Genomic DNA, 288,358 nt, shown 5'->3' with positions numbered 1-288,358 from the left:
ACTGCCTATCCTGTGTGTGTGAGTGCCCACTGCGCACATGCATGATCTCCTTCATGGACAATGTAGCATTGCCAAGCCTCTGGGTCTCCCCCAGGCCCAGTAAGTGCCCTGTCCTAGACTACAAAAGCAATCTGTTTGTCTGTCTGCAGGAGTGGAGAAAGGAAGGCATATTGCCAGTGTCTCTACCCCCTATCAATAGGGGGTAGAAAATAGAAGCAAAACTTTACAGGTAATCAGCTACAGTGTCAAAGCAGACAGCAGAATAGCAAACAGGACTCGTTTCTGCTAACTTATCTCAGAACCAATGTCAATGCAAAACTGGTAGACAGTTGGGTGGATCCCTCCATTCTCCAAGGACACTTCCTCCAACAGGCTTCCTCCAAATTAAGTGTCTCCTCTAATGAAAGAGCCACTTTAGTTAGAGGAAGTCTCATTGGTCTAGTCCTGCACAAATAAGCATTACTCTGGAGGAAGGCTTCAAATGTTGCTCAGTGGAGAGGTAGGACAGGGATAAGATCCACATGACAAGAAACAGTATGCACGAAACACCTATGGGAATGATCCTGTTTGTCAGGAACATCTGCTAACTCTTCTAATTGGGACTTATCCTCTCAGAATAATCTCTCCCCCAGCTGCCTCTACAGCTGCCCTCTCCTCATGCAACTCTGAAAAGCTTTCTGCGAGGTGCCAGAAAAACTTTTATTCCTAAAGATTCTTAGAGACCGCCAACTGTCATTAATTTTAATTGTATTAGTTCTATTAAATTTGTTAGTTGTATTAAAGTTGTCAGGTTAGTTGTATTAAATTTGTAAAAGGGGGAGTTTAATTCAGAATATCATTACTTCATTTCCAAATGCATATCCTTAATGTTTTTCTTTTGCTAAATAAGAGGAAATATAGGTGAGACACTATTACCCATTGCTTACACTTGGGTTGATAGGTTTTCTGACTTGTTACTTTGACCTCTGTCCCCATATAGCTTGGCACTCCAAAGTTAGCCAATCCTTCTGCTTCCTCCTCCTCCATTCTGGAGGAGCAAGATTTGTATCTTGTTTCTGTGTGTGGACACACATGCGTGTCAGACTGAGATGCGGCCCCTGTCTGCATCTAGTTTGGTCCCCTTGTTGCTTCTGCAGACAGCTAGCTTTGACCGAGCTCTGCATATGGCACTGTGTATAATTTTCCCTTATCCCTGAGGCCGTGCCCAACAAAGAGCACCATATGGGGAGGTGCATTCCACCTTATGATTACCTAATTTGGTATTCATTTGAGTAGGGCTGGTTTATATTGGTTTTGCTGATAGGATTTCTGTGCAGTGAGAGGGGTATATGGAAGCTGGGGACCATGGGGGTTTAATTGGATAATCTTCACTGAAGCATCCTCTGTTTAACCAGGCAGAACCCCTCCTGCATCTTTACATTATTTTGCATCCTAGTAGGGTCTGCTTCCCATGGAGCAGCTGATGAAGAGTGGAACATTATTAGAACCAATGACACATCGCCTGCAAATCCGCTGTGATAATTAAAGAAGCTTGCTTCAATGCATTGTGAGGGAACCTCGCTTCAGCTTCACACACACGTGGATGTGCGTAATAGCGGTACTGCAGGTTTTCATTCATATTAATTAAACCTGGCAGGACCTTGTTAAGCCTCATTTGCTTGGGCTTGCATTTGAATCTAGCCACAGGAAAGTCCTGTCCTGGTGTTCGGGTTGCCCTTTTCCCAGTGGTGCTATTAACTCACTTCTGAAACTAGTCCTGCACCATCTCTGAACTGAGATTCCTGGCAAGCAGTCATTTTCACTCCACAGCAAGTAACAGAGTTATACTTACCTGTAACTGTTGTACGTTGAGTGGTCTTCTGTGGAGGCACACATAGGCCCATTCTTGTTCAGCCACAGAGATCAATCCCAAAGCTTGGTAGCTCTGTCAAGAGTTTGGAGAGCTCCTCCTCCCCTCTGACATGAGCTGGCATTTTCTCACCCAAACCAGGTATTACCTGAACTGGACCCTGTAGTATGTTATAGGGTCTTTAGCCAGATAAACAAGGGACCCTTTCTTCATGTTTATAGAGGTTTTATTCCTACATAATATTCCAAGAGAAAAAGCAACAGAGACCAACTGGTTCAAACTAAATGAACTATTTATTTGACACACAACTAGCGACAGACTAAAATGTCCTCTAACATTTAAGACCAAAACTGCAACTACGCAAGTAAAACCCAGAATGAAAACCTTCCTCCCTACAAATACACGCACACAGTTGCCATTACCTAAAGGAAACATTTCAGGCCAAATTAGAACTGCAGCAATGCACAATCATTACTGGAGCAATCTCTTGGGAATTTCACTAACTCTTAATTATCTCTGGCTAAGCATTACATTTCTAATTCAATATGAAATTGACAGTGTATCTTTGCCTTAACCTTACATTGCTAGTTCAATATGAAATTGACAAAGCCAATCTAATCATCCTACTTCTTTGGGTTTGTGCCTAAAAGGTAACATCGCAAGCTCAAGATGAAATTAACAAAGCTGATCCAATCACCTCTGGTTCTTATCTCTTTCTCAACATTACATCACGATATCCTTTTCCAGTAAAAGAACCAAGTGCTGTCAGTCATGCTTCAGTGGAAGGAGCATGCTTCCACACGTGAAAATACTCCCAAATGTCTATTATCCCCCCTTTGCTTAGCGTCGCTGCTGCTCGCCTGCCCACTGCTACTCACCCACCCTGCTCACTCACTTGCCTGCCTTGCTTGCTTGCTGACTGCCACCACTTGGTTCCTCTTTCTCTTCACCCAGCAGCTGCAGAGATGCAAACAGGGTGGTGGTACCTCTTATTTTCCTCACAGTTCCAATTGAGCAGGAAGGGGAGGAAGGTGGGCCGTGGGGGCCACCTTGCTAACCACCAGCCAGGAGCCTGAGGGGCTCCAGGCTCTCACACATCCTCAGGTGTCTTCTTTTAATGTTAAAACTTCAGAGAAACCAAAAGAGAGTATGCAGTCGATCCCATACTCCTGGAATGGCATTTTAGCCTGAACAGCTAAAATCACACACATGCACACAAATAAGGTACAGGAAGTGGCAGTGGATGGATATACACATCTACTTAAATCTTTCCATGGAAAAGGGTATCGTTCAAAATGAAAAAGAATTTTTTTAAAAAAAATCTTTCAAAAATGGAGAATGAGGGGGAGGAGAAAATGGCTGAAGGGGAGATTCGGCAACTGCACAAGGGCATGTTTAAGGGTCAGGTGTTTGGTGCGATAGAGAAATAAAGACCGTTTCAGTATGACTGCATGCTCAAGGTAAGCTAACTCAAAAACGGATAGGAAAAACATTGTGGTTAAAGTTCTCAGGGAAACAATGGAGGAAATGTGATGGGAAAATGTTTCCAGAACTAAACCAAGGGAGTAAATACAGAATTCAAAGAAAGAAATGTAGTATTTGGTGGCAAGATTCATTGTAGACAATTTACAACGGTGTGATATAGTGGTTAAGAGCATAGATTCTATACTGGAGAACTGGGTTTGATTCCTCATTGCAGTTCTCACAAAACTCTCACCCCACAAAGTGTCTGTTATGGGGAGAGAAAGGGAAGAAGTTTATAAGCTGCTTTGAAACACCCTACATGAAAGAAAGGTGGGGTATAAATCCAAACTCTTCTTTTTCTTGTGCTAAAAAGACCATTGTTTTGTTGAATGATCAGTTAAAACTGCATATATTTACAAATGATTCAAATATTTCTAAAGAATCAGAAAACTTTCCCCAAGCCAGAAGGACAGTGCAGTGGTTGGCAGAAAGCGGGAACAATGAACACAAAAACTTAATTGTGATTTTTTTTTTGGTGGCAGATCATCTTGTTGGATGGCATTTTTATCATTCACATAAGCTATTCACTTTCCTTACTATACCACATCTTCCTGCCGTCTCTTGTTTGGGAAATTCAAATCAGACAGTGAGGCACCAGAATAAGCATCAGATCAGAAGACTTCCACCCACTCCTGTTTGTCAGAGATCATTTGGGGAAGATTAGGGACTTGTCTGAACTTTCTGAATAGGGCATAGTTTGCAACAGCTCTGTTAATAATTTTCAGTCACATACCCTGATAAAAATGATAAATTAACTTTAAGCACAAATGTATACTTTTTGGGTGAATTAAATAGAAATTTGAAATAAAATGTGCCCAATGCTATCATCATGGCTACAGACACTAAAGTTAGTTTTATGGACTGCTCCTGGGAAGGCAAATTCAGAGCTACTGTTCTGATTGACTCATTCTTCCTGCTTTTATCTAGCCAGGGATCCTGGCCATTGATTAGGTGCAGATAGGTTCAGCGGCACTGAAGTCATATCCTGTTTCGAGCAGAAAACCAAGGACTGCTTTTTATTTATGACGTATGCAGTGCAGAGTGGCAGGTTGTGAACGAAGATGTTGTCCTTGATGGGAACTGACTATTAAATGGGATATATTTGGCATTAAATGTTCCCAGAGTTCAAACTTGCAAATAAAAGAGAGGAAGTGGAAGGTGTGGTCTCAATCCAGTCTAAAAGTGTTGTTAAGAGAAGTGTCTTTATTAAGTCTGCAGAGAGAGCCAGATAAGCAACACTCAATGTGTCTCAGTAACAAATTAACACAGTGATGCCTCACTGGGGCCATATAGGCTCCTCATGGGGTAAACTACTTGAGGGACATTCAGAACTTTAGAGGACAAATGAGGGGGCGTTTGAGATCTAGGCAGCCCCTGTTTCTTGGCTGCAATGGCTTTTGGTAGCTGGTAGTGGACAGTTATTTTCTATTACGTACTTGCCTTCCATGAGGAGATCGATCCATCCATCCATCCATCGATCCATCCATCCATCCATCCATCCATCCATCCATCCATCCATCCATCCATCCATCCATCCATCCATCCATCCATCCATCCATCCATCCATCCATCCATCCATCCATCCATCCATCCATCCATCCATCTATCCATCCATCCATCCATCCATCTATCTATCTATCTATCTATCTATCTATCTATCTATCTATCTATCTATCTATCTATCTATCATCTGTCTGTCTGTCTGTCTTCAGAAAATAGAAGCAAAACAGGCAGGCAGGCAGGCAGGCAGGCAGGCAGGCAGGCAGGCAGGCAGGCAGGCAGGCAGGCAGATAGATAGATAGATAGATAGATAGATAGATAGATAGATAGATAGATAGATAGATAGATAGATAGATAGATAGATAGATAGATAGATAGATAGATAGATAGATAGATAGATAGATAGATAGATAGATAGATAGATAGATAGATAGATAGATAGATAGATAGATAGATAGATAGTGCCCATGTGATGGGGTTTGTGATTTCTTTTTCTATGAATGCTGATTTCTATGGTTGATATGAATAGGTGTACTTTACAAATCTTGGCTTATCGCAGTATGTTTTGAATTGTGTTTTACATGTTTTATACTCTGAAATATTTTGTTTGTGGCTTTAAGACTGTCACTCATCACTGATTACACCACCAGGGAATTTTGTATTTTAACTATAGCCACATTATATCATGAGGGTGCAATATTCTAATTAGGAAAGGGCTGAAATGTTCTGGGAACAAAACATGGTACATTAAGTGGTCAAGAAAATGCTAAAGGAAACCCTAACGATAAACACCAAGTTATACAGGGGAAAATTCAGTCTGACAGTGTCCCGTCCTGGGCACTGGCCATGTCTTCCTAAGAGCCCGATCTTGGATACATTCAGGTTGTGACTGCAATTTGCTGCGGCTTCTTTTCTATTCCCCTTCATTGCTACAGAACAAATAATTACTTTTCTCCATCTCCTATTTATAAGGGAAAGAGGCTGGTACATTTCATGCATACTTAGTACTTGATATAACATAATTGCTTATAATAATAGTCATTCATAGTGCAATTCCTTCCTCCAGTGCACCAACTGGGAGGCCTAATGATGTTACATTTTCTTGCATCGTCCTAGGATTAGGCTGACCAGGTGTGCACTGCAAATTTCTTGTTCAGAACTCAGTTCCAGGGTACATTAGGGCTGATTTGGATTAGCAGAATGTGTCAAAGAAGTAAGCCTTCTACCTATGCCATTTTATGAACCTGGAACAGTCCCAGAGGAGTGCTAGTTGTCCCATTAAGAAAACCACATGACCTGATGCGTTCCACAATGTGGCAAATAACAATTCCCTGTGGCTATTTCAGATCCGTCTGTGTATCTCCAATGTGGCCAATAGCAGTTCCTTGGGGCTATTTCAGGTCTGTCTGTGTATCTCTTATTTATGCCATAATCCCTCCGAGGAGTTGAGGAGGGGCTACTCATGGCTGTTCCCATTCAGTTCTATCCCTCTAACAACACTGTGAGATAAAATAGAGAGAGAATAATTGGGGCAGAGTCACCCACTCGCAGAGTGGGGATTGGAACCCAGGCTGACACTCCGCTTACACCATTCTGGCCATCCACTGTTCTATCCACAGAAATCTAACTGATGTTTTTTCAGGAAACCATTCCATCAAAACGAATGACTTAGTACCAAGAATGTATATTTGGAATTGATATATCCATCTGGTAGAATTTCCCTTTAAAGAAGGGCTCTATCAATGACTTCTGGGAAATCGGAAATGCAGCGAATGCAGGCAAACTATTCATGTGATACATCCCGAATATGTTATGACCACACTAACCACATCATGCTGCTCCCAGTAAAGGAAAGCTTTCCTTCACATGTCAGCCATTGTCAGTTTTGCCCTTTCCCCTGGCAACTGCAGACTACAACCTCGTTTAGCCATTTCTGATGCCATTCCTCTCAGCAAAACTGAATTGTCACTTGCTCACTTTTCCTCCAAAGATTTCTGTGTTTATCTTGACAAACAAAATGTATGGACTTTGTAAAAAAAAAAAAAAAAAGATGCAGCATAGTCTGTGGCCCTTTAAAGCCTTTTCTGAACTTGGACCAACACAGGATTTTCCAGGTAGCCACTGAAGGCGGATATCTCCTTCCCTTGACTCTCTTTTCCTAACTCTGGTGGATTCCACACAGCATAGTAATGTGTGGCATCCGTTATTTTTGAATCCAGATTCATTTTTTACCTCTACATGGGTGCCTGTTCTTTGGGAAGGAATCGAGCTGAGGGTGAGGGAAATAATCTGTTTTCTTTCTGCCCCTTCTCTGCTCCCGGAATAAGTGAAAAAAAGGCCTTTCACCAGAGATCTTCAGGAGACACTTCAAGACTAGCTTATTTTCCAGGCTTCTGATGAAATACAAACAGACAACATTTTTAAAGAGATCTGGGGGGTTTAATTTGATTTTTTTATCTGTAATGTTTTAATGATGATTTGTAAGCTGCCTTAGGCCAAGAGGAATGGTGGTGTTGCCACACACACACACCCCCCCCCAGTGGAACCTGGATTTCTCCTGAGGTTACAGCTGATCTCCAGACTACAGAAATCAGTTCCCATAGAGTAAATGGCAGCTTCGGGGGCAGATTCTATGGTATACCGCAGAGATCACAATCCCACTGAGCTTCCTCCCAAAGGTCCGCCCTCCCCCTACCTCACCATCAAATATCCAGGAATTTCCAAAGACAAAGTTGAGGAATAAATATTTTAATAAATAAAATCTTACAGATTCATTATGAATGAAATAAAATATGTAGATTTTATAAGCTTCTAAAAAAATTCCTTTAACTTCTATATACAGTGTTGTGTTTGGTACTGTTAGAATCAAATAAATATTTATCAGTTACCAGTATTCACAGTAATCGTGCTTAATATAAATCCGGCCTGACCTGTCATCACAAAAATCCACATGTGAAAGAATTATTTTAAGAGTATTCTTTTTTTTATGTATGTATGTATGTATGTATGTATGTATGTATGTATGTATGTATGTATGTATGTATGTATGTATTTATTTATTTATTTATTTATTAGACTTGATAGACTGCCCAACCCCCGGAGGGCTCTGGGCAGTATACAATAAACGAAGAAAGCATTTATAATGTAAAATCATAAAATAATATACCAATAAAAACACTAAAATACATTATAGCAGTAGTTCATATATCAATCCAAATACTGATGGTGCTCAGACCAAAGGCCAGGAGGGTCAGCATTGCCCAAAAATAGATGGAATCAGTAACCAGGCAATGCTGGAGATGGAAAGCTATTGTGAGGGCTTCAGAGGGGGGCAGGCAAACTGCGGCTGGCATTCCCAAAGGCCCGGTCTTGCAGGCCCTGCAGAACTCACCAAGGTCCTGCAGGGCCTGGACAGCAGGTGGTACGGGGCCAGGGCTTTAAAGGCCCTGGCCCGGGTAGAGGCCAGCCGCATCAATGAGTGGCGGGGGACTACCAGCAAATATCTGAAAAGTGTCTTTCTCTAAGAACTTAGCAAACTCCACCAGCCCTCACATATTGTAAATTAAAGAGCAGCATTTCTGGATTAGAGTATGTGATTTCCAACAGCACAGCTCTTTTTATAAATACATCCGTTCCAATCTTTAAAAAATTATTCAAGACTAATTCCCTTGGAAAATCAAAGTTTTGCCTTACTTGGGATTGGGGCCAGTAGATAGAAATGGTATGCAATGACCTCAGTTCTGTTCTCCTGAGTTACAAGAATAGGACATGGTGTAGAGGATATATGGAAAACATGCATATGTTTGGGCAAGGAATGGGCAGTCTTAACCTTTGCTGCAATATATGTTACTGGGAGTTCTGGCGGATATCACTAATGATCTTCAACTGCTTGTGGCTCCTGCTGTTGGCAGGTATATTGTGGCAGGAAGTTCATCATCACATGGGAGAATTCCCTTTGTCACCAAAGAGAGGATGTTTCCCAGGGCTGGACCATGACTCTCATTGTTAACAGGTCTATTCTGCATCAAGGCAAAGCAGTGGGATGACACTCCCTGTCTGGTTATTCCTCTTCCTCACCCATAACTCTGTCATCCCTTTCAGCAGCATTGTCAAAATGTGCTTGTCAGAGAGCAAGGGAATCTGTGTCGTCCACCTCCACACACGCATATGTCCACTGCAGAGCTCATCTGCTTGGAAACTAACCCAGCAAATATTTCCTCTCTGATTCTTCTGGGCCTGTTTATCTAGAAGCACCTGCCCTTAAGGGTGAAGTGCTATTATTACAGCTGGTCTTTCCAAGCTAAGTGCTGTTTTGTTTTGCTCTCCCTTTCAGACTTTGGGAGGACACCTTTTTCAATCAGTTACAAACATATTTACGGGCATTGCAGGGAAATCGTGTCATGCTTCAAGAAAGGGATGGAGGGTTAGGTTCAAAAGGGGTTGGCAAAATTCATAGCTAGATCCAAAGCCTCTGATCAAAATGAAATTGCAAAAGGAGAGCAACAATTACTTTGGTGTCTGGATATAACACAGAGATGCCTTTTTTAAAAAGCTGCTGGTGTTTACATATAAGATTGTGCCTATTTTCACCGATTCCCCCATCAAGATTTGGGAGAAACCCTAAGAAAGGTGGTGACACCCAGTACCAGTTAAAACTGTCACAAAAACCCCCTGCCTTGGTTGGCTAGGATAGAGATAAAGCGCTCTTCTTTTTGTTCTGAAACAAACAAAAATGCAAGCAGTGAGGAAATGACCATTTAGCATCACAAGTTAACATCATGGGACCACTTCTTATCCCTTTTCCCACCTCATCGTTGCTTCTCCTTACCACAAAGTTCTTGCTGCAGATTTGTTTCTTTCACACACATAGTCCTCCCCGCCACCATTGTTTTTTAGGTTTGCAGTTGAACTGTTCGCTAGAGTGCCTTCAGTTTCTGTTGTTTAGAATGGGGGAAGAGGTGTCTTTTAAAAAAATCAGTACCTTCTTTTAGAACTGCAAAAATCAGTGTATTTTAAGAACAATGTTTTAATGCTTTTTTATAGTTAACTACAGAGAACTGAAGAGGAAAGAGCGTTTCAGGAAACTGTATTGCAGCAGTGAAAAACACTCCACCTTTGGGTGATTTTTCAGGGGCGCTCCAAAAGTGGCTAACAAGTTTGCTCACAGAGTGTTTTGCCTTGTCTGTGGATCAGTGATGTACATTGTTCTTGGTTGTACACCCACATGGGACCACGTGAATGAAACCACCCTTGGCTTCCATCACTCCCTCAATGTGAATAAATTATTGCCTGCCCTTTTACAGCTGTCAGAGATTTGACACACACCTGTGGAAACTGTGTTGGCCTTTAACAATGGTCCTACCAATTGCTTGATTCATAAGGGAGTGGAAAGAAATGTACCTATCTTTGTGAGAGCCAAAACACCGGACATCAATTTGTCCCTTGCAAACAAATCTGGGCTTGCACACCAGCCCGGACTACCTTGAGTGGCAGGGAGGGAATTCATCACTCTGGTCAAGGACAAAAGAATGGGGCATGTGTTTAAACACGAAAAACAATCAGAGCTGCAAATGAAAAGAAGATGAGGTGTGAAGGAGGACTGTCGGGGTGTTCTTATGTGGCTATTCTCTCACCACCGAATCACCAGATCTCCTGTCTTGATCAGAAAGTATTATTATTATTATTTCATTACCACGCAGGCAGGGGAGCTAATGACCCATTAAGTACCGCACATTTCCATTCTCACTTACGCCTGTTCTCACCTGTCCTTTTAAATTAAAGTAGGGTCCACAAAAGCATATAGTGTACTGGATGCTTACTTCCTCAAACTGTGCCCCATTTTTGCCAAGTGGGTGCCAGCTGAACAAAGGAATTTCCTTGAAAACAGAATGAACCCTATCTTCGGGGGGGGGGGGGGTCCAAGATCCTAAGATCAGAGCTCCAGGTACTTGTCAGCATTTACAATTTTCCCAGACTTTCAGGCTCCTTCAGAAACTGCTCTGGAAAGTTGTTGTCTCTATTTACTCATTTGTTCTGGCATCTGGGAGCCAAGGGAATGCAGTGTTTAGGATAGGCAGGGCCACTGTGACTTCTCCTTACTGCTTCCTAGCTGGAATACATCAGACTTCAGTCTTCCTTGTCCTTCACCTTCAGTGTGGTTTCCTGACCAGAAAAAGTCCTAGGGGCATTATTTGTCCTGTTGGGAGCTTCATGTGTACTATGGACCTGAAGGCAGTCTGGGCACCCCTGTTCAAAGGTGCTTGTATTGTTGACAGCTAAGTGCAAATCCAGGTTTTTGTGATGATTCCATTTTCATTGCCTTTCTGTGTGAACTGTGGCTATAACCCAGAACTTCTTGGGAGGTGCAAGGTAATTACCTTGATGGATCGAACCAACATTTACAACAATGGCCAATCTGATACTTCTAAGTACTGGAAAGCAAAAAGTAATGTTATTGTCCACAGCCTCTAATGTTCAGAAGTATATGCTTTTGTATGTGGAGATTCCATTTGTGATCATGGCCAGCATGGTATAATGGTTAACAGCAGGTAGACTCTCATCTGGAGAATGGGGTTTGATTCCCCACCCCTCCACATGAGCAGTGGACTCTTATCTGGTGAACTGGATTGGTTTCCCCGCTCCTATACATGAAGCCTTGAGCTAGTCACAGTTCTTTCAGAACTCTCTCAGTGCCACCTATGTCACAAGGTGTCTGTTGTGGGGAGAGGAAGGGAAGGAGTTTGTAAGCCACTTTGAGAGTCCTTAACAGGAGAGAAAGGCAGGGTATAAATCCAAACTCTTCTCTTCTTTTAATAGCTGTGGACTAGAACTTGCCATTTTCCTGGCAAATCCATCCTGCTGACCTAGGGAATGAACAAACTTCAAGCCATCCCTGCCCTCTTTTAGAAGCAAATGCCTATGAAATCCTGGAAACAGAACAGTGCTCTGCAGTTTTGCCAGTCAATGGCTAGGATACTGAACTCCATTCATGCACATCTCCCTGAGCTCTGTAGTATATGGGTCAAGAATATAAATGTGCAGAATGAATGAATGAAGAATGAAGTTGTTTTTTTTAAGGTGGCCTCATCCCCTAGACAGAGGCATCAAGGGGTGTCATTTCTTCCAACACAGCATTGCCAGGATTGGCAAAATCCTGCCTTGGCAAGTATTGCCTCATTCCTGAGTTTCAAAGAGAACGGAATCTAAAATAGAACCGACTACAACAGAATAAAACTTCCCTCTTCATCCAAGCACAATTCAGCACAGTGTCCAACCATACCGAGTGCAAGCCAACACTACTGGGCTCATGTTCCATAATCAAGAAATAGTTCCACTGACAAAGACCCACCTTGAAAAAAATCCAGCTGAATACTTAGGGGTGTTTTGCAAAGTACAATGTTCCTGCATGGATATGCCTTTCATGTAGGAAAATCACATCTGCCTTACATAGGCTTATCAGTGAAGGCCTTTTGTTTCCAGGACAGGCACACATTATGAGCAAAACATTCCTCCTCGCCCCCCCCCCCCAAGTTTTCCATTTTGACCCAATCTGCTGCTTTCCCCAGGTTTCTTCGGCATGTCTGTCAGCTGCCTTCATTTCTCCTGGCGTTTTGCTAACACTCGCCTCTGAGGTGTTGTGGCGTATGTCTTTCTTCCCGTGAGTTTACAGGCAAAGCGGAGATCAGGCTATGATTGCAAGTGGTTAGGTGATTGCTTTGTACCTGGGTGGGGGTTATGGTTTACACACAGTGCTGCCTGGGCATACCTGGGAGGTGCTGCTGATGAACAGAAGCATTTTATTTGCCTCCGGCTGAGCCGTGCAAAACTCAGGAGGGTTTTTTCTGCATCATTCCATTAACAGACAAACAGGCAGCACTGCCGGCTGCTGACACCAGGGTTAATTAAATCTATCTCTCCATCAATTCTTATTCAACTATTATCAATGGCCATTAGATCAGTGACAAAAGTAACAAGAAAACAGTGCAGGCTTGTCTTAACCATTGACATGCTGGAAGAGCTAGGTGAGCAGAAAAAGAAATCTGGCATTTCACCATCATTATCATCATCATAATTCAGCGACTATGACACAAACCAGCTGAGGTCATCCCAGTGGTAATTGGCACCCTGGGTGCCATTCTGAACACACTAGGGTGGCACTTGAAACATCTCCAAATCGACAAAATCAACATCAGATTCAGAAGACAGCCCTGCTGGGATCCGCACAAACACTACACCAATACATTACAATGTTCTAGGCCTCTGGGTGAGCTCAAATTGTAATGAAAGGCCAACAACCAGCTAAAGAAGAAGAAGCACAAGAGCAAGAAAAAGAAGAACAAGAAAAAGAAGAACAAGAAGAATAAGAACAAGAAGAATAAGAAGAATAAGAAGAACAAGAAGCACAAGAAGAACAACAAGAAGAAGAGTTTGGATTTATATCTCCCCTTTCTCTCCTGCAGGAGACTCAAAGGGGCTTACAATCTCCTTGCCCTTCCCCCCTCACAACAAACACCCTGTGAGATAGGTGGGGCTGAGAGAGTTCCGAGAAGCTGTGACTAGCCCAAGGTCACCCAGCTGGCATGTGTGGGAGTGTACAGGCTAATCTGAATTCCCCAGATAAGCCTCCACAGCTTGGGCGGCAGAGCTGGGAATCAAACCCGGTTCCTCAGATTAGATACACAAGCTCTTAACCTCCTAAGCCACTGCTGCTCCTGGCAGCTGGGATATTAAACAAAATTATATAATAATATAACGTTAATAATTTACCTTCCTTGGTTTGCAAACTGTAGACTCGTGGTCTTGAGACAACATTATAACAACCTTGCCTAAGTAGAGACTATGAGATGTAAAGTACCCGTAAATGACAGCCTATAAGTGGTTCACTGGAAAATCAGCCATACACCTAGTGAGAATACCCTTTGTACATTATGATTCAGGAGACATTCTCATTCATATTGTCCCCTCCAGCTTTTATAAATGGGAAACAAAAAAAGATGTTGTTGTTCTTGTTTTCAATGGGAGTAACCTGTATGTTAGGCCTGTTTCCTGGTGGTATCTTCTAAAATTAGAAACGATTTTGTTAAACATCATGATGCAGTTCATGGTCATGGTGATGTAGGTATGTGAAACTGAAATGAGAATACATTAGTTGCATGCACTTTGTAAAGGTGATTTGCTATGCCATATAATCTCTAACTGAAGTGTTGTTATTGCATTTTGTCTTTAAAAAATTTTTAAACCTTAGTCACAACCAGAATTTGGGTTTGAATGCTGAGAATGTAGCACTTTGGAATTTTAGGGTAAAAGGCTCTTGACCCTTTCCTTGTACCCTATGGCCTTGGGAGACCAGCCAACTGTGTCCAAGACCAGCCCAGGATGACACATTTTACTAATTATTTAATTGTAATGATTTCTTAAAGCTCTTCTAGGCAGAAAAGGAGAGCAAGAAATCCCCTAAAAAAGTCTTTGTTCTCACAGTGTTTAAAACATTTCATGCCAGATTACAAATGTCTTGTAATCTCACTAACAGTTTGTTCTTACATCAGTTCTCTAACAACAGAAGTGTTTCCATGAGCTATTTCTATTCACCTTCATACTTAGATTGTTAGGCGATTTATGTAGCTGTTTTCTACCCCAAAAGTACCTGGCTCAACCAATCAGAAAGGCTAGCCTGGGAGCCAGCAGGATAAGAGACAACCCTAAATCAAAAGAAATGTGGTTAAGTTTGACCACTTTAGAAGACTTGAATGGTGACCAGATAGCTAGGGTATCTGCCTGTTACCTTGGTGTTCTTAAAAGTATTATACTGGAGCTAGTGGTTGGAGACAGAAGCCTAGCTTCACAAAGACTTTGGATCAGATGTGGCCCATTATGTGCCCTATAGGGGAAATTTACATGTACATGTAAATTTCCCCAAGAGGACTAACAGTATCTTTTGGGCTTTTTTCAGATTGGAAAAACAGCATGGCGGGAAATTCCCCCCCCCCCCCCACCTCTGCCTTTGTTTATTGCTGTCTTGATCCAAATTAGGACTCCATGCACCAGGGAAATGGGTTCCCAGCTAAGAATTCTAGTTATGTGTCAGCCATTTGGGTTGTAGTGTATGAAATAGCCCGCACAGAATGAAGTGGATACAAGCTCTGTTTAACCATGCTCATTAGTGAGGAAACCCAGCCTGAGGATATGGAACTGGAGGATCACCTTATAAGGAGATCATGTTCAGTTTATAACATTAGAATCTACCGGTGAGAGATATATTGGTGATTGTTTATTGCAGATACCCTGGAAGTTAATCAAGGGAGGGGAAATATCCAAGTCATCCAATTAGCAATTAATAATCACAACAGGGAACCAGATGCTTGTTAGTTTCCCTGAGCAGATCTCAATTATATATTTCTGTAACAAGGAGGTTAAAGGCCATGCAGATTTTACAAGCCAGCTCGAGGTGAAAGCCTTGGCTGTAAATTTTCCACAATATCATTAACTGCTTGCTAACTCAGTTGCTTCTGGGCAACTTACATGGCATCACCTAGACCTTCTACAGACTGGTAGTGGACAGGGGTGCCCCTGGGTCACAAGTTCAGTTACTGGCACTGTTGTTGTGAATGGATGATATAGCAGCTCGTTCATGGCTTTATTGATGCACCATAGATCCAGCTTTGTTCTTTATTACAAACTGGTTGAGTCCCTGGCTAGGAGTATAGCTATAAGTATTCAAGTTCTTAAATGAAGTGCTAACTAGTGAATCATTAGTAGGGTTTCCACTGCATCATGTCTGATAATTTACATTGATTTTTCTCTGTAAAATACTTTGCAGGCAGATTAAGTTCCACTGTTCCAATAGATCCAGAAAGGAATCATAGCACGACACAAAGATGAAGAGAGTAGCAGGAATGAATAGCAACAGTAACAATAAAAATATATTATCACTACCTCATTATAACACTACTAGCAGTAAAGCTACTACAGTGGGCTCTAGAAAACTGTTGGTGGGTTAATGGCCCCACATAATTATAGCTCCCTCCTTGTCCACCAAGGAGCTGTGTGGTGTAGTGGTTAAGTGCTTACACTGCCACTCATATGGTCAGGAGTTCGAGCCCCCTGTGGGTCAGATATCCTTGCAGCTGGCTCATGGCCAACTCAGACATCCATCCATTTCTTGGCCAGTAAATGAGTACCTAGCTCATAGCTAGGGGGTAAAAAATAGCCAGGGAAAGCAATGGCAAACTACCCCACAAAAGAGGCTTGCCTATGAAATCACTGCTCGCAGTGGTACCCCAGGATCGGACACGACTGAAGGGGAAACTTTACCTTTTACCTTGCCCTCCTCCTCTGCCTGGGTTCCTGAATCGGCATGCAAGGGTTAATGGTGACCACTCAGAGATTCTTTCTAATCTTTGGCCACAATAGTTGGTGCTCCATTTGATTTGTACTGGGAGGACCTGAGTTGTATACAAAAGAGAACAGTTCTTTCCCCCTTCCCTTTTTCTCTCCCTGGAAAAAAAAATGTGTTTGTCTTCCTACACTTTTACTCAGCAGCTAAAAACGTCTTCTACTATCCCAAGGTTCCAAATTCTCTTTTAATCTGTTCATTTAAATGGCACAGTCCTTTCTCTAAGGGCCCGAGAAGAGAGTGCAATTACTGGTGTACTACTACCCCTCTTCAGTGTTTGTTACGATACAATAAATGGGGAAATTAACCAGCTTCATTATTGTTGGCATCGGCTTCCCCTTGTACAATAGGAGAGCCTGTGTTTCAGTGGCAGCAGAGCATACGAGCTGCGTGTTTGAGGCTCCAGCGTCAATCAACTGCTCTAGTTAAAGTACCGTGGGGAGAAGGGCTGGGAAAGATGGTTGCCCTGACGAGTGCAGTCCTGGGCTCTCTGCCCATAAAGACTGAAAAAGTACTGCTTCATACTTGCCACTGATCTAGTGAGCACTTCATAACTTTATTATGAGAGGGCTGCCAAGCAATTAGCTCTATAAGCAAGAGGCCAGGGTTTGAGAAGTGACCTAAAGCTCTCCTTCAGAGACAAACTTTTCCAAGTCAGTTGGAATAGTGTCGTAGCTAATAGCTACAGATCAGGAAATCTCCAAGCTAAATCTCATATCTGCCAAGAGCTCTCTCAGTGAGCATGATCAAACCACTCCTTCTTAAAGTCAAAGTAGCTGTGATGCAGACCACTGCCCATCTTTAAAAGAGTTAACCCCCTTTTACCCACTGCCCATCTTTAAAAGAGTTAACCCCCTTTTACCCACCTAACTAGTCCAGAAATGGAAGCCCTTTTTGTCACATCTCTCTCACCCTGCTACTATTTTTTCTTTTTCTTTAAAGGGCTATAACAGCATGGGAAGAGCCAGGTTTTGAAAAGTTCACCGAGTCCTGTGGTGGCGAACCAAATTGGTCATGCTGGCAGGGGCTGATGGGAATTGTGGTCCATGAACATCTGGAATGCCATAGGCTCGCCACCACTGACCTAGTCTAAATAGCACCTTGAAGTCAGGGAAGTTCTGCTAAGTTCATTTATTGTTTTAATATCATCACAGTTTTACTAGGGAAGAAAAATTACATCATCCAACTACAGAAGCCAGCATTGAGGTATATATGCAGATTAGAATTTGTATCTAACTTCTAAAAGCTTCATGGGGGGGTTAGTCAAATTTCTCCTCTGTGCCCCCTTATCAGCAGAGATGCCTCGTCTTCTTTGACAATTAGTCTTTTCAGAAAAGCAAAGTCAGCAAAAACACTTGTCAGGGAGCAAAAGCTCATTTTTAGCCAAAGAGGAATCCAGCAGAAAATGGCTTCATGTATGTAACTTAAAATTCACTCATAAGTGTCAGTAAATTCAGCAAAAAAAATGCTTCCATGGTATTCATATGTATGTCGCCATTTATAAAATAATTGAAGGCTGCAGTCCTATGAGGCTAGAGTTGCCAACTCCAGTTTGGGAAATTCCTGGAGATTTGGGGGGCAGGATTTAGGGAGAAGAGGGAATTGAGCAAGGTATAATGCCTATAATGTCCAAAGCAGCTGGTTTCTGCAGGGAAATTGATCTCTGCCATCTGGACAGCACTTGTCTTTCTGTAGATTTCCAGTCTCCACTTGGAAGTCAGCCCAATTGAACAAAGTAGAATGCACTGCCCCAACCCCTCTGATCTTCCCTGCTGTACTCCTGCCTCTATTGCTTCCACTTAGTTTGTTTGTTTGTTTGTTTGTTGTTAATTTTATATACCGCCCCTCCCCCAAAGGGCTCTGGGTGGTGTACAACATAACATAACATAACATACAACAATAAAACCAGCGGAGCACATAAATAAAATACAAGATATACATAAATACACACAAAGAGGATATAGGCCCCAAAGTCATAATGCTGAAAACTCTTTAAAATGCAGCAATCAATACAAATTTGGCGGCGTTCCGCAATTAAAACCCACATGAAAACCCTCCCCCAAAAGAGAGGGGGAACGGTGGTCCCAGTGATGTTAGCAGGACCCCAGATGTAGAGGGGAACAAAGCTGGCCCCATCAAAAGCCCGGTGGAACAACTCAGTCTTGCAGGCCCTGCGGAACTCATCAAGATCCCGCAGAGCCCGGACACTTTGATTCCTACTTCTTCCCATTTCCTCCCTACTCTGCCCCCTTCCTCTTTTCTATTGCTCCACCCCCTAGTTGTCTGCTCCCACCTTACCTTTATAGGCTAATACTTTTCAAGCTGCTTTCTTATGGCTCATCATGGTCATTAAACGCTTCTGCAGCTATGCCCCCCAATGGGCCCGAAACTGAGTATAAATGGCTTCTGGCCTGAGCTATGTCTCGCCTTCTGAGCACTACCACTGAAATCAGCTGCCTTTCAACTATGCCTGCTGACTAGAACGTTGCCAGGATGGGTGACAGCTAAAGGCTTCACCTGGCCTTTCTGGAGTCTTTTGGGGATGATTGTCAGTCACAGCTGGCAACTCCCTGGAAGGAAGAACAAGGGCGATAGCTTTCACTATGCTGAAGATCTGTGGTTGGATTTCCTGATAGCTAGTTTAGTCTTGAAAAGCAATCACTGGAGGCTGGATAAAAACCAGGTCAGCCACACTTGGTATAGTGAGATCTATTTTCTCTATGACATTTACCCTTTTAAAATAATTTTCTATATCACCAGGTTAGTTTTAGCTCAAGCAGAAAAAAAGACAGACACAGAGATATTGCCTGTCTCCTTTTTCCCCTACCAAGTCTAAAAGCTACTGGAATAATAGTGGTTTTACTTATGGAAATAGTCTTCTCTCTTCCTTCAGCATTAAAGCTGTATTCTGTACTGAAGTCCCTTTCGTGGTTGCTTTTTAAGGCTACACTCTATATTGGCAGATCTTCTCCCAGTTTTCCCAACATAACATTATGTTTGGCCTTCAAAGAACTGCCCTTTATATGTAATTTGACCTGGTATGTAGTCCATTCTGACGTGCATCCAAAGAGAAATAAGATAACCACTGTAAGATGTTGTAAGTTTTCCCAGCTATGTGGCCATGATCTGGTAGTTTCAGCTCCTAAAGTTTGCCAGCATCTATAGGGGCATCTTCAAAGGCATATGCAACAGACCCCCACACATTCTTAACTTCTTCAGACAGGGAAACCACTAACTGACTTAGCTTGTCAGATTTTTCCCACCTTTTCCCTCCAGGGACTAAGGCAGTGGTGGCAAACCTATGGCACTCCAGATGTTCATGAACTACAATTTCCATCAGCCCCTGCCAACATGGCCAATTGGCCATGCTGGCAGGGGCTGATGGGAATTGTAGTCCATGAACATCTGAAGTGCCATAGGTTCGCCACCACAGGACTAAGGTGATTCAGAAATGATAGTGTTTGGTATAATAAAAGCACTTTCCCTCAGCTTTGTAACTGACCCAGAAGGTGATGGATGCCCTTGACTTAAACCCTTTCTAGGCACACCCCTTAATAAGGCAAACAAAATTAATACTGTGGCAGATTTTAAACTTAAACAGAATAAAAGGTTATTTACTGGAGAGGAGATGGGAAAGGGATATGAATAACTTAGAGAGATGGAATGGATGAGGCAAATAAGGCAGGAGTAATATATACACTAGAGTGTGGCACAGAGATTCAGTATTTTGCTTTTTTCAAGCACAGACTTATCAGTTTCTCAGTTACAGTTCAGTTTAGATATTATTTAGTTGTTTCTTAGATAGTACAGTTGCTTAAACTTAAGATGTTTTGGCTAATGGCCTGTTCACACACACAGTGTTCTAACAGGCTTGATACATATACTCAGTACCTTCACTCAGCCCTCACAGTTAGAAAAACCATCAACTAAAATCTAAAACACTGTGCTGAGGAAACACAAAGCAAAACCCAATACCCCAGACTAACTGGTACACTGGAATTCTTCCCTCGCTTGAAGATATTCTTCACTGGTTTATGAGGTATTTAGAAGAGGGAAGAAGTTTGTAATATCTAAAATATTGTTGAATGGTGTTTGAAAAGTCTCCTGGTTTTTGGACTTCGTTTTTTTCTTAGTACCAGTAGCCAGGTTTTATTGATTTTCAGTCTCCCTTTTTGCTGAAACTGGCTTGGTGTTTGTGAATTTCAGTGGCTTCCCTATGTAGTGGCTTCCCGTTGTAGCTGTCAGAGTTGTCAAGAATTCCTGTGACATCAAATAGGATCCTATGTCCAGCTTGCGTTAGAGCATGTTCATCTATTATTGGTTTCTCAGGTTGGTTTAGTCTTTCATGCTCTTTTATTCTTGTCAGAATGAGGTCATTCTTTTACATATTACAATTATGCACAAATGGGTACACTGTGAAACTGACCTTCTTGATTCTGAGCTAAAATAGCATGATGGAAAATTGCTTCAGGCTTTAAGAAGATAATTAGAGTTAGCAGTAGTAAAAAGAATTAAGTCCCAGAAAGACCAAAAATAAAGCCAACTCTCGATCACCACAAGCAATGTGAGTTGCAGTGGTTTGGGTATGATAGGTTCTGGTCCATCCTCAGCTATACTCCACACTGACTGGCCTTGGATAAATCACCATCTCCCAGCCTAACTTTCAGGATAATTGTGATAATAAAGAGGTGCTGTGAGTACTTAAAATAAACGATGGGGGCAATAAATTAATTAATTAATACTTCAGTAGCAGTAAAGCCCATTTTATGTGGAAATAAAATGGCCTCTAGACAGGGGGAGAGAGCAGGCAAGGGACTGGGTGGGTTGGTGGCAGGACTGCCGCTTTTCCTGTCCACCCGCCTTCTCCTCCCCTCCCCCGGCACTTATTCCAGGCAGGCATGGTGGGAAGGGCGGGTGTCACCCATGCCCCTCCAGGTTTGGTTTGGTGTTGGGAGGTTGGAAGAGGGTGAGCATGGAAATGGGAAGGGTGGTGCCAGGGCTGGCATGGCAGCAGGCAGCAAAGCCACTGCTGCCCCACCACTGCCTCCCTGCCAGGCTTAGTGTTTGAGGGCTGGGCAGGGGAATAGGCAGGTGTTTGGACAGGAGAATGGGGAGGGTGGTACCAGGGCTGGTGGGCAGCAAGCAGCAAAGCCACCACTGCCCTGCCAGCCCACCTTCTCACCAGTTGGCGCACAGGACTCACTCCATGACCGACAATGAATCCTGCGCACTGATTAGTGAGAAGTGAGTCAACGACTGATTCCAACCCTTACTGAACTGTGCCCTAGGATTTGCCCAAGAGTTCTCATTATGTCCTGAAGGGCCGCAGGAGTCTCAGGGAAACATCAAAAAGGCAGAGGAAGGAAACTTGCAAAAACTGAGTAGACACCTACTAGATTTGCTCAGTTAAAAAGGTATGTCTGGGAAGTGAATGGCTGTAAGGGTTAACCTGTTACCTCCATCTCCCTGGAGAATGGGCTTTCAATTTTGTATGGTTTCAAATGAAAATGAGTTTAGTTTCTCAGCCTAATTCCTAGTGGAGGCCGCTGAGGCTCCTAATGTAAAACCCACTACTAAATAAGCACAGTCGTATTGCTTTCTGCCCAGGAGATCTACAGGAATATAATAGCATGGATATAACATATCAGGACTGGAGAGAATTGGTTAGGTTCTCTGGAAGCCCCAGGCAGGGATGGTGGAGAAAAATGGAACCAGATATAATTTACACAGTTGCACTGGCAGGCGTATACAGGGGCTAGCCCATTAGCTGGTTTGCCCGTGAGCCACTTTCTTTGTCCGTGACCACAATTAAAGGGGGGGGGGCTTCATGAAGTGGGGGAGCAACCCAGTTAACAGAAGTTCTGTTTTATGTTGCTATTTAATCACTTCAAAATTCGGAGTCTTCCCAACTGTGTGGTAATAATATGTCCTTCCTCTTTCTGTTTGCAAGTGTGCTTATTTGTACCTCTAATGTTCTGGTGTACATTCATCCTGAGCAAAGACTTGTTTGGCATTAATCAAAGACTGAGAGGACAGAGGAATTGCCTTTGCCCTTTGAACCAGGACATGGGCAAAGGGTCCTTCAACTGCATCACTTTCCTCTGAACAGCAAGAGGATTTTGGCCAGGCCTCCACTTCAGCAGTTACTCTAACTAGGCTCTTGTGGCTCTTATCAAATGGGCAGAGGGAAAGTCCTGAGGTCGTGGATAATGGTTACTCTGCTTTTTAAAGCAGAAAAGCCTACCATAATTACATCTGTCTCCTACATTAATCAGAACAGGATCTCTCTCTCTCTCTCTCTCTCTCTCTCTCTCGTGTGTGTGTGTGTGTGTGTGTGTGTGTGTGTGTGTGTGTGTGTGTGTGTGTGTGTGTGTGTAAAAGTATGTACAAAGTCCTATCAGATCACAGCTAATTCATGGTGGCCCCAGCAAGGAATTTGCAAGGCAAGTGATTATGCAGAGATAGTTTTCCATATTCTTCCTCTACAGAATCTTCATTGGTAGTCTCCCATCCAAGTTCCAACCCTGCTTAGATTCCAAGATTTAATGAGATTGGACTATACCAGGGGTCTGCAACCTGTAACTCTCCAGATGTTCATGGACTAAAATTCCCATCAGCCCCTGCCAGCATTGGCTTCTCTATTTGTAGTCCATGAACATCTGGAGAGCCTCAGGCTGCAGACCTCTGGACTATACCATGCCACCTTCCCTCGCTGAGTTCTGTATAAGGCAGAACATTAAAGACATATCAGTGCTTGTATTAAAAAAGCAGGAGATTAATTTCATATAGTATATTAGTTTACAGAGAAGGTAGAAGCTAAAATATGATCTAATTGTTGCAAGTTATGTTAAAAGCCCCCAAATGGTCCCATCAAATGGTTGAAATCTCACAGAAAATTGCTACTTCCAGAAGGGATTTCTATCAGTGGAGCATGATGTCTTCCCACCTTCTGCTGTAGCCCAAAATGCCCCCTTGCTTCTGAGGAGACAATGAGAACAGCATGAGGAGTTTAGAGGTCTACAGCAGGAGATGGAAACCAGCAAAAGTTTCCCCCTTCCGATAACAGAAATTCTCTGATCGATCCAACCCAACAGATTGTGGAGATCATCTTCCTCCAAGGCAAAATGGCTTTCTTTTTGGATGGCTAAATTGAATATTCTCCCCCCAAAAAGACAAAAGTGCAGGCAGGTGTGTTAGTTCATTCAATATTTTAGACTTCCAAAACATTTGTTTGTATAGGATCTTTAAGGAAATATTCAAAAATAAGTTTCTGCTCCACTTGCACTCTATATAATCCAGGCCACCACCCATTAGATCTCACATACCAGCTTGATGTCCCCTCTTGGTGCAGATCTCTGGCACGGTCACATTGCTCATGTAATGATTGAGCCTCATTTCAGTTAAATTCTGGACATAAGCAACATCACATGAATAACTGGTGTCTGGTTCTGGTGGGTTTTCCGGGCTGCCTGGCCATGGTCTGGTGGATCTTGTTCCTAATGTTTCACCTGTATCTGTGGCTGGCATCTTCAGAGATGTGTCACAGAGGGAAGTCTGTTACACACAGCATGAAAACCCCACCAGAACCAGTTGAATCCGGCCGTGAAAGCCTTCGACAATCACATGAATAAGTTTTTCATAGTCTCTCACAATGTAGTATAATGGTTAGAGTGTCACACCAGAATCTGGGACATCCATCTTTAAATCTCTACTCTGCCATGGAAGCTTACTAGGTGAACAGAGCCAGTCACATACTCTGCTTGTATGTGTGTCAGTCTAACTTACCTCACAAGGTTGTCAGCAGGATAAAACAATGGAGTGGGGAACAATGTTTTAAGACACTTTGGATCTCCATTGTGTAGCAAATATGGTATAAAATTCTGATAATTAAAATAGTATCATGTTTCCACTGAGCCTAAATTAGGCAGGGGAAGAAAGGAAGATGTAAGGCAGGGCATCAAAGGAAAGTTCTGTTAGGTATTAAATAAGAGGATGGACTGTGGTGTATTTGGGGTATATGTTACAATGGGATAGGCTGCCTTCCCATTTTGATACTTGAGTGAATTAGTTAAGTCTCATGGGAAGTCCCTACTGGGTTCTGTTTGTCACTTAGAATGGTAGACCGCTTGAGTTCCTCATTCCTCCAACCTTTTGATCCAATCCTGGTATTACCTTGCTGATAAGTGGATGTTGTTTTGAACACACCCATCTCTGCTTTGTGAACCTAAGAGCAGGAGCATGGATGAGTACCCTTTTCCTGATATGCAAGTGATCCTGTTGCCTCTTTGGATCTCCAGCACTGTATAAGAAGATTCCTGACTATACCCTATATTCAATAGTGGATCATTTCAATCTTCCATCAAATGTAGCCTTTGTGGAGGATTTAGGGAAGAAAATTCATGACAAGAAAGAAGTCAATTTTCATCTAGATCAGCTCCAAGAGGAAAGGATTTCAGAGAATTTGGGAAAACAGACTGATGTTTATAGGACTCAAGAATAAAAAGGCACATGTTTTCTTTCCTTCTCTCTATCTCTGGCACCTTTTATCAAATTGTGTCACGGCGATAATCTGAGAAAATTCAAAATACTTTGGCTCCTCTTTCAAAAGGGGGGAAAGTCTCCCAAGCCCCAATTAGACTCTTTCAGAAACTTTATTTTTAAAAAGGCTTTTTTGTCTAAAGAACACTTTTTTCCCTGTTCTTGTAAAGTGAGCTGAGTACAGAGTCGAGAGACCAGTCATTTCCCCCTCAAACAATACTTCTGGATTGTCGAAGGCTTTCACGGCCGGATTCAACTGGTTGTGGTGGGTTTTCCGGTACCAGACCACAGCCACACAGCCCAGAGAACCCACCACAACCAATACTTCTGAAGTTGATAGTTGCTGATTATAGAAAGGTCCAAATTTCTTTTGTCAAGCATATATTTTCGGTGCTATCCTGAACTCATCTATATAGTATCCAACTTGTTCAAATTTGCACTATGCATTAATTTTCTAACCACATTTGTTAGAAATCCACAGTGCCTTTCTTGTATAGGACCAGCTGGATCATGAATGACAGGGAATTTCCCATTTGAACAGGATAGCTGATATTAATTAAGTCAGGGGGGGAAAGGAGCAAAAAAAAATGGTGTGTGGGTAAACATATCTATTTTTCATGAACTGATCTAAAATGATTGAAGTCTGTCAAGGGTGATATATGATAGAAAACTGCTAAAACATTGATGACGATACATTAATATTTCAGGAGAGGTCATACATATTTTGTATCATCCTCGTTAATTCTTTAAGTGGTATTGGATAACCTTGAAAGATGTATTTACACATTGTTATGTATTTGTTGGCGAGGCAGGTGGTGAGTGTTGTATGACGAAGTATTTTGGGACTGACTAGCCCCGGCATTATATTTAGCCTCACAAAAATCTCATTGGTGAACTTGGAATTAAATTATAATTTCAGACCAGAGGTGTAGCTCCAAGGCGATTGGGGGAGGGGGGCGCAACACACCGGGCGTGCGTCCCTGTGGGGATGTGGTGAGGGCGTTCCGGGAACGTGGCAGGGGTTTTCTGGGGGCATGGCGGGGTGGGATGGGGCATTCCAGGGCGGGGCAGTGTGGGGCGGAGGATGCACCAATGCACTGGATGCTTTTCCCCCTTGCTATGCCTCTGTTTCAGACTCAGATCCTAACCTCCCTTTCCACCTGTACCAGGTACATCCACTCACTGAAGAAGGGGGAAATCACATCTACTGCTCCTGCCTCTGCCTCATATGGGTGTTCAAAATTTCTGAAAGAGCCTCTTTGGCAAGGCAGGGCCAGTGGACATGATCCCACCTCCCCAAATGTACCTTCAGTGTAACGTGTGTGCAGGAATTGATGTGTGCTAAATTATTCCCACAACACTTAAAATGTGACATTTTCACCTACATTTCAAAACTTTTTTTAAAATAATGTTTGAATGGGAAACTATGGTTTGCTTTTTAAATTTGCATTCCAAGAACTGTGAGCGGTGCCTGTCTTCTGCTACTATCTACAACTCTCTGTGACACGATTCCCCAAATGCTTTTGAAAGTTGGGGGGACTGTCAAAGGGCCTTTCCCCACTTACCGTAAGCCCCGTGCTACTTGAGGAGAGTAGCGCGGGGTTCCTCCTCCCTCCCCACGGCAGGGGCGGCCAGCAGCTGCTAGGCCGGGTCCTCGACGCTGCCGCTGTCGCTACCTTCTTAGCTGCTACACTGGCATCCCAGGCTTCTTCCTAACGGTGCCTTTTGACAACCCCTGCACAGAGCTGGGTCGTGGGGACGCTTAAGGCTGCTTCCTAGATGCTGCGCGCTGAGAGCAGCGCGCGGCATAGGGGGGATGGAAGGGAGTGGGGAAAAGCCCAAAGACACTTTGGAATGTGGCAGTGGGGCTACTCTTGGAGGGTAGGATCTGAACAAACTGATTGTAGACAGAAGTGTTTTGAGTTCAACACATTAAATTGAGCTCTGATTTGGATGGTCCAAGCTAGCCAGATCTTAACTGATCCTGGAAGCTAAGCAGGTTCAACTCTTGTTAGCACTTAGATGGGAGACCATCCAGGAAGTCCAGAGTTTTGTGATTCAGAGGCAGGCAATGGCAAACCACTGATGTTCATCTCTTGCTTTGAAAAACCAACAGGGTCAACACAAGTTGGCTGCTACCTAGTGGCACTTTACACACACCACACACACACTAAATTAAAGTCAGTCTTTTTAGCTGACAATTATTCCATCATATATGATAATAATTGACTCTATCATAAATTACTTCAATTTGACATCAAATATCAACACCTTAAGAATCTAGGGTCAAGAGTTTGCTAGACATTTTAAAAAACTAATTGTGCCAGCAAAAATTGTAAAAGTGTATAATTTTGTATACTTCGTTTCACTTCTGCTTGGGAACCAATAGACGTATCAGCATGCAAGTCTGTTGTTTTATTTTTTTTTCCCTTGGATCATTTGAGGTAACAATGATCATTACAATCAAAGAAAACTTGTGATCTTCCTAATATTTCCAGTTCTTTTCTGTTGGGTTCAAAAAGAGCCATCCCCCATTAAATCTATGACCTAAGATTTTTCTTCTCATTTTCCATGAGTGTTAGAATTACAGTTATGGATGTTGATTATATAAAGCAGTGGTGCGACCACACTTGGAGTACTGTGTTCAGTTCTGGTCGCCACATCTCAGAAAGGATAACGAAGAGATAGAAAATGTGCAGAGAAGGGCAACGAGGATGATTGAGGGATTGGAGCATCTTCCTTATTAGGAGAGGCTGCAGCGTTTGGGACTCTTTAGTTTGGAGAGAAGACGTCTGAAGGGGGATATGGTTGAAGTCTATAAAATTATGCACGGGATAGAAAATGTTAACAGAGGGTGTTTCCCCACTTACCTTTGCTGCCCTTTGCTGCGCGCTACTCTCAGCGCGCGGCATCTCTGGCGCGCGGCCGGGCATCCCCACGATTCAGCTTCTGCGCGGGGTCATAAAAAGGCGCCGTTTCGAGGAGCGCCAAGGATGCCGCACGCTGAGGGGGTGCGAGAGCAGCAGCATCAGGGTGGCTGCATTGTCGCAGCCCCTGTAGTGGGGAGTGCCGGGGGACCCCACGATACTTGAGGAGAGTAGTGCGGGGCTTAAGGTAAGTGGGGAAAGGGCCTCAGATAAATTTTTCTCTCTTTCTCACAATATTAATACCAGGGGGCATCCACTGAAAATGCTGGGGGGAAGAATTAGGACTAATAAATGGAAACATTTCTTCATGCAACTCATGATTGGTGTTTGGAATATGCTACCACAGGAGGTGGTGATGGCCACTGACCTGGATAGCTTTAAAAGGGGCTTGGACAGATTTATGGAGGAGAAGTCGATCTATGGCTACCAATCTTGATCCTCCTTGATTTGAGATTGCAAAAGCCTTAGAAGACCAGGTGCTCAGGAACAGCAGCAGCAGAAGGCCATTGCTTTCACATCCTGCATGTGAGCTCCCAAAGGCACCTGGTGGGCCCATTGTGAGTAGCAGAGTGCTGGACTAGATAGACTCTGGTCTGATCCAGCAGGCTCTTTCTTATGTTCTTATTATTAAAGTTCCATTGAATTACTCAGGAGGAATGGAATCTGCTCACAACCAGTGTCAGAGTGGTTCAAATGTCTAGCTGTGTACATGGTATGATCCTGTCATACCATGAACTTGGAAGATTATTTTGCAGATGGAAAAAGAAGCCTTCTCTATGCAGCACTCTTTTAATACACAGGAAGATTTTGACACAGAAGTAAACGTTTGTTGATGTTATTTTTTTAATACTGGGGGCATGGCAACTATACCGATTTGAAGTGTGAACTACTCGCAGTACTCAAGTATTGTAATTTCATCTGAAATATTCACTGTATATACCTTCAGCTTCAGTACAGGATACACCAACTCTTCATACAGAACATTTTTCAGATGAACTGGCAATCATGGTGTGCATATTAAGAAGCCTGGGGTAGTGGCATGCTCCCAGTTAGATACCCCTAAAAAGGGTTGGTGCTTTCAGTCAATCATTCTCTCCACATTTTCATTTTTGGAAGAACCCCATGAGTTGACTGTCATGTAAGAAGCAGTTTTTGACGTGGTGTTTCCTAATTGTTACCTTAGAGGCTTTCTGCCTTGCCTTGCAGTCTGTGGCTTGGCTCGCTCACTAAAGTCATCTCTGGTCCTCTGACACACAGTTGCAATACAGTTCTGACCTAGATAAAGAGGTCAATCTGTTGGAAATTGACAGATAAATAATTCACAGCACAGGCCTAGCCTGGCCAACTTTTTTAGTTTGTTCAGCCTGTATGGTTAATTTTAGAAACAGAATCCACAAGTAGCAAAGAACCAGAGAGTGAATAGCAGAGGGGCCAGGTCATGTATCCATGCAAGCATTAGGCCTAATGCTCTTCAGTGACATTTTGCTATGCCCTTTGGATCATCTGCTCCACATGTTTGCTTGTTTATTTGAAAATCTGCATTGCCTGAACTTTATTTGAAATGTACGTTTATTTTTATTTTTTAAAAAAACTCTTCCCTCCAATGGATTCTTTCTGGAACAAGGGAAGTGATTCTGGTTTAATAATTTTCATGAAAAACAGCTTTATCTGCCCTGGGAATTTCATGCCTCTCCATCACGAATGCCCAGTGACATCTTTGTAGTCATGATTTATGATGACAGCAGAGCGCCAGTGTGGCATTATAACCCAGTAACTTAAATGCTTTCTTTTTAGTCCCTCAAATCTAATTAATAGGTTTGTGTCAATAGCAAAATAGGATAAGCTCTAAAGAGACGGGAGAGAAAAGGCCAGGGGAAAGAACATCCTGTGAACTCGGTGCATGCCACATCCTGTACACATAAAGGAAAATATCTCTTTGGTTTGGAATTGGAGCCAATTATCATCCTGTCACTAACCTGGCTCCCTTTGGAAAAGACAATTTGGAAGGTGGTAGAGAAATAAGGTTGCAGCTGTCCTCACATTTCCTCAATACCCTTTGGTCTGTCTTTAGTTTTTTCTTTTTTTAAAGAATGACAAAAAAGAATTGTGTGAACTACGTATTAATAGGTATGCAAGAAATGAACGCGCAGTACACTGGCTGGCATCAAACTATTATAGTCAATATATTATTACTGATACCTCTTTCACTTCTCTCAGTCATTAATTGTACAAAATAAACAGTACCAGTACGATGGGGGCATCCAGCCTCCCAAATATTCAAACAAATAATAACAGCTTTACAATGCAATCAACTTCTTGTGCAATATTCTGCTGAAAAAACGTAATGATACTTGCTCACAGTTCATGAATGAAATCATGTAGTGGCTGGAAGACCATATGATACACGAACGCATTCGCGTATATGCGTTTTCGAATACAATCTTCTTCAAAGCACAATATTTTCTTTCATTCATGAACTGTGAGCAAGTATCATTACGGTTTTTCAGTAGAATATTGCGCAAGAAGTTGATTGCATTGTAAAGCTGTTATTATTTGTTTGAATATTTGGGAGGCTGGATGCCCCCGTTGTACTGGTACTGTTTATTTTGTACAATTAATAACTGAGAGAAGTGAAAGACATATCAGTAATAATATATTGAATATAATAGTTTGATGCCAGCCAGTGTACTGCGCGTTCATTTCTTGCATATCTTTTTTTTAAGAACCAGTTCAGCTGAATTCCATGCAGAGTCATACCGGATAGTTCGAGTTATGCCAGATGAAATCCTGCTTCTTGCTCTTGGCTTCTGGGTCTGAAGTAGTATAGCACAGGATGTGAACTGGAAAGTCCCTGGTTCAAATCTTAACTGCATGCAGCTGAGATAACCCCATCTTTCCCCTGCTATCTTGCCCCAGTATGGCAGTTGCCATAGGTTTTCCTATCTGCTGCTCTAATAGCCCTATTAGAGTAACCTCCTTTGTGAAGGGAACAACGGTGGCCTGATAGTGTGTCTTCATTCACCTCTGCCTAGCGCTGACCTTTGCCTACCACTGATTGTGCTGTGGGCCCAGCCATAGCCGCCTGACAACACTAAATGATAAACGAGATTGACTGATTAAAACTAGCCCTGGAAATTCAGACCTGGCTTCCTTTCAGAACATGTACAGATGGGCAGATTTAAGGGTGCATACAAACCATGTAGGGACTATGTTGATCCTCTTGCTGATCTTTACTAGGCTAAAGGACCAGCTGTCAAAGCTCAAATATGATAACAGGTGCGTTGGTGGGTATGAGGTTGGATAGTCCTTCCTCCTTCTGCGGCTTTGTGCAGAAGCAAGCAGCAAACCGTGTGAGAAGAAGTCACTACCTGGATATTCCTTAATAGAGTTGTTCATTTTCCAAACTTCTGGAACCATCCTGGATTCTTCATATAGTTCTAAGTTCTATCTCCCACTAGAACCAGCTATCATGTACCCTGTGCTCTTGCAAAAGTCTCCATTGGATGGATTCCCTAATGCTCCTTTTGGAAATAAAATGACTGGCATGTACCATGTATAAGCTGCCTGCATGCAATCAGTGATGATTTATACTTGACTGAATCTACCTGTAGACATCATCTGAATACACAGTAGTGTCATCTTCTTCTGTTTTGGTTTAATTTAACTTTATTATTAATTTCCAACTATATACCTGAAAAAGGGATTCCATTTTTTTTCAAATTCTGAAATTGCTTCATTATGGATATAGGATGTTAATTTTCCCATAACTGCATATTCAGTTAATTTACTCATCCATTCATTCAAATATGGACATATCTCTGCCTTCCATTTTGCTGCATATGTTATTCTCGCCAGTATTACCATGTACTTAATTTGCTATAGTATATTTTTATAATATTATTTGGTGCAATATCTTGTAGCATATTTTTTTCAAATTCATCTCAAACTTAAGTTTTAGTATTTTTTGCACTTCATCATGTATCTCTATCTTTTTTGCTTTCTGACATGTCTGCCACATATGATAGAATGTTGCATCTGTGTTCTGACATTTCCAGCACTTCCCATTATAATCTACTAGCTTTAGTGATGTCTTTAAGTGTGATATACCATCAGAAGAACATTTCATACCAATTCTCTCTTAATATTTGATATTCTGTTAACTTCAGGCCAAAGATTTTTCCGTTGCCTCATGTGTATGTTTTCTCCAAAATTTTGCATCCATTTTATCATGCAATCTTTTACTTGCTGTTTCAGTATCTTATTACAATAGCATGTTATAAATTTTTCCTAATAAATGTCATGAACCTCCAGTGATTAATTGTTTGAAAGTTGTCTTCCTTCTTCATTGGCCTCCTTCTTTGGCTATTTGTTCTCTCACACTGTGGAATATTCTTCCCTTCATCTTTGACTGTTTGCCAGGGTTTTATTTCCCCTCGATTGTCATTCTCATAAATTATATGATCAATTTTCTTCTTTGTGCTGTTATCACAATAAATGTCAACTGGAGATGTCAATGATGAAGTTGGCGAGCTTATTCTACATCTGCACTGAAACCACGTTCTTAACAAACCATCCCTCAAAATACGTCTTCCACCTTGAGTCTGAATTGTTCATGATGACTTCTCAATCCATAGACAGCTTTGTATACCTTCTTTCATGTCAACAGTTTACACTCCTTCGATTTTGACTGATAATATATTTTTGGTGATATATTCATTTTAAATGCAGAAATTCTTCCTTACCAGGAAATTAACTTTTCCCACTTTAGAAGATCTTCCTTGATATTTCTCCAAACTTTTCAATAATTATCTTTGTAGAGATGGTCATTTTGTCCTGTTACATATATTCTGAAATTTTTTTAGCAACAACATATTGTGTTATTTTTCCTATCTCCTTCTGCTTGCGTTGTCGTTAATAACATTTATCTTTGTCTTCTTTTTATTCAATTTATATCCAGAATAAATTTTAAATCTGTTTATTCGTACAATTGTTATTTCAAAGAGATAGTTGGGTTGTTTTTTTATAGTAGGCCTGGAACATCTTAAAAATTAACAGTTGTATTGGCATGGGAACTTTCAAGGGTCAAGGAAATGTATACATTAACACAGTATTCACAGGGAATTTAAATAACATACACATTTATACAACTGGGATGGAGATTAGAGCCCACTGCTTTTTACATAGGGAAATGGCCAAAAAAATTAAGAACAGCAACAGACAGGGGTGCAAAATCCAAAGTCTACAAAAGTCTTTTAAAAGGCCCTTGGATTGCTGCAGAAGGAGAGAAGCTGGGATGTCTTGCTGTCTGACTGATAAAGGGTGCCATATGATCCAGAGTTCTGTCAAGCCTGATGAAGACTTCTAGAGAACTCAAAAGGTTGTATATTGTTTGGTATCACTTTGGTCTGGCCTTACTGAAGGGTATTACATGAATTTTGGTTTGGGGCCTTTTGTTGGAGAACTATCTGAAACTTCACTCTATTTTGCAAATATTTTAATTAGTCAATTATGATAGTAGTTCATCAATTGAAGGAAAATTATTTGGGAATAGATTGCTGTTGGATTGTGACCACGTTTATCTTCCATTTATTCTTCATCTGCTCCATCAAATTAATCTCCAGTAGGGGCTGCCATGTTTTTCCTCTGCTGTTATACTTTTAAGCATTCTGTGTCTGCCATTTGGCATTAGAGAGATATTGGATTAACCACTGGTTTTTCTATTGACAGTGGATTCTCTCATTCTTCTGTATTTTTTGCCAAAAGGGCAAGATTGCCTAGTACAACTCTGCCATATGCCCCTGTACCTTCCAGGTCTGCATCATACTTCAAACAGAAGCAGACAAATGGCCTCAAGATCATGGCCTGAAACAACTCCCTCTAACTTTATTTTGATATCCTACCTATGAAAAGTTCTGAAGAATGTGAAAACTTTCTTACTGTATTGTATCATTGTGGTTGAGTATACATAACATGGATTTTTCCTGGATTTTTCTTTGGAATGCCGTGGCTTCCTTGAAATCCTCTTGGTTCCTAGGAAATCTTGTCAATTCCCAAATTAGCAAGCTATGAGAATCGAGTTCCGAGCATGCCGCAATTCCCTGCTATGCACAAATGACTCTGAGAGCCAGTCGGAATAAGGGTGACTCTCTTCTGCTAGGACCAAACAGTACAATGTAGTAGTCTTTGCTGATAGTTCTATAGCGCAAAAAGAGTGCATTAATGAGCTTAACATCTAAAACGGAACATTTTTTCTACAGTGATAAAACACTTTCAGTTCAGCAGTGGAATAAAGTACAGCATGTGGTGAGGGATTGTTTGGAAAACAATGTAATGGGATTAATCACTCTTTTGGGTCTACATAGGGATTGTGGATTTTCAGTTATTCAAAGCTTTTTAAACCAAGTCAGACTATCTTTCCTTAAACATATGCCTGTGGTCCATCAGAATTAAAATGTGAGACTGTCAAATCAATGAAATAATTTTTGGTGACTTATCACTGTTAACCAGCTGGTGAATTGGTATGTGTTACTAAATCTTCTATTACCAAAGTAGGAACATTTTTGTTTCTAATGAAAGGATAACATAATTTACCATTTACTGAACAAAAGCTGCCACTCTGTTAAAAGGCAAGGCCAAGTCTTAATATTTTTTCATCCCTGCTAGTTTAAATAAAATGCAGAACCAAAATAGCCTGCTCAAAAAACAAAAACAAAAAACCCCAAATCCAAGTGTTAATTCACAAGTCCACAAATTAAAATGAGTCCTCATCAATTAAAATCGAGTCATATTGATTGATTCAATTAAAGTTTCACTTGACCAATCTATGGCATCAACTGATTAAAGCTTTTCACCTTTGAATAAGGGATGCAGTTTTCAGATGTGAAAATTTTTAGTGTCAGCTATAAAATAAAAGCCATTCAGAAATAATGCAAAGAATGCATCAAGCATGCCAGGGTGGTATGGTGGGCAGCATATCAGATTAAGATCTGGGAAACCCCACTTTGAAACCACACTGCTATGGAAGCTTGCTGAGTAACTTTTTCTCAGCCTAAATGGAGGAGACAAAAACAGTGTTATAGTCTGCTTCAGGTCCCCATTGGGGTGAAAACATGATATAAATAAATACATTTTATGAAGTAGAAAATAGCAAACCAGTTGTACAGCTATAGGCACGCTGGTCTGAATTCCTGCCTTTCTGCTTTTCCTTCTGTGACTTCACTGGATCTTCCAACCCCCAAATACCACTTGTTCCACGGTTACCCCCCCCCCGACCCCCACCCAATCCAATAAACTCTTTCTTCTTCCATGCGTACATAACTTATGTCAGCAAAACTTCCTCAGTAAGTGCTCAGAGGGATGTGCCAAGGGATGTGCTAATGACATCTTAATGGCTCTGGAGAAAGTGTAAATGTCTGCTGGGTAGATATAACTTGTGCATATGAGATGAGAGAAGGCCCAAAGTAATGTTCCTTTAATTGAAAAATGGGAAGAATTCATAGCAGAGGTGCTATGTGGAGTGTCCTTTTACCAGGCATTCCTTTAAATAGAGGCTACTGTATCAATTTATCTCCCCTGTGTAATGTCCAAATTGCACATAATTATTTTGTGTTAATGTTGATATTATTTCATTTTACAGCTATTTCATTAAAGAATTCAGCATTGTGATATGCCTTGGAAAACAGCAATAGAATTTGTATACTCTGTTATAACTTCACAAATTACAATTTTCCCTCATCAACTAAATGTGGATTCTATTGATTGATCCCATTTAAGCTTTAGTTGAGTGATCTGCTGATTTAATAGATTACTTTTGAATCGGGGAGCTCTCAGTTGCCAGCCTGCCTGGCTCTGCTTTGTCTGTCGTGTGAAGCAAACTTTTAAAGACCTGACACCCTAGGAAAGCTGTGTACATTCAGAATAACAAAACTGTTGGCTTGAGATTGTAGAACATTATAGCCAATGAATTATTGATTGTTATTGTACCCTCTGGACTCTAAATTATTGAGGTGACATACTGACTGGAGACAGGCATGTTCTTTGTTTACAGCTTGTAGATGTGGGCTGTTGTCTTTTCTTTCTCTTTCTTTTTTCTCCCTCTAGGCATACAAGAATGTAACCCATGGTCAGATCTAGCCATAGATGGTCTCAAAGAAGATCTCTGATCATAGGACCCTGTTGAGGTCAGATGTGCAGACATACTTTGTTAGGCATCACAAGCAATATCCAAGAGAATTCTGGTTCAAAATGCTGGTGATTATGCCTAGTCTCAAGTGCCTCAGGTTTCATTAGTGAATGCCCCCAAGAAACTGGCAGACTGAGACTTGGAGCAAGAACGTAATGAGATAGTTTTGTATGGGAAAAAACTCTCCCCTATCTTACTTCCCTAATACCTTGTTAGTCTCTGCCTCCTTCCCTCCACTCTTCTGAGCTACCCTGAAACTCCAACTACACTTAATTCTCTCTGTCTCTCTCACACACACACACTTGCACAACTCTTTTCTTTTACAAGATGCAAGTCATGCTGCTATATTCCCTTTTAAAATATTTCTGTAAAAAACTACCTCTTTTCTTCAGCCTTCCTGGACAGACAGCATTCTCTGTATCTGACAGTAGGCACAACTTGCATCTACTATGTGACACTTTTAAAATTGGTTTATTTATTTTCATTTTTTTTCCTTTTTCCTCCCACTTGCTATACACTGTATGTATTGTTTTTTAATGGTAATCCAAAGGTGAGAGATCTTTTATTAGACAGTGCCTGGTATAACTTTAATTAGGAAGGACAGCAATAATAATAATAATAATGCTGGTGCCATGTAGAGGGTAAAGACTTTATGTGAATGCAAGAATTGGCTGAGGGGAACACAGGAGGAGCAGTGATCTGGCTGTGAAATGCTGGGGAGGGAAAAGCCATGATAAAGCAGGTTGTGTTTGTTGATCTCCTTCTGTGTGACTCATGAAAACTTGCTAGATACTTCTTTGTTAACACTCTAGATAAAAAGTTGTGTTCAGTTTTGGGGGGAAGGGAGTTGTCATCAGGTCACATCTGAGTTCTGGCGACTTCTGGTGGGGTTTTCAAGGCATGAGACGTTCAGAGGTGGTTTGCCATTCCCTGCCTCCAGTCACAACCCTGGTATTCCTTGGAGGTCTCCCAGCCAAATACTTGTTTTCCCTACTTAATTTCTAAGATCTGACAAGATCAGGCTGGTCTGTGTATTTGAATAAGCTTAACCAATGCTTTTGGAGTGGGGGGCAAAAAAAAGGCTATCCAGATGAATGGGGTGCAGTGTGGTTTCCGGGCTGTATGGCCATGTTCTAGCAGCATTCTCTCCTGACGTTTCACCTGCATCTGTGGCTGGCATCTTCAGAGGATCTGATAGTTGGAAAGGAAAGCAAGTGGAGTATATATACCTGTGAGTGAAGGTCAATAGGTGAGGGCATCTGAATAGGAGTGGCCTGGCAACTGAGTAACAATGAAGTGTAGCATGTGAGTAACAATGGAGATAGCAAGGTGAGTCATCTGAATAGAAGTAGTCTGGCCTTTGTTCCCTTTGATTGTCTATAGTCATCCTGTGTCTGTGTGGAGCTGATTAGTCACTGTCTTGACTCTAGTGTTTTTCAAAACTGGCAGCCAAATTCTGTTCATTTTCATAGTTCCTTTCTGTTGAAATTGTCCATGTGCTTGTGGATTTCAATGGTTTCTCTGTGTAGTCTGATGTAGTGGTTGCCAGAGTGGTCCAGAATTTCTGTGTTTTCAAATAATATTCTGTGTCCAGGTTGGTTTATTATGTGTTATGCTATTGCTGATTTTTCGGGCTGAAATAGTCTGCAGTGCCTTTCGTGTTCTTTGATTCATATCTGAGCGCTGCGTTTGGTGGTTCCTATGTAGACTTGTCCACAACTACATGGTATGTGGTAGACTCCTGCAGTAGCTAGAGGATCCCTCTTAACCTTTGGTGAACGTAGCATTTGTTGAATTTTCTTAGTGGGTTTGTAGATTGTTTGTAGGTTATGCTTTTTCATCAGTTTTCCTATGCGGTCAGTGGTTCCCTTGTTGTATGGTAAGAACACTTTCCCTCTAGATGTCTCTTTATCTTTGTTCATGTGGCTTGTTCTTGGTCTTGCAGCTCTTCTGATGTCTGTAGTAAAGTAACCATTAGCCTGTAGAGCCCGGTTTAGGTGGTTCAATTCATCTTGAAGGAGGTGGGGTTCACAGATTCTGTTTGCGCGATCTACCAAAGTTTTTATGGTGCTCCTTTTTTGTCCTGGATGATGATTGGAGTTTTTGTGTAGATCCAGATTAAGCCAAAAAAAAGCCAAAAGCTGGAAAACTTTTCTGCTTTTTCCAGCTTTCCATGGTCCATGTAAGGGCACAGGGAATTTTTTAAAAACAATTCTTTTTAAAATTAAAACCTGTTCACAAGATGGGAAATAACGCCTTCATACAAAAACTTTACCTTGTCTGGTGCTCTGGTGGGATTCCAGATGGATTCCGTTTGGCAGGAAAATGGATTCTGTTTGGCCCCTCCTTGCTGGATTGCTCCCCTGTTGCCCTTTTCCTGCCCATTGGCTGGTTTCCAGAGCAACAGGAGGGAGGGGGAGAAGCATCTTGAAGGGGCAAATAGGATTACTTGTTGGCGCTTTCCTATTTGGCCAGTGGCTGCAGTGTACTTTGAACTGCAGTTTTGCTAGATTGCTGCAGTCTTAATGTAAACTGCAACGAGGTCTAGAGAGGGGAAGGTGGAAATGGGGGCAGAAAATTACAGTAGCCAATAGGGCTTCAAGGGTTTCAACAATACTGCTTTTTGGGCAATCACAGAAGGGTTTCTGTTTTGGTCTGGATTACTTTCAAAATCATCTCTGCTTGGCCAAAAAGTATAAATTGGACACCTGGTTCCAGTATACTACATTCCAGAACAGGTTTGAGAGAGTTCAGTGCAACATTTGGCTTTAGCTGCTGTTCCTTCCTCTGAGTTTCTGGTGCTTTGGCTGCTGAATCCTTGGATTACTGCCTGTCTGCGTTGGATTCCTGTTGTCTGGAAAAGAAGACAATGAACAATTTGAAACAATTGGTTTATTTAAAAAAAAATAATTTGGTTAATTCTTTTTTTGTGAAGTGTGCCTGTTACACTTTTTTCCCGTTTGGTCTGTTTGGTGGGTTGCAGGGCCTCGGGGTCTTGCAAGGCCTAAAGGGTCTTTCTTCAATTGTCTTGAGTTTGTTTGTTTTGTTCCCCTGTTGTGTTGTTAAAAGTTGGTTAAGGAGGGTTATTTTTAGGGCCTTCTGTGTGGGTGGCTCCTTTGGGAGGTGGTATGAGCTGTTTTTGTGGGGGGAGGGGTTGTTCTTGTTTTTTGCCTAGAAGGGCCTTCCTTCCCTCCTATTTGTTTCTTCTCCCTTCTTTAGAAACAATGGGAGAATTGGGGCTTGGGCTACTGGTTTTTTCCAATTGAATTCCATGGGAGACCATTGCAGGGACCTGGTGGGGGTAGGGTGTTTTTCAAGATAGTGGCACCAAATTTTCAGCACAGCTGCTGGTAACTCTCCTTTAAAAAACCCAAGTTTGGTGAGGTTTGTGTACCCCAAAAAGGGATGCCCCCATCTTTCACTGGAGTTTTCCATTGTTTCCAATGGAAGATGGAAGCATCCACTTAGGGGGCCAATAAAATTGGACCCCCTGACCCAAATTTACAAAAATTGAAGGTAGTTCTAAGGACAGTCATATGCAGCTATGCTGCAAATTTGGTGTTTCTGTTGAAAAACAGCCTCACCTCCCAGGCCTCAAAAATTCCCTAAAGATTTTGAGCTGAACATTTTCAGGTTTCTGAAAATAAACTGAGAATGTCATTTACTGGCATAGGTATCTGACTTTTTTCAGCTTTTCTGAAAATTTTCGGGTCTAATAAACCCAAATCTAAAAAATACCAGGGAAAATGGTCTATCCCAACAAGAGTGGATGCAGTTAATCATATCACCTTTTTCATATAAAATGTGTCATCTGTTACCTGGGAACTGCTTCTGTGTGACTGGATCTCACAGTAATGCTGATTATTTCAGAAGCTCTTTCTGAGTGCTTGAAGTGCTTCAGCTGCTGTATCTCACTAATCATAATGACTCTCTAAGGTGGCTCTGTATTGTCCCCGTGATGCTGATGGGAAAGGGGAGAAAGCTGAGAAAGTCTACCTCGCTTATGGCCATGTAACATATTCTAGATCTAGAAGTTTAAACCAGGGTCTCTCACAAGGTTACTCCAGCTGTTATGAGGATCTGATAACATGAACCTCCCAGAAGGCTCCAGCATGATCTGTTTGGTTAGGAACTCTCAGATTGCTGGGTGAACTCAGTTACCCAGCCCATACGACTGATTCCTGTAGGTTTTGCTAGAGTAGGGTGGGATCCAGCAACACAGAAGCTGCTTGCACAATAGCATTGGCAGCTTTCACACAACAGTTTCCCAACAATTTGACTTAGGGAGATAACAGATCCTGAAAAAGATTTTCAGCTTCTATATGCCCCCCCCCCTCTCTCTCTCTCTCTCTCTCTCTCACACACACACACACACACACACACACACACACACACACACACACACACACACACACACCAAGTGTCCCAAGCTAGCCCAATCTTGTCAGACCAGTGATTCCCAACCAGGGTTCCATGGTACCCTGGGGCGCTGTGAGCATGTCCCTGGGGTACCGCGGCAATGCTACCGGCCCCCCTCACTTTTGTGGTGTCTCTTGCCGGCACCAGCAAGGATATGGAGCTGGCCCAGGGGGCAGAGCCTGCCGCAAGGTCGGTAGCCACTTCCCACCCACCCCCACCCCTGCTTCCCTTCACCCTGGGAGGGGAAGGGGGGGTGGCAAGCAGGGGAACTGGGAGGGGAAGGTGGGGGGAGGATGGCAGGGGTACCGTGAGATATGAAGAGTGAGGTCAAGGGTACCGTGACATCGGAAAGGTTGGAAAACACTGCCTTAGACAGACCTTAAGCAGCAGCAGTCCTGGGTTGTATTTGGTTGGGAAACCAGCAAGGAACCGCAGGGTTGCCATGAAGAGTTATGCGGGTGGCGCCTCTGCTCATCTTTTGCTTTGAAACCCAGACCGGCTGTGACTTCCTGGCACTTTCCACAGCACTGCTGACAATGGAGGTGGGGATTTTAAGTGTCAAAATGTTTGGGGCTGGCCTTACAGAGAATTGCCTGTATAAGTTCCTTTCTGTGTCACTTGGCCTTATTTTGAACCACCCTCACCATACAAATCATTGTCAACTAAATTACAGTTACGTCTTCTGCCTTCCCAGAAGGTGAATCACAGGTCCCGTCCCTTCCTGTGATGCTGCATGACCCAACAGCTGTCTGGTCTATGCTCCCTGCTTGTCCTTTTAAACCTTTCATAAGGACAGCTATCTTAAGGAGAGGAAAGGATATGGATCTTGCGTTTATGCGAATGATCTAGGGAGGAAGAGTCTGCTTCTTGTTAGCTGTTGAAGTGGATTTGCATCATAATCTCAAATGAAAGCCAAATAGATTCTGGAATCAGTAGAAAGTGAAGTGCTTTCCCTAATTGAATCACACGCTAGTGTCACTTGCAAAGCTCTGCAAAGCAGACAGCGTTCCAGAGCTACTGAACCGCAAACCATTCCCTCCTACCCTTTTCTTTCTTTGTAAAAAAAAATCCCCTTTCCCAATTTTTTTTCCCATCATGAACAATCTTTGAGAAAAGGGAAAACAGCGAATCAGAGACAATGCTGCTCAGTCTGGGCCTTGCATTTTCTTTGAACACAGTTGCTCATCTCCTACAATTCATTGTGTAAAATCTCAAGTGGAAAAAAACATCTGAAGATTTACATTGACCAAACTAAGCCAAATGAAAGAAGTCCACAGCTTCAGATGTCCTACATTTTGAACAACTGCACAGGCCTATCTACTATGTTTTCTATGGCCAGGTCAGCAAAGTTGTGTTATGGATGAGGAAAGAAAGAGAGTATAAAGGCAACTCTGGATATTTTGCTTGCCTGCATGATTTCAGTATGGCAGGGATCGTAAACCAGGACCCTCTCTAGGGTTGTCAGGTCCCTCCTGGCCACTGTCAGAGGATAGCGGGGTAGAGTTGCCAAATCTTGGTTGGGAAACTCCTGGATATTTGAGGCTATCAGCATGTTGATGCCACTTCCAGAAATGACATCACATCAACCACAATGTGGGAGATGCTCTGTTATTTGGGCAAAACTCTATTGTAAAAAAAGCCTCTGCCATAGAGCTTTTGCCCAAATACCACAGTGTCTTCCATGTTGTTGGCAATGTGATGGTGGCACTTCCAGAAGTGATGTCAATGCACTGACGTCGCTGAGGCTTAGGTCTCAATTTGTGGCTGGTGGGACCCTCACCCTCTCCCCCACTGGTTCCCAGGACACCTGGAAACCTTAGTCTGAAGCTAGGTGCTCTATGATAAGGCTGAATATTTGTGTGGACCTGATGAGAAATTAAATTAGATGGAAAGTCAAAATTAAGAAGTAAACAAGCTATATAACTTTAAAATGAGGTAATCAAAAGCATAAATTCAGACCACTGAGCTATGACAAGTCATAGGTTACCACAACTTTAGTGTTCAATCAGTATTATGTAAAAGCCACAATGAAAGATAAAGATTGGACACCAGATCTTTCAGATCTATGGAGTGGTAATCGGAGTGATCAGTCCAAGATTCTATCTCGGTCTGATCTACTTGGCTGTTAAAGTAGATCATAACAATTGAGAGCTTATTAGGTAGTTTTGGGATGAGGATTAGATATGCTATAGTAAAAAAAAGTTGTAAGATGTGCAATGGATAATAAAGTATGGTGTATCACCTAGCCTGGTTCTGTTCCAAGTGTAATCCCCATCCTTGCACGCGTGCGTGCGCGCGCGCACACACACACACACACACATCAAAAGAAAAGTAGCGAAACATTTAATGGGTTTCATGGAAAGTGGAAACAGTGGTCCCGTTGTAAAGAAAAACCTTGATGAAGGCTTGCAGGAAATACAGAGGGGATGAGCCAGGGAGAAGTGAAGGGATGACAGAAGCATCACAAAGTAGGAGAGGGGTGTCTGTTTTTATCCTTGATGTCCAAATTCTGAGAAGACCCCTGTTCAGAAAACACCTTAGCAGTTGAAAGCGTGACATTCCATCAGTTCTCATAAGTCTCTCCTGTACTTTTGCATGCAGCCATTTGGACTGACTATACAAAGATCCTCATCTTTCAGGAGGAGTGCCCCAGAATCTAAGGTATGCATTCTGTGAGCGGCTCATATTTTCTTTCATGGGTCTAAAGAATGCAAATAAGGGATGACGAGAAGAAGCCACAGGATGGTGAATGGAAGTGATAAAGGAAAAGAATGGTTGTTCAAGTAGGAGAAAAGACTGCTTATCTCCAAAACACCACATATGACTATCAAGTGAAAACCTGAATAACTGCCTCAGATCACATCAAAACAGAGAGGAGAAAGAAGTAATGAAGTCAAATATCTTGTTGGTTCCTTGGGTGATTCCAGTACGATGTTTTCAGATGTGAATCAAAAGACCTAGCGTTGAATTTTATCATAGAGTTTCAGCAACAACAAAACTTTTCAGCTTCATTTTCTCATGTTGGAGTTTCTGGATGGTTCAAAGAAGGAAGAATTTGATTTCATTTTCATCTGGGTCTATGAACCTCTAATACTGTGAACCTCAAATGACCTCTTTTTGAGGAGAATAATGTTACATGCAACTTCTACTGCATTCAGCTTACTACACCACGGGTTTTTATTTTACCTAAAATACAGATTATTTCCTTGATGTCATACTCCTTTGGAAATTGAAAGCTTTCAAATTACAAGTTGATAGAACTTTATATTTCCTTAAGTAAAACAGTTTCAGTCTGCTAATAATCAGAGGTTAAACATTTTCTTGGGTAAAACAGCATTAAAACTATCTGACTGACTGGCTGATCTGTACATGTTAACATAGAAATAAGTTCAAATGTGTTCATTGTGGCTTACTGCCCTATAGCTGGACATCGAAATGCAGTGATAGCCAGGAGAAAGGTGGGACATAAATACTTCAATAAATAATGAATAAATACATTTTCTATTAAATTGACATCCATCCATGTCACAAAATATGTCAATCACAACAGACATAGACGTGAAATTCAGATTTACTAGAAGAGTGGTTGTTAATCTTTAATTGGTTATTACCCATCAAGTATGCAACATTATCATTAAATACCATAAGCAAAAAAAATGTGTATGTATAAAACAGCCCCTCAGACAAGGAGAGCTTTATTTATATGGATAACTAGCGGGGGCCGGCCCTGCGTTGCTGTGGCAATTGTCCTTCTCATCACAGTCCGCAACCCACACAGATGTCCATGCAGGTCCAATGATCTGCAGCATAGCCTTTTGGGGTGGTCAAAAGGAATCCCTCTTTCCCTTTTCAATTCACATTGTTATATGGTGGTGTCTTGTTTTTTTAGTATAAGGTAACTCTTTCCATTCCACAACGGAACTGTCCAGAGTGCGAATCCCGCTGTCCATGAGGCTGGTTGACACGCACAGTCCTGGGTTGGGTAAGGCAGAACTGGGGCAAGGAGGCTATCCCAGTCAAGCAGCAGAGGCAGGGTGGTGAGGCGTTCAGATTGAGGTCAGCTCCCTGGGTTCTTAAAGGGCCATGTGCAAAAGAAGCAGAGCTAGTAGTGTTGGTTCGCCCCCACCCCGCAGATTTCTTAGAAGAAAAAGGCAAACTCCAGCTCACTTTTATTAAAAGAGAGCTGTGGCGAATATGGGTGAGGAAGTGGGTAAGTGGTGGTTGGATGTGAGGGAGCGCAGAGTGAGGTGTGTGAGGATGAGCTGGATGTGTATGGGAGTATGTGTGTTGTGTGGTAGCAGTGGGTGAGGCACAGAGAGTGAAAGTTACCTGCGTGTGGGGGGGGGGCCCTACCTGACGTCTCACATGGCAAAGTGTGTATGTATTTCACTTCCACTTGTATTACCTAACAGTATTACCTATTTACTGTTTTAACTGCTCATCTCTGGCCATCTGCGCAAACAGCGTAAGGGCATACCAACCCCTCAGGCCACAGACATGCTGCACGAACATTCTAAGGGTGACAGTTAAACCCAGCCAGCTTCATGGCCTGGTGTGCCAGGAAAAAGACGTTTTACCTGGCTCAGGTATGGACTTTCGGTGATTTGAAGGTCTGATTACCTGCCCGCAACAGGGAGGGACATCATGTGAAAATTTGGGGTCGATCCGTCCAGCCGTTTCGGCGTTAGGGCGTGACTAACAAAGTCACTGTTAGCTTTTTATATATATAAGATAGATATATGTATTTGATATACAGAGGTCAGGCATTCAACAAGAGCCTTGTGCCTGCCAGCCCTCTGCTGACTCCTTAACATTAGGTATGATTCCTATTTGCAGTGTGCCACTTTTTTTAATAACCTGAGGAAGGAATCTAGAATCTGAGATTTTATCTGGAGAGCAAGTTGCACAGTAAAAACAACAACACCAAACCTCTCATACCTGTGTCACAAACCTATGAAAATGGGGGAAAGAGGCTGCCTGAAATCATAAATGTCCCCCATTTGCCCCCCAAAATTCTGACTGCCTGGGGGGGGGGGGGGCTGTATGATGATGGTTAAAATCTCCATACTTAAAAGTTTATAATAGAGATGAGTAGGCCCTCCCTTTTACCCCAGCAGGTGGCACTCTTTGATAAGAGTAGAGTACCTTTCTTATTGCCTGTGGCATGGAAGGCTACTTAGAAGTCTGAAACGTTTGTATATCTGAAAGGTGTCCTTCCTTCACTTTCCATTCTAGTTGCTTTCATACCCTCATAACAAACTCATGATTTGAGCCTGTTTCTTATGAACCTTCTCTACTGCTCCACCTTCCTGAAAATGTAGGTTCTTTCATTGTCTGAGACAGGTTGCCTTATCATTTTTATTGGGCAATTATGTAGTCAAACCATAACCCGGTGGTGTTATTTGGGAGTAGAGTGGTGGGTATTAATGGCCTCTGTCAAGGTGGTGTTGACCACAGACAGTTGGACCAACCCATGCTTTTCAGAGTTTGGAGTATGATTTTGTACCCAGAATTCTCTCTGTTCTTTGCTTCAACCAGGCTTGGAGGTCACATCAGTACCAATATCATGAGTGACTGGTTACTTAAATGTGGCCATAAATGATCATTTGGTTGGCTGAATCACTCTCATCCCTTGGATTGGAATATCCTAAATCATACTGGCAGAATAAAACCTGAAGAGAACTCATATAGTGCTCTCCATTGCTACATGTAATTGAAGAGACTTTTAACATTTTTAGGCCATTACCTAACTCAGTGGCATACCTCAGAGGTGAGGATGGGACAGGATAATCAAGCTCTTTCCTGAAAACTTCAGTCTCTGGACTAAGCAGGTGCTGAGGTATGTATTATTAAATGCATATCCCACCCTTCTTCCAAGGTGCTCAAAGTCACATCACCTCAGTACAGCTGTGAGAGTGAATGTCCTGCCTCAATCTGCCCAGTGAGCTCCATGTTGGTCTTTTTCTGCCTCTGAGTTACTTCCTAGGTTGCCAGCCAACAAGGGGGGTGGGTGGAGTTTTCCTAGGATTATAACTGATCTCCAGACTGTAGAGATCAGCTCCCCTAGAGAAAATGGTGGTTTCAGTGGACAGAATCTATGATATACCATAGAGCTTAGGAGAAACATAAGTATCTCCACTTGTACTGCCCCCAATTCTTCAGGCATTTCCCAAGCCAGAGTCAGCAGCCCTATTTACCCTGCACCTATTATGGACATCACTAGTGAATTTGTAGGCCCACTGGACTGAGAAAGATCTAACTCAACTAAGAATTGCACTGTATACCAATCAATTCATAATACAGTATATATATCTTCTGCAAGAGGAGCATTTCTGGGCTATTCTTTATGTGAACCCCCCCCCCCCCAAATCAATAATATCTTTGCTTAACATCCACTTTTTGTTCTCTCCGTTCGTGTTCCTTCTCTTCCTTCACCTCACAAATCCCTAATTGGGTTGGAGGGACTGTCAGACATGATAGTGTCATTATGTGTAATTTATGCAACTTGTCTTGAAGACCAAAGAAGCTTTGAAATAGAACGGACAAGGGCCTCTAGCTAAGCCAGTGTGTACTTATACTAAAGGTTCTTTCCACGTTGACCAAACTAACAAGCATGGGTGTATGCTAATCTCCCTGAGAACCATCAACTGCATCTTGAAGTGATAAATTGGATTAAGACGGAAAGGTTGCCAGAAAAAGTAGCAAGTTTTTTTTTCAAATTGCCAGGCTTTATATTTCACATACTCTTAACTCTCCTAGATTACATAATAGGTGGGGGTTTCGTTTATACAGCCCAACATTTAAGCTAGTTGACACAGAGCACTTGGTTTGGTTTAAGCAATTGTTTCTTCTCACTTATAACATTATAATTTCCAGCGTTTCAGTCTTTTTGTGCTTTTCCAAAAAAACATCCTGTGAGGTAGGTCACTATTATCTTCATAATACAAGTGGTGGACTGAAGCTAATGGCATGGTCCTGTACTCACTCAAGGTCTAGCTGAGCAGGATAGGATCCATTTCAAGTGCTTTTTAAATTTTTTCCATGTTTTATTCTTTTAGATTATTTATACACTACCTTTCCATGAAAAATGCTCAGGACAGCTTACCAGGACAATAATACACATTTTCTAACGCTTAACAAAATCTAATCAAGGACTGACCTATCATAAATGCATGGATTCCACCAAATAGCAACTCTGTATCCAGTTCCCTTCTCTAACAACAATGTTCTGCCTTTCTGCATCTCTTACTAGGGTACCAACCAACCTGGAGAAAAATGTCCTCCTGTACTTTCAATGGAGAATGAGTGTGTGGTAATGGTCAGAGAAGCTTTTTTATAGCATAGGAATAAAACCAGTCATTTCTGCCAGAAGTTTGAGTGGCGGGAGGGAGATCTAGACATGATTCTGCTGTTTTCAGTAGAAACATCCATGCCTTTAGAGTGAATCTAATTTGTTCTTCTGATGGCTTTAAAGAAGTATTAGCCACATTCATATCGGATAGGTTAAGATTCAGGATAGGAAACAGTTTAGACTGAAGACTTCTTAACAAGGCATAGAGAGCTACAGCGGGAAACATGCTCTGGAAATGATCATGCAAAGATACCGCAGTGCAATGGTGATATGCTAGGATAAAAATGAGCACATTGTGGACTCCCAGTCACACTGATCAGATAAGACTAGCTTTCTACACTGGTATTCGGGATATGATGTCAAATACTTGTAGAAAGAGGTCATTGGTTCTTGGAGAAACATGTTATACCACTGCATATCCCAATTTGTTATATTGACCAATGAGGGTGGAACATGCCAATGTGAGTTGAGAAATGGGTCACTACATAAATTAAGGGTTGCGTGAATGGTCCTCCCTCATTGTCAATCATTGCTCATGCTATCTTTACCAGCAGGAAGTACCAAAGGGGTGACATCATGGCACTGTGGCTGTCAAGTGTAAACTCGGTCTTCTCTTTCTTGCGGATTAAAGGGTACAGTTGCGCTATCACTGTATGCTTATTTCTAGAAATGCTATTTTCTTCTGGGCCACCAGGAAGTGCTACAGTTGGGTTGAAAGAATGTGTGACCAATGAGGATGGATTCCTTCATGGCTACTGCAGTTAAAATATATTTGGCACCCCATGTGAAATTTAACCAATTGCCATATCTTTATCAGGAAGAAATTCTCCCTCATAATCACGATTCTGTGCAGTTAGTTTGTCAGTGGTTACTTTACCTTTCCTACAGATTTTGGCTTCTAGGACATCAAGGGCTGTGTTCTGCACATGGGATAGCGGCACTGCTAATTTAAGGTCCCGTCTCTGGCAAAAGATGGTTCAGACCACATGACTAAAACTGAATAGTGAACTGGATGCATCCTGTCATGTTTGATACCTGGAATATTCCATATGATGAACATTCAGTGTTTTTCAGTCATTCCTGCCTTCACTCCTGATTTCTAAGCTAAAATAGCAATATAACATTGCACACACCTTTAATGTAGGGCTTTCAGACTGACTAGCCCAGCTTAGCATTGGCTCCTGTCTGAGCTTGGGAGCTAAGCAGGATTGGCGATGGTCAGTACCTGGGTGAGAGACCACCAAGGAAGGCTGGGGTTGCCATGCAGAGGAAAGCAATGGCAAACTACCTCTGTTTGTCTCTGGGCATTTCCCCACTCACCACCATCCCCCCTATGCTGCATGCTGCTCTCAGCGCACGGCATCCATGGCGCGAGCACGGGGTCATCAAAAGGCGCCGTTTACAAGAGCTCCAGGGATGCCGCGCGCTGAGGGGGCGCGACAGCGTCAGCGTCAGGGCGGCTGCGCTGTCGCTGCCCCTGTAATGGGGAGTGCCGGCGGACCCCGCACTACTTGAGGCGAGTAGCGCAGGGCTTAAGGTAAGTGGGGAAAGGCCCTCTGTCTCTTGCGTAGAATGCCTTGTGGGTGGGGTCCCCAGGAATCAATTGTGACTCAGTGGCGCGTTTTTTCTTTTTGACGTAGCGCAGATACTGGTTTAGCTTGTGTCAAACTCGTATGGGTAAAATGACAGTTGCTGATAGGTTGAGGTATAAAATGCATCTTTCCATCATTCAGGGGCAAAGATTTGGGGTGTCTCCTTCAACCTTTAATTCCATGTGACTCAGGCTGGAGCAGTTATTTCCAGAGTACTGGGGAGGTATGAAAGAAGGATCACCCTTGCTTCTCTTTTGATTCTGGTAAACAAGCTAGTTGTCCGCACTGAAAACATGCCTCAAATCAGTTTCAGAATTGGCTGTCTAAACTAACTCAAAGGGAAAGAAATAATCTAATCAGCAGTGACAAAGGTGCTAATTGCCACAGCTCTGAATTAAAAAAAAAAACCCAGAGAAACATTCTTGTACCTTAGAGCTGTTTTTTATCTCCAGATATTTTATAATATTGATTTATTTTTATCTGATCTCATGTCAATTTCATTGAATTACTGGCATATATGGCGTTGCACAGTTTGAGCGAAAAGGAATAAAGGGACTAATCCAAAAGAATGAACACCCCAGAATGACATGGTTGAAAACAGAAATCAGGTTATGGCCTTTCCCTACCCACAGTGTGATGCAGGGGAGCTTGGGAATTAGGATTGCTAACAGGCCTGGAGGAAAATATTCTGTTCCCTTTATTAGAGGCTTAACATGTGGGAATGAGCAGCTGAAACTTTTCATGACAGGAGGTATCACCTGGTAAATAACTTCCCATTCAGTCTCTGGCCGTTTCCGCATGGCCACGCTGGGGGGTGAGTCGGCGTATACAACAGTCCCGATAGGGGCAGGGAAGACGACGCAGCATTGCGTTATCACCCTAACGATGTACCCTCCCTGCGACCTTTCGGCACGTCGCCCAGGCCAGGGGACACGCCCCCCTGCCCTGCGCGACTGCTCTGGAGTCGCAGGGCGGGGGGGGGTGTCCCCAGGCTTGGGCGATGCGCCGGAAAGTCACAGAGAAAGTACTTTTGGGGGGAAAGGGGAGATGGCGCCTTCCAGCTGCTGCCGTTTGCACACAGAAAACCTCGCTCGGGGAGCGAGGTTGGGAAACAGTGGCTTTGCACCACTGGGGGGGGAGCGAGGGTGGCACTGCTGCAATGCAGCTGCACCCCCCATGCGAACAGCTCCCTAGGGACGGCGTTTTTGCTGTCCCTAGGGCTCTGTTATTGGCCCGTGCAGAAAGGGCCTCTGAGAGGAGGGAAAGACAAGGCCAACCCCCAAGAGTAACTAAAGGGAAGGCAGGGGAAATGACTGCCAGTGCTTGCCTTGTCAGAGCTATATACCTCCTGCTCAAGTGTAGACCAAGAGAACCAGGAAACATGTCTGGCAGGGAAGTGGTAACTCAAAAGCCAAAGCAGGGGGAATGTGTTATTATTATCCCAGACTAGGGAAGGGAGCCCATTAGGGACTGTAGTGTATGATTTTTTAGATGGAAAGGATTTGGATGATGTTTCTCTTGTGACCCACTTTAAGGTTGACACACTGACAGAACCAACATAATAACCATTAATTATATTATACCTCCCAACTCTGATAAAGGTATCAGCTATCAGAGACTAGGTAGACAAGTCACGTTCACAAACAAAATAAACTTCTGTGGGTTGTTATAATTGTGCTCCTATGATATCTTCAACCTACCTTGTGACCCACTACACATCTTGTAGGACCTAGAGAAAAGGGGTTTTTCTTTGTACTGATGTGCTCTTTGGTACAGGATTAAAGAATCCTGTGTGTGTAAAAGACGACATGCTACTTTTTTAAAAAAATCACTTTACACTCACAACTAAAGTTATCAGTGACCTGGTGCAGTAACATAACAGGTGGGGTTTGGTGGAGACCAGGGTCATGACTCTCCAGTCGCGGGGTGTGTTATTGGCAAAGTTGTATAAAATAAGAAAACAAGAGAAAGGCCTGTATCAGGGATTGTGACACCCATGCTTGGGTGACAGCCTGAAACCTGTATTAAAGCAGGTGGCTGGGCTGATTGGCCAGTGGGCCTTCTGGCTGTAATATGGCTATGAACCCAGGACTTTGTGAAATGTTATTTGTGCAATTAAACAAGAATCTCTATCTCCCTGGTGTTTGTCATTTGTGAGGCTGAAGGAAGATGGAATAGCCTGGTAGAGGAGTGACTTGCAGCTCTGGGGATTTGGAACAGGAGGATTAAATGTATGAAGACATTCAATATGCTGAGAGACATGGCACAGGCATAATAACTGAGGCAAATTTGCCGGGCATTACAAATGGCAATCAGAAGGAAAACAAAGGAATTCTGTCAATTGGTAAGTTGCCCTTTAGGAAACCTGCAAAGAACTGAGGAGGGAATCTGGGGCAAGATTGCTTAAAATAATAGCAGAAAATAGCAACAAACTTCAACAGATTTTCAAATTGAGTAACTGTTAGCCAATATATTGTGAGGATCGTGTCTGGTCCTCAGCAGCTGTGTGTTATAAGGAATGGTAAGGAAAGAAACCCACAGAAATCAAAGTTTGAACAGAAAGAAAACTTTACTGGACAGCATAGGTATCTGACCAGGGTGTTCTCGAGAGAGAGAGACACACCCACACCATACAAAAGAGAAATTTTACTGTGCTGAATTTGATAGTTCACACACAGGGTAACTCTCTAGCAAAGTCACACCTTACCCAGATAAAGACTTCAATTTTATAGATACAAAGAATACATACGTCATAGTTCATACCTGTATATGTATCCCACATAACCATTTCCCTTTCACGTGCTTTCTGCATGAACCTTAAAATCCGATTGGCTTGTCTGCCTATTTCTGTTACACAAACTACAGCTGCATGTTTTCTCCTCATGTCCCCCTGTCTCTAGACAAAGGGGCAATAAACTACATTCTGTTTTTCAGGTTTTTTCAAATCTAGGTAGTTCTTGAGCATTTGTTCCCAAAGCAAGATATCTCTCCAGGGACTGGAGCACCTTCCCTAGGAGGAGAGGTTGCAGCGTTTGGGACTCTTTCGTTTGGAGAGGAGACGGCTGAGGGGGGATATGATTGAAGTCTATAAAATTATGCATGGGGTAGAAAATGTTGACAGAGAGAAATTTTTCTCTCTTTCTCACAATACTAGAACCAGGGGGCATACATTGAAAATGCTGGGGGGAAGAATTAGGACTAATAAAAGGAAACACTTCTTCACACAACATGTGATTGGTGTTTGGAATATGCTGTCACAGGAGGTGGTGATGGCCACTAACCTGGATAGCTTTAAAAGGGGCTTAGACAGATTTATGGAGGAGAAGTCGATTTATGGCTACCAATCTTGATCCTCTTTGATCTGAGATTGCAAATGCCTTAACAGACCAGGTGATTGGGAGCAACAGCCACAGAAGGCCATTGCTTTCACATCCTGCATGTGAGCTCCCAAAGGCACCTGGTGGGCCACTGCGAGTAGCAGAGAGCTGGACTAGATGGACTCTGGTCTGATCCAGCTGGCTTGTTCTTATGTTCTTATGTTCAGGGTAAAAAGGTTTTACACACATTCCTTAAAAACATAAAGTTCCCTTTTCTCATGTTAAGAATGATTTCACTTTAGCAGATTAAAACATGATTTTAGCCCATACACCATTTGATTCTATACAATGAATTACAGTAAAATCCAAGTACATATGAATCTCTCATTATCATTTCTGTGTTCATTAAATATGGAAAAACACTCTTTCAATTAACTAATCACATTCATTTCTATTCTAACCTGTGATTTCTTATTTCCCATATAGCTAGTTCTTAAAAACAAAGTTATAAAGTGTATGTATTCTGTTACTGACCCTTCGTAATAAGATCTTAAAGATTTTAATCTTTGGCTTGCCTGCATGACTAGCTACGTGTCTGCTGACATGCAGGTCTCTATACACAGAAATCCCCTTTTGGTTTTTACAAATCATAAAAACTCCATATTCCTTGATATCAAATATAATTTTTAGGCATTTGGCCCATTCCCACAATAAATCTACCACATCTATAATTCCATAATCCATTATCTCTTCCAACATAGTGCATAGAACTATCTCTCATTTCAAGTCCAGTTTAAGAATTCAGTTCTTGCTGCCTGTGTAGCATGTTTCTTGTTCCAAGTTAACCCTTTCCATCTTGCTTCAACATGGTTATTGATACATTACAAAGTCAAGAGTCCACATTTGGTAAATGTGGGTTTTTTAAAGGTTTTCACTAGTGTTGTTCTTGCTGTAACCAAAAGTTGGCAAATTACACACTACATTATACATTTTGGAAAGGATCCACATTAAACCCTAATAGACACAAACAGCAGGGGCGAATCTAGGAAAACTGGAGCCCGGGGACAAAATCTGAGTTTGGTGCCCCCCCACCCCAGGTATGGACGACCACCCTCCCCCACAATGATTTTTTGCACCAGCTCACAAAACACCTCCCACCACCAGCAAAACATACATGGCTTTCTCCCCACCTTCAACTCCTCTTTCCTAATTGTGTCCTCACACCAACCCTATGAGGTAGGTTGCTAGCCTGAGAAACAGCTCCAAGCCAGTGCAAGTGGGAATTAACTTTTAAGCATGTAAATCTCTCACAAGTCACCCCCCCATCTGAAGGCTTCTTTACTACTAAGCAAACATCAGCATCATCTCTCTCACAAATCACCTCCTACCCCCAGCCAAAACATGCATGTGGCTCTCTCCCACCACTTTTCCTCTCTAATTTGTGTCCTCCCACACCTCAACCCCTGTGAGGTAGGCTGCTAGCCTGGAGAAAACAGCCCAAGCCAAAGTGCAAGGGGAATTAACTTTTAAGCATGTAAAATCTCTCACAAAGTCACCCCCCATCTTGAAGGTTTCACCAAGCAAAGCGTCCAGCAGCATCTTTCAGCTCTGCTGCTGCTTCTGGGCTCCCTGCTCAGCTTCTGCCTTTTCCTGTGCCATGCAGCCTGGGGAGAAGGCTTCCTGAGAAAATGCCACCACTTAATTTAAAGGCCCGGCAATCAAGGGCATGCTGGGTTAGAGGGAGGAGGAAGTGCGGAGCCTCCCCAGTCCCTGCTCCTGCAGGAGCCCAGTGGGACTTCTCCCCTGGACACTCCAGGCCACCGTGACATGAGTGGGGCTGGCGGCTCACGACAGGCACTTTTTTTTCTGGGAGCAGTCGGCTGCTTCAGTGCCTGCTTTCTAGGGCTTGCTCAATCCCTCGCTCTGTAGGAGGATGTTTTGGCGCCCCCACGTGACCTCAATCGATGCGCCCAGGGACAAAGGGTACCCCATGTCCCTAGGCAGGAACGCCAGTGACAAACAGTCACACTTCTGTCTCGGTAAACTGACAGATTCCCCTTTTATGTGTATCCAATAGCTTCTAACAAAAGGAGAACACCATCAAATGTGGTATAAAGTCCCACCGATTTTCCACACTTCCAGCACAAATTGGAGGTATCTTTCCACATCTTCCCCACTCTTGTAAGTGTAAGATACTACCAGTACAAAATACAAAATGTTTATAAAATTCCTTCGCATTTCTACATTCTTATGAAAGTGATATATATTTAAAAAGATAAGTTCCCACTTTTCTTCTGGAATTTCTTGCGCTAGATTCCTTTTTTATTCCATTGATAATCCTCCATTTTCCTTTCCCTGTAGAAAATCAATAATGTGAGGAGAAAAATCCTTTGCGAAACCCAGTTCCCCCCATCCCCATTAATGACTGAGCCACATGGGGGTTAACGCATGAGAGAAACGGACACTAAAACAAAGTACTGAAAGAATGAGTGGGGTTTGGGGAGAGAGTGGGGTAGTTCCAATGCTCTGTTATTTTTCTGCCAGGAAACAGAGACCTGCTGTCAATATAAATCTCTTTAACCTGCCCTCCACCCTCATTTAAGCCAACTGATAAACTATGGAAAGTGATGGAACCTGTTGCTTCAGCTCTGTCAGAAGCAGAAGACAAAAGGCCTCTCTAGGGTTGTGGGATTTTTAGTTTAATTTATTGGATTTTGTTGAGAAAACTATATCTATTTGTTTACTGACACATGCTTACATTACAACGGACATGTACTGGAGACATATTTGGTTGAAAAGAGTTTCTACCCAGTTGGAATATTCTTAATATCTGCTAAAACAGACACCCACACCCCAACTTCCTGTTGTGAATTTCGTCATGACTGGGTATTGGTCTCACAACAGAGTTTAAGCTGGATGTTATGCTCAATCAGAATTTGTTTAGACTGAACGTCCTCACAGTAGGAACAGAGAATATCAGTACAGCTAAAATAAGTCTTGACAGACATGAAGTATCTATGATAATACATCTTTCTTCAGTGGAATAGCACAGAAGAGAATCAGCAGTGTGGTCCATATCAAAAGATCACAATTACAGTTTGTTGCATTTAGTTTAATAAAGTCCATTTAAGTATTAGGGCATCTACAGCTTAAGCAGCAAAGGCCATCAGACAATGAATGATGTGAATTAGATCAAGCCTGTTTGTCACTCAATCTACCCAATTCTCCATCTGATTACAGCCCACAAACCACATGCCTTTTGGCCATGAAAGTCCTGTGATTTCTAGCATAGCCTTATTTATGTCAAAAGGGATTTCTGCTTCTTTAGCAATAGAAAAGCTAGTTGGATGCAAGCCGTAGTTATTAAAATGTGACTTTGTATTTCACTCTAATGTTTTATGCAAATGACATGATCTCATTGGTAGCCTATACAGAGAATCGTGTGCTCTGACCCCCCACATTGGGTCATCTTATAAGATTCTGAAAATGGGCAACGAGGTGGAGACAATCATCTGGATTAACAGTGAACACACAGACGCTGGTTATGCACTTGATTGTATGTGATCTTGCATATGTATATGAGCAACAGAAATGTTGTTATCTCCAGTTTTGTTAGTTCTTGTTCAGATAGGCTTGTTCAGATAGTCAGAGTGTTGAGGCCGGACCTACCTCTGCAATCAGAGCAGCCCTGCACCAGCACTGCACAAACCCACTGGCTCAAGGGACAAATGTGCTGGCAGAGGGGAGACTTATCCTGGTGGGCAGGCACCACACAACTCCATGGTGCCCAACCTGGAAGCTGCCACCTGTACCGAGGCCTGCTGGCACAGAAAGCTGGGCTGGCATGGCCAGGGGTGGGCCAGGGGGCGGAGCCGACTTCAGTCAGCTTCTGTTGCTTGCCCAGCACAGCTGGCTTCTGAGATATGTCGTGCTTTTTGTGATATATCTCGGTTATCTCCCTATGGGGGCTTCTTGCCACCAGTTTCTGTTTTTTGGTGGGGGCTTCTCATGTGTAGGGAACCCCTTTGGAGAGGGCAGGACAGCATCATAGTGGCACCGTCCTCAGCCACCTACATAATCTGGATTGGGCTGTAAATCCCAGTGAGACCAACACATCAAGTTAGTCATTACTAATAGGACAGTTATTAAGTGCAATGGGAAAGTCCTATCTAGCTTTAATGCACAGGTGTCAAACTCACGGCCTCCAGATGTTATGGACTTCAGTTCCCATCATCCCCTGCCAGCTGGCATGAGATGATGGGAACTGTAGTCCATAACATCTGGAGGGCCGTGAGTTTGACACCTGTGCTTTAACGGGACAGCTATTAAGTGCAATTGGACAGTCATGCCTAGCTTTAGTGGGGCAATGTTGTTATTTCCTTTGTCTTCTGTTACCAAATGCTCCCCAGTACTGACAAGTCCATCTCATCGGCTGTGGGTGGTTCCATTAATTTGAGCAACTGTATTCTTCTTGGTATGTTTTTCCTGTGAATCTTGCCCAAATATCTTGCAGTTCTTTAAATGGATGACTGATGGCCAAATACCTTTTTCTCATAGAAGCCTACAGTTGTGTAGAGGGATTTTATAACAAGGTATGGCTGTGTTTATTTTATATTCCAAAGAGAATTATTTATTTATTGTTTGGTTTTGTATACCGCCCTATCCCCGAAGGGGATAGACTATCTCTCTAATACATGCCTCAATATGGGGAAAAAAGACAGAGCAGCCCACACTATACTTGCTATCACAAATTAATATAGACCTGCCTATATGTGAGAGTCTCCCTTAAATAAGCATTTGGATTTCTTCACATGATGTATTTTCCTTTTAACATACTACCGCTTTTCCATTCCCCTATTCATGAGGGCTAGAGAACAATTAAAGAACTGACTTTTTTTTCAATTTTCTAAAGAGCCATAAAAAAGATGGAGGGTAGCAATTCGAATTCTCAGTTGGGAGTTTATGAATGTTAACAATTAATATGCCCAAGAATAAAAGGCACAGATAGCACAAATGGATTGTGTAGCTGCTCCTACTGTTGTGCATCAGAAAAGTGCAAATCCCTTTGGCCATAACGATCGTATAAACAAGTGCAGAGTGAAAATGTATAGAGGGCTCCAAATCTTTGCTGAGTGATCTTGAGAACAGATTGCAGACTGTGGCTACGATACTTCAGTGATTGTGAGTGAAGTCCTACTACTCACAAGGAGTCTTTGCTGCACTGTAACATGAGCCAGCTAGAGAGGGAAATGTACCCAATACAAAGTAGCATGACTTGCCTTATGTTCTGTGTTATCCAGTCTCTTGCTGCCTTGGAAGAGTTCTTATATGATTCCATCCTGAACAGTAGCAGCTGTACATTGTTTCGCTCCATTAAAGTTGCATACCCTAAGCCAGAGTGACAATTTGAACTAACAGTAACAGGTGAGTGAGGACTCCATGCTCCCTTTCTGCAGTCCTTTTATATTTCTTTGTGGATACCTTTTTCTGTAATCATCGATGTTCCTTGGGACAAAACCAACAAGTAGAGTAGGGGTAAGAAGGACTCAGGTTACTTTATGCTCCCATACAGGGTCTAGAACAGGGGTAGGGAACCTTTAACACTCAAAGAGCCATTTGGACCCATTTTCCACGAAAAAGAAAACTCATGGAGCCGCCAATACTTTTTGGCATTTAAAATGAAGAAAACACTGAGTATTTTGGTTTTTTACCTTTGGTGTCGACGGTATAAAGGGCAACTCTCCTCTTCCTCAACTTCTGCCTTTCCCCATCAGGGTCCGGCCTAAACCTCTCTGATTGTGATCCTTTTCCCAGCCCGTTTCCCTCCTTCCCCTTTGTTCTGTCTCTAATATATTTCTAACCCAGCTCTTCAGCGCCATTCCTTTCCCCCCCATCTCTTACTACATATTCAACCCCTTCCCTGCTGTTCCTCCCTCCTCTGGGGCTTTTCCATGCAGATCTATCCCTTCTTCTTCTCCTTCCTTCCCAGTTCTTCCACCTTCATCTTTTCTTCAGTTCTTCTGGAGTTTAGTTTGCCGTTATTATCACTCCAGCCCCAGGGCGTTTCGAGCCTGTAATGCGCCGAGGTGCCGTTATGACTGCTGGTGTTTGCAGCCCCGCAGTGCTCTCGGTCTGTTGTCCCTCAGGGCCAGGGTTAAGCATCTTGCCGCCGCTCGTTAGTTTCTGGGGCTGTGTGGTTCGACCGGGAGTTTCCGTGCCAGCTGTTAAGCGCGTAGCCGCGCCGCGCCTGGCGTCCGGCCCCGGCCGTCTGGGAGCTTACGTTCCTTCGTATTGAATGGGAAGGTTATCCGGCCTGGTTGGCGCCGTTTTTTTCTCAGATTCTACCCCTGAGGGAGGAGTAGCAGCGCCCGCCCAGCCGGGATACGGGCTGCATCGCTCCCAGCTCGGTCCATGCGGGAGCGTGGGTGTCCGGGGGTGCCTGGAGACTCCTCCTGTGACTCGATGGGGTGGACGCTGGCTCCGCGCAGCTGCGCGTCTTAGTTAAAGCGGTATACCTCGGTCTGGCTACTGCAGCCCCGGCGGCGGCGGCAAGGTGCCCAGTCCTGGCCTGAGGGACAACTGGCCGAGCTGTGGCAGGCTGCCGAGCGAGTTACAAGCTGGCGGGCGCAATACTTCTCCGGCCCGGCCCTGCTGTGCACTAGAGAAACGCCCTGTAGCTGCACTGGGGCAGGATTATAAGGGTGGTGCGTCGAACGAGGCCCGAGGAGGAAGGAACAGCTGGGGGGAAATTGGAGGGTGGAAAGGAGAGCGGAGGTGACTAGGAGAGAGGAGGAGAGAGAGAGGGAAATTGCTGTGGAAAAGCCCCAGAGAGGGGAGGAAGGGGCCATGCCAGGAGCCGCACGATTGCCGAAAGAGCTGCTTGCGGCTCGCGAGCCGCTGGGTTCCGGACCCTGGCTTAGAAACAGCAAGTGGCGAACCTTTTAACACTAAAGACCGAAAGCGCCCCAAAACCAGTAAACTCCAAAACCCACCTTATTTATCGCAACAGCCTGCACAACATGGCAATTTAACACTGGAATACTGAGATCCTACCATTTACACACGAATTTGTAAAAACGGCAACTCTCTTTCCTCAACTTCTGCCTTTCTCATCAGTCCGGCCTAAACCTCTCTGACGTAATCCTTTTCCCAGTCTGTTTCCTCCTTCCCTTTGTTCTGTCTCTAATATATTTCACCCCAGCCTTCAGCTATTCCTTTCAGCCCCATCTCTACTACATATTCAACCCCTTCCTGCCGTTCCTCTCTGGGGCTTTTCCACAGACTATTCTTCTTCCTCTATTACACTCTTCACCTTGAAAGAGCCATTCCTAATCAGGGCTTTCATAGGCCACCCCTGCTCCCAGTGCTCTCGGCCTGTTGTCCCTCAGGCCAGGGCTGGGCACCTTGCCGCCGCTGCTGGGGCTCGGGGCTGCGTGGCCTGACCGAGCCTGCTGCTGCTTGGCTCCGAGGTGCATCGCTACTTGGCGAGTCAAGCTTGGTGAAGCAACCGCGTAACGCTCCGAATGGGTGGAATCAAGACCCTAGCCGAGCTGATTTTACTGCAGGATCCACCCCGAGGGAGGGCGCGCCCGCCGCCGGGATGGCTGCATCGCTCCCAGCCCCGCGTGGGGAGCGTGGGTGTCCGGGTGCCTGAGACTCTCCCCAGACTCTGGGGCGGGACGCTGGCCTCATGCAGCTGCGCGCCCCAGCAGCGGCACTCTGCCCGGCCACGCAGCCCCGGCGGCGGCGGCAAGGTGCCCAGTCCTCCGAGGGACAACCGCCGAGCAGGGGCAGGCCGCCAGCAAGCCCTCCCATTGCAAGCAGCAAACTCAACTTACTCCCGCCAGGCCTCGTTAAAGCGACTCGCGCCCCAGGCTGGGGCAGGATTTCAGATGTGTGTGTCAATGCGGCCCGAGGAGAAGGAAGAAGCTGGGGGGAAATTGGAGGGTGGAAAGGAGAGCGGAGGACTGGGAGAGAGGAGGAGAGAGAGGGAAACTAAGGAAAAGCCCCAGAGAGGGGAGGAAGGGGCCATGCCAGGAGCCGCACGACAGCAAGAGCTGCTTTCAGGGTTTCAGCAGCCTGCAACAAGTCTCATCCTTGGAGCCGAAACAATGCAACCTTTCTATGTCTGTCACCATTATCCGCCTCTCTACGCCCATGGCAATGAACTCTGTGCAACGTGTTTCCACAGAAAACGTCTGGCACTGTGAGCAAGCCATACAACCTTACTGGCAACTCCATCCCAGAGACTCATTCCCAGCTGCCCACTACAACCAACTCCATGAGTTCTGCCCCAGCCAGATGGCACATCCGCCTCCCGGCCCAGCCAACCCCAGCCTAAAACGTCTGGCCATAGATTCGCCACCGCTGGTCTAGAAGCAGGTTGTGCCCTTTTTTTGTTGCAAGTTTTCTTTTAAAAGTTTCTTGGCTGTCCACTTTCAGTGGGCTGGATTGTTATTCAGCCCAAGAATACCTGGATATGTATGATATACCATCTCATTGCAAGAGCTTTTTTGCTGTGCTTCCATGGAGCTGTTATGATGATCTATGTTTTAAGCTAACACTTCAAGAGACACTCACTTAGCAGTAAATCCCAGGGGCCTGAGAAGATTCATCTGTGTAAAATTTTGGGAAAGGGTTTTGTAGGGTTTAATAGGTAGAATGTTTTGGTGATATTTTCGTGGGTATGTTTTGGACCTGTATTTCTGCATGCCCGTTTTGAAGGCTATGCACCTCTCCCTCTCTACTGCTTGTGCCCCATGCACAACGCTCAATTATTCAGTGGTTTTATTTTTTTCTCTCCTTGTACTTTCTTTCTGTGATTGTACACTGATAAAACATAATTGGGAAGGGTTCCTCAATACTTGTTCAATTTCTGTGAAGATGAAATTCTCTTTTTAATAATGCATTGCCCTCTGAAGTAGATCTTATAGCTTTTAATAGGACTAACTCTCAGATAAGTCTGGACAACATTGAAAGGGGGGACGTTACCCCAAAATACTATAATGTGAATACACGCCTCTGTCGGTATCTATTCTACACCCTAACTTGAGAGGAAGGTCCATTACTGTCTTCTGAAGAATTATGCGTAAGACTTGTTATGTGGTTTGTGTGACTGAATGAAAGACCTTGCTTATCAGTTCCATTTACGACCATAACGTCCAGACTTGTATTTTGGAGAGAGAATTAATGACTCATTAACTAACTAATTCGCTGTCACTAATGATGGAAGGCCAGCGCTGGGACGGGGTCTAATGCGTCACATTTCTGCTTCCCAGCGTTTTTCCTCTGGGGTGTTAACAAGGCTCGCATTCGCACCCTTTCCGGCGCGGCTGTGCTTCTTCGCACCTCCTAACAACTTGACAGCACAAACGGAGCCCGCAGCTGCTTGGCCGGCCGCCTCCTGACAAGTCCAGCCGGGCTGATCCCGCTTCTTGCGGCTGGGCATCGGACGGCTGCCGTTCCAACATCCCTCGGCACTTCCCTGGGATTTTTACGGGGGCGCATGCGCACTTGTGTCACAATGGCTCTTAATTAAGCGCTCCTATAGACGGCGGTGGCTGCTGTTCATTCTGAGACGAAAGTTTCCTAGCGCCCCCTTGTGTTGATCTATTTCATTGCATGTCTCCGGGGGTGGGGGGGTGGGGCGGTGTCCGGTAGTACTTTAAAACGTATTCCAGCGAAAAGCTTTCCTGAGTCACAGCTCGCTTCTTCACTGTTCTTCTTAAAGACCAGCCCGAGAGTAAAGAGGGCCGAAATCAGGGAATCCCTGCTGACTCCATTGATCATGCAGGTCCGTGACTGTTGTTTCATTCATAGCTGCGTCGGAGAAGAACCCAAAGGAAATAAAGAAGCATAAAAGGAGCTGGGGCTCCCCCCCCCCCCACCTCAAACTTGCAACACAGCAAGCAATTAAAAAAGCTGTTCAAAATTAGTTTTCATGAACCAGAGACTCCAGGGCTATGAACTGTAACTCCAAATGAAATTAGAGGGATGTGTGTGTGAGTGTGTGTGAGAAATGCAATGTTACCGCACTGGAATTTAGAACAGGAGGCGAGCTTGTTTTGCAAACTCAGAAGAAGCCTTCCACTGAGTAACATTACAAAAGGATGAAGGCTGTACTTTGCCAGTCCTGTGTTCTGTGAAAGAGAGGGTGTAAAGACAGTTTTGTTATGGTTGTGAGGAAGAAAAAAAACTTTGACCACGACTCTTAAAAATGGTTTGACCACCATTCTGAATTCCAGCTTCTGAATTATAACCCTTTTTTTAAAAAAAATGGTACGTGGGGTACCCTCAAAGTTTTCTCATAGCCCTGCCTGTCTCTACATCACACTTTTTGCATGGTGGCTTGAATACTGGTTTGGCCAAGGTGCTTTTTGTTTCTAAAGCAGGGTGTTCTGATCTTAGACATTAAACAAAATAATAGATCTGGCCTGGAGTTGCAGCAGTTTATTAATTCTTCTCTGCCATAATTGATGTAATGTGAGCTATTTTCTCCCCAAAGACTCATAGGAGAAAGGACATTACAGCCATTCAAAGTAGCTCTGCATTAACTGCATTTCTATTCTACCTTTTCTCCAAGGAAACTAAGGTAACATATGTGGAATGATTTTCTCCTGAAAATAGGCTAAATTGAGCTTGGAGAAGGCAAACCTGTGAGGTTGGTACCTAATCAGGATGAGAAAGTCAAGTTTAGGCATTCACACCCTGCTTTGCTCCTTCGTGAGACCCGAGGCAATTTACAGTGCTTGCCCTTACTTCATTTTCTCATCACCACAACCCTGTGATGTAGGTTATCTTGAGACAGGTCCAAGCTCACCCAGCAAGCTTCCATGGCAGAGGGGGAATTTGAACCTCAGTCTCCCAGATCCTGCTTCGACACTCTAACCACTATACCACACTGACCCTGTTCTCAGAGTTCTTCTGGTCCTTCAAGTACCTGTTTCAAACACGAAAATAGATTAGTCTCCTTCAAGATTCAGTCTCCTTCAAGATTTTCACTTGCACGAGTGCTTCTCATGCTCATGATATGTTGGACAAGATACAATTCAGACTTGGAAAAACTGCAACCAGTAAGAGAATCAGAGGCTAAGATGGAGATATTACGCCGACCCATGGGTAAACAATAAGGAAGATGGTTTATGTGTTCTTCTGGAACTCTTATAAGGGGGCTGTTCAAGTGGCTGCCTATGAGCACAGGGATAACAGGGTGAAATGTCTGAATGGGGCTTCCTGCACATTATACCTGTTTGTTTCTGGCTTTCATCTTGTGGACGTGGTCATTGCTTGTTCAATTCCCACATCTAGAAGTCCACACCTGTGTATGGTGGGAGCAAGCCTAAAGTGGTCTACTGCAAACAGTGAACCATCAAGCTGCTGCTGACTCCAGAACCACAAGGTTTTCAAGGCAAGGGATGAGGGGTGGTTTGCCTTTACCTTCCTCTGCATAGCAATGCCAGGCTTCCTTGGTGGACTCCTATCCAAGTATTAACTCTGCTTAGTTTCCAAACTCTGATGAAGCCAGGCTGGCCTTGGCTATTCAATCTGCTCCTCAGAATTAAATCCAATCTTATTCAAGGCATCTAACCCCCTCCCCCCAAATGTCCTTAGGATTGCAGTCATAGTTGTTTTAAGGAAACAAATGTTTGGAATTAGCATTACTTCTTTACATCATTTAGACCCAACATTTCTCCTTTATGGGGCCCCAAATTGGCTTCCGTTTGTCATCATCCCTTCCATTTTATCCTCCCAACAGCTCTGTGAGGGAGAATATGGGACGGGCCCAAGAGCTCCCAGGAAGCTTCCATGACAGTCTACAGACTCCAACTTGGGTCTCCTGGATTTGAATCTGACACTCTAATCTCTATAGCATGTCAGCTCTCTCAGTCTAGAAAACCACCAACGAGATGGAATTCCAAACATAAAAGAGGGGCAAAAGAGGGTTGTACTGCTAGGAAGGGGCTCCAGAGCACCTTCAAGAGATCTCCAGTGTTTTGGCATTTGTAGCTGCTAAATGGCTGACTGGCACAAAGTTCTGGCCCTCCGAGGCCCCGAAGAGCTGCTGTCAGAGTCTTCCTGCCACCACTACACTGGAATTGCCCTCTCATCTGGTGGGGATGATGCTTTCGTACAGCTGCAGGCGCAAAGGTTCCTTTTCCAAATATGCCCCCCTCCCCACCCCCAAATCCCAGCATTTGGCAAGGGCTGTGTGGAGGAGCAGGCCATGGGGTTGTTACATGAATGGGGTTGTCAAATCGCACCAGCGCGGAGCGACTGTCAGCTTCCCTCTGCTTCCCCTCCTCCTGCCACGCTTTGGCTTCTGGAAGCCCAGTAAAGCAGCCAGTATATTTGATAATTGAAGGGCTATCAGCGGGAAGGTACTCGGGATTGCAGATAACCGTTATTTTGATCGGCTAGTGCGTGATCCCCTTGCCAGCCGCTTAAACTGTACACCCCTGCCCAGGGAAAAGAGGCCTCTGTCTAATCTTTGGTGCCTGGAGGAGGCACAGATCTGATCTCTCTTGGCTTGAAGCATTCCTGTGCCTCTTGAATAGCTGCACAGCAGTTAAAGGAGAGACGTCTGGCAGGTGTGGTTTCTCCAGTGGCACCATTATGATGGTTATTAATAATCCCCTTGTATGGACATTCTCAGGAACTCAGTGTTGTCACAGTCTTCGTGTTTGTCCTCAGCAGCAACCCCATGAAGTAGATGCTATCTGCTCTTTTTCAGAATGGCAGCGAAGACCTTTGACCAGAGGCCCTGCAGGGCTGCTGCCTGCTGGACTAGACAGGGCAGACGGTAAGGCGGGCCAGTCTGGCCTCTGGGAGTTCATAGCTGAACCCAAGTCTGCAGCAGGTCACTGTGCTAGGAAGAGTCTCTCGTGGAGCAAGGTTTTCCCTACCTCAAGCCGTCCCTCACAAACACCTTTGGGAAGCTGCTATGACAGTGGAGGCCACAAAGCAGCTTCCGGTGGAATCCTTGCTCCTTAGGTCCAAAGGCTGTTTTCCACCAGTGGGACAGAGGAATATTGTAGCCAATTTCCCTCCCCACTGTCCCCCACTTTGCTCCCCACCCCTGTTCCTGGGGGTTCTTAATGGGTGCAGCACTAAGGGGAAGTGGGGAAGTTTCAGTTTGCTGGGCAGAGTGCTGTCCATCCTTGGAAAATTACACTTGGGTCTGACTTTGCATTGCTTGGCCCCTGCTGCTTCTGAGGCTGGAAAAATAAAGTAAATCCTGGCAGTTTATCCCGACATAATGAAATGGGGACCTCTGAGCTATCTAACCCCTCACCTCTTGGAAGTCCATATCCACCTGTCCTCTTAATTGTATTCATCTATGCAATTCCACACAGTTAATTCTTTCAAACCCATTGATGTCAGTGGGCTTTAAAGAATGTATTGTAGGACTGCACTGTAAATATATCGTCATTAGCTACGGTCATCAGTTAAGGCTAACCAGGATTCCTACTTAACCAGAATTTGAAACTTGCTTGACTGAGAACCATAATGGAATGCAGTTAACTAAATCAATTTATTCTTCTGTTAAAATTAGTCCCAGGTATATATGTGTGTATCTATATAAAGGTGCAGAGACAAGAGAGGAGTAGTAATCCCATCCATGTTTTTATTTGTTGCTGATGTCTACCTGGAGAGTTAGGGGTATGTAAAGGTCTTTATAAATGGTGATGGGCATTTTTTATATATTTATCACTTTTTTATAACTCAGCAAAAGTTCAGATGTGATTCAAGGGCGCACAATATTCTCACATTATTGAAACTAGGCAGTCTCAGTCCTGTTACTGCTTGAGCAAGAGACTATTCAGAAATCTTGTAATTCTTTTTTTTTGCCAAGTCATGGCAAACCCACAGAGTTTTCAAGCCAAGAGGCAAACAGAGGCCCCTTCTGCACACGCAAAATAATGCGTTTTCAAACCACTTTCACAACTGTTTGCAAGTGGATTTTGCCATTCTGCACAGCTTCAAAGAGCATTGAAAGCAGTTTGAAAGTGCATTATTCTGCATGTGCGGAATGAAGAGATAGTTTGCCATTGCCTGACTCTGAATAGTAGCTCTGGACTTCCTTGGCAATCTCACATCAAAGCACTAACCAGGGCTGATGAGATCAGGCTATCCATGCCAGGGTTGAAGTATTGTATAAGCCACCTTATAATACATGATGCAGGAAATCTTCAATTGGCTCCTTCAATTTTTTTTAATTTCAGAAATGCAGTTCTAGGGAGAGGAATCTCTCTGTGTGTAGTTTTTGTTTAATTGGAAAATGGTTGGTAAACTAAAGAACCCGCCTCCCTGCTTCTCTGATCAAATTAGAAGTTTATGGCAGCTACATTTAAAAGAAATAGTAAGAGAATCCAGATTTGCCACATAACCTACAGTTTGTTACTTAGTTTTGGATACCAGTAAAATAAATTAATGTTAGAGCAGGATAAAAATTAAAACTGTTTTGTGGGAGGGAGGCTCTTTATAATCAAATTTGAATAACTGGGAAGTAAACAAATACAATTCAGATTATGTCACAAGAAGGGACTTCTGGCAAGAAGTTACAAACAGCAACAGTTATCATGTGGCAACATGGAAACATATGTTTGTCACATATTGGGTGGTACATATGCCTATTTTACCATGTATACAGATTGTGTGCCTCTGTCACATTTGGCACGGTATGTTTTGTACATGCAGGTTTCCTAAAAGGGGGTGATGTATCCATGTATGACAATTTTGTGTGGAGCTGAAAAGTGTCCTCGAAAGATAACTTCCAATTGTGGTTGAGATTTTTTTTAAGTGGTGTGTTGGAGGCATTTCTTCTCCTGGTATAGATTCCAGCCCCACCCCTGGTAATATTAATATCTTCTGCTTTCATCAGTTGCAGTGTTGTGTAGTGGTTAAGAGCAGCTGGATTCTAGTCTGGAGAACTGGGTTTGATTCCTCACTCCTCCACATGAGCAGCTGTGTCTTATCTGGTGAACTGGATTTGCTTCCCCTCTCCTGCACCTGATGCCTGCTAAGTGACCTTTGGCTAGTCATAGTTCTTTGGAACTCTCTGAGCCCCATTTCCTCACAAAGTATCTGTTGTGGGGAGAGGAAAGGATAGAAAGGAGTTTGTAAGCCTCCTCGAGTCTCCTTACAGGAGAGAAAAGCAAGGTATAAATCCAAACTCTTCTTCTTCTGCAGACAAAACAAAATCTACAAAGCCCGGAGTGCTTTCTGGTACTTTGAGAACCCAGTGACCTCTGTTTCTTCTATGCTGCAACGACCATATTTTCTTGGGGAGGAGAGCCAAACACTCTGAAAAAGGGAAGGAGGGAGAAAAAGAGAGACTAGAGGCTCTCAAGATTGCCCTCATCTTCAAAATCTACCCTTGGAAAAAGAGGGGGGTATTTGTTCAGGGCATTTAACATTAATATGTTGAAGAAACTCATTTTTTGTCTTCCTCCAAGGGATAGAGCAGGGTCAGCCATGCTTAGTATCTGAACGGGTGACCTCCAAGGAAAACCAGGGTCCTGACAAGGAGGCACACAATGGAAAACTACTTTCAAACATCTCTTGACCTGAAAACTGTACTGGGTTGCCATAAGTCAGCTGTGACTTGACAGCACCAAAAGAAGGCAGAAAGGGGGCCATTTCTATGTAGGAAATGGTGTGAATCCCAGGTGGAGCTTACCAGGCTTAAGAAAGGTCTGTGGATCTCTGTTTCATGTTTGGACACAGCCAAGTAATATGCACATAGGAAGTTTGTGTCCTTTGATGTGGCAGAGTTTCCTAGGTAGAGTTATTCCTTTCTAATTCTGTCAACATTGATAGACTTAGAAGAGTGTAACTTTGCTTTGGATTGCTCCATTAGGATGCACTCCTATGGATATTTTCCCAGGATCAAATCCCATTGAATAGCATGGGACTTAATTCTGAGTAGACCTGTTTTGGATGGCTTCCTGGTGTGCTGTCTATCCCAAGATTACTGTCTAAGTATTTTGTTGTCATTCCCTTGTTGACATCATTTATATCCTACCTTTCTCCCTAGTGGGGGCTGAAAGCATCTTACATCATTCTCTTATCCATTTTATCCTCACAACAACCCTGTGAGGTAAGTTAGACTGAGAATGTTTGTGGTTCAGACTCTCCCTGCAAGGTTCCCGGGCAGAGCGGATCTCCTAGATTCAACCACTACACTATGCTAGCATGCTTGGGATTAAGGCCGATGAAATCCAACAACATTTACATTTCAGTAGTGTTTAGGGCCACCCCACAAGCTTAAATATTTCTACTTCACTGGGCTACCCATCTAGTTGATCAGAACAGTCAGACTGAAAAGGAAAAGCTCAAGCCATGGCTAGAAACACAAAAACGGTTCATAAAATTAAGCCATTAGTGAAAAGCCATTTTACAGCCATTCAGAACCGGAGCACTGGATCAGCACCCCCGCCACCCCCCCCCCCTTTCTGCATGCATTACACTGAATCTAGAATCAGAAGGCCAGCTCTGAGAGGTTTGCTGGCATCCATCCCATCACTGTATCAAGGATCACCATTCTGGCTATTCTTTGGGGCCCGCTTAAAGAAGAACTTAAAATACCGAAAGGCCCCTCTCTTCTTGCCACGAAAATGCATTCCGAAGCTTCCAAGGAAAAATCCAGCCACACAACTCGCTCACCACCCAGCCAAGCGAAAGGCAAGCTGAAGTCTTTGGGGTGTGTGTGTGTCTTCTAAGTTTACAACAAGAAAATCATCCAGCCACCTGCCCAAAGAGGTGATCCGATTTGCCTCTGAACACACCTGAGTCGTATTCGGGGTCGACCTGCTGAAGATCACCCTCTTTATTGCGGGCGGCGCACGTGCTTTGGAGTCGCATCGCAAATGGCCAAAGTGAAAAGGCCGGGCAAATGCAGCGCAAAGACCAGATCAGCTAGTCCTGAAATCTTGTTGCTAAGCGAAGTGTGCCGCTCGTCTCCCAAAGCTTAGGGCAATTTCATGAAAGGGTGTGTGTGTGTGTGTGTGTGTCCTTAGTGGGGCAGGACGTCATTTATGAATCGGGACGCCAAAGGTTTGGCGCGACTGCAGTGGGACTCTCCCACCCCGACCCCAGCAACGCCAACAAGGGAAGGTGAGGGGCTTTCATGAAACGGGGAACTTACTTCTGCAGGCAAATCCCACTGGCTGGTGCGGGTCAGGCAAGCACGGAGTAGGGCGACACGCGCGCGAGCCTCGAGTTGCGAACAAAACCCAGCTCCGGCCTGTCAGAGCCGCTCCGCCCCTCCACGTTTTCCGCCCAGCCTGGCTTCACCGTGTTTGTGCCCGAGGTCTGTGTGGGTCGCTGTCGCGAACTCCCTGCCGCCCCCCTTCCCTCTGGCTGCGGCCGTCGCCCGCCTCCCTGGCGGGGCCCCTCCTCCAGTCCCTCTTGCTCCTGGGCTGCTCTGCGTGCGGGACACCTTGGCAGTGAGCGAGGAGGCTGGGCGCGGGCAGGAGGCGGCGAGCGGCTCGCCAGGCAACAGCAGCAGCAGCGGCGGCGGCGGCGGTGGCGGCGCCCGGAGTGGGAGGGAGCCCGTCGGCCAGCCGTAGCCATGAGAGCTACGCCGCAGCAGCAGCCTCTCTGAGTTGACCCGGCTCGCCTTGGTTGGTCCCTAACTTTCGGAGCGAGGAGGCGGGAGGAGGCAGCCTGGCACCGGCGGACTCGACCCCGCTTCTCGCTTGGCCTCTTTCGAGCGGCAGAGACCCGCGTTCTCCCCAAGCCTGGCTGGAAGCGCAGGCGGCGGCCGGGAGCCCGGGGGGAAGTCTGGGGGGCTTCGCGTCCCGAAGCTGGACCTTTGGAGGGGCTGCTCGGGAGAGAAGAAGAGGAGCCGCGGAGGGGCAGAGCCGGCCCCTTCCCGCACACAGCGATGCCTTCTCCACGGAGCCGGGGAGGCGCTGCCCGCGGCGGGGTCGTCCTGCTGCTGCTGCTGGTGGGCATCATCGGCAACCTGAGGCTTTGCCGCGCAGGTAAGCGGAGCGACCGGCTCGGCGTGGTGACTGGTGGCCGCGCGCTCGTCCGCTTGCGCTCGGCGGCCGCTTCTGGGGCTGGGGCTGCCCCGCTCCTTCATCGGGAAAGTTTCCCCCGGACTTTGCGCGTCTCTCCCTCCTGCCTCGCTTCCCTCCTGCCTCGCCCGGGCTGGTCGCAGCGGCGGGACTTTAATACCAGGTTAGGTTTGCAGCAGGCAAAGGAGGCAGCGGGGGAAAGGACCAGGGCTCTCTGGTCCTCCGGCGGCGCGGAGGGGGCCCCGCCTTCCCCGCGAGGGACTGAAACCCCAACGCAACGTTGCTCTTAAGGCGGCGGGGCGGCGCCGGCCGGCTGGAGCGCAGCCGCGGAGGTGAGGGCAGAGTTTCTTTGGGCTGAGGGAAAGGAGCAGGGCAGGCAGACCCGATTTGGGGGCAGAGGGAGAAGTGGCGCCAGGCTGCGGGCTCTCAAGGCAGGCACAACCGCGGAGGGGAAAGGAGCCCGGTCCGAACCTGTGACGTGCTTACTCGGGAGTAAGAGCCTCCTGTGCCTTAAGTGAGGCTCAACCCCTCTGGGCCGTGCAGCCCCCTGCGCTGATCTGCAGGCTGCCGTCGGAAAGGGCACGAGAGGGGACGGCTGGAGGCTCCTCTCGGGAAAGTTTCGCCCCCTGCCGCCGACGGGGGATATTTTTGGCCAGTCTTCGGGTCGCCACCGGGCGCTGCCTGCCAGCCGATCGGGGGCGGGAGGAAGTTGTTCGACCCGATCCACTTTTCGCGGCTGGGTCAGCAGATCCCACTGAACTCAGCGAGACGCGAGTCTCAAGGAATAACCGTGGGATGATGATGGCTTTCGGCTGGGATCCTACTCGAGAGTAGGGCCGATGAGACTGGGCGGGAGTTGCTTGTGTGCCAACGTGCCCGGAGTCGGGGTTGGTGTCCAGAAAGGCGTTCTAGGAATTAAATCAGGCAACAACAAAGGGCAAAGGTTGCTGTCTGGCCTCTGCTTAATCTATGGCTAGGATTGCCCCTCCCTTGCCAAGAGAGGAGTGGGGACCTACTCACTTTGTTAGGCTGGTAGTTCAACCGGGGAAGGATCACTTGATTTTTAACCTTCCCTCGATGTGAATGCCTTAATGTGCTAACTGGGCGCATTTTAACTTGTGTTTTCAAAACTCTGCCTGATCCTAAGGACGTTTTCAATCTTGGCTCTCTTCATCCCATGGATTTGGACTGATACATGTAGCCTTCTTTTGCAGAATAGCATCTTCCTCCCGGTAGCTGCTACTCAGATATCCAAATCTAATAACCTCTTTGAAACCAGGCCTCTAACCGGAGAAAGTCAGCAGTCTTGGGCACCCTTTTGCGTGGAAGGATGCCCTTTTGAACTCAGTGGGACATAGGATCGAGTTGTTAGACTGTAATCTCAAAGGTGAATCCTATACCTACCTATATCACCATAATGGCTTTCTGAAGAGGATGTAATCCCTCTCAGCAGGAGGAATCCAGTATGGGATGGCAGCCCCCCTCCTGAAGGATTTACGTGGAAGTAATTCCATTTGAGTTCAATGGGACACCCAGGCAGTGCATCCTCAAAGAAAAATGGCTCCCGTAAAAGCAGTGACAAGAAACTAATCAAAGGATGTATAGGAATCAATGTTTATTTTTATCCCGTTTTGGTGGCCCTCACTGTTGAAGTCTCTCAACTGGGTGTTACAGTGAGCTCTGTCAGAATACAGCGTTGTGTTCATCTACATGTGTGTTTGGGGGAAGCTCTAAAGAGGTGTGAACTTTAAAAAAAACTCTGGACTATTGACTATTCCCATTCTTGCTGAAGATGTGTGTTTCTGTGGGACTAGACACTTTATGTTTGTTCTGAGTGTGTTTATCATAGAGAATGTTGTGGTGTGGAAACACAGACTCATTGTAGTCCTGAAAGCTCCCTTCCATAATTGCTTATCCAGTGGAATGGTTTGAGGGTTGCGGCCTAAATATATTTAGTAGAACTAGCATTTATTTTAGTGCACACATTCTTTTTAATTTTTAAAATTTGCTTCAGGAAAGCATGGTGAAAAGGAAAGGTGTACAAGTTCTCTGCTTCCCAGGTTTAATTGCTGGTATCAACTGACTTGTTCACCTTTACATTCCATTGTTTATCTCTCTGGACAATACTTTAGCATCAGATCTCTGAGGGTGGTCTTTGTTTGTGAAGCTAAGCCCTTAGGACAAGGTATCTAGCCAACATTTGGATGAAAGCTAATGATGGGTCTGAATTCTTGTAACTGACAGTAGTTAGTATGTCTATTCAGACACTCATAAGTATACCCTGAACACTGTTTTTAGGGCTCTGTTTGCTCTGTTTCAAAAGTGCTCACTTGTAATTAACTGAAATCAAATTATAATTTACTTCAGAGTCTGGTACTTTTAATGGGTAGGGTAGACTGGGCCTGCAGTCAACAGTGAACGTTGTTGAAAGGGAGTGTGGGATGTGAGTCAGGGAGGTGACTCGCACAACTTTTCAGTGTAGCTGCGCTTTGCAACAGAATTAAAGAGACTTGAACCAAAGGTGCGAAGCAGGGGTCTTCTCTTGCTTTCTGTAAGCATTCTGAACATCTGTTGCAAAAGAGGAAGGTTTTGGAGCGTGATGCAAATCTTCTAAGACCTCCACTTGAAATGCAGCCTGGCGTTTTTACAATTAACTTCAGCAGAAAATCTGGGTTCCCTTCAATTTGACAATTTAGAAAGAGGCAAGGCTGGGAAAGGAGGAAGGGAACGGAGCGGAGCGCAGCCAGTTGGCGCTGTGAGCGAGCTGTTAGCTGCCCCTGCTGTTACTTCCAGCTTTGAGCTGCATTTGAATCTTATTGATGTACCCTTTCGCTGGCTGAGAAAATGATAACTGTGTTGAGGGTTCTGTTCTTTTATTTAATAACCATGATGGATGGAAGTGCTGCTTGAAGTCCAGGCATGGGGGCTCCGTACTGTGGGAATGATAGGATGTGTCGAGGTAGCAAGCATTGCAATTGTAAGAATTGCCTTTTAATTGCAGATCTTTGCTTCCCTGCTATTGTGTAAAGCCTGGACTTGAATTATACTCTGTGCAGTCTCTCAACTTTGGCTAACATAGGAGTAGGCTGTGAAGTTTTCTTAGTTATTTCCAGCAGTTACCAAAGTTTTCCTTGTCAAATCAAAGGAAAATGGTGATGGTCATATGATGTGGAAGCATAAAACAGTTTAAATTGATAATATACTATTGCAAATCAGCCTTTTCCTTGTACCTACACCCAGGGACAGAAAACAGCATCCTTTACAAGTATCTATGCTATTCTTGAACTATGAACACAAGAACTATGCTATTTTTGCAAGGGCTGGATTTTAGTAAGGCCCAGCATCTGTTTTCGATGCCAGGGATGATCCCCATAATGCGAAATTGTTAAAGTGCCTCTGAGCATATGCAGAGTATATTTACTTTCCTGCTAAGCAAGCAAAGACCACATCTCTGGAATTAACATGCAGGACTTTCAAGCAGATGAAGGGGGGCTACTTTCAGTCAGGAATGAATCTCGGTGCCTCTTTTCTTTTCTTTTTTGTTAAAGAGAATTTAACTACCTTTTGCTTCATGCCGATTCCATTTTCCCTGTCTCTGATTCAGGAAGCTGTACAATTTTAACCACTGGAACCCTCCAGCAAGGGCGCCACAAAGAAGCCAATCGGATGGTTTCCTTTTAAGTGCTGATATAAAAAGATGTCTTCAGCCACACATCTCCACAAGTCTGGAACCCATAAAGTCTGATGCCGGGGGAGGGCGGGGGAGATCATTGCTATAAATGTTAGGGGCTTCCAGTTCCCTGACAGGCGATGACAGGCAAGACAGCTTGTAAACTTTTGTTTGAGGGAGGGGGAACCCCAACCACTTTGAAGCCTCTTTAGCCTAACTGGTCATTTCCCTCCCACCTCATAAAGCAGAAGGAGGCCTGTGTAATGCACTCAGGGTGGGGATGTGTCACCAGGCATGCTTGTGATGTTTGGTCATTGCCAGAAACATCTTGCAGCAAGCATTATGGGGAAAACCCAGTTGCTTTCAAGTGTTAATTAAAAGTTCAAGCAAGACTTTTACAGAAGGATGTCTTCATCAGCATAGTTCTCCCATCTTTAAATACCCAGCTTTGGAAAAATAAAGTGATATAATAATGTGTGTCCTTAGTAGGACGATAGGCAGTGGCAAACCACCTTTGTTAGTCCTTTAAAAAAAATCCTATGGGGTCACCATAAATCAACTGCAATTTGAGGCACTTTACACAAACATACACGCACTGAGTGTCAAAGGCCCTAAACTGTAGTTTATTTGACTTGTACCTAAATCCATTTTCTCAGCCCAGACTTTTATATTCCCTTCTTCCACACAGAGTTTTCTTATGTAGGAGTACCACTCCCCTCCCCGCTTAGCAGAAGTTCTGTGCTTTGAGCAGGTATGTCACTAGCAGAAATCCAACAGGTGTATTCTCTTACCAGAGAGGCAACATTTGGGGGGAAAGCTGTACCTGGTTAATTTTTACTTGTCTCAGTCTTGTTCATGGTGTTGACTGTCTGTATCAAGAGGTGGGAAAGAATTCAAGCTACTCTATGCTACAGGCATTAGGAGTGTTTTCGAAAGGTATAAAGAATCTTGGACTATTAACATCAGGAAAAGACAGAGCATGCTAGTCTAGAATGCTAGATAAAGACTGCTGGCTTATCATAGTATCTTTTCTTGGACTTTAAAACTGAACAGAGATTTCTGTAGTTCTTTGTATGCACTGCAAGAATGAGAAGGGGGGGGGGAGCTGGTGATTTTCAATTTCACACCCCACTCATTTGTTTTGTTTTCAGTAAGTTCTTCATTAACGAGTTGAAAACAATCTGATGTCCCTACATTTATGGTGTGCATTTGAAAAGAGAAATTTGCCTTTTATCCGGAGGAACCTTGCAACAATTTTACTTTTAAAGGGATATTTGCTGCTGTGGCAAGTTTTGATGCTGGACTTATAACATGTGAAAAGTTTTTATTTATTTTTCCCTGCAGCTAAAAGAGCACTCTCAGCAGTGGGGCCCATTGGACAATCTAAGTTTCTATGACTCAGTTTTTCTTAATGATTAAACCACAGTGGCCATCTACCATTGCCAGCTTTTTCCCCGGCAGGCCTCCTGCACTTTTAACAAGCATTGACTCAACAGCTGAAGGGTTTCCCATCATTGCACCTGCTCAGTTTCTGCTTGCCACACCTTGAAAGGCACACAGGACCTGCATTGGGGAAAGACTTTGCTACCACCCTCCAGCCATCCCCTTTTTTAAGGATCTCAACTAGCCTTGAAGGCTCTTCGTAGCTGAATCATTGCGATATGAATTTGAAGGATGAGTGAACTGCTGATCGCAATTCGGAGATCTTGTCAGTTTCTTTAAATGCTCTGAGGCATGCCGTACTTCTGTGGCGCTCAGAATTGGGTGTGCTGCTTAAAGCTAGGCATGAATAACTTGTGGCCTGACAAAATCTAACACCACCAGTACTGGATTCAACAATTTTCTTTTCCCCTCCCCTCCCCCTTTAGCAGTACAAAGCCAGGAGTATAGAAGAAGAATTGGTTTTTATAACACACTTTTCTCCACCAAACGGAGTCTTAAAGCAGCTTGTAATCACAATCCCTTCTTCTGACAACAAGCACCTTGCGAGTTAGGAGGGGCTGAGAGAGTTCTGAGAGAACTGTGACTGGCCCAAGATCACCCAGCAAACTCCATGTGTAGGAGAAGGGAAACAAAGCCAGTTCATCAGATCGGAGTTTGCTGCTCTTAACCACTGTTCCATGCTGGCTCGGCTGCCGTCAATGGTTGGTAGGTTGATGGGAGGACTATGGGCCTGGTTAATAATATTGTAATGGGCAGCAAGACAGAAAACCTTTCTGGGAGAATGCTGTACAGTGAGGTTCATTTCAGCATTAAAAACCAACTGGTACCATGTATGTGTCTACAAATGTGACATAGTTGGCGGTGATGAGTGTTTTAGGATCTGACAAACACACAAGCAAAGTGCATCCTGTGTGTTTTGACAGTGCTCTGAGGTTGCTGTGCTTCTTGGCATGAACTTGAAAAGTGCATTAATCTGATGCTGTCCACATCTATAATGTTTTTGCTTAGTCATCTAGAACTGGGCAGCATTCCAACTACATGGGCACTCATGAAGCACATTAGAAGACAGGTTCGAAGGAGAGTGTTAATTTCTGTAAGAATCATCTCGTAATACTGGAAGTCACAGACTTGAACCAGGAGGAGAACTGTTGAAGCCTCGCATTAGAGAGGAGATGGTCTGTATCATACGTGGATCTCTGGATAGTTCTATGGCAGCAGTGTTGGTTAAGATGGGAGGTGACCTCTGAGGAGAAGGGACCGTTGCCTACTGAGACCATATTTAGTAATACTAATTGTCAAGAAACTGGTTTCATTGCAGTTTCTTGTTCTATTCAAGCATTAGTTCAGGCTGAAGGCCTAGTAAAAGATGGGAGATTTCTTCCTGAAACGTAGTAGGCTTGCCTTGATGAGACTTAGATGAGGATCCAGGTGCCAACGAACACCATCCACGTATCAGTTTCCAAGGACCCTGGAGCTGCAAAAGTGCACTCCATATAATAAGCAGAGTGAGATCATAGTGGGAAAGAGCCTTTGTTGAGGGGGCTGGGCCTAGCTGCAGATGGCCTAGTCACCTCCACAAATTCCTCTGACTCTTAGATCACATGATCAGTAACAGGCATCTCTAGTTATTGACATCATCAACTATGATTGGGATAACCAGGATCAGAGCAGCATAGGTTTCTGGGCATGTAGCTCAGATTCTAGTTTTGTTCCCTGTCTTGAGAGCTTGTTTCACCTATGCAATTTGCACTATCCTGGCATTTTATCTTGTGGATGAGTCTTGCTGACTGGAAATCTGAATGTTATCCTGGACTGGATTGGACTTTGCTGAAAGAACTCATGTTTGGGGGTAATATCTTCTGGTCTGATCTGATCTGATCGGTTTATTTATGGTAATTCACCAGCAAGGCACTAAAGGATTACACACCACAAAGGTTAAGACAATGCAAGCAAGCATTCCCATTAAAGGTCTTATAGCTTAACACAGTGGTTCCCAACCCCCTTAATAAACAGCTGGGAGCTCATGTGATATGATACCCTGTGAGATTCAGAGTTGCAGCCTTAAGGGATGTAGTCAAGTACTCTGATCCTTTGGATACTATGTCTCACGGTAATGGTAACCGATCTGTTATAAACTAAATGCCGTGCTTTATGTTTGGGTTTTCAAGCCTGGCTTCTTCTGCGTGGTAAGAAGGGCCGTATTTGCCATTGAAGTTGGGGGTAAAGTTAACTTGGGTCTGATGTAGTTTTGGAATAAGGTATGCACTTGCACCGAATCCCTTGGCATGCTGACTCGATGCTTGATTCATGTTTCTTATCAAGAGTGGCATGTGCTACTCTGCACAAGGATCCACACCGCTTTTGGGAATGTTTCCCCCCTCCCATAAGCCCCCCTCCCTGCCACCACAACACTATGCAGGCTGCATAAGCAGCTGCGAAAATCTGGAATGGGATGCTGTGAATGTGACTAACATGTTTGCGCTAGCGGGAGTGTGAACCTGTGATTGTTGAGTACAAGGTGGTGCTCTTGTTTGTACTGGATGAGCATATGGGCTTGCACAAAGGTGTTAAAAATAAAAATGTAAAGAGGCATTCTTGTGGTTATCCTGCTTTGTGGGGAGGAATCTTAAGGGTGAGATCTAGGGCTGAAATAGCAGCAGTGGCGTATGCTGTGTGTGACTTCAAAACTGCACAAAGTGGGTGGGAGCAGCTTTCTTTTTTCTTTAGAGGCTCTGGGTGTTTAAATCTACATTCCCAGTGGCTTGCTTTGAATGTTGGTGCCGTTCATACTGTAAAGCAGGGCAGTGAGCAGTTTCTGGGTAAATGGCTGAGATGGGAATTTGTCGCGTGGCAGCAACATAACCTGTTACAGGTTTTATTCCCAACTTGCGATGGGCATTCCTTCTTGCATTCCAGAGTCATTGATGGAAAGCTCAGAGGAGTGCCTCTCCTGTCGAGTCACACTAAATACATACCTGCAGAAGGCGGGAACTGGGACACTGAATCAGCCACGGAACTAGTTCAGCCAAGTGGCCTCTGAGGTGCTGGGAGTGTGGTGGGTCCTCTCAACCCAGATCCAGGCTGCAGCATCAGTGCCAGTGAGCACAGGAGCCCACTGCTGTTGTCATCCTTACCACAGCCCAGTGCTGAACTGGCAGAGCGTGCTCCTGGCCACTGGTGGTCTCTCGGGCAGCAACCTTCCCCCTTCTCTTTGAAACTTTCCCGCTAAGCTGAGGTGCTGGTCTACCTGCAGCTACAGAAAGGAAAGGAAAGCAGAATGACTTGTTTGTCATCTTGGTCAGAAACTCTCCACAACTTCTGGAGTGTTCCAAGTACCTCTGGGAATATGCCATGCTTCGTAAAGTAATTAAAAAAAGAGAGAAGAAAACAGGTTCTGCTTGCTTTTGAGTACTACCAACGGGAGATGTTTTGAAAAGTGAAACTTCATCCTGGTTCTGAGCTTCTGGAAGCTTTGACTGTTCAGTCAGCCTATTGGCCCAATCGGTGTGTGGAGGGAAGGAGCTTCTTGGAGTGGTAGAGGGCTGTGCTGGTGAAATCCAGAAGTGGGCACCACCACAGAGCTACATTGACATCTAAGTGGATACTGGTGTAGCGGCGTGGGTAGGCTGGGGCACTCCTGGGAGTGGAGCCAACTTTAGTTGGTTTCCACTCAGCATTTGCAGCTGGGAATGCCGTGGCCTGGGGCTCAGATGTACACCAGCCAAAAGTTACACCAAAAAAGTGGCACAACTCCATGCAGCCCTATGGAATTGCTTTCCAAGTGGCTGGTTTTTTTCTCCTTTTTGCTGCCTTCCCATGGCACCTGGAAGTCCTCTGGAGGCGGCATGGCAGCACAGCAGCGCCTCTGTTCCCGCCCACCGCAGTCCTGTCGATTGGGCAGCCGGTGATTGCTCTGGACAGCAATACTTGGGAGGTGAATGAAGTGCGGCAGAAACTGAAATATACGCAGCAGGATCCTTTGCTGACATGAGGAGCAGCTGTTCGAGGAAATCAAACATCTTGGGAGATGTTTTTTAAAGATCTTTTAAAGAATTAAACATCTTGGGAGATGTTTAGAAGATCTTTTTTAAAAAAATCCTTTGAGGTTTCTAAATTTTCTCTGGATTTATTCATTTTCTCCTTAATTCCATATTAATGGTTATCAGTACTTTTAATTTGTTAATGTTGTGTAGACAGAAACCTGCTTTTTAGGGTACAAGACTCACACTTTCGATAAACTTTTAAATCAAATTACAAAAGGAACATTTGATAAAGTTTAAACTACAGTCAGAGTCCCCAAACGAGGAGAGAAAAACAGCACCCTCAGCTTGCAGGATGCTGTACAGTCTTAGGTTGCTATCACAACAAACGTGTGAAGTAGGTTATTGTTATTTACCAGATCTAACCAAATCATACTTTATCTATAAACAGGAATTGAGAAAGTCCACCCTTTCACCAAGGCTGGTTAAAGTGTAGCAAATATTTATTTATTAATTTTAAATACTAGTTTAATGTGTTTTCCATGGGTATTTGGACCTGCTAGTTGTATTGTTTAGCATAACTCCATGCAAACGTTAAGGCCATCCACAATGAATTTCCTGTATTCACCAGGAAAAAGCATTATAAAGAAAATTGGGCCGAGAAATTCACTGTAATAGCTCTAGCATTTGTCTTAAGCCCGTGTAGTGTATTGATCCAAGTTGATAAGGATTCGGTTCAAATCCTGACCAAGTTATGAATATCAGTCTTTGGCCCCTCAGTTTCTCTCAAGCAAACCTACTTTATAAAGTAGGCATGAAGATAACATTGGTTGGGGAGAAGCAGACAAACTATGGACTCCTTTGGCTCCCTTGGAAAGTGGGGTGTTTGTGAGAGAGAAGGCAAAGCTCAGGTCAGTGTTGCATCAGTCTTCATCAATTCCAGTGGCACAACTTCTGCAGAAGTATCCTTAAAAGGTCAAGGTGCCTGATCTGTCTGTATTGACCCACAGAGTGATGTCACATGACAGTGTTTGCTAGATGGACTATGTTTATGGGGTGGTTTCTCATTGCCTTCCTCAGTTGTCTACATTTCATCCCCAGCAAGTTGCCAAGCTCATGGAAGGCTGACAGCCCCATCCAGTGAGGCCTGGCCCCCTTCAAAGGGCTTTCCCAAAGTGTGGGAAGCCCAAAATAGAAAAAAAGCCCCAAGCCCTGAGAATCCCCCATAGGAGGGAATAGAGATACACCATGAAAAACATGGTGTATCTCTATCAGCAGCTCTGCCCGTGAATGGGGCCTGGCTGGGCAGTGGAGACCAACTAAGGTCAGCCCCCCCCCCCCCATTCCAGAATGCCCCTGGTCCTGCTGCCTGGCTGCTAGGGTAAGACACCCCCACACACACACATTTGCCCCTGGCACTGACTCCAAAGGGGGATTTGCCCCCCACAGATTGGGATGTGAGTCAACCTTCAGCTGACTACCTGAAAGGATGATGTTGTTAGTGTTGTAAATGGGAGGCCAACTGCCTTCAATATTGCTCGGACTGGGAATTATGAAGTGTTTATCCTTAATGTCCACTATAGATCGCAAATGCTTGCCAATGGTGGCCTGCAGAGCAGATGATCCTCCCTTTGGATCGGAGTGATGCTTGTACTGCAGGCCAAGCAGATGCTCTACCACTGAACCAAAGCCTCTGCCCAATAGATAAATGGTCTGGGTAAAAGAGGGGGGGGGGTGGATCCTGTGATTTCATTTCACCAAGTTTGCCTTCAATGCAGAGATACTTCCTTCAGCAAATAAATATATTTCTCCACTAGAAAAAGTTATTTACCATTGCAGGAAACCTTTCTCTGAAGAAAACTTGACAGAAGGGATCCATAGGCTCTAACCCAGAGGTGTCCAACTCTGGCCATGCCAGCAGGGGCTGAGGGGAATTGTAGTCCATGAACATCTGAAGTGTAGTCCATGAACATCTGACACCCCTGCTCTAACCCAATGACTGGACTCAAGGAGATAGGAAGAAGCATATCCAGGGCAAAGATATTCCCCTGTTGGCCTTTGGGAGCTTAGTGTACTTTTTGTCTGCCAGCTGCAGCCAGGGGGGCTACAGAGCTGACATGTCAAGGATGAGAGGGGTGGAGCTGAGCTTTCAGAGAGCTCCAGGGCCCCTCCCATCACCTTTAGAAGCAATTCGGCATGAGTAGCTCTGGCTTTCTGGGTGGGCTGATGCCTGGAGCAAGAGGGACAACCTCTGGGCTAATGTTGGGGTTTCCCGGATTTGCTGGCAAGCCCCATGCCTGGCGGTAGGAAGCCGTGAGACGGAGAGGACCACGCACCATCTGCAAGGAGTTCATTACAGCAGATGCTGGTGTCATAAAGCCACAGGTTCCTGCTGTTTCTTATTCACTTAGATCCTTTCAGCTTTAGCAATGCTAATGCTAGTGAAAACATTTGCTGAAGTGGAGGCATAAATCACAGTCCTTTTTCTCTCCTCTTGTCTTCCCCCACTTGCCTTGCCTGTCTTCTTTTATCTGCCTTTCACTTTTGTCTGTCTGTTTTCCTCACTTCTACACAACAGCTTTGGGGAGTCGCTGACAGCTCAGCACATTCTGTTTCCTTGTTTCTCTCCTCCCCCCCCCCACTTCCTGCAACAAAAGCACCCTTATTAGCATCTCTTTAGCAATGTGGATTTAATTCAGTGATGATCAGCAAACAATAGTTTGTTACTGTCTGCGAGGTTTTGCTGCCTCTGACACTCAGGAGGCCTATCTCCCTGAACAGACTCAACTTCCCTGTGCAAATTTGCAGAGGGACAGTAATTAAGTTCTAGCAGAAAAACAAGCGCCCAAAAGGAGCCCCTTTGACAGCTGAGCAACAAATATATTTATTGTAGCAGAGCGTTTTATGGAATGCATGTATAGTCCACCTTTCTCAGTGAGAGTCAAGGCGGATTAGGCCCCCAAAGTCTAAATGCCAACATAAACTAGTGGGACTTTGAGGTGCCTCTAGACTCCTTATAGTTTTCTTGAGCATAGTAGTAGCCCAGCTTTCTCCACTCCACCTCTGTTTCTCCTTCACCAACTACCTGCTGCAACTGGATTTTCCCCTTCTTGAATCTTCTGCACGACAAGGCTGCTGGGTTTTTCTTATTAACACAACCCTGCAGGCTTTTCTCTACCCTTGGGGATCTTTACCCGTGACAGAGAGCATTGTGAGATAGAAGATGGTATACTCTTTTATTATGCTCTTTCAACATACTCTTTTATTACTCACATGCTGACTTAACAGGGGTTTCTTACACAAGTGGCATCCCATCGCATTCATGACCTGCAAATCAGTTCTTACACAACAACTGATCTTACTACTAGTTCTTATAGAAATCTATAACTTGTCCTGCCAGACCAAGATAGAACCATCTTGACCACTTCAATATTGTAGCTTAGCCCATGGAATCTGACAGAACTTTGCCCTAGGTTCTATCTCCCCACCACCACCACCCGCCATCTAAATTCATGGTCTTTTTACACATTTTATACATTATTTGTGAGACCCCCTACAGGCATGTCATATTTTTGGTGGATCACTCTTGGTGGTCTGGATTCTAGAACCTGTCAGCCTCCAGTTATACAACTTCTTTACCTCTCAGCTTCTGTTTGGTTATCTGTCATGCTGTCTTACACCTATGCTCTAAGAATGCTTATCGCTTCAAAACACACTGGTTACATGAAGCATCTTATAATTGAACTAAAAGGCATATTTTGTTATCATAGCACAACATAACCTGGCACATTTGTATCAACCGTTTGACTCAGACATACGGTGTTCCATCGAGACATGATTAAAACAATTGATAAATCTGCCCTATCATTCAGTGACTTTGTATTATTGCTCTGGGGGTTTTCCTGCTGTATTTTTAACCGACAACCTTCTGTCACAAAACAACACTTGACTCTTGCAATTATTCAGCTATTCATTTTATGGATTTAGTACAGTTTTATCTGGCCCTTTTCCCCAGGAGTTCAGAACAGTATATGTCACTTTATACCCCTGTGTTCTATCATTATAGCAGCCCCACTTGAGATTGCTTAGGCTTGGGGTCTACAACCTGCAACTCTCCAGATATGCATGGACTACAAATCCCATCAAATCCCAATTGACCATGCTTGCAGGGGCTGATGGGAATTGTAGTCCATGAACATCTGGAGAGCCGCAGGTTGCAGACCCCTGGTAGACCCAGCAGGCTCCATGGCAGAGTAGAGATTTGAGCCTAGGTGTTCCAAATCTCAGTTGGGCATTACAGTCATTACACCATTCTTCCTTTCTGAGTAGTATCTTTGGAGTCTGGTATGAAAGGATACTATGTTAGAGATAGATTCTGGGGCAGCTTTGTACTCCAAATACCAGAAGCATTTGTACTGGCTCCCCACATCCTTCTCCTGGTATGCAAAAAAACCCACTCTACTGTTTCATCTTGCAACAGTAACTTAACTGGAGGTGTGAACGCAACAGTGGTAGGCCCCCTAATAAACCAGTTGTAAAATGTAAGTGTGAAAACACCCCCCTACACAACTACACTCCTTCTTACTCTACTACTCACTAATTATTTAGCGTTAACAGCATGATAGACTTTGATCTTTAATTCTAAGTTTGCCTGGTATCAGATTGTACTGTAAGGTGTAGGAAGAGCGAGCAAGCAGCACAAAATAGATAAAGCAAAAAAAAATTTCATTGCGGTGATTTGTCAGTGTAGTAATATGTGAGCTTTCTAGGAAAATAGAACTATGAAATAAGCAGAGGATCTCTGAATAACGCGGGAACATGGAGGGCGCTCTACTAAGGACCTGGTCCATTTGAGGACGTTCTCTTGTTCACTCAAATGTCATAGCAATATGTGTTGTATCACATACAAATAACAGAAGCAAACATTAATGAAGTCATATTTTTATCCCCTTACTCCAATTTGGTCTGAAGAGAATGATTGTTCATATTGAGGAAAGAGCAGAGCAGTTCCCTCTGTGGCTTCTTGCTTGACCTTGATTTTCAGTTTGCTTTAGCATGAGCTGCAGGACTGATCTGATTGTTAATGAAAACCTGTGTTTTGTGTCCCCAAAAAGGTTGTTTTCCCTAAAGGCTTTTCTGGGTTCCATTATGATTAAACTGACACCCCTCTGCTAGCTGCCTAGGGAAGGAGAGGCAGAGAGAGAGAGAGGAAGAGAGGAAGACACAGGCATTTGTGCTAAACACAACAAATGTAATTTCAACATTTTCTACAGTACATCTTTAAAAAAAACCCCTCTTTTAAAATAAAAATATGCGCAAGGAGAGCTAGCTGAAGCAAAGAAAATAGAATAGGGCAAAAGATCCTCTTTGGCACTCTGTCACCGACAAATTCATTACATTCATGAATATGTTTTGTACCCTGCTTCCTGATGGCTTCTACTAGCTTTTGTCATCTAAATTGCAAGGAGTTTTTGAAATCTCATTTAACTGTAAGTACATTTAGGATTTCATTTAAAAAGGGATCTACAGTTGTGAATAGAAAAAAAAAATTCCAGTCCAGAAACTGTGCTTTGCTTAGGAGTGTAACTGTTTCCTCCTCCCAGTGTATGTAAATGACAACAATCTAGCAGATGTAGCTTTCCTTAGAATGCAAATAGCAGGAGCATAAAAAGCTGCACCTGTTGAATTCCTGCCTAGTACCAGCCAGCCAAAGGTGGCAACCCTAGTTTAAATTTGCATCGTTATTCACATGTGACTAGTTCAATTTGCATGATTTTAGGTACCAAGCTATTGTTGGGTGATAGTTTGTCAGTGTTATGCCAACTTGTGAAAATGTTCAGACTTCCCCAAAACAAAACAAAACAGGCTTCAATTTGAAGCAGTTAAGGAGAAAACAAGATGAAATTGGGCATCTTTATATTTTTCCTCCTCCTCTGGACGTTTTAGCTGTTGTCTTAGCTTTCAAGATGATGTCCACATTTAGAAACTTGGAGCTAGTAGGAAGAAAACATAGTTTTATGCTCTTAACAAGAGCCTCTGGATTTCATGCCCTTTCCAAGGTGAGGAATGCCTGTTGCCCACCCATGTATAAAATGCTCAAGTGTAATTTTTTTCTCTTGTATTATAAGTACAGTTATTGTGATGCCATATGAAAAATTCCCTCACAGCTTGCATGACTAGCTTTTCATATGTCTTGTATGGTCTTCTGGGAGATAGGAGGACTTGACAATATACCTTGAAATATACTACCTTCACACATGTTGAGGGCTTGCACACTAACTGCAATCTTCACTCTCCTGTGTATTTAGGTTTGGTATTCGTGCATGGTGAATACATTCATTTTCCCTGTTTGCACAACACTGCCACCACTCATAATGGGAGGAATGTGGGTAGCTTACCCTCCCATTTAACATGGTTGGTAGACTCCTATAATGTCTGGCTGTAACATTTAAGAAGGCCTTTTCCTCTCACTCAAGGTCTTCTGTCCAACAGGGTTGGCCTCAGCCCCAACAGAGTGCTGTGGGCTTGGCTCAGGGGTTAGCTATGCCAGACACTTCTCTGTGCAAATCAGTCAGCAAATGGGGAAAGCTGGCTTGACTGAAACGGCCTGCGCATGGACACAAACCTCCCCCATAGCCTTACGGCTGTGTACTTTGTTCTCCAGCAAGGCTCCTGGGACATGTGTAGGTACAGACCTGCAAAGGGCTAATGGTTAATGCTGCAGCCATAAAGTGCAGCATGAAACTGAAAGATTAAACTGGACTGGGATAAGTTGCATGGGGAAAATAAAGTTGAACTTTTCAATTCAGGTCTGTTACAGAGTCCCCATCACCTGGCTTACTGTGCTTTTTCTCCCATCCCTTCCATTCTCTAATATAGCCAGTCTTTTAAAGGTCTCTCCCTGTTCTGTGTTCTCAGTTCTTTTCTCATGTCCGCCACACCTCTTGCAGTAAGATGAGGTGAGACTCCTGTGTGACAGAGTGGCTTCTTGCCCTGACAGGTACCTCAGGATGCACAGCCCTACCATTAGGTGCTTTTGGCTTCCTATTATTAGCATTGTTAATTACAAAAGTGTCTACATACAGTTTTAAGACTTGCTTAGGGCAAAAAATCACACCATGATGAGAGTTCAGAGGAGCTGTTCAGATAATAGTTGTATCTGAAAATACAAAGAAAGGAGGGGAATGAAAGTTTTGATCATGCCAGTGAGGGTAATTTGAGATTTTGAAGGCAGAATCCTTAAATGAACAAAAGAAAGTAACTTATGGGAGAGAGAAGGGGGAAACTGTGATCTAGCTAAGACTCTGTTTGGAGTCACATCCTAAAACCATATGAAGAAAATGTGCATGGTGGTTAATTTTCTAGGCTTTCTTGCGTTTTCTCTGTCTCTTGTACTATCCAGTCCCAGTTTCTTCTCTGACTGGGATGCACACCCGCTCATTAAGTGACAAACCGTTGATAAGCATGACATTAAGGTTGGTTCTGCCAAAATCACATCCTGCTGTTGGGTCAGTCAACTTCCTGGGAGTTCTGCTTCGTGGGATATCTGTTGCCTTTGTCACCAGCAGGCTGTTCTTCTTTTCTTTTAAAAACCAACTTTTCTAAATTGTGGCCGATCTTCTTTTTTCAAATGTGACTGACTAGATCCACCGTACCCTTTTATTTCTTAAAAGGCCCAGAAAATAACCCAAACAAGCTGTATTTTTCTCCTTTTGCCACCATGTTAGGTATTGTTAGAGTCTTATAGAAGATTTATGAAAAACAAGAAATGAGAAACATTATTGACTCGTAAAAAGTACCACTTGGAAAACCACACCAGTAAGTGGCAGAGTTTCTGTATGGTCACATCAGAAGGTTCGTATTAGTAATCTGTACTACTGTAGGGTCTCTTCAAGCTGAGAAAGTCAGAACTTTCAGGCAACTCAGAGAGGTATTTGCTAGCTACAGCAAATGCATCAGAACCTGAAATATTTACCGAAACCAAAGTGTATCAGTGGATATTTAGTTGAGTTATTTTTGAGTTATTTAATTGTTAAATACAGAGGGAAATTATCCCTTCTGATAATATCGAATCAACATGACATGTAATTGATGGTGTTAGATTTACGCTGTGTTGATAGCGGATATATTTGTGAAGCTTTTGTTTCTTCTAAGAAATAACTCGATCCATAACAAGATTTCTACTTCATTATGAGTTGGGGGACTTAAATGCACATGATTCATTAACCTAGACAAAACTATGAATCCAAGAGAGGATATCGAGGTCTTCACCACACACCTTTGCTGCAATGGTGTGGCTTTTATGGGTCACTCAGCACACTGCAAGAACGGAGGACAACTGGTGGGTGGGGAAGCATCATGTAATTAGCCCTTGGGTGTGTGGTTGTGGTATTCATTCACATACCGACACTGACTGGGATCACTTCCAAGGGAAGTAGCTCTGACATTGTGTGTGTGTGTGTGTGTGTGTGTGTGTAAAGCAGCCTAGGTCATGCTTTATATAGCACTTCTGGATAGAATTCAACTCTGGTTTGAAATGCTTTTCCTATTGCTTTTTCTAGCCATAATGTAACTCCTGTGATTCACACTTATGTTTGCATACATTTGCAAATTTAGAAATGAACAGCACAGATAACTGGCACCTCAAATGGCCAGTCACGAAATCTCAACCAGCCTGCCTCAAAAAGTTGATGCGAGGATAAAATGGAGGAGAATGATGTAAGCTGCTTTGGGCCCCCACTAGGGTGAAAAAAATAAGGTATAAATGAAGGAAACAAATAAGTCTGGAAACGAGACTTGCAGTTCATGGCTACAGCTGACAGTTTGTTGTGGTAATTCAGTTATCTGGTTTCTGTTTGCATTCAAAGGTATGTGTGCTTTGCAGAAATCTTCCTTTATATTTGCGTGCGTGGTGGGGAAAGAATCACAGTTCATAAGTGTTTATCTGCATCCATTTATAAGCTTAGAGCTTCTCTACTGATCCACATTTGCACAGTGATAAGCCACTGGCCCAAGAACTTAGACTGGCTAGTTGTTACATGACATCAAAGAAGGTAAGCCAATGGAAACCAAAGGGCTGTGGTAGGTTTGATACCCCTTCTATCACAGCAATCAACCAAATGAAAAATGAAACTAGCAGGATATAAGAAATAAAAGAAATTTCAGGAAATTTCAGGATTTGTGCAGGTTAGAAATTAAACAGGAGAATGAAATGTAAGCTGTTGCACTTCTGGGTCATGAGCTAGAAGCAGACAGAAAGTGTGGTTCAAGTTGGGATAATTTAAACAATTTACCTAATTGGTAGCAATACAAAAAGTTGGACTTTTTTTATTCCATAGCAGGCTGAATTCCAAAAACTAAAAAAAACCCAATTGAACCCCCATTTTTAAGATGGGAAGGCAGAACTTTGGATGTCATGAATCCTTTGTTAATTGAAGCAAATGTACAGGTAGCCTACAAAAAATGCACATTACCTCTTACCCTGTCCAAAGTCCCTGGCATATTTTGATTCTGTAAGATGTAAAATAGGTTTGACAGCATGTTCTGCACCCATCTTTTAGACAGGTTCTCTTTCTTTTGTCAGCGAATAATAATGCTACCAAGATGTCAAAAGGTCATTCCTCCCCCATCCTGATCTTTGCTGCTCTGAGCCTGATCTTATATAGACTAACAAAAAAGTATAACTAATGAGACTTAATTCCCAGAAAGAATTTCCATGTTCCTTTAAAAGGTCCAGAGTTAGACTCTAAAGACATACAATAATGGCACACTTATTTAGTCACAAGTTTAGACATATGCCCAAATGTATGAACAGAAAAGGAGCTGGGTGGATGAGGAGAACAAAGACTGTCTCGCTGAAAATACTATTTCTATAGTGTTACTATATTCTGTCTAAGAAAGGGATGTTAGTATGGTTGCTGATGTACAGCGGTTGAAATAATTGTATGCTTTCGCATTAGAATATAGTCCCAAGCAAATATGAGAATTATTATTTATTTTTATATGCTGCCTTTGTGAAAACTATTATTTTGTGCACTATTGAACATGGTACTTTGATTCAAGTATATTTATAGTTCACTGAATGACTGTCATCAAACTTTCAAATGGGAGTGGGGAGCAAGGTTAGTAGGCACTTGGACCCAGGTAGAACATTCTACAAAAAGAAAGTCTGGCATGTTGAGTTCTGTGGATGAGTAATGTACAACTTACTAATATCTTTTTGTGAGATAGAGTATAGAACAACCCCTCCCACCACCACCACCATGTTCCAAAACTAAAAGTCTGCTCTAATATATGAGGACACTTGGAATCTCCAAACATTTCATGATTGGCCCCGAGGCAGCCATTTTGTGGTCAGCAGCACCCCAAAAATGTAGTCAGTCATTTTGTAATAGTGTCAATTGCTTGTTGGTACCCAAAAGCTCAACAGAGCAGGGAAACTCAGCTCTAACCGCCACACACACTGCTGCAGTGCTTTCTTAGTCTTGATATGTGATTGGGAAAAATCGTAGTGTAAACAAATAGGTCTGCCATCCCCATATGTATGATTAAAGCCCATGAGTTGGTGAAGTGAGATAGGATAATTGTTTGGGGAACTGCTGGTGTCTAGACTGTTTCTCTAAAAAACAGTTGGAAGCCTATGGATGTTTTCTTCTGCAGATGGTACTTACCCACAGTCCCTCTCTAAAGACTTAAACACAGGCACTCATGGGACAGTAGGGTTGCTCGACCCAATCTCCTTGTTACTTGTGTGAGATTGTTCGTCATATGGTAAACTTTCTGAGAGGCTCGGATGGGAAAAGCAGCTCTCAGAAGAGAACAGCGCACCCTCAGTCACTACAGGATCATCAATTTGGTAACCAAAAAGAAACAAGAAAAGCCAGATTTGCAGTGCAACATGGTGATTTTATTTTTTGTCAAAGGTCTTTTTGCTTCCCTGTTCCCTTTTCCTTCACATGTATGCAAAGAATGCCAAAGCAGAGGGGATTGTTGCCATGTGAAAGACCATGACAAATCTCTCATTCACAGAAGTTTAATGCTTATTAGACCCATCTGCCTTCAGGGTGAGTTCCCTTTTCTTCAGCACCAAGGCCACCAAAAGCGAAGTAGCAGAGACCTCAAAAGCTTCCTAAGAAACAGACAGATGCACAGGACTGTGGAGGCAGAAAATAGGGAATCCCCCTCCCACCTCCCAGTAGTGTAGGCAAAAGATCTTAACAGTGAACACAAATAGCTGTGCATGTTTATGCAGGCAGAGAGAAGGAACAATATGTTCCAAGGAAGGGCTTCTTTTCTGCCTAAAATTTCATCTGTTTTTCTCCCCAGGTGTATGGTAAATGATCCCACTGTAGATTTTTCTAAGTAGATGTATATTATGCAATGACAGAAAAGGCATAGAATTAATCAACACAGATAAAGCACTTTTAAATACTTTTTAAAAACATTTATTAAATTCTTGTTAAGTTATAGTAAGTGAGGAGATCTTAGAAATGAGCCTTGAGATCTAAAATATTTCTTTATTTGCTGTTGGGATTATGAATGGCTTGACTCCCTTAATACCAGATAACCCTATGAAGCAGTGAATGAAAAGTGATGGTTGATAATTTGTTTTTCTTTTTTTCATGAACTTAAATATCTGTTTAATGGATTTGTATCTGTTTGGCTTTGAGACAGGATTTGGCTAGGACTCATTTATTTATATTTCAGTACATGATTAAAGTTCCACCAATATGAATTTGTTTGTCAGCTTGATCACTTTATTTTCTTATATTTAATAATGATAATCTATTAGCATGTTGACATTTGTATTAACTGAGTTCATTATTAGATATAGTTGGCTAATTTTATGAAGCTATTTAAAACCTAATTTTTTCCCAGTATTGAATTATAAAAGAAAAAGAAATATCAGTTATTCTTGTTGAATGACTGATTATATTCAGGGACTATTTTGTACTGGAATTCATTTATTGTAGTGGGTTGTCTGTTTATTTTGATGAAGTTGCTGTAAATGTTTGTAATCTTATTTAATGATCCATTAATGGATGCCTTGAAGTTCATAACACTTGAGAAGTTTCTTTTTTTCACTCACCTGCATATAGGTCATAGTCTTATTTTAGAATTCACTATTTTATTACTGCATTACTATTGAGAGGTTTGGTGGAACATTTTCTGATGGTACCCCATTAATGCAAGAACTTGGGCTGAACTCCCTAGCTAAGAATAAATTGTGTCAAATGAATTCTGTACCCTTCATGGATTGTGACATGTTCATCTGTCTGGGAGGTTTCCAAAGTAACTATAATGGGTATTTTTTTATTTTAATCAGGTTTACAGGAATACAAAAATAAAACTATATTAAAAATTTAAAATAGAAAAGATTGGCAGGCTATTTTTTTTAAGTAGGATTCATTCTGGAGCAAGTTCTGTACTGTAGCCAACTATCTGTATAATATGTTTGTTGAAACCATTACAGAGAACTGCCTTTGGATATGAGATGGATAGAAAAGACAGTATTACCACTGTCTATCTGGGGACAATATCCAGCCTTTAAGTAATCTTAGATTTATGAGAGATTTAGGTGTAGTTCTATCATTACAATGTAATTAAAGTGGACGTCAGAGCAAAATACACGGTGCAGACAATTCCCCAATTTCCCCACTCCTGCTGGAGGCAGCCCTCAGAGCCACCAAAAGTGTCGCTCTAAAGTGACCACGCCCCCAAAGACAAGGTAGGGGTGTGGCCCCACCCCCTGAGCCCCGCCCCCCGGCCTCAGTGCTTATAAAAGCATGTCTCAGAGGCTGAGGGACGGCAGTCACTTCTGGCTTCCCCAGAGGGGAGGGCAGAAGGGACTGCCAGCTGGGAGCCAAGAGCGGGGGGTGGGTGGGTGGGTGGGGCAGCTGCGGGGCATGGGGGGCGGAGCCCCACCCCGCTCCCAGGCATGGATGCCATTCCCCCCATACACCTCTGGGAACAGCTGTGACATTTTAGTATTATTGTAATCTGCCTTGAGGGCTGCTCCAGAAAAAGGGGAGTAACAAGGAATTGTGGCAGTGGCTGAGCTAAGCAAGTAACCAATTGCAAGGGGGACTTCGATGATCAACCCCTGTCATCCAGGTTAAAAAAAAACTACAAAAAACTAAAGAGTGTGGATTTGCTTGAGGAATTAAGCAACTGAAACCCTCGAATTATTCACTGGAAATTTGCAAGGCAAGCAAGCTTTGCGCAAACCTATCCACCTGAGGAGGAGAGACAACCTGTAGGGTTGAGAGGTGGCCCACGCTTTGGCTAAAGCTGCCAATTAGCATGTTAATAAACTCCCATTAGGGTGAAGAGTTTGGTAATGCAGGTTATGATCTGCTAGGCGCTGACCTGAGGGGAAGCAGCTGATTTCACTCAGTTTACCACCCAGCTTCTTGCCTTTCCACTCAGCCTGAAATAGATAATATGTTCTATACGTGTATGAGAACAGGCTTGTAGTGGTTAAGGGCAGCAGACTCTAATCTAGAGAACCAGGTTCTATTTTCCCCTCTTCCTCATGAAGCCTCCTGGGTGACCTTGGGCCAGTCACAGTTCTCTCAGAACGCTCAGCCCATGCTGAGGAGAATAATGACAAACCATCTCTGAAAGCCTCTTGCCTTGAAAACCTTACCAGGTCAGCATAAGTCACCTTTGGCCTGGCACTTTCCACCACATGTCACATTAATATCCCACCCTTCCTCTGTGACCACTGACATGGGTCGAGAAGGGGAGCTGTTGGGTTGAAACCCTGGGGAGCCGGATCACTCCGGGTCAGTTCTAGGTGGTATGTAGAGACCCAGAGAAAATCTTCTGAGAGTTGAGCTGCCCAGGGGGTTCCAGAGATAGGGAGACTCTGATGGTTCCGGGTAGCCCTTCCTAATTATAGAATATACAAAATAAAAAACATTATTTAGAAAAAAAGTTGCAAGTGGCCACCTCTTCCCCCCCCCTTAAACACTAAAGCTCAAATAAAGGTGGCAGTCATGATTACAGAACACATCTCATTTTATTTCATGTATCTTCAGATTTATTTGATATGTAGCTGTAAGTTGTTTCACTTGATGTTTTTTGCTGCCATCTGTGTGGTGCTGGGAAGCAGAAAAAGTCTTTGGAAAGGGAGCCCAGCCTGGGATTACTCCTATACTGTCCTCCCTACAATGCTGACTACAGCTGTATCATGGCTGCAGGCATTTGAATCTTCTCCCTGGCCCAATTGCAGTGTTCTACTTATGACTGCCATGCTAGCATAATCTGAAGATGACCAATATAATTTAGCCCAGGGGTTCTTTAAAATGAGTCTGTAGGTGATTAGTTTAAATTCTACAGTGATTTTAACATAATATAATCTCCGGTGGATAGCCATGTTAGTTTATAGTAGAATGACAACATTTGAGTCCAGTAGCACCTTAAAGACCTATGAGTCTTTACTTATGACTTTGGATGCTTCACCCAAGCTTCTTTAGCATCTGGGTCTTCCTTGGACCTTACAGGGGCTTCCACTTCTTTCCATGTTCAAAATCAAAAATCAGGGATGGTTTTCATGATCTCCTTCTGAGTGATAAAGAATCGTGAAAGTTGGTCCTCATATTGTCTTGATGTGCTCTCTCATCACTGCAGTGGCTCATCAAAGGACCTGTGTGTGTTTAGCTTGTCTTTGATGCGGCATAGTAAACATAAACATTGTGCTCATGTGGGACGAACAGCTCCAAAAAAGGCTGAGCGTTGCCTTTGAGCTTTTCAAAGAGTTGCTTAGTCATCTCTGTGTGTGAGTAGAATGTTCAAGTTGCTTATTCGCAAGAATAAGCGAGAGACGTTGGCTGAGGTATATTTCATGGTTTTGCTGAAGTCCTGCGAGACAAGTCTAAGGATGTGCACAACTGTCTCTGCCGATTCTCCTTTTGAGAGATGGCACAGGATTGCAAAAGGGACGCTGTGCCAAAAAAGCAAGGAAAGCATTTCCTCTTGATTATCAGAGCTGCAACCATAACTTAGTACAGTAGTATGAGGTAGTGAAAAAGAATTGAACACTCTCTTTAGCCGTTCAGTCTCTTAAGCCATTATTCAGCTGCCCAATACACTCAGAGTTGAGAAATTATTTTTTAAAAAATGGTAATCGGCACCGAAATCTATATATACATAAAAGCACTGCAACAGGTTTTAGACTAAGAATAAATCAGCAAGAAATAATATGTGTAATGCTTTGGCATCCAATCAAATCCTTTAAAGGAAAATTCTCTGACAACGTTTAGTGCAGAAGACAATAACGCACCACAAAGTACCCTAGTTGAGATATCTATTTTGGCTTTGCCCTCAAATTGCGACATTCAGGCATGTTCCCATCTCACATTTTTTTCAGTTTGGTTAAGGCAGAGTTGCTAACTGCAGCTTGGGAAATTGCTGAGGATTTGGGGGCGGGGCCAGGGAAGGGCAGATTGAGAAAGGGGGGAAGCTCATTTGGGCTGTGAGGCCGTAGATGTCACTTGCCTAGGCTGTCACTTTTTTTCCAGGGGAACTGATCTCTGTAGCCAGGACAGATGTTGAAATTCCAGGATAACTTCAGGTGCCACCTTGAGATTAGTAACCCTAGGTCAGGGGACTGCAACCTGACCGCAGGTTGCAGACTCCTGACCTAGGTTAAAGTGAACTAGGTTGGGGCAGATGACCACTGAGAATAATAGGATAGAGATAGCATCTGTCTATTTGGAGGACCGTATGGTCCATTGTGAAGGTCGATAAAATTTGCAACTTCACCTCTCCCCATAACTGCATAGATTTTAATTAAAGCAGCCATCAGTATTTTATTTTTACATTTCTGTGTTTTTATACTTCAGTAGGGCATAGCATAATTAGTCTGCTGTGGCAAAAATCAAAAGGACTCCCTCTTTTTCCTGGTTAGATTGTAGCAATCATAGAGTTCTGGCAGTTCCTATGATAGTATGATTACCACTTCTGGGTTTCCTCCAGAAGTGATATAACATCCCTAAACTAATATCCTCCATGCCCTGCCACCTCCCCAGCCTCCTACTGGTTGCTAGACATGGCCACCAACCCTAGAACTCAGTTTTTCAGTGATCTCAGTAACAATTATATTACAGTAAATCTGTTGATCTTTAAGGTGCTGCAAGAATTCATGTCTCATATTGGTATGTGTATCTCTTTAACAAGAACAAATCAATACTCATAGCTTGTAACCTACCCACCCCAGCTGTCTTTAGTTGTGAGGGAAGCAGTAGCAGCAGCAACAACAACAACAACAACAACAACGACGACGAATGCACGACCCATTTGCTAATTTACCTACTCTATTTTGAGTAGTGCATCGCATAATAATAATAATAATAATAATAATAATAATAATAATAACAACAACAACAACAATATTGGATTTAATATCCTGCCCCTCCTCTTTCTGACTTGGAGTGGCTTACAGCATCTAAAGCATAAAACTCACAACATACATCCAAAACTTTAACATTAAAATGCTCCAATAATAAAAACCAGTTAAGCATTAAAATTTTTAATAATTTACTAAAATACAGTTTTTCCAAGATGGCAAAAATGCCATCTGTTACATCCAGAGAATACACTATAAACATCGCACAAAGATAGCTTGAACTATCTTCCTCACTCAAGGTGTGGAGTGCTAGCCTTTGATTCATTCTGACACCTGCTGCAAAGAGTTTCCATGCCAGCCCTCCTGGAAGTTGTCAGGCTAGATAACAAGGAAAAATCTCCAGAGCAGGCACCAGGATGATTTGATGATAAGTGTTGGACCTTCCTTCCTGAGGGAGGATGAGTCTGAGGACGCGTAAGGGCTATTTCTCTAAGCATACTGCCTGTCGTCAGTGTGGCCACATTGGTACAAATCATGTGCACGCTGGACTGCAATTTTCAAGCTATTGGTCCAGACCAGTCCAATTGGAGAAAAAGCAGAACAGACTTTTGATGGCTTCTGGTGTTCCTTCCAGAATAAAGATCTGGATCTGGATAGTAGTGACTGGGAATGAAGAACTCTTAACTGTCTGCTTAAGTGGGGCAGTTCAGGTTGTTAGCAACTAAATGACCAAACACACCTTTGCTATGGTTGCATTAGTAGTTGCATATTGAACTGTTATGGCACTAAAGCAGTCATTTGCAAGGGCATTGTCTTGTTTGCATAGGATAATCAACATGCAGATTATTTCCAATGTGCTAGGGTTACCAGGAATGCTCTTGGGGCCAGAGGAAGGCGTCAAACTTGGCTGAGTGCAGTGATAGGATAAAAGCTACCACAACTGCATACAATTCATCTTCCCCCTAGTAAACGTGTACATAAAGGCCTGGAGTTCAGAGTACAGGGCACATTTCTGTCCATCAGTAATTTTCTCCAGTACCCAGTAAGTCTTTGTCTGTCTCTGACTCTACGCCAATGACATATTGAATCTGTTTTCATTAGTATTTATGTACTAGCTGTAAGGGAATGCGGCACTTCCAGTTTGACTGTTAATGACCCCTCCACGCAATAACTGAGACCACTTAGGAGTCTCAGCTGAGGAGTTTTACTGCTAGCCTCTCTATCTAATACTGCCTCAGCTTGTCTTGTGCCTTTAGAGAGTGATACAAAGAGATAAGTATATAATGTGAAGAAATGGACTACTTTGTACGCAGAGATGCGATGCAGTACAAACCTCCATCCACACAGTTAAAAACAAAAAGCCAAGAAATGGGAGTCTCTTTCCAGTAGCTTAACTAAACTTGCCTGCCATGTTTGTCCTGTTGCAGGATCAGTTTGGCATCCTAAATGCTAAGAATTATATATACCAATCAGGGTGTGGGTATTAATCAACACCCTTGCCATAAGTGGTGGTGTTCTTTGGAGCAACTTGCGTTATTTCAGCCACTTGGGCAAGCACTGTAGAGCTTATGCAAGAGCCTTGGGAGATGAGCGCTGACTCCTTAGGGTTGCCCCTTCAGCTTTCCCCAAATCCAGGTAACTCAACTTTCAAACTATGCAACTCAAGCGTATAAATTGTGGTGTTATCCACCGTTCGATTTGTAGATCTCCATGTTAATCACCACCAAAACAGGCCTTGGAAAACTTACCTTTACCTGAACCTTTGCTCATGCCAGGTCTTGCTCAGGCTTTCTTCTGACATGACAGAGCAACAGAGCAGGGCACTGTGCCGCGTGGGTTCCTGTTCCATTGCACCAGCAGGGTGGTGCGCCTGCTTAGTGTGAAAGCAAAAGTTTCTGCATAGGAGCTCTTGTTTGTTTTCCCCCTAGGGTTTGAACTTTGGCAGCTACTAAACACACACAAACATGGAAGCTTATTGGGTGACATTTGGCTAGCCAAGCCTATCTCACAGGGTTGTTGTGAAAATAAATGGATGACAGATTAGCCATGCCCTCAGCTCTTTGGAGGGAAGCTGGGGTGGAAGGCCAGCAACTAAGGAAAAGCCAAAGACTTTTGGCTGCACATGATTGGATGCACATGAAATAAATATTTCTCTCAATTTTTATTTTTTTTGCATTGTGAACAGCACATGTTTTCATAGTCATATGATTATGCACACAGTGACAAGAAACTTTGTGGTAAAATTCCTTGTGTTGTGTGGAAGAACTACCATTCATTTAGCTATTTAGAGTGACAATACTAGATCCCATCTCATGGGTCCTGTGGTGCTGAGGACTTACAGCCCTAAGGGGGTGAGATAGTCAGCCATTCCATTGCTGCAAAATAAAATTAGACATCTTAACATGTAGTGTGTAAAGTAGTGAGTGGTCACATGTGCCTGTGAGCTACAGCCTTTCAGGACAAAAGCAGGTGTGATTGGGGCAGCTGTTTCCATATGGCTGCCCCATCCAAGTATCAAAGGCCAGGTGTAGCAGTCAGCAGATGGACTAGGATCTGAGAGATCCAGGTCTGAACACACACTCAGCCATCGGTGATCTTGTGCCAGTCACTTTATATCAGCCTAACCTACCTTACAGAGTAGTGGTTGAGAGGATAAAACAGAGGAGAGATGTATGGTACTCTGGATCCCCAGTGGGAAGAAAAACAGGGAATAAATGTTTGGCTCAAGAGGTCCAAAGTTTTGGACCCTCAAAGGTGTAGTCCTCATCTCCTATTAGCTCCCATTGGAAACACGCACCCCCTGGTCCCCTTGTAGCTTCACCTCTGCTGTTATCCAAAGTATTTTTTTCCACCCAGCTCAGCTATGATACCAGAAGTGAACAAGCCAGGCTTGGAAGAAAGCCACTTCAAACACCTCAATCCTTAGGGTTGCTAGGTCCTCCCTGTATTCAGTTGTGGGGGCGGGGGAGGGCAGGAGACCTAGGGTAGCCACCTGCAGGTTGAGAAATCTGGGGTTGGAGCCTGAGGAGGATAGGAATTGCCATGGAGTATAGAGTCCTCCCTCCAAAGCATCTGTTTTATCCAGGGAAGCTGATCTCTGTAGTCTGGAGATAAGATGTAATACCAGGAGATCCCCAGGCCCACCTGGAGGCTGACTCAAGGTAAGGCAGAGGAAGGGGCGCCTTCAGCTCCCCTCACCTGCATATGGCTCCTTTTTCAGGTAAAAAATGGCTAATTCCTCATTTTATATGCAAATGGGGCTTGAGTATTCCATCATACTTAGCTGCCCCACACTTTGAAGTTCAGAATCTATACGGGCAACAGGTTGCTGTAATCACTTTTATCTGAGGTAAAACTTGGAGAATTCAGCTAATGAGGGTAAGTTTGTTTTGTTTGATAAATATTACCACTTACACAAAACTAGTGGGCGAGTCATCCATATTTGGAAACGTTGGTACAATAAACGTTTTAGCCCCACTTGAAAGTACACAATCAATGAGTCGCTTTTGCTTTATGTTGCCTAATTGTAAAACTGAACGTAAATATCGACAAACGTGCTGCTGTTCTTGTCATTTCTGAAGAGATATCCAATCAAATTCTTGCCAATACTAAGTATCAAAAATTGTCAATATTAAGTGAAGGGAGACTAGGAAAATAATGCTGAGAGGGGTTATAAGGTTCAATTTTAATCCTAAATAGCCTTTGCTGCTTCTGTAGCTTGAATTAAACTCGGCTCTTCAAACCATATTTAAAAATCCTGCATAAGTAGGCATTTATGAATGCACTGAGGCCAGGATTCCAATCAGCACAGGGAATCCTCCTTAAGTTCAGAACCCAATGCTTTGTCCAGGACTGGACTAGGGGGAGAAGAGAAATGCTGGGACTTGGCTAGGACCGGAAAAGCCTAGAAAAAGAGATTGCAGAGTGAGCAGGCAAGCCAGGAAGAGTAGGTGCTCAGAAAGCCTCTTGGGAGAGGTACAGGCAAATCTGGAATCTGGCTGTTTTCCAGGAAAAGAGCCACTCCTGACTTAAAAGCTTTTATAGTGAAGTGGAACCAGTAGTCTTTTTAGATGGCCAGCATGGGGATGGGGGTTAATATTGCAGCCTTCTCTGTGCAAGCGGATACTGGAGTGCAGATTAGACGACAGCATAACTAGGATTTTGGGCCCTGGGGCAAGACATATTATTTTCTCAAATTTGCAGCTCCCCCCAACCAACCTGTTGTGGAAGCTAAGCAAAAATATTATTTCAAATTAGTGTTCACATTTAATTAATGTCCAGTTTTCCCTTCACTCCCTTTTCTGCTTTCACAAGGTTTCAATAAACATTCTAATTATAATGTACTAAATGTTTCCATAGCATGGTTAATACAATCCATAAATATATCTACAAAACTTACTATTTTAGTAGACTGGGTAATCTGACCTAGCGCTGGGATCCTGGATGAAGTGTAGACTGGTCTTTGCAAGAATGGCCAGTCCACTAGGCCTGTACTCTGTTCCGCAAAAAGATAAAAGTGGAGTTGTATATTCCTTCGCCACAGAACAAAGCATGCTAGACCTTCTTTGTTGTAAAATGCTTTCCTGGGTCCTAGTGCCTACCCAATTCTGCTCCCATTATCCATTTGATGATCGTCGTTCAATGAACTATAAATACTTTTGTATCAAAGTACCATGCTCAATAATTCACAAAACAATGGTTTTGACACACAGCATGTAAAAATGAATGATAATTGTCATAGTCACATGGGATTATATTATAATGTGGAAGTATACAATTTTCTCAACCTTTCTCAATTTTCTCAGCTGCACCTCAACTGACCATACTATCATTTTTCTGTGGAATAGAGTATAGCTCCTGTTGCTGATCCAGGACTGGGTCTACAACACCCCCAGTGGTAAGAAAGAGTCACTGCAGAGTAGCAACATCAAAACTACCTCAGGGAGTAATTGCTGATCAAGCTAAATGAATAGATGTGGGCAGTTAATGCCTCAACAACTACCCCCGTCTTGGCCTATAGGCATTATCTATTTTTAGGAGGCTCCCAACTTTTGTTCCAGACATTGTTGAGAATATCAGTATGCAACTATTTTTTAAAAAAACACTCCATGTGGGTATTGGTGTCTCCCATCTCTTCTTTCCTAATTTCTCAGAACAGATACCTGTTCATCATATCTTGTGACAGTCACTTTAATAATGGCTATAGGGTGTAGCAAAGCTTCTGGAGCAATATTCTGGGGCTTGAAGGGATAGTTCCTCTCTATGCATTCACTCAAGAGTAATCATTTATGCTTTCTCTAGTGAACACTTGAACAGAAGAACTCGTTCAGAAGCATTTTGACATCCATCAAAGTAGTATTTTGAATATAAAAGAAGAACTTAGATAAACTAGAGAACATCATTCAAGACAAATTGCATAACCCCTAGGGGAAGGAACGTAGTATTATGAGACTAGCTATAATAGAATCCTAACTATATTTTTTTACAAACTAGTCACTATATTTAAAAAAACCCTAACAATCCCTTAAGATTCAGAGAGTATCTTAAGTCTGATCTTTATCTCTGTTCTCCGCAGGCTAGTCTACAAATGATCACCCTTCCTCCTGGACTTGAATATACATGTTGAGCTTTTTTTCTTTTTCTTTTTAAAAAAAATCAGCTTTGACGTGGCTCTTCCAAATGATATCTAATGGATTCTTGCTGAGGAAGAGAAGCAACAAATTTAAATAATCTCCTTTTATTAAGTTCCTCTGGGGAAATATCATGTAATAACTGTATGATTGGGTGATTGATCATCAGATCTGTCTTGTGCCAGAATGTCGGCTGTATGAACATCAGTGGTATTCCATAACATATTCAAAATGGCTGAGGGCCATTTATCTAATCCAAAATGACAAGTTTGGAATTGAAATGTTGTCTTGGTTGTAATCTATTTTTCAGCCCATTTCAACAAGTGTACAATTCATGTTTCAATAAACGACACTAGCGGCTCCCCCTCGAATCTCTTATGTGAGCCTTACAAATTTGAAACACTTTTCTAGATGTACTGTCAATGTGTTCATCTCCATCCAGTTCATTGCTGAAGCTGAACATTAGTTCAGAACTTCTATCGTTTATAACACTGTCTTCTGCTTGCCTATTCAAGTTTTTGACAGCATGTTGGCCTCCATCTCTAGCTTCAGATGCAATATTTTCTTAATTCGACTATAAATAATAGTGAAAGTGACTGGAAGAGCAATAGCTCAGTGGTAGAGCACTTGTTTATGCAAAATAACTCAGGTTCAATCTTCTGCATCATCTAGTAAAACACCTTGGCTAGCAGGATGGGGAAAAGCTTGAAATCCTACTCTGTTCCACAGAAAGATGATAGTACGGTCAGTTGAGTTGCACTTTGATACATTTATAGTTCATTACATGACTTTCAAATGGATGCGGGGAACAGGGCCAGGCAGGGCCAGGCAGAGCATTCTGTAACAAAGAAGGTTGTGTATGCTTTGTTCTGTGGCAGAGGAATATAGAACTCTACTATCATCTTTCTGTGGACAGAGAGATATTATTATCATCATGGACAAATGCTGCATTGGACACCTTTATTTTTTTCATCCCTCTGTGTTATCTTTCAAGTTATATCTCATTGTCCCCATTTTATCTGGAGAGTAGGATGGAATCCTTCTTTTGGATATATAAAGAAACATTCTACTTCTGCTGTGATTTATCCTTACAAAACAGTCACCGATGGAAGAACAAGGAGTAAGCAGAACAAACCAGGGATGGAGCTTGAGTGGGAAAAACTGAGTCGGGAGTTGCAGGGAACCCCACTTTTTTGTGTATGTGGAATGGGGCATTAGTTGCCCCAGTGGACATTACAAAACTAACCTCTCATATGGTAATCATTCCAAAGAAATAGCTTCTGCGGTCAAGACAGCCAGGCATCTTGTAGCACCTTGAAGAATGCCTAATTTTTTCCCAGCACAAGTTTTATTAAGTAGGACCTCATCCATGCATTTGATGGTGTGGGGTCTGACTCACAGAAAGCTTCTGATGAAATAAAAAATAGGTAATCATTAAGCTGCCACAAGATTCCTGCTTAATAGACAGCGTGATTGTAGACAGAGCTAACTCTTATAAGTTCCTTGAAGTCAATGGGCTTAGGAGGGAGCATTGCTGCTTGCAATTGCAATGTTAACTTCTCTGGGATACAAATGGACTTCTGAAATCCTGCTTTAGAACAAAAATAAAGAAAGAGAACTTCTGAATGTTCACTATTTGTGTGCTGAGATAGCAAAGTTGCCTGTGTGGTGTACTTAATGTCCTTGCCACAGAATATCAGATTATCAGTATATCAGATTCTTTTAAATTTTAACCTTATCGTATGGTTCAGATGACATGTTAATAGCTGCATGCTGCAACTCTTGAAAAAACTTTGAAGACTTTCTGAAAAAAAGCTTTGTCAAGATATGAGCGTTAAAGGAAAGAATATTAAAATGCTGTTTATTTATTGTCTGGCATACAGCCATGGCAAGAAATGTGCGTTGGGGGGAGGGAAGCCGGTAAATCTTCAGAAAGCATCAGCTCCTCAGGGAATTTTAAAGCTAAGATTTTGAGCTTTGTTAAAATTTTTGTAAAGGGCTTATTGTGATTTTTTTTGCAAGCAGGAGGGAATTAACAAGCCTTTATCCAGTGGGAAAACCCAAATATATGTGGGGAAATTAAAGCTTTGAAAGAAAATAGTTTTTTTCTTTTATGGAGAAGGTTTTAAATATTGTTATCAAGCATGAATTGCAGGTCATCCTATGCCCACCCAGAAGGCTGGTGTGAAAAACTTGTAATCTGAATCGTATGAGGTAACATTGGTGATGGTCATGCTTGCATGGCAGGAACCTTCTGATACAATCTGTGGGGGGCAATTAAACAATGGAACCTACAAAAGTGAGATCTGGGCTGTATCCATACAGCATGGGATATTGTAGTGTATCAGGCATTTGTAAATGGATTGTCCTGTCTGCATCAGGAAAATCCAGTTGTGAATGATAGCTATTATGCAACAATAGCACGATATCTAGTCGTAAACTCAAGACACTGCATTCAATATATACTTCCCTTCCCTTAAGAGATGTGTTTTCTTTGCGTTTTAATCTTACTTGCCAGCTGAAGCTAGACTGCCCCAAGACTTCAAGATGGGGCATGTTGTAAATCAGAACTTTAGCACATTTTGCCTCAGTGATAACTGATGAAAACGGAAACCTAACAAGAAACGGAATCTATTGTGTGCCCTCATTTCCTTTGGAGGGTCTTCCTATTGCTGCTGAGATGTAAACAGTGGTTATGAAGAGATTGTGCTTCAGTTAATAATTTGCAATTAGATGTCACAAGGAACATGGGGTGGGTGCTGCAGAATAAACAGTTGGGAATCCCTCCCAGTGGTGTGGGGACTGCTGAGCACCAGGGACAGACAAATAACTTCCTGCCCCTGCAGCCCTGAACCTCAGCAGTTGATCTTCGCAATGCAATTGTCCTATTCTGTTGTCTGCTGAAGTTTGGGACTAACTGCTTCTGAGTAGTATAATGCAACAGAAAGATTTTGCTGTATGAAACTCTTTGCAGGGGATGGGTATTTTGTGACCTCCAGGGTACCTTCCACTTTAACTAACGTTCAGTGGCTTTCAACATTCAGTGTCTGGGATCCCCAATCTTTTTAAGCCTGCAGGCATCTTTGGAACTCTGACATAGCAGATGGGCAAAGTCACAAATGGCTGCCATGGGAGGAGGAACCAGATACAACACAGCTGATGTAGGATGTCCACAGAATGAAAGGGAACCCCTGCTGAGCAAATGCTCCACTGAGCCACTTCATTTTGTTCAAAGCACTTGGTGGGCACCAGGAGAGGCATTGGCATGTGCCGTGGCGCCCACAGGCACCCGTTGGGGGCGTCTGATGTATGTCTTCTCACGAACAAAGGACACATGGTTTTGGAAAGTAGTTTTCTTCTTCTTTGATCTTCCAACTAACATTTTTTTCTGCATAGCTAGAAAGTCCCCTGGAAGCAAGCACACAGCCAGTAGCACTACATATTTTTCAGCACACTGTACATTACGTTTGATTTCTTTGTAATAGCTGTCCTTGCACTAATTTGCAAGCAAAGAGGGTGTGTGTTTTCTCGAAAAACACAATTCTCTTGTAATATATTACCAACAATTCAAAATGGCCTTTTGCCAGGTGCACCTTGCAAAATGACAGGCTGTGCATTACGCACTGCTTTGTGCTGTGGCCCTTCATGTGTACAAGTAAGGTCTGCTGCATTCCTGGTGCTAAGCTTGCCAACCTGGCACTTATATTTCTGTGTTGTTATTTACACGGGTGCTCACTTGATCGCCTGTGATGCGTAACATTGCCTTCCAAGCAGGGAATGTCCTTGGTCATTTTCCTCTTTGAGGTGCTGTGTGACTAACACTGCTGTTTGTGGGTTAGTAGGGCTAGTAAAGGCTAGTCAACAAAAATAACTTGTGGGGTCGTGAGGGTTGCAAACCCCCAAGTTGAACCTGGAGATCTCCTGGATTTACAGCTATTCTCCAGGTGACACAGACCTGGATAAAATGGCTGCTTTGGTGGGTAAAAGTTACAGCTTTATACCCAGCGGAAGTCTCTTCCCTTCCCTTCCCTTTCCTCTCCAAACCCAACCCTCCTCAGGCTTCACCTCCATATCTCCAGGAATTTCCCTGTCTGGAGTTGGAAACCATACTGGACATACATTGCAAGCCTGCTTCTGGATTGTAGAATTTTTGCTAGAGCTTCTCGGGCTAGTCTTTTTCCAGTCAGCCTCCTTTGTGGATTACTGACACTTGAGAGGATCCTAAAGAAAAAGGCAGATTTGTCCAGCTTTGCACTTCCATTTCCTGTTTCCTTGGCTTTTATTGAGTAGATCAGTTCAGAGAAAGCCCTACCAGTGTTGTTGTTGTTGTTTTTAAAAAACATCAGCTTAGTATCCAGTTTCATTTGTTTAGACTAGAAAGAACTGCAGAAACTAAGCAGAACAAGCAAAGCACAAACAAACTTCTCTGGGTTTTGTTCTCCCGAACAACGGACCTGTGTTGGGGCTGCAGTTGCAAAGGAGGTTGGAGGGGAGGGGTAGCTGTTAGGGGTACTGAGACCAGGGGACTTGCTAGTTGTGGTAAATGGAGAAGTAATGACAAGGCTGAATGGTCACTTAAGGTCAGGAAATGGGAAGAAAAGGATTGGGAGTGATGCTTATTGAAGAATTACTGAGAAAAGTGGTCTCCCTTTCCCCAGGCTTGATTATAACAACACTGGTGTTACAATCTGAAACTGTTAATGGCTGGGAAGTGCCATGAGGGGGTGGCAACAACTCTTCCAAGACGCTCAAAGACTCATTCTCCGAACAAAAATGGGATTGCTGAGCACCCCAAATTCAGGAGGTGTCATTTAAAGGAATTAGAAGAGAGGATGATAGCACTGTGTTGACCCAAGTCTTCTCAAAACTTTGCAAGGAAGCACACCAGGCACAATCAACTTAAAAACATGAAACTTTCCACTAAGCATTATCTGCAGTACAGATTTTGTTGAAAGTGTCAGGGTGGATACAGATCTGTTACTAACATCTGTGTTTAACTGACAAAGTTCCTAGAGGAGGTAGAAACTTTTGTATGTGTGCAAGAGCCACAGATTTGAAAAACTATCATAATTTTGGAGAACAGCTTGATGAACAGATGTTACCAATAGCATACCTAGGGGGAACAGATGACCCAGGCGCCATTCACCTGGGTCATTTGGGGGAATTATCACTACTTCTTTCAGTGAGTTTTGACATGAAGGTCCAAGAAAAGAAGACATAAGGGGATAAATTGCAGAGTCCAGGGGCATATCTACAAAAAGGACCTGGGAGGTCAATTGACCCAGGTGCCGCCCAGTAGATCACGTGGGGGTGCAAAATCACGCCCCCACATGATCAATCCAGGAGTCTGCACATGTTCTTCTGGCAGGTGGGTGGAGGGCGGCAGCAGCCTGCGGCTTGCCAAGTCGCCAGGATCTGGTGTCGGCTGCTACCGCCCCCCTCCATCGGAGTGGAGGCCATGCCTGTCTTGCTCCAGGGACTTGGCCCGCCAGCCTGGGCACTCCTGGAGCGAAACAGGCATGGCCTCTGCTCTGATGGAGGGGGCAGCAGTTGGTGCTGGGCCCAAGTGACTTGGGTAAATGGGGTGCCGCGGGGGAGCACCGGAGCAGATGTTGCCCCAGGCGCCATTTCCCCCCGGTACGCCTCTGGCAGAGTCTTAAGAGGAAGTCATAATGTGTGGGGACTTGTGTGCCAGAGAAACGTAGCATATTTCTGACTGTATCTGTGTCCTAGTGCTCTCTCTCTGTGGGAGGCTGACAGATCATTGGTGCGATTTGTAAGCCACTAGTACAAAAATAATGTTTCCACAGAAACAAAGCATACTTTGGTTTCATTAATCGAAGTGCCCGCAGCTCCAATTTTCAAGGCTGGTGGAATTATAATAAATGCCAAGCAAAGAAAGTTAATCTGTAAATAGCATTTCAATAAATAAGTCAGGAATAAAATCACTTCAGGCCCATTGTCTCCTGTTGGCACTTGGTGGTGGTAGTTGTTTTTATGTGTGTTTCTCATTTACTTTAGATCCACTTCAGTACAAAGAATTACAGTCAACTGGCAATTATCAAAAACTGTTTTAATTTTGGATAAATTAGATGTTCCTGAAGATATAGGGTAGCCAGAAGCTGCAGGGCAGCTATTGTAAAATGTATTAGATAAGACTTTGAAGGTTTTGATAAATCAGGAACAGGAAGTTTATTTCTGGGCACAGTTGAAGGCACAGTTCATTTCTGTATGTAGAAAATAGAGTGTTTTTCTCAAACAGTTTCTGAAAAATTAGAAAGTATCTCCCGTGTCGCTGTGGGGAAAAGGCAGTATTTCAGCATGCCAACTGCACCAAATAATCTCAGTGAGTTTTTGTTCAATTGGGATGTGGTCACCGTCCACCCTTACAGAAAGAAGAATCAATGTTGCTTGGGGTGGGATGATTTATGTTTCCAACATGGCGACTTGCAGGGCAGTATGAAGCCCTCAGAACCCTATGGAACTGTTCTCAGTGAGGCTGTCTCCCAGGAAAGCGGTTTTAGGATTGCACTGTTAATTTTAAAAATCAGACTTCAACTCCTCTCATCATGACCCACTGGTGTACTCTTGTGTACCATAGAGGAATCAGCAGCTTAGCTAAATTGTTCTGACGCTGTCACATTACTTGGGCTGGCAGTGAAAGCCAGCTCCTACTTTTGGATGAATGTATGCATAAGGAATTTGTGTGATGTTGGCTTCCATTTCCAAAGTTCTACTAAATGAAACACGTAAGTTGGAATACAGTACAGTCTTCAGTGAAAGGTACACTCTTCTAAGCCAGAAGACTTCAATGGACTTCGAATCGAATCGAATACCTTTAATGGCATATAAATATTTCAACATCAACATGAACATCAACACCTCAAGGTAACAACAGCCTTTACAACTTCGGGCAAGTTAAAATAATGGCATTAAAAAATTTAGCCAGGGCTTCCAACAACTCGTAGCTGTGGCTGTTTAAAAGATATATAACCTTCTGGTTATCTGTAATACCTTTGTTCCCTTGCAAGAAAGGAATTACGTGCTTCTTCCTCTCTATCTCATAGAAGGGACAATTCAACAACATATGAGATACTGTTTCCACAGAGCCCATACGACACGGGCATTTCCTGTCTTTATGTGGAATTCCAAGGTGGCGTCCAGGACTAAGGGAAGAAGGCAGGGCATTACACCTAGCTAAGGTGATTGCTCTACGCCACCGGGCCTCAACCAGGAGATAAAGATACCGGACTACAGTTAACCTATCCAAGGATATTCCCAGGGAGATCGGGGAACAGGTTTTATTAGCTTTCTCTAGCATCTGTCGAAACTCTCTGTCAAAAAGTCTCTTTTTGATAACCCCATAAACCTCCTGCTCTGTTAACATTAGCAGGTCCTCCAAGGGGATGCCCACCTCATTGAATTTGGCTTCGATTTCAACCCACCACTGAGTTGTGTGGAGAATGGTGAGTCCCTGGGATGTATAGTCCAGTTCATCCCGATTAAAACAAATCCTGGCCCAAAACTTGAATGTACGGCACCAGGCCAGAGTTTCCAGCCAGTGCTGGCCTGTTTCTAAGCACAGGGCCGCATAGGGGATAGAATGAGGCATGCCGAGGATTTTATACAGAAAGTGCGACTGGACCCTTTCCACCTCTCTGCTCCATGTCCCTATCCAGATGGGGATCCCATAAAGGATTTGGCATTAAATGCTCTCAACGCCGCGGGAATGTATCCTCGGCAGTGTCCAGGAAGCCCTATGAAGATAGGTAAGCCCTAGGTATTTGTATGACTGCACCTGCTCAAAGCTACAGTGGGCCAATTGGTGGCTTTCCATTTGTGGGTAAAGACCACAATTTTTTATTTGTCTAGGTTAAGCTGCAAATTGTTGAGCAAACAGTATTCAATACAACACTCTAAAGCTCTTCTTAGTCTGACTCTTGAGCACGAAAGTACAGCTGCGTCATCGGCAAACAGAAGCAGGGGTATAGAAGTTGAGCCCAGTGTTGAACTATGTACTTGGGCCTCACTTAATGTGGAAGCTAGATCGTTAATAAAGAGCTTAAAGAGTGTAGGAGCCAATACGCAACCTTGTCTTCAATGGACTTGTGTGTGTGGCCAAGAGTCACAGGTGACTTATGGCAACACCTGGAGGTGGTTTGCCATTGCCTGCTTCCTCATCACAACCCTAGTAGTCTTTGAAGGTCACTCATCAAATTCTAACCAGGGCTCAGCCTAGGGTTATAGCTTGTTAAAATGGTGCCCAGGGCAAGCCTTGTATGCCATGCCCCCGCCCCACAGCTGCAAGCCATCCTGTTAGGGAGTGCACCGGCAAGCAGGGCTCACCCCACCCCCAACTTCCATGTGGAGATTGGGAGCAGACAGGCTTGTCCAAGCCCATCTCCACCTGAAGGTTGGGTGTGAGGCCAATCATGCCTGATCGCCACTTGGAGATTCCACTTGGAGATCAGAGCAGCAAGGGTCCATTTGAGCCTGGCCTTAGCCAGGATTCTCAGAGCCAAACTCTACAAGTGGAGTTTGGGGTGAAGCCAACAGTATAAAAGTAGAGGAGGACCAGCTGTGTGCTCAGTTTGCTGCTGACCTCAGCAAGGCTTGGGGCCAGTTCTAAACTTCAGGCTGGATGCCTGTGACTTAAAGCTGGCCCCAGCCAGCTGAGGCCAGTAGCAAACTGGCAGCCCTAAAATCCATGTGGAGTTTGGGGGTGGGATCAGCCTGGCTGGCCCCCTGCAGAGCTCCACGTGGAGTTCAAGAGTAGCTGCCCTTTAACTGTGCTCCAGCCCAGGAAGTGCGCCCCCTGGTGGTCTAGCCCCCTCTGCCCACCCTCACTATGCCTTTGGCTGAGCCTGCTTAGCTTCTGAGATCTGATGAGATCAGTCTAGCCTGGAGTATCCAGGTCAGGGCAATGTGTAACTCTGCTTAGGGACTGCACTGTTAATCAAGAAAGCTCATACTTGAGAATGCACTCATTGGCACCAAAGGAGCCAGGGAGGACAGTTTTGATCTATCCAGTTTTCATTCCTTAGAGTGACATCATCTGAATGAAGGTACGTCTGTGTGCTAGTAGTTATCCAACATGGGTGGTGCTCTCAAATGAAAGTCGAGGATCAAGAGATGGACATGAATAATGTCTGTCCCTCCGGTCTCTAGTGTTAAATGGCTCCCCTTCACAGAGGCAAGCCAGGGAGGCAGTAATTTCAGTAATTCACCCTCGTCAACAAAAGCCATGCCTTTCAGCAAAAGCCTGCTTTGTTAGAACACATTCAAAGGGTGTGAATTTGAGGTCATGCTGGAGAACAAATCTTTTCCCTGGCCATCAGACGTGTGGGTGGGAGAGGTGAGGAAAGAGTGGCAACCTTTAACCAGATCCAGAAATGACAGAAAGGGAGGAGATGGTGGATATTAAGCGAAAGGCACTTTCTGTCCTCCACCTCTAGCCTGGCAGCAAAAGTCAGAGGTGATCAGAATGTCAGACTCTGCCATGATGGAAGGATGCATCTGTGGAGTTGTGAGAGGGTGATAAGAAAATGTAAATTTGCCAGCTGTAGATGAGGTTGATCTGCCAAATTTGAACCAAAATATGCCTGGCCCTTCTTCCCATTTTACAGAAATTTTATACCTTCCTTTAGTGCTTCAAGTATGGTGCTGAAAATCACACCTGAGAACCATGTTCTTGTTTTTAGTTGTCGGAAAAGGTGTTGTACTTTACATTGAATGTGATTTTTACTTTTTCACTGTATGACATCCTTTCTACAACCTCCCAGCCTTTCTGTAGCACCTGATATACATTTCAGGCTGCTGACTGGTATTGAAAGATTCCAAATTTCAGTTTTTAAAAAAACCCTTTAATTTTATGCAAAAAAATATATTTTGTGTCCTAAAATGCCAATAGGAGAGTTTTCCTTCATTTGCTTAAATTTTTAAAAAGGCTGATTTGCATGAAATCTTCTGGCTTTCTATTAAGATGTTTTTAAAACCCTAGGTTGAGCAATCTGAGGGAAGGCAGCATGATTTAGCTCAATCCAAGCAGGGTCTGAACTTGGAAGGGAGACCACCAAGGCAGACTCTGCAGAGGAAGGCAATGACAAACCACCTCTGCTCCTCACTTGCCTTGAAAGAGACTGGACGCCGCTTTACACACACACATCAGCTGTGTGTTGTGGGTTGCAGACCCTTGTTATTGGTAACAGAGCATGAAAATGATTATGCACGACTCTGGAAATGAATCCATTTGCTACATGAATAAGTCCTGTGTGTGCTGGAGGGATGGGTTCCTGCAACGCTAGCGAAAAGTGTGCAATCATAGCATATTTCCTAGTTTGCTAAGAATGTACCCATGATTACTTGCATGATATATTCAGGGTGTGTGTGTTGAATTGAGGTTATAAAAAAGACTAAACTGCTGAAATTGTTTAGAACTTCCTACTATCACCCAAGTATTTTCATACAACGTTAGCCTGCAGTTTTGGTGATTCCTTGTTCTTGTTTCAGGTCTTACTCAGAACACTCAGTTTCCTGAATCACGCCCATTGGGCTTGTCCTGGCATGCGGATCTTCAAACTAGTCCATGAAGTTCTCTAGCTCTGACCTTTTAGTCACGTAGTGTTGTCTGCCAGAATATTCCAGTTTTTAAATCCTGACTCTGCCATTCCTGCATTGAACACGCCAGTTTTTGGACCCTTGCCCTTCCCTCACATTGCCCCTGCCCCCAGAAGCTGGTCTTTTTAAAAAAAAACCTTTGGTGTCCTGATCCACCCAAGTCTGTAATTCATGGGGAAAAGTCCCAGTGAACACACTAGATCTGAACTTGAAATGGATCATGCATAGGATCTGATTTCATGTGTTACTTAAAGTGCATCTGAACCTCTCTCTTCTTGTGTTATTTTTAGGTATTGATCTGTTGTTTTAGCCACAGAATTTGGGAATAGCTTTGCTAACATCTTAACTTCTCCTTCCTGTGTAGAAATGACCCTTTGATGGCCCTTAACTGGTGCTACTCCTTTATCCAGTTCTTCCAGGTCCGCCCTCTGTATGACCATTCCCTGCCCATCCCGCTTTGGTCTGACTGTTGGAAAGGCTAGAAGAAGGCCACTTAATGTCACCAGCGTATTCTTTTCTTGTTCAGAAGGGCAGGCAAGCCTATTGGTGCTGCTTAGTGAAAGCTGAGAAATTAAAGCAGATGGACAAATCGGGTCAGCTTTGCCTGAGAGTGGGAACAGTGAAGGAAATGGAAAAGGCCCAGGAGGACCAGACAGTAAAGCAGAAAGTAGGGAGGGTTTTACATGGTCAGTCAAATTACCTACAGCATAACAGGATCAGGGTTCAGCTGCAAGGCAGTTTTCCTTTTTCTGCAGCTGAATGGGATATTCTGACATTTCAAATAGGGAAAAGCAAAACTTGTGAACAGTTATTATGCATTTTAACTGAAGAGGGGACAGATGATCCTGTGGACAATCTATTAAGAATTTGAAAGCATGCCTGTGTGTCTGGCTCATCCTGCACATGCAGAATAATGCACTTTGAAACTGCTTTCAGTGCTCTTTGAAGCTGTGCGGAATGGCAAAATCCACTTGCAAACAGTTGTGAAAGTGGTTTGAAAACGCATTATTTTGCATGTGCGGAAGGGGCCTCTGTGTGTCTTCTGTCAAAGTCCACATGCTACCAGAGGGCTGTGCAAATGCAGGTTGGGTCATGATATATTTTATCAGCATGACTCTTTTCAAGTCACTTTGGATTCCCTCCCCATGCTTTCATGTACGATGTAGCATGCCTCCGTGCTGGAACAGAAAAATCCCGCTGTGAATGTATGGAGCAGGTTTTATGCTCCTCACGATTATGGCGTTACATCTTCAGCCGCATTTCCTTGTTAAGTTTAATGGGGCAAGTCTTGCTGAAGTCATTATGAACTAAACATATGTGACAGAGGTCCAGAATATTTGAGCAGTTCTCGTTTAGTTTTTATGTGTTTCTGAAAGTTCTTCTGTGCAGACAAAGCCATGAAGACTACAAGCATGGTGACCACATCTGTGCCCTTTCAGAGCATACACATGCCCTGGAAGACAGTTGCTCATGGATTCCCAGTTTGTATATGATTACATCATATACATCATACATCTGGCTACACAGAACAGCACATGTTTCAGCAATGCCAGGAACATGGAGCAAGGACTGGCCTGCAGGGCTTATGGATAAGTATTAGAGGAGCAGAGATTTTTGCATGCTGAAGGTTCCAGGTTCCTAAGCTGCTGTCAGTTAGAATTGATAATATTGGGCTAGATCAGGGGTCTGCAACCTGAGTCTCTCCAGATGTTCATGGACTACATGAACTACATGGACTACAGTTCCCATCAGCCCCTTCTAACTGGCCGTGCTGGCAGGGGCTGATGGGATTTATAGTCCATGAACATCTGGAGAGCCGCAGGTTGCAGACCCCTGGGCTAGATGGACCAGTCACCTGACTTTATATCAGGCAACTTCATATGCACTGTTGGTGGAGGGCAGATGTAGCACGCTCTGATGGAGGGCAGCACAGGGAACATGGTTATGCCCACATGCAGTAATTATGCTGCTTCCTACATAGATCAGCTTTCTGTATCACACATACATAGTGTTTGAAATCCCCCCCGTGGGAGTATCTGGAATACAAAAATAACAATTTTTGTTATGGGTACAAGCACAGTTTCACTGGAGGCTTGTAGAAAATGGAATGAAGCAAAGAACATTTCAGGAAGGAAAACATTATGGAATTACTTTTTTTTCCTTTTTTGGTTTCCGAATCTGTTTGGGCAGCTCAATTGTTGCTGCAGCAGTTCTCGTGCCAGCAGCCAAGTCAGACTCCTGTTTAAATTGAACAGTGATTTGGTTCTTTGGCTGCTTTGGGACTGCTGGTCAAAAAGTGGCATAAGAATGACAGAAATGTGGTACTACAAAAACGACTGAATGAGCCCTACCCGGATGCCCAGTTCCCATGGCTCTGTATAGCTCCTTCAGAGTGAGAGTCATAACACCACTGCTGAGTGCTGAGCTAACCTCACAAAGACTAGGGCTGGACTAACCTCACAAGGATGGAAGTATTCTCTTGGAAGATGCTGAGACTCAGACTTGGGAGGGATGCATCGCATCTTCAATGCTGTGAAGAATGACTTTGGCTGTCTTGATGAGCAGAGTAAATGCCGGGATGCAAACAAGAAGTCAAAGGGTCAGTTAGGATGAATGCAGTGGCTTCATTTTGCCTCCAGATGATCACTGTTTTCTGAATTGACAGCATACGTAGCCTTTGTCAACTGTCTGTCCTAGCTCTGGCTTTCAAAACTCCCAAGATCCTTTAAAAAATATTATTACAGCAATTATGAAGGGCCCCAGTGGCAGACTGAGCTTCCCAGCTCCCTCTTTGTGCTAAGCACCATACTAACATGTTAGCAAAATGCTACGCTAGCAAAGTGTCATGATTACCCAGAACCGGTTGGGAAAGTAGGTGTGATGACACAACAGAAAGACTGACTGGACCCGTGGGGGAATGTATGGAGCTAATGAGACAGTGGAATAGATTATAGCTCTAATCAATACTCAGACTGCAGAGATTGCTCCATTGCTACCCTTTGGTGCCCCACCCCAGACCAGGGATGTGTTGTAATGTTGCCTTTATGGGCTCCTTGGTGTCACCAGAGTGGCTCCAGAGGTAATAATTTGGCAGAGAAACATGTGGACTAGACGCATGACTGTCTCCTTCAGCTGGCTGGATTAGCTCCCCGGTGGAAGTTTCGGTGTGAGTAAATTATTCTTGCCCCCATTCCTTCCTGGTTCCTCTTGCCGCCTCTGCCCCTCTCCTCCCTCTGTGATCTCTACCTAATTATAGGTTGTCATGAGCCCTCTCCCCGGTACCACCAGAGTTCAGGCCCAACAGCTGTGAGAATGGCAAGCTCTTCCTCGCTCTCTTGTTCCTGTAGTATCTGCGACCAGAGAAGTGAATATTTTTGTGTTTTTGGAAAAAAGAGAATCTGACTTATGGGACCAGAATTAATTATGCAAATTAAGCAAAACTGCTTAACAGTCACACTTCAGTAAAGATGTGATGTTAGAGCACTTTATAAACCTTGGACTAACACTCTGCAGATTTAATGAAAATGTTACTTTAAAATTAGCTTTGCAGCAGTCTGCAGGCAAATAGAGTGCTGGGAAAAATCACATTAATTGCCACAAGGATTAAGGAATCAGAGGCATTGGACGGTAGCCATGCGGTGTGACCACTTGAGTTGTCGGGCTACTTCCTAGGCAATCTTCGGTGTGTAGGTGCTGGGCTTTGATCCAGCCCATGGCTATGTGAACATTTAAGTCTCCAGAAGTAGCTTTCCCCTGCAAGGCCCATGAAGACTGTGCTATATGAGGGGAAGGGCAGGCAAATACAGCTGGACAAGCACTATATTGCCCTGTCAACTGATTGAACTAGGTCCCATATATTTCAACTGGATGGGGGCTGCAGAGGGCCTGCTGGAATCTTTCTTGCCTTCCCAAGTGGGAGCAGCATGAAATGGGAGGTGGTGTCCAGCTGCCTGGTGGCAGCAGTACAAGCAGAGCAGCAAGGCCTCCTCTCCCACCCATCAGGGGGCTGCAGAAGGGCTGTGGGGCAGCCACAGCACCAGTGGGGAGTGAATGTGTGCTTCTTCCCCATTCATGCTGCAAGAGGCGGCGGAGACTTCCAGCAGTCCTCTGGAGCCTGGCTGTCCCAGAAAGGGAAAGGCAGGCTGCTGGCAGTCTGGGAAGTGATGATGGCTCCTCCTTCTGGGTGCCCATTTGGGACCCCTAGGGGCTGCGTGGGCACATCTGGGGATCAGGCACATTTGGAAGTCAAGCTTGAGTCATTTGGCAGGAACTAGGAAACGTTCCATAACAACACAGCTCTGTGCTCCCTTGTTAAATTCACAGAAAGAGCCCATGGATGGTGTGGGCTCTGTCTTCCTTTTTATGAGGAAATAGCCACTGTGCCTGCAGGCTTTAAGTAGTTTGGCTGAGCCTGTTCTCCAGCTGTCCCATTCTTTCAGTTTGCCAGTTTTTCTCACATGGAGAAAGCAGCTCTCATTCTCCCCCCCACCCTCCTTTTTTGGGGCCGGGTGTGTTTCTCCCTCAGAAAATGTTGTGCTTGTTGCCTTGATCCACATTCCTCTTTGCAGAGGAGATAAGGATCCTGTCTGGCGCCTGGGTTTCAAATCTGCTCCTTGATTATCTGCAGACGCCCTGGTAGGGGAGCCCGAGGCAACAGATAAAGAGAGAAGGAAGGCATTCTTCAGCCTGCAGCCGCAGTCAGACTCTTCCCCCATGACCTGTCTGCTTGGCTGGCTTGAGCAAGACAAAACCCTACTGGGATGTATTAATGCTGCCACTGTGCTGAAGGGTGGGGAGTTCACCTCAGCTGAGAAGAGCCAGTGCCGCCTGGCTTCACCACAGTGGTGGGCGAGGAAAAACATTCACCAGTGAACAGAAGGGCATGGAAGGGGTAGGTCTGTGGCTTGTGAGGAGAGAAGCTGGTGATGTGCCAAGTGGAATTAAGGCATTTTACAAGCATGGCGAGCGTTCTCCCACAAATAAATAATAAAATGGATTGAAGGGAAGGGAATACGGCAACACTTTCAGATACCCCCACTGCCACTGAGCAGTTCCTTCCTTGATTGAATTGAGGAAACTGAGGTGCTAATGAGAGACAGCTGCTAGGCCTCCTTGACATTGGTGCAGGGGCTTTGGCCCAGTGATGTGGCCTTCCGTATGTTACTCCTGGTCCTGGAAGAGGAATGAAGAACAGGCAAATGCATTCCAAGAGCTGCAGCCAGGAAAGGACAGGTTGGGAGGTAGGCCCGGAGGCTGCTCATCACCTGCTTCTCTTCGAAAAAGTGAATGTGGATGGGCTGGTGAAACTCACTGAACCTGTTGGCAGCTTGCAAGCTTCATTTTGTTCCCTTGATGTCAAACCAAAATAAACAAATGTAATATTTGAGTCTTCCTTGGTTTTCGTTTGCTTCCTCCCTCTAATATGAACATATGAGGCTGTCTTTTGCTGAGTCAGACCTTTGATTTGTTTAGCTCAATATAGTCTAGTCACTGGTCCTTTATAGATGCTCTGTCATGAAATTCTGGTACCCCTGCCTATGCACATGTGTATCATCATGGGTGGGTAATATTGTTACCTGACAGTATGACATTAGCCTGACATGCAGTTAGTCACTGAACATTATTTATTTCAGCATGATTTGATTCATTTTACTTGTATTGTTCCAGCCATTTCCTGTTCTGTTTTTAAAGCAGGTATTTTCTGCTCAACATTTTGACACTGGTCAAATAATTGTGACTGAAAGCTGGCTGCATTTTGATTGTAATAATAAGACTCACTGGCTGTCTTCAGAAGACGGCATCTTTTTCTCATAGTTTGAGAAACGTAGTACTGTGTTAGAGTTATCTTTATAAATCTTGCCGCAAAACAATATAGTGCTCGTTCCAGGAGTTTTATTCAACATGATGCCTGGCTCAGTTAACAGCCTGGAAGTGTTATTGTCTCTGGCCAAAACACAAGAACGTGTGAACCTGCTCAAAACCGGTTGAGGCCACCAGTCTATCAAGATAATTATTGTCTCCTCTGACTGGCTCTCAAGTAGAGGTCTAGTTCATGTCACCTAACCACAGGTGTCAAACTCGTGCCCCTCCAGATGTTATGGACTACAGTTCCCATCATCCCCTGCCAGCTTCATGCTGGAGGGCCGCAAGTTTGACACCTATGATTGAGATGTTGGGGATTGAACATGGGACCTTCTATATAGCAAGCAGAGTTTTTACCATTGAGCTACAGCCCCTCCCCAGGCAATCTATCAAATAAAATGGACATGACTGGGTAGCCAAAAGCGCAGCAGTGGCATGTCTTTGTTGTCTTTTAAGACCTTTGCAGAAGGAATGGATTTTGAGGAGGAAAACAGGTATGAAAAAGGAAGACAGACTGAAGAAAGAGAGGTAAGGCTGGTAAAAAGAGCTTGTGAAGAGGTAGGCCAGCATTATCCTCCTATTGTAGATTTGAGAGCACAACAGTGGTTCAGCATTGGCCACTGTTGAGTTCATAGCTGAAGTTTAAGCCACAGCCATCTTTGTTAGAGCTCACACTTTTAGCTGTGATGCTCTATGGACTCAAGGGAGATACAAAGATGGCAGCAGGACTCTACTTCAGTGAAAGGGTTCATTGAGTTTCTCCTCACCACCAGATTTGACCTCTGCCTTAGAACATATACCTGAAGAAGAGTGCTTGTGTACAGGGTTGTGAAGTTAGGCTTTGAGGCCCATCTTCAAAGGCAGGGCGTACAGTGGGATGTGAGCAAAGAAGAGCTTTTAAGTTTCTGCTAGAATAGACTGAGAACCAATTAAGGAGGAGACTGATATGATAAGAGCATAAGTAGTGTGGATTTTAGGCTGCTGGGAGTCAGCTTCCAAGACTTATAAAGTAAAATTAAGTCTTCGACCAGGGTAAATAAATACTACAGACAGACTGAAAGTCTAGGTCAATGTGTACATTTCCACTGCATCATCATCCGTGAGCCAGGTTGGCAAGCTCTTCACTTGCTCTGCCCCGGTTGTGTTTTGAGTCCTGACTCATAAGCCCACCTGGTCCTGGTTTGTATTACAAAAGGAGAGTGTCTCTGCTCATTTACATATTAATAATTGGGATGCTTTTCCAGGTCAAAGCAGTTTCATTCCAATGCCAAATCCTGAAGCTTGTAGGAACAATTCAAGTGGATCTCATGACCCCATTTCTCCCCACAACGGTATCATACATATGAAAGAAATTATTTTGATTTTTTTGTGGAAAATATTACATCTCTGAATGAGTGGCAATCTCTTGATTAAAGGGAGAGGGGGGGGGCGGCTCCTTAATCAGGGCTGAAAGCTATAGTGGACTTTTTTCCATTGCTTATTCAAATTCAGTACTGCAGGGGGCTGCAAACTTTGCAAAGCAAGTCGTGAGGGAATCTTGGTCTACAGTTGGTTCCTCTGTGCCGCATCATTTCTCCTTGACTACAACACTGTGGCTTCAATGTCATAAGGTTGCCAACCTCCAAGTAGGGCCTGGCTATCTCCTGGAATTCTCTAGAGCACAAAGATCAGTTCCTCTGGAGAAAATGGCTGCTTTTGAGAGTGGATTCAATGTCATTATACCCCAGGCCCCACCTCAAATATCCCCATGAATTACCCAACCCAAGCTGGCAACACTGTACAGTAACAACCTTGCGGGAAAGGCCAGCAGATACACCTTTTAGAAAACTTTTCTCTGTAAGAGCTTGTGGGTGGATGGGGGATGGAAGCAAAGGATTTCCTGATTTGCTTATTCCTGACGGGGCATATGGACAAAATCCAGCTCAGATTCCTTTCTAAATCCGCGTGGGTGTGTGCAGATAAAGGGTGGTGGCCACGAGGGGAACTCTTTGTAGGCACCTTAGATCTTTGGTGGCGTGGGTGTTGCCGACCATCTGTCTTCATGTCTTGCTCTCTACCTACCTGCAGTGCAAATGAACGAAGGTTCTTGGTATTTTGTAACAGTTACAATTACTTCCCAGACAAGTGTGCAACATCTGCGAAACTGTTTTACATCCATGTTGTGCTATAAAGAAGTGCTAGGCATGCCTTTTTGAAAATGTTAATTTTGTTTCTTAGTCAGAGTTCTTTGCTCTCACTGAATATTTATATTACCTCCAATAAAAAAAGCCTTGAGCCTTTTGAAAAAAAAACTTAACACAACTTCATTTAGTTTGCAAATACCTGTGTAGTGCGGATGCGTGTTTTTAACAGATTACTGTAATTCTGCTGGTACAGAATCTGCCTCTAATGAGAAAATAGTATAGCAGGGCAACTGAGGAAAGGGCGGGGCTTTAGGGCTTTATTCTTTCTTGGTACTGTCTCAATCTTTTCTTTTTCTATAACCAATGGAAATACAAATCCCCTTTTGACTCTCTAAACTCCTACTTTTATTTCTTCTTTCACTCTTACTCTAACCTTCCCTGCTCTCTATTCTATATGCTTCATCATTATCTGCTCTTTCTTCTGTAGTGATTTCTTCACAAAGGACAAGTTATACTAAGTGGATGTAATAATTTTCTTTATATTTTAAACCCAATAAAAATTATTTTTTAAAAAAGAGTTCTTTGCTCTCACTGAATATTTATATTACCTCCAATAAAAAAAAGCCTTGAGCCTTTTGAAAAAAAAAACTTAACACAACTTCATTTAGTTTGCAAATACCTGTGTAGTGCGGATGCGTGTTTTTAACAGATTACTGTAATTCTGCTGGTACAGAATCTGCCTCTAATGAGAAAATAGTATAGCAGGGCAACTGAGGAAAGGGCGGGGCTTTAGGGCAAAGTTACTGGGCCAATCCTGGAGCTCACTGGGTGGATGAAATCTTGTGATTTGCTCTCATGTTTGTGATGATCAGGTTAGACAAGGGGCGAGGTCGCACAGGAAGAAACTTTTTCTAGGATTCCTGGTTGTTCTCAGCTTATTATTAAAGGTTCTATTGTTTATTCTTTGTCACATCATTCAAACACAGGGTTCTCGATTGCCCAGGCTTTGTGGTGCCCCTTCACAGATCTCTATACTGGCTTCTTCATTTGTCTCTCATGTGGCACAAATTCCTTGTCCTTACCTTTTAAAGCTTTTCACAGCACTGACCCACACTTTCTTTCTGCCCTTTTCCCTGCCCTGACATTCCCTCCTTCAGTTCCCTCACCACCCTCAGCTAAGCCTGTCTCCTGCTGTGCCTCTTACTGTTCCTTATCCTTGAAATGCCTGCTAAATAACGCCTATGTCGATGTCACTTTACATTCACTCCCTTCGTCCTTCCCACACTCCTCAAACTTTGGCCTTTGGCCTAACAAATAAGGCTTTACCCCTGCAGCCCACAATGTTATTTGAAGCAGGACCCTCTTCCAGAGCTAACTTCAGTTTACATGAAACATCTTTACATTTTATTCATTCATGTTTGTTATTTACAAACATATAGCTTTGTGGAGCATGTGATTGTATTGCATGGCTATTTTGCACATTACCCAAACCTAAATTTTCTATCAAGGCCTCCATCATTTATCCTATCCAATTACCCTCTTCTATCACTTCCTCCTGGCCCCCCTCTGAGGGACTCAGTACTTTTTTTTGCACCCTGACCCACATTCTCAGAGCCCCTTTAACCTCATTCCAAGCTTCCCTTAAGTTCTCAGCTTTACATTTTAGACCCTCATTTTCCACCTTCTCATTGGTTAATATCATTTAAAAGGTAAGCTCTTTGAGGCAGGACTTATTCTTTTCTTGGGTCACCACGTGCATTCGAAGGGCTTTTATAATAACACTCCATTGTGAAATAGTTTCTTCCCTAAAAGTAAAATTTAGGAGAGACTTTGGTTTTGTAACCTGTCACGCCCATCTTCCACACATACTCTCAAATACATTGCGGGCTGCAGTTTTTGTTAGTAGCTTAGCATCTACTACCAAGACAACACATCTTCTCAAGAGAATTTAAACCAAAGTCATTAACGGCTCTTTGTGATAGTATGGGCTGAGCCCTCTCATTTTGTGACCAAGGTGATTTTTTTAAAAGAGTAGATGGAGATCAAAGTGCTATTTTCAGGAACTTGTGCTTACCAATATCAAGAGAAGAGTGACTACTGAGAAACATACCAGTATGGCTTTCATACCGTGTTTCCCCGAAAAGACATGGTCGTATATTAATTTTTGCTCTAAAAGATGTGTTAGGGCTTATTTTCAGGGGATGTCTTATTTTTTTCTCATGATTTTGTGCCATCCACATGACCAGATCAACTGCACCAGGGAATCTCTAACTAGGGCTTATTTTTGGAGTAGGACTTGTATTTCAAGCATCCTCCAAAAATCCTGAACAATCATGCAAGGGCTTATTTTCAGTGTAGGTCATATTTTTGAGAAAACAGGGTAGCATTGTGGGGTCCAAATGCACTGGAGACCTAAAATAGATTATATTCTGTTGATTTTTTTGTTTTGCCCTGTCCTTGCTTGTTGTTCACAAAGAAGCTGTTTTTCTTTGTTGTACCAAAGGCAGCATTGAAGACTTCAAGCTAATTCTCAGCTCTGGAACGTTGCCCCAAGCTCCACTTGTATCCTTGGCAAAAGACCTCTCCTTTTATCCCTCTCAAAAATTACGTTTGATACATAAATAGGAGAAAGGGGAAGTCCCTTCCTCTTCAGAGTTGGAATGCAAACATGCATGGCCTCTGGTTTCCAGTGTGCTTTCTATGATGCTTCCTAGCATTAATATTTGATTCTATTCCCAGGGGTGGATATCAGAGATATATTGCCCCTTCATTCTGCCCAACTGTCTCCCCTGCATTCAAAAAGTTTAGAAAAAAAATGGAAGTAAAATCGTTTTTTATGACTTCCTGGAGTTGCTATTGGATGCAGCTGGATAACAGTAGGTCAGGAGCAGACGTGCCCACTGATGGCAGGTCTCTGCCTCTCTTTCCCCTTTTAGATCATAAATATCAAACCACTTCTTGAAAACAAAAAGGTCATTAAGCTGTCAGCAGGCCCCTTCTTAGAAGATCGTAAAGGTTTCTCTTTAGCAGCAGTTCTCTTCCTGTCTTGGCCCTGGGCTTTAGATAACTTTGTGCCTTAAAAAAAAAAAAGAGACACATAAGAGGTTTCCTTGAGGACTAACTGAGGCATGGAGAATGGACCTTGCAGGTCATGGGTCTGAGCAGTTGCTGTGTTTGGTTGAAAGCCACACTCTCCTTTGACTTTTATATCCCCAACTCTGAAAATGGAAAACAGTGCTGACCTGTCTTTGAGAAGTGTTAGAAGTACGGGCAAAACACCGAGAACTAGTTTTGCAAACAAGTATTAGTAACCTAAAGGTCATTAGGGCAGTAGGACACTTAGGCTACCCTAGTGTAGTCGTTAAGAGCAGTGGACTCTAATCAGGATTGATTTAGGTTTGATTCCCCACTTCTCAATGTGAGCAACAGACTCTTTATCTGGTGAACTGGATTTGTTTCCCTGCCCCTCCACATGAAGCCTGTTGGGTGACCTTGGGCTAATCACAGTTCTCCCCTGAGCTGGAGGACAGCTTGTGGGGGCTTCCCATGCTGCTATTGGGAAGGCTGGAAATGAGTTCAAACTTCCTCTTCTCGTCGGCATGGGGCTGCCCATCTTCAGTCCTTTTCCTGCCTCAAGCGGAGAAGCAGCTAGCTAGGGTGCCTTCCCTTACTGTGCTTACTCTCAACCTCCCTTCTTCCTCCTGCTTGAGTTCTCTCAGAACTCTCTCAGCCTCACCTCCCTCACAAAGTATCTGTTGTGGGGAGAGGAAGGGGGGGGCATTTGTAAGTCACTTTGAAACTCTTGATTGCTGAGAAAAGTATGGTATAAATCCAAATTCCTCCTCCTTCTAAAAACATTTTCCTGAGAGTCCCATTGAATAAATAAGATTAATTTCTGAGTAGATCTGCTTAGGATTGCTCTAGCAAAGCCTCAGCATTACATAGACCAACTCAAGAAGCCTACGGGTGGGAAAACAGAACACCAGTGGATGTTCTGTATCTGCGAAAAAGTTCTGAAGAGTCTGTGGGTTGTGTCTCTGAATGATGACTGCAATTGCTTTGATTATATTTTGTCTAACTTGGATTAATAGTGCAGCTTCTGGCACTGACATTTCATCGTGTTGATTTGAGGTTTTCCTGAGTAGTAGAAGATCCCAGGGCACCTTCCAGAGTTCCTACCAACAGTACTTCAACTTGTTCCTTCTCAGCCTCCAAGAACAAACTTTGAGTGAAGCTGAGGTTTCATGGACCTGAGTAATCAAGTGGCAGGTTCCTTCTGAGGTGGAACACATGGGCTTCACCTGATTCTGTTGATGGGGCCTCTCACTCTATGATGCCTCTTTTGTGAAATGGAACCTGTACATTAACAGAACTAAAGAATGGTCCAGAAAATATATTCCACTGGATGATAAAGTTTTAATGATCTCCAGATGGATTGGCTAGGAAACCTGTAAGGAGATATCAATGATGTCAAAACAGTCATAGCAGCTAATAGGAGAGGTAGCATCTAGTAACAAAAGATGTAGCTCTAGCAGATGAGTTTTGGAAGGTACAGACCACACCCTCTAACCCTGTGGGGGAAAGGTGGCAGTCCTCTTGCTTCCTTTCAACCTGCTAGCCCAGATGATTGTGGCCTTCCCTCTGTATTCTGCCATTGCCACCCCACAATCCTTGATGACTTTTTTTGGGGTGGGGGAATAGTGGTGTTATTGATCACAACTTTCCCACAAGGCTGGAGATCCCACAATATATAGGAAATGCCTTTCAGACTTAGCTTTTGTCCTGTCCCCCCCCCCCCCCGCCACTATCTACATGTTTGAAAATGATGGAGTCTTAATCCATCACTCACTTCCTGTTCTTCTTTTCTTTGCTTCTCGTAATCCTTCTCTTCTGAACAAAATAGCTGTGGTTTGACTGTTGCAGCCCATTTTAGAATAGCTCATACCCCAGATCTGGGCCAAGGTGTGTCTAGGGTGGGGCAAGCTAGGGCTTGTGCACCAAGTGCTGCTCGAGGGGGTCACCAGGAAGCCCAGAGCCCTTCACTGTCAAACTGTGCACCCTGTCCCCAAATTCCACATGAAGTTTGGGAGCAGAATTGTAGTTCAAGGCTGGGCTCAGCCAGGTCTAGTATTGAACTGCGGACTCCGCCTCAAAGCTCTCAGTACAAAGCTGGTCCCAGCCAGGCAGAGGCCAGCCTTGAACTGCAGGCTCAGTCTGGCTGGATCCAGAGTTATATTGCTGGCTCTGCCTTTGAAGTCCATGTGATTTTAGAGGCAGAGTCACAGAGGAGGAGCCAGCAGTATAAAGTTAGACCCAACCAGGGCAGAGCCTGCTGTTCAAGGCTAGGCTCAGTGTTAAACTGCAGCTTTGAAGATGGAGCCCGCAGTTTAAAGTTGGAGCTGGCCAAGCCTAGCTTTGAACTGTATGCAGCTTAATGCTGGGCAGTGCTTGCCATGGGAACCATTCTTAGCATGTACACCAATGGATAATGATTCAACCATCTACTGGATTTCATTTTCATGCAACCCATTCCTATGCATGTTTCCTGGATAGGAAGTCTCGTTGGGTTCAGCTTACTCCCCACAGTATTACAAACAGGATTTCAACACATACAGGGTAAAAGGAAAGAATGTGCACCATAAAACATCTGGGCTGCTTTTCTACGGAATGGTTGAGAGATTTCAATGACTGCTGTTGCCTTCCCAAACAGTATAACGACGTCTATCTTAATAAAGTTTTTTAATGCCTGTGTTAGAGTGATAAAGGACACTAAAATCTGAAATGAGATTAGCTCTTCCTAATTACAGGGAGTTCAGAGCTCTGGGTTATTGTATGTAAAGTGAGGGGAAAAGGATGGGGAGATGGAGAGACTGTGAGGATGGACTGTTTAATGGGAACCTGATTTCCGAACCTGTTTGATTTTTTTTACGGTCTTGTACGTAATTACAACAGGGAGCCTTCATTTACTTTTGTTGCACAAGGAGAAGAGAGCACTGGCAGCCAAGGGCACAGAATCCTGGCATCACGACACTTCATTAAGTTTATTACTAATAACTTGACTCTGCTGCTCGTAACTTCCTGACATGTGGAAATTACGGGACTGTTCGAATAAATAAGGTGAGGCAGAGGAAAAGTGCTTCTGTTGATGGAGAAGTTTCCTGTGGGGTTCTTCCATTGCTCATAATGAATTTAGTCCAAATAGTTGGGCCTCTGGTCCCCCCCTTCCCCATATTGTTACCCTGTGGTAGTACACTGATGCTTGTCTTGGCAGTTGTAGAACAGTCAATGATATCTTCATGTTATCAACATTTTCTCCAGTATAGACTCAGTTACAAATCAAAATGTAACTCATGAGACACTCAGCAATGTCTGGCCAGCTTTAGGTGTAGACCAAGTGTGGGCACGTATTCAAGGAACTTCAGAAATTATATCTCGATGTCGTCCAGATGTGAAGCACAATAGGCTGATACAACCTTTGTCCAAGGAGTCATTTACCACAGTGGCTTGTCGCCCCTTCAGTAATCCAGTCCTTTGCATTAACCTGCCAAACAGGATAATTTTTTCTATCATAAAATCATAAGATTGAATAGGGGGCAGGCAAATGGTCAGCTAGATAGGGTTGTAAGGGCAGTGACTCCTCTATCCCTGTGTGTCACCTCTTATCTTTCCTTAGAATCGTTTCCGATAATTAGGACGCATTCTATCAGTTTCATTGCATGGCCAATTGGCCATGCTGGTAGAGGCTGATGGGAATTGTAGTTCCTGAACATCTGGAGAGCCGCAGGTTCCCTACCCCTGCCTTAGACTGATAATCTCATGTTTAATTTCCTCCTTCTTCTCAGAAGTCTCCTCTCCATCTTTCTCTAGCTAGCGAGGTAGTTGAATGCTATCTCTGTCTCTCAGCTTTATTACCTGAAAAGTAGTTCCCTAATCAACATTTAACTTTACTTTTGCCACCTCTTGATATAACTGGTAACTCAATCAGTCAACATAAGAAAGCTGAGAAAGGAAATAAACTGGCAGATGATGGAGTTATCGGATTAAGGACCAATCCAAGTGCTAGAGCAGAGGGCTGCAACCTGTGGCTCTCCGGATTTTCATGGACTACAATTCCCATCAGCCCCTGCCAGCATGGCCAGTTGCCAGATGGGAAATGCAGTCCATAAACATCTTGAGGCCCATAGGTTGGAGACCCCTGTGTTATAGCATGGAAGATATCTCTCCACCGCTAAGTGATCATATCTCACCTTGATGATCCTCTCCTGATCTCTACATATTCAGACTCGTAGCAGTTTCTCCTAAAAGGCAGTGCAAAGAATGGTTGCTCTGCATAAGTTTGCAACCCAGCAGCTAGGGCTCCACAACACACCTGAATGTCCTGACCAGTGGCTTGAATGTTACTGGAACAAGACCAGGATTGTCCACTCCATGTGTACCACATGTTGGATGGCAGATGTGCAAGAATCCCTCAACAGCCAAGCAAATATAGAAAGGGTTTACAGAAGATAAAGTTTGCAAAACTTTGGTCTGTGCCCATCAGCAAACATATTTGAGTTTTGGTTAGTGAATATTCCTTGTGCAAGGTGAGACAACTGGAATGGTTCTGCCTTAGCTAAATTGGAAGCTTGTTTGGGGTCCAAAGAAATGCTGAGAGAATGATGTCTAATGGAAGTCAAGCCACCTCCTTTTTGGATGTAATGATATTCCTAAGGCGTCGAGACAGAAATGGTGCAGCAGGAAGCTCAGGTACCCACAATTAACTCTCATCAGCACTTAAGCAAATAACGGCCATCATGTGCATCACATTAAAATAGCTAACTGAAGAAATGGAAGCTTTTCTTTTTTTTACGAACCTGAAACCTGGGGGAGAGAGACGAGTTTTATGAACAACAATGAAATGGTAAAATTACTTAATTGAGGAAGGTGTGCTGGGAGATGGTGTTTCTTGGCCTTGCAACCTCACCTCCCCACTCTCACACACCTACTTTCCAATAGGAAGGTCAGCAATGACTGCTTTGCACAGCTGTTCTCTAACAGCCTGTCTCGTATTTGCTATTACCTGTAGAAGTAGCAACCAGGAAAAGAGAGGCGCGTTTGAGTGGTCCACAGGAGGGTGATTGGGGTAGAAGCAGAAGGCAACTGTTGGGTTAGGATGCACTAATTGGCAAATGGCTGTATGAAGGGTTAACTCCTGGCTGGGCATGCAGCAGAAGATAGGATTTATTCTCTGTCTGCTGGGGCAACGTCAGCTTGTGGGGAGTTTTAGGATTTGCTGCTTAATATTGCAACAGCCATGCACAAACTAGAGGTGGAAAATTCTCACCTGGACAGAGGGATTTTCCTGGATCTCAGTGGCTTTCAGTGCCATCAATCATGATATTTTTCTGGACCATTGTTCTGGGAGGCACCATTTTGCAGGTTCAGATCCTACCTGGATGTAGGGTTGCCAACTTTGGGTCGAGAAATTCCTGAAGATTTGGGGTGAAGCATAAGGAGGATAGGGTCTGGGGAGGGGCCTCAGTGGGGTTGGCATCTTCAGAGATATGTCATGGCAAGATCTGTTTCTCTCAGTGACATAGCTCTGAAGATGCTGGGCACAGATGCAGGTGAAGTGTTAGGAGCCAGATCATGGCCACACAGCTTGGAAAACAGCCTGGCCTTTGTTTGCAGGACAGTCAATCAAGTTATTTGTTGAACTGGTATTCTTCTGGACTCTAATGTTTTAACAATGCTGTCCTGTTCTGACTCACTCACAAAACTGTATCAGTCAAAAAGTTTTCTTTTACAGGAAAGATATAACAATGGCTATTGGTTGTGCTATTGAAGCAACCAGCAGGATGTCAAATTCACCCTTCCTTGCATCTCTCTGCTCATCTTCCCACCAACTGCCTGCAATCCTAGTACCCCCTTTTTTCCTAAGGCCTTTATCCTCCTGTGCCTCATGTTTTGTGTTCTTGATCTATGTGCCTCCCTGGTTGCTATGTCGCCTGCAGCATCAAACCCACCCTTTCCCAAGTCCTTTTGTGATATTTCTCTCCCTTGGCCAAATCTGTCTTTTGCTTCCTTCAGTGAAGCTGTACTGTTTGTCACTGTGATATGATTCATCTTACCCGCCCCTTGGCAGCTATCAGCTCAACCAGTACCCAGAAAGAGGCAGAATATTCAAAGGTAGAAAAGGCAAGTAGGTGCTGATAGGCTCCCCCCACCCCCCCAACACACACACTTTTAAAACCACCTCCTTTGAGAAGGCTGGACAATTCCCTGAAAATCCTAAGCACACATGGCAAATGGGAGGGTAAAAGAGATATGCAAGGGACATGTGGATGAGAGGAGATGATAAAATAATCTAACCCTAGATGGAGCCTGGCTTTAAAAAAAAGAAAAGAAAAGAAAAACTCCAAATGGAGAGAGGGGGTACCTGCAGAAAATCTTATTTGCACAAGACTAAAAAATGATACATGCCTAATCTTTTCTCCTGTACAACTTTGCCCAGATAGCAGAACTGTAATAAGGGCAAGTCTAGCGAGGCAGTTGCCTTGGGTGCAGAAAGCTGAGGGACCCATAAAAAGTATATCATGATTAAGATAAACAGTGTGTTGTTATTACTCTAGTTATTTATATATTTACCTTTTAACAAAAATAACTACTGCGAAAGTACATATACGTTTGCCTTGAGTGGAAAATTAGCTATTTATGTCTTGGCCGCATAGACTCTACTTTTCCAAATTGTATAGATCATTTCGTCCTAAATTGTATAAGGAATTATAGTGCATGCAAGAGGTTTTCAAGTATTTTTGAAAGGGGACCCATTTCTATACTTACTCGGCTTCTTGGGTCCTGCTTCTAAATTAACTCCATGCTACTTTGCCCTCTTCAACATCAAATGCAAGAATCTCACATTAGTTAATATTGATAAAGCTCTATAGAAGATTCCCAGATATCTAAGAACTTTATTGTATTTTTATTTCTTTTCTGTTTAGGGTAAATGAATTTAAAAATTGAATTTCATGTAGAAACAAACACCAATTTTCCACTGAGATTCCCCTCCCAGATCCTCTCCGCCCAGCCATGGGATGACCTATGAGAGAGTTGTGACCCACTTTTAGTCACAACTCACAGTTTGTGAGAACCGCTTGTATGTATTTAGTACATTTCCAGTTAGGAAAAATAAACCCCTTACTGCTGTAAACAGTTGTTATGAGTAACTTGGAAAAATGGTTACGAGTTTGGAAAATGTGAACAGATTGACCTTCTGAAAGCTCAGGATGGTTTACTTGAACTGGAAAAATAGTTTTGCGATAAGAGATCACTCCTGTCAGCCTATCACATTTTTATCCTTTTGTTTCTCCGAAGCGTTCCTAGCAGCTTGTATGGTTCTCTCTGACTCTGCTGTGTCTTTGTAATGACCTTGCGAGGTAGGTTATGCTGGGGGCCCATACAGGAGGCCCAGTGTCACCCAGTGAGTTTCATGGTTGTGGTGAAATTTGAACCTAAGTCTCTTCAATCCCAGTAGTTGTCAAACGCCCACCTCCCCAAACCCCACCCCAGAATTTTAATCTATTCAATTATCATGTGTAAACCTGGTTCCACCATTCAGTGCTGAAAATGGAGCCCCATAAAAATAACTCATTTGGGTTAAGCAGTTTCCTGTGTGGGTTTGGCAGGGTTTAGCAGACCAGGGAAAATGATGGGGAAAAGGGAGGCTCCCTGGATTCTGTGGAAATGACCAAACTCTCTTCCAAGGAACTGAGTCTCACAGACCACTTGCCAAATCGGAGCGGGTCTGTGTACCTTTTGCATTCTCAGGCCACTTCCTGCTTCTGCTGATGTAATGGACTTGTGAGAATTAAGCCTTGGGGCAGCTTTTCTTTTTAAAGCTTCTCTGCAGGGAGATCCTTTTTTAGGGAATATTTCCCCACGGAGAAATAGAGCCAGAGAACATTGAGGTGGGATTTTCAGGGAGGGGCCTTTTAAGTAGGGAAGTGTAGCTTCCCTCCTGGACTCTTCTTGCCCCGCCCCCTGAATCCAGCAGGGCTTCAATTGCAAGATAATATTCGCCAAATGTGTTCTTCCCTGTGATCGATCCAAACATACCCTGATTGAGGAGCTGTTGTGGCAATACCAGCCTTTCAGCTAACTGCTCTCATCAGTCCAATGAAACTTTTCATTCAGTGACTTTGTAAGAACTGCTAGCTGCAAGACTGTATTTTTAAAAGGGTAGAAACGGCTCAGAAAAAAACCTGTTAGAATCTCCATTACCTCTGGTGGGATTATACATTTGTTCTGGTGCTTTGTCCCATCTAGCTTTACGTGTCCCACGAGATCCGGCCACTTCCTGTGGAGACAGTTTCATTGTGTATTGACAGACATGTGTGACCTAATAAATTGAAAGGTTCTCCACAATGGAGCTAAAAAGAAACAGCCTCCCTCTCCGGGCTTGTATTGTTCTTTATAATCAGCTTGGCTTTTCATTCCCCCCCCCCCCCTTTTTGCGTGCATATATTTAGGCTGGGATTTGCCTTCAGACTTTAGGCACTGAAATCCCCTTAAGATTGTTTGAAAGTGTTCCCGTAGGCTCCCTCTGAAAAATTATGATCTTTAAATCTTTAAAAGCAACATCAATGATCCAGCTGTTCTTCCAGTTTGTGGCCTGGTGTGTCTCGTCTTTTCATTTTTCAAATGCTTTCTTGTGTCCTAATCTTCTCCTTTCATTGCTCTTTTCGCCTTCTACATTCTCCTCGAAGAGGCTCCGCATGGAACTTGTGTTGGCCACAGCAACGGCAGTGTTTCCCACAACAAAGTATGAACATCAGACAGGGGTCAGTCACACCTCAATGCTTGTGACTGAGAGCCCTCGTTCCAGCCTGTCTTCTGGAAATATACATATATGCAGATTTTGAGGCCCCAGGTCTTTTGTTAACACGTGATGTGCTTGCTGGGAGATGCAACCATGGCCAATACGATTGTTGCAGGAATGGTGATTACTGGGTACAGATTTGACTGTCTGCTTCTTTCAAACAGCTTCAAAAATACTATATTTCATCAACTTTGGCATGGGATCCTGCTGCCTTTATGTGTTTAGGTCAGTGGTGGCGAACCTATGGCATGGGTGCCAGAGGTGGCACTCAGAGCCCTCTCTGTGGGCACGTGCAAACAGAGTGCCCCCCCCCACACACATCTAGGCTGGCCTGGGCCACTGGTCTCAATTATTAGCATTAAACCTAAGACCTAGTTTTGGGGAAGCAGTGTAGGTAACCCTGCTAAGTGCTGTTAAACCCCACTGATTTTCATGCGAAGAACTAAAGCGTGATCCTTTACCTGGGAGTAAGCTTGGTTGCTGGCAATGGGGCTTGTTCTGAGTAAACGCTCCTAGGGTCGTGATTCACCCATTGGAAGAGTTGCACGGTTGCTTCAAAGCGAAGCCACCAACTACCACCAAGCTAACTCCCGAGTAACACATGCCTCAGAGCCAACCGGTTTTTATAAACTAAAACCTCAGTATTCAGGTTAAACTGCCGTGTTGGCACTTCCTGATAAATAAGTGGGTTTTGGGTTGCAATTTGGGCACTCGGTCTCGAAAAGGTTCGCCATCACTGGTTTAGGTTATATGTGTATGTGAGATTTCTCTATCAAGTCACAGCTGAATTATGGCAGTCCGCTCCTTGGGGTTTTCAAGGCAAGAGATGTGTGGAAGGCTTTGCCACTGCCTGCCTCCGCGTGGGCTGAGAGAGTTCTGAAAGAACTGTGAATGGCCCAAGATCAACCAGCAGGCTTCATGTGGAGGAGTGGGAAATTTAAACTGGTTCTCCAAATTAGCGTTTGCTGCTCTTAACCATGCTGGCTCTTAACTAGGGTCAGATCTAGTTTCAGCCGTGCCACAATGTCAATTTCTGTTCATTTCACAGGCACCTTTGTGCAGCAGATGCCAAGTGTGAAGGGAGAGATGAATATTTCCCCTTGTTTGTGAACACTTTCCTATATTGTGCTTTGTGATATTCTCTCAGAGACCTGTTGGTGTTGTTGTAGCCAACAGTGTGAAAGTGTGACTTTGCTACAGTGATGGCTCATGTTTTCTAGATTCACCACCCAAAATTCTCAAGGAGGAAGGCTTTCAAAGCCACCATTCATATCTGAAGACTTACTATGTGAATCTCCCCAGGTTTGCTTGCCACTCGGCTGTGCTCTACAGAACCTCTGTATCAAGAGTCGTAACACTTCTTTTGTCTTGTAATGGGCAAGCTGGCCTGTAATACTAATACCCTGAATATTGTAAACAGAAGCTGAAAGTAGCCATTGCCCTCACACATGTGAGGCATTAACAAGTGAACAGCAGGGCACCAGATGTTCTGCTGTTTGGGAATGCTTCTCTCACTTTGACACCTGTTTGGTCCAGCACAGCTTTGGCTGGAGGATCAGGAGGCTGACTGTCTTTTAAAAAAAATTAATCCTGACTTTTAGAGAATGTAGAGCATTAATCCCAAGATTTAAGAGTTCCTAGAAACCTCCTTCCTCAGAAAGGGGTGGTGTAAATGGAAGACATTGGGGGGAATTGTTTTAAAAATCCTTTAAGGATTTTGTCCAATAAGGCTGATTTGAAATAATCCCCCATCTTGGGTCTATCCACTGTGCTGTTGTACTGTCAGATGTTAGTGAAGCGGAGATGATAAAAAAGAGGGTGTCTTCTTACTCCTTTGCTTCAGGGCGTAGTTGTAACATGCCCCCTACCTGCATTCGTAAAACATACAATGTACAGTTTTTAAGAAACCACATGTCAGCTCTGCCACAGCTAGGGGTCTAATTTTGTGTTCACTTTTATGTTGAAAGTGACACACGCTGCATGCATTGCAAACACATGGGCATTGGTTGAGTTCTGTTCTTTGTGCTTGTTACCTTTGGTCTTCTGTGTTCACACAAAGCACTGGTGGTAACTCTGTCAGTAGTTGTAGGTCTACATGATTTTGTTAACTCTTGTCATGAAGAAGTTATAAACTATTATGTGGGATTCTACAGTAACGTATTCACCAACATCAAACTGGTTTCTTTTGAAACTGACATCAAAATGGGGGACTGGAGTATCCCTAGAGATTATTGTCTTAGAACTATTTAAACAGAGTACAAATCTGGATTTAGATAAGGCCATTGAGTGGCTTCTTGTTTCCCTTTCCTTCTCCCCACCATGCAAGCACTTCCTTTGTAAAATAGGATCAATCTGTGGCAGCGTTCTCTTCATGCTGTTGGAATACTACCGAAATCAGTCTGTATCAGCCGAAGATTGTGATTCTAAGACCTGTTTACTTCCAGGCCTGTTTCCGTCTTTGGCCATATTTAACAATCCGGGATAAAGGTAACCTTTGGCAATCATAGTTTTAGGCATTTGTGTAGACCGGGGACCAAATATTATTGCTTTTCAACAACAGACTGCCACGTCATATTCCAAATGGTTTTTGAAACAGCCCCATCTCGGGTTCGTAAACAGTTTGTCTTCAAAAAATACAAACCCTTGAAATCCTCTTGGGTGCTTGGAGCTCACTGACCAGTTGTTTGGATGCTGCTCCTGGTTGCAATCTCCACTTTTGTATTCTGTTGGCAGAAGGTTTTCATAATAAACCTACAATTGATGGTCTGCATCTTCCTAAGGAAATAGTAAATGCACAAGAAGGGGAACTCCGCAAAGACCCACAGGGGCGATGAAAACTCTCCCCTCGCACACACATTGTCTCCTAATTTTTTTCTCTTCTTCTGGTTATGAAAAATCTGAGGTAATTGCCTTGGTGATGTTGTTGTAGAGAGGCAAAATGGCGGCCAGGAACATGCAAGGTAGTACCACAAAGTCTTGGTGGTTTTAAACTTATTTCTTTTTTAATCTCCTTGTTTTTACTGCAAGATTTTCCAGGAAACCCGGGGCTTCCAGCAATATCTTGGGTTCCCCCACTTGTAGATTATTTTATTCAGATTGGGGGGAGCAGACTTAGATATATAACGTGGGACCACCTAGTTTCACATCCTTGAGTTCTGAAATAAGTACTGGATTTCCTTCAGGATTTGAAACTTGAATAAAATTTAGATTAGTCCTACTTATGGGAGTAATATGTCCATCTGTCTCTCATTCTGGAGCAGCACGTGGATTCTAGACTGTGCATAGGCTGATAGTAAACTGGCTGTTTGCCACCTGGGGATTCCCCTTCCCGAAAGGGAATCCTCTGCAAACCGGATAAACCAGCTTTCTGAACACTTTGAGAACAGACTCAAGAATCAGGGCTATGGGTGAGGAAATGACAGCTCGGTCTTAGCTGGGCTCTCTCTCCTATTGTTACCTACTTCTGTTCTCTTCTCCCTCCTTTGACTGGCTTACCATTATTGTATCAGATTTTAAGGGTGCTATTTGGAAATTTTAACAGCAATTAAAATTGGGGGTTTAAATTATAATTTATCTGTGTAATACATGGATTGAAAGTGCATTATTCTGCACATGCGGAAGGAGCCCCACAGTACTTCATTCAAGTGATCTGATGGCTTAGCTTGGTCATGATTTTTGAATCACAGAAAAAATGGTATAGTGGACTCTGAAACACACTATGATGCTGGAAAATTGCAAGGTGGACATTACTTACCCTGAGCCTTGGGTTAGGTGGCAACATTTCCTACCTGATCAGTCTGTGGGCCATTTGTATGTTATCTTTCTCTTTTTTCTGTCACAATTCAACCTATTTCATAAGGTTGTTGTAAGAATGAAAGGGGGAGAGAAGAATCATATGAACATACAACCCTACAGTCAACTTTCTGTGGAACAGAGTATAATTATTGGAAATTTGATTGGCTCTGCAGATTTTTTTTTAAATGCTTCTTTTCACAGAAGCTTCCAGCGCAGCACAAGGATCTGCTTATTGAAGTTCAGTGAAGCAGTCATTTTGTGACTGGCCCCACCTACTATAACAAATTGCTGTGCCAGTTGTGCCACGTCAGAATTCCAAAAGTGCCCACGCGTTCAAAAAGGCTGGGGACCCCTAGTCTGTAGACATGTCAAGGGTGTTGTATAGTCTGTTGTGAGGAGTTTGCTGTAAAGTGTATGTAGAACCAAACCCCTTGGTTAGTGTACCTTGGAGGGTGGAAGTTAAGAATTGGTGCCTAACTATATTGCAGGCTGAACACTTGAAACATCAGAAGAAGGGGGCTTCAGAGCTGAATTGTGGCTGTGCAGCAGGCTGGGAGCTGACTACTGAGCACCCCAGTGCCTGGTTGCTCCATTTGGAAGCCAGCCCCCAGTACTGAATCCTCTCCTTTCTTCCATATCAGATTGCTACAGGTGTCATTTTCTTGTCCTGACTTTGCCTTCTCCAGACTGCTCTGGAAGCTGAGAGGGGAAAGCAGCTGGCCAGAGACCAGGCTGTGCAGTCGTCTTAATTAGCCATTAGTCACAGCACCAGGCAAGCCAGCAGCTCATTGCCGGACAATATAGGATTCCGTGAGGATAATGCTGAGGGACAGCTTTAAAAATTAAGGTCATGCAAGGGGCATTATTCAGAGAGAAATTCCAAAGAGCAACTGTGTTAGTGTGTAGGAAGGGGTGAGGGAGAATGCTTCTGTGACAATTTAGAGATTAAGGGGCCTATTTAGATTTGGCTTACAGAAGAGAAAGCTTAACCTGGTAAGAGTCTTGGGCATCCAAGTTTCTCTTCCCTACCCTTCTTGATTTCTAAAAGATGGGGGGGGGGGGTTTCCCCACCCTTTGCCTTCACAATATGGTGCTTGGGACATCTCTGGGGATCATCCCAGAAGGAGTCCCCTGCATTTATTTTGTTCATCCTGAAGGTATCACAACTATTTTTTGGGCCTCATGCATCTCACCACAAATCTGACTGAGGCGATGTTCCCCTTCGCTTGTACTCAGTAATCCCAGTTCTCTTGGATTTGTGTTTGTGTTGTTTGTGTTGAAACATACCAGTGGTAAACCATGTAGCTAGAATCTGTCTTTGAAACATGTAGCGAGAATCTGAGTTCAACTGGTATTCAGTGGGTTAGGCTTTCTTTGGCTTTTCCACCATTTACAATTATTTGATATGGTTTTATCAATGATCACAGATGATGTGGATTTTTGTAAACCACATTGGGCTCATGAAATGCCATTTAAAAACATTTTAAATAAACAAAAACCATACAAGTCAATTAACTCCCTCCAACCATTGTCATTCTCCTGCCTGTGATCAGGTGTGTGTGGCCACTAGACAGCCCCACCTACCTGGTTTCCACATTCACTGTCCTACAGCAGCTGACCTGAATCAAGTCCCAGAAAATTGACTCCCATACTACTGTGGGTATGTGTGAATGGCTCACACAGTGCATTGGAGGACTGAACAAATTAGCAGACTGAAAAATGAGTGAAAATTCCCTGACATGTATGTTGTGAGACTTTGCACTATGATGTGTGAATCAGTTCGTTCATTCGTTTGTTTGTTTGTTCGTTCGTTCACTCATTAATTTGTTCATTCTCTCTCTCTCTCTCTCTCTCTCTCTCTCTCTCTCTTCCCCTCCAGTAGCTTCTGTGCCTCACTTTGTGGAAACTTTGAAGGAAGAAGGTAGAGGTACTGGAGGATTTCCAGATTAACATAGGGAGTCATGAATGGAATTTTTTTATTTATAAAAATCAGCTGGGGTCTCCTGGAAATTGTTGAGAATGTGGAGTAGTAAATCCTGAAAGGGGAAAAGGAGTCAAATGGAACAGCATTTCCCAGACCCTATCAAATACTTAGAGGAGAATAAGATAACAAGATAACAAGGAAGAGTAAGGAGAGGCCTCAAACCTTTGACTCTGCCATTTTTCCCACCAACTTACAGGGACAGTAGCAGGTACCTTGAGAACTCTGTGCTTTCTTACGGTTTGCAGCAAAGCTCTGCCAGATGTTTCCCAGATGGCTTTTGCTTCCTGTCTGGCTCCTCCATGCTCAGCTTTTAATTTAAGAAAAAAAGCAAAGAAAATGGATATGTTTGCTTTGGACTACAAACAAACAAAAACAACATTGTAGGGGGGTGTCTTATAACCCCCACTCCCATGAGAGGTGGTTCAGGATGTAATCTGAACTCTATTCACTATTGTACTGCCGTGTTTCCTCTCTGTCTTTTCTTTTGTTAAGTGTTTTCATCTCCTGCCTCCTCCCCACCGCACTTGTTTTCTTATTGTGTCACCAGACGTTTGCTGTGATCTCTTCCAGCCATTGGTGAAATGCTGGGAATGTCTTAGCGCCGTGTTTCTCAAATGCAGCCACCAGCGGGGTTTTGATGGCCCTGTGCCACCTCCCCGCAGCTCGCACATGTCGGGGTATTATTAATAGCAAGCTTTATTTCTCTGTTCAGTCAGCTAATGTTTTTGTTGTTTACAAGCGAGGTGCTTGTCTTAATGACAGGCAAATGAAATGTGGAGGGAAGACCAGGTTCTTGGAGAAGTGTCCTTTTCAGTCATGCAGTCACAGGTACTGGGAGCCTGCAAACCAAGCATGTGGGGAAGACTGCAATTATCCTGATACATGTAGTTGCCATGTTGTATAGGTTTGGCACCCCCAAAAAAGCTTCTGTACATGCCCCACAAAGAGTTCTGGTTTACATGAGCTAAAGTGGGAAATCTGAGCATTGCTTCTTTCAGACAGTGCTGCAGTTGCGTGTATGGGGAGCATTTGTGCATGGTTGCTGGCTTCTCACTATGTTTGTGGTGTTGTGATAATATTTGAAAAGATAGAGAGAGAGAGAGAGAGAGAGAGAGAGAGAGAGAGAGCACACATGTGCCATGTATTGGGAGAAATATAGCACACCTGATAAGGTCCTTGTTAGTGAAAAATTAGTAAATGTGTAGGATGGTTTGCAAGTTTTGTCCTAACTGCAACATTGTCTTCGAGCAGAGCACTGTATTTTTATCCCCACATGAGCGAATGGTAATTGTTGACGGGAGAAACCAAAAGGTGTGTGGTGGGGGGGGGGAGTGCTTGGGTTGCCAGCCTTTTGAGGGCCCCGGGGTTTTCATGGAATCACAACTGACCTCCAGATGACAGAGACCTGTTCCACCAGAGGAAATGGCAACTTGACAGGGTGGGCTCTATCATTTCAGATTATAACTGAGACCCCTCCCAGAGGATCCCTCCCCTCTCCACAGTTGTGGCCTCAAATATGCAGGAATCTCCCAAGTCACATCTGGCAACCTTTGTGGACACCTTGGAGTGGGGGCTACGCCTGTTTTCTGGTTGCCTAAGATATTAAAAATCAAGCCAGCTCCTGTCAGTGTTGCCCTACCTGGCTTCTGGTAGTTGCATTAAATAGTAATTAAATGATGCAGAAGTAGGTAGAAGATTGGCAATTGGCAAATCAGAGCCAGTGTGTTGTAGTGGAGTGGAGTGTCAGACTAAGGTCTTGGAGACCCAGGTTCAAATCCTGATTCTGCCATGAAAGCTTGCTGGCTGAATGGGCCAGTCACAAATTCTCAGCCTAAACTATTGCACAGAGATGTTGTGAAAGTAAAATGGAGGAGAGGGAATCAATGAAGTAAATAAATAAATCACAATTTATAAACAATTATAAGCAAATAAAAGAAGAAGAGTTTGGATTTATACCCCCCTTTCTCTCCTGTAAGGAGACTCAAAGGGGCTTACAATCTCCTTTCCTCCCCCCACCCCTGTGAGGTGGGTGGGGCTGAGAGACCTCAGAAGAGCTGTGACTAGCCCAAGGTCACCCAGCTAGTGCGTGTTGGAGTGCACAGGCTAATCTAGTTCCCCCGATAAGCCTCCACAGCTCAAGTGAAGAAGTCTTTATTTATGGTCAATGACCAAATACAATACAATTCTCCAACATAGGAAAAATATCTACAACAAAACAGGAAATGCAAATCTCTCTTTAGTACTCCAGCACTATCTATATATATATCATTATACAATGTAAGCATACCAAACATCACAAACAGCTCAAGTCGCAGAGCAGGGAATCAAAGCCAGTTCTCCAGAAAGAGTGCACATGCTCTTAGCCACGATGCTACTGGTGGGTTTTATGTGGGAAGAGCTGCCAAGTTCCTTCTGAATCATGGCGATCCTAGTCAGTGTCCTCCAAAACATCCTATTGTTAACAGCCTTGGTTTCCTTTATTGAGTCAATCCGTCTCATATTAGGTCTTCCTCTTTTCATGCTGCCTTTAACTTTTCCTAGCATTATTGTCTTTCCAGGAACTCTTGTCTCTTCATGATTTAACCAAGTATGAATTCAGTTGTTTTAGTTTTTATAGAGACTTGATTTGGACAACAACCCACTTATTTGTGTTTTTGGCCCTCCACAGTATCTGACTTTCTCTAACACCGCATTTCAAAGGAGTCTACTTTCTTCCTGTCAGCTTCTTCACTGTCCAGCTTTCATGCCCATCTCTACTAGTGGGGAATAATATGGCATGAATTAACTCGATCTTGGTTGCCAACAACACATCCCAGACTCTTTTCTAGCTTCTTCAGAGTTGCCCCTCCTGGTCTCAATTTCCTTAGGATTTTTTGGTTGCAGTCTCCCATTGGGTTGACGACGGAGCCAGGGAACAGAAAATCTTTTAACAATTTCTATTTCTTCATCATTATCTTTGAAGTTATATAATTCCACAGCAGTCCTTATTTTTCTTCTTCTTGATGTTCAGTTGCTTTGGCACTTCCTGCTTTAACCTTCAGCAGTAGTCATTTCGATGCTTTGCTCTTTTCCGCCAGTAATGTGGTGCCATCTGCTTATCTCAAACTGTTAATATTCCTTCCATCAATTTTCGTACCACTTTCATCTAAATCTAATCCAACTTACTTTATGGTATGTTTCTGCATAGAGACTGAAGAGGCAGGGACTTAAAATTTATCCTTCTCTGGCAGCTTTGCCAATTGGAAAGCATTCTGTGTTTTGTTTTGTTTTTCATATTCTATCCTAACACTAGCCTCTTGTCTGGAGTACAGGTTGCTTATCAAAACAGTCAGATGCTGTGGCACACGAAATTCCTCTAAAACCAACCACAGCTTTTCATGATCCACACAGTCCAAAACGTTGCTGTGATTTATGGAACACATACTGATTTTCTTGTAAACAAATCAAATTATAAATACAATGATAAACAAACAACATGTATCACAATTCAACTGATTTATATATTTTTAATTCATATTGGCTCACAAAGTTGCTATCTATATGGATACTAATAATATATGTGGTATTTTACAGTGGGAGTTTTTTTTAAAAGTTGCCCAAGAAACATACAGTTTATACTTTAAGAGAAAGACAAAGGTAGTGGAGAAAGGAAGGAAGAAGAGTTTGGAATTCTACCCCCCCTTTTCTCAACTGTAAGGAGTCTCAAGGTGGCTTATAAACTCCTCCTCTTCTTTTTCTTCTTCTTCCCACAGCAGACACCTTGTGAGGTAATGGGGCTGAGAGAGTTCTGAGAGAACTGTGTCTAGCCCAAGGTCATCCAGCAGACTTTATGTGTAGGAATGAGAAAACAAATCCAGTTAACCAGATTAGAGTCCAGCACACATGTGGAGGCGTGGAGAATCAAATCTGCTTCTCCAGATTAGTTCTCTACTGCTCTTAATCACTACACCGCACTGTTACAGGTTAGATGAAATGAGCAGCTATGGTTCCCATAGTACAGTTGATTAGTAAAGGGATCACTTTTTAAAAAGTAAAGGTGGTCCCCTGTACAAGTACTAGGTCATCACTGATCCAGTGGAGTGATGTCATGAAATTTACTAGGCAGCGTATGTATCAGTTGGCCATGCTGCCAGGGGCTGATGGGAATTGTAGTCCATAACATCTGGAGTGCCAAAGGTTCGCCACCATGGTGTTAATTGGATGGTTTGCCATTGCTTTCCCCAGTCCTCTACACTTTACCCTCAGCAAACTCGGTACTCGATCTTACCATCCTGGCTGGCTACCTGACACTGACTACCTTCCTGTCTTAAGGCTCCTCTCTTAATCAAGGCCATAGTAGAAGTTAGGATGATGAGGGCACTGAAAACGTCTGGAAACTGAAAACCAGTTTATTTAGAATAAGTTATTGTTTGATATTTGAATGACATTTGTCATTTGTTAATACAAGATTCCACAGAACCTGCTTTTCAGAATCACGATTTTGAATGAGTAAATCAGGAGCTAGTGAGCGCACCAGCCACTGAGTCACTATAGCATTACAAACCCTGATGGATATGCTGATGCTTTAGTAGGAAAAGCAGTCTAGTATTTTGGGGCAGATGCTCCAGAATTGATGTTTAGGTTCGGAGTCGATGTGCTTCTGATTAGCAGGCACTCAGCAGGAGGAGGAAGAAATGTCCTGTAGTTCTCATGGCACCATTTACTAATAGACATCACACTGACCTTTCAGTCTAGTCTAATTCTGCTATTTTCTGGTTGCTATTTCCTGGGTTGCTTTTGGAGTAGATGAATGCATGTGCATTTTTAAAAATTCATCCCACAGATGAATACGTATGTAAATTTATTTTTGGAATAGGTCATCTGTGCAACTTGTCTCATTAATGACTTGAGGCTGAATTGTTTGAACAGAGTTTTGTAGAATCTTTGAGCACGATGTGTACATGATCCTCTGCAACAAAATGTATCCACTGTGATTATTTCTGGGATTATCCCACAGCTGCAGAATTTTAATCTGAAATTGCTGTTGGGTCTAAAATAGCCTGTACTGTAAACATCAGTTTCTAGATCATATTCTTCTTTCATGTTATTGGTTCTGAATCTCTATTTTTATCTTATTAGATCTCATCAAAACACACACACAAAAAGGTTGGCTAAAACAGTCTTTTTTGCTGTTCAGTTATTTTCAATTTGGTATCCTAAAAAACCCCAACATCTATGAATGAGTCAAAATGTTCACATTTTATTTTGTGACTTTCTAAATGCCTCTGGAAAAGAAATGGGGTTCTGCCTGTTCTGTCCCCCAAGTGAATCTTTTTTTGGTGCCCTGTACTTGGCTAGGACAGAGTGGGGGAGACACAAGCCAGGTCCAACAGTTCTTACAATGGGTTTATTACTTGGGAGAAACAAGACCCTAACTCCTCCCTTGGGTCTATCGAAGTCAGAGTACTTGCTTGTCTTGAGCAGGTTTGAAGCTGTACAGTGTGTCTTCTCTTGGCTGCTTTCAAGAAAGTCTGCTGTGTCTTGTTTCCTTTCAGTTCTTTCAGTCTTTGTCTAGTTCTAATTACTGTTAAACTTAACTTGTGCTCTATGGACCACCATATACTAATAAGAACGTCATGAATATTCCAGTCTCCAACTACCCTTAGCACCTCACTCTGACTGACTGGCTAGAACTAAAACAGGGGATTGCTGGGTAAAGAGGGAAACTTCCTATTGGGAAATGTCTTAAAGGGACAGGGGCTAACTAAAATACCCTTCCTTAGAAGACTTAACAATGAACTAAAACCATGCTAACTATGGAAAAACTAAAGCTTAATGGGGAAATAACAAAAACCTCTGTGGGGGCATGACACTGCCGTTTAAAGGAATATTAATGAAATATTTGGGGGGTTTTTTGTTTGTTTTTAAAGGGAATGCTGTGCAAAACAAGTTGAAGAGGAATACCAACCATTTTTTAAGATGTAAACATTTTTAACCTAGCAGAATATTAAGGAAAGGAAGACTTTACATTTCTGCAAACTTATGTCCTCTCACTACACTTTGAAGTCTATAGATGCAGAATTATAGAGGAACCAGATATTTGCCAGAGTTTATCGCTATGTACTAGTGCAGTTGGGTACAATATTTTACACAGTGAAGTATCAACTGATGTTCTCAGGACATCAGAACATGCTGACAAACTGCTGGTTAATGGCGCGTAGCACTAGCCCCAGTGTTTCTGTTTGCACTGGCACTGAATGGCTTTCTTATGTGTTGCAAAAAAGAGAAGGCAAAATAATTTAGGAAATTTGCTGCATGTCATCTGGGTCATGTTGGGTGCCGCAGAAGCCCAATACAGAATCGAATCTTCCAACCTTAGCTAAGATCTGGCCCAGGGGTAGGGAACCTGCGGCTCTCCAGATGTTCAGGAACTACAATTCCCATCAGCCCCTGCCAGCATGGCCAATTGGCCATGCTGACAGGGGCTGATGGGAATTGTAGTTCCTGAACATCTGGAGAGCCACAGGTTCCCTACCCCTGATCTGGCCTTTTCAGAAGCCAGAGTCACTTCCCATTTTTTAAAATAATTACTTTTATTAGGTTTATGATGCCCCACCTTTAATAAAAATGAAAAATGATGATGCAAGAAAATGAGGTACCAAAAATGGGGAGGGGGAACAAGGGGAGAGACATAATTTATCTCTAAGTTGAAAGGGTGTACCACACTTTTAATTCCAGTAGAAAGGTTGCGAGCTCTGATTTTGGAAACTCCTAGAGAATTGGGGGTGGTTCCTGTGGAGGGGAAATGATGTTCACACACCACGCTACGGCTTTCTCTGGCAAACGGATCTCTACGTTCTGTAGATAAGATATAATTTCAGGAGAACTCCAGGTTGTCTGCCTCCACCTTCATAAAGCACTACTTAAATAACAGCCTGGTGCCTTCCACAGAGGTGAGGAAACTTATGTGATACAATACTATAGAATCCACCCTCCAAATCATCTATTTTATCAGAGGAACTGATTTATGTAGTTTGGGGATGAATTGTAATTCCAGGGGATATCCAGGTCCAAGCTGGAGGTTGGCATCCCTAACTCCAGATGCCATCTTGATATGTTTTAATTAATTGCATTGAGGACTCTTCCACATTGCCCCCACTACCGCTTACAGGTTAGGCCTCACTACAATGAAGAGGCCACACCCATTTTTAAAGGAAAAAGTATCATTAGAAAAATCCCAACTGCCTGGTTACATAGACTTCTATACCCATGGTCCTGGTACCTAGGAATTTATGTGGTTTCATTTTCAGCTGTATGCCAGGTCATCTCCTAGGACGAGGTGCTTAAAAACTTTTTGTTCATCTTCATGAATCTTCTGTGCCATTCGGACTGCGCATGCGCAGGCTTACCTTCAGAGAATAGAAAGCTTATTTCTGTTCTACCACTTTAAGAGCACTCACTCTCCTTCGTTCACATGGGAACTTTCCTGCCTAAACATAGCATGTTAAATGGGAGGGGACGGAGTGCTTCCCTTAGTTCTTCTGTCGCCGCCACAGAGTTTAGATTACTTGATTGTAGCTCTGTCACCAGGTTCTTGGACTTCTTTAATGGCTGAACTGAAGAAGGACACCATATACTTCAAAAAGTGTGCTATATGTAGTACAAAGATGGTGAAGTCAGACTTGCACAGGGAATGTCTTCTGTGCTTGGGTGAGACCCATCTCCTATCTGCTTGTAAGTCCTGCCTGTCCCTCACTCAGGGCTAGAAAAGGTAGCGCCTCCTGCCTAAAGGTGTCTCTTTATGAGAGGGCTCTTCGTCTACCAGAGGGACCGACAAATCGTCTACCGGAGGAACCTCTTGGTGTTGGGTATCATCTCAGCTTCTGCCCCCACTATCCCTCACTAGGGTCATTTCTGAGCCTCCAATAAAAAAGGCAAAAAAGAAGAGGCGAGCAGACAAGCATTGGGAGAATAAGAGGCCACCATCAAGAGACCAAAGTTCTCCAGATCCAAAGGTGCCGCATTGCTGTTCTGGGTCCAGGTCTCCACAACCACCATTGGGTCCAAGAAGCAAGAGCCCTATGAGGAGGCGAATCTGTCCTGGCAACACAGAACCAAGGTGATGGGTGTCATCACACCAGCTTATTCGGGACATCTGTATTTGAGTTTCTGGTACACCTGAATGACTCAGCTCAATCTACCTGCTCCATCAGGGTGTACATTTCCGCCATCTTGGTTTTCAAAGTCGGATTTGGTTCCTTTTCAGTGTTTTCCCATCCCCAGAGGGCTCAATAATCTCTTCCCCTCTGTCAAGTCTCCCATCCCAAAATGGAGCTTGACCTTGGTTCTCTCTAGACACCTGGGCAGGCCCTTTGAGCCATCTCATAAGGTGGCGTTCCTAGTGGCCATAACGTTTGCCAGGAGAATGGGCAGTTTAAGGGCTCCATGCTGCCCCCCCCCATTTACCATAAGGTGGTCCTTCACCCCAACTTAGAGTATTGCCCCTAGGCCGATCACACTGTTCCACTTGGGGCAAAATATTTTACTGCTGGTGTTATGCCGTAATTCAGCAACACAGCCTGAGCAATCCCTTCTCACGCTGGACTTGAGGAGAACTCCGCTGTTCTGCTTCAACCTCACAAAGCTGTTCTGTCTGCTTCGCAGGCAAGCACAAGGGTTGCAAAGTGACAATGCAGACTTTGTCAAAGTGGGTCACCAAGATCATCACCAACGCCTGTGATGCTGCCGCCATGAACTGTCCATTAGTAGTCCATGTGTACTCTACCTGGGCTCAAGCCACTTCCGCTGCCTGGGCATCCAGTGTGACTACAGATGACATCTGCCATGCAGCCATGTGGTCATTTACCTCCACCTTGATAAAGCACTACTAAATGACAGCCTCATGATGCCCTCCCCCAAGGTAGGGAAACTTGCTACTCTCCCAATGTGGGACTGCACAGAAGCTCCATGAAGATGAAGAACAGTATTGCATGTACCTGGGTAACAGGTTCAATTTTTGCTCAGGGACACACGCCCTCCCTCTTACCCTGTTGTGGACTGAGAATTAACCACTGCAACTCTCTGCAGTGAGTATGTAGCGGTGGCAGTGGTAGGAGAACTGAGGGCCGCACTCCACCCACTCCCTTTTAACACGCTACATTTAGGCAGGAACGTTCCCACCTGAGCAAAGGGAGGGGGAGGGAGTTCTCTTACAGTTGCATAACAGAAATAAACTTTCTATTCTCTGAAGCAGGCCTGTGCATGCGCAATCCCAATGTGTGCCTGCACAGAAGATGATCCACTGCTTCCCAGGTCAGTGCAACGTTGTTCTTCCCAATCCTGATACAAGATGTTCTGTCCAAAGCTGGCATTAAGCAGGCCAACCGTGACAGCATCAGTTTAAGAAATGTGTCAGCTGTTTTCCTTTCCCCCCAAGACAGCCTCTCTTGCTTTATGGAGTTAAAGATTCTCTTTCTCCCCTGTTGCTGCCCTCCCTTCTCTTAATTGCCTGTTAAATTATTTAAATATTTAGGACTAAAGGGCTTCAATTATCCATTAATTTACATTAGTAATTTATATATCAGACTGAATGGACACGCTGTTAGTATAATGGGCCCCAGTGGACTGGCAGAAGCCACACGGCAGTGCATTTTCCTGGAATATGATCCATTTCTTTACACCTAGAAGTCTTTTTCATTTTTTTTTTAAAAATACACACTGACGTGGGCAGAAAGGTTCTCAGCCACATTCACGTGTATCAGTAACATGTCCATTGAAAAACACACACACGTGCCCTTTGTCACATCCCTAGGCCATTGGATCCTGAATGCATCCAGAGGCATGAACACACGTGTGCTTTTGCGTTACGTGCAATTGCTTGTATACTTTTCTTAAGCTGCGTGCCAAGCCACCTTCTTCAGGCAGTTCTGCCTCCCAACAGCTTGTTCTTTCTTGACTTCTATAATTTGTGCAGATTCTGTCCTGTTAAACGGCTCGCTGCGGGCCTTGAGATCGTTCCCTTGGCAGCCGGGCAGCAAAGAGGTGAATATTTATTGCCTCTTCAATATTAAAAAAGGAGTCTAAATCATAGTGAGGTTTGCAGGCTTTGGGGAGGTTTTGCCATACCTCTTCAAGTGGTCTACTATGTTTTAGACACAGCCTTAATAGCTTTGCCTTCTTTTCCCTTTTCTCACCATGTACCGTTGCTTGAAATATGCGTCCCCCGTCCACCAGCTATTTCACTGGCTACAAAAGCCTAGTTCAGTGCAATCTGCAAGCATTCCCCCAACTTGGTGGAGAAAGTTGTTTTTCATCACAGCTGAAATGTAACCCTGCAATCTATTTTCTATTCTTTGTATTAAATTGAGTGCTTTGGGGGTGGGAGGGGATGCCGATTTTGTTCAGGATGGCTCATTTCAAAGAGCGGGGTGCCTGGGCCATTAATAATTGTGAAGGGAGACCACCAAGGAAGTCCAGAGGCAGCCAGTGGCAAACCACTTCCATCTGTCTTGCCTTAAGTCAGCTGTAACTTAAAGACACTTTCCACCACCATGGAGAAAGAGTTTCACCTTGTGGAGCTTCTGAAACTCTTCTTTCCGCATAGCAATTAAAGGCAAAGGAGCCCTATCTGATTGATAAATCTGCTTTGAAAGGAATTAGAGGAAAACAAGGGGGAGCAAAGTCAAAAGAGACATTGACCTGCTTTAAGGTCCACATGAAAAGGGGACCCAAGTACATTGCACAGATGTCAAAACTTGATGGCATATAGCCAACCAGGCAGTTCTTCCAATAGAATGAAGGAATGGAATTTCTGCTTGTGAAAGTGGAGATGGCAGTGCCAGATTTACCTGTTGCCATATCCTGGGACCTCAAAATCTAGGGGACCTCTGGCCAAGGTATATAATATTTTTAACTCTGTCATAGGCCTTTCTTACACATGCTGCCATAATGCACTGTAGTCTTTAAAAAAAAACCCCAGTGGATAATTTTCCTTGCACTCCGTTCCAGAATAATATTGTCTTATTTTTTAAAAATTATCTTTATTAAATTTAATACCAGCAATACATCACAGTTTAACTCCAACACATCAGACGTCAAATACATCACATGCAAGACACCTGCGCACAATCTACCAACAAAAGAAAACAAAAAGAAAAGGAGAAAACAAGAAATGCAACTAATTCACTTCACATCTAATAACTTCATATTTTTTCCTTAAAACAATTTCTACTAATCCTTATTCTGGATTCTTATTGCTACAATCTTTAATTTGACATATATATGACTCTTAATGTCTACATATTAGGCTCTTAAGCTGCAAGGGAATGCCTGTGTTAAATGTCTAGGAATTGGAAAGATCTGCAAAAGGTTCATGGTCAGCCCATTGAAAGGGGGAATCTATGGAAGTGCTGCCCCCATTTCCAGGCCAGGGCCTTTAGTCCAGTGGTTCTCAACCTGTGGGTCACGACCCCTTTGGGGGTCGAACGACCCTTTCTCAGGGGTCGCCTAAGACTCTCTGCATCAGTGTTCTCCATCTGTAAAATGGATATATGTTAGGGTTGGGGGTCACCACAACATGAGAAACTGTATTCAAGGGTCGTGGCATTAGGAAGGTTGAGAACCTTCTTTAGTCAATTATATATCCCCTAGCCTAGAGTTATTTGCCTCTCACTTTGAAAATCCTGATTCAAAGCTGCTGCCTGCCCACCTCTTGCCTTTCTAGGGGCATCTGTACTTTTTCTGTGCAGTTACGAAAATTCATTGTGGACAGCCTCCTTTTAGGCTGGGTGACATCTGCTGTCCCTGCCATAGTGATGCTGCAGATGTAATTTAGTGGCAACCTGTCTGCTTGTGACACAGCCTTTTTTTTTTAAATTCTTCTAATTGCCTGGTGCAGAGAGAACTGCTCAGTCTCTGACAGTCCAACTCTTTCCAGAGGGCCTTTAGGGATTCCATATAATGGTCGAGGAAGAGAGGGAGAGAATGAGGCTAGTCAAATGGAAAGAGGTCAGACTTTCAAGGTAGTTTCTTGCTGTCTCTACTTAGAATACAGTCCTGGATCTGAAACCAGACCAGTTTCTCAGTCAGCTAAATAACAGTGTAAACTGTACCCAAGGTTTTTCTGAAGGTAAACCTCCCCTGGCTGAGAGTGGAAGGAAAGAATCCTCTGCCTCTCACCTGTATGTGTTAAATTGTTCCAATCAAGTAGGAGAAATGACTGTGGTGTTCACTTCTAATGTGCTCCACTCCTAAAGCCGGCTGGCTGGCACAGGCACGCCTGTTGCTTGATTTCTCATTAGTTGATTACTCATCTTGATGACCTGCAGTTGAATGCTTTACTTATTTAAACCTTTTCTACCCTTCACGAAAAAGTTTTTGAAGCAGTGACAAATTTAAGCTAAAAACACCATTAGGTAATAAATAACCATTAAAACCAACTGAACAGCAACAGCAGATAGATCTTGGGCAACAACATGACATAATTGTATTATACCAACCAGCACTAGAAAAAACTCTTTATGCACAAGGCTTCTTCATTATGCCCCCAAACCTCTTGATGCCCAAGGAAAGCGCCTCCATTCACAGAAGAGAGAGGGAGAATTCAACCCAGTTGTCTTGGCTTGGCACTAAATGGATGTTTGCAGGAAAATTCCAGAGAAGGTCCTGTCTCCAGTCGATGGTCTCTTCTTTGGGGCCACGTGTGGGGGGGGGGGGGAAGAGGCAGAGGATAAGGCCTGAGGCAATGTCTTAGTTTTTGGATAGGCCCATATGGAATTTCTTTAGAAAAGCCTTTGGTTTGATGTGATATGAAAGTTTCTCTTGGGTTGAACAAATGAACCCTAGCAGAGGAAATAATGAACAGCCAAGAGTGAATCAGCTCACAAAGACCTCTCCCCTCTTAAGACCATCAAAATGTCTTACCAGGAAAATGTACCCACAGGATCATATGCTGATAATCCCTCTGTAGGCCTTTTCTCAGAAGTGGAAAAATTTCACATGGGTGTCCCCATTTGGCCCCTGGCTCTGTTCCAACGTTGTCCTTCATTATCACCAGTCTCAGCCTCTCTCAGTCTTTGCCATGCAAGTATGAGTGCCTGCTCTGAAGCAATCTCCACAGTAAACAGCAAGCCGAATGAAAAGCCCTTGTTGTGTGTTATCTAATCTTGGCTGCAAGCTCGGCTCTGTGTCTCCAGTCTGCACATCTGAAACAGTGGTACACTTTCAGTGTCTGAAAGGGAGAATGGACATAGGAGACACACACAGATGCAACCTCAGAACTGTGTTGTCTCCTTTAGGCATGTGATGAGGTTCTTGGCTGTCCCAGGCGCCGTATTTCTGTGCTATCAAGAAGGCAACTATTATGCCTCTTTTTGCATATTTTCTTCTCTCCATATAATATAGTTTTCTTAGGCAGAGGCTTAGTCTTATACGTGCAGTGTGATGAAGTGCTTGGTGATAGAGTGCACGTGCTGTCGTCACAGCTGGCTTTATGGCAAGCCAATAGAATTTTCAAGGCAAGAGCTTAACAGAGGTGGTTTGCCATTGCCTTACCATGCATAGTGACCTGGTATTCCTTGGTGATCTCATACTAACCAGGACTGACCCTTCTCAGCTTCTGAGATCTGACAAGTTCAGGCTAGCCTGGCCTTCAGGTCAGGGCGAGGAGAGTGGAATCCCACTGCACAATGGGAGCAATCTTAAAATAATGCACATTAAAGATCATTGCAGATAAAAACATAGCACTGCGAGGAAAGAGTGGGCTTAGCAGCAATTTTTCCTGCACGATAGTTTATATTTACAGGGATGGTTTTTATCTGTGGTTTTACCATAGAGTTTTGATGGAATCCTCGAGTGACATGCAAAGCAGCCTTCTGGGTTGGCCATGCTTGATAAAACTCCTGCCGGTTGTCATTCCTTGTCTGTGAACCCTATCGAGCATCCAAAATTGACCCATCCAACCCCCTCATCTGCATATGACTTTGCTTTATCCTGTGAAACATTGTGTACATGATAGAACAAGAGGGACAAAGAACACAGCATCTATTTGTGTATGTGTATGTTTTGTGAATGTGTTTTTGCTGCCATGAAACCGCTTAGCTGCTGCAGACAGAACTGCTGCTGAGAGGCCTTTTATAGAAGCTTTCTGTGTCTGTTTACGTATCCGTAACCCATGGCTTGGATCACTCTGTCATGCTGTTGTCCCTGTTCTCAGCCTCTGCGGTAATAGTTCCCCCCAATATAAACCTTGGCTCCAGCCAACCGCCATTTGTGCTCCCAATAAAACCCAGCATTCTGGATCAGGAGCTATCAATACGATGTCATGCAGCCGCAGTCAGATTATAGCATTAGCAGAGGAAATGGGGCCTGGTGCACTTCTTGAGATGCTGCTAAAATCGGATGAGGTTTCTCTGATGCCCTTTATGTTTGGCCTCAGAAGAGCTCAGCAAAATTGCTGCCTTCAAAGTATGGAGTGACAAGGGAGGCAGAAAACAGCCGTTGTGGATTTAGCAGGAGCTGACCACAGCTATTAAACGGCTGCTGCCTTTTAGCAGTTGTTGAACTGGGTGCCTATTCAACTTGGTGCAGTGGTTATAACTCAAGCATGCAGAGGACTTCTGTGGTCTCACAACAAACCTTACCAGGCCACAGCCAGGCCTTACCTCCTGAGGAGCAGCAGTGGCATAGTGATTAAGAGCAGGTCTACTCAAATCTGGAGGAACTGGGTTTGATTCCCCACACTGCTGCTTGAGCTGTAGAGGCTTATCTGGGGAATTCAGATTAGCTTGGGCACTCCAACACACACCAGCTGGGTGACCTTGGGCTAGTCACAATTCTTCTGAGCTCTCTCAGCCCCACCTACCTCACAAGGTGTTTGTTGTAAGGGGGGAAGGGCAAGGAGATTGTCAGCCCCTTTGAATCTCCTTACAGGAGAGAAAGGGGGATATAAATCCAAACTACTCCTCCTCCTCCATGTATCCACATCTACTGGGATGCCCACTGTGGATTGTTTTAGACCAAAGCTGTCCCTTCTGTGGATCTAGCACTGAATCATGCACTCAAAAATAGCCACTTTGTCCGGTTGGCTTCTGGGGCATTTCTCACAGTTAACAATCATCTTTCCTTTTGACCCCCACCGCCCACCCCACCACAACAGGCAGCTTGTGAGGCAGCTGGGGCTGACAGAGTTCTGAGAGAACTGTGACTAGCCCGTAGGCTTCATTTATAGGAGTGGGGAAACAAACACAGTTCACTAGATAAGAGTCCACTGCTCACATGGACGAGTGGGGAATCAAACCCGGTTTTCCAGATTATAGTCTGCTGCTCTTAGAAGCTCCCTAAGTGATCTTGGGCAGTCACACCCTCACCGTCTAACTTTAGATCACAGAGTTTTTGTGAAGATAAAATGGAAGAGAGGGCGGTGTTGAAAGCCACTTCAGGTTCCCATGTGGCAGAAAATGCAGGTATAAATGAGGTAAATGCATAAATATTGACCCCAAATTTAGCTTTGCCTCCACCTTGCTCTTTGATTTCTTCCTTGTATCATATTTAAGACTGTAACCTCCCCTTCAGGCAGTGAACTTGTCATCTTGTCCTCTGTTAAAAGCCATGCTCATTGATAATTCTATGCAAGGAACTTTTCTGTACCCTCAAGCCTTGGGTTTTCAAGGCAAATGGTTTGCTATTGCCTGCCTCTGCCTCGGGATTCTGGTGTTCCTTGGAGGTTGGGCTGACCCTGCTTAGCTTCTGACATCTGACAAGACCAGGCTGGCCTGGAGCTATCCAGGTCAGGGTGTGTGAGGAGCTACATAAGCATAAATTGTGGCCTTTGTGAACCAATTCTGAATGGTGGATTTCCTGTTATATAACAATGCCAAGAAAAATGTTTTCCTGCTGTGAGAAGGGGGTTAAGATGATACCGTGACACCCATTTCAGCTACGTCTCCCACTTCCACGGTGTGATTGTGAGATGAAGTCCTGGCTTGACAGTCTATACTTATTCTGATGGACCCTATTTCATGATCTGCCAGTCATTCAATATTTCACTGCTACAAAGACTCCTGTCTCTGTGGACGCAGATTTAGCTTGGCAAATCGCCTTTTATTAGATCTTAATGGCTAACGGCCACTAGAAAATGAGAACTATTGCTGGCTTTTAATTACTGTCATGCTGATTGGCACAGACTGCCAACTGAATGAGCAGAAAGGTCCAAATTAGGTTTTCTTCAGGGAGGGGACACACGGAGACGCTTATTCCCATGGGCAGGGAAGTTTAATTCAGGGCAGAGGCTGAGAAAGTTAGGTATGCCTAACGATGGCTCCACACAGCATGCATTTTAGGAGTGTTTATTAGAAGTATGGATACAGTGAACACAAAGGTTTGCAAATGTGTATTGTACAGGTAGGCTCTTAAGGGAGGCAGGTTTGAAGGTCGCTCCCTGTTGAGTATAAACTTGACTGTAAGGCTCAGTTTGCTGCCCTGTGTTGCCCTGTGGTCCTGTCCCTTGCTGAAATCCTGTAGAACTTGAACACAGGGCCATTATAGTGTGACTTCGGCACATCTAACTACATTTGTTTATGCCTCAAGTCTTTTAGCTGAAGGTCCTCAGACCTATACCCAGTGTCCACTGTCTAACAACATCTAAGTTATATTTCCCCTGTTCCTTAATTACAACATTGATCATGGGAGACCACTCACTACTCCTGAATTTGCTTATTTTCATTTTTAGACTTGAAAAACTGTCTGAAAAATGAAACTGGCTGAGGAGTGAGCAAAAATCAGAAGCCTGAAATCTCACCACATTTTATGTCCTTGTGTTGATGGAAGAATGATTGAATGACTTCAGGTTCTGTATTAAAGCATAAAATGTAGGCCTAGCTCTGCTAAAGAGCAGATGGGGGAGATAAACTAGATTTATCATTTCAGGTTGTTGCAGGTAGAAGAGTTTGGATTTATAACCCCCCCCCCCCTTCTCTCCTGTAAGGAGATTCAAAGGGGCTTACAATCTCCTTTCCCTTCCCTCCCACAACAAACACCCTGTGAGGTGGGTGGGGCTGAGAGAGCTCTGAAGAACTGTGACTAGCCCAAGGTCACCCGCTGGCATGTGCTGGAGTGCACAAGCTAATCTGGTTCACCAGAAAAGCCCCCACAGCTCAAGTGGCAGAGCAGGGAATCAAATCCGGTTCTCCAGATTAGAGTGCACCTGCTCTTAACCACCATACCACACTGGCTGTCCTACACCAGGCTGGCTCTCAACAGATGACATGACTCATCCATACAGAAAACCCACCCACAGAAAATTACCATATCAAGGAGAAAAGAAGACCTTCTTGACAAGCTAGTTTTCTGTGGAAAGTTGTAGCAAGGAGCACTCAATCCTATTGTGAGTACCTCCTCTGTTGGCACTTTTCATTTCCAGACTATTAGAGAAGAAGCCAGTGGCCTGGATCCAGGGACGTAGGTATAGATTTTTTATGGGGGGCTTCAGGGGGTGGGGCCAGGCCCCCACCTGCCCCTGAGGGCATGGCCACACCTCCCTAAGCCACGTCCCCGGCCTCAGTGCTTATAAAGGCAGCTCTCCAAGGCCAGGGAGGGCAGATTGCCCTGCCCTGCCCTGCCCTGCCCTGCCCTGCCCTCCCCCCCCCACCAACTGGGCTCCCAGCTGGCAGCCCCTTCTGCCCTCCCCTCTGGGCAGAGGCATAGCTAGGGAAAATGGAGCCCGTGCAAAATCTGAGTTTTGCCTCTCCCACACCCATGGGCAGCTGCTGTGATGCTGGAATCCACCCCCAAACAGCATCACTTTCAATGGTGTTTAAACTAGAGCCCAAATTCTCCTTTTAAATCCACCTTAAAGGAAGAATCTGGGGTCCCCAGTCAAAACAACATTGAAAGTGATGCTGTTTTGGGGTGGATTCTCCCCCACCCTGAAACAGCATCACTTCCAATGTTTAATCTGGGGACCTCAGATTCTCCCTTTAAATCCATGCCGAAGGGGGAAATTTGGAGGATGCCTGCTGTCAAGGGTGCAATTGTTAAGCTAGCAGCACCGAAATTTCAGGGTATCTTTAGGAGACTCTCCCAATGATACCACCCAGTTTTGGTGAAGTTTGGTTCAGGGGGTCCAAAGTTATGGACCCTCAAAGGTGTAGCCCCCATCTTCTATTAACTCCCATTGGAAACAATGGGAGATGTGGGCACCCACTTTGGGAGTCCATAACTTTGGACCCCCTGAACCAAACCTCACCAAACCTGGGTAGTATCATCAGAAGAGTCTCCCAACAAATCCCTGAAATTTTGGTGTTGCTAGCCTAAAAATGTGCCTTCTGTAGGCAAAAACCAAAAAACACTAAAAATACAAAAAAACACAAGGAGCTTCGGACATGCAATGGGGAGTTGAACCCAAGAAAAAAAAAACCCTTACCTACGTCCTTGCCTGGATCCCATGATGCACTTCCAATGAAGGGGGTTTCTGGCACTGCACAGGCTTCCTCACCTTACCCCTGCAGCAACCCCAGATACCCTCCCCCCATTCTATTCCTACGAGACGGGGCCCCAAGGAAGAGCAAGAGCTGGGAATCTGAAGTGAGCAGTGAGAGGGGAAATGAGAAAAAAAAATCACCCCCTTTTACATCTGCAGAACTTTTCTATGGGATCCAGCCCAATGGTTCATGCCTAAAAGAGTGGCCCCAGAATTCCTGCCCATTGACATGAAGTTCGTTTTCAACTGTATGTGGAAGGCTTCAGCTACTTGGTCAGGCAAATACATTTTTCACATGTTTAATTGCACCTTACTTAATTCATACATTTTCCCCACTGCAAAAACAGTTTGTTGAACAGATTTCTGGGTGACTCAGAAAAGTAGCCAGAGAAAGAGCTAAGCATATTATCTAGTCTTGGATACAGTTGTTCCTGCCTTCTTATACCCCGTCCCCAATTTTACTGTTTTCTTGCTGGTTTTGGATAAACTTTTTCCTAATGCCTTTTGCCAAGTATCTGTCCAAATTCATTATGGAGCAGCTGGTGTGTTTACAGGACATTCTTCACATCCTTCCCTTCCCTCCTGAATCTCTGAATTATTATCAAGAACTGATGGGAAGGACATGCTGTTTACCGGGGGTAGTGGTGGTGGCAGGGGGAGCAGGGGGGCACAAAAGCTCTGTGGAGCTTGTGTGTCAAAATGTGTCTGTCATCAGACTCTTCTTTGCTCCTCCTCATTCTGGGATGCTTATCAGTTTTAATTTTGACTCATGTAAGTGAGCTGGGTAGGCGGGCAGTGAACAGGAAGCATTGGAGTCACAGGCGCTGAGTCAGTCCCAGGGACAGATGCGAGCAGATGGTACAGCAGTGCTCAGGGATGGAAATGGGGATCTGAGTTTGCCCAGATCCTTTTCAGTTGTTGTAACTGATGATGTTTCCCCTAATTGGTCTGCTCACAGTGTTCCCCTCATCATCAGCTCAGATAAAAAAGTAGCTGCCCTAGCTCTCTTTCGTTTGGAGCTCAAGTGTTGTAGCTCTAGTGAGGTGCCGTAGCTCAGCGGGGCGTTGCAGAACGGGGCGGTGCAGAACCCAGGTTCAAATTCCTGCTGAAGTTCTCCGGCTGATGCTGGACCAGTCACTCTCTTGCAAACTAATCTACTTTCTGTTAAGTAAAAAAGGGGAAAGAATGCATCACTCTGAACTCCTTGGAGGAAGGATGAGATAAAAGCAAGTGTGTTAGAATGCTTCAGCAATCCCATACCACACTGTAGGTGGTTAGTTACTGCTAGCTACTACTGCTGACTTGCAATCATAAAACAAAATACCCACCTGTGATGGGTGAACTTCTCCTATCCCTGCCCTCAATCATCTGCACTCAATCAACTGAGCAGTAGGAGAGAAAAAATGTGGAAGGGGAATATTATAGACACTGATGTTACTTCTGGACAATTGCCACAGAGATTGGGGAAATTCTTTACCATATAGGCTGGGGGAATTCCCAAAGCACCCCAGGATTGTGATGTCACTTCCAATGATTGCCCGGAAGTAATGTCATAGTGTTGGCTACATTCCCCAGCCTCGACTCCCCAGAAGCCCCCAGAATTTGCTGAGATGGGGCTGGCAACTCTAATACCCACCCCTCTTGTGCAGATAGACCTGTTGAATGGATATGTGAATGAGTTTTCCACAATCACCAGCGGTAAGAGGAAGACATGAGGAACACAAATGGCTGCAGTTGGTGTTTCTCCAGATTGTGACCCTTCATAATAGCATGTGGTAGTATTCTGGCAAGACATCCTTTGCAGAACACACCACCAATCACAGCTGACTCCCCACACCATGTTGTGCTGAATGTCTTTCCTTGACAGGAGCCAGGTTGTTAATGCTCAGCAAGTGAATTGGGAGAATCATGGATTTCTCAAATCACATTGGAAGCCAAGAGGCCTGTTACTCTGGTATTTCTGCCTTGTTCCCACACTCTATATCTAAACCTGACCTCAGACCTCAAAGCCAACTCACACGGGGGGTGGACCAGGTCAGTCAGTGCAGACACCAGCAGCTCCTGCTAAGGGATTACATATCCCATTTTATTTTGTTTGTTTTGGAGCCACAGTAATGCAGGAACTTTTCCGCAGTGTTGCCAATTTACACCGTCACCCTATAGCCATAGGCCCTTGGATGTTATGTTCTTAGTCTACCAGAAAGTAATTTACACCTGTATCTGTTTCTTTGTCCCCTGATACTGTGATGCTGTAGTTGTTACAATAGTGAAAATGTATTGAGAAAAGGAAGGAACTGTGTTATTTTCTTGACTGGAAGTGTGTTGGAAACAGTAGGCCCTCTCAGAGTAGATCAGCAAGTTCTTGCGGCTCCTTTGCATCATAAACCATATAGAATCTATGAGGAAGTGATTTTTCACAATGTCTGTAATGCTAAAACTGGCCCTTATTGCTTAGTTCTATGGGCCAACACCTCCATCAACAGAAGAGGAGATGTACACCAGCTTTTATTTCTTTGCTCCTCATAAAAATAACCCTGTGGGGTAATTTAGGCTGAGAGAGAGCAACAGGCCCGCAGTCACCCAGCGAGCTTCATGAAAGAGTGGAGGTTTGAACCTCCTAGAACCGATCCTGACATTGTAACGGTTGAACCTCAGTAGCTCAATACCTTTTATGTGTTCTCAAATTGCTGTTCCATTTTTGATCCTGCATACGCACCACACTTCCCTGGAGTGCACCCAAAGGTTTTACAGTTGTTGTTTATTTTAGAATATGGGAATGGCTTTCACGTATTAAAAATGTTCAGTACTCAGTGAAGATTCATTTTCGAGCTGTGCAAAGCAGCGCTTGCAGTCTAACAATATCTTATCAAACATGACCCAATCTTTACACCTGTTCCAGGGAATGACTACATTCATGCCCAGGTTGCATGATCCCATAGAAGAAGACCTGTTTTCTCCTTTTTCTCCAGCTTCTCTGTGATTTTTAACACTGAATATCTGAAATGTGAAAAGGTACCCTTTAGAAAATCCTGTGGACCAGCCTTGCAGGGCTCTGGTAGTGCAGAACAGTCCCTTCTGGGAAACAAGCTCCTGATGCAATGTGAAGTAATGAAGGGTAAAGGCAGCTCGGCAGCCGTCTTCTTTCTCTTCGTGCAGGGAATCTGTGCCACTGTGTTAAGGTTCCAGATGCCAGTATCAGCCAATGGGGCCAGTTGCAACAGGCAGCGTTGCTGTATTTTGCATTTGTGTTGTGGTCTCTGTTGGAGGTAAGGTTCCCATCTGTTTCAGCATCCTATGCTAATTTGGGTTTCCAAATGTGGTGGTTGTGCCTGTGGACTGGAATGCTTGCTGATGTTTAGTTGAAGGAATTAAGGCTGTTTCAGGAAAGATGCCCTGGAAAGATGCTGCTGGATCTGGAAAATTCCACAAGTGTCCATTTTGAATGATTGGCTCCTGGAATATTTGGAGGATGGGACTTTGAACGATTCTGGGAGGTGGAGGAGAGAAGGAAGAAACATTCAAATCATCCAGACTACATGAATGCATCCTTCCAGCACACACCTGATCTTCTCTTGCTCCACGTTCTTCTGGCCCCACTTGGGATGTAGGAACTCCATCCCCACCCCCTTGCTCTGCAAGGAGTTGGAGAGAGATGTTCTCACTTTGTGTTGTGGGGGATCAAAGGAGTGTGAGACTTGTGTCACTTTCCCATCTTTTAAGGAGACCCTCGCAAAGGAGCAGTCTGGCCTGCCCTAACCCTAACCCTTCTTATGCCTCTGGGCCTCTGCATTTGTCTCTTACACACCCTCTGTATCATTCTTAAGAAAGCAGAGTTGCTGCTTCATGCATTATAACCTTGGACGCATTGAAGCTTTAGAGAGCATAGAAACCTTATGGGTGATTGGGGAGCAGGCTTTGATGCATTGTGGGGCATTGAAACCATGTAGTCCTGCCGCCAGGTTCATCCAGTTTACACGGGTAAAAGCCAAAGCCTGCAGTTCCTGTTCTTGGTCATCCTCTGGAGCATCATTCCAGGTAACTATCACAGCCTGCAAAATTGTTTAACGCCAGCAGGCGTGCTGCTCCGAAAGCATCATTACCTCCAGTGCCCCTTTAGGAAGTTCTTGCGGCTCCTGCCATTTTATGTGCTAAGTGCTCTGTGAATGAACACTACGACTGCCTGAGTAGAAAAGGAACCAGTGTCCTTGCGTGATTGATACTAGCTTGAGCTTGTATTTATATGTACTGTGCACTGAGATTGCAGCAGTGCTGTTATTCAGAGGCCAGGCATGATTCCTGTGAATGTGGCAATGACAGTGCAGCTTCACGGTTCCGCTTCATATTTGGGGAGAATTCCTCACTTAAAAAAAAAAAAATCCTTTCAGGGCAAACCTCAATTTTAGCTCTTTGCTCAAGAAGATTTTTCTTAAAAAAACCCTCTGAGATCAGTTAGTGCCAGAGGCGTAGTGTCCAGGGGATGGGGGCATCTTGCCCTGTGCATGCGTCGGTGCAGGGGCATGGCAAGGGCGTGGCAGGAGTGCAGGATGCACACATGCCCTGGGCATAGTTCCCCTGCTCCTCGGCCCTGGTCAGTACCATTTCATGTGGACTTGGAACTTTTGGTTCATGTGTTTTTTTAGAAAGAATAGTAAATTCAGTTTAGAGGTTCCTGGGAATCTGGTGATAAATCCGTAAATGGATCTCACAGGGTTTTTCCCCCCTCTATCTCAAGCCAACCAACCGTGGGCTCTGGGCTTGATCAGAGTTATGTTGCCAGGAAAGGAGGTGCTTACACTTGTTTTGTGTCAGACATGAAAACGTATAGCAAGTCTTCAAGTATGGAACCTCTGTGCAGCCTCCATCTTAATTTTCAGACGTGGCATGTGTCGTCCATCACTTACGATGCTTCCGATTTATTTTCCTTCATGGAGCATACTTCCATGTATGAAATGGCATCCATCCAGCATGTAACTCATCACTATTAACCACGCCTTTGTTAATGTCTGTTGCATAAGCAAGTATAGAACAGAGATTTCATAGTCCTACCACATAAATGTAACATATCTACAATTCTAATTGTACTGGACACAAATCATAGAAGAATATAGAGCTAATGAAGTGTTACTGGCTGGGCTAGCTTATTATTATTATTATTATTATTATTATTATTATTATTATTACTACTACTACTACTACTACTACCACCACCACTTTATTTATTTATTTATTTATTTATTTATTTATTTATTTATTTATTTATTTAACTTTTATACCGCCCACCCCCGGAGGGCTCTGTTCAGAATAGACCCTTCAGTCTGCTTTCCTTCTCTCTCCCTCTCCTGGAGAACTGGGAATCAATTCACCTTGTTTCTGGCATTTTTGCTTTCTGTGTAGTTCTCACGCCGCTGTAATAGTGGCTGCTTTTTGAAATCAGAGGTGCGGAACTTGAGTCATCTCAAGGACAAAATGCAGAGGAGGCATGGAGGAGAAAAGTGGGGTATAAATGAAATAAATAAATAAAAAGAGGTCACAGTGTCAAGGTGACAGTAATTTCTACTGTTTAGCAGGGTTCCACAAGTGAATGGTTTTTGAGTCATCTGGCTCATGTGCTCCCCCCAGTATTGAATGACAGCTCTTTCCCCCGTCTACAGGCAAGCACTGTTGCGGCCTCCGAATGGAGATGATGTTTCCATGATGCCAGGTGTCAACAGGCTGTGTTCCTGCACAAGCTGATCTGATTGGCACGTGTGTGGTTCTGTTTTGCAGCTGAGGATGCCCTGTGTCGGGTCCTGGTTATTGGTACCTTAATTTCTCTCAAGAATTTCTGACTTGTCTCCCTTTCCCCATTTACATGCAGGAGAGTTATTTCTCTTGGTGACAGCCTCAGTGTCATCCCTTTGGAAAAGCCCTCTTGAAAATGTGTGTGAGAAGTGCTTAGCCAACCTACCCTGTGAAGAGAAATAGCTTCACAGCAACCAGTAATACAGAGAATGCTGAAAAAGAAACCAGCTTTTTTTTAAAAAAAACCCAAAAGGTGTTTTTTTCCCTTCTTTCCTCTAAAACCAAAGTATAAAAGTGCCAAAGAACAAAAATGTCCTGACAGAAAAGTTGAAAAGGTTAAGTTAAGCTGGGACCGTCTTCTGCAAGGTGTCTAGCTTTAACGCTACCATTTAAAAAAGTTTGTTTTGCAAGCTGGGAGCAGAGGTAATCATTTGGAAAATTGCCAATTAAAACTTGCCAGTTTTCTATGTCCAAAACAATAAACGGGCCCGGCTGGGAGGGGATCTCTTTACAGCTTGGATTAGGAAGTAATCCAGTGGCACAAGCAGTGCCTGGAGCCAGATCCTGTTTGTAAGTGTTAATAATACATGGTGAGAGCACAGATGCCGTGCATCGCCCAGCTGCTCCCAGTGAGGGTGAGAAGCCAGGAGGGAAAGAAAGAGGGAGGGAGGGAGGAGGCAGTCTCGAACCAGAAGCGTAAACCTAAACAATTTAAGGAAACTCCCAGAGGAAGCATTAGTTGGAACCCGGCAATGGAGCTCGGAGGGGGGTGGGGAGCTGCGAAAGGGGAAGGTTTCCCACCAAATACGGAGAATCGGAGGATGTGACTGGCTTGCGTGCAGTGGGCACAGAGGAGCCGGCAAAGGGTTTGGTTTTCAATGTGGATTTCCTTTCTTTTGAAACTTCTGGGTTTTCTCATCCGCAGTTGCCTTCTCTTCCCCCCTCCCCTCTTGCAAACAAACAAAAACATCAATGCTAGCAAGGCATGGGAAGAGTCTCAGGAGCAGGTGCCCCTGGAGGGGCGGCTGATGTAGCTGTGTGCTCTCACAGATCAGCTTTGCGGGGAGTGGGAGGAGAGATTTGAAGAGCAAGATGGAGGTTTTGCTATTTATAATATGCAGTCCTGCAGAATGTATCATTAGGAGCCATGAGCCATCCTCCCAGGAGACTTTGGACGTTTTCCCACTTACCTTAAGCCCCGCGCTACTCTCATCAAGTAGCGCCGGGTCCCCCGGCACTCCCCACTACAGGGGCGGCGACAACACAGCCGCCCCGACGCTGCCGCTGTCGCGCCCCCTCAGCGTGCGTCATTCCTGGCGCTCATCCAAATGGCGCCTTTTGATGACCCTGTGCAGAGCGCAGGGTCGTGGGGAAGCCCGGGTGCGCGCCAGAAATGACGCGCGCTGAGAGCAGCGCACAGCATGGAGGGCATGGCAAGTGGGGGAACGCCCATAGATGTATGTTTTGTGTACCGGGTATATACCAAGTACTATCATCCAGAAGTCCCATGCAGACAGGATACTCCTGATCTTTAACCAAGCTTTTTGAAGCTGGGAGCAAGTTGCAGGATCACTCTCTTTTCCGTTATATGAAGTTCTTCCTCCCCCAAGATCTGTCATGGTTAAGAATGAATTCTTCACTGAACTCAACCATGGTAACGCTAATCAGAATTCCTAGCATAGCCATGATCGTAGGTTGCTTCTTTAAACATGGTTAGAGGCTGGGAGTGTGTCGATTCAGGTGACACATTCCCAGTTTCTAACATGAGACAAGTCACCTTGACATGGGATTTTTAAAAAAACTGCACAAGTTTGTGTCTATAGTTGTCAGAGGTGGCTCTATCTCATCGTCATCCTTTGGCCACAGTATCTGAGTGCTAATAACTAAAAAAAACTCTTTTCCCCTGTCTGGTTCCTGAAATTCTATTTCACATTTCATTTCCAGCTCTGCTTGCTCCTGTAGTTGCTTGAGACCATCTGGGCCTTTCTTCCTAGGCCATCCTGAAATAGTTCCTGAAATAGCTCCTCAATGGTTACCATCAAGCTTTTTAGCTCCTGCAAATTCTTTCTTTATGAACAGCCGCTAGGGAGATGTAGCACCTACACAACAATTGGTGATGTACATGAGGGCTAAGTTGGTGCTGCATCTCTCGAGGCTCTTGGGGGAGGGGGCGTGGCATGTAAGACCTCAGAATTAATTGTTCCCAGGGCAAGGACCAGTCATGAAGGCTTCAGAAGCAATTGAAGGCACAGTGTGAACATTTGCAAAAGAAACTGCTGTGCTTAATAACATGCAGAAGGGATGCTAAAGCATCCCTGTTGCTTTAATGCTCCTCTCAGGGCCTATTCACACAGCCATCAGGAACATGGTAGCCCCAAGATAAGTGCTGGGGAAGGCTGCAGCTTGAGAGAGTTTACAGGGCCTGGGGCAAGTGTGACATTGGGGGCCCTGTTGCTAGGCCTAGCAAGGTTATCAGTCATGCTTCTGGAAAGCAAGGATAGTTCGGGGCTGTGTGGGATGTCAGTACCAGTTAAAGGGCTACTTGTTTTGTGCGTACTGCTTCATTTTCAAACATTTCCAAGCTGTGTTCATGGATACACTAGAGTGCTGTTAAGAAATGATGAACAGCTTCCATGTGCTGAAGTTGCTCATCTGTAAAGGAGTCTGTGAAGTCTCTGGCCTCGTCTCTTTCCCAGTCAGCTGTCAGTGGGGACAGGTCATGCCATTACTGTGAGAACCCAAGTGTGCTTAGATCATTTGGGACTCTCCGGCTGCAGCAGAATTGCCCATCTTCATTAAGGAGGCTACTTTGGTTAAGTTGCTGCTTACCTCCTTCCAATCCGATGTCCGTACAGGACAGCAATACGTGGAGGCAAATAAAGGTAGTCATCTTGGAAGGGGAACTACAATGCTTAAATTACTGCCCACTTCTCCCGCTGTAAGGGTGCAGCATGCCTGGACTTTTAACCTAGAAAAAAGCATGCTCTGGCAATCAGAGGTTGGGCTATCCTGCATTAGAGGCTGCTATTAAAATCAAGAGTGCAGTTCTGGCAACCCATCCCACTGCCTGTTATCAGATGTTCTATTTATACCACACCAGAGAAGCTCGCTGCCGAACTCCCACCGGAATAAACCTTCTCCGCTACCTGTGCACCGTCTCATGTTATCAATAGTGTCAGTAGTGGATTTGTTAGAATTGCTGAGATCTATTGATGGTCTTTATTCCCCACTGGTACTATCTTGATATGTATGTGTGTATTACACTGGACAAGCTGCCCTGAGCCACCAGCTGATAATCCCCATCAAGGCGTGTGGGGTGGTGGTAGAAAAATGTGAGAAGGGGGGGGGGCGCATTGCCTGTTCACAGGAATGTGAAGCCACAGCAATTTGTTTGTTAAGGTGACTACTGATTGCTACTCTGGTGGACACTGAAGCGTTCTAAGCAGGAATGGTCTAACCTGGGCCAGCTGTGTGTTGACCAGAGTGGGTGTTGAATGATGAGGGCAGGCAAATGAGGAGTTGCTGTTCAGGCAGGAAATGGTGAGTTCTTATATGGCAAGGTTTGAAGAGAGCTTGATAGGGGTCATCGCAACACTTTCTAGGTTTATTGTACTCCCTAGTTACTGGATTTAAATATTTATATTCCATGCTTCACTTGTAAAGCTCATTCAACTTACAACGTTTGATTAAAGGAGCAGCAGTGGCAAAGTGGTTAAGAGCAGGCGCATTCTAATCTGGAAGAACTGGGTTTGATTCCCCACTCTGCCACCTGAGCTGTGGAGGCTTATCTGGGGAATTCAGATTAGTCTGTGCACTCCCACACACGCCAGCTGGGTGACCTTGGGCTAGTCACAGCTTTTAGGAGCTCTCAGCCCCACCTACCTCACAGGGTGTTTGTTGTGAGGGGGGAAGGACAAGGAAATTGTAAGCCCCTTTGAGTCTCCTACAGGAGAGAAAGGGGGGGATATAAATCCAAACTCTTCTTCTTCTTCTCTTCTAAAACAGTGGAATCATATAAAATATTAAAAGAAACAGAACTCACCAGTAGCACAAGTAGTGTGAAAAATCTGAAAGCCAAGTCACAGTTTGTTTGGCCAAAGACAGGTAGATTTCCCTGCACAGCTTTTCCAGTGCTGACTTACAGGTGAGGTCATGTCATTCTGAATGGTGTTGATGGTTGCTAAGCAAAGAATACTTATTTCAAACAAAAATAATACCTAAGTGAAGGAGTCATGGTGCGTGAGCGTGGCTCAGTTTCAGGGTGGATGAGAGTCCTGTGCGCATACATTCTGTGATGGATTTCTGTATAAGCATGGGGGGCTTTTCCACAAAATTGTTTACGGCGCTGGACAGGTATGAGACAAAAGCTAAAAACAGCCATCCTAAAATACAATGAGAATATAAACACAATTAAGATTGGGTTCAAAAATTAAACAAAACTGGGAAGCCAGTATGCAGACTGTGTATAAAGTCACAGGATGGAAGAATGGAAGTAACTCATGACCTTGGTTTCTAAATACCACATTGGCAGTGAGTCAGGATTTGGCTTAGGCTTGGAAGTGGGTCAGGAACCTCATAAATGCCTATTGACAATAGGTGCTAAGAGGCAGTGTGGTGCAGTGGATAGAGTATTGGACTTGGGTCTGGCCCCTTCTGCACATGCAAAATAATGCATTTTCAAACCACTTTCACAACTGTTTGCAAGTGGATTTTGCTATTCCGCACAGCTTCAAAGAGCACTGAAAGCAGTTTGAAAGTGCATTATTCTGCATGTGCAGAATAAGCCTCTGGGAGTTTTGTGTCTACCCCCCCCCCCCCCCCCAATCTTGTTGGGTGATCTCAGGCAATTTGCACATTCTCAGTCTAGGCTGCCTCATAGGGTTTTTGAAGGTAATATGGAGGAGAAAGAGCCTTCCATATTGCTGTGAACTCCTTGGAGGAATGATAGGACAAAAATCTAGGTGGATAATCAGACCATATAACAAGAAGCTGAAGAGAAGGAATTAGGAGATAGGAGTGTAGTCGACCCACGCGGTCAGCGTAAGAACGAGACGAGACGCGGAGATAACATCTGGTGGAGATCGCCAGCAGCGGGTATCCGGATCGTCCGTGGTTCCAGCGAATTTCCCCGGCCTGCCGGTTCCTGCTAACCTTTTATTGCTACTCTATCGGGCGTAGAGGGAGGACTGGGGAGTTCGAGAGTCGGAGTCGGCATCATCAGGTGATGCATGATCTCATCTGGCCGGCGAGAAGAGCGACGCTGCCTGGAGCCTAATCCTCACCTGGGGCAAGATCATTGTCCCTGCGCTCGGTGATTGAGCCAGACAGTTCACGCACCTGGTGACTCATGGGGATGAGGAGTAAAGCATGCAACGCAGGTCCGTTGGCGCATTAACGTTTATTACGCACTGGCCGGGTCGGCAGTGCACTACTACATCTCCTCCTTACATTTTAGAAAACGGGGCCGTAAATGCTAAGGGCGCATTTAAAGGACGCTTTGTCTCCTCCGTCAGTATGTATCGTTTATCAAGCTGCTTGTGCAACATTAGAACTTCTGCCGCGGGTAAGGGAAATGCGAGGGGCTTCCACACGCGCATAGGCATACATAGACACATTGAACTTAAAACAAGATCCGATAACAAGGCAGGCGCTAATTAAACCAATGCAGAGCTGTATTAATAGCACTCAACTGATCCTCCCAGCCAGCTCCAGAGGGCCGGTTCACCACGGCAAAACATCATAATTTCAGATTAGATAACTTCGTCACGCGACTACGTGTGGATCAACTGGGAATTATCAGAAAGATTAAAACAACAACACACATTATGCGTACATTCTCAACAAACCTGGTGATGCAACAACAACAACAATCAATAGCCGCACGCATTTGTCTGTGGTCAGCTTTGACGAAGTTCCTGCTGCCTCGGAGGCCAGCACCAGGAGAGGTAGAGTTGATGGACTTCGTAGCGCTACGGTACAAAATGGCCAATAGTCTTAGCATTGTAGGAAGCGAAGTCCGGGACCCCCCACTAGGAAGGCGAGGAGACTTAACTCCGCCGAGAGGGCGACCGGCCCTCCGCAGGTGAGGGGTCGGCGCAGGGATGAGCGGCGGCGCGGCGGGCGGCCCGGCTCCCGGGTGGAGCCTGTATAATGTGAGGCTACTCGAGGCAGCGAGTCTCGCAGGGGAGAGTCGAAAGCGGGATGTAGTGTTAACGCCCTTCAAGAGAATCCAGAAACCAATCTCTGCATGGCGGATGTTTCCTCAACACGGGGAATGTCCTCCATGTGTGCAGTTCCAACTGGCCGAGCCGACGAATGGGCCCGGTCGTTCCTCTGCTCGCTGCCGCGATGCGGGCGCAGGTGTTGGACTCCTGCGGGTTAGCTTAATCGCTCGGGTGACAAAGGAAAGAGCCAGCCGGGAGGGTTTGGACGACGGGTCCCCAGTCGGCGCCATAGGAGTAAATCTGATGGATGAGGCATTCATGAAGGCTCAGCTCCAGACTTGCGAAGCCTCCGGCTTTACAGATCGGGAGCGCTGCCGAGCTTAGCAGGCTCCCTACCCCAGTAACTGGGCCTGTGCAGAAAGATGAGACGCTGGCAGCGTACAACCGCTCCCAGATGTTGGTCTGGTGAAAGCTCGCCAGGGGGTGGCCGCATCGCTATCGGCAGGAGGCAGCAGAGCAGGCAAAGGATGGTGGTTGCTGAGTTGGTGGTGATGATCGTAAAGAGAGCGCACAGAGGTTCTCGGTGTCTTCGGGTGGTTCTGTTTAAAGAAAGCAGCCATAGGGCCTGGCTGGTGGTCGCTTTCGATCGCCTCCCAGGTCATCCGGTCTTTGCCGCTGGCGACGGGCGTTCTGTCGATCGCTGGGCGGGTCCTCTAGAGAGACAGCGCTCCATCTCTGGGATGGGGTTGGTTTCCCGGCGCCATTCCATGGGTGGGCCTGTCGCATAATCGGAGTCCACGGAACCTGTAGGAAGAGGACTGGAAACATACCCCTTCCCCAGGTTACCGGGATGGTCCCGCCAGGCTCAGTTCTAGAGCCGATGGCGGAGATTGGGATCGAAGTTAGTGTTTATATTTAGTAAGGGAAGGAAGAAGGCTTGTTTTGCAGCCTGTGAAGGTTGCTTTTAATGCAACCTCCTCTGGGGCCACACCTCTTTAGTTGTTTGACAGGGAGGGCAGGAGGTAGGCGGCCCTGGTGGGAATTGGCTTCAGAGCGCCATCAGGGTGCTGGCCAAGCGGTGGGTCCCAGCCTCGAGGGGAGGGGAACAGGCGTCCTGGGGATTGTGGGTATGCATGCTTAATCAGCAACAAAGGGGCTGGAAGCACCTTTCGGGGATGGGTGCATCCGGGAATGAAGCAATCAGGCTTATTAGAGGCAAATTCCTTGCACACACAAAGGAGAAGGAAGGGTTTTGCAAGGAGTTGCACTTACCGCGACCTTGGTGGGCTAATTTGGTGAGGCTGGATGGTGCTAAATTTTGTGATCGACTATTCGGGCGTACGCCTCACGGCATCGCCCTTGGTATGCCTCGCCAAGGGCCGGAATAAGTCAGAAAACCGGAGAGCAACCTTGTTGGGGTGCCCAAACCGCTTATGGGTGAATTTAAAAGCGCAGCACCCTCTCAGCTTAGGCCTGTCCTGACAGTGCTGGCGTATCAGGATACCCAGATTTTAACCGTGGGAGGGCCAGCTTCAGCCAATTGGCCCTCCCAGCCTACTGGTCGAAAAAACAGAAGGAAAAGGGAGGGGAGGGGGAAACAGATTTCCTGTGGAAACCAGGAGGCAACTTCGAAGGCACGATTGAATCAATGATCCGCGGACGGCTTTTACCCATCCCAGACCAGAGTCGCTTTTAACCTGACTCATGAGCGTCTCTTCCCAGAGATTGACATGGATGTCTAGAACGAAGGGCGGACTGCAGCCGCCGCCGAAATCCTGGGTTGTTGACCGTGAGCTGGCGGATGCTCCGCTCGGGTTTGGTTCCCCACCCCCCCCAGATAAAAGGGTAAAGCCCGGTCGGCCACTGGTCAAGCTTTCACTCGCTGCTCTTGATGACGGTAACATCAGCCGTGTCCACCAGGCCCTTTGAACTTACATCCTTCATATGGCGAAGCCCAGATATGGACGGAGCTCCTCGAGAAGCTTCCACCGCTGGCGACGGTGGCGAGGGCTGCTTCATGCCACGCTGGGGCTCGTGAGTCTTTATTGGGTCGGCAGCGGCAGCGATGGGGCAAGAGAATCAGCTGAGCGCAGCTGGCCCGGGCGGCAGCTCCTGTGGGATGTTTGTCCAGACCTGGAGGTGGATGTCCTGGTGGAGTCATCACTCCGGGACAATGAACAGTCCCTGCTCAGCGGTTTTGGCAGCACTAGCCCAATTGTCCCGTAGGGATGGGCTCGCCATACCTGGGTTGGGGCTTTACAAGAACCTCGGGTAAGGAACTTAAAGGAGACGCGGGCTGAGCCGCATGTGAGCCGGTGATGCCACGCAGAGGGTGGTTTTGGCAGGGGCCTGGCATTCTGAGCTTGCTCTAGTACTCTCCTCCTGGTCCTGCTGGGAGACGCCTCGGCGGTTTCCCGACGGGCAGTCGCCTTCCAGTGGAAGCCCTTCTGGCAACGGGCACCGGCTTGGTGGCCTTCTCCTCCTGGGAGATTCATCGTTGTAGCCCCCCGCCGGCTGCCTACACTCCTTCGAAGTGTCCGGTCTGCAGTTAAAGCAGTCATCCTGAGACCGCCGGTGGAGAAAGGCGCAGGAGTGCTGAAGCTTGGTGGGCGGAGGATCCAATGTCCTGGCAAGCTTTAAGCTACGTCGCCAAGTTCAGGATTTTGCCTAGGCCTCGATTGCCCTGCGGCACTCCATGGAAGCCGCTTCTCCTCATGGTAGGCTTATGAGGAGCTCGCTTTGGGCCTCCTCGCCATCTACCTGCCTTCTTGAGCTTCCTGAGCCTGTTCACAAATTCAGCATAGGCTCTTAAAGTTTCTGCCGGATGGAGGAGAAGAAACCTGGAGTTGGCTGGCCGGGCATTGGGGACTTTGATAAATGCCTTTATACACTCAGAGGCTTGCATCGTGAAGGGTGGCCTCAGGCAGGACAATCTGATCGTTGGGGCTGGCAAGCATCGGCCGTAGCTGAGCGGGCGGTAGGCCGCCAGAGGTGGCGCTCTGTTGAAGCATTGCTGGGCGAACTCACTTTCCCAGACCACAAATTGCGCAGGCCTGTGGAGCATGCGAAAGGTGGTTTTCCAGTCATCTGGAACTATTAGGTGGTTCCTTTACATATTTGCAGCATGCCTTCTAATGTAGGGGCAGATTCCTACGCCCCGCATTGCTTTTGGCGGAGCTCGCAGATATTATAGCTCAGGGCTGTACTCGACAACCTCGCCTTCTAACTATGCCATCCCTTCGCATTCGAAGTGGATGGGGCACAATGCAAGAATATCGCACATCGCCTTCCGCCAGGGTTTCCTTCGCAGATCGTGGCTAATACTTCTGGCGAGAGCGAAACCCGCCATTACGGGCTGACGGAGGTGCAGTGGCTTCGAAATGAAGGCGAGCGGGAGGCGCAAGGAGCCGCTGGAGAGTTTGAATCTGGGTGAAGGAGCTTAGGGCAGAAGGAGGACAGGCCCAATTTAGTGGATAGAGAAAATTCGAAATTGAAGGTGAAAGATCGAAGGAGGGTGGCCTACAGCAAGGAGCCGTGAGGTCTGCAGGCCGATGGCTTACAAAACATTGTCTCCACGCCAGTAGCAGCTTACATCGGGCGCCACGAGGCTCTGTTTAAGAGTGTCGATGTTTTCCCAGTCCTAAGATTCACCGTCCCCCTCTGCGTCACCATGGACACTGAGCTTCACCTCAACCACTTTAAGCAGCTCCCTTCTTTATGGGGACTCCTGCCGCATTTCTCGCTAACGCTTCAGCTCGCCAAATAACGCAGCTTGTCATAAAGCCCTGCTTTTGCAAGCTCCCATACTCACCGTGTTCCGGCCGGACGAGCATCCTAGACAGAATGCCTGGATGCCGATCCAGAGGACAGGCGATACCGAACGTGGTCCCTGGATGCTACCATCCAGCTGACTGCACGCGTCCTTCCAGGTGACGGTGAGCAGGGTGGAGGTTCGAGGATCTCGGTTTCGCACCAGCTTGTGCTCCACTCCACGCCACGCGAAGAACGCAGACGACGCCGGAGATAACATCTGGTGGAGATCGCCAGTGCAGCGGAGACCGAGGTCCGCGGTTCCTAGCTTAATCTCCGCCTGCCGTTCCTGGCACCTTATTGTTACTTCCATCGGGCGCAGGGAGGGAGGACTGGGGAGTTCCGGGAGAGCGAGGCCGAGATCATCAGGTGACATGCATGATCTCATCTGGCTACGCAGGAGAAGGATACAGATATCCAGATGTTCACGATCTGATGAGCGGGGTGCGATGCAACCGGCAAGGTGTCGCGAGGTCCTGGCGCATTAACGTTTTATTAATGCACCGCCGGGTCGGCAAAATTACTACATAGGAGTCTAATGGGGAGAAGGATAGCTGAGTATTGCTATATTTAGGCCTAAAAGTGGCCCACATTAAAAGTCCATCTCTACTTATCTCCAATTATTGCATCAAAAAGGAATGGGATTTCTAGCTATTATAAGTGGCTGCCTGCACATACTACATTTTTCTGTAGCTCTGTACATTGGGCACAGCTATATGTGAAAATCGCCGTAGGCTTTTAAACGTCTGTTTAGGAAGCACGAAGAGTGGGGACCAAAACACACACTTGAGCAATTATCGTACATGATGATATGAATTTGCAGTCATACTATTGTGATAATTTGCAAGATAACAAAGATGTGCAGGCATGAGACAATGGGAGCTGTGGATGACCGTGGAAAGGCCCTTACAGTGTCGGTCAAGCAGCTTGACAAGAATTGTGTTTGCCTATTAAAAATCACATGCCCAAGAGGACCACAGCTGAATTGTTGTCAGCACGGTTTTCTGTCTTTGGGGGAACATACAGTTGAGTCCTTAACTTTATCACAGCAGAATTGTTCTTCCGTGTTGTTGAGAAGCTCTGAGGCTGGTGAAGGTTAAAGTTGCTGATAAAGGTGGATGTGTGTGTGTGTGTGTTTCCTAGATAGACAATAATTGGCCTTGGCACCTGGAGGCCTAGAAGGACAAAATGACAAGGAGAAGTCAATTCCGGCCTGAAGAAGGGCTGTTTTATTTTAAAGGGAGCAGCGCAGCCATCATGTGGTCTCTGAAGTGTGCAGTCATCTTCAGATTCCTGCCAAGCACTTTCTCAAGGGCCTTGCTGAAGAGGCCGACTGCCAAGTCTCCTCCTGCCTCTTAGAACCTGGTGTGTCACTTTTGGATGTTAAGGGATGGGTGCTGGGAATATGTTTGCAGGCACTTCAATGCCAGCAAATGCAGTGCTTGGAGGGGAGTTTCTAGGACAAGCTGATTAGTAAGTCCCATAGCTTTTTTAATGTGTGCACCGGCTGCAAAGATTTCTGCAACAGCTGAATGCATCGGGTGAGTTCTGTGTTGGGTGAAACCCCAAAAGAGAGAACCTAAGCCCCAGCGCTGGCAAGATAAATGTACAGGAGTTGGGAAAACTCTGAAATGCAGGCTGATTCTGCCCTCCCCCCTCTTCTTCCTACGTTTTCTGCTTTCCAAAAGATCAAGGAGGTGTACCTTAGTTACACATTTGTGCATGATGTGTCTGTAAATCAGCATCTCTTCCAGGCTGTTGGGGTCTGACCATACTGCTGTCGAAATATGCTCAGAGATTCATAGTGCAGTCATAAACGTTTTTTAAATGAGTGTGGCTGGATGGGTAAAAGAAGGAAGAGGAATTAAGAACACCTGCACTCAGAGGTGTACCAGTCATGGGGACATGTGGGGTCACTGTGTGCTGGCAATTTAGTTAGGAGGGGGCGCAAAATCCTTCCCCCCTGCTGCCCCCCTGGCCCGAGTCACGCGCCCATGGGGTGCTATGCGGGCCTGTGGCCCAGCCCCATCAGGCTGCTCCTTCAGCCGGCGGAGCCTCCAAGGGGTGCACGCTGAGGGTATTACGCGGGCCTACAGCAGGCTCCTGGCCCAGAGTCTGTCATGGACCGCCCCTTGACCTGGCCCCACCAGGTTGCTCCTCAGCTAAAGGAGCAGCCGGGTGGGGCGGGGCTGGGCCTGCTCCTTTAGCTAGAGATCAGTTGTAATAGTGAGAGATCTCCAGCTACCCCAACTCTAAGGTTGGCAACTCTAAGGAGACTCCATAACTCCATAAGGCCGTGGTGGCGAACCTTTGGCACTCCAGATGTTATGGACTACAATTCCCATCAGCCCCTTCCAGCATGGCCAATTGGCCATGCTGGAAGGGGCTGATGGGACGACAAGTGATAACATCTGGAATACTGGGGCTCCACCACCACTAAGAGGAGACTCTGCAGGAGCAGGGAAAATAGGAGGCTTTGAATCCAGTGTTTGCCACTGGAAACAGCTTCCTGACAATCTTGGGTTTTTTAAAAAAAATAGCATTATGATTGTGAAGATTTGTTTGAACGTATATGGACAGTGCCTACTGAATCAAAAGCCAAAGAGGTCATTCAGTGGGTCAGTATGGGACTTTGCTGCCTTGCATGACTCTCCCCGTGGCTAGCTAAAGCAGAACAGTATTCAAAATAATAAAAGTCATGCAAATGAGCAAATCTGCAAACAATTCCATTTTTCTTGGCACGGTTTGGATTGTCTATGTTTAGAATTAATTTGTTGAGTGTTTTAACCTCAAGTAGTTTTAACCTCAACAGTGTTCAATTCCACCAGTAAACGTACATGTCTGGGCCGCCCCCACCTCTTGTGTTCCCACTAATATTTAACTCCTGCTTGGTGGAGTTTCCTACCATTTATATTGACTCAAGTACAAAGTTTTAAAGATTCAAACCAGATCAAAGGGAAGTACACCACCTTATACCACTGCAAAAAGGTGGCTATCGATGTTTGCACATCAGTGAGCCTTTATTAGCCCACTTGTTTTTACTCAAAGGTGAAGTTTAAGTGAGGTACATCCTTCTCTTTAAAGGAGGATGTAGAGATACTCTGCTTTGTTTAGACTTTTTCAGACGTGACAATCGTGTGTACTAGGTTCCTGCTAACTATATGCAATGGGAGTGTGCAGTACCTGAGAGCCAGCATGGTAGTTAAGATCAGGTGTACTCTAATCTAGAGAATTGGGTTTGATTCCCCACTCCTTCACATGAACGACAGACTCTTATCTGGTGAACTGTTTCCTGCTCCTACACATGAAGCCTGCTTGGTCTAGTCACAGTACTCTCAGAACTCTCTCAGCCCCACCCACCCACAAGGTGTCTGTTGTGGGGAGAGGAAGGGAAGGAGTTTGCAAGCCACTTAGAGATTCCTTATGGTTGAGAAAAGTGGAGTTTAAATCCAGACTCCTTCTCCTTCAATTCCCCAGTGCACACCGTTGTCATGTTGTGTGAGAAGGGTAAGGCATGGATTTACTCTATATGTAAAGCTTCAGCAAGTGTCAACTACCCATTGGGTCTTTCAGAGTTGTATTCACATGTACTGAAGCTGTACATTGTAAATACGTACGTTGCCTCTGTTTACACAGTGTGGGAGCTCCACTTAATGTAAAATTTGAGGGAGTGTATATGCCCATTATGCATGTTTGGTAGGCTCTCAGTCCCTGTGATCGCAACTTCTGAAGAGGACTTGTGTGTCAAATATATAAGATATCCGTGTGTGTGTGTGTGTGTGTGTGTGTGTGTGTGTGTGTGTCTGTCTGTCTGTCTGTCTGTCTGTCTGTCTGTTATGGCCTTTGAAGGTGTAAATGCTTTTTGGTGAATGCGTAGTGGGAAGCAGCTTCATGGGAAAATTGTCTAGCATCAAAGCTGTTGGATACTCAGGGTGTGAGTTCTCCCATAATGGCAAGATGAATAGTTGGATTTCTTTGGGACCAGAGCGATTGATAGCTAATGGCTTGATGGAGGAGGAGAGGAAGGTGAGAGGAAAGGGCAAACTGGATGATACCTAATCAATATACCCTCATTCATTAACAGAGAGGCTCTCCGACAGCCAGAGTTGATTCTTTCTGCTAGGAAGAAAGTAAAATGAGGTCACTTTTATTAGGAGATCCTCGGCTTAGCCTGGAGTGGGGGTGGGGGGTGGATTGAGAGAATTTCCAGACTTTGCCCCTTCACTTTTGAATCCTGATTTTTCCTGACCAGTCTCCTTACCTGGCTTGCTTACATGAACATATGCTAATATTTGACTCTCTTTTTTTTACCAAGTGTGCAAACCCTGCAAACCAAACCACAGTACACCATAAAGGTTTATTATTATGTTAGTAACCAGCCCAAATAATGTAGTAGGGCAAAGTAATTTGAAGAGCCTAAGACAAAATGCCTTGCAGTAATCATAAGTAGAACCTGTTTTTTTAAAAAAAAATTAATTGCAGGGATTTGTATGGGCATCACATAGTCTGCACTCTTATAAAAGAATATTTGAAAATGACAACTGGAAAAGGCTCACCTAGCAAAAACAGCAGCCTGTTTCTCCATAAAGGGAGAAACCCACGCACCTGTTCAGCTTACAGGGAACATTGGTCATACTCCGAGAGCTCCCCCAAAGGCCTTTCCTTTACCTGTTCAAGAGAGCTAAATCTATGTCAAAGTTGACAGATCCCTTGTACCCCAAATCTCTTCCTTCCTAACCAGCACAATCATCTTCTTGTCTGGTTTCAGTGTTGGCTTGCTTGCCTTCAGCCATCTAACCATAGTTTCAAGGTGCTGGCTGGCTCAGAACAGCCAGAGTCTTAAACCAGATGATGGCCGACTCTGAAGTCATTCAGTGGTTTCGCATAAATAGCAAAAAGCATAGGGAACACAGAGACCCTTTGTATTACTCTGCAGGTTAAATCCCAGGCTTTTCTCTCTGCCTCTCCAATGGAACACACATGACGGTGCCTTGTGCTGATTCAGACCATCAGTCCATGAAGACCTGTATTGTCTGCTATCCAGGGTCTCAGGCTGAGGTCTTTCATAGGACCCACTACCTTATCCTTTCAACTGGCGATGCTGGAGACTGGACGTGGGCCCTTCTGCATGCAAAGCTTCAATTGAGCTACAACCTCATGCCTTTTGACTCTTTGAAGCCCATCTTTAAGGAAAGAACAAAGCCATTGGAGGGCTGTACTCTTCAGACCAAAGTCAAACTGCAGCTGATCTAGCAAGATGTCATGATCTAATGCCAATCCAGTAGGATTCATTTGGGATACATTTCCCTTTCCATTTGCAAATGGACACGGTCCACCAGAAGTGCTACTGTGACAGCAGTGTAGACCAGGCCTTCCAAGACCAGGCGCCAAGAGTTCATAGCCATTCTTCACACATTGAAGTAGCTGGAAAGTTTACCACAATCCATTTGAATCCAAGGCCCCATTATGCATGGAGTGTTTTTCTCGGGACTCTTCACTGCACTGTAGGGTTGTAGTGGGATCTCCTCACATTTCTCTGTTTACACGTGAGGAAGTGCCCCACTGCCTGCTGTGCAACTTGCCTGCCCTCACTTCCAGGTTGCTCTCAGTTGACACAAGATTACTGATTTTGTTTTCAAAACCCTTTAATCTTTTATATCAATATTTCTGTGTTATATTGATATTTTTTGTGTCGTATTTATATTTTTGTGTTTTTCACAAAAGCCAGCCATAGAACCCCTGGAAATGCCTGCAGGGGTGGGGGCGAAGACTAGAAGGAGTAGAATCCCTTTTCCCCACTGTCACTAAACCACAGTGCTTTTCGGATCTGTGGCGTCATAACATAGAGCATGTCTACAAGGAAATCTCTGCTCCAAAGGAAACGTCTCCTCACTGTGGGGCAAAGCAGCAGTGTATAATCGGCACAAGTCCAATCTACTGTGCTGCTATTGCTGCTGCAACACCAGAATCTCTGGCTCAACCATCAAATAGCTTGTTTGGGAGAGGGATTTTAGTAAATCAGTTCCACAGCTGAGGGAGTTCACATATTCTGTTTTATTATAATTTTGAATGTTTTGAAAATTTGTAAGTGCACAGGAACATACAGCAGGCTGCTCTGAGTCTGACCTTTGGCCCATCAGGATCAGTGCCGCCTACTCAAACTGGCAGTGGCTCGGCAAGATCTCAGGCAGATGTCCTTGGCATCTCCTGCTACATGAGCCTTTTAACTGGAGGTGCAAGGAATTGAACCTGGGGCCTGCTACATACAACACAGATGCTCCACTACTGATCCATGGTCTGTGCCTTTGTAATTTTAATCTTACACCATTGAATGAGCTCATCCATGGTTTCAGAGTTGGCTGTCATCAGTGTTTGGGTATATAAATACAATGCTATCTTCTTTTGTCAAAGAGGGTTCCCATCACCTTCCTGTTATTAATCTACTCTGTCAGTTCCAGAAAAGTGACATAATGGGAAGAGGTTCATCAGCAGGCCAAGTTACTCACACACGCATACCCATATTGCAGTTGATTTACAATACTTGAAAGTGCACAAGATGTGTAGAAAGCAATGCTGATGCTGTCCCCAGTAAGAGCATGGGAAGAAAATGGGCAGAGGGGTGATACAGGAATAGTAAGGCTCAGGAATAGTATTCACCAGTATCCTGATGAAGTTGCGCCAGCAAAGAGGATCACCTGAACACAACTAGTTACACACTGGTTAGACAAAGAGTATCATCCGGGCACGGGAAGCTGGTTTGAGTTATTAGAAAATCAATTTTTGTGGAGTCACCCTGGGTATTGGACTCAAAAGATATAAATCCATACAGGTATGAGAACTGAGGAGGCATTGGGGCAGGAGAGAAAGCAGCTCTGTCGAAAGTCAAATCCTGCTTCTGTTTCTTGAGGCACTGCACATTAGGCACAAGCTTTCTAGATGGCCAGACCTAATGGGAAAGAGGGTGAGTATAAAAGTAAAGAATATACTCAAAGTTACACAGAAAAAAGGTGACATTTGGAAAGTCCCTGTAGTCATGTCTTGATTTAACAACCTGTGTTATCTTCCATGTCAAGAATATGCCAGCTATGTTGTACTGTGATCGTTCCAAGATGTACTTCTCCTTCAATTCTGCGATATTTCAGATAACCAATGTACTTGGAACAAATAAGCATGCTTAGCCTGTAGGTCTAAACTAGTGTAGAACAGAAAAACAAATAAAAACAAAGAGGTACACGTTGTATAACTTGAGGCTGATGCCATCTAGAACTCAGAATTTAAATCATCCAAAAGTGACGATGATGACACTTTAGAAGTTCTGAATTTGTATAGCCCAGGGTAGCCTGATCTCATCAGAGCTCAAAAGCTAAGCGGGATTGACTCTAGCAAATATTTGGATGGGAGACCTCCCAAGAAATACTAGGGTTTGTGATGTGGAGGCAGCCAATGGCAAACCACCTCTGAATATCTCTTGCCTTGAAAATCCTAGTGGGCTCGCCACACCTCAAATGTGACTTGTGGACCCTGCACAATGTTCTCTCAGATTCCACAAAGTGCAAATTTCCATCCTCTAATTCAGAGCTCCCCAACCTTTCTGAGCAATGGAATTTTGAGAGGGAATGGACAAGAGCGGGAGCGGAGATCACCAACCACAAAATGGTTGCCACAGGTGTTGGAGCCAGTTATTAAAATGGCTGCCACAGAACATGGACCCCCACTTTGCAACCCTGAGAAACCCTTTCATATGAATGAGAGGAGTCAAGCCCTACCTTACAATGGCTCTGCCCACTTTCTGAAAAGCTTAGTGGATACCAAGGGAAGCAGTGGCAGGCGCCATATGACCCATGATCACCACACTGAGGAATCTTATATCTAAGTTGTTGATACTATCTTGCACCAGACAACCAGCCTGTAAAAATTGGTGGAAACATCAATTGGTATATAAGCACTGATTTGTAGATTAAGGGTTAGATGAGATATGTCTCAGTTTCTGTTAAGCTGAACAATGCTTATGTGCTGTGAACCATTGAGCACGGTGTGAGGGAAATAAAAGAGGCCATTCTATCAAGTAGTTCTGTGCCTCAGTACTGTCCACAAGAGGTAAAAGAACCAAGGGTAATAAAATACTGGGTTTCACAAGTAAGTAAAATTCAGCAGCCTCCTTGGAAGAGGTATTTGGGTTGGGCAAAGCCCATTTGTAACAGCTCCTGCAGTACTTCCAGTGATGCTGGGTAGTATGGCCCTCCTGTTTTCTTTTTCTCCACTATATTCCTTTAGGAGACCTTTGGGATAAGGACGAATTTTTTTACTTGCACAAAAGCCTGTTGCAAGAGAGGAGAGGGCAAGATAAGCCTCCCAAGATCTGCTGCAATTTTTATTATCCACCTCGATTTTGCTTAGCTCAGCGTTACATTCTTTAAGCAAGACCTGTGGGGGGAAAAAGAGCTCAGCCCAATAAAATAGCAGAGGCAGCCGTGCAAGCTGGCATTGCTAAGCCCCGGGTCCCACCCTGCTTGGCTGACAAAGTTTCTTCCCCCCCTCCTGCTTTGTGCCGACTTCCCTTTTCTTTTCTTCTCTGCGTCTCAGTCCCTGTTTAATAAAGGTGCACAGCAAGGGAGTCAGTCTGCAGACTTTTAATTTTGCTTGGAGAAGAATCTGCTTATTTTAAAGCTGTATAATTACGGCTGGCTCAAAGCACCCCCTCATTACCGGAGCCTGGAAGGAATGCTGCGTAATTACAACATTTGTCTGCTGTGGGGAGGAAGGGGGGAGGGTAAGGGAAGGGATCTGCTACTTCGAAACCTCAAAAGCTAGGAATGGTTTGTGTTTTGAAAAGGCACAGCCTCTTGATCCTCGTCCAACTGGATCCTAGAAGTTTCAGAGCAACCTTTTGATCCTGTATGGACATAATCCCAGGATAGCTTTCTGCTGGGTCCAGATTATGGTGGCGAACCTTTGGCATTCCAAATGTTATGGACTACAATTCCCATCAACCCCTGCCAGCATGGGGCTGATGGGAATTGTAGTCCATAACATCTGGAGTGCCAAAGGTTCACCACCATGGTATGATATGATAAACAAATTCTTTTTGGTGGGGTGACCATAATCTTAAAGTCACGTATCAAAGCGTTCTTATTCTTGAGCCTTCAGTAACATGGGAAATTAATGCAGCATATATTTACTGGATCAGAAAAGCCACAGATTCTGACATCTGTCACAGGAAAAGGCAACCACAGTGTCTATCATATATACTTTGGAAACAAATACTTTCCAAGGCAGAGATGATCTCCACATTGAAGAAGGTTAATGTAATTTTTTTTTGTCCGTGAGAGAGTTGCCAATAAAAACCAGAACTGGTTTACAGTCCTGCCAGAGATGGAAGGAATTATGGGGAAGCTGGAGGTTTTAGCAGAATTCCAACCTTGAGGTTTCTACAGTAATGACCAGTTGCCCCTGGCAGCTTTGAGGTCGGATAATGCTCGTGGATGGCGTGGATGCAAATCGGGACAGATGAAGACGCTGGGATGGGCTGGAACAGTGGATGTGGGACTGGAAGACTGGGCTAACAGGACAGGCAAGTTGAGGGGCTAACTTTGTGAGAGGTATGTTCAGAGCTCATTTGACCCTCCGGTACTCTCTGAACAAGTTCAGGCTACGACAAAGATTATCTCCATCCCACTCTCCCCACAGTGCTTGGTTAAGCAATTATCCATCCTGCTATATTCAACTAATCTTGCTGTATAAGTCTATTCAAACTGCTCTTGAAGACACATCATGGGGATGGGCCAATTTGAGCACATAATGCTGGTTCTACTAGTGGGCACTGATTTCTCGTTTGCCTCCGAGTTAAATTCAAGGTGCTGGCTTCATGGTGTAGGGACTACAGCCGTGGTCCCCAATCTTTTTGAGCCTGAGGACACATTTGGACTTCTGAGACAGCGTGGTAAGCTTGGCACAAAATGGCTACCACAAAATGGGTGTCACAGGAGACAGAGCTAGCCACAAAATGGCTGCTGCAGCTTACTTTTACTCACAGTGAAGATTCTTGTGCTGTGATGGCAACTGCTGGCAAAGCAACATTTTAAAAAAAATCTGCACAGCCAATCAGAAGCCTTGCTGGACAAAAGCCCCACTTGGCCTCACACTCTAAAAACACTTGTGGGACACCTGGAAATGTGTTGGCAGATGTCATGGCACCCATGGGCACCAGATATGGAACCCCTGGGCTATGGCAATCCATGTCAATCATCTCCTTGGACATCCCATCCCAGATTTCAGAATTCAACCAGAATTCAGGCCTCATCTTTCCCCATCCTTTGAGTTGTGGTTCTTAGGAAAGCTTTCAAATCATTGCTCTTTTTGCTGATGGTTTAGCTATTGGTGATCTTTAATTGATATGATGGGGATGTTTTTCCTTTTATCATTGGTTATGTTGTAAAACATTGCTTGTTTAATTTTTATGAGTCACAGTGAGATGGTTCGAAGAATGGATGAAAATGTAAAGAAACCATATTACTAGGAATTGCTGCTCGATTTTTTTAGCATTTTTGGATGGTAATCACATTGCAATAAAATGAGAGACCATTCAGGATTCTTCACAAACATTGAACCCCATTTGGGAAGCCATTTGAACTGCCTTCATTTTGCATTTTAGAATATTGAATAACTTTAGGTGGGTTTAGATATGTCACTTACCAATGCCAAGGAAGTTACCAAGTTAGGGCCAAAGTTCACAATACCTTCACATCCCTACTGGAAGGGTAAGAATTCCTGATGTCCTGATAGAGGGGATAGAATCCTAGGGACAAAGAGCCCAACCATACAAAAATATTAATCACTGTTAGAATATTAATGACTTTCAACAAAAGGGGAACAAAATATTTTCTAAAATATTTCAAGCAACATGTTTCAGATAAGACATGAGATGGGGGAAGGAAGATGACTTGATATAGTCCCTGGCTTAATACAAATGTAGCAATGAGGATGGAAAAATTCTAACCATAGTTAAGAGACAGGGAAGAGGACCCACTTGAACACAGGATGCTGCCTTGTGCTTACTCACACCCTTAGGTCTGAAGCAAGGCCGATATTTTCTACTTAGCCTGGCAGTGGCTCTTCAGTCTCACAAGCAGAGATTTTCCAGATTGCCTACTATCCTTCTAACTGAAGAGTCTGGGATTTGAAGCTGGGACCTTTTTTATGCAAAGCAAACGTTCTACCACTGAGCTGTGAGTCCTCCTCAGTATTCATACGTATCCTCCCAATCCATCAACTCATTTCTGGCACACATTATCAAGCCTTGACTTAGTTGGGGATCCTGGTTAGCAGAGCCACGGTTAGCATTGGAGCAGATGTTATGCCGAGCAATGATAATGAATAGTAGGAATTCTCATTTCATAGAGGAAGGCAGTATATGGACCCTGCAACCCACTCCTGTTCTCTTAACCCTGGTTAAGACACCATGTCTTCTGATCCCCTGACCCAAGAGTGATGACTGTACAGTCCTCCTTCAAGAAAATGAAGGACTGTAACTAAACATACTTCAGTTTGTCAGATAGCAGAGATAATGTATTTGGTTAATTTTTTTGTTTTTACCCTAATACGGCAAGAAAAGAACAACAGCTGGGAACACGCTACATGGTTAACTAGTGAACAACAAACATATTTTTAGGCAAAGAGCTACATTTTTAATCCTTAAATTAACCATGGCAGTGTTTACAATAGAAAACATTCTTTGGTGTATTGAATGGAGTTAGCTTTGATGATAAGGACAAGTGGTATTTTTAGAGACCGTGTAATAGTATCTGAGGCCTACACTATCATATATTTATCTATACGTCCATGTTTCTGAACAAAGGCTCCCGTGTGTTTCTCCATCTGCTTTTTACCAAATGTAAAATGCTTGTATTTGGTGGGAGTGAAATTTCAGAATGTTGTATCTCGGTGGATTAGAAATAGCTTTCTAAAGTGGCCGTACTTGTTCAGTTGGTTCCATATTCGGACCTGGCAGCTACATCAGTCTTTATGATCACCTCCAACTGATTTGCTTCCATACGTAGTATTTAGGTGGTCACGCAGAAAAAGATGGAAGGAGGATAGTAATAATTTCCTGCAGCTGTAAAGTGCTTCTTATCAAAGGTCCTTAAGGTGCTCTGCAAACTTTAATTAATCCCCACCAGAGCTGCATTGAATTGCGTAGGCAACTTAAATTGTGCTGCAGGCTTTGCTTGACTAGAATTGGTGAAAAGGAGCAGGTGATGGTTTTCCACTGCACCAAATATGTCTGCAGTTTGCTAATGCTTCAACAGTGCAGTCTTAAGCAGAGTTACATCCCTCTGAGCCCATTGAAGTCCATTCTCTTAGACGGGTATAACTCTGCTTGGGACTGCACTGTAAAACTTTTTACTGGTTGTATAAATAACATATTATCAGACCCTGAAATAACAGACCTCCATCCATCAACTACAGATGTACATTCTTCTACTGATTGCTAACTTGGAGGCTTTTTTTGAAATTATTTCCAATTTTGTTTTTCCAAAAGGATTTCAGAGAATACGCCTGCCTTGTTGCTTTCAAAGGGCATTTCAGAATTTTTCTAAACAAGCAGTGAGGAAAGATACAGAGCTCTTTCCCTATGACTTCACTCATGTATTCATGGATGGATCCAGCAGTATCTCACTCTCTTTGAGACCCAGCGTGGTGGTTAAGAGTGGTGGACTCTAGAGAACCGTGGTTGATTCCTCCTTCCTCCACATGAGACTCTGATCTGGTGAACTGGGTTTGTTTTTCCCATTCCTCCCCAAGAAACCTGATGGGTGAGCTAGGGCCCGTCACAGTTCTCTCAGAACTCTCTCAGCCTCACCTACCTCACAATGTGTCTGTTGTGGGGAACGGAAGGGAAATGAGTTTATAAGCCCCCTTTGAGCCTCCTTACAGGAGAGAAGGGGGTATGGATTCATACTCCTCTTCTTTATCTTTACATTTTTTGCCTTTTTTTTAACTTAAAAAGCCAAAGATTGCCCTTGTAAACAGTCCTGTTTCCCATGTGACTCCTCCCTGTGATCTGTCCTTTTGATGTGGAGGCCTTGGGAGCACGCTGGGAATCATCAAAGGTGTGTGTTTGTATATACCAAGGTATTTCAGGTATTGTGGTGACAAGTGTGATATAAAAATTTTAGGTGGGCAGATATAAGACCCATCCCATTAATGCGGATCTGAAAGTTACAGGCCTGCAATCAGACATTGTGCTCGATCGAGATAAGTGGCATTTAAAAATCTGAACAGCGGACCCTGCATTAATGGGACTGAGCAGTGGACCCTGCATTAGTGCGAGGAGGAGGAGGAGGAGGAGGAGGAGGAGGAAGAGGAGGAGGAGGAGGAGGAGGAGAAGAAGAAGAAGAAGAAGAAGAAGAAGAAGAACCATTCTTTCAACTCTGTGTCATATGCTTTCAGTGGGGCCTGCAAAAACCTTGTTTACCTTCCTCATGATTCTCCTTTCTGCACACCTTTCCCTCTTACTAATTCTCCTCCACTGGGAGACTCCTGGTTGTGTCCCACATGCAGTTCTTTCTGGTGGAAAAAAAACCTCCAGCCATACTCCTGTTTCCTGTCATGCTGGCCTGTCTGTTTACTTTAGAATACATGGTTTAGCTCCCACCCACCCCATGCCCTCCCACTCCTCACTTGAGAAAAAGAGGTTAATGTACTCTCGCACTGAGTTAATGAGGACCAGGGATTACATCAGCAAACTGCAAACAGTGGCTAGAAAGTAACAGCAGCCATCCCAGGAGGCTGCTGACAGGGCCCCATTATATCCTCTGTATCTCTGTTTCATTGACTGTTTCCAACTTGCATCAGCCTTTTGCAGCTCCTTGTCATCAATGAACAGAGTCAAGCGCCTCGCACACAAACAGTCGCTGCCTTTCGGCTGTTTTTGCTCGTTCGCAGGCGGCAGAAGGCTATCGGAAAGATCAGGCACGCTGACCTACCTGATTAAGGCGGCCCTTCTTGCGTAGGGTGCCCACTTCTGTCTATGGAGACTTTTCAGATTCCAGGCTGGCAAAAAGGCTAATTGATACTGTCTGCATTTACTACACCGTAGGACAAAGGAAGGACTGGTGTGTTCATTTTGCTGTAACTCTGAGCTCTGCTTTCCTAAGATAGCTTTAAGAGTACTTAAACCGATAGCGTTTGTTTTTCAGTAGTTATTCCTCACTATTCTCCCCAGTCAGTGATAGGAAGCAGCTTAGAATGTCATTTTTCCATCCCCCCATGTTACCTTCACAACCGCAAACAAGGTTAGGTTAGGTTGAGGAAGAGTTTGTCCCAGATCCTGTTTATTCCTGAGAAGACAACCTTTGTGGCAATTCATGTTGAGTTTCAGCAGATTCTGTGTTGTGTACTGCAGTGAGCACACTGGTGTGGGGCATCACTGAATCTGCTGGAGACCTTTATGTTTCTGTTTATTTTGAGAGATAACTCTGGGTTCAACCATAGCCTGCATAAGTTGGGGAAGAGATCTTATAAACAGACTTTTGAAATCCCATTGTGGTCAATGGGATTTAAACAGCCTGTGAAAGATCCGTGTAGGATCCACTTGAAAGTCAAAGGTGGGCTCACATTACATGAACTTAACCAATGGGCCTGCCACCTTCCTTCCTGAGCATAAATGCATCACATATCTAATTCCCAAGTGGCCTCAGAATGTAGGTTAAAACATGGGGATATGGGGAATGTTTCTGCACACTGGGAGAACCACTAGATTGGCAGAAAAAGCCTGAAAACTGGTGGGGAAAATTAGAGGAAGTAGTTTGAAGCCCTTCCTCCCAGTAAAAAGCAACATATATAAACATTACCAAAAAAAATGTTTGAGTGGCATTTGAGGTTGCTGTAACCTGACATTGCTTGACCATCCCCAGCCATTAGGATAGCTAGGGATACGGAGGAAACAAAAATGCAGGGAGCACAAGGGGGCATACTGGAGGGACTGGGGGTAGGCTGCTGTGAGGGGGAGCATGCTTTGCACAGCTGCCTTGTGCTTGCTTACTTGGCAAGTAAGCCCCATTATACTTAGCAACTAGCCCGCAGGGGTCTGCAACCTGCAGCTCTCCAGATGTTCATGGACTACAATCCCCATCAGCCCCTGCTGACAGGGGCTGATGGGAATTGTAGTTCATGAACATCTGGAGAGCCGCAGGTTGCAGACCCCTGGAGGGAGCAGACCAAGGGACAAGGAATAAGAAATAGTGGCACCTGTTGCACAAGTCCTTGTGGGTCCTCATCTAAAAAAATCATGTACTCACTGTGAATTGATAGCAAGTTTCAATCTAGATACGTTCATCAGGAAGAATTTGAAAAACAGGAGTCACACCATCACTCGTGTTTGTTTGCTGTGAATAAGCAGCACTAGGTTAGAAAAAAGTAATTTTGCGAGTATTCCCAAGCTTGCTTTCTGGCTAGTTATAAAAGCTGCTGTCTCGTTTCACATACTGTCTCTCTTCTTAAAGTACTTTCCATAATTTTACACATCACTACAATATAAAGCTCTTTAAAAATCCACTGTGGCTAAACCTTCAAAGTGCTTAGATGCCTTTTATTCCTGCACATGCTTTCGAGAGGAAAATGACTAGCACTTAAGTGTATACTTTATATCTATTTCATATATAAAACGTATCTGGAATTTGGCTTTTACCAGTTTTTCCATCTTGCACATGCAAACAGATGAATCTATTTCAAAAAATCACTGAAATGTATGATAGCCAAAGTAATTAATTCCTTATAGAGAAGGTATTACTGTCTTGCTTAAAGCTAAATGAATAGGAATTGTAAATGGAATTCATTGATTTAAAAACATTTGCTCCAAATATATTTTCACAGGAGATGCTGGCAACTCATATTTTAACAGTATTCCATAGTAAGTTTCTCTTTAAAATTTCAGTATGCACTGTAATTTAAATAATTAACTCCCCAGTTGTCCAAATTAAATTGGATAGAACTGGCAACTGGATATGGCATCCTTTTATTTCTTGCAAAAATGGAACTGGCAAAGCTTAGAAAATAAATGTTTGAACATGCTCTTTCAGTAACTGCTTCCATATGTATCAGCAACATTATGGATATAGCTCTTTTTAAGGTGTACAAAGCACTTCACGTATACTGTCACTAACTTTTACAGATCTCCTTAAGGGTAGACAAGTAGTCTACCCCCGTTACAGTTGGTAACAGGAGGATGTTCTAGTTTATCCTTGCTGTAAACGGTAGTTTATTTGTGGCTTGAATGTAATGGTTTACTTATTAAGACCACTTGAGATCTGAACCAGGGACTTCCCAGCTGCCATGGTGAGCCTCTGCCCTTTCCTTATTCTCAGCATATGTCATGCTTCGCACATCTTTAAAAAAATCAAATGCAATTTTCCGAAGATTAGTTACTGGCTGCTGGGAGCCAATTTCCCCTATGATGTTATTTCTAAAGATGGAAAATGGTTCGTATCTGCACAAATGTGAGCTGATTAAAATAAAGGCACACAAGAAGAAGAACACCTGTGTGCCTTGATGTAGGCCATGAAAAATCTTTTCTGCATATATTGGAAACTTATTTACCTGTTCACCCTTTTGATTCCCTTCTCTGTGCCTCCAGAGGACTGGTTGTTTCCTTTGACACTTGCTGAGGTCCCAATTGCATATTACAAGATGACATACAGAGGAACGCCTACCTGCATTCCTTACAATATGTAACTGCATAATACATGCATCATGGTGTTAGGCCCCTTCTGCCCATGCAGAATGGCTTTCAATCCATTGTCCATGCACTTTGAAGCTGAATTTTACTGTGCGGAATAGCAAAATCCATTTCCAAACAATTGTGAAAGTGGATTGACTGTGCATTATTCTGCATGTGTGGAAGAGGCCTTAGTGCTTTTCCACCATGTTCCACCTGTCCCTCCTGTAATGGCAGAGCAAGGGAGACGCTTGTGTGATGACAGCACATTGTGTACATTCGAGCTAAGTGGAAAGGTCTGAATGTGATCTTAATTTGGCAGAACCCACAAACCTCACTTATGGAATGTAGTTTGGGCCGAACACCAAGGAGATTTAGTTCTTCAGTAAGGTAGCCACTGATTGCACGAAGGACAAATCTGTGCAGTTGGACTGTGCTCTCTCCTCCTGCCCACAGCACAAAAGCTGCCCTGTGATCTTCATGCTTCCTCCTTCCATTTTCCTCTTCTCACCTGTCCTCTTTCCAATCAGAGTACAAGAGATGTGGTTACACTTCAGGTTCCTCTTGACACTCAACACTGCTGAAGATCAATAAAGCTGCCCCTCATTATTTATACTCTCTGGATGTGGAAGCTAAGAATAGCTCCAAGAGTTATGCTGCTAGCAGCACTCCATTGAGCCCCACAATGTGCAGTGAACGGTTTCTTGCCAATCCATACCCTAGCTCTGGCAGCTCAGGAGAGCACAGTTCAAATGTTAGCCTGCTTTGCAGGGGACCGAAATTCTGGTAGCAAACATGTTTGCTTTCCAGCCGGTGGCACGAATGCTCTTTCCTTTCACAAAATATATGGGTTTTGTTGTGCAAATTACTGGGGATAAAGGTTGTGGAATGGTATATAGCTTGACTTCCTTAGATCTCAGAAGCTAAGCAGGGTCAGAACTTGGAAGGGAGACCTGCAATAAAAAGTCTGAAGAGGAAAGCCATGGCAAACCACCTCTACTCAATCATTTACCTTGAAAATCCCTCCAGGGGTCGCTATAAGTCAACTGTAACTTGATGGCACCTTTTACGCATGCACACGCTGCGCGCGCGCGCACACACACACACACACAGAGAATTAACTAGGTTTTTTAAAATGCATTGATACAATTGTAATATGGCTCAGGAAAGTTCCGGTTTTCATGGTTTTCACAAACTCCAGTGCTGTGGACAGGGAGGAAAGAGCACAGGAAACTGCAGAGTTGTTTTCAAACTACACTTTTCAGGTCATGTCTGAGGACAGTGGAAAGAGAACACGGAGCCCTGAAGCATTTTTTTCTTTCTCTCACCAGCCGCTGGAGTTCTAGCCAGCACATGTCAACCCTACTTATTCCCTTACCAGAAACATGAAGCTGTCCTATCCTTTGTAGGGGGCCTTAATTTAGTAAGAAAATGTATCTCATTTCACAGCATCATTTCCCCAAAATTGGAAACCATTATCTTCCTAAAGGCCTGAAGGACGGGCATTCTAACATAAAATGCTCAAGTATTTTTCAAAGATATTTGTCTTCCCAAAACCGCGATCAATATGCACACTTGTGTACTCTCTCTCTCACACACACGTTCATGCACACACATACTGTAATTGCATTGCTTAGGCTAGTCACATTCTCATTTTAGCACAAAGGGATTCTGAAGTATGGTTATGATAAAAATTGAACAGATAAACAGGGAACAGTCCATAAACGTTTTATAGATCCCATTATATGCGCATATGCTCGCCCTGCCTGCTTGAAAAACTGAGCTCTCACAGCAGCTGTGGGCTCAGCTTCAGAAAATTTCCCAGGAGCCCCTTCATTCTGCCACTTCTCAGCAGGACGGCCTCATAATGGGTGTTGCCTGCGGGGCAGGGAACATTCTGGGTTAGCAGAGTCTAGCAACACCACTTTGCAATTCTATCAGGCCTTTCATCTGAAGATTTCAAAGCACTGAGCAAACATTAATTAAGCTTCAAAACACCCCTGTGAGGAAGGTGAGGGATGAACAAGGATGCCTGCTTTAATTAGTCCCAGTTTCCAACCTGATCCGGAGCAGCAGGGTTTAAGCAGGGTTTAAGGCAGTGGCAGCGTCCTTCCACACAGAGGCTTAAAATTTAAATTCTGGCTTGCAGATTTTATAGCAGACTAGATCACATCAAAGGCCCACAGCGAGAACTGGAGTTCCCAACTTTTAAACTGAGTTTGTACCTTGGAGTTTAGCAGTTGCTTGATCTGCTGCAATTAGCAGGTGATAGTATTTATCTTCAAGCCATAGTAAGCACTCGCTGATAAATCCTTCATAGGAGCTGTCCAGGTTAACTTTTTTCTGGCTAGCTGACAACCCTAGGGTTGAATCCAGTGATTTGCAGCAGCCAGGAAAGATGGCAGACCTTTTCCGTGTTTCCCTCCCTCAGAAGTCCTTTCCATGTCGAGAAAGTTTTTTCCCCCCTTGTTGATGGGGGTGAAATCACCTTTGTCTGCTAGGGATGTATTTGAAAACCTATTGGAGGGGAAAACCCACTGCATTGAAGGGAGGGGACTAATTGGAACAGGGAAATCACAGGAAAAGGGTGAAATGTCCCCTTTGCCCAGCCCTGAATGCTTTCCTGCTAGAAACATGTTTTCCTAATCTAAAAAAGCAGTCAGGCTACCCGCTTTGGTGTGTGCTGAGTGATTTGGACCTCCAAATAATTTTCAAGAGCATTTTTAACGATATGGGTAGAGTTTGAACAGTTTGAAATTGTTCTCCTTTGATTGCTTCAAGAAGAGTCATCCCAACCTTGTGTACTAATCTGTAAAAAGAATGACTTTACTCCTGGCTCCTGGCTCTTTGGGATAAATGAGACTGTGGGTTGCCAGCTCTGGGTTGGGAAATATTTCAAGATTTTTTTGGGGGGGGGGGTGGAGATTGGGGAGATCAGGGTTTGAGCAGGGGAGGGACCTCAGCAAAGTATATTGACATAGCGTCCACCGCCAAAGCCGCCATTTTCTCCAGGGGAATGGTTTCTATTGCCTGAAGATCTGCTGTAATAGAAGATTTCCAGGCGCTACCCAGAGGTTGGCACCCCGAGGTCCCACCTACCTTTCAACGGACACTGACCAAACGGCTGTGTAAAACTTCTTATTTATGCACACATGTGCAAAACAGATATAAGGTATTTCAGTGTGGGTCCCCCACACCACAGAAAAGATGACAAAATCTTACACTCTGTCAATGGAAAACAATCCTAGAACTTGTGACTGGGTTTTCATAAAATTGTTCTCCTGAAAGTTACCCGTGTATGGTTTGTGATGTGATGATACACATCAGGCCACAGGCCTGGTCCATCATCAGTCCTGCTTTTTGGGACCTGTGCTGTAAAAGCAGGGAGTAGCTTGGCTACTGAGTAAAATTCCCATTGTCAGAAGAACATCTGTGCAGGGAAGTGTAATTTTCTCCCCTTCCTTCTCCCAAAGCAGTCTGAGGTGCTCTTCCTGGAGAATGGCAGGAACCCCCGAGGAATAGCTTGGGGGGAATTGTAGCTCATTTTGCAGGGCCTGGTCAGCAGAAAATGATACTTCCCTCTTCCATGTGCAGAAATTTGAGGCAAAATCCAACCCAATATCTTTTCAGTCCTAGTATCAAGCGGAGGGAGCCTTGATTGTGCTGTGGAGAAAAACAGTTCTCTGAACGTGGGGGTGGGGCGGGGGAAGGATTGGTTGCTGCTAGCGTTGCCAACATCCAGGTGGTACCTGGGGACCTCCTACTCTACTATTATATATCCAGGCAACAATGATCAGTTCCCCTGGAGAAAATGGCTGCATTGGAGGGTGAACTCAAATATGCTGCATGCTTGCCAGAGCTCCTTTACAACTGGTTCTGGTCACATTAGTCTTAGTTGAGAGGAAAAGTCTAACTGACCCTCTGCTGTGACGAAATAGGAGAGCCCAGAGAAGACAGGAATGTACAGCATGACTCACTTCCGTGCAGTAATTTGCTTGAGCTGAAATGGTAGCAAGCTGTAATCTCTGAATTACCGGTAGTCTGTTTATATGCCTTCTCCAGACAGTGGGGAGACAGGTTCTCCACAGTTGTCCCCCACCCCCACCCCCCAAAAAAATCCCTCTAAATTCATTCTAACCCCTGCAGCCTTACATCTTAAAGGACTGATTCACAGTTTCTGGAAGGCAGCGTTGCCTCCAAGTTTGCGCTCAGCTGGAAGCTGCAGCAGTCCTAAATGAATACATCTGAATATTACCCATCTTTCTAAACAAGTCTTCGTTACGTCTGCATGTAGCATTTTAACTTCAAGTAAATATATGAACCTGAAAAAAAAGGAAGACCTCAGTGAAGCAACACAAATGAAACTATTGTGTGGGAGGAAGAGGTATATGTCTCACCATGTTCCAGTGGGCTATATCCTGAGAATAGTTCTTGGCAACTCTGAAGGCCCCATGTACTTATAGCAAGTCCTTTTCAGACAGAGTATACCCATTTCAGAGTGATTTCTTGCTTCTGCTTTCCCTCAGTTTGCTTGGAACTATCCCTCTGTATAAACCAGAGGTCTGCAACCTGCGGCTCTCCAGATGTTCATGGACTACAAATCCCATCAGCCCCTGCCAGCATGGCCATGCTGGCAGGGGCTGATGGGAATTGTAGTCCATGGACATCTGGAGAGCCGCAGGTTGCAGACCCCTGGTATAAACGTTTTATATTATGCTTCTTCCGGGGAAGTCAGAGTGGTATAGATGGTTCTCTCTGCCCCCTCCCCCCGACAGGTTTTGTTCTTGCAATAGTCCTGTGAGGAAAGCTAGGCTGAAAGATTGACTGAAACTGTTAAGTTCACAGCTGAGCAGAGGTTTAAACACAGACCACCAAGATCCTAGACCCGTGGTGGCGAACCTTTGGCACTCCAGATGTTATGGACTACAATTCCCATCAGCCCCTTCCAGCATGGCCAATTGGCCATGCTGGCCTGAAAACTGATGAAATGAAGATCCGCTATCTGGAAGTGCCAAAATTCGCCACACCGATGTCCTAGACTGACACTCTGTCCATACACCACATTGGTTCACTTTAATATGGTGTAATCCATGAGCTTCAGATTACACAAGGAAGTTTCAGATCTTGCCACTATGAGTCCCTGTGCAGACATCATGTTAGAAACATGAAACAAGAAGTAGTAGCCACCCAAGTGTGCTTTCACTTTTATTCCTACTTTGAAGTTAGTTCTAAGATGTCTGAAACAAAAAGAAATGCACACGTTTCCATGACACTTAGAAACAAACTGGGTCGCTTGGTCTGCAAAAGCCATGTCAAGCAGGAAGTTTAATAGATTCTGAGGGGAGAATTACTTATTCCTCTTCCTTTTTGGATGGGGGCATCAAGTCACAGCTGGCCCACAGCAACCTTGGTGGGGTTTTCAAGGCAAGAGACCGTCAGAGGTGGTTTGCCATTGCCTGCCTCTGTCAAAACCCTGACATTCCTTGAATGTCTCCCATCCAAATACTTGCCAGGGTGAACAACCCTGCTTAGCTTCTGAGATCCCACAAGATTAAGCTAGTCCGGGCTATCCAGGTTAGATCCCCTCCTTCACAGCACAGTGTTTTTGCAAAGGGTATGTGTTTTCCCTGTCTGTATTATTGGCTGCTAGTGGCAAAGGCACCCAAGTGCACACTGTAATGATGTCAGAACCCAGACAGAACTGAACTAGATGTTATAGAAGAGAGAGGGGAGAGAGTCCTATGGCTGCCTCATTTTACTTGTTTGCATTGTTCATTTCTGCCCTGGCTTAGCTGTTGGTTTGGGTTGATAGAAGATGCTGATGTGCCTCAGATCACACTGCACTGAGCTCCCATTCTCCCTGTATATTGTGAAGTATATGTAACCCTGCAGACGAGAGAAGGGAAGAGCGCACATAGTGGATGGTAGATGGCAGGTCTTTTGCCCACTAATGCTCACATAAATCCCTCTAACATTCTGATGGATAACAATTGAAGGAGAGAGGATTTTAATGCTTCCTTGCAGACATGTGCTTCGGGTGGGTAACAGGAGACGTAAAGCACAGGGTGGTGGAGAAGTGGAGAATTTTCTGGGACAGTCTGATCTCTTTGCCCAGGGTTACATTCACATCTTTCCTGTTATATGATTTGGGGGTCAGATTTTCTTCAAAACAATGTTTCCGCTGTGATTGCATCCCATTGTTCTTACTCCGCGTCTCAATCTTTTAGAAGTGGAGAGAGCCGGCTGCAGAGTTTGCAAATGAGTCGCTGGGAAGCAGATGTTATGGGTAATCCGGATCAAGAGCATCAGATTAAAATGTGTAATATGCATCACATCAAATATGCTGTACACTTACCATTTTCCTGCTTTAAGTCTGAGCAAAAGGGCACGGCTCTCCCCTTCCCGTTCTTCTTTCAGCTCCCTTGCTATACTACTTATTCTGTTAAGTGGCGAGATTTATCCGACCTAAAAAAGAAACTGATTTGCAGGAGACAAGGATGAAGCTGGTGAGTTGGAGGCTCCCAGCTCTTCTACTGGCAAAAGAGACAGGAGGAAATCCCTTTGGATCACCAAAAGTGCACAAAGGAAAGGAAATCAGGCGACATTGAGCAGAACATACGACAGGATCCATCACCTGGTTTCTGATCCATATTTGTCCAGTGCTTCATGATATTTGAAAGTCTCAGGAACTATCAAAAGAGAAAAACACAGAGGCATCTCTGGCAAACAAATATGCATGGCTGATTTCTGCAATGGGCTGGTTATAGACTATAACCGGTCTACTGCAACCCAGTAAACACTGTGGTGGAATGGCCCACTGGGTCAGTACCAAAAATGAGTCCAATGTTGGCTTCTCCAATCAGACATGGTGACTTCTTTATTATGTGCTGGAAACCATTTACCATATCAGTGTCATCACTTCCTAGTCAAGTTATTGGAATACCAACATCTGTCACTTATTGTATTGTGTCCAGAAACAGGGCTGCCTCCCAAAACCAGTCAACCTGTTCCAACTGTTCCCCTGTCACAGATGCCCACCCAGGGGCCCTGGAGCACCCTACAACTGGAAGCCCCATCCTCAGACTTACCAGCAGGAGCAGGGACTTCTAGGAAGCCAGGAGCTGGGAGAAACTACAGGAAATGGCAGGAGCATCAAGAACAAGCCTCAACAGTTCCAGGGAAAAGGGTGGCAATAGCACAACCTTGGCTAGGTCACAGTCGGTAGCCCACTGCAGCTGTAAAGAATGGGGTGGGCCTGGCACAGCCCCAACCAGGCTGCAATCAAGGAGGAGGGCCAGGAAAACTGAAGAGCCAGGCCAGGCCAGCAGGGCATGACAGACAGCTTGCCAGCCACTAGGAGGCTGGATCAGGGATCTCACAGGAGGGAGAGAACCTCCTGAGAGAGATAAAAGAGAGTCAGGGAAAGAGGGAGGTTGGTTGATGTCACGCAGGGGCTCAAGCTTGCAGGAGTGTGGTTAACTGCCTGACAAAAGTAAAGAATATAGGAACAGAAGCCAGAGTTGTGTCTTGTTTGATCCAAAAGGATAGCCGAGCTCCTATGAGGCCAAGATGGCCTACCCTGCAGGGGTAGCCAACAGAGGGGGTGCTCACATATTAGTTGTAAAAAGCAAAAGCACATGAGTGGATCGCAACACACTAGGATTATGTGATAGAAGCAAATTAGCAGTGTTGAGGCTTAAAGCTGTCATATGTTGACTTTATCTGTACCTAAAAAATCTGGTTTGTATCAATTATGCACAATTGGAAAACATGGAATTTTATTTGATTTGCACTTTTTCCCCGGATCGCTCTCTGTTGCTATTGCTGTGGAATGGAGAGTTCATCTTTAACTTCTGTTAATTTCATGGAAACAAGTTCAGGTTGGCAGTTATGGTAGTTTGTTGAAGCAGAACAAAACATGAGTCCAGTAGTACCTTCCATACCAAGAAAAAAAAGTTTGTGTCTGATGAAAAGGGGCTTGGACAGATTTATGGAGGAGAAGTCGATCTATGGCTAACAATCTTGATCCTCCTTGATCTCAGATTGCAAAGGCCTTAGCAGACCAGGTTCTTGGGAGCAGCAGCAGCAGAAGGCCATTGCTTTCAGATCCTGCATGTGAGCTCCCAAAGGCATCTGGTGGGCCACTGCGAGTAGCAGAGTGCTGGACTAGATGGACTCTGGTCTGATCCAGCAGGCTAGTTCTCACTAAAGCTTGTACCCTGGTAGATCTCTAAGGTGCTACTGAATTCGTATTTTGTTTCATGGAGACAACTTTACCTTTGAAACACTTTTGGTTAAGACTGTTTCTTAATTTGCAAGGTGGGAACTGGAGTCTTCTGGGGAAGGGACTGTGGCTGCATGGTAGAACATCTGTGTTGCATGCAGAAGCTTCCAGTTTCTATCTCCAGTGTCTTCAGTTAAAAGGTCAAGGTGCCTGGTGGGGTGAAAGGCCTCTGATTGAGACCCTGGAGGGCAGCTTACAGTACTGATCTTACAGGTATTTGCCCTGAGCAAAGGTCTAGAATGGGGCCCCAGAATCACTGCCCACCCTGGGAACCCTGCCAGAGTGAAGCAAGGGGCAGCCACCATCACTAGAAACTGGCTGGCAGAGAACAAGTCAGGGTCGCCACAAATAGATGGCACTGTAAGTCCGGCTGCTCATTCTCGGGATGGAACAGGCTTGAGTGGCCGTCACCACACAGCAGGCTGTCTGAGCTTCAGACAGGGCAGGTGTACAGTGGTGGGGCGGTGGCGGCAGGTTCCTTTTCTTCTTCTCCTCCCTCTGTTTGGAGAGGGGCAGGGCCATGGGCATTTAGGGACCACTCCAAGCATGGGTCCTTGGGCAGTTGCCCTGATTGGCTAAGACCACCCCTGTATCCCTGATAATCAGTGGTCTGACTCTGAATAAGGCAGATCCATGTCTTCATGTATGTGTCTTACTCAATATGCACATTGTTTGGGTTCTAGCCAAGGTTTTGATGAAGAGTATCTAAGACGGCTTTTTAAAAAAATCAGTCCTCTTTCATCCTTATAGTGTAAGTTGCAGTGGGACTTTTTGTAATGGAATGGGAGCAGGGGGTTACTTTATCTTTTGCTTTGGAAGCTGCATTCCCTGTCTTAAACTACAAACTGCTGGAGAAACTCTCCTAAATTTCCCAAGTGGTCCACCATTTATTGTAAAAGACTGCTTTGGGAAACGTCAGCCTCGTCTCTTTCTCCCAAGCGGTCTTTTGCATTCTGTTTGCTGCTAGCTGGACAATTCAGGCAAAGCTGTAGAGATGGAGACGTTTTTGTATATTTTATTTATTTATTTATTTATTTATTTGTTCCACTTTTATACCGCCCTCCCCCAAGGGGCTCAGAGCGGTTTACAACATAATACAAGTGGATAAATAGAATAAAATGCTAAAATTTATATTAGTTAAAATGCAGCGCTCCAAGTATATAAATATTTAAAACAGATGGCGTTCAGCCTTTCACTCCCCTGACTCTAAGAGGGGAACAGCGGGTCTCAGTTGTTAATGGGCACCTATCAGCAGCCGGCCTCCCCAAAAGCCCGGCGGAAGAACTCAGGCTTACAGGCCCTCTGCGGAATTCACTAAGAGATCCCTCAGGGCCCCGGACAGCTAGGCGGAAGAGCATTCCCACCAGGCAGGGAGCCAGGGCGTAAAAGCCCTGGCCCTGAGTGGAGGCCAGCAGCATCATAGAGAAGGCGGGGACCTCGAAGTAAAATTGGCCTCTGCCCGAGCGCAGAGACCGACGTGGGATTTATATGGGGCCAAGAAGCGGTCCCTAAAGATACCAGAAAGGTCCCAGACCGCGTAAGGCCCAGCAAAAGGATTAACACCAATACCTTGAAGGCGATTCCAGAATTCCACTGGGAGCCAGTGCAGAGTGGTGCAACAGGCGTGATGTATGTGGTCTCTGGAGGCACCTCCCGTGAGCAAGCGAGCCGCCGCATGCTGAGACCAGCTTCAATTTACCTGAATCAGCCTCAAGGGGTGAGCCTGCGTAGAGTGAGTTGCAATAGTCTAATCTGGGAAAGGTGACGTTGCATGGATCACTGTGGCCAGATCGCCGGGGAGAGGAAGGAGGCCAGCCGCCCGGGCCTGGCGAACATGGAAAAAAAGCACCCCGTGTTACATGGTCCACCTGGGTCTCCATAGAGACAGATGAATCCAGGTGGACCTCCGGAGCTTCTGAACCGAGGGGCGGTGCCAATGAGACCCCTCCCACACCAGCGGCTGGAAAACCCCTGCCCCGGCAGCTAGCCACAGGATCTCCGTCTTTGCTGGATTTAGTTTTAACCTGCTCTGCGTCCAACCAACCAGCAACCGCCTCCAAACAATGCTGTAGAGCTGCAGGGGTGGTGTCTGCTCCCCCCTCTCCATCGACCAGAATGAGCTGGAGTATCCATCCAGCATACTGATGGCACTCAGCCCAAAGCTCCGTACCACCAGCTGAGTGAAGGGGTCGCCATAGATGTTAAAACACTTAACAGCGAGGGGACAACAGCGCTCCCTGAGGCACCGCGGTGCAGCGAGCACCTCGGGGAAGCTTGGTCCCCGCACCACACTTGCTGACTCCGGTCCGGAGGAACGAGGCAATCCATTGAAGGACAGTGCCCGTACCCGAGGCTTACGGCCAGGCGGTGGGTCAAAAGATGAAGTGTCGACCACATCAAGCGCTGCGGTGAGATCTAACAACACCAGCAGCGCCCGATCAAAGCCTCGGTCAAGCGCTGCATCACGGGCGCATCTGTGACGGCTGCGGGGAACAGTCTCCGTCCATGCCCAGCAGAAGCCGGACTGGGAGGCATCAAAGGCTGATCGTCCTCCAGAAAACCCTGAAGCTGCTCAACACCACTCTCTCAATTACCTTCCCAGAAGCGAAAGATTCGAGGCGGAGGCCCGGTAATTGGCCAGATCACTAGGATCTAAAGATGGTCTTTTTAAGAGTGGCACAGAGTAGGACCACTGCCTCCTTCAGCCCACCGGACAAACTCCTTGCTCAAGGGGAGCAATTTGATGATAACCAACAGGTGGGGTTCCTTAGCTCCTCCGGCATGCTTTAATAAGCCAGGAGGGGCCTTACGGATCCAGAAGGACAGGTAGTAGGTCTAACAGCAGCCAGGGTTCTGTCAACATCGCCTTCGGGAGAGCAGGGAAAACTGGGCCAAACAAAGGGCCAGAAGACGGCAAGGGAGCCTCCAGTTAAGCTCACTGTCTCCAAGGTGGCAGGGAGGTCCTGGCCCGGAGGCGACGCGATTTTATCTCGCGAGAAATAGCTCATGAATGCCTCACAGCTGATAGCCAATTGATCATTTTTTGAACCCTCTGATAGGGATGCGAATTATCTGAGGAATAGTTGTGCTGAAGCGAGAGCTAGCAGACGCGAGAGGAGGAGAAGAACTTACTCTCTTAGCCTCCTTCCGTCGCATCATCTCATAGGCCTTCATAAACGTCCTATAAGATGTTCGCGCAGCCTGCGTCCCCTGAGACTTCCTCCACACTGCGGCTCTAGCCGTCTAAGCTCCGTTTCAAACAAGCGTAGCTCCTCAGTTAATACCCGCAGAGACCAGCGAGCGAGGGTGAAAGAGAAAAGAGGCGTCGAGGCAACAACACTCGATGGCATTTGAGGCGGACATTCCAATCCGCTACTAGTCCATCGAGGGTGCTGGTGGAGTTCAGGATCCGCAGAGCATTCGGAGATCCATCAGGATGCCATAAGTCTCGGCGAGCACTAAATGCGCTTCGATGCAGCCTGGGCGCAGAGTGTTGCGGCATGCTCATCCGAGCCTTCAGGGCATAGTGGTCAGACCATGGCACTCTTTGTCAATAGAGGATATGACCACATCAACACCTGACCCAAAAGATCAAAATCCAGTGTGTGACCCGGCCTCATGCAGTGGGGCCAGAATTTACCAAGGGGAGAATGGCCCGGCGTCGCCATGCGATGACGACCAGATCCGCAGCCACCCGTGCATGAGAGTAAGCGTCGACATGGACGTTGAAGTCCCCAGAACAAGAAGTCACTGGGGTACTTGCCGCAACGCCCAGTCCGCCACCACCTCCAGCAGCAGACGGCAGAGCTGTCTACTCGGGGCGCTAGGCGACCGGTACACCAGGAGAACAGCCAACCTCTCCGACGCCAACCACTCTAGGCCGACACACTCCATACCCATGATCTCCGGGACAGGGACAGCCCTAAAAGGGATAGAATCTCGGACTAACATCGCCACGCCACCCCCCCCGGCCCTGTGTTCGCGATCGGTGGAGGCACCCGAAACCTGGTGGCGCGACCTCGCCTAAGGCAACGGTCTCGCCTTCTCGCACCCAGGTTTCGGTAATGCAGGCCAGGTCCATCTGCTGAACTCCAAGAAAATCCCGGAGGACAGCGGTCTTATTATTTATGGACCTGGCATTTATCAACACCAAAGACAAAGCAGGGTGTCTCTGAACCCAACCACCTTCATCCCTTGGGATAGGTCGGAGGTCAGAAGGTGAACGAGCATAGCCGTATCTCGTCCACCTTCTCTCATATGGTCGCCGCCTACCGTCATACCTGCCCCGTCCCATCAACACTGGGATCCCCAACCCCAAGGAAGGTGTCCCCATCCCCGCAGTCCCCTCCCAACTCAACCCCGGCAAAACTCTCCACCAGAGGTGGACTCAGCTCGCCACTAAATTGCTAGTTCTGATCTATCTAACTAACACTAATATTATACAATAAGCAAGCTAATATAGAATTATACAAACCACCCACTAACTAATCTCAACTAGTCAGTTAATCAATTAATCAATCAGTACAATCAATACAATCAGTCAACCAATCAATTCAGTTAATCAACTAATCAGTCAATCCATCAATTAAACAGTCAATCAATCGGTGTGATAAATACAAAGGAGAGGGGAGATGATGAACTCCACAGCAGAAAGCAGCATGCAGCACAACTTCGTGATGTTTTCAGCAGTGCTTAAATTATGTGCTCCTGTTACTGTTACTGCGGGGCCTTCTCGGATGGTAAGAAGCCAAGCCCCTGAAGATGGTAAAGGTGGCCACGCGCCTCCTGGCAGCCCTGGATTACAAGTATTCCTCATAGAATCCCAAATGACCACTGAGGAGAAAAGCAAGGGCAGCAAACAGCAGCAAGTAAAAAAGCCAGTAAGTTGGAAATCACTGCCACCTGTTGTTTCCTCCAGATCCTGGGAGCGCTGATGATCCGGCTGTGGAGGGGAGCTATCAAGACCCACTGCTTGCACAGCTTCTTGGCCATTGGTCAGCTGGAATCCAATGGCAGCAGCCGCTCCCAAAGCCCCTCTAATTACTAGAGCTGTACATAGTTTAATAGATCTCTCCCACCAGCCAAAAAACTCAAGCGGCTCAGTTCTTTTCGCCAGTAATAGGCATAACCGGTAGGTTCTTTTCACCAGTATCAGGCATAACCGGCAGGTCCAGTTGGGTATGGTCGATCCAGTCAGCCCTGTCTCCGCTCTCACAGCCGTGGGGTCGAGTTTCTTAAGACCTCCCTCTGTTCACCTCGCTGCCTCTTGAAACAACTCATTCAGGTTCTCCCAGTCATGGGGCTCCTGACGCAGTTCTTCGCACCTCCGCAAATCCTTAGCTGGGAATGCCCAGGTCTGCGCCCGGATCCGCGCCCAGCGTGGAGTGATCACTGCCACTGACCACCCCCCGGGGGTTTCTGCCACCAACCCCCTAGAGTACCCTCTATAGATGACAGGGCTGGGCGCTATCAGCGAGGGCAGAAGCCTCGCTCACATGAGCTCACCTTTATTTGGTGCTAATTATCACCAAAGTTGATGCTTAATAAAACTGGTTCTTAAAAGGCTGAAGATAGAAATATTTCTGCTTCTGAGGGGATGTCATGTTGGTGAGGGAGCAAGCTTGTTTTCTGCTGCTCCAGAGACCAGGAGTAATAGGTTCAAGGTGAAGGAAAAGAGATTCCGAACTTCAGGAAATACTTCCCGACAGTAAGGACTGTTCGACAGTGGAATGCACTGCCTTGGAGTATGATGGAGTCTCCTTCTTCGGAGGTTTTTTAAGAGAGACTTTAAATGGACATCTGTGAGGAGTGCTTTGATTATGTGTTCCTGCATTGCAGGGGTTTGGACTTGATGGCCCTTGGGGGCTTTTCCAACTTTATGATTCTATGATCACATGTTATGCTCAGTCGCACTCCAAGATTGGTCTGATAGCGTTGTGTTTCTCCACTGGATTCTCAGAAAGGTTCTGTGGCATCCTGAATAAAACTGAAACCCTTGGCTAGGTGTCCAGTGGAGCATGCTGGAAAGTCCAAATGGCTAGGAGAGGAGAGAATTTAGGCCTGAGCCTTCACCCCTATTGAATCTGGAGTTCTTGAGATTTGCTCACTGAGCAAGTTGGTGAGGCAAGAAGCAGCTTGTTTACAGAAGCCGGCCGGCCCTTTGTCAGCACGGAGAAAGTTCCCAAATTGCCAAATGTAGCAGAAAGCTCAGAGTAGTGTCTATTGATATGTGCTGTGCATTGAACTATTTTCTCCTTCCCTTTCTACTGGCCTCCCTTGCCTCTCCCCCCCCCCCCGCCCTCCCCCCCCCCGCCTTTTGCTTTTCTCCACCACTTTCTTTAGAGCAGTCCTAAAGCATGATTCTCTCATCTCCCTTTTCTTTTTTCCTCAAAACGCCCCTTGCTGAGGGAATTGTCCTGTGCGCTGAATAGGGCCAGTGGCAAGCAAAGGGGAATGGAGGCCCTGACCCCACTGGTCCTAGTAAAGCAAAAACACAGTGTAGGGCAAAACAATCAAAACTCCACAACTACAGAGGACCTTTGTTATTGGGTAGGCCTCCCTCAATAGCCGTGTGTGTGTGTGTGTGTGTGTGTGTGTGTGTGTGTGTGTGTGTGTGTGTGTGTGTGTGTGTGTGTGTGTGTGTGTGTGTGTGTGTGTGTGTGTGTGTGTGTGTGTGTTTAGAGTCTTTGGCAAGTGGGACGCAATAAATTTCTGCTTTTATTTATGTGCGTGTGTTGCCTTTCTCTCGCATCCCACTCATTCGAATAAATAGTGCCAAAACCAAAGGTTAAATTATTTTACTGCTTTTTAAAAGTTAGAGATAGGAAGCCACATGGATTCAGTTTCTGGTAACACCTGTAAATGAACTCAATAGCGCAGTCGCAGGGTACCCACCGAACCGTGCATTATTAAGTTCCATACATTATTAAGCCCTAGTCATGTTAGACACTCATTATTCTAGTCTGGAAAGAGGACAAGAAGAGGGAACAATTTCTTTTGACTTGGCGGAATGGTTTATTATCTTCTGAGCTCAAATTATTAACCCTAGCACATGGTGTTGCCTTATTTTTGCACAATGACCAAGAAAAGCTCCCCCCCCCCCCGCCCCACACACAGAGACATTTGCTACTGAGGGGCCTTCTTTATGCATGTGAAGAAATGGATCTGCTGTGTTTCGCTTTTAGGATTTAATGGAAAAATCCTAGGGAGAAATCTGCTCTTGCTTCCAAACTCTCCATTTGTTTCCAATCAAAAATGATCTGTGTATTATGCCTTGGCTTCTGGTTGGAGTATATAATGTTGGTTAGCTAATCCCTTAACTTGCTCTTGTGCCCGAGAATTTACTTCACCTTTCCAATGAATATACATAACAGTGAACAAGGCAGCAAGGCAGCATGGATTTGGGATCAGGATCTTTATCAACTACAATAAAAAGGCTGCAGAAGGTTCATTTAGAGATCATCATGATTATCCCTGTGGTGGCGACAGCCGTAAGCGTTCTATTAAACATTAAAGGCAAGGCACAGATTCAGGTTACAAAAAAAGGCATGCAACCCTTCTCTTGTGCTGTGGTGTAAAACAGCTCAAAGGGAAGTTAAGCAAAACCAGATCCTTCTGTTCTTTTTGCAAGAAGGGCCAAAGGCAGTTTCTTGAATTTCAGGGGAAGTTGGGAAGAGTAAGTGGGAACATGAGGTAGTTGCACAAATATGAATCCTGCACTAGCTATGAACTTTTAAAAATATCACCCATCCTCTGCCTCTATCAGTAATCTTCAGCCTCTCCAAACCAACCAACCAAGTATGAAATTCATTAAGGTGCAAAACCCCAAAAGGGAAGAAGGAAGAGGAAGAGTCGGTAAGGAAGAGGAGAGTTGGAATGATGATGACTTCACCAAGGTTAAAACCAGGGCTGTGGGCAGCAGACCTGGAGACAGGAAATACAAACCAAACTTCAGGTGCAGCTGCATTCTCAACCAAGCAAGTGTGGAGCTGTTGTGTGTTTCTGCAGCAGTGGAGGGGGCTCTGTGTGAAACCAAGTTGTCCGTAATTGCTAAAAAGAAGGCAACAGGAGAGCATGAGGGAACACTGCTTCTGTGGGGAACAAAATAAAGGGAGATAGCATTTGAGCTACCACTGCCTACTCTGGTCTGATTCTCTCATAACTTTAAAGGGATGCGACAGGAAGAGGTGTCACCTCACTTGTGAATCACAACTGCAGCACTTAGATAAGCTTACACCTGCAGAAACTTTCCATCTTTTGTACATTTGAAAGCTGCATAATTCCCTATGCATCATAGGTCACTGCTAAAGTTAGCAATCCAGAGGGAGCAATCATGGGAAATTGGTGGGAGAGAGGTGCTGAATGTTTGTGAGAGCTCAGAGCCCTCCAGTATATACATGACAGTTTGTGAATGGCTCCAAAATGGGGCAAATAGCTTCCTCTCCAGGGCCATTTCAACTCAGGCAAAACAGTGTGGGGGGAAGGCCAGACCCTCTAACTTGCCTCACTGGGGCTTGCAACCCACAAGGTAATAACCACTGCACTGGTGGATCTAGCTACAACATCTGTCACCCTGTTGATCACCAGGGTTGATTTGACTGTTCTGGCAGCTAGGCGGGTGTCCCCTCCCTCCCTCATTACTCCATGTTCATCCTTCCCAAAGCTGTGTTCTCAGTGGAAGAGGATGACCATCCCAGATAGGAGTATACAGTTCTTCAAGGGTATATGATAGCTGTGCCCCCCTGCTGCTGGCAATTCCACTGCACTGGGTTGGTAGAACTTGCCGGCCAAGTTGCAAAGTCATTGGCAGTGCAGTGATGGTGACTCCAGTGTGACCTGGAAGTGATGTCATCACACTGCCTGAAACACTGTAACATTCACCCCAAAATCTATGGTTTAACCATAGAGCTTTTGACAAATGCTAGGGTGTCACCCCAACATGAGGGCATCACTTCTGAGTCATACCAGAATGGCATCATGAGGATGTTGATCAGGTAGTGACAGGTGGTGGGAGGTCTCCAGTATAGGTGGGAGGTGACAGGTGGTGGGAGGTGACAAGTGACAGGTGGTGGGAGGTCTCCAGTATAGCTGAAGGGCTGGCAAGCCTGCTCCCTAGGCCTCATTCCTGAGCTTTCCCCCACAGCTGCTGTGTAGCAGCAAGAAAACGGTTGGCTCTGAGAAAGCCAAGACCTGGTTCATTAGAAATCGTAACATGCCATCTGACCCTGATCCCCATGAGGATATGCATGTCCACACATTGGGGTCAGCCACAGTTACCATTTAGAATTCTGCAATCCCAGGGAAATTTTAGCTTATCCTTCCCTAATTTACTGGTAACCCCCTTCCCAAAAATGTTGCTCATGCATAGAGATCTCTCATTCACACACAACCCTGCTGTTGAACTCTGTGCAACATTGGGGGTTCCCATACAGCAGGTGAAACAGTTGTACAAACACAGTCAGCAGCAAGGAAAAAGGAGGTGGGAGAAAGAAATCCAGAACTGAAGGGGACAGGAGAGCCAGCAGAGAGAGGGGGTGGGGGGAAGCCAGTGGTGAGAGGTGAACATGGGGTTTCCTCACCTTCATCAATCTTTACAGGGCATCCCTTGTCATCAGCCTGTGACTGAACAGCAGATGCTGAATTCAGTGTGGGAGCTTAAGTTAGGCCTCAGCTGTGGCAGAGCGCTTTAGCAATGTGACTAGACCAGGTCAGTCCCAGGAAGACTGTAAAATTGTGAGGTATTTTGAGATTCCAGCTGGGCTCCTCTATGTAACTAGAGCATTCTTTCCCATTCTTGCTCCCAGAACTCTGAGAGTTTCCAGCTTCCATTTTATCCTTACAACAGCTCTGTGAAGTAGGCTAAGCTGGGAGAGCATGATTGGCCTGAAGTCTCTGATTAAGCTTCATGACTGAGTGGGGATTTGAACCTGTGTCATTCCAGTCCTTATCCAGCGCTCTACCCCATACAACCTCCGTTTGATGAATGGCTGGCAGTTTGTATTAGAGTTGGGATCGCAGAGTGCTTGGGTCCGCTGCATGTGCAATTTACAAATACATTCTTTTGCTTTTTGCAGTACATTAAAATACAATTGCATTGGCAGAGGTAAAGAAGAGGGAGATGTGTTCTCCTCAGAGTGCACCTTAATAAACGGACCTTTATTTTCCTTTCACTGTGTGTCAGAGCAGAAGCACGCTCAAAGAGTGCGTCTCTGGTTCTATGGTCTAAAATATGTATTAGTTTGTCATTTCAGATACTTTTATGGTTTGTGTCTCAAGAGCATTGCAAGTGCTCAGTCTGTATGTGTCTTAAAATCTCACTCAGTCCCAAAGTATCCTCTGTACATAAATACAGTGCACTGGAAAGCAAGATGAAAAAAAAAAGCAAGAGAATAAGATTCTAGCTCTCTGTGTATATGTGTGTGAGAGAGAGTTTCTTTTATAAATCTCATGGACAGACTGTAGTGAGTAGAATGTTCTGGTAGACTACCCTACACACTAGGGGTGGCCAAACTATGGTGCCAATAGGCCTTGCTGGCTGGGGCTGATGGGAATTGTAGTCCATGAACATCTAGAGCACCATAGGTTGGCCACCCCTGCTATACACTATTTTCTGTCCTCAACACTACATTACACTACTCCATACTACAGTGAGAATGTTCCAGTAGAAGTAGGGAGACGTAGGTTCCAATATGCACTCAGCCATGAAGCTTTCTGAATCATTTCATTCTAGTCACTTTCCCTCAGCCCAGTGTACCTGGCAAGACAGTTGTGAGGACAACATGGAAGAGGAGAGTTCCTGAACTCCTTTTAGGAAGGATGGGATAGTTTTGTAGCAGATAAAGAGCTACACTAATTCAGGTTTTGTTAAAGAGGCAAAAAAAATTAATAGAACAGTTTAGAAATAAAGGCTCAGAGTTTGCCAGAAATTTCCACTAATGGAAGGATTTATATCGGCGGAGTACGGTTTCTAGACCTCCATTCACTTGCTAGAATCCAAAAATGCCCCATGAAATGTTGCCTCTGTGATATAGGGAGCCTTGGGTTGCCAACTAGTGGGACAATTTTGGGCATGGGGACTTATCTGCCCAGTGTCCCCCAGCATTTTAATGTCACTTCCTGTGAGAACTGGAAGTGGTGTCAATGCGTTGGGCAATGATCTAGCAAGTGCCTGAAACTCTATGGTTTGCTATAGAGTTTTGTGAGAATGTTGGAGTGTTGATATCACTTGTGATTTGTGTTGGAAATAACAATGCTGAGTGGAATACTGACTCCCCTTTGTTTCCCCCCACAAGTTACCACCCTACCAAGCAGTCTTGCCGGCATTGCTTGCTGGCAGAAGGTCTCCCACCAAAATGACAAACCTGGCTGACCTAAGAGTGCCCCTAGAACAGTATGAAGAGGTGTAGGAGGTCTACCATGGGATGGGAGAGCATTTGCTGAAATGATCAGTGGGATCCAACCCATATTATTTAATCTACTCAAATTCCTATGGGGTAGTCTGGCAGCAAACAGATGGGAATCTTGTCGCACTGTAGACTAACAAGTTTAATGTATACTAAGCCTTTGTGGGCTAGAGCACACTTGTCAGATATCTGTTGGAATGTATATCCCATTTGCTTGTCACACCACTTCTGGACATATTCAAGAGTAAGATGCAAAAAAACCCCTAAAAAACAAAACTGCAGTACCAGACTGACTCTTCCATCTGTCACCTTTTTGGTATTATACTTCAAACTTTCTACTGAGATGAAATTCCATTTAATTGAACGTAATGACTTCAGGAAAGATGCATTGTAGATATTGTTGGACTAACATCCCTGAGCATCTCTCACCCCTTCTGCTCAAATAACTTCTGAGTTACTCCGGACTGCTTTTTAAGGAAGGAGCAAAAACGTCAAGACATTCACTGTCAGAAGGCAGAGTTGATCCAAAGCCAGGGCTTCTTTCTTCCTCAGCCAGAACTCTTCCTCTTCAAACAGCAGCAGGCCTCAAGCAGGCAGGCAGTCAGGGCAGCCCCAAGAAGAGTTACACGGATCTTAAGCCCGTTGATAAATTGACATAGAAGGATGCAACTCTAGTTAGGATTGTCCTGGAAGTTCTTCTAGCACAGAGCTGCAGAGAACATCACCTTCAGAACTTCTGCCTGTCACAAAGATGATAAAAAAAAATAAAGGAGGTGTTCTAAGAGGAAAGTAGAAAAAGAAGAAACAACTCTAGGGAGAAAAGAAAAAAGACTGCCAGTGTTTTATGTTCATGCCCCTGTTTCCCTCGGGATCTCTTCTTGTCAGATCCCAGTATTTATGGTCCCTTTTCCTGGTAAAGCCTTATAGGTAAGGTTTGCCCTGTTCAGGATTTGATAAACCAAATAGAACTAATCAACAGCCATGTAGAGTGGACTTTGGCTACATCCCTGTGGGAGCCTTAAATTCCTTGGAGAATGAGCAAGATAAAAATGCGCTAACTAAAATGCAGACAAACCAGGCATCTGCAAGGGCCCCAGGTAAGCTACTCTGGCTTCATAGCTGAGCATGGTCTGGATAGCCTGTGGCTTCCCTCTGTTTGCTCTCCTCTCATCCTCTTCTATTCTCAACTTTCCACCACCTGAGGCAAGCCCCTGCTTCCTGCTGAACCTCTTGAAAATATGGTGGTAGAAAGTACCATCAAGTCATAGCTGACTTATGATGACCCTGTAGGGCACAGGTGTCAAACTCACGGCCCTCCAGATGTTATGGACTACAGCTCCCATCATCCCCTGCCAGCATGATGCTGGCAGGGGATGATGGGAATTGTAGTCCATAACATCTGGAGGGCTGCGAGTTTGACACCTAATCTGTAGGGTTTTCAAGGCAAGAGACTGTTTGCCATTGCCTGCCTCCGTATGGGCAGAGAGACTCCCGAGAGATCTGTGACTGGTCACCCTGCAGTCTTCTTGTGGAGGAGTGGAGAACTGAACCTGGTTCTTCAGATTAGAGTCCGCCTCTCTTAACCACTATACCACACTGGCTCTCAACTGAAGTATGGAAGATACAAAATACCTGCTGGCTGCAAAATGGTAGCGAGGGTAAGATTCCACTTGTATAATAGAAGGGTACTTCCCTGTGAGTGATAACTGTTTCTCCGAAATCCATTCACTTCAGTTGGGCACTGGATTTTATTATGTTTTTAAATGCTAGACTCCTTGCAGAGTTTGCTTTTATCTCTCTCTAAATGAAGAGAAGCCAAGATTGTCAGTCCATTTGCCTGCAGTGCAACTTGTGTGAAAGAGGTGGCTTTGTGAGCATTTCAGCCCCCTCCCCCAATAATAAATGGATTTCTCCCCCCACTGAGAGCATCAGCAGAGTGGAGAGAATACAAGAGATTTCCCATGCAGTGGGTGGCCAGGCTGGCTAGAATGAGCAAGGGTTGGGAACGAAGGGGTCTGAAAAGCTGTTTTGATTACTTATGATAAATGTGCTCTACGTGGCACTTTCCCCCAGCCTTCCTTCGCCCCACCACTTCCTTCACCAACCCTCCTCCTCCATTCGAGCATTTCTTTCCCCTCCTGGCTGTGGTTCACTTCCACAGCAGCTTGCATAACCTGCCCAGCTAGAGCATTTTCTCCTGGCCCAGTTGTCAGTTCTGTTATCTATCTTGCGCTTTGTGTAGAACAGCCAGGGCTGTTGCAAAGGAACCTTTGCTTCACTGACACCTTTGCCATGGATCACCTTTGGTGCTGGGAATCACAGGTGATCTGTGGAACTACAGGAATGGTAAACACTTAGGAACACTTGTTATGCTTACCGTTTTGTTTGACAGCTAATTTTTAAAGTATATATTGTGAACAAGGACAGAGGTGTAGCAAGGGGTAAGCACCCATTGCACTGGTGCGTCTCCCCGCCACACCCCCGGAACGCCCTCGCCACACCCCCACAGGGTCGTGCGCCCGGTACGTTGCGCACACCCCGTCCCCTTGGAGCAACGCCTCTGAACTAGGAAGGCACTGGCAAACCACATCTGCTTCTCACTTGCCTTGAAAGCCCCTTCCTGGAACAGACATAAATTGGCTGTGATTTTACACACACACACACATGGTGATCTGAGATAATAGGTAAAGGGCCAGCAGCACCAACTTTGCTCTTTGACTCACTCCCAGGCCTGAGGAAGCAGAAATGTCTTCACGTGGCACTTAAAAATTAACAGATTCAGTGTCAGATGGCTAGTTAAGTGGTATTTGGGGTGTTACCACCAAGAAGGCCCTTCTTCTTGTGCCAGACAACTTCCTTTATAGTTAAAGGAGTACATAGCAGTTCTTGGTGAGTCTGGATCTATCCCCAAGCTGCAAACCCACCTTTTCAGCTTGAGTGCAACCCCATCCAGAAACTGAGCCCTTTTCTGAACAGCACCCCAGTCTCTTAAGGACTTAATTTCTGTTTATTTGCCTTCATTTCATCTTATTAGCACCTCCTGGCAGTTATTCAAAACATTCACTTCCTCATCTGATGATTTTTTTTTAAAAGGAGAGAATTAGAACTGGACACCATCCACATTTTGGTTTCATCTCCCTATAGAGCTGTAGAAATTGTTCATGTAGCTATTGAAAAACATGGAAGATAAAACAAGGTCCCCGTGGTACTCCATAGTGCAAATTGCATGGGTGAGTATAAACATTCCCTGATAATGCCTTCTGTTACTGCTAGTGTAGGAAGGAACAGAACCACCAGCCATCATGTCTACCAACAATCTAGGGCTGTTTCCGCACAGGCAGAATACAGCACCCCAGGGACGGCAAAAATGCCGTACCTGGGGAGGCGTTTGCACATTGCAGCAGCACCATGCTCATGTCCCCCAAGCGGCGCAGAAACCCCACTTTTGAACCTCACTCCATGAGCAAGGTTTTTCAAAAATGGTGCCTTTCACCCACTGCTGTGCGAACGGCAGTGGATGGAAAGTGGTGTTTCCCTCCCACCTTCCCAAACCGGCTTACCTGCTCCTGCTGGCTGCCGTCACGTTGTGGAGGCCAGGGGACATGCCCCCCCGGCCTCTGGCCTCTGGCCTCTGGCCTCCACAACGCGACGGCAGCCAGCAGGAGCAGGTAAACTGGTTGGGGAAGGCGCAGCCTGTGCGAAAGCTGCAGCTTCGCCTGCGCCCCTTCTAGGATCATCTGTGCAAATGGCCCTGGGGGAGGGATGCATTGGCCTAATTTATGCTGATGCACCCCCACTCAGCGCCCGTGCGGAAAGGGCCTAGGAGTTATCACAGATGATTGTATCAACAGCCAGAAAGAAGAATCGGTGGGGTCTCCCTCCACATATCCCTTTTGTAGCAAAGTGCACCTGTTCAGATCACAGGGCAGTTACAGTTCCAAACACAACGTCTGAAGCCAAATTGAAATGAGTTTAGAAAATCTGCCTCACCTGACCAAACCTGAAGGTATCCAGCCACCATTTGCCAGACCAACTCTTCCGAGCTCTCCCCCTTCCGCACCTCACCTGGCTGTTCCTTTTTGCCTGCATCCTTGCTCTGGATAGGCATGAGCAGCCACGGTGAAGAAGATAAGAAGGTGGATGAGCATCTTTTGTTCACGTGGGGATTAAGAGTCTTTTCCAGGCCACAGAATATCTGATGTCAAGACCTGGCACCCCTGCTCCCTTCTAATGGGTGGATGGTTCAGCAGCTGCAGTTATCGCTGAATATGCACTGGATGTCGGTGAGCTGATCCTTCATAACTATCGTAGAAAATTGACAGTATGTTCCAGTGCATAAACAATGTCAGGGACTTATAGGAAGAGGTCACGGACTCCTTCACAATCTTGTGTGTGTGTGGGGGGGGGGGACACAATTCTAGATGCCATCAGATCCTGCTTAGGAGCAGTCGGATGCCTGTTCCCCTTTCCTGTGGTCACTAAAAAGAGTCAGACAGATGGAATACTGAGGGGAGTAAAAAAATAATAATTAGGGTAAATCCAGAAGCCTGCAATTTTCTCTAGATTAGCTCTGACTCATCTGTGATTTTCAATCTTCCAAAAGAAAGAAAAAAACCACCCCACACTTCTGATGACCACGTAGCCTCAATTATCATCATCAGAGAAGTCGTGAGTGTCTGCTTGGCTAAAGAAAATGACTTGATTTCCTTTTAGATTAATAATGAGCTTTTTGACATACCCCTGGGAGGCTATGCTTATTGCCTTGTGCAAAAAGAGGAGTAGACTGTCACCTACTCCCCCCCCCCCCTCCATCTCCTGCAAGGCTAAATAACCGAGCGGACTATTTCATGTGACATTTTGCAATCACATTAAGTGACAGAGGCAGCAGTGCGAGCTGGTTTTGTCCTCTTGTGACGCAAAGTTGCTCTGCAGAAAAGGTCTCCAAGTGCTGAAAACTGAGTTGGAGGCTAAAAGTGTTTAAAAGACGGCAACTTACATGTCCCTGATGATTGTAGGAATTGTATATTTGCCAATTGGGATCCTTTCTGAATCCCCATGATGAAGAAAAGGTAGCTAGTATTGCAAGGTCAGTGTTTCCAAATTAGTCAAAAGCTGCAAGGTACAGAGAGAGCGAGTGAAAACTCTCGTTTGTATGAGTCAAAATGTTGCCTTTAGCATTCTGGAGTTTAAGTCCTACTTATAAAAGGAGTCTCTCATTTGCCCTTTCTTCCCTATCTTGTGATATAAAGTACAAAATTATTGTTGTCGTTTTTAAATTTAATTGCCAGTAATGTCTATTTTTCCTCCCTCCTCGCCCACTTAAAGCTTTTCTAAGGAGTCTGTGTGACGCAGAAGGTCACACTCAGCATTTTAAACAGCAAGCCTTCCACATGAAGGCATTAGTTCAGGCTAGAGCTAGAGAGTGCAACAAATGTGGGCCGTGGGATAAGTTGCCATCATGCTGCAAATTTCCCCTCTGTACATTCAATTCATTGATTGCATCTAATGAGACTGGGAAATTTACAGCACGATCACATCACACTGAGGATCTCCAGTTAGACAGGAGGGGAGTGTAAGACATGGGGCTTCTGGTTTCCGGGAGTGCCATGAAATCTAGTTCTAGTCATTCTATGGTTCTTGTCATCTGGTATAGCAGTAGCATCCATAGTGCATTGCAGAGCCTTTGAGGTTTCCCAGCCATCTGCCACAACCCCCAAGAACTTTTGAGGGCAAGGTAGGGTGCTGTTGCAGAGCAAATCCTCATGACCTCTTCAGGTGATGTACCCAGAAGTGGTATCAAGGTGTTGCATACTGTAAAAATCTAGACCTTTCCTGTGACCCTGTGGTATCCCTTCTTGGTAGGTAATCAGGAGTGGTGTTGCCGCACCATCGTTTTTTCAAGCTGCTCTGCTGCTTCGCCAAGCCCAGGAGCAGAAGCTAAAGTTCCCTAATGCCTTTTCGACTTTGCACTAGCCAGTTTGCAGTGTGAACCAAGCATTGTGAACCACCAATCACAGCAGGTCCGATCCACCATACTGATCTCCCTTCATTTCTGCTTGTCCCCGCAGCAAGCAGATCAGGCAGAGACTGACGGGTTTCTGATCTCAAACTGGAAATCAAAAGGATGCTACTTCATATTTCTACCTCTGGTCTCCTTCCTACATTCTGTATTCCAACACTGCACCAAACCTCAGTATCGTCTCTTACTGGTGGTTGCCAGGTCAGTCAGTATAGGCACAGACACCTCCTCCAAGAAACTACAAGTCCCATGTTGCAGTGCGTGATTCACTGCTAGTCAGGTCTACCCCACTGAAGTGAAACTGAGTGAAATGTACAAGAGTGGTGGTTACAGCTCCTTCTGTGCTTATTGTGGATCTTGAGCTTGTTAGTTTTGCTGGTTTGCTTCCTTGTTTGGCTAGCTGGAGACTGCAGTGCAGTAAAAGGCTTTCTGATGTACCGCTGACTTAAGGAATCATCTTCTGGCCATGTTCTGTGGGCCTAATATAGATTCCAAAACAGTCTGTTCAGTGAAATGCCATGCGCAGAGAAAGGGTGTTCTGAAATATGGGACATTCATTAGATCCTATAAAGCTGTCATGTGCTGGGATATGGGACATTCCTTTAGCTAAGGGACATCTTTCTGCGCTGGCTCAGGTGCTCTGTGTTGGAGGCTCGTGATGAAACTATGTCATGAGCCAGCCGTAAGATGGATGTTTCTCTCCCTCCAGAAGTGCTATACGTGGCAGAGGTTGAGGCATTTTCAGTTTGCAAGACGTTGTACAGTCAGTCCGGTGTCCTGGGGTTTTAAATCTGATGCTTACTATGAACATACAAAGAGCAGCAAAACTTTAAAAAAAAATCATGAGCACAGCAGCACAAGCAAACAGCAATAGGAAACTTAATCGGTAGCTTCAGGCCTGCATTACAACCCTGGCCAGGGATAATATATCTTTAAGTACTTGTAATCTTTCGAAATTCCCCTCAGCCATGCCTGGCAAGAGGATGTGGAGATTACCAAAGGGGTGGGGGTGGGGGTGGGTGGGAGGAGAAGTGACTTGGAGGGGGAGAACTTTGCCAGACGCACTTTAAGAGACTAATGGATTTCTAATGTTTACATTCTTTATATACAAACCTGCTTTATAAATGATCCTGGCATTATAGCTGTAAAACAAAGTCATAAAAACAGCCTGCTGCTCAGACATAGAACATGAATGCCTTTTTTTTCCTCAGGCAGATGAAGGGGAAGCGAAGCTTACAGCAATCAATATTTATGTGCTTTATCTGCGCTTCTACGGTGCAGTTAGGGAGAGGGTACACAGACTTAGGTATGTTACTAGCCTCAGGGGTTCCTTTAAGATTCCCTTCTCCCCCCCATTGACAGGTGTCTGTTGAATCTCTGAGGGTCGTATGCCCCATTCAGCTGTTTTTCCCCCTTCTCCAGGCCTCTGAGGGAGAGGGCGGTTGAGCTGCCATTTTGTTTCATTGTAATGACCAAGCCTGAATGGGCAGATATATCTATTAGGCAATTATAATACTAGACAGCAACTTCTGGAACAGTTGTTTACATTAGTGTAGAACAGATCTCATCCAGATTTTCGGATTGGAAAAAAAAGTTGTGCCCATAATGTTTAAGTCAGCTATTACCTCACTGCTTGGCTAGATGTGGTATGTATGTGTGGAGGAGGCAGGGGAATAGAGAGGCTAAGATATAAAGGTTACTGGAAAAAGCAGAAGAGGTGGGGGCCATGTTTGGGCAATGACTCTTTGTGATTTCATTTTGACGCCATCATTTCCCCCCATCTCATTCAGACATACTTTTCTCGTTTGCTTGGTAGAATGACTCTATGGGTCTCTTTCTGATCACGCATTCACATTTTTAAAAAACTTCAGATCTGAATTTTTTAACATCACGATGATGGCGAGAAAAATCAGAGCTGTATGCAGAAATGAGTTTTATTAGTGTACTTTCTGGGTCAGTAAGTTAAAGATCCTTTATTAGCATAGAATGCTGCGGGTTAAATCTACGCAGCTAATACACAAAATTGAGTGGAAAGGATATGTCAGAACATACACAAGAAATCGTCTAGCTTCCGCAAAAGAAGACTGACTGTGCTTTGTGTTGTCTCCAAATGGCCATTGCAAATTGTTTCAGAGAATTCTGATGATCCTGGCTTCGCGTTGCCTTTTTCTGGGCACCTGCTAAGGGTTATTCAGAGCCCAAGCAATAGGCCATCAAAGAGAGCAATTTGTAATCACCAAACACCACTCTGCTGAGCTATGGGACCTGCGCAATGGGACCTTTTATTGTTAATAATCGGTTTTTGGATTTGAGCATTTCCAATTTTAGCTCCAAAATGGCCCATTCATCACAGAAACACAATTCTGTCCGCACCCCACTTTATTTCCCCCTCACTTCCACCCTGGGACGTTGCTGGATACTCAGCAAACTGCTTTGGGCTGGAACTGCAAGGTGGCTCACGAGGGCTCACCGGGAGGGCATTGAGTGCCTTAATTACTCCGCATCTCCGTGCAATTGGTAGGGTGCTGAGAAAATTACAGACCTGCAAATGAAATTAGGGAGGGGACGGCTGGCAGCCACAATGAGGCGAGGAGACCAGGCAGCATGAGAGAAATGGAGAGACCGAAACAGAGAGAGAGAGAAAGAGAGAGAGGGAGAAATTAGCCTGGAGTTTAATTCGCTATTTCCAAAAGAGCAGTTAATGGATTATGACAAATGTCCTACTGCTTTCCCTAGTGCTGTGTTAAAGTGGAAATGGAAAGTCAATTTTCCTAAATGGATTTTAAATGACTGACCTTGTGTGTGTGTGTGTGTGTGTGCGCGCGCGCGCGTGTGTGTGTGTGTGTGTTCACAGGTTGATTATGGTTCACAAGGCTCCCTTGGAACTATCCCCCGCCCCTACTTTTCGGAGTCTAATTCGTAGAGTCCTAAAGAGGCTGTGAACTCAAATGGCAGGCCTTTGTGATTTGTGGCTGGCAGTCTCAATCCCAGGCTTTTTTCCCTGGCATTTTCTCATGATGCAGCCAATGCATTCCTTTCGCCTGTGGAGATGCCAGAGCGCTGGCCGAGTCTTCTGCTGCCCCTGCAGAAAGAGACCCAGGAAAGGAATAGCCGCTGAACAGCTGACTGGGAGTGAAGCATTTCTGATAGCACCCTCTATCTCCTGGTGGTGGCCGTTCGGCTTTTGTCACATCTCTTTGGTCCCAGTCTGTGAGTCCTGAACATTTTCAGGCTCAGGTTTTACCTCTCAAGCTGTGGTGTTAATTTATGTATCCACCTTTTGCTGCTCCTGCTATTCTCTTTCCTTCTTCTTTCACCTTCTGTCTCTATCTTCCTTCCTTTACTTCAATAAAGAATGAATGCAGACAGCAACAAATAAGATGGAAGAAGCTGGTGCTGCCCATCTTAGGCTGGGTTGCAGTCCAGTTCTGGGGCATGACCCACCGGGTGCATCCTTACACTCTATGTTACCCAAGAGCCCATCTCTTCCACAAGTGTTCCACTATTCTTGGAACTCCCTTCGGATGACAGCTGAGGAACATGCTCTGCCTGCTATCTGTGGACCACGTTTTTCAGCCTCCAAGTTTCATTTTAGCGCACATGTTCCCTCTTTTCCCTGCCATGTTCAGGAGTACCCTCAGCGGTGCCAAGAAGGATGAATGCACACTATGCTTGAGTGATGAAATGCCACAGAACCACAATGTGACCCTTCGCTCTGCCAGCAAGTGGAGCTCCACGGGGTGTAATAGTTCACAATGCCTGCCTTATCACAGCCTTGCTCCATTTCGTGAAGGGAAATCTGGGTGCAGTTGAGCACAGAGTCTATCTGTGTTGTAATCCTCTTCAAAATTGCTGCTGCCTAGTACAGAATTTTCTATGACTGTGGAATGCCTTTTTTTGCTTCGCTTTGCTTTGCCCTATATTCTGCTTAAGAGGCTTTTCCCTTTACCCTTTAGGGCTGCCACATCGGAACAATGGTCCCTGGACCCTTCCCCAAACGAAAACGAATTATGTGTTTCTTCCTCCCTGGTTGCTCCCACTGTGCATATCAGGCTGTGGAGATCTTCAGGGCTCAGAGCCAGGAAGGAGGCACCCGGGCCTAGATATCCTGTGACTCCCCGGGCCTGCCAGTCTGGCTCCAATGTTATCATGCAATTGTGGCTCCACTGCTAAGCTATTGGAACAGAATCAAGATTCCTGCCATGTACTTGGGCTGCAGTGCCACTCAGGCATCGCCACAATGCTTATCTTTTGCATCGTGCTTTAGCGCATTCAAATCCCTTCACCTGCAATAGTCCATAATCATTACAACAGTCCTGTGAGGTATTGCTAACCCCGTGTTGCAGATGAAACGGGTTGAAACAGAATGACCGGAGCTTGCCTGATGCCACCCATGACAAAGGCAACACCCGATCCAGGCACTTCCAGATTTACAGTCCAGTCTCTTGAAAAAGCTGCTGTCACCCAGAGCTCATATTTGTCTTCTGCTGCAATCTGTGTGATCTATTTCTGAACAAGCATGCATAGACCTGGGTTCAAACAGCTGGTTTTGTAGGAGTGGCTGCGTCAACTAGCATGCTCCCTGTATTGTGGTTCGTGTTAAGATTTTATATCCAAGGCCCAGACGGCCCCAGCGACCATGAAAATGTATTCAGTAACAGAACAGAAATAAGGAGGGTGGTTTGTTTTGAACCTTCTCCAAGGAGGTAGCAACTCACAGGGGATCAGAAGTCAGTTGTTGCAGACTGATCTTTTAAAGCTGAGGACTGATACTGGGTTATCATGTCAGGCACTGTTGCTTAAAGCAGTAGACGGGCATGTTTTTCACACTTGTCTCCTTCTTTCGTTACAGGGGTTGAATATGGCGATGTGCTACCAGATTCCTTTCCATCGGCTCCGGCAGAGTCCCTTCCCCATTTCTTGTTGGAGCCACAGGATGCCTACATAGTGAAGAACAAGCCCGTGGAGCTGATCTGCAGAGCCAACCCTGCCACTCAGATTTACTTCAAATGCAATGGCGAATGGGTGAACCAGAACGACCATCTCACAACAGAGAGCTTGGACGAGGTCACAGGTGAAAAACTTCTGTGGATTGGGCCATCTTCCATGCCCAGCTCCACTCTTCCTCTCTTTGGTCTGCTTTCTGTGTGATATTTTGCATCTACAGGATGACTCCTCAACTGACCCACACTGGAGCAAGAGCCGTAGTGTGTGTTCTTTGGCCTGGATGAGGGTTCACCTGGGAGATTGGACTAAGCAAAGAATTAAAAGTGACAAAACTCTAATAGACATTTTCCACTCAGAGCTCTATGAAAATAACTTTTTTCTCCCTCAAAACCAGACCTCCTGCAAAGGAAGAGGGGATTTAAACATCTCCCTAGTGCACTTTCCTGATGGGTAATGAGTCCAGGAATCTGTTGTTTGCTCTTGATTCCTCGGAGCCTTTACTTATAAGGAAAATGGTGTGTCTGGAAAGTTGAAGCTCCCCTACCCTTGTGATGTAGTCCTGTTTGGAATTGGGGTCGCACAAGTCTGATTTTTAAAGAGAAAAAACCCTGGACTTTCATATAATTGAGAAGATGTCAGTTTCCTATCCAGTGGGAATCTGATATAGAACTCAATGAAAGATTGTGTAAATGTAAGGACATTGTTTTTGAACTGTGTTTCTATAGAAGTTGTTGCAGAGTCCCTTCCTGAGAAAATCAGTAATAGCTGACAAGCTTCTTTGGCAAGCAGTTTGTCCCCTATTATCATTTCTTGCAATGTCCAGCTATAGGGTGATGTTTCTACCATATGTTTCTAGACCAGGGGGTCTGCAACCTGTGGCTCTCCATATGTTCATGGACTACAATTCCCATCAGCCCCTGCCAGCGTGGCCAATTGGCCATGCTGGTAGGGACTGATGGGAGTTATAGTCCATGAACATCTGGAGAGTCACAGGTTGCAGACCCCTGTTCTAGACTATGCTTTCAGAAGTTTGGTGGTATGTTTTGGGCATTGCCTTGCTTGGACCGAGTCTGAGTGTGTTCTCCAGAACACTCCCCAGAATCCTTTGCCACGCATAAGTGTTCCTTGGTAGACAATTTATTTTGATTTTATTAACTTCAGGCACTTTTAATCTGCGTTTCTATATTGAAAAACTCCAGCTGATATGGATAAGGTTCCCGAAAAGTAGAAAGGAAACCAATGCAGAACCACATCATACACAACTGTCTGGATGAACCATTGAAAGAAGCAGGATTTACTTCAGCATAAACATACATGTAATTGGACTGCGAGTAGTGTTTTACCCCACTTTTGGTTCAGTAGGAATAGCCATGCTGAGTATAGGGCTTTCCTACTTGCATTTATGAAAAGGCTGATCATGGTGTAGTTAATACAAACACACTTTAGGAGAAATTGTGTTCTAATGGGACTGTTTGCAAATGAAAAGTAGTTATACTCCAACCCGAAGAAGATGGCCAGTACATAATGGTGCTGATTAGGTATATTTTTGTCAGACTTCCCAGTAAAGCTCTTCACAAGAGGTTCTTAAGAAAAGAAAAGAAGATAATCTAAGAGCAGTGGAGATAAAATTCTGTCACGGATCAAAAACCTGGCTATGAGCAAGAAAACCAGCAGGAATACATAGTCAATTTTTTGCCATGGCAAAAGGTTAGCAGTAGGGGGCCTCCAAAGAATCCAGTCTGAAAGTTCAGTTTTATGATAAAGAGGCTGTTGGGATTTTCAAGGATTTTGAGGCCGCCTTCTCTTGCTGACATACATGGGGCTCAGGGAATAATTTATATCAGATTGCAGACTGAGCAAGTTAGAAGTCCTGTGTGAACAGAACTTCATAGATTTTGCCTCCCTGGGTTTTTATCAGATAGACTCTCAGATAACTCATATGAGTTTAAATTCCATTTGAAATGGAACCTGAGGCCTTGAAGTCCACACTCAATGAGTCCAGCTGATTTAGAATTCCAGGGCTCTGTCACAGAATTGCACATCTGCATGGGCCAGATTTGGCACAAAACTAGGATTGTCATGGTTGTCAGAGCTTACTTACATAAGTGCCATCAAGTCACAATCAACTTATGACAACCCCAGCAAGGGGCTTCAAGATAAGTGACGGGGGTTGCCAATGCCTATCTCTGAAGAACCTTCCCTAGTAGTTTCCAATACAAATACTGACCCTGCTTAGCTTGCAAGGTCTGACGAGATCAAGCTATGGCATGCCCACCTTCCCTGAATAGTGAGCTGTCCCTTAGGTACTGTGATGTGGGGCAACCACCTCAGGTACCCTGTTTTTTTGGGGGGGTCCACATTGCCCTGAAGTGTCAGTATTAGCTGGTCTCTATAGGGTCTGCAGCCCATGTGATCTGTGGTTGCGCCATGGGGAAAGATGTCCCACCTCACTCAGAAATCTTACAAGGCTGGGAGAGGTAGAAGGAGCTTGCCTGGACCCTGAGTGTTGGAAAAAAGTTGCGGGACTAAATGGGCTCTTGGTGTAATTCATTCAGGATCTTCTTATGTTCTTTATCACATTTAATAATCAAAGCCTTTCTTGTGGGAGGGCAATCAACAGCAGATAGGAAACATCTGGAAATGAATTCATCTGAATTACTTTAAAAATAGCTATGTTTCCCAAGCAGCAAAGCTGAGTAAATGGGTGGCATCATCTTGGGTGGAATTTAGCACCGCGCAAGCTACTTATAAATGGCATTTAGATGTCTTCCCATTAAAACTACTATTGTTGGTTCCACTTGAAGAAATCATTACAAGGTCGCTCAGTGTCCAGTTTCCACCTGAGGGCACTTTGCTACTGCTTGAGAATGTAAAGAAAGGTTATTAGTGGGTTGATTTCATTCGTAATGTAAGTACATGATAAATCTTCTGAGACACTTTGTGTATCAGCTTACGACACATTAGCTATAAGTTCATTATGGAAAAGCAATGAATGTTGAAATAGTTACCATGGAGAGTTTCTCAGGAGAGTTTCTCAATTGTGATTGATCACGTGATCTTTGCTGTGAAACAATCTTTGTCCCATGTTTCCCAAATTTTCTACCCACAGAGTCACTAATCTGACTAATTCCTGACTTTGAAGTCCTGTGGAAATGTAGAGTGGCATTGGATATTGCAGACCAGTACTTTAGTTTCCTTTATTTAGCGCCAGCATGGTGTGGTGGCTAAGAGCAGTGGACTCTAATCTGCAGAACTGGGTTTGATTCCCCACTCCTCCACATGAAGCCTGCTGGGTGACCTTGGGTCAGTCACAGTTCTCTCAGAACTCTCTCAGCCCCACCTGCCTCACAAGGTGTCTATTGTGGGTAGAGGAAGGGAAGGAGTTTGCAAGCTGCCTTGAGTCTCTCCTCACAGGAGAGAAAGGCGGGATATAAATCCAGACTCTTCTCTCTTCTTTTTCTTCTACTTAAGTACTTGTGTCCTGCTTTCCTTCCCAGTGGGGACTCAAATGCTTTATAACATTTTCTCCCTTTCCCTTTTCATCATCAGAACAGCCACCTGTGAAGTAGGTTAGGATGAGTGAGTGTGACTAGCCCAGTGGTGGCGAACCTTTGGCACTCCAGGTGTCATGGACTACAATTCCCATCAGCCCCTGCCAGCATGGCCAATTGGCCATGCTGGCAGGGGCTGATGGGAATTGTAGTCCATGACATCTGGAGTGCCAAAGGTTCGCCACCACGGGACTAGCCCAAGGTCAACGAGTGAGCTTCCATGGCAGAGTTCAGATTTGAACCTGGATCTCCCTATTCCTAGTCCAGCCATCTGACCACTACACCACACTGGTTCTCAGGCCAATTACGCAGCCTCTTCTCCACTTCAGCTGGTGTTTGTCATGTTTGCAACGGAACAGATCCCAAAACACATCTTTCCGACACTGGATCCGTTTTGGAAATTGTTCACAAGTGCCATCATTTGTCTCGCGGAAGAGATTCCAGCAGGTTGACGGCAGTAAATGCCCTGTGTGTTCGCATGATGCAGACCTGCTCAGAGGGACAGGTTCAGTTCAGGGGCCGTGGTGTGGAGTCAGATGTTGTCCTCTCTAGTATTTGCCCCTTTTGCCCCTCCCCTCCAACTCTTCCCTCGCGACCAACACTTTGATTTTTTTTTAATTCCATGCAAGCATCTGTATGTAAATAAATGTGGTTGCTATGTTTACACTAGTGCTGTCAGAAGAATCCTGCTGTATTTGTATTCTGAAGTGGATGAGGTTGTTAGTGTGTTTGTGCATTCGTGCAGATAAAAAAAATTTTTTAAACCCAGAGGGGTGACTGCAGCTGTAGTGAGCTACGACGTGAAGGAAGGAGATAAAAGGACACCAGCAGGACAGTGAGTAGCAGGGCCAGTGGGTGGCTTTGAATCTGCTTTGTGAGTAGATACAAAAGATTTTGTTCCCAGGCCTGAAGCTGTGATCACAGAACTGTTCCCGACCAACCTGGGCGTTGTGAAATCCATTCCTGGTCTCCTGCAGTACGCAAGGTGATAGGGTGCTCGCAGCATGCCTAATGTATTCACACGTCATTCTTGCATGGGGGGCTGCTTGGGAGGCACACATACAGAACGTTTAGTAAGCTCCCCCCACCACTTTCTTCTTGGATTAAGTGTTTAAAAATCTATTTCAGCTGACCAAGTTTACAAGATTTCAAGAGGAATCCATGCAGTTCACCTGCAAGTCACCAAGGGTTCGGAGATCAGAGCTGGAATAGAAATGGGAATCTGTCTCTAAATTGATTACAAAATCTGGTCTCTTGTCAGGATACCCACCCAGTTAATCCCTGTGGTTAGGAATCATCAAAGGCAAGTGCCTGTCTTCGGTTGTGATTTTTTTTTATCAGAAGAATGAACTGTGGAAAGTACCGAGCCTCCTTTATTCTTTATTAGTGAGAAATGGCTGTAAGATACATAACTATTTCCCAACAGGCAGTCAACTTTCTCTCGCTCTCCTTCATTTGTAGGCTCAGTTCTTCTTCTTCTTTTTTTTAAAAAAATAAACCCAGAATGAATATATAACTATAATTAAAGCTTCCATTAAATAAGTCTGTACTGCACTGTTGAACTCGTGCAAAAGTCCATATTAAATGCCTTCGAGGACTAAATTATTTAATTAGGATAGAACTTGCCAGCATGAATATCAAATGGATTTGCAAGAGGCTTCGCTCTCCCCGGAGAGCCCTCATGCTGCCTATTCGTGCCGTCCTGACTGTGTTACTGTCACACCAGCTAAAGGGACCAGATGTGTTCGGAAGTGATTCAGAGAGGCAGGAGAGCAAAAGACTGAGGTGAAGGCACGGCCTGTGAGGAGTGCAGGGAACAAGGGCCTCATGCCAGTCACCATGCACTGATAGGCCTTCCTCTCACACACCCTAGATGGCAATGTAGAAGCATTGGGGGCATTCAAGGCTAATGGTGAATGTGGGATATTAGGCAGCAAAGATTTGGGGCTTAAGATATCTACTAACATCAAACCTCACATTGAAGAGCTGGCTAATGGTAGGACCTCATCGAATGTGTGTGTGTGTGTGTGTAAAAAACATTCATAAATATTCCTATATGAAGTCTTCTTTGAAGTGATGTTTTATGTCCTTTTTTTCTTACTTGTAAGGGTATTTGATGATGATGTTATGCCCTTTGACAGGAGAAGATTAATAGTTAGGAGCCACTGGGATAATTACAAGGAGAACTCAACACACACACCATTTATGGTACACAATTACGGCTGCCAAGGACACACAAAAAGAAATAAGTGGTGTCCCGTCAAGTTGAAGACTGGCTTTGGGTGTTCTGGAGGAGCGCGTTGTTCTTCGCCTCCCTCCCCTGCCAATTTGGTTCTTGACCCTCCCCTGAGAATCCACTCTATCAGTCCCTCTCCAGTTCCCGACAACCTTTTTACTCCTTATTACTGAGCTTCTGCTCTCTGCTTCAGAGCTCAACTAACTGTCAAGCCCAAGAGAAAAATGGAAACACACCATAAACAGGAGGAACTTAAAGGCAAACTACCAGCAATGGCAAACTACACTGTAGACTTCAGCTACTCCCTTTTGCCATGGGACTGTGGGAAATTATATTTTGATGAAGGGAGGTGGGGAACAGGGATCATTGAAGATTCCCTGCAGCTACGGTTCTCAGGATGCTTTTGATGTAAAATTAGGACCGCAATATAAAGTTGACTTGCTCATAGTTCATGCGTGGCCTGCAGATGCAGCAACTGCAGCAGGATTAGCAGCATAGATGTAGATAAGAGTCATTTATTAATCCAGCAGTTTCTAGATACAGCAATTGATTGGTCTGGGCTTGGAAGGCAAGCAGCAGTTTCAGAGGTGCCACAAACATTTACCCATAAAGTGGCGCCACCCCTGTTAATGGTAGCCTTGAAGTGCAATGAGGCAGATTTTTTTTACATCTGTTGTTAGTGATCAGATGGCTGCTTCCCAGAGCCCCACATGAAGTACCTTGAAATGGCAGCCGCTTGCTGGAGTCAAATCCCTTATCTCTCTCCCCCACCCCAACATATTAGTTAAAGCTGCCACCATCTTTATTGAGGGAATAAACATCCTTGGTCATTTTAGTGCCATCATCAGATGCTGGGATTCGCCCTCCCCAAATGAAACACAGTTGGCTTGATGGGAAAGCAAACAGTTGCTTTAACTGCTGCCCAATCCTCTCCACTCTTCATTTGCAGACAATTGGCAGTGAGGTTTTACTATATTAAGGCAGTAAGATTAATGCACATGCTTATCTGCCTTGCTGAATGGAGGCCGTGATTTTTAATGTGACAGTGAAGCGATTAAAGTTGCACTAAAACAGAAGGCGTAATGGGCCAAGACCTAGTCCCTAGTAATAGCGGCACTTTGGGAGAAAGTGCTGAATGTAGCTAATGGCTCTGCCAGTGCTCTCTCCGTTGGGTGGCTTTAGATCTCTGTGCCACAAGAGGAAGTTCATTTGTCCCCAAATAGCCTCTTTTATTTCTTGAGAAGTTGCCTGTTTAACATAAATATCTGTATTGGTAAGCCTACCATGCTGTTCTCCTCATACAGTCTTAAAATCCTCACTTCCCTCCCTGCTTCTTCATCCTCACATGTTAAGGGACTAGGATGTCATCCATCCTCACTCCTGTTTTTTACTTCCAACATTTTCTCGCAACTGTATCTTCTCCTAGGTTGTAAAAGACTCAATAGTGTGTTTTAAAAAGATTTGCTAAAGTGGCCCTACTTAAGTCAGCAGCGCGATCCAGTATTTGAAGAGGAGCTCACCCAGGTGAAGCGGAGGCTGTTCAAAGGGACAGTGACTCTTACAGAATAATTGGCCTTTCTCTCAAAGGTTTTCCTGGACTATGTGTGACTCTTGGGTCCCATCTGGGTTCAAGCTCAGTTCCACGGCCATTTAAGAGAGTCAGAAGAAATAGAATTTTTAAAAGAAGACTTTTGTGTGTTTTAAGGAGGTGTGTGCGTGTGTAAAAATTAGGCGCAAAGAAGAAATGGATCTCTTATATTTCCAGTGTTGTGTAGAAGATGGAATATTTGTAGATACGATTTGTCATGGAGGGCAGAGAAGTCGATGAAATTCCCTGCTAAAAGTACAGGAATCCTGTTTCCCTTTCTAATGGCTTTGCCAAGTTGCCCTTAGAGAAAATGTGAAGTTGGGGAGGAGCCATAAGCCATTGACAGAGCCACTGTTTTGCACGCGGAGGGTCCCAGGTTCGATCCCTGGCATCTCCAGTTAAAAGGGCTGTGTAGAAGGTGAGGTGAGAGACCTCGGCCTGAGATCTGGAGAGCTCCCACTGGTCAGAGTAGAAAGTAGTAATCTTGATAGACCAATGGCTACTTGCATTCATGCCCACTGTCCCTGAGACTTCTCAAGCCATTGGCCCAACTAACTCATCATTTTAACTGGCAGCAGTTCTCCAAAGGGTCAGCATTTGTTCCCTTCCCTTCCCTAAGATCTTTTCAAACCAAAGATACCAAATATTGAATCTGATGCCTTCTGTTTCTATATGCAAAACATATGCTCCCTTCCATAGTGTCTGCTGCTGCATTTAGAGAAGGAGATGAAGGAGCTGCAATTGCTCCCTCCTAATCCAACCTGTCCTTTTATCTACCTTCTTCCCCTGTCTTCTTGATAGGAGGCAAGACCATTGGCCACAGGTGTGGAAAGAAAGCAGAGAGAAGGACCAGAGAGTGCAGCTGCAGCCACAGACGTGCATTTCAAGCTTCCACTTTTGTTCCTTGGGTTTCAGCCCAGCACCATTCATTGCAAGGGGTTGTGGGAGCCACGAGAGTGTTCTGTGAGTGCCACGTGGCGGCAGCAGGGTTGGTTCTGTTTGTCATTTGGCTATATGTGAAGTTTGGTTGGTGCTTCTCGGGAAGCTTGGCCACACTTGGTAAATGGCATCATTTCCCCCCCTGAAACCCAATGCATTCGCTCATTGCATTACCCTGATCTTGGCAAGAACCCAAGGAACTTGTGGAATAGGAGGCCAGTTCGTTTTTTCTGTCCTGTGGGATCTTGAAGCTATTTGATGGGGAGTGGGACGAACAGTGAGTAGAATTCTGCTCCAGTGCCTCTGGCAGGCTGAAAATGTTTAGGTTTAAAAGTGTCTTCTGCTCCTTTTCTGAATGCTGGGCTCCTTAATAAAGCCCCTGAGTTGCGTTGTTTTGTTAAGTTGATGCCAAATGCTACCTGGCCACAACAAATGTTGGCAGTAGCCTCTTCTGTTTAGATCGGGGGGGGGGGTGTCTTTAAGCATAAAAAGGACAGGTGTCTATTTGTGAGGAATGTCATGAAGATGTGGCTCTTCTCTTGGAAAGATGTGGCAGTTTCCCTTCTTCAGCTTGCTTTCATGCCTTTGGTACAATATCTTCCCAAAGCCACTGGGAAGATCAGTGCTATTCTGCCTCCAGTCCATGGAATATTTTTGAGGGGTGGGGGTAAGCCTCAGAATGAATGCCTCTGTTCCAGTACCCCAATGTGGCACCACAAAGACCTGGCATGATTTCAAAGAGCACTATGCCCTGGAGGATGGAACTTGCTTGGCTGAGCTCAAGCTGTGATTAACTGAAGTTCAGTTAATACAGTCTAGCTAGACCTTAGATGACAATGGGATCTGTCGTGTGGTCATGAATGCTCTTCGCTGTTGGGCCTTGTTTTCATTGTGCGATGTCGCCATTTATTTCTTCAGTCTTTCTTTTGCTGGGGATCTGTGCTTTCCAGTTTGATGTAAGCCTCGTTTCCTGTGGGCTGAGCACTCTAGCTCTCATAACCGTGCTGTTTGTTCATGTGTTCTCTGCTTCCAGGACTCCTTGTAAAAGAAGTCCAGATCGAAGTCTCTCGGCAGCAGGTGGAGGAACTCTTCGGCTTGGAAGACTACTGGTGTCAGTGTGTGGCGTGGAGCTCTGCTGGGACCACCAAAAGCCGGAGGGCTTACGTCCGGATAGCATGTAGGTCTTGAATGCATTTGTCATCTTTCAACTGGGTCCTTTTAAAACCCATGTGGCAGGAGGACAGGGCTTACAGCCATGGAACTAGTTTATATTTGCATACTGTTACATGAGCTATTTGTCCCATGTGTGAGAGAAGGAGAGGGAATGGGAGCACCCTTACTGGAAGGAAGAACTTGATATTAGATTCCGATTTAGAGACCTTTATTAAGCACATACAACACGGGGGGGGGGGGGGGAGTAAGGAGTAAATCCAGTAGGGAGCAGTAAAAGTAATATGGTCAGCAGCCAAAGGAACCTAGTTCAAAACACACAGCAAAAATTTCGCTACAATTTCCATTATTTTAGCCTTGGGATTGTTGAGCAGGAAAATCACCTTTGCACTGATAGGAAGATCTGAGAATCCAACTGAGAATCCAACCGAGGTTAAGGCAGAGAAGTCTGGCCTAAAGCTGTTATACTTAGGGCCGGAGAGCCAGGTGTGTTCAAGGGAGTCAGTGTAAGTAGGGCAGAAAGAATTTGATATTAAATGTTACCTAGTGAGCTTTTACTGAAAATAGAAGTGAACAAGGAAGATGGAAAATAGTTTGTCTAATCATTCCTTATCTAAGAAAATTGGCTTCAGTCATCCGGCTTAGATTGGTTATGATTAGATGATATATCTTTTCTGTTGCCTGACAGGGGCCTTGGCTCAGTGGCAGAGCACCGGTTTTTGCATGGGAAAAGGTTTCTGTTCATTCCACAGCATCTAAAATTTAAAACTGTTTGGTAGTTGGGAAGGATATTTTGCTTTGCTCTGCCAAGCTGATGTTAATCAAAGGAGACAATACTGAGCTAATGGATCAGTGGTATGACTTGGTATAAGAAAGGGTCATATGATTATATTTGTTTGTTTATTTAAATCTGTATTTCAACTCCCTCAGGCTGTAGTGCATTGCTCCCGAGGAGGAGTGAAAGTAACTATGACAGGCCCTTTCCTGAAACGGAGGGGACTGACGCTGCCTCTTTGAAGAATACGGCAAACTCTGCTTGCCTTTGTAATATTAGCCTTCACCTCAGTTACAAAATGTTCTTGAGGTAGCAAATGTTTTGGGTTCAGTGCCGTGAGGGAAGTTCTATATTGAGCATGAAGAGTACAGAGATCACTGAAGCAGTAGGTTTAATAAAACAACAAAGGAGATTTATCTATGCACAGGTTATGTGGTGAATTTTCTTTAAAGCTTGTAGCTACCAGGACTGCTTATCACCAGAGACAGGCCTTACAACTCCATCCTTTCCTGAAGGTAGATAGAGTTAAGCCATTCTGCCACAGTAGCTACACATGAAACTGTGTGCTCTCTTGCTTTCCCTTTCTCTGCCTGTACCCTCCCTCGGGCAGCCTTTGACTCTCAGCTCCTGTGAGGTTTTTCCTCATTCCTCCTTTGGAAGGAGGTTCAGGTGTCAAAACAGCTGAGTGGTTGTTTTACCTCTCTGTGGCAGGGCAGCTTTCTGTTCATCACTGAACTTAATTTTTTTAACTGATACTGGCTCATGGGAGGTGGACTGATATAGAAAATGGAAGGTGCCATTTTGGCTACTTTCTTACTGATACCCCTCACCATCTTATAACTATTGACTTCCACCATTGTTCCCAAGGCAGCAACGTAAGATTTTGGGTGCCTGTTTTTGTGATGTTAAAAACTCCAAATCCCTTCACCATAACTGTGGTTCTGTAACAACTGGTTAAGCTCTCTCTTCGGAGCAGAAGGCTTGAATATTAGTTAAATGTTCTCAAGCCTCGGGTGCCTGTCTGTTGGATTGCTTGTGTCAGTGCCAAATCTATCCATCTAATTCTGAAGTATTCCACCTGCCTGTGAATACTTAAATCCACAGATTTAACTCACCCCAGCAGGTTTTTCTACAAACTTAGAGGACCCCCTAGGTTTGCAGAAAGATCTGAAACAAAAGACAAAAAGGGGGTTTGAATCCCCCCCAAATTGAATGAAGTGGTCGCTGTGCATGTGCAGAGAATGCACCTACTGTTGGTAGCTGCCAGTGTTCCCCAATGGCTTGGAGACAGCTGCTTCAGACCAGTGGTGATACTGGTAGTTACCTAGAGATTGAGACTGGTTTGGCGGTGTGTGTGTGTGGGTGTGTGGGTGTGTGTGTGGGTGGGTGGGTGGCCTGGAGTGGAGTGGAGTGGAGTGGGTTTGCCAGCTGAGATTGGGTTGAGGGGATTCTCAGCAAAGGGGTCTTCATGGGCATGGACGTAGGTAAGGGGGGATTCTCGGGTTTGAACCCCCCAATTCATGTCCGAAGCTCCGCCCACTCGTTTGTGGGTTTTTTAAACATTTTAGTGCTTTTTTCAGTTTTTGGCCTGCAGGGGGCTCATTGTTTGGCCTAGCAGCACCAAACTTTCAGGGGTTGTTTTGGGGACTCTTCTGATGCTATTACCCGAGTTTGGTGAGGTTTGGTTGAGGGGGTCCAAAGTTATGGACTCCCAAAGGGGGTGCCCCCATCCTCCATTGTTTCCAATGGGAGCTAATAGAGGATGGGGGCTACACCTTTGAGGGTCCGTAACTTTGGCCCCCCTGGGGAAATTTGGGGGGTGCCTGCTGTCAGGGGTGCAATGGCTAAGCTAGAAGCACCAAACTTTCAGGGTATCTTTAGGAGTCTCTCTTAATGATACCACCCAGGTTTGGTGAAGTTTGGTTCAGGGGGTCCAAAGTTATGGACGCTAAAAGGTGTAGCCCCATCTCCTGAGCTCCCATTGGAAAAAATGGGGGATGGGGGCACCCCCTTTGGGAGTCCATAGCTTTGCACTCCCTGGACCAAACTTCCCTGGAAACAGAATGTTATCAATAAGAGACTCTCCTGATGATCCCTCTCAGGTTTGAGCTGAAGTTTGGTTCAAGGATGTCCCAAAGTTATGGACCCTCAAAGATGTAGCCTTCATCTTCTATTAGCTCCCATTAGAAACAATGGAGGATGGGGGCACTCCCTTTGGGAGTCCATAACTTTGAAAGGACCCCCCCCTGAACTCAAACTTCACAAAATCTGGAGATGGTATCAATAAGAGACTCTCCTGATAATGCATCCCAGGTTTGGTGAAGTTTGGTTCAGGGGGTCCAAAGTTATGGACCCTCAAAGGTGTAGTCCCCATCTTCTATTAGTTCCCATTGGAAACAATGGAGGATGGGGGCACCCCCTTTGGGAGTCCATAACTTTGGACCCCCTCAACCAAACCTCACCAAACCCGGGTAGTGTCATCAGGAGAGTCCCCCAAACAATCCCTGAAAGTTTGGTGCTGCTAGCCCAAACAATGAGCCCCCTGCCGGCCAAAAACCGAAAAAGAACTAAAACATTTTAAAAACCCACAAATGGGTGGGCGGAGCTTCGGACATGAATGGGGGGGTTCAAACCTGAGAACCCCCCCTTACCTACGTGCATGGTGTGTGCTGTCAAGTCGCAGCTGACTCATGGTGACCCCCTAGGGTTTTCTAAGCAAGAGATGTTTGGAGGTGGTTTCCATTGCCTGCCTCCTTGTAGGCTGCATAAGTTCTGGGAAAACATTGGTGACCCAAGATCAGCTAGCAGGCTTCATGTGGAAGAGTGGGGAATCGAACCCAGATCTCCAGTGAGAGCCCTGCTGCTCTTAACTACTTCACCACACTGGCTTTTAAAATGTATGGGTATCCCAAAACTCAGTGCCTCTGCACGTAATGTATGGTTTGGTCATAAAACGCTTCTGTCTTGTGTTTAGCAGTTCCCCATCCCCATATTTAATCTCTGCCATCTCCCATTTGTTCCAGCATTTATTCTTCTATATGGCCTGTCAAAAAGTTCTTGCAGTGTCATCCTAAGCAGAGTCTGTACCCTTTTAAGCACAGAGACTTCAATGGATTTAGCAGTGTGTCACTTGGCTTAGCGCAGGGGTCTGCAACTTGTGGCTCTCCAGATGTTAATGGACCACAAATCCCATCAGCCCCTGCCAGCATGGCCAATTGGAGAGCCGCAGGTTGCAGATCTCTGGCTTAGGGTGACCTCTTTAGTAAAGTTGGTTAATACCCAAAAAATTCGGTAAATTTTGGATTCGGATGTTTTCAGGCATAAAATGATCTGTATGCCCAAATCCGACTCATAGCCAATTCGGATATGCCCAAAAATTCGGGTAAATCCAAAAAAATCAGGTTTGTTTTAATTTTTTTGTATTTTGATATTTTTACACATTTTGGTGCTAGTGGCACCAAACTTTCAGGACATCATGCAGAGTCGTCCTGATGATTCTCGCCACATTTGGTGAAGGTTGGTTCAGGGGGTCCAAAGTTATTGACCCCCAAAGGGGGTGCCCCATCCCCCATTGTTTCCAATTGGAGCTAACAGGAGATGGGGGCTACACATTTGAAGGTCCATAACTTTGGACTCCCTGAACTAAACTTCACCACACTTGGTCAGTGTCATCAGGACAGTCTCCAGATGATACCTGGAAATTCTGATGCCACTATCTCAAAAAATGCGCCCCTGACAGGCAACCCAAGAAATTTCCCCAGATTCTGTGCTCTGCAGTGACTTCACTCCATTGCAGCCAATGGGAAATTTCTGGGGGAGGGCTGTGGGGTGCACATTTCTCAAGGTAAAGCCACAACACTTGCAGAGCATCTTCAGGAGAGTTTCTTGATGACACCAGCCAGATTTGGTAAACTTTGCTTCAGGAGGCGGTGGGAGATGGGCCCTACACTTTTGGGGGCCCATAACATTCCACCCCCAGAAGCAAAGTTTACCAAACCTGGATGGTGTCATCAAGAGACTCTCCTGAAGGAGCTACCCTAGTTTGTGGCTTTTAACTGACCCGCCAAAACCCTCCCAAAGAGCTTCCCATCAGCTGCAATGGAGCCACTTCAGAGCACAGAATCACCCAGCTCTCTAGTCTTCCCACCATAAAACTTGAAGAGGCTTACTATGCTTCACCACCACTCCTACTCATGAAGCCTGCTCAGTCACTGGACACTGTGTAATAGACTTCTCTCTGTGATATACCTCTGAAGATGCCAGCCATAGATGCAGGCAACTTGTTAAGAACAAGATCTACCAGACCACGGTCACACAGTCCAGAAAACCCTACAGAACCTCCACCTCTTAAAATGAAGCCATTCACAACACACTTCAAGCAAGGGGCACACTTGGGGAAGGAGGAGGGAAGGTTTTTGTTGGGGACTCGGGAGGGAAGGTTTTTTTGCCAGAGGGCTTTTTTTAATGAGTTGGGCCGTCCGAGGCAGGATGCCATTGATTCGGATAGCTCTGAATCAGATACCATTGATTCGGACCTGGCTCAGTCCTAATCTGCCTGAATCGGAGGCATTTCGGACTGAATTATTGATTCGGCCGATCCGAATTGCCAACCCTACTCTTTAGTGACTTAAATCAGTGTCTGAGGCTTGAAATGTTTAAGAAATGGCTGTAAGAATTGCCAGAGACGGTCCATCTAGTCCAGCGTTCTGTTTTCAATAATGTCTGGCCAGATACCTCTGGGAAACTCACATGCTGACCTCTCCCCATTACTCCTCTCCAGCATTCTGTGGTCGAATATAAGTCCTCTGGGCATATAGGTTCCATTTGGCTATCATTGCTAATTGTTGTTGATGGGTCTGTCTTCTAGGAATGTGTCTAATTGGTTTTTCAAAAATGCCATCTAAACTGTTGGTCAATGCTGCAACTAAGTGGTAGAAAACTTCACAGATAAATTGCACATCTTGAGAAGAAATACCTGTAAATTGAGCCAGTGTGTTGAATTAGTAAATTGTCTAAAGACTGAGGCGGATTCTACGTAGGTCAAAAACAGTGGTGTGAAAACAGTGTAAAATGGTTTACACCATTTTCACTATGCTGTTTTTGGCCCACGCGGAATCTGCCTGAGAGAGAAATCCTATACCAGTTTCTCCAATGGAGCTTACTTCTAGGAAAGCATCCTTAGGCATGTAGATGCTCTTAATATATCATTTCATTAGTTCTGAGGGCTGTGGGGTACCTAAGTCAAACACTTGGTTGTATGTGTGGCTTTTATGTTGCATTATTTTTGCCAGTTAATCTATTTTCTATTAATTACCGGTAAGCAGTTTGCTGTGACACTTAAGTCAAAGCAAGTTATCTGAAAAGGATCTAGAAGATAATCAAGCTGCCATTTTGGTCATGTGACTCCAAAGACACATATTTTACATAATCCAGCACTTTTGTGGATAAGATAATCTTGACCCTATGTTATAAAGTGTGTGTTTTAAGAAGCAGATGTATTTCTGCTCGATATTCCTCACTCTTGTTTAAATTTATTTTAATTTACATAATTGATAGTCTGCCTCTCTCACTGAGATGGAAAGTTGGGCTGTGAAACAACTGGAAATGCAGCCACATATGTAAACAGGGCTAGCGCAGCATTTTATACTTGCATTGTGTTATCAGTAGTTCAAGGCACATTAGCTAGTGAACACATTACATTCTGACAGATAACACAGTGATAGATTTAATCAGTGTAGATCCCATCTCATAAAACAAGATAGCAAATTGTCATGACTGTCATCATCATAATCATCCTCAAAAATAATTTCTTTTGACCCTCATTTATTTTCTGGGGAACATGTTGGCAAAAATTGCTTGACAGCATTTCCTGTGGCGTATAGCACCATCTACCGGTGATTTGGGGGATACATTTATTCATCTTTAAATTCACCAGTTCTGGTTTCATCTTTGTGCAAAATGGAAGTCGTATTTCTTTGAAAGGTGCTTAATACTGTCTGATGTGGTCATAGGTGAGAATATTCATCTTCTATATTGACATACACAATTCATATTATTTTGGCAAAGATTCTGAAATGGAGGAGAGAGGGGAGGCCAGAGAACTGAGTTACCAAAGGCAGGAGAACCAAAGTCAGCTACCCTGCTGAATACGTTGTAAGAAACAAGAGAAATTGGATCCAAAGTCTTGCCTGACTCTGGCACTCTTTTGATTTCTCAGCGTTAATAGATCCTACATCCATACAAACAGATGATCAACCACAAAGAGAAGAGAGTTTTGGATTTATATCCCCCCTTTCTCTCCTGCAGGAGACTCAAAGGGGCTTACAATCTCCTTGCCCTTCCCCCCTCACAACAAACACCCTGTGAGGTAGGTGGGGCTGAGAGAGCTCTGAAAAGCTGTGACTAGCCCAAGGTCACCCAGCTGGCATGTGTGGGAGTGTACAGGCTAATCTGAATTCCCCAGATAAGCCTCCACAGCTCAGGCGGCAGAGCTGGGAATCAAACCCGGTTCCTCCAGATTAGATACACAAGCTCTTAACCTCCTACGCCACTGCTGCTAGGGACTAGGGACTGCCTTGCAAGTAAGCGGTTGAATCATGAAAGTACAAGTTGAAGTCCCTTAACTTAATCCACAAGTCCCATTCCAGTCACCTTCAGTTTTATCCCTTCCCACTGATCCTGCTAAGCCCCACCTGTAGCTATTCCTTTATGGCGCTTTAGGAATTGTTCATGTGGCATACATTCAATTATGGAGAGCAGTTTACCTCCAGCAATAAGCAGGGATGGCTGTGAGGCACAGTGGACATTTCCTTTCACTAATCAAACTCCTCTCAGACAGTGAAATCTCTGCACTGTTCTGTCTCTACACTGAGTCAAAACAGTATTCAAGGGGGCCTCGTCTCATTTTGGATGGACACCTGTCCTCCTACCACCCCCTTAATGCCAGAAGGGAATGTACAAGAATTTGGTATTTCATTTTTAGGTCTGGGGGGAGAAATTAACTTGACGTGTGGGGTCAGAGGTTGTGCTCTTCCCTCAGCAAGGCTGTTAGTCCAAATAGGCAGAATCTCATCCTCCTCTTTGTCGTTGCTGTTGACCCTTTGAATTGGACTCCCCTCAACCTTCTGCTGCTCTGCCCTTAGCAAAGATTTTGTGCCCAGGACAGGAATGGGGAAACTCTTTCTAGATAGAAATAAATTGCCAAAATCAGTTGAGTACGAATAAGAGAAGCAAATTCTGTGATCACTTTATTTAAATTTAATAAATCAAGCAGAGCAACCTGTGGCTGGTTTTGTGTATGGCTTGTAGTTCTTTTGCTAACATGTTTTCTGTTTTGCCCAACCTTTGGCCCAATCCAGAACGGGGGGCAAAGGGAGTTGAGGAGGTTGTGGGCCCTCCACCAGCAGATTTGCCTATCCTGGGGCACTTACTCCAGCAAAGGAGCAAATCCACCTGCAGGCAGCCGCAATAGCCCTTCACGGGTCTGCTGGCATAGCAGGAGCATTCCAGAGGCATGGCTGGGGGTGGAGTCGACGTTAGTCAGCTTTCACCCCAGCTTTCCTTCCCGCAACACCGGCACCCGGGGCTTGGACTTATGCCACTCTTTTGGTTGGTTTAAGCCCATTGAAGCCAATGGAGAGCTTTTCAGTGAGGGCTTTTTTGTTTTTTGCCTCCCCGCCCCACTGAAAAGCCCTCTGGAGGTGGCAGGGTGGCACCATAATGGTGGCTTCCCCGGCTGCCCCGGGGCTGTGGATTGGGCTGCCCATTGTTAGTCCAAGGATGGAGAGAAGGAAGGACCTTTGTAGGGCATTGGTCTTTCTCTGTCCAGTATAAACATTACTCTGCCACCCCATCTGATTTCTGATGCTTCAGCGAGCGTCGCCTGCACTCTTGACAAGGACATCTTTTCAGCCATGGAGTTTACAAATGTTTTTTAAAAAATCAAAATAAAGATTTTTAGGATGCTGTAAAGTGCACCTGATCCTGCATTAGATTTTTATCTGTGTTCCTACCATAAATGCATTAGACAGCTATTTGCCGTGCAGAGTGTTTAGAAAAGAAAAATAGTAGAGGGGCACATGCATGGGGAATGGGAAGGAAAGTGACGTGGGACAGAGAATTTAGCCCTCAGGATTTGTGTATGAGAAGCAGAGCAGCAGGCAGATTCATTAGGTTAGTATTTCTTTGACTTGTGGGGGAAAAAGATCCAGAGCTTGGATACTTTTTGAATTGACAAAGTCCTGATATCTGTCTTCCCTTCAACTGCTGTATTAAAAAGTGACTCTGCATCTAATACCTGGCATTTGTTTTCTTTTTCTTTTCTCAAAGACCTAAGGAAGAACTTTGACCAGGAACCTCTCGGGAAAGAGGTTCCTCTGGATCACGAAGTGCTTTTGCAATGCCGCCCTCCTGAGGGAGTACCAACCGCTGAGGTAAGCAACACAGAGTCTCGAGGGCCATCTGTAGCCGCCGGCGGGGAGGTGTCTTTGCCGCTGAAATGGTGACCATTCCCATGAGACAGTAGTGCCCCATTTTTGTGGCAATTTGAGTAATTATTGTTAAATTATGTGTGTAGCATTTTCCCATGCACGGGATGTTGTGTAGTTATTCTCTCATTCTTTTCTGTGAGGTAGAACATTTCTTTTACTTGCATTGAATTGTTTCACCTTCGCTTAACTCACTGTACGTTCATCTGAGTTAAAGTAAATGGGAAACTCTGTACGTGCAGCTCTTTTTCCTCAATTTGACTGTGAGTTGATCTTCTTTCTAGCTGTGCTCAAGGCAGGACTCACTCATGTTCCTTCGGTATCTGTTTAATACATTTTATCCTACCCGGTGACCTGAGGCATATTCTTCTCCTTTCCTTCATTTTAATCCTGCAGGAATCCTGTAAGGCAGGTTAGGCTAAGGGAGAATGGCTGGTCCAAGGTCACCCGTGCAAGCCGAGGGAGGTTTTGAACCTGGATCTTCCAGATTCTATTCCACATGCTATACCACACTAGTGCTCACGGTGGTCTTCAGGGTCCTCCTTTGCCCTCTTTCTCCCATCCCTCGACCATCAGTCAGCTGCAGCTGCAGCTGCAGCTGCGACTGCATTTTTTCTTTAAAGTCACCCACAATTTCCCAGCCACCCTCAGACTTGCATGGAGAGCCATTCCTTCTCATGAGGAGGGGCCTGGCAGAGAGAAGGTTTGCTCCACGTTGCGAAACCGTAACTCTCAGGCTGCTTCCAGTGTGCCTCCAACGTTGGATCAGGTACTTTCTCGTTAAGTAAGCCTGTTAGTTTGCTATTCTCTGGGATGGATCCTGGAATTGATGTTTCCAGACCTTCTAGAATATCATCTCTCCAGCATTTTGTTCCAGTTTTTGTTTTATCAGACTCACAGATAGTTTTTTTTTTTTTTGGAGTTGAGCTGCCAGGAAATCTGTTTTCTCCCCAAATTTGCTGGCAGTTGGTAACTAGAAACGTCCTGCCTTCCTCCCACAGCTGGGCACATCTGTGCCTTCCCTGAAGGCACATTATGAAGGTGAATAATTACGGGCGAGGATGCTATTTTCCCCCATTCTGGTCCATTAATAAATCACCGGGAGCTATTCCTTCTCCAAAATACCTGCCCAGCCCTTCTCCCTGTGCTACAGGCACTTCTCAAACACACACATGAATACGCACGCATGCACACACACACATCTGTCCCCTTGTTCTAAACAACTGCTGTAAAGTTCCAACTACAAGAGCCAGCACCTTAACAGCTTGCCAGTTTATAGGTGGTAACGGAGTCGCTCCTCGCAGCTGGATCGGGGCCATGATGGATAGGCTCACACCGAGGCCGTCTGCTTTCATTATTCAGCAGAAGTGTTTATTTTAGGCAGAGGATCTGTTATTCTGACACTTAATAACATACTTAACCTCAACACCTGTTCGGCCTTCCTTCCCTCCCTCCCTCCCACATGGGCTTCTCCTGTGTTAACCCCTGAAAGGCAAACACAAAACAAATTGTTTCCTAGGAAGAGGATGGAGCAGATAACACTCGGAAAGATTAACAGTCGAAGGCTTTTTTTTGGCCTGGTGGGGTTCTGTGGTGCCTGGCCCCATCCTCTTCACCTCCACCCCACTCTTTGTCCCCAGTAAGCTCTGCTTAGATAGCTGATGACAGTGTAATGGCCGGAATGTTAGGCTTGGCTGTGGAAAATCCAGATTCACACCTCAGTGCCCAGCTGTAGCTCTCACTGGGTGGCAGGGGAGGAAGAAGGGAAGCAGACAGTTTTTTAAAAAATAAATAGATGATGACAAGGAAGGGTGAGGCTTTGGCTTGAGGTAGCTAATTGCGACATCATGTCAGCTGTTGGCAAATTTGTACCATCTTCCGAAATTTTACTGTCCCTCGACATGCTGTGCAGCAGGCTTTCCCCCCCCAGGGACCGCACTGGGGCCGTGATGGTCATCGCTTGTACTGGTACATCCAAGAACTCTAGTGCAGACGTATAACACCATATTGGAGACTTTGGCTTGTATGTATCTCCCCACTCCACTGCCCAAAGTCTATTTCTTAAGAGCTCCTTACGTTTCAGAGAAACTCCCTAGTTGAACATACTCCTGCCAAGCTAGGGTGCTGGCCATTCTTTCCTGCTGATGTTGCAACTGTGGAATACTTTCTGCTGGCTGGTGACCGTGGTACCTTTGGCTTGGCACATGATGCCTCAGCAACCACTTTATATGTGTGTGACTGTGGTGTTTCATTGACAATACACCTGTGCTTATGTGGCCAGTCTAGGCAGCATCTAGGCAACTGTGGACGTGTTCACAGTGACCACCATCACTGAAAGCCCTTGGACTTGGATCCTGGTTCTGTTCCTCTTAACCCATTGCAGAGATGGTCCTTGCTGCAAAGCTCATTCCTCTGGCTTTTTGGCTCATTGAAGGATCCTGGCCCGTCATGAGGGAAAGTTCTTGGTGTTGCAAGAATGCATTCTACAGCAGAGGATCTCCCTGCACAAGTACAAAGGGTGCAGTGAAAGCGAGAATGGAAGACTTGGAGGTGGCAGGTTAATGGAAGTTGGACAGTCAGGTCCAAGGGAGTGGCAGCCACCTTCTGCCTCCAGCAAGCAGAACATAAAGGTCTAGTTTGTCTGTGGGACAGAAGGAGCACGTGGAATAGATTTTACCACCCAGAGCTGCTGAAGAAAGATACCATTTTTAATGCTCCACTATTTAAAAACGTAATATCCAACCCCCGTTCCCCCACAAATAAAAATCTAGCGCTAGGGTGCAATGTCCTAGCCAGTACTTGTTGTGCTAGGTTTATACTTGCAAGTGGTTTTTTCCCCCTTTAAATAGAGCATTCCAAAATTGAACTTTTCCCCACCTTTAGCCTGAAGCGATAGGGTCCATTGCATCATTTCATTTTGCCGTCTGTTTAGATTGGGCCTGATGTTGACCTTCTTGAGTGGCCATCGGTGGTGTTCTTTCTGAGCATTATCTACTCTGCAGGGTGGCTGTCAGAGTGAAATAGTTGCTCCGAGCCCTTTGGAGGAGGCCAGGGGAATTTATGTATAAATGCATTAGCTTGGTTCTTTCTTATTTTGCTGGCAAACAATCATGGGCCATTCCAGTTCCAGCTGGTACGGCAGATGGGAACTGATTTAAAGATAGAAAGGTTATGAATAAGAAAGTCTGGCCTTCTCTTGAACAATGAGCAAAGCCCAGGTGCTTCATGCTACTAGAACCTCCCCGAGGGGTGACAGCCAGATGAATTTTTATTACCAGATGCTTTGACTGCTTCAGAACTTAAGATACTTTGTAAAGAAGACTTGTTTCTACCTACTTGTGTTGCTTTCATAAAGGAAAAATTGTGTTTACCTGGCCAGAGCCATGTACCTATTGGGTCTTGGCTACTTTGGCTACATGACCAGTGTGCAGCCAGTGCTACCAGTTGTGGCTTCCTGCCATATGGAGGGAGGGATGCACATGCGTGGTCTTAACGTGTGTTGTGTTCTCTTACAGACTTCTCAGCATCAAATAACACATTCCAGTGCAGGAACATTTTACTTTTCTTAAACTGTACAATTGATTTACATTTGTTGGTATCAAACTGTTTGTACTATATGGAGAGGGAGTGTGTGTGTGTGTGTGTGTGTGTGTATGCGTGCTCTTGCTCACATACTTACACACAGAGAGAAAATTTCTGTTAACAGGCAAGGCAGCAATACTATTACCCCCATTTTTTAAATTCCTCATGATGATCCTCTGTTGTGTCTCTTTCACCTTTGTTTCCTCTCCCTCCCAACATTCCTACCCCACCGTCCTCCTCCACCGCTTTCCTTCTCTCCCCACTTTTCTGTATTTAGGTGGAGTGGCTGAGAAATGAGGATGTCATTGACCCTTCCCAGGACACCAACTTCCTGATAACCATCGACCACAATCTCATCATTAAGCAGGCCAGGCTTTCAGATACTGCCAACTATACCTGTGTGGCCAAGAATATTGTGGCCAAACGACGGAGCACCACGGCCACTGTTGTAGTCTATGGTACTAAACCTTTAATGGTCACATATACTGGGGGTTTATCTTGGGGTTCTTTCACAGAGAAGGCATGTACTTTTTAATTAAATATTTGGATAATACTATTGAAAACAGCATTTTTAAGTTCAGGCAGCAACCTGATCCTACGTGCATTGACTCAGAAGTAAGTCTTCCTAAGTTCAACTGGATTTATTTTCATATTGTGTGTGCATAAAATTGCAAAAATCACTACCAATTTCTCTTAACAGTTCTCCAGTTCAGTAGTCCAAGCCAGTGGCGTAGCTGCCACGGGGACATCTGGGGACAAATGCCCCGGGCACCCACGTGGGAGTCACATAGGGGGCGGAAAAATTGCCCCCCACACTTCTGAGGAGGAGGGGCATGGCTAGCCCCTGGCACCGAAGTCAGCCATCCCCCTTCCCAGAAGTGGCTGGGCCTCAGCCCCACCTCCCATGGCACACACACACCCCAGTTACCTGAGTTCAGCCAGCTGCAAAAAGCAGACAGCTGAAAAAGTAGCCTGGTGGGAACTACACTTTCCAGGAGACCTTGTGTGGTTCGCAAGGTCTCCTGGGAAGTGTAGTTCCCACCAGGTTACTTTTGCAGCTGGCTGTACTCAGGTAAGTGGAGAAGCGGTGCAGGGGGGCGGAACGCCACTGGGGGTGGGCAGCATTTTGCCCCAGGCACTATTTCCCTCCCCCCCACACCATTGGTCCAAGCATATACTTTTTTCCTGAATATGTATGTTTTTGCAGAGGTACAGCCCCAATTCTTGCTTTCTAATGGAGAATATTTAGAATTGAGGTTCTCCAGCTGGGTAGTGAAAAGTTTTCTGTTGCAATATTTTTTTGGAGTTCTCTCATGTAAAACAGAGAGTTTGCTGACTTCCATATGTGCATCTCAAATGGGTAAATCCCACGATGGCTGAAATGTTGACTTTTTTTTCTCAAATGTAGGCCAGAGTTTTCTCTGCAGGATCAGAGAGGAGGACATTCTCACTGTCTGCTTCTATCTTAATTGCGTTTCCTTCTTCTGCCTTCATCCTTGCCTTTATCCCACATAGGGCTGGCTTTACCCACAGATGAAGGCACATTTTTTTACCTAGTTTTCCTTCACCATATACTATCAGGCCCATAAAAAGTAGCTGCTCCTTTTCTGTGTGGGTGGAAGCCAGTTCTTCTATTACAGCTACCCCATAAGAGGCAATGGAAATATGTCCACAGGGATGGGATTGGCTCCATTCAACATCTGCTCTCCATGTGGATTGTCCTGAAGTCTCCACCCCAGGGCTAGCATCCATGAGCAGTTTTCAGTTCTGGCCCAACTGGTAGAGATCCATGTCACTTGAATCCACCATGACGTGTTTTTGGTCTGTGTGTACTCATATCACTCATGGATTGTGAAACTGAAATATATATTTCTGTTGCCTGCCCTGCTCACAGTCAATGGTGGCTGGTCTACCTGGTCAGAATGGTCCCTGTGTAGCAATCGCTGTGGCCGTGGCTGGCAGAAGCGCACTAGGACTTGCACCAATCCAGCGCCTCTTAATGGCGGCTCCGTCTGCGATGGACAGTCCTTCCAGAAGATTACCTGTACCACTATGTGCCCAGGTAAGTGGCTCCCGGCACCCATGTCCATCCATGCCATGTATGTGAATGCTGTATTCATTCCATCTCCACAGAGATGTTCCAGTTCAGTAGCCCCAAAGAGATTATTGAGGAAGTGTGTAAAGCAGGGGGATAAGAACATGGTGAGAGGCACTTTGGAATTCCAGAGAAAGCTCTGGAATTTAAGCTGTGAATACTAACAGAAGGAAACATTTTGATTTCATGCCCAAGTCAGGGTTTTGCCATGAAGGGATTCCATTAAGTTTGGCATCTCTGAGGTAGGAAGCCTTTCTAAAGAGACCCGGGCATTTTCTCAATGAAACCTTTTTCCGGGCCATGCACTGGCACTCAGCCCTTTTGTTCATCAAAGCAAACTGCTCATACAACAGCCTCTGAGGAATTGGTTAACCCATAGAAATTTGCTTTTGTGATTTGTGTGCATTTCCAGGCACCTTCTTAGGAGAACTGAAATAATAACATCTGCTCAAGAGATCAGTCTCTCTCTCTCTCTCTCTCTCTCCCACACACACACACTTTTTCTTCTGTCCCTTCCGCAAATCTGAACTTACCATCTGCTACACTTGGGGAGGCTCTAATCTTCTTCATTTTCAGATCTAGTGTAGTATCTAGTGAAGTTAGATTTGAGACCCTTGTAACAAATCAGCTGGAACATACAGGCTAGTCCTGTGAGCCCTGAATTCTGTTCTATCCCCCCAATTATTATCTAGAGCAAGGTGAAGAACATCTTATCTGAGAGAGAGAGGCTAAAATTGTTTGTACAGAATGCACAATGGAAGATAACATGCCGTGCCTTCACCTGTTGGGTTAGACCTGTTATCTTGGCCAGAGTATTGAGATATCCGAAGATGCAAGGATCAAACATGAGAGAACTCCAGATTTAGACACCAAGCTGCCAGTTTCCGAATGTTATGATCATAGCCTTTTTTCCCAGCTTAGGGCCGCCACAAAATAATAGACCTCTGAGGGAGAAACATCCCACATTCCAGTTTACACAAGATTTAGGCTACAAAGAGAATGCTGTTGAATAGCAATCCAAGAGAGATGCATAATTTAGAGAAAAAAACAGCTAACATTCCAGCATCTGTTAACAGCAGGTTGTATTCTGGGAAGGAACTGGGGAACAGAACAATCTTTTAATACTTGTAGCCCAGAGGGGCAAAACAGGATAAATAATACAGTAAAGATGCTAATGGGAGATGGGGGTACTGGTTAGAATTCAGTAAATTTTATTCTGTGTGGTGTATTCTTTTAAGACATCAAAGGGAAATTCATAAATATGATGGGAAGCTGGACTAAGACAAGCCAAGTTTTGTACATTTAGTACATTTGGTATTTGTTTTGAATTGTGCATTTTCTGAATGAATAAATAAAATAAATTAATGAAGGATATTGTTCAAGAAAAAAATCATGCTTTTAAACACCTGGAGGTGGCATATTGTGATAACTATGAGCACGGACTGAGAAGTTCTGGCTTCAAATCTCACCTCAGTCTCTCAGTAAATAGCCTTAGGCAAGCCAGGCTTTCTTACCTCATCCTATGTAGGGATATTCGTAGCAACTTACATGAGAGGACTGTTATTGAGGTTTAATGAGAAAACATATGTGAATGACTTTGAATGCTCAAACATGCTTCCCAAATTGTTCTTAATATCTATGTCTATGCATTTAGACATCTATACTTTGCTTTTCTCCCCAGTCAGGACCCAAAGTGGCTTACAACATCATTTTCCCTTTCTCCATTTCCCGCTCACAACAACCCTGTGAGATAGGTTAGGCTAAGCATGTGTGACAGACCCAAGGACACTCACCAAGCTTCCAAAGCAGAGTGGGGACGTGAACCTGGCTCTCCCTGACCATAGTCTAACACAGTCCATTACTGTTCTGACGAGAAGAGCTTAATACTGTCCATTCATGCCATATATCCTTACCAATCTGCCACATCGAGGCCAACTCGGCTTGACAAAACTTTTGCCTCAGAATTTAGAAAACAACACGCATCTTTTATTAGACCCCACACAAGCACTTTCAGTTTACTGTTGCTGAAGAAAGGAGAATAGAAATATTTTAATCAATGTATGTCATACTTATGGTGCAAGTCTCACATGTATGCCTTTGGCTCTCTACACAAGAGGTGGGAAGTTTCAGTCAGTCACAGCTTTACAGCTTATGTGTACTGGGGGGGGGGGGGAATGAAATCAGTTCCAAATGGCTGCTATTGTGGTGAGCCAGGAAACAGGTAAAGGGGCACAGGATGGAGCGGGTGGGTAGAGTTTTATTAAAAATGATAAGTTATTTGACATATGTTGAGCAGGCAGTTCTTCTTTCCAAACAGGTATAAATATGAATAAAACAATCCATGCACTAAAACGTGTATGTATTACACTGTAACACATACAGTTTTTATACGCACCAAACTACAATCTCTTATTCGTAAAAATGTTATGCTGCAGTGCTATGGGTATCTGTTTTAATGATTGTTTTAAAATAAAATTCTCATTTTTTACACTCCTGAATTTTTTTTCCTGAGTCCTTGTCTGAGGGGAAATCATGAGAGAAATTTACATTCATATTTCATTCTGTCTTTTGGGTGAAAGTTCCATAACTTTGAAATTAAGCAGCCATTTGATTTGGGGCTCTCCCTAACATTCAGTATCATTTTACTTGTTTATCAGGCTCAGAGGTGCCAAGAGGTGGTTAGGAGAAGGCAACTCTAGCTCTCTGCTTCTTTGAATACCTAGTATTGTGACATTATTTTCTCCCTTGCCCCTCCTCCTGCCGCTTCTGTTGGTCGACATCTGATTGGCTGCTTCTTTTTGTGTCAAATTGTCTTTTCCTGGAATGCAGTAGATGGAGCTTGGACCGAATGGAGCAAGTGGTCAGCCTGCAGCACGGAGTGCACACACTGGAGGAGTCGGAAATGCACATCCCCTTCCCCCAAAAACGGAGGCAAAGACTGCAGCGGCATGCTGCTCGATTCCAAAAACTGCACCGACGGGCTTTGCATGCAAAGTGAGTCCACTTTCTGGGACAAAAATGACAAAAAGGGAAATGGGGTGGGATGTCCAAAAAAAATCAACACTTTATTTATTGTCTTTGAGTCACCTTGCAGTAAAAAGCCTCTTCTCCAGGAATCCTGGCAACAACTGGTGCTTCAGAAGCCTCCTCTTATTAGCTATCTGTAGCAGAGATCTAGCTTCAGCTCTTAACTCCTACCAAAGTCAAGAATCTGACTAAAGAAATGCTTCCATCTGTTCAAAAGACCAGCTTCTTTTGGTGCACAGCTAAGAGGCTGTTGTCTGAAAAGAGCAAACCAAGTTTATGAAGTCCAGATTTTCCAGGTATACTTTGTAGAGAGCTGTGATTGGCTCCAGTTCCTAGCTGAGTGTATTCTCAGTGACAGACCTGGGTTTGCCTGTCTGTAATGTGTGAAGCATCTCTTATATCTGATTTAAATTAGCATCAGCTTTTTAGATGAGTGTTTTTACTGCCTGGCAGGCATACAGACTGGGACTAGTTTCATGCACATGTGCTTGGTAGCATCTCCTTGAATTCACTGGTAATTACTTCTGAAGCAACATACTTAGGATCAAACTGTGGATGTTGTAGTTGGTCTTTTGTGAGCTCTAACCATACTTCTAGCCAGTGAATAGTTTACTTCGAAGGCAACTGACTGTGCGATGCCAAATCCTGTGTTACTCAAAAGGTATATGAGGTTCTTCACTAGGCAGCAATTACTAATGTTGAAATCTCCTGCATGACCTGTTGAGCACTTTTACTCTTTAGCATTCACAAAGGCTCATTCCGCACATGCAGAATAATGCACTTTCAAACTGCTTTCCGTGCTCTTTGAAGCTGTGAGGAATAGCAAAATCCACTTGCAAACCATTGTGAAAGTGGTTTGAAAATGCATTATTTTGTGTGTGCGGAAGGGGCCAAAGAAATGGTCAGGACAACCATTTTGGAAATGCTCGGAGACCATGGATAAAATATTAGCATTTTTCCCCAGACTTTGTTTTTAATTTATACATATGTTTAGGATACAGAAAGAGCCAGAGCTATTCCTGAACAGTTCTACTCTGTCATTTAGTCGATCTGATGGTTGGGTGCTTTCTTGCCCCCTTATCACATAGAATGCTTCTGATTTTAGTTTGATAGCGTGGTGTAGTGGTTAAGGGCAGTGGACTCTAACCTGGATAACTGGATTTGATTCTCCACTCCTCCACATGAGTGGTGGACTCTAATTTGTTGAACCAGGTTTGTTCCCTCCCCCTCCACATGAAGCTTGCTGGATGACTTGGGCTAGTCACAGTTCTTCAGAAATCTTTCAGCCTCACCTACCTAACAAGGTGTCTGTTGTGGGGAGGGAAAGGGAAGGTGATTGTAAGCCGCTTAGTGACTCCTGGGCAGCCCAATCCGGGCGGAGTTGCCCCCTTTGAATGTGGTGCAGTCTTATGCTGGTAGAAATGACCTCCCCAAGACCCCTTCCGCACATGCAAAATAATGCGTTTTCAAACCACTTTCACTGGCTGTGTTATTACGAAGGCTTTCCCGCTGGCGGAGTCAGCAGGTGCTGTGTGGTTTCCGGGCTGTATGGCCGTGTTCTAGCAGCATTCTCTCCTGACGTTTCGCCTGCATCTGTGGCTGGCATCTTCAAAGGATCTTATCCTCTGAAGATGCCAGCCACAGATGCTCCCAAACAAACATCGGAAGAGAATGCTGCTAAATAGCAGCGCCATACATCCCTGGAAACCTACCCACTGACTGTTTGCAAGTGGATTTTGCCATTCCGCACAGCTTCAAAGAGCACTGAAAGCAGTTTGAAAGTGCATTATTCTGCATGTGCGGAATGAGCCCAAGGCACTTACCTCAGCAATGGAGCAAATCCACTAGCGCCTGGCTATTGCAGGGCCCTGGGATGCTCGGCCACTACTGGTTTCCACTACTGGTTTACCCCCATTGTGCAGACGGAGCAGGGCTCGGACATACACTGCGACCAAAGCACTAATTAACAAGAGAGCATATTTGAACTTGTGTGAAAATGTTTGCTTCAGTGCTGTGGCCCAACAGCTGGATCCCCCTCCCCCCCACTCAAACGAGATTCAGTAGTGAGGATTTAAAGCAAGAGAGCAGTTCAGAAGCTGAGCCCTCCATGGATCCTTCTGTGCATCTCAGTCAAGACACAGGACTCTGTCAGGAATGCTTCATTCTTTCCCCAAACACACAGAAGATATAGAGGGTGATGAAGATGTTCTTCCCAATGTACAGCTGCCCTTCTGAGCAATTCCACCCTGAGTTTGCCTGCCTGACTCCAGCCTCAGCCCAGAGGCATAGCTCCTGGGGGGAGGGATGCACCAGGCGCGCCCCCTGCGGAGGTGTTCCAGGATGGGGTGGGGCAGGGGCGGAGGACACACCAGTGCACCGGGCACTTTTCCTACTTGCTTCGGCCCTGCCTCAGCCTCACCCATTTCTTGGTTCCCAGGATCCTTTTCTCATGGTGTTACTGAGGGTAGCAGGACCTTGCAAGACACATGCAGAATAATGCACTTTCAATCCACTTTCACAATTGTTTGCAAGTGGATTTTGCCATTCTACACAGTAAAATCCAGTTGCAAAGTGCACTGAAAGTGGATGGAAAGTGTGTTATTCTGCATGGGTGGAAGGAGCCTTAGTGTGAACATAATTCTCAGGGCTTTTGCTGGGCGGGTCCTCTGCCCTTGTGGCCCTTTAAACCTTCATCCTCCCCCGGATGCCTTTTTTACCTCTGGGTTGTTAGTCAGTTTGTCCTTCACTTTGCAGATGAAACATATCAAAATTTCAGCTGCTAGATGTTTGCTGCCCAGTATTGGGTGGTTTCATTCACATCAGTTTCTGAAATTCAGTCCCTCTCCCTGCACTGAACATCTTTCATCGGCATGATTTCTCTGCTGTCTGGAAACATAATTTGCCTGTGCCCTTGTTTTTCCCAATGGCATAAAGCCTTTTCTAACTTTTGGTACATATTTTTTTTTCTGCCTGATATTTTAACTTTGCTAAGAAAAGCACGAAAACCTTCAGTTTGCACCATTTGCTTATCTCAATACATTCTATAACATCACGGTAGCTCAGCTTACATTATCTGGATGTGCAGAAAGAGAACAAGCAGGTGACCATCAATTCCTCTAAGTTTTACAGTAGCCCATTTTTATCCTGCCCTTCCTCCAAAAAGCTCAGGGTGTGGCATACGTAGTTTTTCTCCCCATTTTTCCTCACAGCACCCCTGTGACGTAGGTTAGGACGAGAAAGAAAAAACTACTGTGAACCCGGGTCTCTTCAGTTCCAGCTGAACACTCTCTGGCTACACCACATGGGAACTACACTTAACTTTTCTTCTCTACAGGAAGAAGAGTTGATTTTTGTACCCCACTTTTCTCTACCTTTTAAACAGTCTCAAAGTGGCTAACAATCACTTTCCCTCCACCTCTCCTTGTTAGGCAGATGGAACTGAGAGAGTTCAACTGTGACTGGCCCAGGGTCACACAGGTTTCATACATAGGAGTGGGGAAACAAACCTGGTACATCAGATTAGAGTCTGCTGCTCTTAACCACTACACCGTGCGGGCTCTCTACAGATGGGCAAGGCTGGAAAGGAAAGCTGAATGTCTGTGTTACTGTTACCTTTTGAGGGTCCTAAGAAACTGACTAAATAATGCAACCTTTGCTGCAAGAACATCCTTGCCTAAGAAGGAACCTTTGACTGCCCTCTCCTAGTTTGCTATGCTGTGTCAGTGCTGCCACCTGCTGTTTTCCTGTTGTTTTCTATCCTGGGACATTCCTATTTGCGTCTTTTGCCTGAATCCTACCGTGTCTGACTGCGTTGTAATCCTACCTGCTCTGGTCTTGAATGCTTGCATCTTACATGTCATTTTAAACTAACTCATCAGATTGATCCATGCTGGCACCCAGAGGAGGAAGAGGAAGAAGAGGGAACCCTGTATAGGAAAAAAAGCTTCTTGTGCATCAATAGCTGCTAGGCCCTGAGAAGCTCTTTGCTGGGGGAAGCTGAGGCTTCATGACAGCCAAAGTCAAGTGTGGTTTACAGGCAGGAAAGAGCAGCACACCATGCCAGCTTGCTATTGGCTATTACAATTTTGCAGGCAGGAAAAAAAGCTCAGTGAGGAGGAAATCCAGCAGCATCCCAGCAAGATGCAAAGGAGTCTCAGATCATCACATTTGGGAGAGGGCAGAAAGGTTCATTTATGTACTTGTTTTCCCTTCTCCATCAGTTCTTCTCTTGTGCAAGGGATGTCCAGAGATCTTTGAAAGAGGGGTTGAGATGAAACTTTGAAAAGCAATATAAACGCAAACAAGATGCTTCTAACTCTCTATATTAATCTTTTTGTTTGCTCCCTTGAGGGGCAAATATAAAATTACAACACGTCACCCAGTCACCTTGTTCCTCTCTTACAAAGGAGGTATCTAGTCAGTCCTCCAAGATTAAATTAGGAAAATACGGTGGCCTGGAAAACAGGCTCTTGCTGTTGTGTGACATGAAGATCTCTGATGAGCAGCTAGCCAGGGAAAAGTTGCCTCGAGCAGAACTGAAATGTTTCAATTCCAAATGCGTTCAGTGAAAGAGGGCCAGGGTCTTAAAACAGTTCTGGAGCAAGCTGAGCCAAGTGGGGCCGTTGACCAAGCTGCTGTGCTCGTTGTCTTGGCCTGGGTGTGAACTGAGCAGACTCTGTGGCACTGCCACTCTGCAGGGGCCACTTGGCTCGGCCTGCCGCTGGTGCCAGGGACCCTCCAGGGCAGCCAACCACTAGGAATTTCCCCACTGAAGTAAAAGGCCCCTTCTGCCCTTGATTTTGATGCCTCTAAGGCACTGACTCCTGAGGGTGAGTTTGGATCTTTGACAAGGGAAAGAGGCTGAATGGGAGAGGGAGGGTTCTTGTTCCCTCCGATATTCTCTTGGCCACCTCAGTGCAGCCTGTCCTAAGAGAAGTCTTCAAGCAACAAGCTGAGAATCCAGGGCTTCCTGGCAGCCTCGTGACAGAAAAATACCCTGGCCTTTTGCTGGGGGCATTTAAAATCCTCCATTGGAAGACTCGCCAGGTTGGAAAATTTCAAGGATGTTTCCGTGATGAGAAAAGAGGGCCAGGAAGTAGAAAACAGAGTGTCATTTTGCTTTCAGCCAAATGTCTGTTTTGTCCCATCCTGTACTAGCATTAGCCTTCTGAATGTTCCTCATTCATACGCGTCGCGTTCGTACGTTCTTCCTCTTCCCAGAGTTGCCAGTTTGCATTTTATCCTTTATTTTCCCAAAAAACGATGCTGAATATGTGTGGCCGCACACAAGCAACCCTGCAGCTGTGTAATACATTAATGTGCTGTGAAAAAAGAGGGGACCTTGAGGCAGGAGGGTAGTCGGGTTGAATGTTTGCAAAAGGAAATTTGTAGAAGGTGCCGGCCGGGTGTCCGTGATGAAATGGTACACAGGTGCAATGGCAAAAATAACATTTAAAGACCCCAGTAAAGAAAGGTAAAGGGACCGCTCAGACTTTCAGTTCTGTCAAGTTGCAGAGCGGTGTGTACCTATTTTACATTTATGCACAGTAAACAAAACATTGAAGTTCAGCAGGAATCAGGAACCATGACATCTCTCAGGAGACAGCGCTTCCTTGCAGTTAGCACTGGCAAGCGGCACAGAAAAATCTCTGGCCTGGGTGCTCGAGCTCCCATAGATTTGTTTGTCCCCCAGTCTGCACAGCATTGTCCAGCATGCTGAGTGCAGACCAGCAGTAGGCAGTCTGCTTGACAACGCAGGTATAGTTTTGTAAGCCTGATCACTGGCGGTCAGGCTATAAAAAAAGAGATTTACTGAGCCCATGGTGGGCTGTTATCTCGTAGCCTAATGACCAAAACACATTTTACAACCCAGGGTAGGTCTGAAAGTTAAGTAAAGAAAACCCACAATATAGGCCTGTAGAATGGGATGCTAAGTCAGCATAGTATCCCAATTATTAGGATGCTAGTAATGTGTACAGATATACACAACAGATTCCCTCAAGGTGTACACCAGGATCTCAGCCAGTGGTATCATGCAACCAGTTGTGCACTGAAGTAGTCTAAGTGTAATGCAGGTTTTTTTGTAGCAATTACTAAGAATCTACTCTTTCTCCATCGCCGTATTCACCTACAAGTGTGACATAGCATCTGCTTGCCATTACTGTCATCTGTGACCTTCTGTCATGTCAGCAGTAATAACAGAAGGCCTGTAAGCATAGAAATGACCTTCTTGGGAAAAGCGAGCTTTTTGTTTCTCTCATGGTGGGACCCAGGTTCTTTCCTTGCTGGGACCTGATGCAAAAGGTTGGGAATTGGTTGCAAAGAGAACACAACCAATGTTCTTCACAAATTCAGTTCTGGTATTGCAGGCAGATGTATTGGTGCAGGCATCAAAGAGGCGTGAAAAGTTTAGGAGGCTACTTCCCTATCAGTATCGCTGACATAACTTAATCATACATGTGACTTCTAGTTCCATCCGACTTATTTTTTTTCACCAAAACATCCTTTCTGTACGTTTGTTCAGGCTGCTGATCTGCTTCTTCTTTTAATTACCACCCTCATTGTCACCATCCTCATTTTTCAACCTTTTTTAAACTTTGTTTTCCCCCAACAGATAAAAGATTTGTAAGCGAACCCAACAGTCACCGTAAGTCTCAATTTCATAGCCATTTTCTTTTCACTGTAATTATATTGGAAGGTTGGTTTTGTTTGTTATGAGCATTTGACCTTTCTTGTTGGTAAGATGAGACAGGAGGACTGTTATCTCTAGGGGTTTCTCTCTACAGTTCTAGAAGCCTCCAGGAAGGTGACTGCCGCTGAATCAAGCCCGAAGGATTTAGCTAGTGTTAAAGCAACATACAATGCACTGCTGAATCTTATGGCTTAGCAAAAAAAAGGGGGGGGGGATGGGCTCAGAGAAAATTTCTTTAGCCAGGCTCCGATTCAGTAGATAAGATGCATTCTTGGTTTCAGATTTGGTTCAGGTTCGGGAGTGTAAGGTAGGGGTATAGGGGATTGGCCCCCTCAGTGACAATTGAGGCTTCTTGGATACATTCAATTTCATGTTTTTGTTTTTAGTTGCTTTTAGTTTTTTAAGTCCTCAGCCTTTTTATGTACAAAGACAGGGAGGAAAATATGTTTGTTGTGGCCTACCAAATTGCTTGGTATAAAGTAAACCTGTTCCTACCCACCTGAAATATGACCAGTAAGCATAAAAGCGCCGTGGTGACTGACAAACATTTTTATTGAACTTAAATTTGTTGAAGGCTTTCACAGCCGGAATCGCTAGGATGTTGTGGGTTTTCTGGATTGTATGGCTGTGTTCCAGTAGTATTTCCTCCTGATGTTTCACCTACATCCGTGGCTGGCATCTTCAGAGGATCCTCTGAAGATGCCAGCCACAGATGTAGGCGAAACGTCGGGAGAAAATGCTACTGGAACATGGCCATACAACCCGGAAAACCTGCAACATCCCTGAACTTAAATCTGATTGTAGTAAATATTTTTAACACTTTAAATAACTTTCAGACTTCAAGACAGTTGTATTTAGATGTTTGTTGTTGTTTAGCATGGTCTTATGATGGTTTCCTTATCATGTGTTCAGTATGTATACACAATTCCTTGCTATGGGCATGATTAATAAGAGCAGACTAAACCTTTAACAGAGTTTTGTTTGCCTGTAGCAGAACATTGTACTTCATCCATACTTGTCAATCTGATTGAATTCAGCGAAATGAATTCATTGAGAACTAAAATGGGAGTTTGTTCACATTTTAGTGAGAAAAAAATATTTCATTTACAGTTGTTTTTCCCTTAGAACCAGTCTTCTCTTTTTTTTCTCTCCTCAATTTCATGTCATTTTCTTTCTCTCACCCATTATTAATTGGTTGGTTATCATTGACATATAATATTTTTGTAGTGATAACAGTGCCATTGTTAAGTCTTGTGAATGGAATTCTTTCTTGCGCGCACACACACACACATGCACTGTACCATTTTTTTCTCTCTTCAATGGCCACTCTTTGGTTTAGCTCCTGAGACCTCATTCCATGTCCACATTAATGTCTCCTTACCCCCTGGCTCTCCCCCCTTCCTTTTTCTCTCTCCACGCTGTCAAACTTTAAATTGGAAGCTCCTTGGAGTCAAGAGCCCATCTACATTTGCTTAAACTGTAAAATGTCATATATATTGATGACAAGGGGTTCATAAATAATATTAGTGCTGAAGTGAATTTTGTATAGATGTGTACTTCAGAGAAAAATCTGGATTCTCTTTCAGGGTTGTAAATCACATACATATTCCCCTGTCCTAAGCTACTTAGTCGTATTTTTGCTATATGCTGTTCCTTGGAATCAGATGAAAAAAATTCAGCAGTAGTTAATGATGATAGCCAGACATGGGTGTTCCCAGATCTGTCTTGGCAATCTCTGTGGAATCCTCCCACTCTTATGAAAAGTGATACAGTCTGTATCCTTGGGGTGAGGGGAGATGACTTTAGTGCTTGTTCCTTCCCTGATAATTCTCCAAATCTATATTTCACTATTCCTACAGTCTCAAGGAGAAAGTTCCAAAGAACCAGTCATATTGTTAATTATATCCCATCTCTAATAATTCCAATATAAAATGCCCTCAGTTCTTTCCTTTCAGGAAGAGGGAACCTGTAACTTGGGACATAGCACAGAAAGGGAAGTGAGAATGAGTAAAAGAAAACAAAGTAGAGTCGCCAACCTCCAGGAGATGGCCAGAGATCTCCCACAATGACAACTGATCTCCAGGCAACAGTGATCAGTTCACCTGGAGAATATATGACTGTTTTGGAAGGTGGATTCTTTGGCATTATATTGAGACCTTCCCCTGTTCAAACCCTGCCCTCCTCAGGCTCCATTCCCCAAATCTCCAGGTATTTCCTAACCTGAAGCTGGCAGGCCTAGAACAAAAGGAGGGAAGAAGATTTGGGAGCAAGGCAATATACCATCAAAGTTGTTGCCACCCGGGGGGGCGGGGGGGAATTCTTCAGGGAAAAGGTTGAATGGAGGCCACTGTAATACCTTGAAGGTGGCAAAGTCTGCTTTAGCTCAAAAAGGTTCTATCAATGTCAGTGAATATAAATCTGACTATAATCCAGAGATAATCAGGCACATGTTTGATTGGACATGTTTGATTTCAGTGGTCCTTACATAGGGCTTTTTATTACCAGCTTCTCCCTCACAAGTGAGGTCCAAGTTGTGCAGAGTTATCAGGGTTGAACCAGGGTCCAAGGGTTGTCCAAGACCGGACTGCTGGAGGAGAATGTGGTAACTTGGGGTTAGGTCCTATCTGGAAGCTTTTTCCAGGCAGGTCTTGAAAGAAACCTGGGAAACCAATGAGCTTGAAGAGATTAATTGAAACTTCAGTATTTTCTACTGTTTTGTCATGGTCTTCCCAACAAATCCTAACAGAAAAACAGCAAGCAGTCCTTTTTTGTGCCGTTCATTTTGACCTTGTTTGAGCTAATTAGGCCATTTGATTTGGCCTGATTGGGCCATTTATTTTGGCTAAAACGAAGACCATTCTGACTTGAGAAACTGCAAGTAGAAATAAATTTCCTTTTTAATCTCTCCCTTCTTCCTTCCCTCTTCCACAGTACTGGAGGCCACCAGTGACGTGGCCTTGTATGCTGGCCTGGTGGTTGCCATCTTTGTTTTCATCGTTATCTTGATGGCTGTGGGGGTGGTTGTGTACAGACGCAGCTGCCGGGACTTTGATACGGACATCACAGACTCTTCAGCGGCTCTGACAGGAGGCTTCCACCCAGTCAACTTCAAGACCTCCAGACATGGTAAAGCTCTAGCCTGTTCCTATCATAACGTTTGCATCCTGCTATTGTTGTTCTCCCATTTTGAATCATCCCAAAGAATAACAAAAGATAGAACCAAAAGTGTGAACTGAAAGCAGCAGTCATCCAGCGAAAAGAGAGCTAGACTGCAGGCTTGCTTGTTGGCCTAGCATTCGCTCTGCCTTGCTTCTCCGCTGGTTAAGTTGAAGTGTTAGCAAAGCTATTTGGGAGGGCAAATTAAAAAAGAATTAGAAAGCACTTTCACTGCAGTAGTACAACAGAAGTAATTGGGAGGAAAGGCTAGGTCATGTAATATGAAATAGGTTAGCTAATACCTCTGAGTTGTTCTACATATTACACTTAGATGAGAGGGCAGCATTTTGACTTGCAGAACTTCAGATGACAGGAGAGTCATATTTTTGCATACTGACAGTTCATCCCCTCCTCCCCTCCCAAAAAACCCAATCTGTGCATGCATGGCAGCTTGCATGGTAAAGAGATAAGGACTATGACCTGCACTATTGTACCGCTTTCTAACACTCTTAAATATGTTGCAAACTAGATAGTTTCTATGCTATGTATCATGTTTAAAATCTTTTGCTTTTGTTTCATGTTTGAAATGTTTGTTGGTTTTCAGATTTCCATAGTCCAAACCCTTTTGTGTGGTTTATTGGCTGTCCCATCCTAATGGTTGTACTTAACTTATCCTTTGTAATCCCCCTTGAATTCAGAGAGGAAGATGAGCTATAAGTAGCCAAATACTGGTAACAATAATTGTAAAAACAATAATACCTAGCACTACCAGATGAAGAGTTCAATGTAGACCTTTTTCCTAATATACTGATTTAGTATGTTCAGGGAGCTTTTAAGGGTAGAAGAACATTCAAAAACTATTAGACTCCACTTGTAGTGGTACTGCCCAGAATGTTTAAAGATATAGCATCCAGTTTACATGATTAACATGGTGAATGTATCTTAAAGCCTCACTCTGTATGTCTTTACAGTTCTGCAGTACTACTACTAGTAGTAGTGATAGAAGTAATAGTAGTATCATAATCTTCCAGCAGTTTTTTTTCAGGTCATTGGAGATTGCTGCAGCTGAACTCCACACTTCTGTGGGCTTGGGCTTTTTTAAAAGGCTACATTTTTTTCTATGAGGAAATTCTGAGCCCACTTGTTTACTAGCATTATAATATCAGTGTGCTGATATGCAGTTAAGTTCTTCTCTTTATTTACAGTCATTTGACCAGCAAGTTAAAAACAAAGAGAGAAAACTAAAAATTAACCACTACACAATCAGCAAGATTACACTTTTGTTTCATCAGTCAGAGATCTCTGCACACTAATGCCTACATAACAAAACGTAGCTACTATGCGAGGAATAGTATTGTCCTTATCCTCAAGTAAAAAATTAAGCATTGTTTATTTCTCCTTTTCTTATAGATACTCCCCAGTTGCTTCACCCTTCCATGCAACCTGACTTGACAGCCAACGCGGGTGTATACCGCGGTCCCATGTACGCCTTGCAAGACTCGTCTGACAAGATCCCCATGACCAACTCTCCATTGCTTGATCCTCTCCCTAGTCTCAAGATCAAAGTGTATAACTCTTCCACAGCATCACCTTCACCCGGGATACACGAGGGGTCAGACCTGCTAGGAGCCATGCCCCCAGGCACCTTCCCAGGGGAGAACCTCAGGGATAACCATTTCATGAACCTAAGGAACAAGGCCATGGGCTCTCAGCAACTCCTGACCTTGCCCCGAGAGCTTGGGAACAGCGCCACTGGGACATTTGGCTGCCTGGGAGGAAGACTCACCATCCCTGGCACAGGTAAAAACACTGGCCTGAAAGAGAACAGCTTTCGATTGCTAGTGCACATTTTCATGACCACTTCTCAGCTGAATTTTGTGACGGAACATGAGTTTAAAACACAGGTTTTCAGTACAGATGACATGTGCACCAAAGCACATGGAAGTAGTGATTGGTAAAAACCGTGCCTCTTTGGTATGGTCACAGGGCAAGAGCATGAACTTTTACAAACACAATGACAGTTACAACATTTGCATTTTCATATCTTTATTCCTCTGGATCATATAGGGCTTTTGATAGTTTATAGATGTACAGCCTGCATTTCAGCCCCATTTCTCAAAGTAAGTCACAACATCAGCATCATATTTTATTTATATTAATATTCTGCTCTCCCCCTCCTAAGTGGGCTCAGGGCGGATCACAACAAAAATACACATCAAAATATTTTGTCAGTGTTTTGCACAGCAGAAATGAGGCACATTAAATAAAAACATATATACAGTTTCAAAATAACAATAGCGCCCAAACTATCCCTGTGCCTAAACTAGACATGTATATACAGGGCATGTATAAAAGTGAGTAGATGAAAAACCAGGTACCAGCTTTCTCTAAGGCTCAGTGAATGTAGCAGGCCAGACAGAGCAATTCCTTTGAACCATCTCTTTGACCCTTTGCTCTCAATCTAATATATTAAGCATATCTGAACACTAATTCTCATGGCAGGAAAAGAGAGAATTGGAGAGTTTGTTACTATCAGAATCAAATACGTACTTTTATTCATCCTGAGGTGGTGGTACTCCAAGAACCTCTTTATTTCATTGATCTTTTCTTTTCTCTATAGGTGTGAGTCTGTTAGTGCCTCATGGAGCAATTCCTCAGGGGAAGTTCTATGAAATGTACCTGATGATCAACCGAACAGAAAACACTCTGTAAGTAAAGCAAAGAATGTGCTGCAGTATTTGTTTATTTGCTTGTTTTTCCTAGCCCAGGAATGACTAACTCTGGCCCCCCAGATGCTCATGGACTACAATTCCCATCAGCCCCTGCCAGCTGGCCATGCTGGCAGGGGCTGATGGGAATTGTAGTCTGTGAACATGATGAAAAATGTTGCTTTTTAGATGGTGTTTTAATATAACCAGGGGTTTCTATGTTAAGTCCCTAGCTTTCAAAATATCTACCTCTGACTAGGCACTGAGAGAAGCAACAGGCAGCCAAGGAGCAGTACCAGGGGGTACATTTGGCCTCCAAGCTTCTCAAGTCTGGCAGAGGTGCCAGCCCATCACTGAGGCAATGAGGGCTGGCCTGGCCTGGCCCAGGAGATCTTGTGAGGCCTAGGGGCTTGGGAAGAGGGCAAAGCTTGTAGGAGCTATAGTAGGACATTTAAACCCTTGCATCTCTGGGTCGAGGATGACTTCCTGATCAGCCTCTGGGTCCAGAGTCTGGGAGAACAAAGGGAGTGATAGAGCAGAGGTGAACAGGAGAGAAGGGGCAGACCCCATAAGTGATTCAAGCACCTCTCCTCTCAAACAGAGACCCAGTGGAGGGCCTTAAAGATAGCGTGGTATGACTGACTCCCAGAAAGCTTGACACATTAAAAGCGTGGCCATTAGAGATTTAGGGAGATGCAGATGGGGATGCAGACAGAGAGGGAGGTTTTTCTAAATCAACCACATACAAGCGAGGAACATAGCAATGTGCATGTGACAAGGGATAGTGTCTACAAAAGACTTGAGGGTAAAGCACATAAATCCCAGGTTAAGGACAGAGACAGGGTATACAGGTGTCTCTATGCTAATAGTAGAAGCATTCGACCTAAAATGGGGGAGCTAGAGTACAGAGTTTTGAAGGAGGACTTTGATACTTGGTAGGGCATTACAGGGCATGAATTGTGGAGATGTGAGGCACCAGAGTAGGGATATGGTATACCAGGCTACAGGCTCTACTCAGGAAGGAATAGGACAGGGAGCATTGGGGGGTGGAGTTACCCTTTCCATCCAAAGAAAGAGCATATTGTCTACCAAAATAAGGCAATACAAGGGGAGCCAGTTCCCCCTACAGGAATCACTGTGGAATATCAATACCAGGTGTGAAGGACAGTTTAATATTAGGAATTATATTGCTCGTCCCCCTGAGCCAAAGTGCTGAGAGAAAGGATTCTGAGATGAAAAAAAAGAGATTAGAGAGGCCAACAAAACAAAAATGTAGTGGTAATGAGTGATTTTGAACTATCCCCATATAAACTGGAAAAATGCATGTTCAAGTCCTAAGTAAGGGAGAGAGAGCATTCACTGGATATGCTAAATGACTGTGGCTTAGAGCAGATGGTTGTGGAACCAACTTCGGGAGAGGTGATCCTGAATCTAATTCTATATTAGGGGACCCAGAGGGACCCTGGTGCGGGGAGAAGTCAGTCAATTTGGTGGGCAGATAGGGAACAGCTGTGACCACAATGTATGGGAGATTCAGTATCTCTGCATCTTGAGGAACAAGTGGCAACTACACTAATCATAGTTACATTTTGCCTTCAGAAAGGGAAATTTCTACAAAGATGAGGGAGATAGTGCTTAGGAAACTGAAAGGGAAAATCAAGAAGAGTCAAAAGCATGCGGGGTCCTTGGAGGTTATTTAAACACACAGTAATAAAAGCTCAGCTGGAATGTGTTCCAGAGGTTAGAAAAGGCAGCACACAGTCCAAAAGAAAGCCACCATGGTTAACAAGAGAGGTTGAGGAAAGTATCAGAAAAAAGAAATTGTCTTTTTGAAAAATGAGAGAGTCCGGATTGGCCCATTTTGAATATGAGAGGGAACACAAATGGTGGCAAAAAAAAAAAGAAGAAGCAAAGGTAGCTGTAAGAGGGAGGCAAAAAAGGATTATGAGGAAGGCATGGCTGCGAACATCAAGACCAGCAACAAGCAGTTCTTCAAAGTACATCAAAAGCAGGAAGCCAGCAAGGGAGGCGGTAGGCCCGTTAGATGAAACAAAGGAACAAAGATTGTGCTAAAAGATGGCAGGGAGATTGCAGAGAAGGCTGAATAAATTCTTTGCATCTATTCTTCCGCCCAAAGGAGGAGGTGAGGAACGTTCCTGCACCTGGACCAAGCTTAATAGGAGGCGAATCCGAGGAAATAAGAAGGTAATTGGTGAACAAGGAAGAAGTTCAGCGGCCGTTGATGAAGCTAAGTATTACGCAAATCCCCTGGCCCAGATTGCATTCGCCCAAGAGTTCTTAAAGAACAAGCATGAAATTGCTGGTCTTCTCTCTTTAATATTACAACTTATCCCTGAAATCAGGCTCCATCCCTGAAGACTGGGAGATGTTATGTCACACCAATGTGCTAGAAAGGGATCTAGGGGGGACCCCAGGAAATTACAGGCTAGTCGGTTTGTTATCCGTACCTACAGTAAATTAGTAGAATCTATCATTAAAGATAAAATTATAAAACATGTAGAAAAGCAAGACCTGCTGAGAAAGAGTCAGCATGGCTTTTGCAGAAGTGAAATCCTATCTTACAAACTTACTGAGAGAGTTCTTTTTGAGGGGTGTAAACAGGCATGTGGACAGGGAGTGAACCGGTGGACGGCCACTGTCTACTTGGATTTCCAAAAGGTTTTTGGCGAAGTTCCTCACCAGAGACTGTTGAGAAAACTGAGCAGTGAAGGAATAAGAGGAGAAGTACTCCTATGGATTCAAAAACTGGTTGAGAAAACAGGAAGCAAAGAGTGGGTGCAAATGGGAAGTTCTCACAATGGAGAGGAATCTTCGGGGAGTGGTGTCCCCCCCAAGGATCCGTTTTGGGACCAAGTACCTCTTTAACCTATTCATAAATGACCTGGAAATAGAGGTGGAGCAGCGTAGGTGGCCCAGTTTGCAGATGATACCAAATTATGTAGTTGTTTGAGAACCACCAAAGTTCGCGAAGAGCTCCCAAAGCGGACCTTGATAAATTAGGTGAGTGGAAACAGAAGTAGCAAATAGGTTCGAAATGTAGCAAAACAAGTGATGCACATAGGGGCAAAAAATCCAAACTTCACATACACGCTACAGGGGTCAGTGCTATCGGTCACAGACCAGGAAAGGGATTTAGGCGTCTTAGTTGATAGTTCCATGGGAATGTCAACTCAATGCGCTGGCAGCTGTGAAAAAGGGAAGCTATGCTGGGGATCATTAGAAAAGGAATTGATAATAAAACTGCAAAGATTGTCATGCCCTTATATAAAGCAGTGGTGCGACCGCACTTGGAGTACTGTCATCGATTTCGATGCTTGCATCTCCAAAAGGATATTGAGGGAGATAGAAAAAGTGCAGAGAAGGGCAACAAGGATGATTGAGGGACTGGAGCACCTTCCCTATGAGGAGAGGCTGCAGCGTTTGGGACTCTTTAGTTTGGAGAGGAGGCGGCTGAGGGGGGGATAGGAGTGAAGTCGACAAAAGTGTGCATGGGGTAGAAAATGTTTGTGAGAGAAGGCCACCTTTCTTTCTCACAATACTAGAACCAGGGGGCATTCATTAGAAAATGCTGGGGGGAAGAATTACAGGACTAATAAAAGGAAACACTTCTTCACTTAGCGTGTGATTGGTGTTTGGAATATGCACCACCACAGGAGGTGGTGATGGCCACTAACCTGGATAGCTTTAAAAGGGGCTTGGACAGATTTATGGAGGAGAAGTCGATTTATGGCTACCAATCTTGATCCTCTTTGATCTGAGATTGCAAATGCCTTAACAGACCAGGTGATCGGGAGCAACAGCTGCAGAAGGCCATTGCGTTCACATCCTACATGTGAGCTCCCAAAGGCACCTGGTGGGCCACTGCGAGTAGCAGAGAGCTGGACTAGATGGACTTTGGTCTGATCCAGCTGGCTTGTTCTTATGTTCTTATGTTCTTAAATTTAAAACTGAGTCCTGTGCAGACTACAAGGGGTCTTGCTGCACAGCAGGAGTGCAGATCGTGGCCTTTGTGTGTTAGCGGTCTACCACCAAAGTTGGCTAGAGCAGTCTCAGTAACAGTTACCTACACATTCTACAATGGTGCAATATGGGAGCAATAAAGTCATACGAATGTGTTCTCCAAAAAGAATGTAGCTATTATATCTCCCATATAGCAGCATGCTAGGATAGGGAATGCAGTTGGGTGACCATATTATAAAAATGTGTAACTAGACAGACTAGACAATTAGTTCAAGCTAATATGCAAATTATCATAACAAATGCCGGGAAGGGAAGATAAGCACAGCAGGGAGTTACAGCAGATAAGGAAGCAGGGAGAAGTTAGCAGAACATGGCGATATGTTTGACGTATAAATTCCAGGACTTCCTTAACAAATAGAGGGTTGAAAGGTTTGGTTACTGAATCTTGATTGTTTATGAGTTTCTCTTCCAAGAATCTTTCAGGACTTGGATCGCCAACATTTATTCAGGCCTTTATCAATGCTTGTTGTTATCCAGTCAAGTACAAATGTACCATTTTGTTCAAGACTCCATCTTGTGGCTAACGACTATTGAGAGGTCAGCGGGGGAGGGAGGAGACCTGGGGCGCCATTATCATGTGTGGTGTGACTTCTCTTCCAGAAGAAAACCTGGGAGTGAAGCCATATTATTCTACGAACTGTCAAAATCTCTTTGCTAAAACCACAGATTAATGTGATACCACTTCTGGATTTCCCTGGAAGTGATGTCATTCCATACACAATGCTGCCATTTTTAAAAAAAAAAACCTTCCCACTACTACTCTGCTCAGCAGTGGGGAGAAAGGGTTACCAGTGCAGGGGTCTCCCACCATAGCTGGAGTTCTAGTATTACCTATCAGGGAGCCCTGCCGGGAAAATGTTATGCCAAAGAGATGGAATCTTGCCTTTGTGGGAGACGAAGCAATCCTAGCAATTAGTGGCCTTATTCCAAATCCATCCTTCTTGAAGTATTGTTAGTTCCTCAATTGTGTAGCTAAGAGTACAACTATGGCAAGGAAGAAGCAAGAGAGGCACTAGTCATCACCCACTCTCACCTTCTTTGGTGTGACTTTCCAAGCCATGTGGTTGCTGACTATTTTTTTCCTCCAAGCCAGTCTAATGGATTCCAATTGTTTTCTTCTCCCATTTGAAGTCTTGGTGTCAACAGATCTTGTGTGTTTGCACTTTGCAGGTTGCCATCCGAAGGCACACAGACAATACTGAGTCCCATCGTGACCTGTGGACCCACTGGGCTGCTCTTGTGCCATCCTGTCATCCTAACTGTCCCACACTGTGCAGATGTTAGCTCCCCAGATTGGATGCTGCAATTGAAAACTCAGTCCCACCAAGGGAACTGGGAGGTAAGCTGAAATAAATGGAGGGAGGAGGAGGAGGTTACAATATGGGAATGAAACTTCATGCAGCTTCCTTTGCCAGGATGCGGGGCAAATTGTTTAGCACTTTATGAATCAGGCCGGTTATTTATGGCTCTTTTACTGTTCTTGCCTTGTTCATCCCTCACAACCAAATACTCTTCTGAGCCCCACCATTCAAAGCAATGAGTTATTTCTCATAACTGTGTGATGATTAAAACTGTTCTTGGTTTGTTATTTAAATTGCCTCCTAGTTTTGCACCATTCAGGAGCATAGTACTGTACTCAGTCATGAGGTCAATTACCGTTTTAATGAAATGAAAGCAAGGAATAGTAAGATTCTAGCTGGAACCCACAAGGGCATGTAGAAATTAATTTTGTCTTGCATAAGCATGCCGGAATTAAAAAGGGCAGGAGTGCTGATAATTTTCATAATACCTATCAGATGGAACCTTGCAGGTATTCGGTGCTACCTGCCCAAGGGCAACTTAATCAGGGTTTGTGTGTGTGTGTGCCAGAGTGCTGCAAAATTACAGAAACTTTTCAGTCTAATATATGGGGTTAGCTAGAAATTTGAACTTCCCAAGCATCTCAGCTTCCTTTCTTTTTTTAAAAAAAAACCTGCTTTCATAAATTTTAACACAGTTTTTAGAGTTGGGAAGATATTCTTGAAACTGTGTAGGAAAGACTTCACGCAGTCACAAAAGCTACAGAGAGTCCTTGAATAGTTCTCCAGTGGGCAGGGAGGCGGGGCCCTTTGGGTGTTCTAGGAGCCAGAATAGAGATTGAGCTACCCATGAAAATCTCTTGTCAATCATCAAGTGTATTTACTCTTGACATGAGCCTACTAAGCAGCTTTAACCCCACATCAGTAACTCAGGATCACCTGTCTTACCAGGTCGTACGGAGTTCACGAGAACATACACAATGTCCTTTGAGTGCTTGAAGCAACTAGGCTTTTTGAAAAGTATTATTCTGCAGTTCTTTGTTCCTTCCCATGAATAACAGAAGAGGAATAAATTGTGCAAACGTCAAGAAATCATTAAAATATGATTTATGGCATTCTGAACATAGTTCGGACCTTGCATACATATTGTTACCTACAAGCTTAACAGAAATGTTAGGGAAAAATATTACTTGAATAATTTATATATAGGGTTGCAGAATTTGAGTTCTGTTGCTGCAGAATTATTTTTACTGTTTGATTTTTGCAAAATATACAGGTGACACTGATCTTAAGAAATTGGAAGAAGAACTTAATAGATGGTGCCTGCCAGCTTGGAAACAGATGCTAGGAAGGAAGCTTCATTTTTTTCCCCCTCTGACTTTCTCCCATCCCCTTCTCTTTAGGAAGTTGTAACTTTGGATGAAGAGACTGTAAACACACCTTGCTATTGCCAGCTGGAACCCAAATGCTGCCACGTTCTGCTAGAACAACTTGGAACGTATGTCATTGTGGGGGAATCCTACTCAAGGTCAGCCATCAAGAGGCTCCAACTTGCCCTCTTTGCACCTACCCTCTGTACTTCTCTGGAATACAATCTCAAGGTCTACTGCCTGGAGGACACGCCAGATGCCCTGAAGGTAACATTGCTCTGCTTAGTACCTCTGGCTCTTTGTTGCTCCTTTCCCCATGGAAAACCTATTTTTTGCAACCTATGTCTGACATGATGAAACTATTTATTGCGCTACAAGACTATTTTTATGGGATAGCCCTCTTCCGTTTCTTCTCCAGAAGGTGGTTTATAACTCAGCATAGCTCATTAGATTGTGCTTCATGGTCCAAAGCAACAATATCCCCCAGCCTTAGAAGGTGTTTTCCATGATGGACACTGACTGTTGACTCTTAGATGCTCTACTCCTGTTTTAATTAATAAAACAAAGTCCTGCAAAATTGGCTCTAAACTGGATAGCATTTGTCTTATCCCAGCATCCATTGTTCAGGGCCTGAGGTTGTCCAGCATGGACAAGAACCCATCCATACTTCTGCTAGTCTGTTTGCTTCACGAAGCTTTGTTACGCAGCAACAGACTAAAAGTGAGTTCGCACGTCCATCTAGACCAGCGGTTCTCAACCTGTGGGTCGCAACCCCTTTGTGGGGTCGAACGACCCTTTCACAGGGGTCACCTAAGACCATCAGAAAACACATATTTCCGATGGTCTTAGGAACCAAGACACAAATAATTTTATGGTTGGGGGTCACCACAACATGAGGAACTGCATTAAAGGGTTGCTGCATTAGGAAGGTTGAGAACCACTGATCTAGAGCTCATTCGATTGCTATATGCTTGATAAACGGTCATCTCTCAAAAGCATTGTGTTTGGGACTGTGGTGTTGTGGAAATTATCCAATGGCTCTCTAGCTGTGTTCTGTCTATTGTCCATCTGTTACATTTTTTCAAGCACCTCGCTCCTGTTCCCACCAATGCGATGTTAGTGAACTCCCTATTCTTCAGAGCAGTCAGCAACCAATTGCAGTGCACTGAGTATTCATTTTCACTCACTATTTTTCGTCTAGCTGCCACATCTTGTACAGCTCAAGGTACTCTTGCCCAAAGCGGCCATGCTGTGTCAATCCAAGCAGCACGTGAGGTGACTGGGGAAATGAGCAAAACAGCCTGATGCAATGCCTTGAAAAGTGACCCACAGTTTGGTTTCAGTAATAAGACTGTTTAACCCATTCTTCAGGGACCAGCTTTGTCTTTCTGGGCGGAGTTCCCAGGAGGGAGAAGAGGGGTGCCACAAGAACTATATTCTGTGCCCTGTTTTAAAAATACAACACCAATGCTTTTATTTTTTTTTATTGCTTTCTCCTTGGGCAAATGTGTTCTTTCCCTTCATTGCTAATTACCTCATATGCTGATGTGATGTTCCTTTCCTTTTACATGTTTTCTAAGCTTAAAAAACACACACCCAAAAAATTCTGAACCATAGGCATTGTGGGGGAGGGGGGGAGAGAAGGCGGGAGCCCCAGGCGCCAAGTCACATGGGGGGCATGTTTGGCTGCCTGCCTCCCCTGTTCCCCCCTGGAGCCAGATGAGGAGTTGAGACTGGAAATCATTCAGCTTGACCCCTCAGACATTGATTGATACATCGCCTCACACCCCAAGTGACTTGCATTGCTGTCCCCCATGTACCTCCCACATTATCACAGAACAAATTTCAAGGGATTATCTTTGACTTAGTGACCCAGAAAGCCTTTGATATAGTCACCGTGGTCCTCATTTGTCTTAACATGGGCTGCCGAGGGTGACATTCCCGGCTTCCCTAAAGGCAGGGTTCTTTCACTTTTAATATCCTTAGTAACTACTGTTCTCTCTAGCCTGGGCCTAAACAAAACTTTATAATATGATAAAAGACTGCAAGGTCATTTGCACATGAACATAGTATACCACAGTGGTTGTTCAGCCAGCTCTGGGCAATTATTCCGGGGTCACGTCTGAGTGGGTTTTGCTTCCAGTGCTGCAGACTATCTTTAACATTGATGGGGAGGGGTTTCGTTGGCAGAGGCAGTTAGATGAGAGATGACTGAAGGAAACTGTCCTGCAGAGAGTTAATAAGAGTGTAAATTACAGCAAAGCTCATAGCAGTGGGTATAGGAAAAGGGATGCAGGATGGCAGTAACCAAAAGGCCAGTGCTGAAGGATATGTTATAATTACTTTTCATTTGCACACCGTAAAATCTTTACATATCCAGGCACCAATGAAAATTGACAGTTGCAAAAATTTTTTTCATATTGCTTGTAATACTTTAAGAAATGAAAGGCAACAAATGGTTTTGAATTACGAGCTGTGTTCATTGGCCAGTAGCATTCTGTATTTTTTAAAAAAACAGTGCAAATGAATGTCAGTGATTTAAAACTTCTCAAAAAGTTTTAGCCTTATGCAAGCATTGTGCTGTGTACACAGCAACTTTTGATTAACTTCTTCCCAGCCACGCATCACCCTGCCTGGCTCAAGTTAGCCCAGTGTTGTGAGATCTCAGAAACTAAACAGGGTCAACTCTGTTTAGTGCATGTATTAGGATCACCAAGCAAGTCCAGGTTTGCTATGCAAACCACCTCTGTTCATTTCTTGCCTTGAAAACCCTACAGGGTTGCCACAGGTTGAATACACATTTTCCATTGTAAACCACACATACTGAGATATATGGCAAATAGTCTGGAAAATCAGAATAGTGCTGACAAACGTTTGACTAATGCTGAAATCTTACACATACCTAATAACAGCCAGAGGCCTGCAATCGGGTCTCTGTAGGATGCTGCAATTGCTCAGGAATATGCTGAGGTTTATTTTGGGTAAATCGAGTGTAACTTTATTCAGAACAAACAAAGAAAAGTAGGCAAGGCCTACTAGAGTCTTTCAAAGTATCTTGCCCAGCCAGATTACATCCAGTCATAGAGAGCATCTGGACTGGAGCTATTCCAGACTCTGGTATCCTGGAAAAAATATAAAACTTGAAATGGATTTCTAAATCGTACTGTCTTCCACATTTTTCCTCAACTACCAGCAGCTGGGCAGGGTAGTAGGTTTTTGGAGAAAGGGGATCAATCCTCTTTCTTCCCCTATACCATTTTCCCCATTTAAATCATTTTTGGACTCTGTTTTGGCACAGAAACCGCCTTGGTTTCTCTGATGGATAACATGGGACAGGGATGCAAAGTCGGTGCTATCCTTGGATTCTCCTGGATCTGTCAGTGGTGTTTGATTCCTTCTGGATTATCTTTTGGGTCTGGGGATGGGAAACACCACCCTCAGACTGGCCCAGTGCTTTCTGGAAGCTCTGCTCCAGTGGGTGGTGTATTGGGGGATTTTATCTTTGCTTGCTGGCAGCAGGCTGTGTTCTCTCCCTGTTTTGCCCCATGAAAAAATGACTGGGATTGCTAAGGGATTTGGAGTGAGAGGTCGTAAGTACAGTAATCTTACCCAGCTCTACTTCTCTTTGCCATCTGAGCCAAGTGGGGCAGTGGATGTGAGGCAGTATTGAGCTGAATGAGACTGAAGAGACTGAGGTACAATCTGGACAAGATACTGGGGGGGGGGGGGTTTCAGACCAGGATTATTGCATTTTGCCTGTTCTAGTTGAGGCAGTCCTCCCTTCATGGGTCTATAACTTGAGGGTGCTTTGAATGTCCATGTGGCTTTCATTGCTAAATGCACCTTGGCAAAACTTTAGCTGGCGTGCCTACTTGTGCTCTTCCTTGGATGTATCATTATGGCAGTTACACTGTTTTAAGTCTACATCATATAACTGTGTTTCCGTTGTATCCCAAGATTATGTCGTGGCATGTGCAATAATCATATGGATATACTATTCCACTGAAGAGGACTATCATTGTGCAAATGAGGATTTCCGCAGCATAAGCCTGCTTTGTAGATTTGGAATGATTTCTGCTTTATTGCTTTCTCTTATCCTCTGTCTATTAAGGAATACCCAAAGAAATCTCACACAAAAGACAGTATATAAGGACAGTATATGCATTGTGAAACTTTTGAGTATGTTTTAAGACTTCACCAGTTGTATTACAGTCTGGTAGCCTTCTATGGATGGTGCTCAATTTACCTGTATTTTTGAATGCTTCTTTGCACATCTATTTGTATGCTGCTAAGACTATGATGGTATTGTGACGTAGGAATTTTATATACATTTGTACATAGTTTTATTGCACTGCACTTTAATATACTCATGCACTCTCTAAGCTTGTTGGTTGTTCTTTTAGCAGCCGTGGGGGAGGGGGGGGTGTTTCTTGTTCATTTTGTGCTGGTTACACCAACCATACCGCAGTTTCTTTTCTCTTCTTATCCATTAGTTCTTATAGACAACCTTGTCTCATAATCAAAGTTGCTAAAGATCTGCTAGAAATTGCCTCGTTCTAGATCTGCAAGTAACTTATTGTCAAGCTACTTTGAAGGTCTATCGATAATATCAGCATCAGTAGTACACATGAGTAATGAAAATAACCCATCATTCTTAAGGAAGTATAAACCTCCATCTGCCTGTATTCTAAAAGAGAGATTAGTCCCAGTGCTCAATGCCAGTCTGATGTTTTCAGATCTTACTGTCTTTTGTATTTTTAACCATGAGCCTGTAGTGTAATTGATAACTAGCCTCTCTATGTGAACTGAAAGGTTCACAAGAAGTAGAAGTTATCATTTGGGACTTATGATTTGGAAAGCATCAGGAAGGAAACTTTGCTTTCTCTTTATTATGTTGTAATGCTTTTTTGAAGATGGGAGGGGATTAATTTTCCCAGGCATCATTGTGCAAGCTGAAATGAGGGGGGGGGGCATTGTGATACTCCTAGTATTTTTTCTGGTCAGTTGACTTAAATTACGGCATCAGTTACCCTCTTTGATCTTTTAAATCAAGCTTTTCCTCTATATTTCTGGCCTTATTGGTGACACTTTGTTCTCACTTTGTTGTCTATTTTTACATGACCCACAGGAAGTGCTTGACTTAGAAAGGACTCTTGATGGTTATCTTTTGGAAGAGCCCAAACCCCTACTGTTTAAAGACAGTTATCACAACCTGCGTCTCTCCATCCATGATATTCCCCATTCACTTTGGAGGAGCAAACTCCTCGCCAAGTATCAGGTGAGTTGGGAGAGTTACCAGCAATTGAGGAGTGGCAAACCATAAATCACAGATTCTGTGCCCTTCACACACAAAAATATTCCAGTTTTTACCTGTAACAGATTCATCTTTGGATAAATGGTAACACAAGAAAGAGTAACTTTCTTGATTTTCCAAGGAAACATATTTCAACAGCCACAGTTCTGACTGTGCAGTTGGCCTGTCCATTTCCATATTTATGTTGCTTGATATATCAGCAGACCTTGAATCCAGGGGCTTTCCCCATCCCTGCTAGTACCCCTATATAATGTCGTTTTGATATCCAGATCATCATGTGAATGGAAGACACTGTGGGATCTTGCATAGATTTGTGAGGAGATAATGCTACAGAATGAGATCTTACATAGTGCTTTCTCTAGAAAAAAAGTAAAGTGGCCCCCACTGCATAAAAACATACCCTTGCATATAACTAAGCAATGGTTACTCGAATTAAGCTAAGATCTTAGATGTCTTCACAACCTGTGACAGCCCATCCATAGCAGTGCAAAAATGGGTTGCCAACCAGTTAAATTAGCAGTTATGCTTCATAACTGTGCTTAACTTCATGGATTAACTATGCTTCATAACTGTGCTTAACTTCATGAAGTTAACTATGCTTAACTTCATGGATTAGAAGTTGTGCAAACCTGTTCCATACTATTGGGTACACATTACAAAAGAGGCCCCTGCATGTTTCCAGAGACCTATAACCAGTGGACTGACTGTAGTTACTTATCCACTTTTCCAATTTGCCCCAGGAAATCCCTTTCTACCACATCTGGAGTGGCAGCCAACGGGCTCTACACTGTACCTTCACCCTCGAGAGATACAGCCCAGCTTCCACAGAACTGACCTGCAAGATCTGTGTTCGGCAAGTGGAAGGGGAAGGGCAGATATTTCAGCTAAACATTACACTTGGAGAGGTGAGTAAAAGGAAGTACCCTGTGGAAACTCATGTGACTGGTTGGTGTGTGGCAGAGAGAGCAGAACATTTAAAACGGGTCTTTCGTGGCAACTCTTAGGGGTTTTTGCCTAAACTTCCAGGCAATATCTTGTCTATTGTATCAGTGGAGTTACTTGAAATTAAGTTGAGTTGGGGATCTTATTTGTGGACCAACAAATACATTTTCACCAGTCAACCACAGATCCTCCTTATTCTCTGCCGAAACATTTTCTTGACACTGTTGCCCTATTCCAGTGGTGGCGAACCTTTGGCACTCCAGATGTTATGGACTACAATTCCCATCAGCCCCTGGAGTGCCAAAGGTTCACCAACACGGCCCTATTCTATAGGGGTCTGTCCAATGGAAGCAGCTGTAATCATACAGGTTGAATATGGCACAGACCTCTTTAATAGTGGTTTGTGGGCAAGCTGCAGGTGCTAACCCAAAAAAATACTTAAAGATAGTATATCTGATTTTAGCCAGAGCTTAAAATCTATTCCAGGGGGTGGCATTTTGTCCTAGAAGCTGCCTTCCCATTATCATCCATTACATGAGGCTTGTATTCCTTGCAATGTGGATGGAGAATGTTTTGGAGCATGTGCAGATTGCCTTTCTTTCACTGAACCCCCTCCCAAAGTCTCTCCTCATGTATATCGGATGCCACTGGCTTTGAGCACTGTTAACACTGTTATTTGTGTTAAACATTTCTTGCACACTTGTTAAAAATCATACGCTCCACTGAAGTTATTTCTTTTGGATAGCAGTGAAATAATCATCAGTGTGATTTTCTTAATTATTATTTTTGCAAGTGAAGCTGCATATAAGCATAGAGCTAGAAGCAAATGGGTTGAGCGCAAGCTTATTCCACCCATGAGAATTTGGGCAGAGGATTATTCCGAGCTCCACTTTTCTTGTTTGCTGAGATATAGTCGCAGTTGGGTGGGCCAGAGGAGCATCGGGCCAGAAGTGCCACCTGCTTCTTATTTATTTCTATATTCGTTTGTTTCTAGACTACTTTTCTCCCCAGTGGGGGACTTGAAGTGGCTTGCAACAGCCTGTCCTCCGTTTTATCCTCATAACCACTTTGAAGTGGGGTTAGGCTGGCACAAGGTTACCCAATAAGCTCCCATGGCAGAGTGGGTCTCCCAGGTCCGATTCCAGCACTCTGACTACTACACCACAGTAGCTTTTCCTATGGTTGTAATTGTCCCATATGCTTATTACCACACCTTGACCGTATTCTCCCATCACAGTCCCTGCAAGAACAAAGTTTGCCAAACCCCTAGGAAGCAACCACGTCATTTTGTCTATTTTCCTCATTTAGTCTGAGTAGAGAATTTGAGGTTCCATTCCACAGCCACCTTTTGTGCAAAATCTCTTCGAAACTACAACAGGCTATCACACTCTTATCTCACAGCCTAGGATTCCGCCTCTGACTCTCCAGTACTGCTCTTGTCCAGCTGTGCCTACTGAAATCAGGAGGCTGTTTCTCCCTGGCTCCACTGAAGCAAAAGCACCTAATTTCATTATGAAAACTTTTTATTTTAAATTTGAAGGCCTGATGTTTGTCTTTCTCTTTCCTATTGTTTCTAGTTTTACCCATTCATGTCTACTGCACTGGCTAATGCATTTTAGTGAAGGCTATCAGGTTCTTTATATCTCTTTATATAGGAGCAGCAGTGGCGTAGTGGTTGAGAGCAGGAGTACTCTAATCTGGAGGAATTGGGTTTGATTCCCCGCTCTGCCACTTGAGCTGTGGAGGCTTATCTGGGGAATTCAGCCCTGTACACTCCAACCAGCTGGGTGACCTTGGGCTAATCACAGTTCTTTGGAGCTCTCTCAGCCACACTTACCTCACAGGGTATTTGTTGTGGGTGGGTGGGAAAGGAGTTTGTAAGCTCCTTTGAGTCTCCTACAGGAGAGAAAGGGAGGATATAAATCCAACTCTTCTTCTTCTTTCTTAAAGTCTCTCTAGAAAGTGGGATTATGTTTGTCACTGACTAGTTCGCAAAGAAATTTAAGCAGTTTCTGCCCACATTTTGGGGAATAAACAATCAGATGCTGGGTTTGCAGCAAAGTATGTGGAATTAAAAAGCTGAGAGCAAGCCAGTTTTTGCACATGAAACATAAACTGAAAGACCATCAGCCTGTACTTACAATATTTATCCATTTACGGTTCAAGCACAATAGAAAGCAGAAATGAAGGATTTGCAATATGAATGAGCATTCCAGGTGTTATTTATAAGTGCATTACAAACCCATGAAGCAAGGGACACTTGAGTTGCAAGTGTGAAAACAGCCCGAAGAAGGCTCAAAAGGAAGGAGGCTCGAAATCACTTTTGATTAGGGCCAGGTCATATAGTGTTAATTCTCATGTGTCTTGTGCAGTATCTCTAGGACAGCTTGGGTGAGCTGAACTGCTAGCATAGATGAGGTATTAGGTAGCTATTACATGAACAGGCAAATGATCAGTGGATGCACTAGCTTATCAATTCAAACAGTCCTTTTTTTCCCCCAGAACTCCAGTGCCTTTGATGTCTTGAGGTGCCACCCCGGCAGTGCCCTGATGACTCAGCTGGGACCATACGCCTTCAAGATCCCTCTGTCCATACGGCAGAAAATCTGTAACAGCCTTGATGCCCCCAATTCCAGAGGAAACGACTGGCGACTTCTTGCCCAGAAACTTTCCATGGATCGGTGGGTTTTATTCGGGGCTTTATTCTCAGTCATCCTAGAGGGGAAGTGTGTCAGTTGAGAAAGCCAATTTGTGTGTCTCTATAGCCTGCCTTTTGATCAAAATCCATGTGGTGATTTACATACAAAATAAAACATAAATTATATTCAGTGCAAATTTTGAAGCAACATATACGTAGATAAGTACTGTCCAATTGTACCCAAATTGTATCCAAATTGCAGCAAGGAGCTTTGAAGGCAAGTGAGAAGCTGAGGTGGTTTGCCATTGCCTTCTTCTGCAGAGTCTTCCTTGGTGGTTTTCTATCCAAGTACCAACTCTGCCTAGCTTCCACAGTCTGACAAGATCAGACTATACCACACCACCTTTGCTCCAAATGAAACAAAAACAAGTTATCTTCTCTGGTTTTATGCAATAATCTCCGAGGACTTGAAGGCTAATATTTAATTGCTGTCATCATAATAACATAGCATTTGTACAGAGTTTCAGGTGTTCTGAATGATTCACCTAGTATTCTTCTAATCCTTACCGCAAATAGATAAGGTAAATAAGTATTATTACCGCCATTTTAGAGATGGAGCAGAAGGGCTGAGAGCAAGAGAAAATGACTTAGCAAAGACCACCTAATAAATTAATGTTAGGGATCACCAGGGTTTTCAAGTTGGTGGCTCAGTGACTTGGCCATAGCCTTTACTGTATCTCCTTTTAATTTCATATAAGTGCTTTACAGTATCTTCCCTTCCTGAAATAACAGCCATTCAGGGGAAGAAGTATCTTGAAGGAGACACCGACGATTCTCACTTTGTGTTTCCTGCACAGGTATCTGAATTTCTTTGCCACCAAAGCCAGCCCCACAGGAGTGATCCTTGACTTATGGGAAGCCCAGCACCAAGACGACGGGGATCTCAACACTCTGGCCTGTGCCTTGGAAGAGATGGGCAAGAGTGAAATGCTGCTTGTCATGGCGACAGAGGGGGATTGCTGATGCAGCTCCAGAAGACTTCCGGCCATGGCCGAATGGAGGGCGGAGCAAGAGAGGGAGGGCAACGATCCATTTTGAACAGAGGGGAGAAGATGGTGGCATTTATCGTTGAGAGGATCAAAATGGGTTTTCTCCTTCTCCTTCTATCACTCCTCTTTCCTCAAATCACAATCAGCCTTAGCGATCCACATTGAACAGTTTACAATCTAAGTGTTAAAAACCTCTTTCCTCCTTCTCCTCACAGCTTTTGGAGTGAGGCACAAAAGCAATGTATCATTGCTCACTATGACCACGGCCTGTGGTGGAAGTAGCGACCTCCCACCAGCTTCTGCCACGTGGTGTGGCCTATGAGGGCTGCTGGAATCTGAGCTGGGATCTTGTTTTGGTCTTTGGGAGGTAGGGTGGGGATTCTTCTGCCCTTCTATCTTCCCACTCCTGCCTTGTTCTCCTGTTTCTTCTTTACTGGCATTTATGCTTTGAAGAGTCGAGTACAATCTAGAAAAGACTTGCTTACTCCTGTCAAAAAGCTTCAAACCGCTTAAGACAGAAAAAAAGGAAAAGGAAAAAAAAGGAAACCAGTTTCTTAGGAAACGCAAGTAATTTATTATCCAGATCTTTGGATGAGTCCTTTTTTAAAAAATAATAATAATAAAAGTTAGGGATCTGTAATGTCTGTGAGAGAAAGAGTATTGGGGCACTCAGAAAGAGAGAGAGATTTGAATGGATGCATGTATTTGTCTGTGTGTGTATGTGTGTGAGAGAGAGAAAGAGAGAGAGAGAATCCGTTTAGTGGATATAAAGCAAAACCAAGCTGTGGCATTTGTTGTGGTAGGAATGGTGGTGGGACCAGAGCTTCATGCAGGTTGAAAAGGGCAAATGTTGCCCCTCATTCACGTTCTGTTCGCAAATATTATTTTCTGACAGTAGTAGAGCGGTGGAGGGGAGGGAGAGATACGGCTTCAAGTCCATTCACAGAGAAAACAACCTGTTTCTAGAATTGAACTCCTCTTGGAGTTTTCTTGAAAAAGCAATATAAATCCGTTGCACTGTTTCCAGCCACTCTGTGGTGCCCAGGTACATCTGACCAAATATCTATTGATGTTTTCTCCTGAATTTGTTTCTGTTCCATTCAGAGCTGCCGTTCCTTTGTACAGCCTGATTGAAATCCATTCCATCATTGGAGGGGGTGGTCCAGAAGTTCAGCAAAGAAAATATCAAGCTAATCCAGAGATAAAGCTCTCTGGCCCTAATTGTGAGAGCATCAGTGGGCACATCTAAACATGACCAGAACTTTTTTTTATTGTGATTGTTTGAGGGCAGAGTCAATGTCGGTCTCCTATGCTGTAACGCAGACTGCTTTTGAAATTTCTCTGGATTTCAAAACTGCATTCTGCGTAGCCCGAGAAGGTACAGTTGAGAAATTCTCACTTGGCATTAAGCATGCAGGCCTCTGGATTGTAGCCTTAACCTTGAGCCCATTTGAGTTCATCAGTATCAGAGGACGGCAGTAGAAGCCTTAACATGTGAGCTGTTTCTGTATCCTGTTCCAGGGTGACTTGGAGCAAGTGGGGCTATTCAGGAGGCCTTTTCTGTTAATCTCTTGTGCAATGGAATAGGATATAAGGGTACGCTCCATTAAAATGCTGATGTTGCAATTGCCACCATAAAACGTTGAGAGGGACCCCTACTTAGAATCCACCTCTGACAGATTTTCCCCTTCTGACAGAAAAAGGAAATTCTAGCATCCAGAGCATTTACCAGTTTTTGCCATGTCTTTGCTACATACCCATCTTCTAGATGAACTTTTGAAAAGACATGCCTCTCCGCTTCTGATATTTAGTGTTCACTAAAGCTAGATGCTCTATAAACCAGTCTTTCCCCCCATATTGCCTGCAGCTCATTTTAGTGTTGTCTTATCTATATTTCTTTATCTGAGACCGAGTGGTCACCCTATAAATACATATACTGTCACCCTATAAATATATATACTGTGGGAAGGATGACGCTGGCATATTTTTGTTCTCCAACATGTGGAATGAGCAACTGTTGTGTGCAGGTTCATCCTTATGAACCTGGAATTAATTGGTGAGCTGTCAATGTTTTAAGCACTGATGGTCAAATGGCTTTAATAGATTACAGTTAGTAATATTTAATTCTACCTGTGTGTCTTTGTACAGAGTTCAGGTTCTCAAAGCCCGGAACTCTGGAATCCACAGCCAGATTTTCACAAGTATTAAATATCTAACTCTACATAATGGTAGTCACAGTAATGAGAAAATTAACAAGGCTGTGGTGGGTTGGATCTCATGACACATTTGCAGATTTTATAGAAACTTACTGAGGGGATAGCTGGTCTAATTGTTTTTTCTCATGACGTGTCTCAGAATATACCACAAACAGATCGTATATTCTATCTACATCTTATCCAGAAAACTGTCTCTAATTGCACCTTACTTCTAGATTTCTTTGCAGGAAAGTCCATATTCCTTTAAAGACATGCTCCAGGCCATGCTAGGTGAAGTGTTAGAGACCCATGATTATTTTTTCCCATCACTTTAAATTTCTTCTAGTAGCTGCTGTAGAGTGGCCCAGAAATACAGCTCTGAATGGATATCTTTTCTGCTCTCCATTTTGTTCCCAGTGGAACCCCACTCACTCACATCAGCCACTTTTGCAGTGTTTTCACTGGAGGGGCAAATAACACAGTTTCAGGGAGCAGCTGAGGGGCTTGCATCAAGCAAATGGTGTGGATGAAAGGATTTAAAAATCCTCATCCAGGACTGCACCAAAATCCCAATTCAACTCCTTCCACCCATGTAAAGCTGCCTTCTGCTTTTTGGGAACTTCCATAAAAAGGAAAAGATGCAACATCATGTACCTTCTGCGGATGTTGCATAGGATTCATCTCATAAAATCTGGAAGGTCTAAATCTCACTGAAATATGTGGGATGTAAGACCAGAGCTGTGATGATGCATGCCAAATTTCCTCTGAATGGACTCCTTAGATTCCCTTCTGGAACATACCCCAGCATTTTGGAGGAGAAAACACCCTGCATGATAAATTTATTTCAAAGGTATTAGATCAGCAGTAGATCAATTGAGAAAGTTACGTAACAGAGAACCATGGGGGTCTGCGTTAGATGCATTTTTATTTGACAGCTTGATTAACAATTTACAGTAGCAATTAAATTAAATTCACAGGTGATGCTAAATGGAAAGATTTACAAATTCTGCTGCAGAGAGAGCAAGGAAGCTCTGATGCTCATTTGAGCAATGAACACAATCTGAATATTTCAAAACTGGCTTTCAATTTCACTTTTAAAAGTATTAGCATGTCTCAATGATTTCAAGTGATAAGCAGTGAATATTGAGGATGGAACAATACATGTCCCCAAAACACAGAATTGTTTGACAGAAATAAAGATTGGGAAAGTTGTTGTGGAAGCAGTTTGTAGAAATGCAAGGGCAGCAATCAATTAATTGCAGAGTTCTGACCTGAATTTAGGGAAATGAAAAAATACTACAGACGTGTCTTGGCTGTCGCTCAAATTAGACATGATGGAGATTATGGATCTCTTGACAGTCTTTTAAAGACAAACATGAATTGGAACGAAGGAAGGATAGAAGGAGTTAACCCTTACACTCCCACAAGCTTTCTTGGGGTCCCCACACTGTTATAGCATTTTACATAACTGATAACAGTTTTTGGAGGTGGCTGCTTTAATTAATGAAAGCATGCAAAAGTGGAAAGGTTAGCCCTGATATGACTTGGGACATGTGCTCAGCTATAATTGCCCTTTACCACGTGACAGTTAGTTTTCTCATCTGTTTCAACCCTAAGTTCTTCATACATTTTTTTCCATTTCTTGATTGCCAAGAGAGAAATAGACTAGACATTATTAACTAAAAAGCCAGGGACCAAGTGTGTTCAGGTGTAGTGTAGTATTATAACATTGTAAAAAGGTTTGTGAATTCTCCACCAAAATTTTGTATGTGTGTTATTTGGAGTATATTAGCTTGTTGCAGGATCCTGTCTATTAAGACAACCATTAAAGCATTGCAGTGCCTTCTGATTTTGCTTTTCAATATTAGAGAAGTAAATTATATAATGGACATAATTTTGAAAAGAAACAGCCATGTCAATGACTTTTTCATATGTAATAGTTTATTGAAGGGGGGGGGGATGTTTCAGGAGCCCCTGACTGAAATAACATTTTATATAAACAGCAGTTAGAGCTGATAGAGCAATTCCTTATTAAGAGTGCCCTGGCATCAGTTCAGGTGGAAAGAGAAATGCAGCTCAAGTTATTTCCTCTTAAGAAGATCTACTGCAAAGTACCAGAAATGGATGTATATTTTACGGCACCAACAATTCCTTGGAGCAGTTAACTGACACCCCAACCAGCCAGCAATCTCTGAGGATTTTGTCTTGGAATATTGCTGGCTGGAATAGCAGGATAATGAATCAGGATTTTTTATGTTACATCATGAGACGTGATGTTATACTTTCACAAGAGACTTGGTCTACTTTAATCCATCTCCATGGCTATACCATACATTATATTCCAGCATACAAGGAGAATCTCAGAGGGCGCTATCGAGCTGGACTTGCAATATTAATCAAAGCATCTCTTGGCAGTGGTATTTTGACGCTCCCTGTTTATGAACATTTGGCTCACTCTGTAAAGTTAACATGGGAAGGCCGTAGTCTCCTCCTAGCTCCATCAAGTCTCCTCCTCGGTAAAGTTAACATGGGAAGGCTGTAGGCTCCTCCCAGCTCCATCAAGGAGACACGGGAATTACAGTGCAAAATCACTGAATATCTAGAGAGTTTACAACTTTGTAATATATGCGATGAATGGTTAGTAGCAGGAGACCTTAATGCCAGGATGGGTAAGGATGAACACTGCCTCCGGAAGTTAGCAGGGCTGGACATAGAGAACTGTCCATGGTATTCTTCCTTACCTAGAAAATCAAAATATCTTTTGATTAACCCAGCGGAGGTTGACTTTGTGAAATCTTGCTCTCGGTTTGTGAAATCTTGCTCTCAGTTTAATATATACTGCGCTCCCAGACCTATTTGCCTCCGAATGGTATCAATTACTCAAATCAAAAATTCACTCTCTAGGTTTACTATTTGAAGATCTTTGTATGTTGTCACCCAGACCTTAAAAAGCAAACTTTTAGAACAGGAATACCATATCTTATTGGGGCAAGCAAATAAATCATATGGCCCATATGTCGCACTAGTACCCTGTCGCACTAGTACCTGAACAGGGGCATATAGCTAAATATCTCGAATTATTAACTGAACCCCAACAGAGATGGATTATTACAAGGACCAGATGCAATACTTTCCCATCTGCCATTATGAAGGGTTGCTATCCCTCTCCAGAATCGGGTTTGTCCATATTGTAAAAACCAAGTGGAAGCTCTTGCTTACATTATACTCGACTGTCCGAGATACGTGGGTATTAAGAACTTCTCTCCTTGGCTGGCCCTAGACAAATCTGAAAGAGACTCAGACAGTTCTGTTGTGGGGCTTCTGTTAAACAATACAGATATCATGCTCTTGGAAAAAGTGGCAGAATTTCTTTTACAAGTGACCAAACTTTCTAAGTAATGTCTAATGCTAGATACAGTTTCTCTGTCTGTGTTTTGATCATGTTCTTGCTTTGTACATTCTGGTAACATTCTAGAGCTTATTTTATATGCCTAATAAAGGTTATTGTTGTTGTAAGAAAATGTACTGAGCTAGCCACAGTCTTGCATTGTTCAACTGGAGAAAGTATCACTTAGCTGGAGCAGGTCACTTCAAGTTAGAAGAAAGCTTCAAGCTTTGCTCAGTCGAGGGGTATAATACAAGTCACTTTGTAACAGAGGTGTACCTAGGGAAAATGTAGCCCAGTGCAAAATCTGAGTTTTCTGCCCATATGGGCGGTTGCCCTCCCGTACCATGACCAAACAACTTTTTTGCACCAGGTCGTCAGGGAAGGAGGAGGGGTGGGGGTGATTTTCTGCCCCCCCCCCACATGACCAAATGGCCACAGCACTGGAGACATTTGACCCCATATGTCCTCCTGGGTGGTAACCCCCTGCTTTGTTACCATTTGTGTGCACTTGAAAATTCACATGGTGCCATTCTTAACAGTTACCTCCTTCTGAGTTCTTTGAAGACATGGTGACCACTGGTTTTAGAAAGACACTGGTTTTAGAAAGGTGGCATTCTGGTTATTGTGGCACTGTCAGTCTAGGTTCTTCTAGGACAGAGGTCTGCAACCTGCGGCTCTCCAGATGTTCATGGACTACAAATCCCATCAACCCATGCTGGCAGGGGCTGATGGGCATTGTAGTCCATGAACATCTGGAGAGCCGCAGGTTGCAGCCCCCTAGGAGATACAGTGGACAACATTTGCTAAAAGTTGAAACCACTGAGTACTTGTTTGTTGATTCCAGAAACTAAGGAGAAAATCTTTTGTGGGGAGAAGGAGGGAAAGTGACTCTTGGTATTCAAAAATGCCCTTGTGGCAACCCTGGTAGCCCTTGTGGCAACCCTAGTAGCCCTTGTAAGCTATTGTGTTTCTTGGATTTTCCTGGCAAAACTAAATAATATGTAAAGCAGAAGTACCACTAGGAAAAATAAATGTTACAATAGTATAACATTTCCTGCAGTAAAATTCAACTTCAAATGCACCTGTATTATCTTGCTTTTTCCAATATTGCTGTAAGTGCATAAGCTTTTGGTTACTCATTACCCTTTAGGTTGAGTGCTGTGTAATTGCAGGGTATTTTCTTGTAATCACTACCTCTTGAAGAATTGTTTCCTTTTGTAAGATGAGTGTGGAATCAAGAATAGTGCGGTCTCATAATCCTGGCACCATTTTTCTGCCTTTCTTATTACTTTGCGTGTAGGCAATAACTTTGAATGCTGGGCACAACTTGGCAAGTTTTGCACCAGAAGGCAGAGGCCATTACCTCATGAGGGGAAACAGTAAAAGGACACAATCTCTCTCAGGGAACTGAAATATGACAGGAGATGTCTTTACACGAAAGCTTGGCTGCCAGTATTTCCTCAGGATATAAATTTTTGCCTGCTTGACCTTCGACATAGGGAGGTTTTAGAAGCCATTCCCACCTCACGTTCCTAGAGTAACAACAGATATTTCTTACTGAAATCCAGGGAGTGACGGCTGTATGTGATGTTGTTTAACAGTTATTTGAAAGTGAGAGAGAGATTGTATAGAGGTCACTGTATAGCAGCAAAGCGTATCAAATGTTAAGTCTGGACTCTAAATTCAAGACGACATTTTTAGGCCTTGGAGCCGAGATGTCTTGGATGGAAGGGATACAAGCACATTTGTGCAGTGGCGGTGGTCGCTGTTCAGTGCTGCGAATGATCATCTGACCTGTTTTCACATGGCAAACTTGGTTTGCTCATTTCGTCCCTCAAGCCAGTAGGTATTGTTGCCAGTTATGAAATGGTTGTGAATTTGAGTAGTTGCTGACATGTGGAGAAGCAGAATCTCACTGTTCAAACTGCTTTTCTTCAGATCATGTACGCTAAAATAACCTTCCCGTTATATCTCTTGATTCTCAAGGTTATTGAGTCATATCCAACAAATAGGAAGTCAGTATTTCTTAGTGTTGTTTCTGTTACCAATTTGGGATTTTAAAGCCAGTGGGTTTCTGACTATATGACATGTATGTTTTTAGGGGTAACCTGTCTGACACAAGGTCTTTATTTCTCTGGAGCGGATATATTATGTACACTCATTCATGGGCCATATTTTATCCTTTTCCACTTTGCAAATGTCAGGGATCTTCATATGCAATATATAGATATGGATAAATATCCAGATTTTTGCAACCAAGTCACAAATCACAATTGGTTCTTAGGTTGATGTTTCCTGTCAGACAGTACAACAAAATTCTCTTTCAAATCTAAACACTGCAACCGTTTAACCACTAGGTATTTAGGAAGGATGGCTGGCATTTCCTTCCTCCAATCACCTCTGGTGAAAAAATTCAGTCTCTGGAATTCTGATTCTTTTATATATTGTAGTGTAATTGCCAGTTAGCTAAAAAAATATATAAAAACATTAATCTTCTCAAAAAGGGGAAATTCCACTTCACCATAGCAGAGATAAAACCATTTTTTCAACTTTTAAATATTATTTTAAAGTTTCATTTCTTTTTTAAAAATGTATTATTCAAAAAGTGGCAGGGGGAATAAGGGAAATGGTGTTAAGAACTGGTGAAGACTTAAAAGAAGGCTCCAGTCCTTAACTTGATATTTTCAAACGATTTATGGTGACTTATTCTCTCCTTGCACTAGTGCACTTGGTTACAAAATCATGTTAGAACATTTATAAGTAGATGCTTAAGATTTTTAATGTTGAGTAAATGGAAACTTTCCCCTTCTGTAGAACTATAACTGTATCTTTGTTTTAAATGGCTTGCATTTAGATTCCAGGAACAGTGGTCCTAAAAAGTGTGTGAATCTCTCTCTCTCTCTCTCCCCTTCCCCCTCCCCTAAGGTTGCTTCTCATGTTATGTTGTACAAAGGGTTTTGGGGATCTGTGAATGTCTGGAATGACTTCCACAAATGCCACAACTAATTGCACAAGTAATGTATTAGCGGTAATCCAACTCCAGCTTGTTGCTATCTCTCATGAGCTGATATGATGTATCTGGGTGGGACAGTTCAAGTTGAGAGACACGTGGTATAGTTGTTAGCATGTTAGACTAGGATCTGGGAGATCCAGTTTCAAGATTCCAAGCCTCCCTCAGGCATGACATGTGCTGGGTTGGGGGCCCTCCGGCCAGTCCTGCCCTCTCAGCCTCACCCTCCTTATGGCATGGTTATTGCAAAGATAAGAACAGAGGACAGGAGAATGATGTTGTAAGATGTTTTGAGTCTCTATTAAAGGGAAACGGAGGGATATAAATATCTAAATAAATATAAATAGATGAAGGTGGGAAAGGTCGCTGTATGTATAATGAAGTTAATTCATGCTGACAGTTTGTATGGGCCTGCCATGAAAGTTCAGGGAGACAATAAAGGGTGAGAAGCAACCCTAGGGTGCCCTGTTAGAGGATGGTTGGGTGTCTGCCTCAGTCTCCTCTCCATTCACTGTGTATGTGTGCATTTGGTACTGGATGTGCAAATTCACATGTGTGTCTCAGAGTTCAGAACCAGGCAGGGGTCGTGTGTGAGTATATGACTCAGTAAACAGATTAGGCAAGTATGTATATCATGCAGGAGGGGGGGGGGAAGTATTTGCTTCTCTGATCAGGAAGGGTGCCGAGTTCTCACTCCTTCTCTTTGCCTGTTGTTCAGAACAGCATATGACAACTAAGCAGGAAGTCTTGTTTCTTTGGATACACTCTTTTATCACACAAGCAAGGGATGTGCCTGCCTTTCTCTTTCCACCTCTGTCTCTCAAGGGACTCTCTTGTGACCGCACAAAGTTTGTCAACCTGGGCAAGCATTTCATCATTTGGGTGAAAGCAAAGCCTCAGTTCCTTTCACCTGTGAAGGGTGTCCTTCATTCTCGTGCTCTCCGTTCTGTTTCCATATTTATACGTCTGGAGGATTTTGTCTGGAAGCATCCTCTCAACATGCATCTGTTTATTCTGTAAACTTAAGGACTGTAAATAAGGTTTAGCATTCCTATTGTAACAAATTAATTTTTATGCAATAAATTATATTTCCTAGTCTAATAAAAACTTTAAAATGAACAGTGGGCGACTCATTCATTAGTCACACTTGGGCAGGACAACAAAAGAACAACAAAAGAAAATGTAAGGCTACGGACTTGGGTTTCAGTTTTAGTGGTGGTGGATTGACTGAAGGACTCAAGAACATGAAAAGCCCGAGCATGGAGCGGCAGCTGGGGAAAATGGAATCGAATGAAAAGACTGGTCAAATAATGATTAACTGAACAAAACTTATGTGGAATCCATCTCATCATGGGCAGTTTTATCTGATGTGTCCTGTTGGATTGCTGTAGAAGAAGAGTTTGGATTATACCCCACCTTTCTGTTCTGTAAGGAGATTCAAGGTGGCTTACAAGCTCCTTTCCTTTCCTCGCCCCACAACAGACACCTTGTGAGGTAGGTGGGGCTGAGTTTCGAAGAACTGTAACTAGCCCAAGGTCACCCAGCAGGAATGTAGGAGTGCAGAAACACATCTGGTTCACCAGATAAGTCTCTGCCACTCAGATGGAAGAGTAGAGAATCAAACCCAGTTCTCCAGATTAGAATCCACCTGCTCTTAACCCTACACCACACTGGCTGTCACCACGCTGTAGCTCTTCCTCAAGATGGAGGGGAGCCTTGAAGAAGAAGATTGTTTTTATACCCCGCTTTTATCTACCTTTAAGGAGCCCCCAAACAGCTTACAACTGCCTTCCTTTCCCCTCCCCACAACAGACATTTTGTGAAGCACATGGGACTGAGAGAGTTTGGAGAGAACTGTGACTAACCCAAGGTCACTCAGGAGGCTTCATGTGGAGAAGTAGGGAACCAAACTCAGTTCTTCAGATTAGAGCCCACTGCTCAATTTGCAGAAGTGGGGAATCAAACCCAGTTCTCCAGATTGGAATGCACTGCTTTTAACCACTGTACCACTCAGACGTACATTTTCCCTTTTAAAGTGTATTAATGTTAGGGTTCTGAAAAAAAATGTCCAGGTAGAAACTAGGTAGCACAAAAATTTTCTTTAATAACCTAGATTTTGCAGAAACTCAACTTTTCTGGCACTGTTTTCTTTGGATATGACAGCTTCAGCACTTTATCCTTCTGGTGGCAGCTGCGTTCCTCACAGATTAGCCCGACTGCTGGTTCCGGCCCATCAGGGAATTCACAGTAAAGAGAATGCCATAATATTATGCAGTTGATCAGATTAGGCTACAAAATTACAGCACTGAGAGCAAGTGCAGTCACAGTAAATGAATGTAATTTTTTTCACAACCAAGTCCAAAAGATCTCCAAAAAGGAGAGACTCTTTCAACAAAGTTGAAAATGCTTGCAACAACCCCCCCCCCCGTACCCCCTCCCCCAACTAATACTTTTACCGGACTACTTTTGAAATCCCTTACTAATTTTTCTTCTGTGTCTCTTGTTACAAATATCATCAATATTATTTTTAAAAATATAGCAGTTTTATGGAACCTTTGAAAAGTTACACTTTTATTTTGTCTTAAGCTTTCCCTTGGATCAAATGTATGTTTACCCCTTCCATTAGCAGACACACGTAGGTGCAAAGAGAAGAGGTTATTAGAAACAAGACCAGAAAGTCAGGCAATCAAGAGATGAACACGATACTATGCAGAGCACATATGGAAACACAATCCAAAAGGGTGCTCTTAAATGGATCTTGCTTTCACATATGATCTGCATATTAATGTAATCTCTTGATTATCTGACCTTCATTTTGTAATACCTTCTCCCCTATTATTCCTCCATGTGTGTGCATATAAACTCTTGCTGACTAAGGGTAACACTTGATAATCTGTTGAAGTGGGCACTGTCTCACGAAAGCTTATGCTTTAATAAAATTGTAGCCGACAATAAGGCTCTGTTATTTTGATTGCAACAGCCTAGCAGGCCTACTTCCTTGGAATTTTAAAACATTTCTATTCTGTGTTCTTGCTATTGTTGCTGACTTGAAGGGCACAGTAAGCAAATCATACTGGATGGTTCTTGTAATAATGGATAAGAATTCAGGTGCCCTGTCTGCCATTACAGGAAGGTTCCATTAGGTGGCAGCATTGCTCTTCTACCCTTACCCAAAATTCAATCGGCTGGCATCAATAGGGCGAACACCATTATTTGTGTCTTGATCAAAAGCCACAGTCATGCATTATTAAATGTTAAATGTTTATCACATTAAGCAATGACTAACATTAGATATGATATGGCATAGCTTGCAGTACTGGCCTACATGAACAATTAAGCATTCGCTCCCACAGTTTATGGTTAAGTTTTGCTTCCCTGAGAAATAGCCGAAACTAGAGATGCTGTTTAGCGCAATTAATTTGTGTTAAAAGATATAGGCAAAATAATCCGGATTTGTTCTACCAAACATTCAACTGGTGTGAATTTTGTAACCCTCTTTTCATGCTGAATTGGCAGCTGCTCCCCTCAGGAGTAGCCATTTGGAGCAGGGGATTTCAGCTGATGACTTCTATCCGACACCTGTCTATACTATAGCTATTTTACCTCAG

At 44.4% G+C, this 288,358-nt stretch overlaps 1 protein-coding gene across 2 annotated transcripts; it reads left to right on the top strand.

Annotated features, from left to right (window-relative positions):
• The first annotated feature begins 70,046 nt into the window (after nucleotides 1-70,046).
• UNC5B (unc-5 netrin receptor B) lies at nucleotides 70,047-281,662 on the top strand. Of its 2 annotated transcripts, XM_048505810.1 has the most exons (17): nucleotides 70,047-70,578; nucleotides 219,407-219,628; nucleotides 228,849-228,992; nucleotides 238,089-238,192; nucleotides 242,106-242,286; nucleotides 243,723-243,890; nucleotides 246,753-246,917; nucleotides 253,564-253,596; nucleotides 256,573-256,767; nucleotides 258,208-258,597; nucleotides 259,418-259,505; nucleotides 264,717-264,885; nucleotides 266,248-266,481; nucleotides 271,343-271,492; nucleotides 272,269-272,433; nucleotides 274,973-275,151; nucleotides 275,966-281,662. In XM_048505810.1, exons 1-17 carry the CDS (start codon nucleotides 70,479-70,481, stop codon nucleotides 276,129-276,131), a joined length of 2,853 nt encoding a protein of 950 aa, XP_048361767.1. In that variant the 5' UTR covers nucleotides 70,047-70,478; the 3' UTR covers nucleotides 276,132-281,662. The 2 variants fall into 2 exon arrangements, with proteins under 2 accessions (XP_048361767.1, XP_048361768.1); XM_048505811.1 differs by lacking the exon at nucleotides 253,564-253,596.
• The last annotated feature ends 6,696 nt before the right edge of the window (nucleotides 281,663-288,358 follow it).

This window comes from Sphaerodactylus townsendi, linkage group LG08, assembly GCF_021028975.2.
Source record: "Sphaerodactylus townsendi isolate TG3544 linkage group LG08, MPM_Stown_v2.3, whole genome shotgun sequence".
In the NCBI taxonomy this organism is placed as follows: Eukaryota; Metazoa; Chordata; class Lepidosauria; order Squamata; family Sphaerodactylidae; genus Sphaerodactylus; species Sphaerodactylus townsendi.
This window is presented reverse-complemented; position numbering and strand designations above follow the sequence as displayed.

Coding starts and splice junctions, on each gene's coding strand:
- UNC5B (XM_048505810.1), top strand. CDS start 70,479: ATGCCTTCTCCACGGAGCCGGGGAGGCGCTGCCCGCGGCGGGGTCGTC. Junction 271,493..272,268: donor AACTCCTCGCCAAGTATCAG/GTGAGTTGGGAG, acceptor AATTTGCCCCAG/GAAATCCCTTTCTACCACAT. Junction 272,434..274,972: donor TAAACATTACACTTGGAGAG/GTGAGTAAAAGG, acceptor TTTTTCCCCCAG/AACTCCAGTGCCTTTGATGT.